Raw genomic sequence first — 285,940 nt, 5'->3', positions numbered from 1 at the left:
ATTCTCCGCTGCCTCAGCCTCCGAGCTCCTCCGCATCTCAGACATCTCAGGCTTCTATTGCCTCTGTTGCCCAGCCTGGTAATGCCTCTGCCTGCCTTACCCACACATCTTCTCTTGGACCCTGGATTCTAGATTCTGGAGCATCTGATCACCTATCTGGTAATAAGGATCTTTTCTCCTCTATTACTACTACCTCTGATTTACCTACTGTTACCTTAGCTAATGGTTCTCAAACTGTGGCTAAAGGTATTGGTTTGGCCCTTCCTCTGCCTTCTCTACCTCTCACTTCTGTCCTTTATACTCCTGAATGTCCTTTTAATCTTATTTCCATCAGCAAAATCACTCGTACTCTTAATTGTTCTATTACCTTTTCTGATAAATTTGTGACCTTGCAGGACCGGAGTACGGGGAAGACGATTGGCATAGGACGTGAGTCTCAAGGCCTCTATCACCTCACCTTAGATTCATCTCCTGCAGTTTGCATTTCCACTGATGCTCCTCTTCTCATTCACAATCGTCTGGGCCACCCTAGTCTCTCCAAGTTCCAGAAGATGGTTCCTCGTTTTTCCACTTTGTCGTCGCTTCCGTGTGAGTCATGTCAGCTTGGGAAACATACTCGTGTCTCGTTCCCAAAGCGTTTGAATAATCGGGCAAAGTCTCCTTTTGAGCTTGTCCACACTGATGTTTGGGGTCCTTGTCGGACTGCGTCTACTTTAGGATTTCAGTATTTTGTCACTTTCATTGATGACTATTCTCGATGTACTTGGTTATTTTTAATGAAAAATCGAGCTGAGTTATTCTCTATTTTCCAGAAATTTTATACTGAAATCCAAACCCAGTTCAATATTTCTATTCGTGTGTTACGCAGTGACAATGCCAGGGAATATTTTTCAGCCCAATTTACTTCGTTTATGTCTCATCATGGGATTCTTCATCAGTCTTCTTGTGCTCATACTCCTCAACAAAATGGGGTAGCTGAACGCAAGAATCGACATCTTGTTGAGACAGCTCGTACTCTCCTCCTCCATAGTCACGTTCCTTTTCGTTTTTGGGGGGACGCTGTTCTTACCGCTTGTTATTTGATTAATCGTATGCCCTCCTCTGTCTTACACGATCAGATTCCTCACTCCCTTCTTTTCCCTGACCAACCACTTTATTTCCTTCCTCCTCGTGTCTTTGGTTGTACTTGCTTTGTTCATATTCTCACTCCTGGACAGGACAAGCTTTCCGCCAAAGCCATGAAGTGCCTCTTCTTGGGATATTCCAGACTTCAGAAGGGTTATCGTTGTTATTCCCTTGAGACTCATCGATACTTTATCTCCGCTGATGTCACCTTCTTTGAGGACTCACCATTCTTTTCCACCACTTCTGAGTCTCTTCCTGTTTCTGAAGTCTTGCCCATTCCCATTGTCTCCCCACCTGATGCTATGCCCCCTCGACCACTTCAGGTTTATCATCGTCGCCCTCGTGTCGTTGCTCCTCTCCCTTTTCCTGAGGCACCTGCTGACTCACTTCCTATCCCTTCGGCTTCACCTGCCCCGGCTCTGCCTTCTCCTAATGACTTACCCATTGCTGTTCGGAAAGGTACTCGCTCTACTCGTAATCCTCATCCTATTTACAATTTTTTGAGTTATCATCGATTATCTTCACCCTATTCTGCTTTTGTTTCTGCTATATCCTCTGTTTCTCTTCCAAAGAGCACCCATGAAGCTCTTTCCCATCCAGGCTGGCGACAGGCAATGGTGGATGAAATGGCTGCTCTGCACTCTAATGGCACTTGGGATCTTGTTGTTTTACCCTCTGGTAAATCTACAGTTGGTTGTCGTTGGGTCTATGTAGTTAAGGTTGGTCCTGATGGTCAGGTTGATCGCCTTAAGGCCCGCTTAGTTGCTAAAGGCTATACTCAAGTTTATGGTTCTGATTATGGTGACACATTCTCACCTGTTGCCAAGATTGCTTCTGTCCGTTTGCTTCTCTCCATGGCTGCTATGTGTTCTTGGCCTCTTTATCAGTTGGATATTAAAAATGCCTTTCTTCATGGTGATCTTGCCGAGGAAGTTTATATGGAGCAACCTCCTGGTTTTGTTGCTCAGGGGGAGTCTGGTTTAGTGTGCAGGTTACGCCGTTCTCTATATGGCTTGAAACAATCTCCTCGAGCATGGTTTAGCCGTTTTAGTTCTGTTGTTCAAGAGTTTGGCATGCTTCGCAGTACAGCAGACCATTCAGTTTTTTATCATCATAACTCCTTGGGGCAGTGTATTTATCTGGTTGTTTATGTGGACGACATCGTCATTACAGGCAGTGATCAGGATGGTATTCAGAAACTAAAGCAACATCTTTTTACCCACTTTCAGACCAAAGACTTGGGGAAACTCAAGTATTTCTTGGGAATTGAGATAGCTCAATCCAGTTCTGGTGTGGTCCTTTCCCAAAGGAAGTATGCTTTAGACATCCTGGAAGAAACCGGTATGTTAGACTGTAAACCGGTAGACACACCTATGGATCCGAATGTCAAACTTGTACCAGGACAGGGGGAGCCTTTAGGAGACCCCGGGAGATATCGACGGCTCGTAGGTAAATTGAACTATCTCACCATTACTCGTCCAGACATTTCTTTTCCTGTGAGTGTTGTTAGTCAATTCCTACAGTCACCATGTGATAGCCATTGGGATGCCGTAATCCGTATTCTTCGATATATCAAAAGTACACCAGGCCAAGGTGTATTGTACCAGAATAGAGGTCATACTCAAGTTGTTGGTTACACAGATGCAGATTGGGCTGGCTCACCCACAGATAGACGTTCCACTTCAGGGTACTGTGTTTTTATTGGAGGTAATCTAATATCTTGGAAGAGTAAGAAACAAGATGTAGTGGCCAGATCTAGCGCTGAAGCCGAGTATCGAGCTATGGCTTTGGCAACATTTGAACTCATATGGTTGAGACATCTTCTTCAGGAGTTGAGATTTGGAAAGGATGAACAGATGAAACTCATCTGTGATAACCAGGCCGCATTACATATTGCATCCAATCCAGTCTTTCATGAAAGGACCAAGCATATTGAAGTTGACTGTCATTTTATTAGAGAGAAGATCGCATCAGGATGTATTGCTACAAGTTTTGTCAATTCAAATGATCAACTAGCAGACATCTTCACTAAATCTCTCAGAGGTCCTAGGATTAAATATATTTGTAACAAGCTTGGTGCATATGACGTATATGCTCCAGCTTGAGGGGGAGTGTTGAATATAATGTATTTATAGTATATTATCTTTCCTTGTTAATATAGGTCACATGTATGGTAGTTAGGACTCCTAGCCTTGTATATATATATCTCTCAATTGTAAGTAGACATTACATGAATGAGAATTAAGGTTTTTCTTCTTTCTCTCTCTCTCAACATGATTGATCTCACAAAATCCTAGTATTAGCTTTAAGCTCAAATGATACAAGAAAAACTAGGATTGAATGGTGCACTAAAGATATGCAAGTTATGAAACAATGGTGCACTCAAAAACACTCTTCTAAGGCTCAAATATAATCAAGAATGATTTGGGAAGGTTAAGCTCTTTAAACAATGAAGATTTGAGCCTTTTTATAGAAGAAAAAAAGTCAAACTAGCCGTTTGGGGTTCGACCAGTCGAGCTGGGGGTCGACCGGTTGACTAGCCGTTAGCATTTAATGCTTGGCAGGAGACCGTTGGGCCTCGACCAGGTCTCGACTAGACCTTGACCGGACCTCGACCGGACGAGGTTCGACCTTGACCGGTTGAACAACCGTTCTGGAAGAAAGAGAAAATTTTTGCATTTTTCGAACGGTCGACCGGTTACTGTTCATCCGGTTCAACCGGTTGAGTTGGGGGTCAACCGGTTACTGTTCATCCGGTTCGCCCGATTTAGCCAATTGAGCCGTTTTTTGCTCAACAACCAAATTTTCCAACTCATAACCTTTTAAACAAGTTTAAAACAACATTTAACACAAGGTTTTAGTTGAAAACATGAAATCATCCAATTTTAAAGATATTTAAAACAAAATAACTCTTGGATGATTTAGGTGCATAAGTAAGGAAAATAATGCATGGAAATCCTAGTGCACCAACAACCTTACAAAGAGACTTAAAAAGCTTTGGTCTTGAAAAACTCTTCTCTTTGAGGTGGTCTTCTTCTTCATGATTTCTCTTTGGCTTGATTTGTCTTTGGATTGCCATTTTAGAAGTCATCTTGTCTAATCACACTTAAAATATAATCATTAGTTCTAAACAATGTTTTGTTATCATCAAAACCGAGATTAACCAAACCTTGGTTTCACATGTAGCACTCATTGCCCCTAATTCTACCTCGTAGCCCTTCTGCAACTTTTGACGACTGAGAGACGCAACCTCCCGCTTTCACCCACTCGTTCCTGCTACGGGTTGTCTCTGACGTGACAGCGTCGTCTTCGTCATCTTCTTCGATGACTGAAACTGCTACTGTATAGGTCCCGACCCCATCTTCCACCTCAAGCAATGCTGGTAACACGACATTTGGAAGCATCTCCACCCACAGCTTCGCCTTTGTCAAGTCCACCAGCTTCAAAGTTTCCTTTGCCACCTTCGTTACCCTCCCCCATTTCTTCAAAATGAAATTCAGCTGAACTTCATCCCACAAATGGAAAGGGAGACCTTTCAATACTAACCAGCCCCTCCTAAATTTTCCGTGAACTACCATATTTTCCTTAGGGGACCATTTCCTTAGTAGAATAATCCTTCCTTTCACTAAATTCTTCCCTGATCATGCACCCGTTTCACTCTCCTTGTTGAACTCACAAAGAAACACCCCTTGAAAGCGGAAATGGGATTTATGGACACCATTCCTTTCATACCCATCATCCTCGCGATGGATTTTCCTTCGTGAGTCCAGTCTTGGACTTTTTCTTGGCTTTCACATATTACAACTCTAGCCCATTTTCCGGCTGGCAACATACCTCCAGTCCTAAAACCAGCCTCTGCCACCACTTTTGCATATGACCGTCCTCCTCTGTAAATGTCCTTCTTCATCTGGATATCTCCATTCTTCTCCTTCGAAGCTCCTCCGACTTGATCAAGATACTCTTGCACTGATAGGATTGCTTTTCTAAGATCTTCCCACCCATTCCCTTTAACGCCCTCGGGGACGACAAGAAATAAAGGTTTCTTTTTGTAACAATTTCTGTGATTTTCATGAACCGCCCTCTGTTATTGAAACATATCTCCATCTAGAGGGTCTTAGTCTTGCCCCTAATCTTTCGTATAAAACCCCTGGAAGCCTCTAACTCTACAGCTTTCTTCAAATGCTCCGTCAACCAATCCAGCTCCTCCATACCAAATCCTACTGAAACTACGAAACCTCGGCTCCTTTCTGTTACTGATACCCAAGTTCCGCCATTCAATCCTTCAAACTCTACCTGAAAGGACTTTTTCTCCACAACAATCCTTTCAACTTTGCACTTCATCATCCCAGGGACCCACAACATGCATTTTATCCAAGCAAATCTAACATACATCTAAGCACCCAAGGATAGAATCAGTCATAGATATGGGTCACAACAACATGCATGTTCATAAAATTCCGAAAAGCAAGTGATAGAGAGAGTACTTGGATAACATGCATAATTTATAAGATTCCTCCAAAAATGCTAGAGTGGTTAGGACAAGCATAAATTATATAACATATTCATTATGTCTAATATACAGTACCAAAGCCAAAATTGAGACAAGATAAGTCAAATGACCCCAAAAATAAATAACAAATTCAAGCAAAATACAAGATCATCAGCATACAGTTAGTAAAGAGAGCATCAAAAAACAATTTCTAAAAAAATATCTCAGAGTGGAATTGATGGGGGAAAGCCTTTTAAAGTTTATTCAAGGAAGAAAGTGAAGACCTAAGTAAACTTTAAGTAGGATTAATATTAATGAGAATTGAATTGGGATTGGTATTTGTTGGAGTCTAATTAGGATTAGCTAGTTGAGTTATAATATAATTAGAATTTAAGTCATGATAGGTTATTAGAGTTCTAGTAGACTTTGGATGTTATAATTAGAATTAGAATCATAATAAGTTATTAGAGTCCTAGTAGACTTTGAATTTCTCAGAGAAACCTATAAATAGGTTAATCAATGTAAATCAAAGGAATGAATTTGATGAATAATATTATACTTTCTTTCATTGCAAGGTTGCAACCCTCAATGGTGAGACTCCATTGATTTTCTTCTAGGTGAGACTCCTAGAAGGCCTTAGTGAAACTCTTAGAAGGCCTTAGTGAGACTCTAAGGTTTTCCATTTTTTCTTCATTGTTTCTTCTTTCTCTCTATTTCTTATCTTATAATTTTTCTCTACCATAAAATTTATTCTTTGTTCCTCTCCTTACACCCTAAAAATAAAACCTTAGCCCACCTACCCTTGAGTGTGGGCAACCATCCTAGGGTTGTCTTACATCAAGAATTTAATCACAAAAAATTCCAGGAAACAACTCCTACACATCTAGAACAAGGTACCAAAAGCCAAACACTCATTCGAATGACAAATTGCAGCAAAGACACCCAAAAGTTCCAGAAGGTCCAGATTAGGTAAAAAATAGTGACATGCATAAATGAATATTTTTTTAAAATAATAAGTGATCACATAAAATCATACAAAAAATCACACACATAGTTCAAAGTGTATATCACATAACAAATGAATCCAGGGTCGAATAGTATTCCAAAATATTTTTTAACACTCAAGGCTAATCAGATGTCCAGAATCCAGCATATGCAGTAGGTACGAATTTGAAAAATCATATCTCTCTCAAAAAAGCATATTTTTTAATAGTTTATGTATCTAAGATCAATTTCAAGAAGCCTAGAATTAAGGAAAAATATCAAATCAAATTTAAAATGTCCTTTGTTATTTTATTTTTGCAAAAAAATCTCATGTGTCTAGAATTGGATGAAAACAGAGCCCCCTAAAGACTCATTTATATCTTCTATTCCGGAATTGTTTTCTAACTCAAACGAAACTTTAAATTTAAGTTCAAGAAGTGAAGAAAGTCATACAAGTTTTGAAACTTTTTTAAAAATATTTTGAAGTTGCTAAAACGAATTTTGAAACTAAAGGGTCAGTGGTTAAGTGAAAACTGGCAACAAGGAAAAAAAGTTTTGAATTTTTTTTTTGTGTGTGTGGGGGTTCCATCAAGTTTTTGTTCATGTAATGTAATCAAATTCCCCACTGTTATACCCCTCTGAGTATCTAAACTTGGAGAAGGGCAATGTCACTGATGGTGCTGAATCATCTTCGGTTTTTAATCAATATCAATTCCAATCGAAACCATGCGATCTAGTCGTGTATTGCTTTCAAAATCATTTTCCGGTTCTCCTCTGCAAACTGTTGTTTGACTATGGTATTGCCGCCTACGTCCTAGAACCATCTACATAGGCAACAATAAAGTCTGATGCAGTTCCAGTGTACAGGTGGCCGATTCGTCTCTAGTTTCTCACTCACCGTTGCCAACTTTTAGACAATGAATGAATGACAGCAAATGCATTTCATGATGCTCTGTACATCTGGACTATCAAAGGATGACAAATTGGGGGTTCAAAATTGATAAAACTTGATGTAACCCCCACATAAAAAAAAATTTCAAAAACATTTTTCCTTGCTGTCAGTTTTCACTCAACCACTGACCATTTAGTTTTAAAATTCGTTACAACAACTTTAGAATATTTGTAAAAAATTTCCAAAACTTGTATGACTTTCCTCACTTCTTGAACTTGAATTTAAAGTTTCGTTTGAGTTAGAAAGCAATTCCGGAATAGAAGATATGAATGAGTCTTTAGGAGGGCTCTGTTTTCACCCAGTTCTAGACACCTGAGATCCTTTTGCAAAAATAAAATAACAGATGACTTTTTAAATTTGATTTGATATTTTTCCTTAATTCTAGGCTTCTTGAAATTGATCTTAGACACAAAAACTATTAAAAAATATGCTTCTTTGAGGGAGATATGATTTTTCAATTTCGTACCTACTGCACATATCGGATTATGGACATCTGATTAGCTTGAGTGTTTTAAAAATATTTTTGAGTACTATCCGACCTTGGATTCATTTTTTATGTGATATAGACACTTTAAACTATGTGTGTGATTTTTTGTATGATTTCATGTGATCATTTATTATTTTTTTTAAATTCGTTTATGCATGTCACTTTTTCTTATCTAATTTTTTTTTGATAAGTAAAAGATATGCATTAAAAAAGGCAAAACGCCGTACAGCATACAGGAAGTATACAAGGCAGCTTAGACCTCAAAAAACAAAACAAAGAATCACCTCCCTTTAGGTGGAGGCTATCCATTCTAAAAAGCCTATAAGGGAGAACACCTCCTCACCTACATACAATTTGGCCCAACTCCACAAGTTACAAACAAAAGAATTCTTTAACTTTTGAACATTCAAACCCCCCCCCCCCCCCCCCCCCCCTAAAAGCTAATCTATTCCTCTCCTTCCATACCGTCCAAAAAATACACAACGGGTTGCATCCCATATCTTTTTCCTTTTCTTTCCCACAAACGAACCCCTCCAACTAGCTAAGACCTCCTTTACAGTTCCTGGAAAGACCCATTTCACATCAACTAAACCAAAGACAATATCCCATAAGGCTCTAACCACTGTACAATATATAAGGATATGATTTACACTTTCTTCTTCACATTCACACAAGAAACAACGATTTGAAAGTTGAAAACCTCTTCTTTGCAGACTATCCAAAGTTAACACCTTCCCCCATGACACCTCCCACGCAAAAAAAGCAACTTTAGTTGGCACTCTTGCCACCCAAATGCTTTTATAAGGAAATCCCATATCATCCGATTTTGTCAACAAACTGTAAGCTTCCTTAACCCTAAACTGACCGCTTCTTCCTTTTCTCCATAGAACTGAATTTTCCTCCAAGGAAGGTTTAAAACCCCTCAATAGTGGAGAAACTCCCCAACCAACTCAATCTCCCAATCATTGAAGTCCCTCAAAAAGTGTAGGTTCCAGTTTCCTTGACCCGAATTTTAATCCCACATTTCCTCAACCGTCAAATTCTGATGCGCAGCCATACCAAAGAGATGAGGGAAACATTGAGACAATGGAGATTCTGAGCACCACACATCTGTCCAAAAGCCTATTATGTTGCCCTTTCCTACTCGGAATGTCATGTTATCCCAACACCAATCTGATTCTTTCCAAATCTCCTTCCAAACCCCTACACCAACCGCCCCATTTGCCTTTTTGGGCCTCCAATCAAGACCCTCCTGCCCATACTTCACCTTAATCACTTGTCTCCACAAATTATTTTTGTCACAGGCATACCTCCATATCCACTTGCCAAGTAAAGCTTTGTTCAACAAAGCTAGCTTTCTAAGGCCTAGCCCACTTTTATCTTTGTCTGTACAAACCACCTCCCATTTAACCAAATGAACTTTCCTCTCCATGTTTCCCCCTCCCCATAGAAAATCCCTTTGCACTTTCTCAATCCTTCTAACAACAACCTTGGGCATTCTGAAAATGGACATTTGGTAGATTGGCATGCTAGCCAAGGTACTTTTTATTAAGGTGACTCTTCCTCCTTTAGAAATATATTGCCGTTTCCAAAGAGCTAGTCTCCTCCTCACTCTTTCCTCCACCCCATCCCATATATAAGGCGCTCTATTTGGGGCCCCCAAAGGAAGACCCAAGTACTGAGAAGGTAAAGTCCCCACCCTACAGCCTAGCTCAACAGCCAATTCCTCCACCTCACCAACTGGAATGATTTCACTCTTGGCTAAGTTAATTCTTAGGCCTGAAGCCGCTTCAAACCAGAATAAAATCCAACCCCAAGTAAGTTAGATGATCCTTTCTGGCCTCACAGAATATAATTGTGTCATCAGCAAAAAACAAGTGAGAGATGTTCAAAGAGGGGCCACTTCCACCCCTTATGTTGCATCCTGATAAGAACCCCCCCTCCACAGCTCTCCTGATAAGCACATCTTGCACTTCCATCCCCATGATGAAGAGGTAAGGGAACAGCGGATCCCCTTGTCTAAGGCCTTTAGTGCTAGGGAAGAAACCTGCAGGCACTCCATTAACCAACACTGAAAATTTAGCTGACGATAGACAACTCCACATCCACCCCACCCATTTAGACCCGAAGCCCATCTTTTGTAACACCTTCACCAAGAACTTCCAATTGATGTTGTCATAGGCTTTCTCTATATCCAACTTGCATATAATGCCCTTTTCCTTTTGTTTCTGCCACGTGTCTATCACTTCATTTGCAATTAAAGAGGCATCAAGGATTTGTCTTCCCTTCACAAAGGCATTCTGAGAAGTGGACACCACCTTACCAACTACCTTCTTCATTCTATTAGTTAGCACTTTAGCCAATAACTTGTAAAGCCCCCCCAAGAGACTAATCGGTCTGAAGTCTCTAAGATCCTCAGCCCCACTTTTCTTGGGGATCAGCACCAAGAAGGTATTGTTGAGGCTCTTGAGGAAAGAACTATGGACATAAAAGTCTTCGAACATTTCCAAAATCTCCTCTTTAATGAACTCCCAACAACTTTGCCAGAATGTCATTGTAAAGCCGTCCGGACCAGGGGCTTTATCCCCATTCATCTCCATCAGAGCCACATAGATTTCATCCTCTGTAAAGGGCCTCTCCAAGGACTCAACCTCTTGTTGGCTGATCTGGTCTAACTGAAGGCCCCCTATGTCTGCCTTCCACCCCATATCTTCTGAAAGCAAGCTTTGAAACTCGCTAGCAATTCCGTCCCTGATTTCCTGCTCCTCTATCAGCCACTCCCCATTGATCTTTATTCTCTCCAAATAATTATTTCTATGGTGAGCGCTTGCCATACGATGAAAAAAGCCCGTATTTCTATCCCCCTCCTTTAGCCATATTTCCCTAGAAAGCTGTCTCCAATGAGTTTTTTCCATAATCACCCATTTCCTATAATTATCCTTTGCTTCTTTCTTAAGCTCTGTTTCCTCCACAGTCAGAATTCTCCCACTTTCCTCCCTATCCCAAAACTCCACCTGCTGCAAGGCTAAGGATTTCTTGCTCTCCAGCTTCCCAAAGACTTCTCTATTCCACACTTTCAACTTCTGTTTGATTTCCTTCATCTTCGTAGCCAACTTGTAACTACCACTGCCCCTAACCTCAATTCCTTGCCACCAGCTGCGCACTAACTCTTTGAAGCCCTCAACCTTAAGCCACATATTTTCAAATCTAAACGGAGTTGGACCTCGTCTTATATCCTAGCCACACCATTTAACTTCCTCATGTCCTCAGTCTCCCACACCACAAAAGGCTCTGGCGCATGAGACTTACCTGGATCAAGCCCCGTCAACAGTAAGTCCTTCTGCTGAAGAATATTGTGGTCTTGGCCTGCTGATGGAGAAGATGGGCCCTCCCTTGTGTTTACACCTATAACAGGCTGTTGCCCATATCCCTTTGCATTTGGGCCTTTGTTTGATGGCGAGACTGGGCCTATAATGGAACAGCCCACCTCATCAGGCCTACGCGACGGGCCTGCTTCTGGACTTGCAGCCAACCCTTTCATTTTTAAGCCCATTACTCCACTCTTCAGCCCAGGCCCACCGACCCCTCTTAACTCCTTTGGGCTGGCATTTGGGCTTAAGTGGTGCACTGCACCAGATTGAACCCAAGACTGGATTATTGGGCTTCGGGGTACGTTGGATACAGCCCGACCCGAATCAGACCACTGCTCACCCGTCCCATCATCTGACGGATGCAGGTTCTCGAACCTCCCGCTCACCCACCCCTTCGTCACTCGCTTCTCCGTGCGTGAGGACTCCTCACCCCCAACCTCGCTGCTACGATCGCCATCTGCTTGTCTGGAAGACCTCCTTATCACCGGACGGCATTCCCACCATAATGATACCTCGTAGACCTCCTCCTCCACCTCGACTTCCAGAACACTCGGTCGAGCATCGCCTCTTCTTCTCACTAAAATTCTGACCCACTGTAGCTCGCCTAACGTCTTCGTTTGTTCGTCGACTGTGATAAAGCCGCCGCATTCGTCCCCCACTTTCTTCAAAATCTCTGGGCTCCAAAGCGAGACTGGAAGGCCAAATAATCTCACCCAAATTTCCTTTGCCTTCTCCTCCTCTGTCCAGCACCCACTCCTCGGACTCCAAAAATCCAGCCCTACCTGGACTCCTTCCATCGTGCGATTCCCAGAAGATACAACACGACGCACTTCTTCCAAGTCTTCAAAGTCCAGTAGATACCTTCCCTTTTCCATTTTAGCCAACCCTAAGCTGCCTTTAAGCTCCCACAATTTTGCCCAAAGCTGTCCCAGCTTCTCAAGATCATCATCTCCCCCTAAGTTACCCTTCCTACTCGCCACAACACAGTGTTCTAACTTCTTCAGTAATCCCATCGATTCCTCTCTTCTCACCTTCACTACGATCGTGTTTTGATTGCCCAACAGAGCTCGTTTTGCTATTGTTGCATACGAACTCCCCCCAACAATTTTCCCCATAGTCTTTCCTTCCTGGGTTTCAGATTTACTGACAAAAGAGCCTATCACCTCTTTAAGCTTCTCCGCCATGGTCATCCACCCCCTCTTTTCCTTTCTGCCTCTCGGAATGAAGATGCAGAAATGCTTCCTCTCTAGATCGGAGACCCCTAGCCGGATAAACCCCCCTGCTTTGTTTATCCCTCGTGACATATAGAACATTCGACCCTGTTCCTTCCACTCCCTTCCCCATCTTGCTTCTTTCTCATCCTTAATACAGAGGTTCAGACCTTCCAAGAACAACCCTAGACTGTTCGAACCCAAACGAACCCATGACGAAACCCCTCCCTTCTTCTCCACAATGAGAACTTGGATTTTTCCTTTCCTCTCGTCCCCAATGATCTCAAACTCCTTGGATTCCACAATGAATTTGCATTCCTTCCTTCTGCTTCGCGGCGCCGACCCCTCATCCCCCTCCTCACCATCACACTCTCCTGCGCACTCTCTCTCACCTTCTCTCGCTCTCTCTCTCTCCCATTTTTGTCACTTTTTCTTATCTAATCTGGATTTTGTAGAACCTTTAGGTGTCTTTGCTGCTGTCTGTCATTTGAATGAGTGTTTGGCTTTCAATATGTTGATCTAGATGTGTAGGAGTTGTTTCCTGAAATTTTTTGTAATTAAATTCCACTCTAAGCTATTTTTTAGAAATTGTTTTTTGATGCTCCCTTTTCTAATTGCATGCTAATGATCTTGTACATTGCTTGAATTGGTTATTTATTTTTTGAGTCATCGACTTACCTTGGCTCAATTTTGGCTTTGGTACTGTGTATTAGACATAATGAATATGTTATATAATTTATACTTGTCTAAACCACTCTATCATTTTTGGAAGAATCTTATAAATCATGCATGCTATCCAAGTACGCTCTCTATCACTTATTTTTCGAAATTTTATAAACATGCATGTTGTTGTGAGTCTTATTTATGCTTGATGTGATCTTTAGGTGCTTAGATGTATGCTTGATTTGCTTGGATAAAACACATGTTGTGTGCTATATTTTTATACTAACTTTGATTATTATGATAGCACTTGAGAGGCAGTCCAAGTACGCATCCTAACCTTCCTTTGCGATTGTGATTTGATTTCTCTTTTTTAGGCATGCTAGTTTTGAAATCACCTTAGCCTACCTAGGTATCTATAATCAACTAATTAATTGTCTCGTTCCCCTCAACTTAGTCAGTAAAGACCTTTATAGGGCTTAGATGGGTGCTACCTTTTAGAGGTAGCTTTCTAATAGATAACTTGATCCCCAAACCTAGACTCGGGTTTTTCAAAGACACATTTTTCCAAAAACTATGGAGTCACTTCTTTAAGGTTTTCTTTCTTGTTTTATTTTCCTTTTTAAAATAAAATAAAATAAGTGGCAACTCCGACTTTTCCAAAACTAATTTTTCACCAATAAAAGTGAGTCTCGCCGATTGAGTGAGGACGCAAGTAAAAAATGCGGGTCCACAGATTCTTTAGATGCAAGACATGTTGCGAAGAAAGAAAGGAAGTTTCTCTTATACGAGATATGTTCAAACCTTTACCATTACCCATGTACATCTTTTTTGAACCACCGTATTCAAATTCGATAGTCAAGTTGTTCAAATCTAGTGTGTAGTGACTTGTTGCTCTAGAGTCTGGAAACCAATGTGGATCTACCATAGTTTTAGGTGTTGCCAACATTGTAGTCATCCGATTATGGCTGAGGTTTTGAAAGCTTTGATCAAATCAATAGTAGCATTGGACAACAATATCTCCTATCATGTTGCAAAGTTAACACTAAGGCTTAGTGTTGCCATGGAATTTTCAACATTTTTTCCCTTCCTCTTTGAGAATGTGACTGGAAATCTTGTCAATGGCTGAAAAAACATTACTAGCTTGGCTATTATTACTATATTGTTTACTATGGTAAAGTCTCCTTCCTTGAGATGGATTCATCATATAATTCAAATTGTTTGTGGCAACATTAACAATCATAGAAGTAGTATCAATTAAAATGTTGTGTTTTCAAGTCTTTTATCGTGTGCCAACAACAATGCAACAATGTCTTGCGTACAACAAAGCTCAAATCCTAAGCTTATAGAAGCAATAAATGAATCATATTCTGAGCCTAATCCAACAAGGACATGTAAAATTTGATCTTCAACAGAGATAACATGTCATGCAGAAGCTAATGCATCGGTGATGCTCTTTATTTTGAGGAGGTATTCTATCATTATGGATCCTCCCTTGTTGTTTGCAGTTGTATCTTGTATTGCATAATACAAGCTTTAGACTATGAAACAAATAACTTCTCAAGATTTTTCCAAATTTTAAATGAAGGGTTTGATCAAACCATTTGAGGGAGGAGTGCTTCCCTCATGGAGGATAGAAGCCAGCAAACCAAGAGTTGGTCTTATTGCTGCCAAACAAGATATGCATCATTGATTTTGCCAAATTCTCTATCACTATCCTTGAGAAATTCTGGAGGAGCTAAGTCCTTTTTGAAGATGAATTGTGGCAGTCCATGTCCTTTGCATGCAGCTAAGACTTGTTGACGCCATTGCAGAAAGTTGTTTTCATCTAGCTTCACTGCAAGTGGATGACTGAATGTTCCAAAGAATTGGACTCCATGTGCAGAAGGAAGGTTAGAGAAGGAAGAGGAAGAAGAGAATTCAGACATTTTTTTCTAGCTGTGATACCAAGCCAGAAAACTGGTAGGGAAAGGAAACTATAAAGAACGGTGAAAATTAAATTAGCTAAAGCTTTGTTTCTTATTCTCTGGATTCATGTTTACATAGAGTTATTTTTATGCCTAACAGAAGGAATAACAAACTAACAAACTCAGTTATTTTATAACTGAATTCATATTAACTAATTGGTAATACACTAAAGCGACTTAAATAGTTGTTAACAACTAAAAGCCTACAAAGGCCTAAAACTAATTGAATATTTAAAGGCTTAATCCCCAGGCCCCCAACAGCCTTGAGGATATAGTTTCCAGATTCCAAGCCTCAAAAAGGTGAAGCTTAAGCCTCAAGGCTAATTTACAGTGCCTCATCTTGAGGCAATGCTCAACACATAAGCCTCAGTAGCATTTTTAAACACTGATTATATCAAATAGATAATTTGTAATTTAGGGTCCACTAACACCATTTTTATAAGAAAAAAATAGTACTATGGCACACTAATTTTGAGACATATAAACAGACAGGAAACAACCATGAGAGATAGAAGCAACACCAGATCACACAGACGTGTGAAACAGAAGTAGGGTCATCTTTAGAAAGACTAACAATGTATCTTCTCACAGGAGTGTCAAGAAAAACAAATGTGCTAACGACAAAGCTATGCAAGAAAGTGGAATCATTGCCGTATGCAAATGTACTTCCAAATACAATGTCCAGATAATGTGTCATTGTTGCTAAAATCATGACAATATAAGTGGGTTGCCAAAGAAAGGCAAAGGGAATGGATGTTGCACCATGTCTTTGTATGGCTCTCTAGCACAACTAAGTCACCGCCAAGGGCCTAAGGCTCTTCAATGGTGTGCATCAGGATTTCCAGGTTTGTCCTCGAGCATGCTTAATGTCTGTAGCTAACGCTCTTAGGCCAATTGAAAGACAACTTCCCCAATTTCACAATCCCCACAATTTTGCACCAGTGTTCCTCCTATACATCAACACTTTGCCATCCAAATTAAATCAAGCATATAACCAAAAACATATTCCACATTGCTTATAAAAAATTTTGGATGCTGCGAAAATGCAGGAAAATAAAAGAAACCAAAATTCTGAATCTCAGAATTTCCTTTGTTTGTAATCCGAGAAAACATAGACCTCCAGTCAACCGAGCATAAAGCCACAAAAGCAGCATTCAATATACGATTTTCAAGTTCTTAATTAATTTCTTTCCTCATTTTCTAGGAAATTAAAGACGAGAAGGAAGGCAAGACAAGGATGATGTTAAATTACGTTAGGGTTAGGGTTTTGGTAAGCACCTGGTTTAATGGAGAGAGAGTCGAGAAGAGAAGCGACATTTTTCCAAAGAGAAGCCGAATCGGAAGTCGAGAAGCTTCTGGTTCCAAGGGATCTCTGAAACATTGCATCTTTTCTATCGTTTGCTTCTCGATCTGCTCAGACTGCTCCCTGCAGCGGGTTCTTAGTTAAGTTTCAAATTTCCCAAGACTGGGGACCGTTGGAAGGTAAAGCCCCATGTTTGGGTTCAAGTGTTTTTCTCGCTTGTCCCGTGTGTAAGAACTAATCTCTATCCGGATTGCAGATAAATCGAATTTGCAGGTCTTGTCCACAATCCAATTTTTTAAAAATTAACCCACAGAATTTCTAAAGGCTAAAGCATAAGACGCATGCAGGCAATAGGGCCATGATTAAAAGCCCAAATGGAGTTCTATGAGAAGCAATGCTAATGCTTCAACTCGATTTTAAAACAAAAAGAAAAAATAGCAATTTATTATTCTCTAAAAACATATTATTATTTAATTTTTCTTTTCTAATACAAAAATAACAAATTTTTAGTTATTTTTGGATTTTCGAAACTAAAAAATCAAACTTGATTTAAAAAATGTTTTTAAAAATAGTTTTTATTTGTCAAAACATTTGAAAAAAAAAAACAATTTTGGGAATTTGTTATGAAAAGATAACAGTTTTTGTTATAACAAATTTTAAGTGTTTTCTACTCTTTTTTGCATAAGCTTCTCTCTACAAAATTTTGCATTGTATATAGATAAGTAATCATTAATAATTATAAGCCCAAAATCTATTTTTTCATATTTGAATCTTCAAGCAGAAATTCATTCCTAAAAATAATTCAACACTATTTTTAACTAATATTTTCAAATATTTGTTGATAATTATTTTGAAAACATTCAAATTGTTGGAAAGTGTTACAAATTTTTAATTAGTATAATTTTAAAATATATATATATATATTATACAAAATTACCTATATTCTTATAATATTAAATTTCATTATAGAATGAGAAAGTTATTACAAATATTTTAGATGGAAATAAGTTTATAAACATTATATGAAATATATAGAAATATGTGGAAAAATGGAGAGACTCGCTCATAGTTTAGAGTATAGATATAAGAAGTAGAAAACACTTTTTTTTATTTGTGAATATAGATATATTTGATTAAATCATATTAAAAACTTCATATATCATATGTGAATTGTATTTTTGAATTAACATTGTTTGGAGTAAAGTTTTATTATTAGTAAAATAAAAGTAAATATGCTCAATTTTTTTTTCACTTATATTATTAATATTTTTCTAATGGAAAGGCCTTTTTAATAAAATTAGTAAAGTTAATACTAAACTTACAAAAAAGTTTTAGGTTTTTTTAGGAAGTCAATCCAAAGAAAAATTATATTTTATAAAAAAAAATAATTTAGACTTCATTGTTTTTTACTTGAGTTTTTTTTTTTTTTTTTGAAAATATTAATTTTAAAATTTTCACAATTCCTAAATAAAAAAGGGAGAATTACCCTTAAGGGTAAGCTGGGGAAAAATATGACTGATGAGGGTGGGTAAAATTGATAATTATTGTGAAGGGTAGGGTAAAATTATGATAATTCCTCCAAATGCCTTATTTTGTTTAAATGTCAAGACTACCCTTAATAAGTGAAAAGTAATAGCAAAGTAAAAAGTAACAACAAAGTGAAAAGAGTTTTCTTTAACCTACCTCCAACTTGTCGATGGTGTTGTAGAAGAAAAAAGGGAAAGAGGGAAAAATGTCCAGCATTTTCAGGTCATGATTTGTAATCGTTTACACAAAGTTTGTTTTTTTTGTGTGAATCTAGCAAGAAATCCATTAAAGGTAAGTTTTTTTTTTTAAATGTCAAAAAAAAAAAAATCAATTTATGGAAAAAATAAATAAATAATTTAAAAATCGGATTGAAGGAACGAAAAGTAAATAATTTTAACAATGTAGATGTAATATATTAGATCTGAAATATTGAAGGAGGTTTTGAGAAAGAAATTACATTTTTTGTATAAAATGTTATTTAAATTTATTATTTTGAATTTTTTTATATTATTTTGGTCATATTGAAGACGTGTTTTTATTTTTAATTTATTTTCCAGGTTGTTTGATATGATTATTATTGATTTCCATTGAAAAGGTTTGCACTTTAGTTTTGTTGTTGAGACCTGTTTGACATGGCAGAAGAAAAAATTTTCTCAGTTGTTTCTTGGTTGTTTGGAACCACTTTATTTGGGTATTTTTGAACATATTTGAATTTTCGTTGAAAACTCAAAATTGTAATCAATTGAGACATATTTTGTATAATAAAGAACAATATTTGTTGTATATTAGACATATATATGCCAAAAAAAACCCACAACTGCCCAGTTTCATAAGAAATTTGAAATTTTAAAAATTTTATCTTATCGTAATGTATGATAATGTTATTGTATTTATATTGTAATTGTAGTGTATTTTTATTGTACATTTATATTTTGATATAAAAAAAACCCATGATTGCCCAGTTTCATACAAAATTTGAAAATTTTACGTTATCATAATGTATTGTAATGTTATTGTAATTGTAGTGTATTTTTATTGTACATTTATATTTTTATATAAAAAATTAATTTTATAGATTTTTTTTATACATTTGGATTACCATCAATAACTTCATGTATTGAAATTACAATAATGTATTTTTGTTATCTTTTTATAATTTTGGGTTGCAATGATGCTTTATGATAGAAATACAACATGATAACCTAGAAACATTAGTTCAGTAAAAAACGAATTCCATATTTTATCATTTTGGTATATTGTAATGTATCGTAATGTTAATATTTTTTTATTATAACTATATTGCATTTGTATTGTACTTATATTTTATAATTGTCAGGAAAGAAGATGTACTTCTCAATTGGTAAATGAATTTGAGAAATTCAGGGTAAATTGGTCTAATAAAAATATGAGGCCTTCATAAGAATTATCAAATCTACCCACCCTTTTTAGTAATTTTTTTTCTCAGCCTACCCTTAAGGATAATTCTCCCTATAAAAAAAAGTGAAATTTTTTTTCTTTTAATTTTATACAAATTATTGAAAAAAAAACTTTTTTCTCTTTGTTCTTCCCAAATTCATGCAACTCTTTTTCTTCAAACTTGTCACTTAATAATACTAATTTAAATCAAAATTAATTTAAAATAATAAATTAAAAGAAATAATTTTTTCTAACTTCAAAATCATTTGGCGCCATTATAAATCATTTGGTGGGAAAATGCAGCATGGTGCTGGACCGAAGTTGATAGACAAATTTGGGCCCAGAATGAAAAAAAAGAAAAAAAAGAAGAAGAAAAAAGAAGGGACTATGAAAATTATATCGGCCCATAGTGCACTGGACCGCCACATTAGAAGCTTGAAATAAGATCCATAAGCAGCATAAGTCAAGCTTATATTCTCCTCCCTCTGGCCCCGTTGGGATTGTGGGACACTGACCGCTCGTATGGTCATATTGCCCTTTTATAATGTGGTGTGAGACGGTGTCACTTGGCACCATCACAGGCCCCCACTTCTTCTTTTTTTCCCCTTTTTTTTTAATTGACAAATTTGGTTCTTTGTTTAGAAATCACATGAGACGTGCCTAATGTAAATAAAGATTCCAATTGAATTTTAATTAAGTTTAAATTTGAAAAAGAAGTAAGCATGTTTGTCAACCACTGTAATAGAAATTGATGAGTGGTAGGAGAGCATGGTGGGAATGTTAGTGGGGGAGTGACTAATAACCTACAGAATGGACATAAAAGGGAGATTCGCATGTGGAAGCCACAAGACTTCCAAGATACAAGGCGCCCATTGCAGTTTCAGGGGGGTTGCGAAATTTGATGATGATATGGGTTGACATTGGCCATATGGGTTGTTTCAGTTGTCCAAGTCAATCCCACTTCTCCTCCAAGTCAATCCTAGTGCCTTCTCCACTCATTCTGTTCTTGAGTGTCAATTTCATTCCACATCAATTTTGTTTTCTCTTCTTCTCTTTCTCCTTCATTCCCCCACTTCCACTTTAGCTCTAGCTCTGATATTATGAAAATGGTATGCCTTTTTGTTGACTGCTACTCCATGCCCTTGCAACCAAACACAACTCCATGAGATCCAATTGAAATACCTAGGATATGTAATTATTCATAATTAATTCTGTAATAAAGTTGTATTTCAGGAGGGAATCCATCCAAGAATTAGCAAATTTTGAAATGTGTCTTCTTCTCCTCTAATTTTTTTTTTTAAACGTGGCAAAAGCATATTAGAGAGTTGATGGGTATGATAAGATGGCATGTACGTGCAGGGCTAATGGGTTGATAAACTGCATGATTTACCATCATGTGTCCACCCCAAGGCAAGCAAATTGAAGAGTTGGCTTTCACATTGTGTACTAGTCATGGGGCAACATCATAATGATGCACATGGTGATGCATCGGGGGATGGCCCATATGGGATGATGCCTCAAGCATGCCACACCCCACACACACCAAAAGAAGAAAGTGGGTAGAGAAACATTCTTTTCCTCAACAAGTCCCCTCCCCCCACTCTTCTAAATCATGGGTTTAGGCAAATCTCCCCACTTTGGGACGTGGGGGCTGGTCAAACGACATCTTTCCATGGCCATGTCCCCTTGGAAAACCTTTAGGCATTCACTTCAATTCTCATTTGCCTAACAAAGCTGGCCAGGCCTCTTAGAGACACAATCATTGCTTAACATCACTATTCCATGCTCAGAAGCCTTTAATCTCTTCTTTTCCCCTCTTTTTAAGAGCCTTTTCTATTTTAATATCATACGCACAGATAGAGAGAGAGAGAGAGAGTACTATCAAATTAATAAACCATATTTTGTGGACTGGAGAAAGACCGAGAGAGAGAATCTGGCTAGCTATTCCCATTCTCATTCTTATTGGAGTCGTGTACAAATTTGTGAAGGATTCATTCATTCCTTCCTTCCTTCCTGATAACTGGGTAGTCCCAGCACTGGTTGTGAACCCATCATCTCAACTCAAAACTACTACCATTCTTTCTCATGATTCTATTCTCTTCTTTTTATGTGGGGTTTTTTTAAGTGGAATGCTCTTTACTATTATTCTACTTTTTAACTATTATTCCAAAGTGATATGCTTGGATGTCGTTCTCTAACCCATATAATACAATCTAAAGGGTATCTTTGATACAATAGCCTGTTCATTCATTTCCCTTTTTTTTTTACACTTTATTCTGTGTTTGTTTCACATCTATTCTGTGTTTGTTTGTTTCTGCAAATACTATTCCACTCTTAAGTAAATAGTTGAAAAGATTCCAAATTTTCTATCTTAAATCTTCTTAAATACGAAGCTTCTCTCCATTGATGTTTATGACATTGCTTGTGGACACACTATCTATGTGGGATCTGATAGTTATGCTAAACTTAATGAAGGGTCAAGCCCACCAGAAAGGCTGGCCACAGTTAGAATTTAAGTCAATAAATTACAACTATGTCATCATTACGATGAATTGGTGGTCGCTTATTTCCTTAGGAAGGCTTTGAAAATCCATGCCCCCACTAAATGTGGTGTTGAACCTCATGCTCTCTTTCACATTCTTTGTTGCTCATTCCTTTCAAAGTTTCCAAGGAAATGATCCTCTGAAAAAGCTTATCTTTGGTTCTTGTTGTGGGGCTTTGGGTCTTAATCAAGTTGTCTAGGATCAAAGAGCTGTAGTCAACTGGTTTTGGAGACCAATGGGAGAAATGGAGAATGGTCAATTGGCTCTCAACTGCTTTTCCTTTTGGGGGATTTAGCCAGGACCCATCCGGGCTATGAATGACTGAGTCAGTATGTTATTGGATAGGTCGGTCCGCCGACAAAACCCAAAAAAAAGAAAAAAAAAATTAATTTGGGTTATGAAGGAGCCATAATGTGTTGAGTTCACATTGAAGTGATGATCTCAAAGAAAAATCTATTTGAAGTGACCATACCATTTTCATTCAACTCATCTTCTAGAGTCAATGCAAAAAAGGGCAACTTTGGCCCTCAGTCTGAATTGTCCATCCATTAACATACACCCAATACTTTAACACTCTTTCTGTTTCCTTTTCCTTTATATGCCTCACTTTCATCTTATTGCCTTAAACTCAGGAAGACTTTTTTTTTTTTTAAATACTTGCTAGGAAATAATTTCTTTTAGTCAGAATATGCGGTATAATTTATTATACCCCTTTTAAAAAGATAATACTACATACATCCCCTTTTATATACCAAGGGAAGAATGCATAGCACATCATCCTTTTTTTTTTTTTTTTTTTTTAATAATAATAATTAATTAAAAAAAAAAGGGAAAGGAAGGGAAGTGGGGGGAAGAATACATAGTACATTATTCAATGGATTCTAGAAGTAATCCCGAAAAAGCATTTACTTTAAAGGAAAAAAAGGTGCATATAACAGTGGTCAAAAGCGCACTAGTTGCTCCCATTTTTTGACTTGTGAATTTAAGAGATTAAAATTTCAGATTTAAGTTTTCAGTTATCTTCTGAATTTAATTTTGACATTTATAATAATTTCAGTTTTGATCCTAAAATTAATACTTATTTATAGTAACAATAATATTATTACAAATGGCAATTCCTAACTTATTCATTTATATTGTATTTTTATCTAACCTCTTTATGTCAATTTCATCTTTTTATATATTGTTTTATCTTTTATACTTTAATCCCATTTGTTTTGCATTTTTTTTTTTTTTTTGCAAAAATAAAGATGTTTTGCAAGTTTTTTTTAAAAAATAAAAATAAAAATGTTTGGATAGGTATTTTAAAAATAATGTTTCTATTTTGATTTTGTAAAAACAATACAAATTCAATTTATGTTATATTAATTAAATTAATTAAAAATAATTTTTAATTACAAATAAATTAAAGAATAATTAGTAAAACATGAATAGTAATATTATAAAAAAATCATAAATTATATTTCTATAAAAAAAAAATACTATTTGGTATAGATTAAAAATTTATAGATATTAACATCTTAATAAGACATAATTAATTTTTTTAAAAGAATAATAATAAATTTTAATAATATTTTATTAAAAATGAATAACGAATAAAATTTATTTTTTAATATATAAATAAGGCAAGTTTTTCATTACATGCATGCATACATTTAATACTCAATTATTAACATAGTATTCTAGAATGCTTTAACTTAATCTACAATTTATTAAAAAAAATTAAAATTATTAATCTCTGTCTTCCTTGATTTAGAATCTATATACCTAGTCATTACATGCATACATTTAATACTCAATTATTAACATAGTATTCTAGAGTGCTTTAACTTAATCTACAATTTATTAAAAAAATTAAAATTATTAATCTCATCCTTGATTTAGAATCTATTTACCTAGTGAAAAAAATTCAAAAAAAATATAATCGTATGTATAGAAGAAATAGTGAAGTCATGACTGGTTATATGTAAGTTTTAATTTATTATTTTTTGTAGTGATTACATCTATTTTTTATTTTTCAAATTATTTTTAAAAATTATTAAATTAATTAATAAATTCAATATAAATGTGGTGTTTGTTTGTTCTACTTAATTCTAAATAAAACTTAAAATTAAATAATGTTTAATAATGTTAAGTATTAAATTGATTAGTTTTTTAATATTTTATTTCTATTGAGTATTTATAAATAAATAAAAACCAACATGTTACTTTTAGTATTAAAAAAAAGTCAAATATTTTGATTTTTTATATTCGATAAAAATTTAAGAAATAAGTAATAAATTAACAAAAAAAAAAAAATTTAATTTGAAAACAAGTTGTTTTCATCAAAAAGTTAAAAAAAAACAAACAATACCAAAGTGTCACTTGGTTCAAAGTTCATTTATCTAATGATAGAATCTATAAAAATATAATTATGTGTAGAAAAGAAATAATATAGTTATTATGAACTAATTTTTATTTATAAATTATAATATTAATGTGTTTATTATTGGAGTTTTAAATTATTTTTGAAAATGATTAAACTCATTAATGAATCCAGTGCATTAAATTTTACTTGATTTAGAGGTTATTTGTTTAGTGAATTTTTTTTGAAAAAAATGTAATATATGGAAAAAAGAATCTAGCAAAATGATTCAAAATAAATTTTGGTCTATCACTTATTGAATTCCTTGACTTTTTAGAACTAATTAAACGAATTTTTGAGTTTCAAATTATTTATAAAAATTAATAATTTTTTGTATCAAGTATAGTCTGATTTAAATTTTGTTTGCTTAATGAAAAAAATTTCTAGCAATTTAAAAGAAATTCATATTTAAAGATTTTTTTTTGCGAGAGAAAAAACGAATGATATTTAATTTAATTTAATTTTTATTATTATTATTTAAAAAAAATTATATTTTTCTTTTATTTTTTAAAGAACAGATGAAAACAACTTGTAAAAACTTTTCCATTTCACTTTGTTTTTAAAAACTCTTATACATATGTACAAAATTATTTGCTCTTTCGAAAGGCTAAAGACCATGAAAAGCAAGAAAAAGAAATGATAAAAATATGCATTCCACAGGTATAAGATTAAGAAAATTAAAATCAGAAATAGATGATAATTGAAGGGGCTGGATTAAGAGAAAAGGCAATATGAATTTCAACAGCACACGCATGGGCTGGCCACTCAATGCGCAGGAGTTTTGGTTATACCTTTTATTTGGAGCTAATCATATGGTCTTCTACTTATAAACCTATAGCTTTTTCTTTTCGAATATTTGCATGTTATGCCTCCCCTTCATAAAGCAAGAATGGCTTGGCTTTAGCAGCCTTTCAACCCCATCAGTTAACAGAGGAATATTAGCATGGTTTACTTGTTTCCACAATAATAAACAAAAGACATTTATTAGCAAGACACTGGTTGTTATTAAACCCTTCTGCACACCCATAATAATCAGTGCGGCCATGCCCTGGTGGTCTCCACCTACCAGGAGACCAAACTCTGAGCATGGCAGCTTCTGTTGATGTGGGGTATCCTGGGCGCTCACTTTACTTACAACTAGACGCTGCAAGGAGCCACTTTCAAGGTCTTAGACTAAGACCAGTTTGTTTCCGTGCATTTAAAGACCTTGCGCTAAAAGGCATACTCTTACCATATTCGTGTTATCTTTCAACATTGTTCTCCAAACAGATTCTTTTGCAAATATATTTAATTTTATAACGAAAGAAAAAATGATAGAAATAATTCATATACTCTTATTCTCATAGGCATGGTGTCTTGAGGCAATTGAATTGGGAGCGACAGCATGTGGGCCAAATTTCCTGGAAGCTTTCCAAATTATTTGCTGCAAGATGTGGGTGGGGGCGAGGGTGAGGGTGAGGTTGAGGGTGAGCGGAAACAGGGGTTGGCCTTTCACAAGTGGCAGAAAACAAGTAAAATATACACGTAATATTAAAAAAAAACAAAAGGGGCTGCCGGGGAAGTAGCTAGCATCATTGCCAGAGCCCTAAAAAGACGGGTAAGGAATACCAGGAAAGGCAGAGGCCCAGACTTAGCGCTCTCGCAGGTCCACGTTATGCATGACTAGTTCAATAATTTAAAATTTTAGTACTAAAATACCTAATTCAGATGATGACATAAAATATTGAAGGCATCGTACCCAAGAATTGGGAAGGGGCCAAAAAATAAATAAATAAATAAAAAGAAGAGTGAAATTCGTGCAAATTCAGTGACATCACTTGCCTTTGAACGTGACATCATGGCTTCAAACCATGGGCTTTTGTTTGGGACAATCTGTAACCATTTGATGTCATTTTGCCTCTGCTATGTAAGGACTCATGCAAAGCCCTGCTTTTGGAATGTTGGTCCATGATAGAATTCAGAGCTGTGACGAGCCACAGTATAGAAGTTACATCTCCAGGCGCACACCACGATTTTTCATTTTTCTATATTTTTTATAAATAACTTATTATAGTGCTTTAATTTCGATCATTTTTTGTGTTTACATAATTATTTTTTAGAAAATAAAACTATTTTTTAAAACAATTTCCAAAAATGATCTTAACAGCTCAATTCTAATTTTGTTTGTTAATTATTAGTTAATCAATCTCACACCTTTTAGCTTGAAAACCGAATTTGCTAAACTCAAATGCACTTTTTGATTAGATTTGTTTGATAGACCCAATGGAAAACACGAGGAGAGGAAGACATTGAAAATGAAAAGGGGAAGAGCAAATAAAGAAGAAAAAATAAAAAATAAAACGGGTTGGTGGCCTAAATATAAGTTAGAAACAAAGTGTTGAGAGGGAAAAACATGCATGGGCGTGTGAAGATGCATGCAGTGGAGATAAGCAGGTGCGCGTGACAACTCCAGCAGGCCCAACACAATAAGAAAATAGATTAATTCCACGAAAACGACAGCTTAAAAAGGTTTGGTACAGGGTTAAAGTTCCAGTTAGTCAGAATGCTTAGGGTGTTTGATAGTCTTGGTTTGTTATTTATATGTAAGGCTATCAATGGATGTGCCCCACCGGATAGAAAAGTTTCCAGCAATCCACTACCCCACTACTGTAATATCGGAAACAGCCCATCATTTTTTGGATGATATATCCAATTCAAATCCGGAAAATTTAAGTGGGCAAAAGCAATTTTAGAGAAATCTAAGTGGGTTAGCTTTGGTTTGTTAAATAAAATAGAGGTAAAATGAAAGATGAAACAGAAGAGCTGACACAAGGAACATCTAGGGAAGTGAGAAAGGGAACACCCAAAGAAAAGAACTTTGGAAACCCAGAATCGAGTGTAATTCCTATCTGTCCTCAGAACCAAAGTAAAGAATAACAGAAATCAGTACCATTTTGCCCTATAAAATTAGCACAAAAGCTAAAGTTTTCAGTCCATGTATTGGAGACTGGAAACACCCTCTCTCTCCCAAACCTCTCCTTCTCTCTCCCAAACCTTCTTTTATTTTTCCAAGTTTTAAAAATTGGGCATGATTTGATCACTACCCAGTATTTATTTCTCCGCACCCACATGGGTAAAACTCTAAAAGAACCAGCCCATTCGCCTGTTTTTTAATCAGCTCGTGCCTGGGAACTCAAGGTGTCAGAAGATAAAACCAAGGTTTTAGAAGCTATCTCTGTGTGTGTGAGAGAGAGAGAGGGAGAGAGAAAGAGATAGAAAGAAAAATAGAAGGAAGGTGTTTGTTATTTTGAGGCTTTGAAGCTTTGGAAATGGTGAGAGAGTGAATTGGGTTTCTTAGAATGGTTGTTTTGTGTTGGATGGATTTGGTGGGAGATATGGCTCCATGGACAAAGACTAGGAATAAATGGTATTATTTTGATCACAGAAGAAGACAACACCAATGTACACAGCCACAAACAGGTTTAGCAGAAGAAACAACACAAACAATTTCCTCAAACATGGCTTCTAGCTACTGCAAGATCTCCCCAATCATTCCCATTTTTGTATCTTTTCTTCTTGTTGCTTCCTCCGTCTGTTCAGTCCATTCCTCCGAAACCGACCGCCCAGCCAATCAAACATTCCGGCCTGGGGAGGAGTTAGAGAAGTTGAAGATAATAAGAGACCATCTCCTGAAGATCAATAAGCCTGCCGTCAAGACAATTCAGGTACTTTCCTTGCTCTACAATGATGCTTTTCCTTTTCTACAAGCTTTCTGTTTCATCTTCCTCTGTTTTTGCTTTGGGTTTTTTCCGCTGTTCGTTAATGTTTCTTTTTCTTTCTATTGCTTAGAGTCCTGATGGTGATCTGATTGATTGTGTTCTATCTCATCTGCAACCAGCTTTTGATCATCCACAATTAAAAGGACAGAAACCATTGGTAATTCAGTTTTTCTTCCCGACCAATTTTGATTCTTTTCTTTTTCTTTAGGTTTTGGAATTCTCATTTTAGAGCTGTACATGGGAATTCGAGCAGCAAGTGTTCATTTCTGTCTTGATTGCAGGATCCACCGGAGAGACCGAAAGGCCATAACCCAACAGGTGCAGTATCAGAAGATTTTCAGCTATGGAGTTTTTCTGGTGAGTCGTGTCCAGAAGGGACAATTCCAATCCGAAGAACAACTGAAGAAGATGTTTTAAGAGCGAGCTCTATTGGAAGATTTGGAAGAAAAGTAAGGCGACATGTTAGAAGAGACTCCTCCAGCAATGGCCATGAGGTTAGTGTTTGAAAAAAACTACAGAAAACATAGGAAAACCCAGAAAATTTTTCCTAGAGAACTCTGAAATTTAACCAAACATCCCAGAAGCAACCGACTAAAGAAAATGGAATATAAGTTTTGATAATTGTCTGTTCTTAAGCATACCAATGAAAGAAGGATTGAGCAAAGAAAGAACTGGTTCTCATCTTTTTTATGCATGTGTTTTGAATTTGAAAATGAATCCAGTTTGATTGCTACTATCCTTGAATTTCTCATTTTCCAAGTTTGATACTCCTATTCAATCAAAATTAACTAAAATTCCCGGTCTTTCATGAACTGTCAAAATCTCATGGGCAACAAACTCTATCTTTCATCATTCAAAACCAATTTCCTTTGCACAAAAATTAAGGAAATATAGAAACTAAAATATCATGGCTCAGAGTATCACCAAGAAAAATTTATGTTCTTGTCCTTCTTGAACAAAATAGGAAATTTTAGTCGCTGGGTGTTCTTTACTTCATTCATTAAATACACATCACAGTCCTGTTTATAGTAATTGCAGACTTTCATGGTTTCTCTGCTTGAAGCAGCTTCACTCATTTCAAAAAAAGAGAGAAGAAGAAAAAAAAAATCATTAAATTCAGCGGCTTCCCATATGAAACTATATGAGGTCGAAAAATAAAAATCACCAGGCATCAGAATTTAATTGTATAGCTGTGTGTTCCTAGATGTCTGAATTATTGTCATGTCACATATTAATTGTCTTCTTTCTTTTTCTTTGAACGTTTGTGTTACAGCATGCAGTTGGGTATGTGACTGGAGATCAGTACTATGGAGCAAAGGCCAGCATAAATGTGTGGGCACCCCGGGTGGCTAATCAATATGAATTCAGCTTATCACAAATGTGGGTCATCTCCGGTTCATTCGGTGATGATCTCAACACCATTGAAGCTGGCTGGCAGGCATGTTCTTGCTCTTCTGATATTGATTTTTCTCCTAGAAAGGAAAGCTTACTCGAGTTATTTCAATTTTGAACTTGAACTGGAGAATACATGAGAAACCCTCCACAAGCCCTACCTCTACGCCAAGCCTTAAGCTTTACCATTGTTAGTATCAGCTGGATAGTGGGTACCATGAGTTCCAATTATACCTCATGATAAAAGAAAAAGAAAAAAGTAGCCATAAAATTTTACCTTTTCCTTCCAAATGGATTCCATGGAATTATTTTAGTAGATGAGCTTTATGCTGAAGCTTGCCAGTTTGCGAAACCAAGTGAAATTCTAGTATCATAATGTCAATACCATGACTTCTCTGGAAAGGCTTTTAATTTAGATTGCTTTGTCAAAACACATCAAGATGGATATTTATTTTTCTCATTAAGAGCAGTTATTACAGCTCAACCACCTCTTGATTTCATTGAATTTTTGTATTGTAGCCATAGATGCCAATTCATTTATTTTTCTGCAGGTTAGTCCAGAACTCTATGGGGACAACTATCCTAGGTTCTTTACTTACTGGACTGTAAGTGGAATCATTTTTTAGCTTCTTTCCTTTCCCTTCCTTTCCCTTCATTTCAGGAAAATAAGAGTGATTTTATTAATATATACAGACTGATGCATATCAAGCCACTGGATGCTACAATCTGCTATGCTCAGGCTTTGTTCAGACCAACAATAGGATTGCAATTGGGGCTGCCATCTCTCCAACCTCGTCATACAAAGGTGGACAATTCGATATCAGCCTACTGGTCTGGAAGGTACTTCAATTTTTTTTGCCCTCTTCGTTTTTTATCAGCTTACTGTGTTCGATAGAGCAATTTTATCATGCACTTCCTTTCTTTCTTTCTTTTGACCATTGTATATATTATTACGTAGATTAGGTTTTTATGATATAAAGATTTATGTGAAACGAAATGCTTAAGAAATTAAGTTATTTTGAGGACGAATTTTCCAGGAAAGAAAGGAAGAAAGGAGTGAAGTAGAAAACACGGTTTTTGTTGTATTAACATGATGGAAGTATGGACAGTTTTTACCGTTATTTGGTAAAGTTTTGTTGGCACGGCTTGAGAAACAAGAGTGGGGAGTCATACTCATTAGTCATTACTCATACATCACTAAACCCCCTTTGCGCATGGATTTTATTGTAATCCAAGCTACACGACCATCAATTTCTGGGTCCCGCCTACATCCTAGACGTGGACAAAAAGTTTTGATGGTCGCTGGTAACACAGGACCATCCGATTGCTTAATACGCTTCATCAAGCAAGTGAATATTTACGCCCAAAGTCATCGAATCGGACGGCCGGGGCGGGCCCTCCACACATATTTAGATGCACCACTAGCACAGTGAAGTTCTAAGTTCTAAAGGGGGACGATCCATGTTTAGACTAACATGCGCCACCTCGGAACATTACACGCGTGCACTGATACTCTCATAGAATAACCATATCAACCCTCTCATGCTTTCTTTTGTGCTGTGCAAGATTCTCTCTTCCTTTCCAAGCAAAAGCGTTCCTGACTCCTTTACCTTTTTCCAACCTTTAATTATACGCTAAAATTTCCGATTTCTTTTGTTATAATTTTTGCAAACGTAATCCTAAAATTCAATTTCTGTCGGGTCGTAGGATCCGAAGCATGGGAATTGGTGGCTGGAATTCGGGTCGGGCGTGCTGGTGGGTTACTGGCCGTCGTTCTTGTTCACACACCTGAGAAATCATGCGAGCATGGTGCAATACGGAGGAGAAGTAGTGAACACAAGGCCATCAGGCTTCCACACATCCACGCAAATGGGAAGTGGGCATTTCGCCGGAGAGGGTTTCGGAAAAGCCTCTTATTTCCGGAACTTGCAGGTCGTGGATTGGGATAATAGCTTGATCCCATTATCTAATCTCCGAGTCTTGGCCGACCATCCGAGTTGCTACGACATCCAAGGAGGGATTAACAATGTGTGGGGGAATTATTTTTACTACGGAGGTCCCGGAAGAAACGTGAGATGTCCCTAAAGGGATCAAGAATCAAGAATCAAGATTCAAACCAAGGTACATGGGCGGAAAGCTTTCTTTTTGTAAGTTTTTTTTTTCTTGGGGTGATTTGGGTTTCCTCTCGAGATCGATTCTTCGAGCTTGGGCTATTCTTATATTTATTTTTGTTTCTTAATCAATTTTTTTTTCCTTTTTAAAATCTAACAGGTGATCCATTAATTATACCACCTTTAGGGAGTTGTGTAAATTTGGGACAAAAAAAAAAAAAAGAAATAGTGAATATAGTATGGTTTGTGATTTTGAATTGGGCCTTGGCCTCGATGTATGGTTTGGGGGTCAATTTTATTAGCAAGGAAATGGAGAGGGCATTGAATTGGGGGACCACACCCCCTACAGTCACAAAAACATATACCTCTAACCACTGTCTTAATTAAAAGTCGCATCAACTCTAAAATTGAATGCCCTGCCTCGAGCACACCCATATATGTCCTGTTCAATACCAAAAGTCTTAGTCTTTCTTTCCAGCTGGAGCTAGCGGAAAAAATGGTGGATACTTGTCTTCATAACTTTATATTCTGCAACACTTTGGGCACTAGTCTACAAATTGACTTGTCTTAAGTGTTTTCTGGACTTAATTACTTAAGTATTTTTAGATTGAGTCAGTGGGGCATGGCATGGATACAAAACATATCTACTAAAGTGGGAGTAATCCTATAAAAAATTAAGACGAAATGAATCTGACTTCAAGGTCTGAACCCCAAAAAGTAATCAGGAGTAAGAGTAATATAAAAAAGCACTGATGCCACGTTCCATCGTATCTTTTTCTTGGAGTCCACGGTATCCCTTAAATTCAAATATGCAATTTCAAACTAAGATTTAATGTTTTGGATTCCCAACAGCTTAATACAACTAAGACTGATTATAACAAGTCTTTACCCATCTTATCATTTTCATCTCAAGTCTTTTGAAGCTTCTTCTGGAAAATCAAAGGGCATGGTCACCCAAGAGGATTGTTTTTTCCACAAGGTCATTCTGTCACTAGTAATCTAATCCATGGTGTAAACTGTGTCATATTCACAAACCTCAATGTTTATGGAAATAAGAGGCATTCTAAGGTTATTTGCTTGTTTGCTTGTTTTTTTTAAAATTATTTTTAAGTTAAACAAAAAAAAAAAAAGGAAGGGAAAGAAAGATATTTTATTATTATTATTATTTTAAAAATATATATATTTGGCAAATTATTTCAAAATGACATTTTGAAGAGAGAGAAAAAAACTTATTTGCATAAATAAATTTTAGTTTTTTTTTCTTTAATTTTGTAAAAAAAATTCATAATTCAATTTATATAATATTAATTAAATTTAATTCAAATCTTACAAAAAAAAAAAACTGTTTTATGATTAAAAATAATTTTGAATAAAATAGAAAATAATTTTTTATTAAAATATAATACTATTTTAATATATATAATATAAAATATGGATATTAACATCTTTGTAAAAATATAATTTGATTTTTTTTATTAAAAATGAATGATAATAATTTTAAAATAATAATGACTAATAATATTTTATTTAAAATAAAATTTTAAATAATTAAGATTTATTTTTTAATATATAAATAACTAAGTTTTTTTACATGTACACATTTACTGTTGATTTATAAATGGGCTAATTTTAATTCAATTCATAATTAATTAGATTAGTTTAATTTTTTTAAATTATTTTTAAAAACTGCTAGATATATTAATAAATCTAAAACATTAAAGACAAGTTAATTTTGAGTCCATTTATTTAGTGAAAAAATTCATAAAATTACAATTATGTATAGAAGATAAACAAGAGTATAATTCTGGACTAGTTTTAGTACCTAAATTTCTAATAGTAATTGAGCTAAATAAAGTAAATAATAGTATCATTCCGAACTAGTTTTAGTATAGAAATATTAAGTGGTAATTGATTTGAGGGTCATATTATTTTTTAAAATTAATAGATTTATTAACAAAATGAATATAAGTTTTACTTAATTTAAAGTTATTTTTTGAGCAAAAATATAATTCTATGCTTAAGAAAAACAACAATGATATTTTGGATTTTATTGAGTTTGATGACTTTGTAATATTAATTAAATAAAAAATAATTATTATACATATAAGAGAAATTGATAAAATCATTCTAGATGAATTTTGATCATTACGTTTTAGTAATAATCCAACCAAATAATTGAATCAATTTTTATATTTTTAAAAATTAATAAATCTAAGATATCAAGTGTCTTTAAAATCCATCTACTCGATGAGAAAGTTTAAAGAAGTTAGAAAATTTTTAGAAAAACGCGTAAGAATCAAAGAGAGATCATATTGGTTGATGAGTAGGAAATGAAAATTATATTGTCACTTTTTAATTTTATTTTATTTTTAATTTCTTCATGCCCTTTTATAGGTAAAAACAATTTCTGCTTACTCTTTAAAATTGATTTTATGCTTCAAAAAATTGTTTTACGGTCAAACAGTGCTATGATTTTTTTAAAAACATGTTTTTTTTTAAAAAAAAATCAAAATTTATTTTTAATTCACACCGCCAAACTAGATCCTAAATCCTCTTATGGGCATTGTACGTCTCAACATATGAAAATCATTTTCTTAACCAAGTAGCACTGCGCTAGCATCCAAAAATAACGAAGAAATGTGATTATCATTTTCATACTAATCTTCGCACTAACAAAAGCGATGGAAGCAGTTATCATCCAGTATCATTACCAACAGTAACTGATCTAGAATACCAGCTGAACATGACAAAAAGTAGCCATCACAAAGATCACATTTGGCTTTGCTGATAAACTAGAATATGATATACATGGAAATCTGCCTCCTTTGGAAATAAATGAAACTTAAAGATGAATACTCCAAGGGACCAACCCCAACCACTACCACAACATCTCAAGAATCATTCGTTGAAATTGGGAAAATGATAACCTGAATTTACATATCATAAACAATGAAGATACCAATACCCCACCAAGAAATCTTGGATGGCAACATGGTATAACAGTTCTCTCATGTCATGAACCCACAATAATTAGTCCATGACAACCCTGGCCAAGAGTAATATCAAGCAATTACCTGTTTCCTATAATAGAAAAAGACTGCTTTTATTCTGCAAGACAAATTTCAAACAGCCGACCGTTGAACACGGTTTCACACTGAGACAATTAACTTGGACGGCAAGGTGGTCCTTTTGTCAATGTGGGCAGACAAGCTTGTGCCTCTTTGCTTGAACTGCAAGCGAAAGAATGGCTAGGAAATGGATGAAGAGAGTGTTAGTAACAGTGGGTTGGCAAAAGATTTCTAGTGTTTGATGAAAATATTTGATGGATCCTAGTGGCTGGTCCTGCTTCCTCTTAATTGAATCCAACCACCATAACAAATAGGGACTGACAATGATGCCCATTCCCGACATGTAGCAGGCTGATAAGTTGACACGTGGTTGGGCATTTAACTTACAGCTTGCTGCTACAATCATGGGGCGTGGGCCTTTCTACATATTTCACTGGATGATGTGTTAATGTCATAGTATCTTATACCATTGGCTGCAAGCATGCAATTGAACTGCAGGAGTACGATTGATCACAGTTTGACACAAGGGAATACTATGACAAGGCAATTCTTAAATTGGATTGCACATGTATCCTACTATTGTTAGGAGGAGGTTGGCAGTCAGGATAAGCCTATCACCTTGACCACGTGTAGAAAGGAGGTTGGGTTGTCACATTAAAGCCCAAAGAAAATGAATGCATTTTATTGAGAAAGTTTTTTCAAAAATCAACAAATGAATCAGAGTTGAAGGAAAGTTAATTAACAATTAACTTTTGAATCGAAGTGGAAGCAGCAAATAGTTAGATTTCAGATGAAAGCATCATTGTATCATTTCCTAATTTGAAACCATGGGTCTCACATTACTTACATAGCATCAACACAATATCTGCAGAAACCATATCACCAGGTCTCGGCTGCAGGATTAGACAGTCTGGATTCAAGTATAGCGTCCACCTAACGTCTCACTGCATTAACTATTTTGCTCCCCTGCCAGGCAACGTGGGAGAAATTCCTAAGAATGGATCAGATGATTAAATGTGATAGAACAATAGCCAGTGCCGTGCTTGCAAATTGAGGCAGAAATGCACATTCTTTTGATTCATTGAGAGCATACTTCTAGCTTGTGGATCATAATTTTTTCTCTGTTTGTAGGGTTTCAGGTTCAGCCTTGCACGAATAAGGCTATGATGCGTTTTGATGGTGAGATGGTTTGTAAAAATGAATCACATTTGTTTGTGCTTGACAATGTGGAAAGAGAGAAACAAAAGAATTTTCAAGAGAGTGCAAGCAATCAGAGTTATTAAAAGGTTTATTCCTCTAAATTTTGTTTTTGTGGGATGGTGGCTTAAGAGAAGCAAATTCGACTACCATTTTAGATTTTGTAGATAGTTTTGTTGCAGCTTTTCTTATCTTCTTTGGTGTTGTGCTTTGTATGCTCCCTACGTTTTGTCAATGGTATTTTTTATTTGCCTAGCTAATAATAATAATTTTAGTTTAGGCATCTCTTGTTTTCTTTGGTGGTGTGCTTTGTATGCTCCTTATATGTATATGCTCTTGATATATTGTGTTGCCTCCATTCTTTTATTAGGTGTTTTACTTTGTGGTATTTTTTATTTGCCTAAATAATAATAGTGGAAAGGAAAGAACCATCATGTTCTCCTGCCAAGATCATGCTGAAGGTCCTAGCTAGCCCCTAAACCAACTTAGCTCACTCAATGGCCACCAAAGATGTGATCATGTGGTAACTTAGCCCAGTTACTAAACCAACTTAGTTCACTCAGTGGCCGCCAAAGATGTGATAGGTTGGTAAAGGAGTGTAGTAACTTACTTAGCTCAATAACACAGAAATTTCTTTAGGCTCAGAGTGCTCAAGAGTATAGGAAGAGCTAGATTTGGTGGACCAAAGATCAAAACAAACCACTGAAACTACCTTCAGGGAAGAGATACCATACGTTTAGGATTAGGTCACTCAGTCGTGGTTTTGAGATTTTGACAGCTTTTCCGATAAAATATATCCAAAAAGTGGTAGCTGTAATAGTAATTTGACATGTATAGCTGTTGAAAAACTATTTCTAAATTTATGACAATTTGTTAAGCACTAAGTAGGAAGTCATCTATTCAAGAAACAACTTCAGTGTAATTTCAACTGTCATATTTTTAAAAATACTATTAGAAAATGTTGTATTTGGTAAAAAATTAGAGCTGAAAAACTATCTCTAAAAAATTTTAAACCTAATCATCCAATGAACTTCATCTACTCCTCGTTCAATTTCATTCCAAGAAATCCTCCTTTTTCTGATAGGCCAATTGTCATTCCAAGAAATCAACTTTACTGCTCCTACACCGAACATATCTACATGAACAAATGAGTTATAACTTCAATTGTTTTTTTCCCTGGAAGATTAGAAATGTTAAACCACGCCCCCACCCCACCCCTTCTCTCCCTTTTAAAACCTATTCTATCTTAATAGTTTGAACCTTGAACCTCTCAACATGAGGTCAACTGAGAAGCTACGGCAGTTTACAGCAGTTTATCTAATAAAAAACAGGCCACTAAATCAGTGGGACACTTATTTTTTGATAGGAAACAGAGGAGTGAATCAACAGGACACACATATTATGGATCTACTACATTATTGGTCTCATTTTTTTCTTTTTTTATCATAAACAAACATTTATTTATATGAATAAAAATTACAAATGAAGGATGATGGATCCTTCCCAAAATATACAAACTCTGATCAAAAGAAAAGGGGAAACCTTCTCCAAAATACAGGAAGTATACGTCATTTAATTACCACTTAGGAGTTGACCAAAATGGACCCAACGCAATGTTCCTCCCTTTGCAGTCTTAACCCATACTACATTATCAGTTTTCAAAGATAACTAATAGAAAGAAGGGGCAATTTTATTACCAAAATAGAATATCAAGAAAATAACATTCAAAATTATCTCAGCAGGATCAAAATTCTGAGAATAAAATAACAGATAAACAGAACTTACTCCACAGACACCTCTTCAAGCAACTTCTTACAGGAATCACTAACCTCCACATTCTCCATCTTCAGTCGCCGGCGCATCACAGGACTTGTCCTTCCAGCAGCAGCATAAATTCTGATCAATGATTCAAACACCTCAACCCCTAGATCCTCCACAGTGCTCTTCAGAATCTCAAGAAAACCTTCTGCACCATCAACATCCTTTTCTTGCTCAAAATGCTGCATAAAAACTCCAATAATCTCAGGTGATGGGACCCACTTTTGGCCATCTCCTCTACCAGTTGAAATCGCATTAGCAACACAATCAACAGCCTGTTTCATTTCCCTGTTCTTCAAATGATAAGCAAGGAATATCTCCCAGGTCTTAGCATTAGGCTTGGCCCCTCTCCTGCGGGCATGCTCTTTGAGCTCTTCAGCTTTTTCTAGCAAACCATCTTTAGCATAAGCTCCTATTAGGGCATTTGCCACCCTGATATCATAAATCGAACACCCAGATTCCCATTCCCGGAAACATTTCTCAGCACCTGGTAAATCTTTCAAATTAACCAAGACCTGAATCATATTAAGATAGCTCACATTTGCCGTTTTAGGAAAAGCCAGCCTTAAAGAACGCCATACCCGATAAACTTCAAGCAGATTCCCAATTCTGCCATACAATGTGATTAGAAATTGGAAAGCAGTAAGGTCTCGGCATGCATTTCTCTTCTCCAACTCCTTAAGAGCCTTTTCCGCTTTTTCAAATACACCAGCATCAACATAAATTGAAGCTAAGTTGCTATAAGTTGTCCAATCACTGGCCACTCGACCATCCCTCTTCATCTCCTCAATTACCCTCTCAACACCAGAAATATCATTAACAGCAGCAAGGGCCCTCATCCAAATATTGTATGTGTAAGAATCTGGCATGATATCCAAACTCTTCAATTCTTGAATGATAGTTGGAATCTTTTCAGGCTGGCCAATTTTTGTGTAGAGGGTCATCAGGCTATTATAAGGCATAGAGCTTAGGCCCAACTTCAGCTCCTTCATCCTTTCCATGAGAGCTTCTGCTTTTTCAGTCAATAATTCTTTGCAGTAACAATTGAGAAGAGCACCATAAGTAAGATGGTTCTTTGATGTTTCAGGAAGATCAATGAAGTAATTTTCTGCGGCAGCAACTCCTCGAGTTTTGGTAATCAAATCAAGATATATAGCTTGATCACTGATTGTCATGTTCATGCCCCTTTTAGCCATCGTTTCTGAGAGCTGTACATCAACAAAATAAGTAATCTACAACTTGCAGGTATGTATTAGAACAGAACAATAAGTCTGATTGCAAGAAACATCAGAGAAGAGCCAACAAATAGCACTGATCAGCAGCAGAACTTTGTTATTAAACCAGAAGCCAAAAAGTCGTGATAGATAAAGCAAGTGAAAATTCATTCCTGAGTCGGTACTGTCGTTGTTAGATAACTGAATTCCAGGGGGGAAATTATGGAAACTAACTTTAGGGTTAGTTTTTTTTTTTGCTTGGGAGGCATTTTGAGGGAAAATTATGACGTTAGAGTTACCAAAGAGGAGAGGTTGGACTATAGCTAACTAGTGTTGAGGAGTTGGCCAATCATATAATGTGGAGCTTGTAGTCTTTGGTACTTATTACTCGAGCTCTTTAATGTGTTATGGTGTTGCATTGCATGTTGAAAGATGTTTTGTCACGGTGGCACGGGACTTTTTTAGGGAAAAAGCAAAGAAAGGCCCAAAGAAAGGCCCAGAAGTTACTCTGATTATGTTTGATCTAGACTATTTGGCAAAAAGGAAAATGAAGAACTTTTTAAGGCTTAAAGCAATTGATTCAATTGTTAAAAGATTCTTTTATTTGGACATCCTTCCCTCAATGTTCTAGTATATAACACCGGTTGGCCAATGTTCACCCCTTTTCATAAGTTAGTTACTTAGTTCAAATTCAATACAATTTACCAAATAGCCTCCCAAGCCAAAAGGCCCACTTCTGAGAAGGCATTGAAACCACACTTTTTCTTAGCAAGAACGACTCTCCTACAATGAAATCAAGGATCAAAAGAAGGATTTAATTGGAAACCTCCAATCCTTAGCACAATTCCATGCCAACTTGTCCTCATAAGTCACAACCTCTATGGCAAGTGGTTCTCTTATCCTTTATATGGTTTTTATTATTGGAGAGGAATGCTAGGATATTTGAGGGTAGATGGAGCTCTATGGACATCATTTGGGATTTGATTTACTTTTTCTCTTCCCTTAATCGCGAAGCCTTTCACAGATATTCCTTTGTATATTTTAATGTAAGATTGAAATAGCACTTACTACTTAAAGAGGTCAAAGAAGAAAGTTATGATTGATTAGTCACCCCTTTCTATAGGTTTGGTGGAGTTAAAACTTTGACAAATGTTCTTTGAATAATCATGGATAGCTAGGTATTAGAGGCTCGATAAGAAATCATTCAAACACAGTATTGAAAGCTTACTCCAAACTAGTAGGAGCGGGGTCAATTATTAAGCAAAGATATTAGTGTTATTAGAGGTTTTGCCATAGGCCAAAACTTTGTGTCTGTCCAATCTAACTGTAGAGGAAGATTCTACTATTGTAATATCTTGGATGTCTAATAAGAAGAGAGACTCATGGAAGTTTGATATTTGAATACACAAAATTACAGTGAGCTAGGATGATCCTTCTCTTGGGTTCTTCATTCAACTAATCAAGTTAAAAACAAGTAAGCCAAACAAGGAGCAAAGCAGTTGGTTTCCTTTGTTGGAGATTTTCTTTCCCCTTGAGTGTATAAACGTTCCCTACTATGAGTACATTATTTTATTTTCCTTGTGTTAATGGTCTTCTAGTTTTTTTTTTTTTTTTGTGGAGTAGGATGCTTGTTTACATCAATCATATTGCTTGTCCTACTTGTATTTATTATTTAATGAAGATATTTATTTACAATAAATACAAAAAAGTCACAACCCCCTAAGCACCACTAACCCTTAATGAAGATATTTATTTACAATAAATACAAAAAAGTCATAACCCCCTAAGCACCACTAACCCTTAAGTAACCTCAAGGAAAGACTTTTTTTTCGATAAGCAAAAGAGCAATATAGATTAAGGAGCCAAAAAGAGGTTACGCCAAGTACATAGGAAGTATACAAGTGCGCTTCAAAGCAAGAAACAAGAAATCCCTCTCCTTAATAACAACCTAACCAATTGATAAAATCAATTATAGAGAAGGACTCTTGCACTAGACCCCTTTTAACTCTTGATTTGAAAGCTTAACATTTTCAAAAGCCCTTCTATTCCTCTCTTTCCAAATGGTTCAAAATAAACAAAGAGGAGCAACATTCCATGCTTCTTTCTCCTCTTTCCTTAAGCCTTAAAGACTTAAAGCCTATTAACTCTCCATCATGAAAGTTCCTCCAAAAATGAGGTTTCCAATGGTCACCTCCACCAAACTCCTCTCACTTTAAGCAACCAAAGCTTCCTTAGTCTCAAGGATAACAAAATGATAGAGGTAGAGGCACTCAACAAGAAGTCCCCACAACAAAACTTATATGAAAACCAAGTTTGCTAACCATCATCCACTATAATCTAGCTCTTGTATGGAAACTTAACCATGCTCCCCATATTTTTGACAAACCCACTCCACACCTCTCCTTTCTCTCCTAAGAGCATCAAACCTCAACCTCTTCTTTGAACTTTCCAAGAATAACACATTTCTACAATCTATCCCACTTCATTGCAAATTAATACCATTTATTAAGACCTTGATTAAAAACCCTAGTTTTTGCCCCAAGATTTTTCAAATTTTTAATTAAATTCTTTATGTTGTGATTGGTGTGTATATTTATTTTTCGGTCAGGATAGATTATTTAATTAATGTAAAAAAAAAAATATGGAGGATTCTCATTAAAAGGGACAAAAAAATGAAAATTTAAATAGGAAACTTGAAAAACTATAGTTTTAAAAGGCTCAAGGTGTACCAAGGCGCAAAGTCCTCCTGAAGCCTAAGGAGCAAGGCGCACCTAAGGCGCGGGCTTTTGTGAAGTGAGGCGCATCCTATTTTACATATATATTTTTATATAATATAATCAAGTGCCCGAAAATTTTCCTCTATTTTTCCCCCTTCTTCTCTTCTTGACACTATTCAGGAAGTTAGGGCATTTTTTTTGTGTTTCACAAGTCCAAAAAGAGCATATATTAGGTTCTAGAAAAAGAACAAGTGAAAACGACATCGTTTTTTGCCTTTCAAAAAAAAAAAAAAATCAGGCTCCAAAACGACGTCGTTTTGGTCTCAGGAAATTTAAAAAAAAAAAACAAAACCCTCGTCGTTCTCCCTCTACTGCTCTACAACTCGTCGCCGAAAGGTGAAAAGATGACTAGAAAAAGAAGAAGAAGAAGAAGAAGACAAAGGATAGAGGCGCACCTATTGGGGGCGTCACACCTAGCCGGAGGCGAGTGCCTTGTGCGCATAATCAGCACCTCCATGAAGGGGTAGCGCCAACAGTCAGACGAGGCGCCAGAGGGTGGCATTGCACCTCCTGGAGCCTAAGCGCGTCTTTCATAACTATGTGAAAAAACTACAAATAATTGAAAATGGTGTTATTATCATAGACATGAAGACTTTTTTTATTGGAAAATTATAGAGATGGAGACTTTTAAAGACTGTCTAGTGCATTCAAGCACACAGGATGATTAAATGAGGAAGTAGTAGAAATATGTCTAAGGTAAGTTTGGGTTTCCTAAAATGATAAAGGATAGATTAGTATTTGAAGCCTATCGAGTGGCATAAGAATGAGTTACTCTAAAACATTCCTTTTAGTTGCCACCACTCAATTTAAAAGTGGTTTACAAAGAGAAAGAGGAAGAAAATGAGAGAAAGTTCAAGGAGAGACCATTCAATATTCTGGAACTCCTCCTTAGGTAAGAAATTTCCTCTTTATATCTCTTTCCTTACATCTTTGTCTATTTTGTTGTTGAATTCATGAAACATATGTACTGAAAGTTGAATTACCTTTACATAAATAATTGAATTAAATCTGGTTTATGAAAACCTACTTTTTGTTTCTAGAAGACTTCTCTACTTTCCTACTGGTTTCCAAGTTGTTTGAGTGATGAGAATTTATACGAAAATGTTTTCTAGGTTACATGTGGGAATTTAGCATGAGTTTAATGCCACTAACATTAAAGAGCACAAAAACTAAGCTCTTTAACTTTCAGTAACGTAAATGCTAATTTCATGGGTTAGAGATGATAAACCATAGTGGAAATCTCAAATTTAGATTAAATGTGAGAAAGCGGGTTTATAAAAGGGTTTTATGCTATTAAATCATACTTAACAAAAACAAGGGATTTAATCTCAAGATGAAATGCAAAAGAGGTTGCAATTTGTTGTTTGGATTGTTTGGATGCTGGGGAAATTGGGTAAAGACTATTAAGAGAATGGAAAATGATTCCAATTCTCTAAAATGCAAGACCAAGTACTAAGAATACCTTGTAAAAATCATAGGATTAATTTAGGATAACCGATTCAAACAACAAATTTGCTAAGAAGAGTTTTGAAGGTTTTTTAGAAGGAGAAAAAAAGGGACAAATTTGAGTGTCTTTGGTTGCTGGGCAAACCAACAAACAGCATGTGTTTTCATGGTTTGGAGCTGGCCAGTTCTCCTCTATGGGCAGGAAAATTTGAAGCCAGTCAGTTGGCCCATAAGGGGATCAATCAGTCCTGGGGAATTTAGGTAGATTGATCAGCCAATGCCATTTTTTGCTACTGGGCTTGATTTTTTTTTTTTTTTTTATTTGTTAAAGGTTCATTAAACTAGTAATTGAGTAAAGAATGTTGTCAAACTTAGTTGAAGAAATCTTGCAATTTTATTACAAATAAAGCTTGAGAAATCATATTTTTTAGTATGGTTGAATCCATCTTCGTAAGGCAAAAACCATAGTTTTGTCTTTTAGATGTTCTTTGGAAATGATAATATTGTACACAATTTTCATAGCATTTGGCAAAGCTAAGTCATTGGGTTTCCAATTAAGAAATTTTTCGGTTATGGTAAGGTCCGGCTAGTGATGTGTCACCTAAATATTGGGAAGGGTAAAATAACTATTTCATTGTACCTAAGTTATATTACATACCTTTATTCTATTAGGACAGGATTCTAATTAACGGGACTACAATTGTGGAGAATTTTGTTTAGTCATTGATCAAGCAAGAGAGTAACTTTATATTCTTCAAGATTTTTCCACATAATTTATAAACATCCCTTTTTTTGTGAGTTAGGTTCTTAAAGCAAACAAGAGGATTTTATTAGGGTATAGCAATAGTTTTGTGATAAAAGAAATGCAAAAAGTTGTGGATGCTCACTTCTTCATGCTTATTCAGGTGTGTATGGAAAGAGGTGAAGGGAAGAGCTTTTGAAGGTCTCAAGAAATCAGAGTTTGTCTTCAAAGACAATGTATTTTGGTCAAGGGGATATAAAAGACAGAATACTTTCTCCCTTTTTTGGGAAGCAGGGAGGGAATGCAATGGTTGTTTAATTATAGGGTTGGCTGAGTTCTGGCCTTCTGTAGTTTTCTCCTTCTTTTTGTCTTCTTTTTTTTTTTTTTTTCTTTTTCTTATGGATTCTCATAGTTTTTTCTACTGCAACCAAAATCTAGAAATCATGGAAAATATGGAAAGAAAACACAACAACTTTCTATCACAAAATCATTCATCCAAACAACATGTCATAGGATATTCAACATAATTTGCATTTATTTCTCATGAGACAAGAATTAAATATATATATATCAATCAAACAAATTCCTCTTTCCAACATTGCCCCAGCATAAAAATTATCTGCAGAACACAGCCAACAGATATTACTGGTGAATTTCTTCCTACTATTTCAAAAAATTTCATGGTGTTGGGATCTCCACCCTTTCCAGAAATCTCATCAAATTCGAAAGGGTCTGTCAGGCATAGGCAATGCAAGAACCAATGGTCATGTGGCAGAATAAATGAGACTTTAAAAAAATGAAATTTCTTATTTTCAATATAAAAGAAGCTGTACAAGAAGCCCCATGCCCATGACCATGAGTTTGGGGAGGGCGAGAGGTTCCTGTGCATTCTTATGTATCCCAACTCATACAAGATATCTATCACAGTCAATATATACACCTCTCACTGGGATTATCATTTTCATGTGATCATTGGTGCCACATTTTGGAATTCCATTTCAACGGAAATTGAAAATTCTGATTCTACAGTGGAATCGTTTTTGTGGCTATGGTGCATATCAAATTCAAACTCAATTCCATAAGATCAAAGACTGGCCCTAGTTCTTAAAAATGGCCTTTTCCGAATCAGAACAGAAACGTAAATCTGCTGAAAAACAAACAGAAAATAAACCCGATTTATAAACTCAAACCCTACGGTACTCAAACGGAAATCAGAGCACATATGGATACAGGTTAGCGTAAGAGGCATACCTTAAGTGCAGGATAGAAGCGCTTGCGGTCGCGAAGCTTCTTGACAGTGTCACCGACCTCCCATTTGAAGACTCGCTTGGAGCTCTTGAGGAAATGATTCAACTGTTGTCGTACGCTCACTTCAGAGCTACCATCTTTAAACAGTCTATCGTAAAGGGCTTCTTCCAAGTACTTCTTCGAGCGCTTCGCAATGTTCTTGGTACGACTCAACTGTGGCATCGCCATTTTGAGCCGCTAGGTTTAGGGTTTCTGTTTCGGAGCTGTTGCTGTGGAGTTCACAGTGTCGAAAATCAAATGATCAAAATGGTAGGAAAAGATCGGCTCCAAGCCTGCAACTGCGGACCATGGTTCTGGGCTAACTAATTGGACCTTAATTGATTTGGGCTTGGTCAAGGTGAACAGAAAGGGCTTAGGCTTTCCCCCAATTGGATTGGGTTCGCGTGGGCTTACTAGAAGTAATCAAGTGTTCAAATTGGGCTTGGCCCGCTTGACTGGAAAACTGAGGGCCTCAATGTTATTATTTCTGAACAGAAAGGGCAGGGGCACCATTCGATAGTGAACTTTACAAGGTTTTCTATTAAGACTCGGATTTGTTAGAAAATTACATCAAGATCGTCGGTCTAAGAGTACGTTTCATAATATTTCTCTTCCAAGTATTTTTATAGTAAGCATTTATTCTAAAAGCGCTTTTCAAAGAATCACTTATCCAATATTTACTATAAATGATTTTTTAATTTTTAACAATTTTTTCTAAATTTTATTAAATATCCAATTTTTTAAAAATAAAAATATTTTTTAAAAACATCGTGAAATGGTTTCTTTTCTTTAAAGACAAAAATAATAATAATTTTTATATGAAATACAACAAGTCTTAAAACCCATAATGATTTTCAAAAAATAATTAAAAAAAATGAAGTTAAAATTTTTAAATTCTTTTTTAAAAAAATATTTAAAATAACATTATATATATGCTATTTTTAAAAATAAAAAACAACTCACATCTATAACTTCTACGTTGGCATGAAAGCTGCACAGGTGTCATGCTTATTAATGTAGGAAAAACCAGTTGACGAGGGCAAGATGGTAACATTGATCAATTTAGAAAAAGAAAAATGCTTATTGTGCGAAAAGCACTAAACTGGTTTCTTTAAAACATGAACAGTGTTTTTGAATTATGGTTTTTGATGGGAGATGGCCATCTCCAAGCCCCCAACACCCATCCCTTTCAGCCATCACAACAGAGGCGTTGCCCATCTGCGTTGTGCCAGCTACCAACATTTCTCACCTATCATCCGTATAGTGCTTATGAGCCGCCCGCTGCAATCAATGCTTTCTTTCATTGTGAGTAAGGGAACTATGTAAATATGTAATACCTAGCAAATGTGGATGAACGCGGATCTTGAAAAAGTTGCTTTCATGGGAATATATTTGAGGGAAAATAATTCCGTCTCCAAGGCTACCCTGAGCTTAAGGTGGGTTGTCAAGTTGATAACTACACTTTTCTCTTACAGATGGTCAGAACTTCATCTGGGTTCTTGTCCTCTGATAGGATTATAGATGGTCAGAACTTCATCTGGGTTCTTGTCCTCTGATAGGAATAGAACTTTAAAAGGAATTATTTTGATTCAATCATCTCTTTCTCGACACCTGTCATTACTTCGATCTTTGGATGTCGGGGTAAATAATAACTTTATTTTTTCTAAAAATAATAATATCAATAACTAAAAGTATCAACATTAAAAGTAATGTCTTAATATATTTATCATTTATTATCACAATAGTCTTTGTATCAAATATGTTATTCGAGATAGTAATACTGTTTTTACTTAAAATTAATAATATCAACAATTAAAATTATCATTACAAATAGTATAATGTATTAATTTATTTAGTTTTTAATTATTATTATTATGATTTTGACAACGATTATTAAATAATATGTCAAAAATAGATATAATATATTTTAAAAAATAATATTATTTATTAAAAACAAAAACCATGTTAATGGTTTGAATTTTTAATTAAACAAAAATATTCCTTTTTTACATATTAAATAAAAAAAATATTAGTTTTTTTCATTTTTTTTTTCAAATATCATTGTGTTAGGATGAAAATTGTGAATTTATATTATGTAAACATTTTTAAAATTTTAATTTTACCTAAATTCAAATATTGTTTCTAAAATTAAATATTTTTTTCTTGGAGGATAAACTAATGTCATCCCTGATGTCCTCAAGTACTAGTCATTAATAGCTCAACTACTGACATAAATGAAAGTCAAATCTACCCAACAACATATCATTAAGAGACGTGTGGATTCTTCGCGCTTTTGTCAATTTGTTTTAATTAACATTTGACACCCACTTTCAATTTTTTCACGCCTGTTTCTTATGATTTACACGATACGGCAAATCGTCACATGGATTGTGAACAACTCATGGAAGTGGATTCATATTCTATGCCAAATAATCCTATCGTGGACTCAAAAATAAGGTCGGAGTTTGTCCAGGATGGTTGCCTTCCAGGTTGAGGGTATCATGTCCTCCACTCATTTGTTCAATTCCCACTTTTGCCCTTTTCTTTGGAGGATTCTGGTGAAGCTGTCATTGAAGCTCTCGTCCCCTCGATAAAATAATTGTTATTCCCTTTGTGGCCCTGAGGAACGTGGCGGTGTTTATTTTTGACATGTGACCCACATTATTTTTCTTTTTCTCTTGTCTTTCTTCATTTTAGCTTTTGAAAATTTTTAATATGCTACTTACATATTTTATGAAATCTTTTTAATTTTTTTTTTTTCACTTTTCATCTTTTTATATTAATTATTTTGCACATTTAGAATATAAAATAATAATAATAATATACTAAATAATTAGTGAGAAAAAAATATTATAAAAATAAATATATAATTAACAATTTTAGTTTTTTACTAATAGCTTTTTACTTATGGATCTTACTTAATTATGGTTTCTAATTAAGAAAATATAAAAATTTGGTTGTGATTCTAATATTTTTCTTTGTTATAAATTTTAATATATAAAATAGAAAATAAAATGTATTTTCCATAAAAAAAATTGTGTTTAATAATTTATATTAATTTTTTTCTTAATTTTATTAAAAATTAAAATTTGTACATACTAAAATTTTTCATAACTCTTAGAAAAGAAGGTAACTTTCTTTTATGAAAAAAGTAATACTAAAATTTAATAAAAGTACCATTAAAAGAAAAGTGTTACATCATTTTTCAAAGAGTGCTATCTCTTTTTCAACAGTTATGTTGATTGGTGCATAATTTTAATATGTAAAAATTTTAATTTCTAAATAAAATAAAGAAAAAATTAATACAAATTATTAAATATAATTTTTTATAAAAATATATATTTTATATTTTATATTTTATATATTCAAATTTTTAACAAAGAAAAATATTAGAATCACAATTAAGTTTTTATTTTTTTAATTAAAAATTATTAACATTTTAACTAAAAAAAAAGTTAAAACCAAGGTGAAGTTAGATTCATAAGCACAAAAAGTTAAAAGCATAATTTTTTTTAAAATAAAAATTTAAATACAAACAATAAAATAACATGATAATGAAATAAAATTTATAAGATAAATAAATATTTTTTAATAGGAATATAAAACATCTTATATCCTAAACTCTAAATTTGTTCATTATATATATTTTTTATATTAAATTTGTTACCCCTATTTATTTATTATATATTATTATTTTATGTTTGAAAATATTTATAAATAATTAAAATCAATACATATGACAAAAAGTTGTGAAAAAATTTGAAATTAAAAAAATTTGATGAACCCAGTACAATAAAAAGAAAAGCAAAAAGGTGAAGAGATTATAAAGGAGAAAGAAAAAAATGGGATAATTATGTGTTATGATTGATTGTGTTAATTTTATTTTTCTTTTTAAAGATAACAAAGTTAAAAAAAAAAAAAAAATTCCGTAAAAAGAGAGGAAGCTCAGGGATAATCCCGACATGTTTATGATTAAAAACGTGATATGTATTTTAGGTATATTAAATATAAAAAAATTCAAATCTAACCATTACTTGTCACCAAATAATAATAATAATAATAAAAAAAGGTAAAAATGGTGTGGGCTGGCAATCTGCTGGGTGAAGAATACAGGCCTCTGGTTACTGACACGCGGAACTCATACATGAAGGTTTAAGTTTAAAGGAAAAAGGCCTTCAAATCGGACCGTGGAAAACGGCCCTTTTGGAATTTGAACGACTAACGTGTCAAAGCTTTGAACAACGATAACGCCCACAAGTTAAATTAATGAAGGATCACAAAAAGACAATAAAGCCAAAAAATACCAAAGATTTGGAGAAATTTTATAATACATTCAAAACAGAAAACGCATGTGCAGCACACTGCCGATCCGCCATAATGCATTTCGTGAGCCCCACAGCCCTCAGAGGAGGTGAGGAACACGCTCCATGTGTTGTGAAGCATGAAAATACAGAAACGTAATTGAACGGTCGGTAGGTGGCCAACGCCTGGTGATTGTACAAATTTGAAATTTGTACGCTTGAGGGATTTCATTTGGATTTGGTCACATTCTTTGATTTCAAAGGTGAAGTAGAGTGTTTTTTATAATGATTTTAAAAAGTGTTTTTGCATTCATGATACTTAAAAATTTTCATCCTGATTAAAAATATTAAAAATATTTTTTATAATTATTATCAAACGTACTTTTAAAAAATTTTATAAGACCATTTTCATCCTCAACTGTTTCTTTATAAAATTTTCTTAATCCCTAATAGTTGGTATTATGCTAATTGTCCAACGTTAATTAAACCGAAATTCTCTTAGACTTAAAATACATCTTGTTGATGTGTTTTAGGTCAGACATAGATGGCTGGTGACATAGGAGCTGCATTTGGCACAAATGGGTGTAAAGAGGGGCATGCTTTAGAATTTAATATTATATGTTTAAAGCCACTCTCTATTAATATGAAGTTAGGTTCATTTTGTCTTCTATATTTAATGCTTGAAAAGGTACACGATCACTTTCTTATCTTATGACTTATATCACTTCACTATTGCATTTAGGCATGAATGCTAATCCTTTGATGCATCTCCAAATGGACCCAATGTCCATCAAACATGAATGCTCTACTTTGTCACACAGATGTTATTGTAGGGTTTTTCTTAATTTACCTTAATAAACATGATATAATATATACCTAAAAGAGATGATTTTTTTTATCTCCCTTGTAAGAATTGGTATATATCTTCTCTTGAAAATATTATCCTTTGACATAATGTCTTAATGCTAATATGCTTGCTTGAATTAAGAGCAAGCCTTGAGAGGTTGAAAATAAACTTGGCACATCTTAGTGATGGAATTGGTGTTCTCAGTATCAAGTATTTTGATACTAGTTTGAAGATGTTGTTCGTTAGAGTTAGAGATTCGTTAAAATAAAATTGATATTACCAAGTGCTTTAGTGGTCAAAATTTGAGGTTTGTTGAAGTGAAATTAAGATGTATAAAGCTTATTTTGGCCAAAATGAAAGGGAAGAAACTTTTATGTGTTTGTGATATGTGACATCTTCATGACTTAATCATCTTTGAAAAATTAATGTTGGTGTTACTATTTTAAATTAACTTAATTTAAATTTTAAGTGTTGATTGGCTTAAGTTTTATTTTGATACAGACTTTAATGAAACTTGGACGCTAACATGATTTGGGTTTTAGTATGACTTGTACCCGTAAAAGATGACTAATTATATTAAAGAAATCAAACAAAGAGAGGGGGGAAGAGGTAGGGTATATTAAATTTTTTTCAAAACAATCAACAGTGACAAGAAAACAACAAGAAATGAAGATAAAAAAAAACAAATAGAATAAAAGTAATTGAAAGAAAAAAAATACAAACTCTTTTATAGTGGTTTGACAATTTGCCTATATCTATTCTTCTTAAGTTTCTAATTAAGTGAAAGTTCCACTATTTTCAAAAAATTTATAGGAAAAGTCTTCAAACTTCTTACAATTGGGGGTTACCTTAACAAACTCTTCAAATGTTCAACCTATTGGAAAACTTCTTTCTTACAAAGAGTAGATAATAAAAAAAAATTAAAAAACACCTAACCTAGTAATAAGTTAAGCTCCCAATACAAGTGAAAGTTATGATGGATTTGAGGGTGTACACAACGGTTTGTAAGTGAGAAATCAATGCACTTTAAAAAAAGAGATATGAATGAGAAAAAAATGTTTTTTCCAATTCAATGTAGTTGTTTTATTATTAATAAATGCTCTAAAACACTTCAATTTATAAGTTTCTAGTTCAAGAATCCCAAAAGTCATAAAAAGCCCTTAGCCAATCAAGCAATCAGTTTGATAGTATTCGCTAGACGTTATATATTTAATGCTCTACAGGTAATTGTTGAACCTCAAAGCCTCAACCATTGAGGCAACTACCTTGACCGAATCTTGATCTATCGAGCCCAATTGATTCAACTAGTTCTTGACTTTCTAGGCTAGTTGCACTTAGAAGCGTCTAAATGGTTTGGCTTAAGTTTGGAGCCTCCAACAACTTGGGTATACCTTCTTAAAACCTTTTATGATGGTAATTTTTTTTAAAAATGGGTTTAGAAAGAATTTAGCTCAAGATTTTAATAGTAAACAAGAATCTATCAATTTCTTTGATAAAAATGATTGTTTTAAGCTAAAGACATTATGAAAAGTAAATCTTTAAGTGCATAAAAAATAATTTAGACTTAATTACGTTGACAAATACTATTTTACAGTATATCCTAAGTTATTTCAAGTCTTCAAGAGTTCCAAATCTTTATGGTAATGATATTTTTTCCATAATTGTTAGAACTTTCTTTAAATTTTCATAAATAAATTTTAAAAATTTAACTTGATTTAAGCTAATAATACATTGACTTTGTTTTGTAATTGTCCGAATTTGATTAAGAGAACCCTTAAATAGATTGTACCATGGTATAACTTAAGCCTTATGTGACTTGAATATGATTTAGTTTTGACATGACTTAGGCCTTGATCTGACATTGATCTTGATGTGAATTGAGCTCTAATTTGACTTAAACAATGTCCTTGAAGAGGTTGAGTAGCCTGATTAGATTTTGATGTTGATTACGAGCCTAAGTAGCTTGATTAAGTTTTGATATTTTAATGTTTGAAAATTGAGATTCTAAATATTAGAAGAAACTTTGAAATATCCTTTAAAGATTTTATTTATCTTAGGAATCATCTTCTATTTCTCTTCTAACTTCTAACTTGTTTTGCGACCTACCTACTTAGAGAGCATTAAAAATGAATCCTACTCGTAACAATTGAAAATGTCATATTTAGATAGTAGGGTAACTTTCTAATTCTTTGAAAATATTACTCAAATAAAATTAATATTAGGAAATATTATATTAGGTAATCTAGAAGCATTTGCATATTATTCTTTAATTAGAAATAATATTTATTTCTTAACAAAACTTAATAATTACTTTTTAATTTTAATTTTACCATTTATTTTAAAAATTATATTTTAATATTTTAACATTTTAACATTTATTTATTTTTTATTTAAATGAAAAACTTAGTCATCTTTTTTTTTTTGGTGAGATCTATCTTATACATGACATTATTTTATTGATAAAAACTTTATATTATGTGATAACTTTTAATTCATGACAAGTTATTCATCTTTAATTAACTTAAGTTGAGCATATGATAAATTATAAGACATTGCATTTTGCCATTCTAATTTCTAACATGCTCTCTCAAATCCATTTTAACAATGTGTAGAGAGACTAGAGAGTTCGTGTTTTTACATTTGTTTTTGTTAAGAAAAACCATAACACGGGCAAAGGGCAAGCCATGTCATCACTTATTGGACTTTTTACTTAGAAAAAAGAAATTAAATTAAAAATCATAAACAATTGATCAATCTTTGCGGGTCCATGGAGGTCGCGTTGACACACCCTTGAAGGGCGCGTGAGTGACAGCATTAAACAATATGATTGCGAAAAAACCGATAATATAGATAAGGCGCAAAGGACAGTTGAAGGTATATGAAGGGGGAACTTTCCAGCGCTGATCCAGCGCAGTGGACCTGGGAAGAACCGCCTAGAATATAGTTCTGGGTCAAAAATCTTCATTTTATTGCCATTTTCGTGAATCATCGCCGTTCCGGAGGCGGTTCTGAATTGTCCAGGACGAAAAAAACACACAAACAAAAATAGGTTTGTCCATTGAGTGGGTCCCATGTAAACCATACATGTTGTGGGAATGGCTTTCTTCTGGACACGTGGCACCAACCCCACCAGCGTTTTTCTCTTCTTTTTGGGAAAACAAAGAACGAATGAACGGAACACTGCACCGTTGATTGGTTGTGACTTTGGAGTTATGAGGTGGGAAATGAGAAAATTGTGGGAAACAATTTTGAAAGCTTGAAGCGAAGGCCAGGAAAGAGGAGGAGGAGGAAAGGGTCTCAGAGATCAGCCCAACCCTTCTACTGTTCGTTGATAGAAGGGTTTTGTTGGGGGTTTTAATTTTGGCTGAAGGTTTGTTTCTTTCTCTGTTGCCGAGGAGCCTTCTCTCCCTGTTTTTCTTTGAATTTTTTGAGGAGCGAGGAAAAAAGAAGGTTCCCATCTCAAGGGTGTTTCTTTTTCTTTTCTTTTCGCTGGGGGATTTTGAGAGGATGATCAGATTATGGATACTAGCGCTGCAGATGTCTGAGCTGTTTGTGAGCTCTGTGGTGCATTTAGTATATGGGTTTTACATATTCAGCACAGCTGTGGCTTTTGATCTCTCCCAGGCTTTGAATGATTGTTTTAAGCCTAATGTGAATATTGGGGTGAAGGAGGACGAGTCCAGAGGGGGAAGCCCCAGTGTCGACGGTCTTCCTCCCATTGTACTGGTTCATGGAATCTTTGGATTTGGCAAAGGGGTGCGTTGTTATTTTCCCTTTTTGTGAATAGGGTTTTGAATTGTTATTCATTTAACACATTCGTTCTGCATTTTGATTGTATTCCTCATTTCTCTAATGGGGTTTTCCTTTTCTATTGGTTGTAGAGATTGGGAGGCTTGTCCTATTTCGCCGGGGCGGAGAAGAAGGATGAGAGGGTTCTCGTTCCTGATTTGGGGTCCTTAACCAGCATATATGATAGGTTAGTGTTGGAGGCCTAAAAGCTATAACTCTGGTTCATGCCTTGCTTCCCATTTGTATTGTTTTCCTCTCGTTCTGAATATATTTGGGCAAGTATTAAGGGGTTTAGGTTTCAGGGCACGTGAATTGTTCTATTATTTGAAAGGTGGGCAAGTGGATTATGGCGAAGAACACAGCAAGGCTTGTGGGCACTCCCAGTTTGGTCGTATTTACGAACAAGGTTTAATGAAACGCCCCTCCTTTTACTTTGTTCCTCCTGCATTTTGTTTCACTTATGTGTTTGATTTGATAACGTTAGTTTTTTTAGAGTAGGTCCTAGTTTACTTGTCTTTGTTTGGTGTAGTGTTTTTTTTTTAAAAAAAACTTTCTTTGGTGTAACTGGGATGCAGGGAATTACCCTGAGTGGGACGAGGATCACCCCATTCACTTTGTTGGGCACTCAGCTGGAGCACAGGTTGTCCGTGTGTTGCAGCAAATGCTTGCTGATAAGGTGAGTACATTTCTGTGTATGGAATCAATAAAGAAGTATATCTGTAAATGTTCATAACTATATTTTCATAATAATTTCAGGCATTCAAGGGGTATGAGAACTCTTCTGAGAACTGGGTGTTAAGTATAACATCCTTATCAGGGGCCTTCAATGGGACTACAAGAACCTATTTAGATGGAATGCAGTGAGTTTGCTTTAAACTTAAGTTACATTTTTGCAAGGGATTTTTTATCTTAATCTGTATCAGCCAATTTCATGAAATGCTCCAGCTCCGAGATAAGTTCAGACTTGAGTGGCAACATGATAATTAATTAAAGTAGTTTCATGGTAGATGCTTGCTGCCAAGTTTTATGTGAAATTCTTGAAAACTTTGTTGTTAGCTTTGTCTTCTCAATCTTGCCCCTTTCTCTTCTTAATTGGGTGTTGTTCTTATATCAAATTAATCAGAATCCTAAGTTTTTAACTGTCTTTCCACTTTGCTCCAGGCCAGAAGATGGGAGATGCTTGAAGCCTATATGTCTGCTTCAGCTTTGTCGCTTGGGAGTAATAGTATATGATTGGTTTGACATTCCATGGCTAAAGGCCTATTACAATTTTGGGTTTGATCACTTCAACCTGTCCTGGAAAAAAATTGGTGTTTGGGGTCTTGTTGACTGCCTCTTGGGGAATACCGGTCCATTTGTCTCAGGAGATTGGATCCTCCCAGATCTTACAATACAGGGGTCCATACGACTCAACTACCATCTGAATACCTTCCCTAATACATTCTATTTCAGCTATGCTACCAAGCGAACTCGGAAGATCATGGGTGTGACAGTTCCTTCTAGCATACTTGGAATCCACCCTATGCTTTTTATCAGAGTCTTGCAGATGAGCCAATGGCGTCATCCTCCAGATGTCCCACCTCCTTACAAAGGCTACAGGTCTGTCTTCCTTGGTTGATTATGGTCTTTTCATTTAGTCTCAAAATCTCCTATTAGCTTTTCTCTAATGTACTCGAGATTTAATTTTGATAAGCTCCCGAAAACTTATATCCTGGTTCATTTCCAAAATTTTTGGCATTGAACTTTTGACATTTCCCTGTATGAAGTTTCAAAAAGCTTGGAAACCCACCATTTATAAATCTCTAGTATTTAAAAAATTTGACATTTTCCTGTGGATAATATTTGATCAAAGTTTAGGGAATTCATATTAATTTTGACCAGTGCTGTTATTGATGTTGAAGCTGGAGTTGGATAATGCAATGGCTCATGCATTGAGTGAATGTATGTACAGGGATGAGGATTGGCAGGACAATGACGGAGCACTGAACACCATCTCCATGACACATCCCCGCATCCCAATTGAACACCCAAGCCATTTTGTCGTAAATGATTCAGAGTGCCAACCCTTGCAACCAGGCATCTGGTTTGTTAAACTTCCTAGTTCTTGACTATCATTATTGTTTTCCATGTGAATTAATGTGATTCTTCCAGCATAATCAAACAATTCCAAATAGAAGAGTGAAGTAGAAAGTTAAAATAGTCAAATTACAGAATAATAGGCCCTACCACTCATTTAAGCTCTTTGGTTGAGTGCAGGTACTACAAGATTGTGGAAGCTGATCACGTACTTTTCATTGTGAATAGGGAGCGGGCAGGAGTTCAATTTGACTTGATATATGACAGTATTTTCGAGCGCTGTAGAAAGCATGTATTTAGGAAGACTCCCCCAACTCTACCTGACCAATCAGTTCCCAACCAATAGTTTAGTATTACTGACATAAAACCACAGCTAGATGAGTGAACAAAAGAAAAAGAAAGAAAAAAAATGGAAAAAAAACAGAGAAAAAAAATAATATAGTGCCTCAACACACCTTTTCTTTCTTTCCTTCCTGGCTTTACATAAATGTTAATTTCTCTTTGTTTTCCCCATTTTTTTCCTGTACCAACATGTCTTAGTTTGTAACTTCATTGCAGACAATGCAGGCTCAACTTACACATCTTCTAGTCTTCACATAATTAGATCATATGTCAGAAATCTTCAACATTACTGTTTCTTTTTGAGCCATTTGTATTGAAGTGTTTCCAAGGCTTTCAGCTTTCCTCTCAAAACAAGTTAAACTGGCAGCTAATTCAAAGCAAAGTAGCCATGGAAATGAACCAACAAGGCATGTGTGCCTATGGTGTACACATAGGGGATTGAAATTGAGCATATTCTTGGGTGATCCATGGCCCCAATTAGACTCCAGTATGGCCTCGATTAGCTACATTCTTTGTGAAGTTATCTGTATTAACACATTGTCATACAACATAAAACTTGTTTTTGAAAACTATTTTAAGAAAGCATCTGACCTTCAACTTTATCTAGAAGGAGCCTTTAAATTCAAAGGTTAGATTTCCAGTATGAGATGGTTAGAGGGCCATGTTTATTAGTGCGCTTTGTAACTTGTAAGTAATGAACTAAAGTGGGCCGAGGCCCATCTTAAATTTGAAACCAAACCCAAGTTTGGGGTGCGTGTGAGGATTCACTTAGCCACTTAACTTGGCCCAACGCTTTTACACCACCATAATTTGAACCACTCAGAGCCCAACCACAAACTCGTACCTTAAAATGGGCAAGGCTACTAATGATAATTTCACTTCTAAAATTTACTCAATCTTCTCTTCTTAATGTCAAAGCCATCAAGAGATTCAAGACCACAATCTAAATGAAGGCAAAGTCTAGTTTTAAAAATAATGAATTTAAGTTCAAAGATCAGGTTAGGATCAGTTGTGAAGCCTCTCTGGGTCATTGTCCAATGATCATTATTAAATACAATTGAATTGTATATTACTTTTTCAATTTTTAAAAAAAAAATTAGAATGTTGTAATAAAATAATTTTTTTTTAAGAATCAAAAATATAAAATTAAAAAAATGGGAACTCTTCCCAATTGCTCATTTTCTCTTGAGCATGATGAGTGAGAATATTTGATCTAATTATCAGGCACTAACCTCAAATCTGGGTGCAGTTGTTATGCAATCATCTTTTAATTGATTGGATTAAATAGGAAATTCAATTTTCTATAAATATTTTCACAAAAATAAAATTTAGTAGATCCTAAAACTTTGACTAATTTTATCAATTGGAGATTAATTATTCCAATTTAACAAGGAAGAGGAGGAGGAGGAGGAGGAGAAAAAGTCCAGGTCCATTTTTACCACAATCCTTGGGATGGGGGAGGGTATAAGAATTTTCTCCCAATCCCATCCTATTTATTTTTTTTAAATGTTACTTTTAATAAAAATAAATAAATATTATAATATTTATAATTTATTTTAATAAAAAATAGTTTTTAATCTTATATGTATTAAAATAAATAAATAATTTTTTTTTATTAATTCTCGATTTTTAAAATAATTTGTTAAATTTAGTTCTACTCTATTTATTATTTTTCCAAACCCGTCCCCTCCAACCCGCTCTATTACCATTCCAACTTTCACAACTCTTCACGAATATGGGAATGACCAAATATTTTTGTGTTGGGGAATTGACATGTACTTATAATTTATAAGCCTACGCACTGATTTAATTGATTCCTTATCTTAATCAAAATTTCAAGTTCAGTAACAGTGAAGGGCACAATCATCATAAAAAACAGAGGATCCACCGCCGCCGGTGTTGCCGCAATGGATGTTGCATTTATAACATGAACCAAACTTCAAACCATAAATATTGGTAGACCCATGGAAATTGGTACATCCTAATTCCTAAGTGGATATGTGAATGCACATTCCAGAGGAAGCACGGGGTCACGTGTTTTTTCACCTGTTGCCCACATGCATCATCACTGCCAGCACATGGACTTCACGCCTCAACGCTCCCACCATGTCTCTCTCTCTCTCTTTCTTTCTTTTTCTACAACACAAATCATGTGTTCCCAGCCCAACGGCCAAAATTATTACACCTTTAATTTAAATTCTCATATTTAAATTATTAACTTTTGACATTGCACCAGTTAAAAGGTCCCGGTTTTTCATTTGGGGCTATTATGGACTTTTTCAATTTAAATTTCTAAATTTACCTTTGAAATTCCAATAGATAAAAAAAAAGTGAAAATGAAATGGAAATTGAAAAATAATAAGGCCGATATTTAAGAAAAACAACAGCATATGAAAATCTTTAAAATTTAAAACTCAAATACAAGGAAAATTTGTGAGAGAATATAAGAAAAAGAAAATAAGAAGGAAAAGGATAAAGAAAAAAAAAAGGAAAAATAACAAATATATTTAAAGTCAATAAGGGTTTGTTTAGTAAATATTTTTTAAAAACAATTCTAAAAAATTATTTTTGAAAACTACCGTGATGTTTTATAAAATAAAAATATGTTTAAAAATCTAAAATATTTTAAACTTATTTTTAATATTTTTAAATATGTTTTTAAAATATTTTTTATATATAATGTTTTATATTTAATCATTCTATATGTTTATATAATTAATTTTTAAAATAGATCTCAAAAAACAAGTAAAAATAGTATAAAACAATTAAAATATATTCTTTAAAATTATCATGTTTTCTATTTATTAAGAATATAAAATAGAAAATAATTTTTAGTTATCAAATGTGTTTTTCTAATTTTTTGTTCCAAAGAACTGTTCTTAAAATTGCAAGTAAATTTAGTAGTTGTTTAAATTAAAAGGAAATGAAATTAAAATTGAAAGAGTAAAAATTGAAATAATTAAAGAATTTAAAACAAAGTTCATAAATCACAAGGGTTCATTTTAATTCAGTAGCTGTGTTTTAAAATCAATTAAGCTTGGATAATGAAACTTTGTTTATCGGACCATAAAGGACATTTGTCTAATTCCACAATCCTACAAGACTTGACAATAATAAGAGTAGATAAAATTGATAAGGGAGTGAGTCAAGTAGTTTTGAACGCCTATTAGATATTGTAACAACCTACTATTTTTTACGTGGATATTGTTCATTTTGGACCAAATAAGTTTTCACAGTTTTCAAGTACGTTTACATAATTAAGAAAAATTCATATAAGAAATTTTTTTCCATACAAATTAGATTGACAAAGACCTACATTATGATTGAGGGTTAGCTTTAATGCCATTTTTATAGCAATTCACTCCTAATTGTGTTAATAAAACAATCAATATGTTTTAAGACAATTTTATGAATGAAATCTAATAATAGTATAGAAGTATACCTTTTTTGTATCTATAAAAAATACATCACAAATCAAATGGTGTCATGTGCATATTTTTGGGCTTCATTGATTGTATTCTAGTTTCATTTATTTATACTTTTGTACTTTGGTTTCAGTCATTTGTATCTTTATTCTATAACCTACATCTCACCATGCATATGCAATGGTCCAATACTTACTATTGATGACAAAATTCCCTTGCTACAATAGTCGTCACCAGCAACGGAATCTTGATCAACGCGTTACAGTGAATCCTCCTTCCTCCTGCAAAAAGATGTCCGGACACACCCTCCGATGGTTTTGTTAGTCATGGGTCAAGAGATTAAGCTATCAGGCTTTTTTAGGGATAGTTAGCCTACCTCCCTCCTTGTGTGAAGACCCTTTTATATAGTGTCAGAAAGTATGACCTCGTTGTGCTAGCGGGTCCCATCGTCATGATTGCGGCTCATAAGGTGGCAAAGCAATCATGACATTTTTGGTGCTAGGTGGCGGCTGCCACTTCAATTATGACATTTCTGGCGCCAGGTGGCGGCTGTCACTTTAGTTATGACATTAAATATCGGGGATGTGTCAGGCACTTTGATAAGATTTAAGAATATCTTACCTCTTTAAATATCGGGAATGTGTCAGGCACTTTGATAAGATTTGGGAATATCCTGTCGAGCTTATCTTGCACTAAAGATGAGTGACAGTTCAGGAGACTTGGTTGTCAATATTATCTGAGTTTGCTTTTTGATTGTGGGTGGAAATGGATCCGGCGAATCGCGAGTGTCTGATGAACTAAGTTGTCCGGGGAATCTGAAATGGTAACTGCGGATGTTCTCCGGGTATGCGCTATCAAAGTATCGGGACATGCCTGACCGGGGAAGTTGAATTGCCCTTCTCTCTCATCCGGTGGCAGGCGCTAGCTATGAAATATCCGGAGAAGGTGGAACGTTGGCCGGATCCAGATGTGAGATATCCAGATGAGGTGGGATGTCGGCCGGACAGAATGACGATTGTGAGACATCCAGATAAGATAGAGCGTCGGCCGAATGCAATTCTTCTCCGGGTGGAATGAGCTATATCGCGTGTCTTAAGGGGGATCGTCTGTGTGTGCAAGGGAGAGAGAGACACGTGGCATTTTTTAGGGAGGATCCCACAATGCCCCCTTTTTATATCGCATGTCTGGCCCGGTCAGAAAAGGCGAGATAAAAATGTTACCTTTACAAAATTTCTCTTTCATTGGTAGTATTGCTTTAGATTGTCTACGTTCCAAGGGCGAAGTAGAGGGGTTCTATTTAAGGTTTGCAAATGGTACGACCCATTTTCGTTGGCTTTTGATACCACATAAGGACCTTACCAATTGGCCTGAAATTTTTCGGCTCATTTCTTTGCCGTGTCTTCAAAGATTTTTCTAAGCACCAATGACCCTTCCTTGAAAATCCGAGGTCGCACCCTCCTGTTATAATACGCAGCCACCTTTTGTTGATATGCGGCCATCCGGATGGATGTTGCCTCTCTAGCCTTATCTGCCCAATCCAAGTGCTTTGCAAGCTCTTCGTCTTCATTTCTTTTACCTTGGACGACAGTCCGGGCTGTGGGCATACCCACTTCAGTTGGGATGACGACATCTGTTTCGAATGTGAGGGCGAACGGGGTATCCCTTGTTGGCCTTCCGGGTGTGGTTCGGTAGGCTCATAGGACGCTGGGTAGCTCTTCTACCCACTTTCCTTTGGCTTTTTCCAACCGTTTCTTCAACGCACTTAGTAAGGTTTTATTGGTTGCTTCCGCTTAACCGTTGCTCTAAGGGTACTGCGGTGTGGAATACAGGTTTTTGATGTGAAGTTCCGCGCAAAAACCTTTAAAGGCAGAGCTATCAAACTGAGGGCCGTTGTCGGCTATGATCGCCTGAGGGATTCCAAATCGACACACTATATTTTTCCAGACGAACCTTTTGACGTCCTTGTCCTTGATGCTTGCGTAGGCTTCAACTTCTACCCACTTGCTGAAATAATTGGGAGCAACGAACAAAAACTTCCTCTGAGCGGCTACAGTGGGTAAGGGTCCCAAGATATCCATCCCCCATTACGCGAAAGGCTAAGGGCTTGTCACTGAGTTTAATGTCTCAGCGGGCATATGCGGGATTGGCACGTGTTTTTGGCATTTATCGCATTTCCTTACATAGATCTCTACGTCCTGCCTCATGGTGGGCCAATAATACCCTTGTGAATGCGCCCGGTGCGCTAGGGTTCTGCCCCCTGAGTGGTTGCCGCAAACACCTTCATGAAGTTCGGATAGAACATATTGGATTTCCAGCTGGATCAAGCATCTGAGGTACGGACCTCCGAAAGAACGCCTATAAAGATCATCCCCGATTAGGGTAAAGCGGGATGCTTGTATCCGGATTTTGTGGGCGTGCTTGGGATCTGCAGGCAGTGCCCCCGTTTGTAAATAGGCCCTGATGTCAACCGCCCAGTCGTATTTCTTTGGGCTCACATTGCAAACGTGTGATTCAGCGATGGTGGGAGTGGCTTGAACATATACTGGTAGCATTGTTGACTCTTTCACGGGAAATGATGCGGTTATTCCTGCCAAAGCGTCAACCTGCACATTTTCTCCCCTTGAAATTTTCTCAATGAGCCACTCTCCCAACTGGCTGAGTGATTCTTGTACTTTCAATAAGTATTTGGCCATGCGCTCGTCCTTGGCCTTGTACTCTTTTAGTATTTGCCCCACGACGAGCTGGGAGTCATTGTGGATTTTGACTTTTGAGGCGTTCAGGGTGGTTGCAAGGCCCAATCCGGATAGGATGACTTCATATTCAGCTTCATTGTTTGAGGCGGGAAAATCTAGACGGATGGATTGCTCCAACCGTTCGCCGATTGGTGTTTTGAGGAGGAGTCCGACTCCTGATCCGAACGAGCGGAAGGCCCCATCAACATGCAGAGACCACCAATCATCCGAAGTCGATTCTTTGTTCGGGGTTTGCCACCCAGGGATGGACCGGAGTGGGCCGGACAACGCAGAGTCTTAAGGGGCCATTTGTTTATTGGGCCATTGGAGGGTGATGTTCCCAGGATTCGAACTCATGGTGGAGACAAGGCTCTTACCCCTTATTGTTGCCCTCATGGTACCATCTGAGCTTTTATGTTGGGATGTCATTTGTGTTTATTTTTTGTTCTGGCAAGCCGTACCACCGGGATTGGACCGGAATGGGCCAGGACCAGAGTGGCCTCCCTAGGATTCGAACTCATGGTGGCGGCAAGGCTCTTACCCCTTATTGTTGCCCTCTTGGTATTTTTGGCTCTGGCTAGCCGTACCACCGAACTGTGCCAGACGGGGGCATCACAGCCGGAATGGGCCTGGACCAGAGTGGCCTCCCCAGTGTTGGGACGTCATTTGTTTTTATCCAGGATTGGACCAGAGTATTTTTTGGCTCTGGCTAGCCGTACCATCGGGATTGGACCGGAATGGTCCAGGACTAGAATGGCTTCCCCAGGATTCGAACTCATGGTGGCAACAAGGCTCTTACCCCTTATTGTTGCTCTCTTGGTATTTTTGGCTGAATGGAGTTTACGTGCTCCCGAACCGTGGCTGCTCGCAGCAGTCTCTGCCTTTTCCTTTTGGAGCTGTACTCGTCATCCAAGGGTCCTCCGTTTATGTAGTTGATTACTGCCCTAACAGGAGCCGCTGGGGCGCGTGGGCCTCGACCATGGGAAGATCCTTCACCTTTAGGCACTGTTCGGACGTATTACTTCAAGTGTCCCGCCTTTAGGAGATCCTCCACCATGTAATGGAGGCTTATGCACGTTTTAGTTGTGTGTCTATGATCTTTATGGTAATCACATCTTTTATTGCGGTTCCTTTTTTAGGGGTTCGATCTTATTGGTACTGGCCATCTGAAGCCAGGCAGATTGCAGATTATAGGAAGCAGTTTTTCGTACGACTTGGTGAGAGGTGTTCGATTGAGTGGCGGGCGCCGCTCATCTTGCCCCCTGTTGGACAACCCAGGATGGTTGGGTGTTTTGAAGCTTCTGGTGGCTTGGCCAGCTACCAGGACCTGTTGTGTAGCAGCTCGGACGTCATCCTCTAGCATGGAGTATTTACTTGCACGCCGGAATAAATCGTCCATGATTGTAGGAGGGTTTTTGGCGAGAGACTCGAAGAAGGGGGTCCTTGGGCATATGCTCCGCTTAAAAATTTGGAGGATTGCATCCATGCTGTACGATTCTACTTGTAGGACAGCTTGTCCGAAGCGCTTCACGAACTCTCTTAGAGTTTCATTTTCTTGCATTTTGAAGTTCTGCAAGGTGTTGATATTTTGCTTATGCCTGGCTGAGCATAGGTATTGCCCCACGAAGACCTCAGACAGATCTCGGAAATTGTCAATCGAGTTCGCGGGCAGTCGGTGAAACCACGAAAGAGCCTGACCTTGTAGGCTGGCTGGGAAAACCTTGCATAACAGCCTATCATTCCCTATGTCAAGGGTCATGAGCTGCCGATAATGCATTATGTGATCAAAGGGATCTCTAGATCCATCATATGTGGAGAACTTCGGGACGATGAACCCTCGTGGGGGTTCATATTTAATGATACGAGAACTGAAAGGCGTGGAGAGCATGTCGTCCAGGCGTCTGCTGATAGAGCCCGGAGGGGCTGTGTGCGAGGGATCTTTACCTACCCACGCCAAGGGTGGGCGGGCGGCATGTCCCTGTAAAGTAGGTGAGCTCGAGGGCTCGGAGTGTGCATCCAGTGATATGGGGGCATGAGGCTTGTTTTTGTAGGATGTTTGGGGTCCCAGACGCGCACGCATGGCTTCAGATATTTGGGGTCTTTTCTCACGTTGTCGCTTGGATGGGACTTGAGTAGAGCCTGAACTTTCATCTCGTCGGACATGGTGAGCGTGCACCAGGGTTTCATTAGGCCATGCCTCATGTGGCCCGAGGGTTGGGCTCGCATCTCGGGGGAATGGAGCTTCCTGGTTGTGACAAGGATCCTGCCTCCGCTGATAGTGCTGATGTTGGGAAGAGCCTTGGATCTTCAAGACATTGTTTTCTTCCCTGAGTTTTCTTGTTTCTTGGAGCAAAATTTGCATATGCCGTTGGTTTTCTCGCTGTCGTCTTTCCATGGTGTTCCGCCACTTGAAGTAACCTTCGCCACTTCTGGCGGAAGAACGACTCCTTGAGGGTGAAGTCATCTTTACAGTTGGAAGGTATAGGATTTACCGAGAAGAAAGGGTGTTCCCACAGACGACGCCAATGTTGATGGCAAAATTCCCCTGCTACAGTAGTCGTCACCAGCAACGGAATCTCGATCAACGCGTTACAGTGAATCCTCCTTCCTCCTGCAAAAAGATGTCTGGACAGGATGTCCGGACACACCCTCCGTTGGTTTTGTTAGCCATGGCTCAAGAGATTAAGCTATCAGGCTTTTTCAGTGATAGTTAGCCTACCTCCCTCCTTGTGTGAAGACCCTTTTATATAGTGTCAGAAAGTATGGCCTCGCTGTGCTAGCGGGTCCTATCGTCATGATTATAGCTCATAAAGTGGCAAAGCAATCATGACATTTCTGGTGCCAGGTGGCGGTTGCCACTTCAATTATGACATTTCTGGCGCCAGGTGGCAGCTGTCACTTTAGTTATGACATTAAATATCGGGGATGTGTCAGGCACTTTGATAAGATTTAGGAATATCTTGCCTCTTTGAATATCGGGAATGTGTCAGGCACTCTGATAAGATTTGGGAATATCCTGTCGAGCTTATCTTGCACTAAAGATGAGTGACAGTTCAGGAGACTTGGTCGTCAATATTATCTGAGTTTGCTTTTTTATTGTGGGCGAAAATGGATCCGGCGAATCACGAGTGTTTGACGAGCTAAGTTGTCCGGGGAATCTGAAATGGTGGCTGCGGATGTTCTCCGGGTACGGGCTATCAAAGTATCTAGACATGCCTGACCGAGGAAGTTGAATTGCCCTTCTCTCTCATCCGGCGGTAGGCGCCGGTTGTGAAATATCCGGAGAAGGTGGAACGTCGGCCGGATCCGGATGTGAGATATCCAGATGAGGTGGGATGTCGGTCGGACAGAATGGCGGCTGTGAGACATCAGGATAAGATAGAGCGTCGGCCGGATGCAATTCTTCTCCGGGTGGAATGAGCTATGCCGCGCGTCTTAAGGGGGACTGTCTGCGTGTGCAAGGGAGAGAGAGACACGTAGCATTTTTTAGGGAGGATCCCACACTTACCACAATTTTTTAACATTTTTCTCCGTGGACATGCATTTATGGTTTAGTAATTGTGTTTTAATTTATTTTTTGAGCATTTTTCTTCGTGCATGTGCATTAATATGCTTGATAAAACTTAATATTTATTATTTAATGATTTATGTTGATTTTTAAGTTAAATTGTTCTTAAGTTATCAACTTAAAATTTATTACTTTTTTTTTTCCTATAAGTATTAAGATTATTTGATAAAGTTAATTTAATTTTAAATCATCAAATTGATATATTTACCTTTATTAATTTAACTAATACTCATTCTTATTGATTTTAACTCATATTTATTTTTATTAATTTTAAACAATAAATTTACTTGTAAAATATACATAAAGTATTATAAATATATAAAAAAACTATAAGATATTTATTATAAAAAATGAGTCATGAATGTGGAATAATAATTTTAGATTATATTCTCACTGGTGTGGATAAAAGAGGCAAAAATAATTTGGGATTAATAATTAAATTAGGAGTGTATGATAAAACTTAATATTTATTACTTAATTACTTAAAATGACTTTAAGTTAAATTAGATTTAAGTTATTGATTTATAATTTATTATTTAATTCTTATTTTAAGTATTAAGATTGTCTGATAAAATTAACTTATAAATTATTCTAAATCATCAAATTGATATATTTATTCTCATACATTATAACTAGGACAATAGAGATCTTAGAGTAGTAAAGAAGATTATGGAGGTAACTATGACAAATGAGAGTAAAAAGATAAAATGAAGATGTAGATTTAAGAATATGTAAATTGTTTTTACTTATTACTTAAAGTTGTTTTTTACTTTAAGTCATACCATTAAATTATTTGATCAAACATACTTTATTTACTTAATGACTTAAATTTAATTATTAAGTCACTTTAAGTTATTAAATTGGTTTATCAAACATCCACTAACTATTTTAAGTTAATATTTAAAATTAGTTTATAATATTAAATTATTTTATCAAATATATCTAATCTATTTAACAACTTAAATTAAATTATTAAGTATTATAAAGCTTGAAGATTATTAAGTATTATAAAACTTGAAGTATGGGTCATCCTTTGCTCATAGGCTCTTCAATATTTCATTAATATTTGTTTCTTATAGAAAGTTAGATTGGATAAGGAAAATATTAGCGTACTATTTGATTGGAATCTAGAAGATTTATTAAATACTATTTCAACAACCCCATCATTAATTGTTCTATAGCTATAAAATTAGATGCTAAGATAAAATGCTAGGTTTGCCCATCCTTAGTAATATGATGTGATTGATTTTGAAAAATGTCTGTCAATAATAGAGACTAAGTACCTTCTAAACTTCAACTTTAAATAATTGAATATTTCGTTAGCAATTGTTTATTAAATCTTGTTATTAGGATTACCACTTAAGTTGGTTGATCAAGTTGATGATTAATTTTAATTCAACTCAAATTAAGAAATAATCAATCCCAACCTAACCCACTTCCAATCTTATTTTTTCAAGTTTAAGTTGAGTATAGGTTGATTGAGTTAGATTCGGGTTAGTCGAGTTGATTGGATTGCATAATCCAAAATTCATTTATAAAATATTTAATTTTTTTCTATTTATTTATATGAAAATTTAAATAATAAATAAGAAAAAATTTTAAGACGATGATAAAAAAGTGAAAATAAATTTATATATCTTAAAAAAATGAAAAAGTATATCATATAACATGATTTGATATTTTTTTCTTGAAAGTCTAAAAAAAATAAATATTATTATATTGGATAATATACATTATAAATATTATAAAAATAAATTAAGTCCTATTAGATTCAGGTTATCTGAATTTTGATTTGAGCTTAATCCAAATTGAGTTGGAGTTAAAAAAAAAACCTAATTTAAACCAAATTCGAGTATTGAAAATGATTGTTTAAGTTTTTTCAAATGTCAAATTGAGTTTGAATGAAGTCTAACCAACTTGCTCAAATTACACCCCTACCTTTTATTGTATTTTGTTTTATAATAAGATTATACTTCGAAATGACAAAATGTTTAGCTTCTTGTAGTTGTGTGAGAAAAAAAAAAAAAAAATCAAGTGCGGCACTAGGAATGGCAACAGGGCGGGTTCGGGACGGGTCGCCCCTATCCCAACCCCGCCCCGTTTATAAAAAATAATTCTCATCCCCGTCCCGTTTAAAAAATTAAACAGGGCGCCCATACCCGTCCCACCCCGCCCCGTTTAGCCTCTTTTTTTTTTTAAAAAAAATTTGCTTTTAAATTTTTTAATTACATTAAAATAAATATATTTATAAATAATAAAATTATTATATTTTTTATAACTTATTTTATTAATTTTTTTATTATTATCTATATATTAAAAATAGTAAAATAAAATTAATTTTAAATTTTAAAATTGATTTTATATGTAAACGGGGTGGGGCGGGGCGGGATGGGGCAATACCCGAACCCGCCCCGGGTTAAAAAAAAATCCCATACCCGTTAAAAACCCGTTTATTAAATTTCAACCCCGTCCCATTAGGGGCGGGGCGGGGCGGGTACCCCAAAAAACCCGCCCCGTTGCCATCCCTTTGCGGCACTGATGAAAGGAATTTCATGGAAACAATTAACATTTTGCTTGGATAAATAAATAAGAATAAGTAAGTAATTTTATGGAGTGAAACAATTTATTTAGATCTAATAATTTTAGTGAACATAAAAATAAAAATAAATTAAAATGGTAGTTTATATTAGGGTCTGTTTTGGATCTATTTTTTAAAATAATTTTCTATTTTTCAGAACAAAAAAAAAATACAAAAAATACATTTGATAACCAAAAACTATTTTTGGTTTTATGTTATTAAGAGTATAAAATATAGTGTTTTTAAAAAACATCTTTTAATTATTTTTTATTGTTATCTAATAACTATTTTAAGAAATAATTGTATAAACATGTAGAATGATAAAAAATAAAACACTGCATATAAAAATAAAACATATTTAAAAATATTTAAAATAAGCTAAAAACATTTTAAATTTCTAAATAGAATTTTGTTATTCAAAAATTAGAGAACAAAAACTATTATAAAAAACTATTTTTCAGAATTATTTTTGAAAATAATTATCAAATATGTCTTTACTTCCTATCAAGCTATACTAGTCTTACTATATCTATTTTCCTTTTCTTTTTAATAAATTTTATAATTAAGAAATATGACATTTAAAAATATAATTTTAATAAAAACTAAACTCCTAATAAAACTAATCTTCCAAATCAAAAGCAAACGAATAAAATAATTTAAATATACTAAAAAATTATTATCTTAATTTAACAATAACTCCTCTTATATTGTTATTAGTAAAAACTTTATTTTTTAATTTAAGTAAAAAATTAATTTATATTTAATAAAAAATTTATAATACAAATGTTACTCTTTACAAAATACTATAGTTTATTTTAAATGTCCATTAAAAATTATGTTTTATAATTTTATATTTCTCAGTTGAAGGAAATTCAGTTTAAGAGAAAATGAAAAAAAAAATTATGATTTAAAATATTTTAAATCATATAACTAATAAAAAAAAAAAGGGATAATTATGATTTAGGGTTAGTTAAAGCAAAAAATGGAAATAAATCCACATATTTAACATAATTGATGCTAACAATATGAAAAATAAAAGATAAAAATAGCCTTGAAGGAATTGCGGAAAAGTGAATGTGCTTGTGGTCCATCCATTTTATTTTGACTTTTATATATTTTTTCCACTTTTCTTTATCCCTTTTGATATCCGAGTATCACATTTATTTCACCTTTTTAATTTCTTGTCTAAAAATATTTTAATATTTTTCCATTTCTCTTTTTATTAAAAAAATTTGAAAAATGAAAGTATAATAGGCATATTAATAGACTCATAGTTATATATTTTTAAATTTTCCAATTTAATTTAATTTTTATATTTTATAATTGAATAAGTTAAATTTTAAGTAAAAACAAATATTTTTTATAATTTAAATTTATTTTAAGTTTCATTTTTATTTTCATATTTTATTTTATTATTAATAATGTAACATTTAGTAATGCTATTGAAAGTAATTAATAAAACTTTCATTAAAATTTAATATTAATAATATCATTTTTAAAATTTAAGTTTCATATATTTGAAAGAGAGCAATAGTGGTTTTTTTTAAAGATTTTTTTTTTACATATATGAAAAATAATTTAAAGGTTATATATTAAAATATACTTTTCAAATCAAGATTTTAATTTCCGGTGGTCTAATTTATTTATTTATATTATTTTAAAAAATAAATCACTAAAGAATTAAAAATATATAAAAAAAACAAAAATCAAGTAAGGTGCATTATAGATGATATAGTATAAATTCAATTTTTATAATTTTCATATGTTTTTGGTATTTTTGTTATTATGAAAAAAAAATCATATCTTTTAATTTAATTATAAATATTTGTTAATTAAATTTTACACTTTTTGAGAAAATGACAAGCTTTAAAAAACAAAAAACAAAAAGATATTTTTATCATTTTGCTTGTCATTGATTTATATAATTCTTCTAATTTCCAAACCATAAAACATCTAACTATTCATTTTAAAATATTAAGGGAGTTTCTTTAATTTTGTAAAAAAATTGAAAATTTTTATTTTTTTATTATTGCCACCTGTTTTTTCCAGGCGCTTACACGTTGGATGAAACTCTAACGTACCAAAAGAATCTATAAAATGGTACAGGCCCTTTTTTTTTTCCTTTTTTTTTTTTAAATACCATGATGAGCTCTTAATACTTGATTTATTAAATTTTCTTAAAAAAAGTTCAAATGAAAAAATGCTCCACCTATTTGACAATTAATTTTTTAGGTTTTATATTTTCCCCGTATAGATTATATCCATAATGATTTATGTTTGGATATGTCAAAATTTTTACCATAACAGTCCCAATCTCTTTGAAGAAATTTATTTATATCTCAGGAAAAAGGGATTTTATTTTTATTATTTTTTTAAAAAGGGAAAAATAAAGGATATTATACATTTAATATTGGATTTTATAGTGAATTTGAAATCTAAACATGTTAAAAGAAATCCAACTGCATTGTCAAATGGAATCTGTTGTGATCTAGGAGAGGATTCTCTCTGCCATATAAAGAGGCCAACTGTGGAGGGAGGGAGAGAACTGATAAGAGCGTAGAAGACTTGTACACAGCCCACACTCACACCAAACTCAAAACAGAGAAACAGAGAAGATGGCGACCATGACCGTGAAGATGTCTAGAGAAGAGCCGGCGGTGTCTTACGCTAGCAGATATTCATTGCCAGCTGAGCCTAAAGAGAACGACACAAAGTCCAATCTCTGCTCCGGTCCTGTTATCCTTCTCTCACAGTAACTTTCTCGTCTCTCTCCCCTCCATATTCTCATCTTTCTCTCTGTTTCTTTCTACAAGATTAAGTTTTGTCTAGATTTATGATTTGAAGCTACCGGAACAGTGTTTGAGTTGAGTGGTGCAGTATTGATCAACGGACTAAATTCAATGTAGCGTTAATAATTGCCAGAAGTTGTCCTTACAAACAACATTAAAGACTCTACTGCCCAATTTAATATGGTATAACTGACCATTGGATTTGAAACAGTGGAGATCCAACGGGGTTCAAGCCTTTCTGGCGAAGCGTGGGCGACAAATGTAAGGTGACCATCGATAGCTGCGATTTTATGAGCTACCTGACCGATACTGGAACAGTGTGTTGGTTTCTGGAGAAGGAACTGGAGGAGGCAATCAGGCAATTACATCGTACGGTTGGGAATGCAGTAACGGACGATCGGCATATCTTGGTGGGGACAGGTTCGACCCAGCTCTATCACGCCGCGCTCTACGCTCTCACCTCTCCCGGGGGGCCTGAGCCCGTGAATGTGGTGTCTGCGGTTCCATACTATTCGGTGAGAGCCACACCCCTCCACACACACAATTGTTTTAGTTTGACTTAAAATATGGATCATGAATTCAGCGACCAAATCAACCAAACAATGCAACAACTGTATTAGTATGTACTGTTTAGCGACCTAGTCGTGTCTCTTACCGAGGCCGCCTTGATTTAGCAAGGAAACGAGGAACAAATTCATAACCATGTGTTTGGGCTGCCAAAGTAGCATATGGTAACATGGGCATGCATGATTTGATATCTTAAGGTTGGTCAACCTTGGATTTCCCTGCCTCTTTCAACCTTATCTTTGTCTTGAGTAGGCTAATTATAAGTCAACAGGTTTACCATAGAGATATTAAGAATAACTATTTTTTTTTTAAATAAATTATTCAAATATGAAGTGATATTTTGTAAGGATTTTCTTGTGTTCTTTTATCCAAGTAGATAGAATCTTGAGCATATATAAAGATTTGCGAGATTCGTTGCATCTACCTAGCTTATATGTTAAACAAAATAAAATTGGGAGTGTTGATTTACTCATCAACTCGATTTTGATGCCAAAGCCTTTGATTAATCCTTTTGGAATCCCAAATATAAACAGGAGTTTCTTGTCTGGGATGAAGTAAAAGAAATCACATAAGTTGTCTTCCCTTTCGATTCTCTTTACATGGTTAGATTTGGAATATGTGTTGCAGTCATACCCAGAAGAGACGAACTTCTTGTGTTCAGCTCTGTACAAATGGGCTGGTGATGCATACACATTTGATAAGGAAGGACCTTACATAGAGCTGGTCACCATGCCCAACAATCCAGATGGTCAAGTTCGAGGCCCCACGGTGAACCGAAATGACGGCAAGCTCATTCATGATCTTGCCTATTATTGGCCACAATATACACCTATTACTGCTCAGGCCGACTATGATATCATGCTGTTTACATTTTCCAAAAGTATGGGACATGCAGGATCTCGAATTGGGTAAGTATTTCTAATTGAAGGAATTTGTTTTTTTAAATATATTCCTTAATATGACCATGACCTGCTTTGTTAGCTTACTGTCATCTCCCAACAAACTTGTTTGCTTTTACAGTCAAGATCATGGAAGTGGAAAAGATAAAACTTCATATTTTTGTACCTTGTCCAATGTTCTCTTTCCAGCAAAATTGGAAAAATGTCTTTTAGCAAGAAAAAGATGGAAAATGTAAAAGGCCGCCCTTTCAGCACTTCTTTAAGTAACTGTGTTGGTAGGGAGAGTGAATGATCAAGACCTCAAAGAAGAGCAAATGACATCCATTACATCAAACTTTTAACGAGTCTTTTCCATGTTTTTTTTTTTCTTTTTCTTTTTCAAGGTGGGCTGTGGTGAAGGATAAGGACGTGGCTATAAAGATGACTAAATACATTGAGCTTAACTCAATTGGTGTATCGAGAGAATCTCAGCATCGTGCTGCTAAAATTCTCGGCGCGGTATCTGATAGCAGCCAATGCATTGGGGCCAACTTCTTCGAATATGGCAAAAGCCTCATGGCTGAAAGATGGACAAAAATCAGAGAGGTTATCAGTCGTAGCAGACTCTTCAGCCTGCCAAAGTATATGGAAGAGTATTGTCAATTCAGCGGTGAAGACACTGAACCACATCCTGGTAATGCACTTTGTAATTTAATAAAATGTACACAACTAGGTATTCCCCAAAAGGCCTACAATAAGCATATTCTAATAGCTTGTCTTTTTTCCCCCCTCTGAACAGCCTTTGCATGGTTGAAGTGCAACAATGACATTGAGGACTTGGAGATTTTTCTCAGAAGATATAAGATTATGGGGAGAGGTGGGAGCCTATTTGGTTCTGATCCAAAGCATGTTAGAGTCAGTATGCTGGGCGATGAAGAGACATTCAACCTCTTCTTAGAGAGGTTATCGTCTATTCAGGATACCATTACTAATAGTAATGGTAATGGAATTAAATTTGACGAATTGGAGAGGAAGCAGATAAGATGAATGCACTATTTTATTTTGAAAGCTTTTGAAGCCAGAGGTTAAATAAAATTGAGAGTAGCTGCAATATATTATCTAGATCCATCTAGTGGTTTGTATAATTGGTACGATGAACAGTTTTGTTTCCCTGATGTAAACCCATTTGGATCAGGCCTTACATCATCATAAGACTTCTTTTCCTTCTTCTCCTTCTTATGTTTTTCTTAAAGTTAGTATCATTTAATTATCCAAAGATCTATAAGATGTCCTCTTTGATTGCAGTCAGAGATTCCAAAATGGCTATCTTTGTCTTACTAAATACCCTTTCTCATCGGCCATAAAGTGAGCCAACTCTTGGGAGGAGAGTCACGCAAAATGTAACAAGAAAACAAAGCTCCTGAAATATATAGGATTGGCACAGATAATCTAACAAACTTCTATTGATACATAGTAGACAGTTTTACAAGATTGGCACTTAGATCAATTACAATGAACCGAGCAAAACACATAATATCTTACATAGAACTAAGTACCTAGCATTGCAGTACTGCATATATAACTCAACAAGCCATTGATATAGTATTCTACATAACTACCATTTATATGTTTTTCAAAATCATTACTCTTACTACAGAGCAATTCAATCGTAAACTGCCTCTTTGAGCTGATGTATGGGATCGCATTGCCTAAGCCCCTTCTCATTGATGAGTCTGCATAATGTTCAAAAGACACAATAATTTATGTAATTGGATAAGGACTATAGAAACAAATCAAAAAGTGATTATAATGTAATCAAATTTGTGGATGTCAGTTTTGTATGGAGTAATTGGATGCTTGGTTAGTTATGGCTACTTTAATAATCTTCTCTACGGCTTATCTGGTTCTATTATCTGTATAACTAATTTTTATCTGCATAAGATATGATATGGCTCAACAAGCAATCAATCAATCTAAAACTTAGAAAACATACATAGATACATGTATGTATGTATATATGTATGCTTTTTTCTATGGTAGAGCAGTCCAAGTTGATATATGGAATTGCAGGGCTAGTTCTGGCTAGCTCATCTTGTCCAATATATTGGTCTACTGAGGAAATGTGTATGCTAACCCAGTTGCGAACCTTCAGGAAGTCACTTGTAAATTCAGTTTTGGACACCGAAAACAGAGGTACTTTAAGCTTGGTAAAGCTCCATTTTCAACCTCAGTTCATTCAACTGGGGAGTCACAAGCAAGAGTAAAAGTTTCTAGCTTCTGGAATCCACCTGCTGGACAATATTCTTCACCAATGTATTTAACATTGTAGGCATGCTATAAATTGAGATGCTTCAATTTGGGAAGAAACTGAAGAACTGGAGTTGGGGTCTCTGATAGATAAGAGATCGATAAATGTAGCCTGGTGAGGTTTCCCATTAAGGCAATCCATTTGGGAAATTCAACTAGTCCGCCATGTAAATGAAGCTCGCAAACAAGAGGTGGACGCAAGAATGGTTCTAATGAGGAGAGCAATGCGGTTTTCCTACTATCTTCTTCTCCAAACCACGTTGTCTTCGCTTCAAGAGACGAGGAAACAAGGTCCACCATTTTCATGATGGATTCAAAAAGCTCACCACCATGATCATCACAAATCCTCTTAATTCCAAGTATTCGAAGTTGAGTCAAGCTACTCAATTCCCGAGCAATGCCAACCCCAGCATACAGCCCACAGAAAGTGTGGAGGTTCACTAATATCCTTATCCCACTTGGCACTCTGATTTGACCATCATCAAAACTTCTGGACATTTCATGTGCCTCAACTGTTGCATGTTGAGAACTTCATTCGGTAGTTTCTTTAAGTTTCCGCACATTCTAATATTCAAAGTTTGTAGCTTTTTAAGATTATCAATACTAGCTGGAAGCTCACGTATCCCTGAATTTTCCAATCCCAAATACCGCAGGTGTATCAAATCACCTACTTCATTGGGTAAGTATTCAATCTCACCGTTCAAATCCAACACCAGCAAAAATTTCAATACACCAAACACTGTTCCCCGACTGGCCCACAAAGGGTTTTTGTGGCCATGAAAAACAGAGATTGGACAAAGATGCCATGTAAATCGGTCCTTATCGCCACCAGCGACTGCTAAATGGATAAGTGAATTCACACAAACAGTGGCGAACCCTTGTTCCTCTACCTTACAAATAGAGAATTCCCAATATGGACGGCAGACTTTCACACGACTCCCATCATCGAAGTCTTGAAGCATTCCCAAGCCATCCAGCTGCTTAACAGTATTTTCTGCTGTATCTTCCATGGTATCCTCTGCTTTAGCTTGTATTAGGCCCTTGGCCAACAAAAGCCAAACGACTTCTCGTTTCTTCATTAGATATCTTCCCTTGCCATACACACAAACGCAGTCCAAGCAGCATATGAAGTAATTGGGAAGGTTTCTATAATTTAATTCAGAGATTGTTAAAGGAGAATCCTCACCTTTCTCAGCGATTGAAGTGAGTTGTCTCTCTTCCTCTCCACCCACTTGTATACACGATGAATTGGGGTTATTGGGTTGAGATTTTCTCCTCAAAATTTAAGCAATGAGCGAGGAACTATCCTTTGATTTGCAAGTGAAAGTTTAAGAATGACATAATTGGATTGATAACATCAACCAACTTTGAACAAAGTTTCATTTGTTGCTTCTGGCAGAGCTTAGATGTGAAAATGAGAATGGCATGCAAAGATCATTTCCTTCCTTCTTAGCGTCACCAAATAATGTTAGAGGGTTGGCCACGGAGCTTGCATTGCTAGTCAACACCATGCTCTTTCCTTTTTATTTTTTTTTAATTTTTTTTATTTTTTTATTTTTTTTTATATGGTGGCATATTTGGGAAGACCAAAAATATTTAATTAATGCAATTCTAAGGGAAAATTTTAATTTCAGATACTTTTTAAATGTTATCAACTTTGTTATTTCTAAAATAGGATTGATTTCACTCACTTTTTGAAAGTTGTTTTTATGAAATTCAAATGGATGGAGATTAGATTTTTAATATTTCACACTTCTAACTATTTAAGTTGACTTTAAATTAAATTATTTTTAAATTATTACTCACTTTGTTATTTTAAGCATTAAGGTTACATGGTGAAGTAACTTAAGATTTATTTTAAATCATCAAATTAATATATTTACCCTTATTAATTTTAACTCACATTTATTTTCATTAATTTTAAATAATAAATTTATTTATAAAACACTCATATTTAAAGTATTGTAAATACCTAAAAAATTATAAAAAAAATTTAAAAGTCGAGTCATGAATATAGAATCATAATTTTAAAATATACTTTTCCTAGTATAGGTAAATAAGGTAAAAATGATTTGAAATTAAAAATAAGTTATTTATTTTAATTTAATACTTAAAATTATTGTGTAATATTAAGTCATTTTACCAACTAAGTTTAATATATTTAATAACTTAAATTAAGTTATTAAGTTCTATTAAACCATGAAGATGATATACCAAATATTGTTTTCAAATATACTATTCACTTACTTTACTACCATCCATGTATGAACTGGTTATGACATCAAGCAAGAACTTTTGAGATTCACCATGTTGCCTTTTTCAAATCCATATCTGCTGGTTGAAAATGGGAGTAATTGTTCATCATCTTATAATGACAGATTCAAGGGAGTTGTCATATATTGGGAGGGATTTCATATTTGTTAGCTAAATGATTTTAAGATACATTTTACAAGGGGAGAGGAACAATCTTTTTATTTAGTTTGGCTTGAAGGATTGGTCATACTTTTGTCCATAGTCTCTTCAATATTTCATTAATACTTTTGTGCAAGCTATTTCATTGAAATGTAGAAGATTTATGAAATATTATTTTGTACCCTTTTTAGTAAGACTAATTGTAGTCTCTTTAGGAGTAATCGCTATTTTAATGTGGTTTTCCTTATGTTAGTCTTTTCTAGAGGATTACGATCCTTTGAATATACAAATCTATCATGCTTTTGAATTTTGAACATACAGATTTATCATGCTTCAGGCATGTGTTAACTCACATTCAAAATTTTGTGTCATTCTTCTGGAATCAACTTGTCTCCCCTTAATGGCAAGAAAATTGTTTCATTAAATTAGAAATTTGTATAACATAGTTGAAGAAACTTTTGGTTCTTTAATGGATATTCAAATGATATTTCAAGAAGTTGATGCCTCATTGTTCACCTCGAGGGACTGAGTTGGTCATCTCAAATTCTTTTAGATTTGATAGAACGTCAAGTATCATTCACATGGATTCGTGTGTTACTAGTGACATAATATGGACTCTTTTGGAGCTTTCAATCAAGTTTCCGTAACTTGATATATATAGTAATAACATCAATTATTACCAATGTTATACAATTAATGAGACAAACATCTTGAAATATATTTATTAAACAACTGATACTATGTATAAATAAAATATAGACATGTATTAGCAAATATGATATGTACTATATTATTAAATAAAAAGACACAACATAAGAAAATAAATATCTTACATAAGAATTTAATAATAAACATTTTTTTGTAAACAATCAATAAGTCAATTTTACCATTAGGATTTTTTTAAAAAGTTAAAATAATCTAGGTTTGATATGTTAACCTTCTATCCACTATTTTTCTTTCTTTCTAATTTTGATAAAAGTCAATTAAATGTTAATCATACAACTGGTATGCATTAGGGGTTTCCCTCCACGTGTCCTTCCCTAAGTAAAAAACCCTTGGCTCGTCCAAGGTAAGCAGATGATCTATCTAGGATCAATCCGTCTGGACCAAAACAAGCTCCTTCTGGAGCAATGGCCTAGATGAAATTTACACCTAAAAGTCAGTGTTTATTTATTGTTACGTACAATTAGAGACATTGACCAAACATAAATGCACAGTCAACTACATGGTTCGAGACTCTTGCTCGACAGCCAACAAATGGTATTAGTAAGTGGATTCTGTTTGGTATGATTACCCAATTCGCGTAGCGATGATGGCGTTGACTCTCTTGCTAAGGCTTGATTTTCGCCTTGATGACAATTATCATCACAAAAAAGGCATGATTGCAGCATCAACGCTATGGTGATGATGTCATCCGCTCTATAAAAACCCCACGAGAAGTATGAAAAAAGTATGCTTGTGTACAAAGCCATTCAAAAGAATTTGACCCATCCTTTTTTTTTTCTACTTAAGCTTCAAAGGGGCGTGCCCAGACCACCTATCCGGAAATCCTTTTGTGTAGGAAGAAGCCCGTCTGACTCTAAAGAAGCTAGACAGACTCAAGTTTAGTTGGCACTACACACACATTGACACCGTCTATGGGAATCGAAAGAACTAAGGATGTCAACACTCTCTAGAAGTCAATCGTCAGTCATGGGTGGTGAAGATTATTTCATGTGGCGTGAAAAGATGGAGAGATGCCAACGAGAAAATGATCGACAAATGTGGACTCTGTTTCGCCAAATGAAACAACTCAAAGAAGAGAATGAGGAGTTGCAGACTCAAATGTCAGTAGCGGGCCCTTCTTAGAGTCAGCGCACTCAGAGCTAACACATGACTTTGAGGCGAACTTTTGAAGCGTCCTACTTAGGGGGCACAGAGTTATCCTCTGGCAGTTATTCCAGACAGTCCAGGAAGGAGTCTTTGCTGGATCACCATATGCAGTTGGACGAAGGAACAACATTTACCCGAGTATCTAGGAAAATGAGGCACGAAAAAAGGTCGCATTTATCACATGCAATGCGAGCCCGACTGGGACTTCAAGTGTCGCGTGAAGGGGAAATCAGACATGTCAGAGACTCTAAGGGCCTGTTTAGGTCCCCCAGCTGCGGCACCTATGCTAGAATGACCCTCTCAACTACCAAGATAGCAAGTTGAAGTGTTGCCCACACGGGCTCCACCCGACTCTATCAGCCAATGGTTGGATGACATGCTCTCCACGCCGTTCGACCCCCATATTATCAACTATGAGCCGCCCAAGGGATTTCTAATGTTGAAGTTCACAATATACGACAGAACGAGTGACCTGTTCAACCATATTATGCACTTTAGGCAACTTATGACCTTTGACATAAGGAATGATGCATTGATGTGTAAGGTCTTTTCGACCAGCCTACACAACCCGTCTTTCTCATGGTTCCACTGTCTCTCGACGAATTCCGTGAACACGTTCTAGAATATCTCAAAAGCTTTTGTGGGCTACTACCAATGTTCTGCTCGCCAAAAGTAGAACATAAGCACCCTGTAGAACATCAAGTTGTAGGAGAACAAGTCATTAAGAGACGTCATGAAATGGTTCGGGCAAACAGTACTCCAAGTGGAATCTTGTAGTATGGATGCCATCATGCAGATCTTCAAGAGAAGTATCAACCCGGGCACACCTTTATTTGAGTCTCTCTCAAAGAAGTCGTTTGTAACAACAGATGACTTATTCAAACGGGTGAATAAATATCCTATGCTCGAAAACGATGTTCAAATAGCTTCTCAACAGGTCTTGGTCACTAATCGTCCGACTAAGAACAATGAGGTGAAGAGTTCTAAGTTCTTAAACCAATCGAGGCAAGTTAGCAAGAGACGGGCTAGCCAGCAGCAGCAAGTGAGACTCACCCCTCTCAGAATCTCCTACGAAAGGCTCATTTCGATCATTCGTGATCTATTAGACTTTAGGTAGCCGGAACCCATCAAGACAGATCCGATTAGGCGAGATCGGAATAGAAGGTGCTCATATCATAATGATCACGATCAAACCACTGAGCAATACAAGAGTCTTCATTACTTGGTGGAAAAATTAATCAAAGTCGGGCACTTAAAATAGTATGTTCGCACAACTGGTGGGCAAAGAGACATGACACAAGGGGCAATCGTCCAAGCCCCTGCATTTCTGGTAGCTCATAGAATTGTCATCAACTACATACATGGAGGCCCCGTAGATGATAGACACAGTTCTAAGCGACAAATACGAAAATTGATTCACACGACTTCTATAAGAGAGCGAGTTAATTTTGTTCAACTTAACTTTTTGAAAGGCAGTGTGCGCCCTATAGGTGACATAATTACATTCCTTCCGGTATATGCTAACCAAGTGTTATAACTGCATGAAGATGCCTTAGTCGTAACACTAAGGGTAAGTGGATTTGACATGAGAAGGATTCTGGTTGACCCGGGTAGCTCGACTAACCTCTTGCAAATGTCAACCTACAAGCAGATAAGCTACTCACCATCCATCCTAGAGAACCCAGGGTGTTTGCTATCCAGGTTCAATGAAGGACTACTTCTTTGGGTGACATTGTGTTGCCCGTCCAAGCCGACCCAGTCATCTTGAACGTGCAGTTCTCAGTGGTCGATGACTTATCCCTAAACAATATCATCATGGGGTGTGCATAGCTATACAGAATGAAAGTCATTCCCTTTATGTACCATCAGATGGTGAGCTATCTCATAGAAAATGGACAAGTAGATCTACTTGGTAGCTAGTTAGTCGAGTGTCAATGCTATCAGGTGACACTAGAGGTTGAACACCTGGCCGGTGATGAAATGCACCTTGAATCATGAAACACAAGTGAGTAATAGCAATAACTGAGCTCGACGAAGAAAGATGCGTCTGCAGCTAATCCGCTTTAACTAATACGCCTCTTACACGACACAGATCAAATCACCTATACTAGCTTCCTACTTACGCAAAAGGAACTGGAACTACTAGAGAGCATGCTTAAGCGCAACAAGGGCATCTTTGCCTGGACTCACTCGGATATGCTAAAGATTCATCAGTTTGTGGCCTCCCACAAATTGAACGTCTTACCCACTCATGCCTTGTCAGGAAAAAGGTCCAACATTTCCATCTGGACAGGTAGAAAATCATCCAAGTAGAAATTGACAAATTATTGGTGGCCAGATTTATCGAAGATGTCAAATATCTGGACTGGTTAGTGAACTTGGTGGTAGTTTCGAAGAAGAATGGAAAGTGGCGAGTTTGTGTTAATTACACCAACATAAATGACGTATGTCCAAATGATAGTTTTCCCTTACCTAAGATAGATCAGATAGTCGACGCCACCGCCGAGCATAAGATGCTTTCCTTTCTAGACGTCTTCTCCGGATACCATGAAATCCCTATGTTCCAGTCGAATGAGGAGAATACAACCCTTGTTACACTATAAGGGTTGTATTATTACAAATTCATGTCGTTCGGACTCAATAATGCTGGTACTACCTCCTAGAGGCTGATGACAAAAATTTTCAAGTCTCTGATCGGTCGAACTGTGGAAGTCTACATTGACGACATTGTCGTAAAGAGCAAAACTCGAGCTGAGCATACCTAGCACCTAGAAGAAACATTTCGTCTTATGCGAGCATACAACATGGAACTCAATCCAACTAAGTGTGCATTTGGTGTCAACGTAGGGAAGTTTCTAAGGTTTATGGTAACCCAAAGAGGAATTGAAGTTAGTCCGACTCAAGTGAAAGTCGTTTTCGAAACACCCACTCCAAACAACAAGAAATAATTACAGCGCCTCACAGGTCGTCTCGCAGCTTTGGGACGTTTCATAGCCCATTTCATAGATAAGCTGAGGTATTTCTTCCTCACACTCAAAAGAGCAAGCATGTTCGATTGGACTAACAAATATGAGCAGGCATTCGGGGTAGTCAGGCACTACCTCATTGAACCACTCATCCTAAGCAATCCCAAGTCCAAAAAATAACTTTATATGTACTTAGTTGTATCTGACTACATTGTCAGTGTTGTTCTATTTCGTCAAATACATGACAAAGTGCAAAGGCTCATCTACTACATGAGCAAGGCAATGGTAGGTGCTGAGACTCGATATTCCCAGGTAGAAAAGACCGCTCTAGCACTAAAGGATGTCGCTCGAAAGCTTTGTCCATACTTCCAAGCTCATCAAGTGACCGTACTCACAAACCAACCACTTCGAGTTATCTTGTACAAACCGTACTTATCGGAACGAATGTTGAAGTGGGTCATCAAGTTGAGTGAGTACGGAATCAAGCATCAACGAAGGTTATCATTGAAGGGACAAGTTATGGTCGACTTCATAGCTGAACTCCCTAAAAAACAAGCACATCCGGCTGATCACCCTGGAAAGCAATGGTGGACACTTCATGTAGACGGAGTCTCCAAAGTGTCTAGATCCGGAGTAGGTCTGATCCTATAATCACTAACTAGGGAATTGGTGGAGCAAACTATCCGTCTCAGTTTTTGTGCCTCCAACAATGAAGCAAAATATGAAGTTGTCCTAGTTAGGTTAGACTTTACCCTAATGCTGGATACAACCAAGTTGGAAATCAGAAGTGACTCTCAACTAATTATCAAATAGATTCAGTAAGAGTATGAAACAAAGGATGAACGCATGGCTCGTTACCTCGCCATGGTGGAAGATCGCTTGAAAAATTTGGACAAGTGGGTTGTTAGACGGGTACCACGAAAGGAGAACGTGAAGACAAATGCACTGGTCGAAATAGCTACCATTCTCCCCATAAAAGAAGCAATGATGTTGCTCGTCTACCTCAAAGCCACACTCTCAATCACACCTGAACCAGTGTGTAATACCAATGAAGTGAACTCCAACTAGATGCATGACATCGTGAAATACCTCCAGAATGGGGAATTACTAAAAGACATGAAGCAAACACACAGACTCTGTATACAGGTAGAAGAGATGTGATCAATGTCAAAGACACGCTCCCATCCTCCATGTACCTTCTGAAGCTCTCAACCCGGTCACAAGTCCTTAGTCGTTTGCACAATGAGGGATGGACATAGTTGACCTCTTGCCTATGACAACAACGCAGAAGAAGTTTTTGCTCATTGCAACCGACTATTTCAACAAGTGGGTGGAGGCAAAAGCCTATGCCAACATCAAAGATAAGAATATATCCAAGTTCATTTGGAAAAACATCGTATGTCGATTCGAAGTTCCATGAGTGATTGTTATAGAAAATGGGTCATAGTTTGATAGTCTCGTCTTTCGAACTTTCTACTCAGAGTTAAACATCAAGAATTTGTATTCAACATCTCGCTATCCATAGAGTAACAGACAAACGGAGACGACAAACAAAAACCTACTGAATGCACTGAAAAAAATGTTGGAATGAGCCAAATGAAAATGAGTGGACAAACTGTTTGAAGTCTTATGGGCTTTCCGAACAACATCTAGATGGCCAACAAGAGCTACTCCTTTCGCTCTTGCTTATGGGATGGAGGTTGTTATTCCAACTGAAATTGGCATGCCTACTTGTAGACCCTCTATTTTGTCTTCCTCGCACATGTCGTTTATAGCAATTCCCTGGTGGCCCATTAATACTCGTGTAGCCTATCTTTTCTAAGCCACCTCGGGGACTTTGGTTGAGGAGTTCATTTAACCCCATTGTGACTCTTGGCAACTCTAATTTAGACTTAGGCTCACATAGCCACCTTAGGCACCTTGGGCCCACTTAGGCACCACACTTGGCCCATTAGGCATCACTTTAGGCCCATTTAGACACTTTTCAAGGTTTAGTTTCACATAAATTGGTTTTCTTGTTTTTCTTTATTTATTTATTTTATTGATTGCTTTTAAGATTAAGTGAGTTTTGATTTATTTATATTATTTCATTATTTTCATTATTATTCGTATTTTGTTTATTTATTTTATTTTATAATTGCATGAAATGAGTTTTTATTTATTTATTTATTAAATCTAATAATTTCATGTTTATGCAGGAAACTTACCAAATGGACGACTATTGGAGCAAGTCTAGAGGGAAGAAATTTTCAGCGGATTCTTGAGAAACTGATTAGAAGGGATGTGATTTTTTTTTGGGAAAGGTGAATTACCAAAACGGTTTGGCATAAAAAAAAAAAAAAAAAATGCAGCATGTATAGGGACAAAATGTAGGCTATTAGTTTAATCTATCCCCATGTTGTCATTTTGTGTTTAAAAATAGTTCATTTTAGTTTTTGATTAATTTTATTTATTTTATGTGTTTGTTTTTTTATTATTCATTTGTTTAGATTAAATTTATGACTCCAAATCGTCAATATTAGTTGATACGTATCGTTTGTACTATTTTAAAGGTCACATAATATTTAGTGCTTGATTAAGTTTATCTTAAGATTAAATGTTGTTAAAGTTTCAGTGCTTGTAAGATCTAAGGTTTCGGTTTATCACTTTGTCATCCTTTGTCAAATTCAATTTTCGGAGGCTATCGGAAAATAGTGAAAACTGGCCTCCAATCTCACCACTTCAATTTTCTCGGTTGTCAAAAATTCTACTTTGTGATTTTGATTTCTTTTGTTTTGCTTGGTATTTGATTCATATGTTTTATTGTTTTCAAACTAATTTCTTTTATTTTTAAAAAAACATAACACTATTCTTAAAAGATCCCTTAAAAAAATCATTTTTAAAAAAAAATTCATCTAGAGTTCTTAGAATCAAAATCTCATTTTCTTAAATAATGTGCTACCATGTTTTGATCAGTTCGCATCTTTCTCGTTTTTTTATGAAAATTTTGGTTTTAAATCAACATGAACCCAAGCTTGTGGTCCCACATAAATGGGACAATTTTAAGCTAAATTCGTGTATATTAATTTGGGGAATTGGTGAAACCCCTACATAAGAAAATCTTTTCAAAATTTATTTTTGTTGCCACATTTGACACTTGGTGAAATCATGTCTATTTATTTTTTAGGAATTATATACAAGATGTATGTGATAATTGATGATTCTGTATACTTTGATCACTTTTGCTATGCTAATTAGATAACGAGCATGCTAGGATTTCTATATTTTATTATTTGTTATCTAACCCCTTACAACTTGAGGAAGCACGTTACAAATTATCTATGCTATTCAGGTATGTCCTCTATCACCTACTTTCTGAATTTTGTGAATATGCTTGTCATTGTGAAATAATGCTTATGTCTAATAATGCTTGAGTGTTCTGATATACATGTTTCATTGTTTGATTATTTCTAATAAAATACATGCTGGATGATATATTGTTTAAATTAACCATTGATGTTTTATGATAGCGCTTGAGAAGCGGTCCGGGTACGCATCCTAACCTTCCTTTATTATGATTTGATCTTGTTTGGCATGCTATTTTTTGGAACCACCTAGCCTACTTAGGTATCCATAATTAACCGATTAATTGCCACATTCTCCTTAACTTAGTTAGTAGAGACCTTTAGAGGGCTTAGAAGGGTGCTACCTTTTAAAGGTACATTCCCAATAGGTAACCTGATCCTCGGACTTAGACTCGGGTTTCTCAAAGACATGCTTTTTCCAAAAATTATGGAGTCACATTTTAGGGTTTTTCTTTCTTATTTTATTTTCCCTTTAAAATAAAAATAAAATAAGTGGCGACTCCAAATTTTTTCCAAAAATTAATTTTTCACAAATAGAAAGCGAGTCTCGCCGATCGAGTGAGAGCGCACATGATAAAATGCGGGTCCACACTACTACCAAAACAATTGTGCAAGATCAAATGGACAATGATGAAAAACTCATAAGACAACTGGATTGGGCAAATGAGATGCGAGGAGATGTAGTTATCCGGATGACTTCTTACCATCAGAGAGCGATCACTCAGTACAACAAAAGGGCACGACCAAGATTTTTTCGGCCAAGAACTTTAGTCCTTAGAAAAATCTTTGAGAACATAGCCAAAATAGGGGTCAGAAAGCTTCAAGCTAATTGGAAAGGGTCATATGTTGTAACTAAGGTTGGAGACTCAAGGGCATACCATATTCAAACACGAGATGACGTACCTCTGCTCTGCCCATGGAATGAGCCAATTTAAAGTAGTACTATTAATAAAGTTTGCTTACAAAAATAATATATGAGAAACAAATGGCTAAAACAAGTATATTCAAATTAATAACATCCATTGTATTTACAAATTTAGCAGTCTAGGCCACAGCCGATATATATATATATATATATATATATATATATATATATATATATATATATATATATATATATATATATCAAGTCTACTCACCAGAAGGACTGCATCTTAAAACATGTCATCCCCCTCTAGGCAGGACCACCTAGAAACTTGTCCTCATCATCGGAAGGAAAGTTGAGAGTATCCTGGGCGATGCCATGCTTCTTCATACATCGATAGTCGTAGAAGAAAATGTCATCCACCTGTTTTTGGTAGTTTGCCGCTAAGTCTTCCTTCTTAGTGGCAAACCCCACTTGGAGATATTACAGTTTCTCCCTCAACGGGACAACCTTCTCTTCAGCTTTCTTCTTGTCGGCCGCCATAGTTTCTTTCTCTTTAGCCAGTCGACGAGTTTTAGCCTACACCGTCTCCTTTTCTTTTTCGACCTTCCTCAACAAACTAACTCCCTCTTCAACAAGCTTCTGGGCAACAGCGACCTCACTCTTCGCCTTCTCCAAGTTGGCGAGGAGATCTTCATTCTCGTTTATGTTATGGGCAACATATGCCCTCATGGTCTCGACTACTTCCAACTAGTAGAAAAGGTGAGTGTGCTGCCACATAAGGTTTCAGACTTCAGCTATCACCTGAGGGGCAATAGAGAAATTGTTGTAAAACGAGAGGCAAAGGCAAACTAAGTAGAAAATGATGAGATGACTTACCACTTCTGTTGTTTCAAAAGCCATGTAGTCTTGCATATGGATAATGTGGGCAATAGCGGTATTCGGATTATCGTACGAAAGTCGTGCCGTGAATGATTGACTGGGATTATCATCTATCTCGACTAGGATCCACTAAGTAGCAAGAAAGAGCACTCTCATGTTTTGTACTGGGGTTTTTTTTTTCGGTGAAGGAAGAGATCCGCTTCAGATACCTCATCCCGACTGGGAATATAGGTTGACTTCGGACGAAGAGAAGAATAAGTCATGTACTTGAACGATTCTTTGCTAAGTTTGTTCCGGACGACGAAGGGTATCCTCATATCGTGATAAACAATATCATCAGCAGATGGAAGTTTCTCATCTGGATTAGGAGTGACAACCGCAGTAGTAGTCAGAGGTACTGGCATGGGCAGAGGAGCTGAAACAGGTTCTGGACAAGCTTTCTTGGAGGATGTAGGATTGATAGCAATGGATTCGAACAGGCGCTTAAGCTGTCTCTCACAAAATCCAACCCTCAATTTGGAAGTCATATTCTTTTTTTCTTCTTCCTCACAAATAATAGGGGGTACTACTCAATCAACCCCTGTTTCTGGTTCGTCGTTAGAAGATGAAGAAGATAAAGATGATGAAGAAGACGGAGATGTAGAAGGCGGAGTCCTCGCCCTCTAGACAGGATAAGCAATAGGTTTTTTCTTCTTTTAAGTGGAAGAATGGACAACGGAACTGGATGACGGACAACCAACAATCAGAGCTTGCCTCAATGTCCCATCTTGACATTTTATCTCCCACTCTTCTAAATGAGCCTGACATGCCTCAGAATCTACTAGACGAGCAACCTCGTAGAAGGGCAAATCCTTTAATATGAAGTGTTTGCCAAGCACCAAAGACGGGGGAGCTAGACGTGAAAATACGGGGATGATGAACGACTTGGGATTGTAGATCAGCGCTAACAAGTTCTTATCTGATAGAAAAACCTTATAAGCTCATTCAGTTGTGTCTATCTCAAATAACTTGTTGAGTTGGGTGAAGGAAGCCTTTTCCACCCACTCTATAAAACGTCTCCACCCCTCCTTGCATGTAATACACAAACAGAGAGATCATTAGTAAATTTACAGCCAGGAAGAAATAACTGCAAGATACAAAAAAAGTAACAAAAACGTATCTTACTCGGAATTTCCAATAAACGCTATGGAGAAAAAACTCTGTCTGGTCTCTCAGACGAACCACTCAAAGGACCAGAAACTAGGACATGCCCCTTTTCCAAACCTTTATATGAATCTAGAAGACCAGTCACCAGCTAAAGGAAAATAATATAAGCAGATAAGCTGAACCTTTCCTTCTAGCTTATCTTGACAGTATAAATGAACAAGACTTCCAACAATGAGAGATTCAACTGGAAGAGCATGTCTAGTACACTACATCCCATCAACACCCGGAAAACATTCAAATGAAGAAAAGCCGAAGGAATTTCCGTGAAATGAAGAAACTACTTGAAGAGAGAAGGAATAGGTAAACGAAACCCAATAGCGAATTGTTTCTTTGTAAATACATCATGTTGCTGGGAAGGTCAGTAGAGGATAGAGTCTCGCCATCTGTTAGTTGGATCGGGATATTGTCTGGAATATGGAAACGAGCCCAGAATTCCCGTTCAGAAAGGACACTAACTGGATGTTCTCGTCTGAGGCACCCGACTCTAGTGTTTTTCTATCCACTTTGCTGAGGCATTTTGCTTTCGCTGGTAGAAGTGACTCCTTCTCTTGGCATTATGCTAAGTGGATCTAATTCGTGTGGAAACCTGTTCGAGACAACGCAGTTATCAAAACCGATCACCCAACCCATTCATCTTTCAGCATTGCCTCAGCACTACAACAAGAAACCTAGACGGACCCCAAGTCCAAATCTAAACGGATTGGCTACCAAAACTTGTAGAACAAGTCCCTTAGCTAGAGCAAGTCCTTTAGGTAATAAATAAATGGAGAATCGTTCCCATCATCCCAACGCAATGGCAGCAGGACAAAAAACATGAATCGATGTCGAATGCACTGACAACATAGGAACAAAAGAGAAAAGCCGAAAAACCCTAAGTTTGACCATCGGCACAATCATTATTTCCAAAGCAAAAACACCAAAAAATACCCTAGAATCTAGATTCCACGGTGTCCATTTTCTCTCAAAACCAAAAAATCGTCGATGCGGTTTAAAGAAAAACAACAAACAGAAGGAAATGTGAGCGGTGGAAAACTTACCAGAGTCAGGAATGAGCGCTCTCTAGAGGAAAAGAAATATGCCAGAAGCAAGCCTAAGGACGACGATAAAGAAGGCGAAGAGCGACCGATGGCAGATGCAGCGACAACGAAGGTGTAGTGCGAGCAGAGAAACTCCAAAACAGGAAAATGACAAAAAGTGACCCAAAAGTTGTGGAAACCCTCTATTTATAGGGATCCAAAAACCTAGGTATCCCAAGAGACAAGCCACCTGGAAATGCTTCCCAAAAAGGTGTTCCGCCTAACAGCCAACCTTAATAGATGTAACCCATCATTGTCGCCCCAAATGACACATGTTCCTAAGTGCCCAAGTAACTTGAAGAGACAGATAATTCGTTTTGCCTCAACCCATCGGCTACTCATCCAAATAGAGGTAGACGAATTAAGAGGGCATTGTGGGGGGTTTTCCTCCACATGTCCTTCTCCAAATCAAAAACCCTTAATTCATTTAAGGTAAGTAGATGATCAGTCTAAGATCAATCTGTTTAGACCAAAACAAGCTCTGTCTAGCGCAAAAGGAAAGAGATTTCCTCATTTCTGAATACCAAACATAATGGACAGACCAAGCCAATTGGGATTTATAGACGGACCAACCAACACAGCCGAAGATTTCAAGCATTGAGCAAATGGATAGTCACACCTAGTGTCTGAGCAACAACCTAGACGACATTTACATCTAAAAGTCAATGTTTATTTATTGCTACATGCAATCAACGACATTGACCAAATGTAAATGCACAATCAACTACATAGTCCGAGACTCTTGCTCAACATCCAACAAATGGTACTAGTTAGCGAATTTTGTTTGGTACTAGTCAGCAAATGCACAATCATATATATGAAATTATTATATATCCTGAGCCATTCCAAATATTTTTAATTTAAAAAATGAAATATTTTTAAATTATATGGAAAGAATTTTAAAAGGAAAATATTTTCAAATAATAAAAAATAATTTGGAAAGAAATTAAAATTATGGATTTAAAATTAAGAACTTTAAAAAGAAATTTTTTCCAAATCTATATTAATTTAAAATATGAAATCTTTCCAAATCTTTTTAAAACTCATAAGTTTCTAAATTATTTTTAGTAAAATATGATTTCTAAATTAATTTAAAACATGAAATATTTTTTAATTATTTGGAAAGAATTTTAAATTGAGAATTTAAAAAGAAAAATCTTTCCAAATAATAAAAAAAAAATCTAGAAAGAAATTTAAATAGAAAAATTTTCCAAATCTATATTAATTTAAAATACGATCTTTCCAAATTTTTTTAAAATCTTAAGTTTCTGAATTATTTTAGTAAAATATGATTTCTAAATTGATTCAAAACATGAAATATTTTTAAATTAGTAGGAAAGAATTTTAAATATTATGATTTAAAAAGGAAAATCTTTCCAAATAATATAAATAATTTGGAAAGAAATTTTAAATTAAGGATTTAAAATTAAGAACTTTAAATAGAATCTTTTTTCCAAATCTATATTACTTTAAAATATGAAATCTTTCCAAATCTTTTTAAAACTCATAAGTTTCTAAATTATTTTTAGTAAAATATGATTTCTAAATTAATTTAAAACATGAAATATTTTTTAATTATTTGGAAAGAATTTTAAATTGAGAATTTAAAAAGGAAAATCTTTCCAAATAATAAAAATAATTTGGAAATAAATTTAAATTATGGATTTAAAATTAAGAACTTTAAAAAGAAATTTTTTCCAAATCTATATTAATTTAAAATATGAAATCTTTCCAAATTTTTTAAAACTCATAAGTTTCTAAATTATTTTTAGTAAAATATGATTTCTAAATTAATTTAAAACATGAAATATTTTTTAATTATTTGGAAAGAATTTTAAATTGAGAATTTAAAAAGGAAAATCTTTCCAAATAATAAAAATAATTTGGAAATAAATTTAAATTATGGATTTAAAATTAAGAACTTTAAAAAGAAATTTTTTCCAAATCTATATTAATTTAAAATATGAAATCTTTCCAAATTTTTTAAAACTCATAAGTTTCTAAATTATTTTTAGTAAAATATGATTTCTAAATTAATTTAAAACATGAAATATTTTTTAATTATTTGGAAAGAATTTTAAATTGAGAATTTAAAAAGGAAAATCTTTCCAAATAATAAAAAAAATCAAGAAAGAAATTTAAATAGAAAAATTTTCCAAATCTATATTAATTTAAAACACGTAATCTTTCCAAATCTTTTTAAAATCTTAAGTTTCTGAATTATTTTAGTAAAATATGATTTCTAAATTGATTCAAAACATGAAATATTTTTAAATTAGTAGGAAAGAATTTTAAATATTATGATTTAAAAAGGAAAATCTTTCCAAATAATATAAATAATTTGGAAAGAAATTTTAAATTAAGGATTTAAAATTAAGAACTTTAAATAGAATTTTTTTTCCAAATCTATATTACTTTAAAATATGAAATCTTTCCAAATCTTTTTAAAACTCATAAGTTTCTAAATTATTTTTAGTAAAATATGATTTCTAAATTAATTTAAAACATGAAATATTTTTTAATTATTTGGAAAGAATTTTAAATTGAGAATTTAAAAAGGAAAATCTTTCCAAATAATAAAAATAATTTGGAAATAAATTTAAATTATGGATTTAAAATTAAGAACTTTAAAAAGAAATTTTTTCCAAATCTATATTAATTTAAAATATGAAATCTTTCCAAATTTTTTAAAACTCATAAGTTTCTAAATTATTTTTAGTAAAATATGATTTCTAAATTAATTTAAAACATGAAATATTTTTTAATTATTTGGAAAGAATTTTAAATTGAGAATTTAAAAAGGAAAATCTTTCCAAATAATAAAAAAAATCTAGAAAGAAATTTAAATAGAAAAATTTTCCAAATCTATATTAATTTAAAATACGTAATCTTTCCAAATCTTTTTAAAATCTTAAGTTTCTGAATTATTTTAGTAAAATATGATTTCTAAATTGATTCAAAACATGAAATATTTTTAAATTAGTAGGAAAGAATTTTAAATTGAGAATTTAAAAAGGAAAATCTTTCCAAATAATATAAATAATTTGGAAATAAATTTTAAATTAAGGATTTAAAATTAAGAACTTTAAATAGAAGTTTTTTTCCAAATCTATATTAATTTAAAATATGAAATCTTTCCAAATCTTTTTAAAACTCATAAGTTTCTAAATTATTTTTAGTAAAATATGATTTCTAAATTAATTTAAAACATGAAATATTTTTTAATTATTTGGAAAGAATTTTAAATTGAGAATTTAAAAAGGAAAATCTTTCCAAATAATAAAAATAATTTGGAAATAAATTTAAATTATGGATTTAAAATTAAGAACTTTAAAAAGAAATTTTTTCCAGATCTATATTAATTTAAAATATGAAATCTTTCCAAATCTTTTTAAAACTCATAAGTTTCTAAATTATTTTTAGTAAAATATGATTTCTAAATTAATTTAAAACATGAAATATTTTTTAATTATTTGGAAAGAATTTTAAATTGAGAATTTAAAAAGGAAAATCTTTCCAAATAATAAAAAAAATCTTGAAATAAATTTAAATTAAGAAATTTAAATAGAAAAATTTTCCAAATCTATATTAATTTAAAATAGGTAATCTTTCCAAATCTTTTTAAAATCTTAAGTTTCTAAATTATTTTAGTAAAATATGATTTCTAAATTGATTCAAAACATGAAATATTTTTAAATTAGTTGGAAAGAATTTTAAATTGAGAATTTAAAAAGGAAAATCTTTCAAAATAATATAAATAATTTGGAAATAAATTTTAAATTAAGGATTTAAAATTAAGAACTTTAAATAGAATTTTTTTTTTCCAAATCTATATTAATTTAAAATATGAAATCTTTCCAAATCTTTTTAAAACTCATAAGTTTCTAAATTATTTTTAGTAAAATAAGATTTCTAAATTAATTTAAAACATGAAATATTTTTTAATTATTTGGAAAGAATTTTAAATTGAGAATTTAAAAAGGAAAATCTTTCCAAATAATAAAAAAAAAATCTAGAAAGAAATTTAAATTAAGAAATTTAAATAGAAAAATTTTCCAAATCTATATTAATTTAAAATACGTAATCTTTCCAAATCTTTTTAAAATCTTGAGTTTCTAAATTATTTTAGTAAAATATGATTTCTAAATTGATTCAAAACATGAAATATTTTTAAATTAGTAGGAAAGAATTTTAAATTGAGAATTTAAAAAGAAAAATCTTTCAAAATAATATAAATAATTTGGAAATAAATTTTAAATTAAGGATTTAAAATTAAGAACTTTAAATAGAATTTTTTTTTTCCAAATCTATATTAATTTAAAATATGAAATCTTTCCAAATCTTTTTAAAACTCATAAGTTTCTAAATTATTTTTAGTAAAATAAGATTTCTAAATTAATTTAAAACATGAAATATTTTTTAATTATTTGGAAAGAATTTTAAATTGAGAATTTAAAAAGGAAAATCTTTCCAAATAATAAAAAAAAAAATCTAGAATGAAATTTAAATTAAGAAATTTAAATAGAAAAATTTTCCAAATCTATATTAATTTAAAATACGTAATCTTTCCAAATCTTTTTAAAATCTTAAGTTTCTAAATTATTTTAGTAAAATATGATTTCTAAATTGATTCAAAACATGAAATATTTTTAAATTAGTAGGAAAGAATTTTAAATTGAGAATTTAAAAAGGAAAATCTTTCCAAATAATATAAATAATTTGGAAAGAAATTTTAAATTAAGGATTTAAAATTAAGAACTTTAAATAGAATTTTTTTTTCCAAATCTATATTAATTTAAAATATGAAATCTTTCCAAATCTTTTTAAAACTCATAAGTTTCTAAATTATTTTTAGTAAAATATGATTTCTAAATTAATTTAAAACATGAAATATTTTTTAATTATTTGGAAAGAATTTTAAATTGAGAATTTAAAAAGGAAAATCTTTCCAAATAATAAAAAAAATCTAGAAAGAAATTTAAATAGAAAAATTTTCCAAATCTATATTAATTTAAAATACGTAATCTTTCCAAATCTTTTTAAAATCTTAAGTTTTTGAATTATTTTAGTAAAATATGATTTCTAAATTGATTCAAAACATGAAATATTTTTAAATTAGTAGGAAAGAATTTTAAATTGAGAATTTAAAAAGGAAAATCTTTCCAAATAATATAAATAATTTGGAAAGAAATTTTAAATTAAGGATTTAAAATTAAGAACTTTAAATAGAAGTTTTTTTCCAAATCTATATTAATTTAAAATATGAAATCTTTTCAAATTTTTTTAAAACTCATAAGTTTCTAAATTATTTTTAGTAAAATATGATTTCTAAATTAATTTAAAACATGAAATATTTTTTAATTATTTGGAAAGAATTTTAAATTGAGAATTTAAAAAGGAAAATCTTTCCAAATAATAAAAATAATTTGGAAATAAATTTAAATTATGGATTTAAAATTAAGAACTTTAAAAAGAAATTTTTTCCAAATCTATATTAATTTAAAATATGAAATCTTTCCAAATCTTTTTAAAACTCATAAGTTTCTAAATTATTTTTAGTAAAATATGATTTCTAAATTAATTTAAAACATGAAATATTTTTTAATTATTTGGAAAGAATTTCAAATTAAGAATTTTAAAATGAAAATCTTTCCAAATAATATAAATAATCGGGAAAGAAATTTAAATTAAGAATTTTAAATAGAAATTTTTTCCAAATCTATATTAATTTAAAATACGAAGTCTTTCCAAATCTTTTTAAAAATCAAAATATTTCTAAATAATTAAAATAATTTGGAAAGAATTTTTAAATAGAAATTTTTTCCAAATCATTTTTTATTTAAAATATAAAATCTTTCCAAATTTTTTTAAATTGTTAAGTTTCTAAATTTCTAAATTCATTCTAAGTTCACTAGTTTTTTTCCAATATATAACTTACCTAAATGTGTGCTTTTTTCAAGAGACACATTGAGGGAAACTTAACTTAACTTGCCTTTCATTTCCAATATCTCAAAAAAGATTCAAAGTATTGAATTTTAGGTTGTTTGAAGACTACATCCCTTCAATGATACTAAGGTGTATTTGCTTCCAATTGTTGAAACAATGGGAGATTGCTGCATCACAGACGTAGATCAAGTTGTAGGTTCTGAAGATTAAGTCTTTAAAGTAAAACAATCAGGTAAATCCATGTGAATTTAGATTTGAGGTCTTAGACCTATGGTTTTTTATTATTTTGATTATAGTGATTAATCATTGATATCTCTCGTAAGTTAAAATTGGGTTAAAAATTCAACTCCCTATTTAATAATTTTTTAAATTCACCTGTTCACCCTTTCTAGGGATTAGCTACTCAACAATGGTTTTTCGATTTTATTTTTTGATTTAAGTAAAAATTTGCTTTATATTTAATAAAAATTTAATAATATAAATATTACTCTTTAAAAATTATGAAATTTAATTTCAATTTTAGCTTCCAACTAAAACACAAAAAGAAAAAAAGGAGTAAAAAACCAAAAATTACCCAATCCTAAATAAACCTAAAGAAAATTACCCCATTGACTAATAAACCTCGGAAGAGCAAGTAAAGAAAATATTACTAGCACCTCTCATACTTAAATGAAACACTCTTTTTGAGAGGTTTGGCTTTAGTAAAAAAATATGCTTTCCATTTTTTCACAAACTTATTTCTAATTGGTTCGGATTTTTATTAATTTGGTTCAAGATAAGACTCTATTTTATAGAAATCTATTTACAACATACTATCATTTATTTAAATGTCTATTAAAAATAATGTTTTATAAGGGAAATTCTATTTAAGAGAAAATGAAAAAAAAATTCCTTAAAAAATCCAAAATATGGAGTTTCATAAAATGCAATATGTTTTTTAACCTAAAATTTTCATTGAAGTGAATTTTAAAAAAGATAGAATTTCAAAATATAATTTTTTATTCTCGAATTTACATATAAGCTTTAAAAGAAATGATTATATTTACCATAAAAGAATGAGAGTATTTTTGTTAAAATATGACGAAAAAAAAAAAAAAGTCATATTTTTAAAATTGGGTTTTCAACTGCCTTTTTAATCAAATAACCTAATGATTTATATTACCGTATATGCCCTTTTTTTAATACCATTATGAGCTCTTAATCTGTTAATTTATTAAATTTACAATTAATTTTTTAATCCTTTTTTCATAAATTTAAATTATGTCCGGAATGAGTTATGTTTTTGGATAAGTAAAATTTTTTACCATAACGGTCCTAATCTTTTTTAAGTAATTTACTAATCTCTCATAAATTTAAAAATGGAAAAAGGAGAAAAACATCCTCCAATAATGTTGGGTCTAAAATTTGTTCACTGACTACATTTCACCTCTCAAAGAAATAAGTACACATCTACTGTATTTGGAAATCCTGGAACCTACTTTTAAGAGCTTAGAAGCCTTGTACGCAGCTCACATTGACAGCAAACTTAAAACAGAGAAACAGAGAAACAGAGAAGATGACGACAATGACCATGAAGGTGGCTAGAGAAGAGCCGGCGGTGTCTCACACTAGCAGATATGCATTGCCAACTGAGCCTAAAGACAATGGCACAAGGTCCAATCTCTGCTCCGGTCCTCTTATCCTTCTCTCACAGTAAGTTTCTCTCGCTTCTCCCTTCCGTATTCTCATCTTTCTCTTTGTTTCTTTTTACAAGATTAAATTTGTCTAGATTTATGATTTGAAGCTACCGGAACAGTGTTTGAGTTGAAGTTGTGCTATACTAATGGATGATACGTGGTTAAAATATTACAGTCGTGGGCCTGAAATTTCAGCGGTCTAAATTCAATGCAGTGTTAATAATTTCCATAAGTTGTCCTTACAAACAATTTGATATGGTGTAACTGTTGGATTTGAAACAGTGGGGATCCAACGGGGTTCAAGCCTTTCTGGCGAAGCGTGGGTGACAAATGTAAGGTGACGATCGACAGCTGCGATTTTATGAGTTACCTGACTGATGTTGGAAAAGTGTGCTGGTTTCTAGAGAAAGAACTGGAGGAGGCAATTAGACAATTACATCGTACGGTTGGGAATGCAGCAACGGACGATCGGTATATCGTGGTGGGGACAGGTTCGACTCAGCTCTTTCAGGCCACGCTCTACGCTCTTACCTCTCCCGGGGGGCCTGAGTCCGTGAATGTTGTTTCTGCAGTTCCATACTATTCGGTGAGAACCACACCCTCCACACACACACTGTTGTTTTAGTTTGACTTAAAATATGGATCACGAATTCAGAATTCATGATTTGGGTCTTAAGTCAATCAAACAATGCAACAACTGTATTAGTACGTATAGTTTAGCAACCAAGTCATGTCTCATGCCGAGGCCACCTTGATTTAGCAGTAAACAAGGAACAAATTCATGATCATGTGTTTGGGCTGCCAAAGTAGCATGGTAACATGGCCTTGCTTCCTCTTTCAACTTTATCTCTGTCTTGAGTAAGCCAATGATAACTCAAAAGGTTTACCACAGAGAATACTGAGAATAACTAATTTTTAAAAAAAAAATTATTCAAAATTGCTTATAAATATGAAGTGATATTTTGTAAGGATTTTCTTGTGTTCTTTTATCCAAGTAGATAGAATCTCTTGAGCATAAAGATTCGCGAGATTCAAATAGAGGCCTGAGATCAAGGCTGTCTCAGATTTGAACAAGTTTTATACTTACGTTCGTTGCATCTACCTAGCTTATATGTTAAACAAAATAAACTTGTGAGTGTTGATTTGTTCATCAACTCGATTTTGATGCCAAAGCCTTTGATTAATCCTTTTGGAATCCTAACTAAAAACATGAGTTTCTCGATTGGGATGAAGTAAAAGATATCGCATAAGTTGTCTTCCCTTTCGATTCTCTTTACATGGTTGGATTTGGAATTTGTGTTGCAGTCATACCCAGAAGAGACTAACTTCTTGCGCTCAGCTCTGTACAAATGGGCTGGTGATGCATACACATTTGATAAGGAAGGACCTTACCTAGAGCTGGTCACCATGCCCAACAATCCAGATGGTCAAGTTCGAGGCCCCGTGGTGAACCGAAATGACGGCAAGCTCATTCATGATCTTGCCTATTATTGGCCACAATATACACCTATTACTGCTCAGGCCGACTATGATATTATGCTGTTTACATTTTCCAAAAGTACGGGACATGGAGGGTCTCGAATTGGGTAAGTATTTCTAATTGAAGGAATTTGTTTTTTTTAATTATATGTTCCTTAATATGACCATGACCTGCTTATTTAGCTTGCTGTCATCTCCCAACAAACTTGCTTGCTTTTACTGTCAAGATCATGGAAGTGGAAAAGATAAAACTTCAAATTTTTTGTACCTATTGAAAAATGTCTTTTAGCAAGAAAAAGATGGAAAATGTAAAAGGCCGCCCTTTCAGCACTTCTTTAAGTAACTGTGTTGGTAGGGAGAGTGAATGATCAAGACCTCAAAGAAGAGCAAATGACATCCATTACATCAAACTTTTAACAAGTCTTTTCCATGTTTTTTCTTTTTTTCTTTTTCAAGGTGGGCTGTGGTGAAGGATGAGGACGTGGCTATAAAGATGACTAAATACATTGAGCTTAACTCAATTGGTGTATCAAGAGAATCTCAGCATCGTGCTGCTAAAATACTCGGCGCGGTATCTGATAGCAGCCAATGCATTGGGGCCAACTTCTTCCAATATGGCAAAAGCCTCATGGCTGAAAGATGGACAAAGTTCAGAGAGGTTATCAGTCGTAGCAGACTCTTCAGTCTGCCAAAGTATATGGAAGAGTATTGCCAATTCAGCGGTGAAGACACTGAACCACATCCTGGTAATGCACTTTATAATTTAATAATATGTATACAACTAGGTATTCCGCAGAAGGCCTACAATAAGCATATCATTTTCCCCCCTCTGAACAGCCTTTGCATGGTTGAAGTGCAACAATGACATTGAGGACTTGGAGATTTTTCTCAGACGATATAAGATTATGGGGAGAGGTGGGAGACTATTTGGTTCTGATCCAAAGCTTGTTAGAGTCAGTATGTTGGGCGATGAAGAGACGTTCAACCTCTTCTTGGAGAGGTTATCATCTATTCAAGATACTATTGGTAATGGTAATGGAAATGGAAATTACATCTGATGAATCGGAGAGGAAGCAAATAAGATGAATGTACTAGTTTATTTTGAAAGCTTTTTGAAGCCAGCTGTTAAAGAAAATTGAGAGTAGCTGCAATATATTATCTAGATCCATCTAATGGGGTTCGATGAACAGTTCTGTTTCCCTGATGTAAACCCATTTGGATCGGACATTACATCATAATAAGACTTCTTTTCCTTCTCCTTATTCTTGTGTTTTTCTTAAGGTTAGTATCATTTAATTATCCAAAGATCTACAAAATATCCTCTTTGATTGCTTGTCTTGCTAAATACCCTCATCGGCCACACAGTGAGCCAACTCTTGAGCTGAGAGTCACGCAAAATGTGACAAGAAGACAAAGCTCCTGAAATATATAGAACTGACACAGATAACCTAACAAACTTCGATTGATAATATTTCTCTTGTTCTTTCAAGAATCCAAAACAAAAAAATTCAAAATTGTCCCATCTTTCTGGGAACCAAATGCCTTTTCTCTAAGCAATTAAAATCCTAAATCTCATTTCACATCCAAAACCCCCTAAGACACCAAAATAAAACACCGAAAATGCATTTTATTTTCTCCTCTTTTTCTCACCAACCAATCAGATTGCCCTAAGAAACATTGCTAATCCAAATGAGTAGATGGTTTAGAAGATTGCTTCACGAGGATCCCATGCAAATCCCCAATCCCCAGCATCTCCTTCAAATGGATAGATCAGAACCACTTTTCTCTTCGGCCTTAACCTCCCTTCATACTCAACTAAGGTGGCGGATTCAGTGAAACCCACTTAAGAAACCACCTTGCCGGGCCCGTCAATAGGTGAGATGCAACAGATTCTTCAGAGCACTTTATATGTTTGGTTTTTGGAAAAATATGAAAGAATAAACAACGAAAGAACAGAGAGAGAAAAAGTGAAAGAAAAAAAACAAAACCAATAAATTAATTTTATATATTATTTTATTTATTATAAATTAAAATATATAAAATTTTAACCAATTTTAATTATATTTATTTATTTTTTTTTTCTTAGTATATTTTTTCTTTTCGTTATGTTTGATTTCTAAAAATTACTAAGAAAATAAAATGTAAAGGAAATTTTTTTTCATGTTTAATTACCCTATAAAAAATATCGATCAAAGTCAAATATAATTAAAAATAATTAAAAATTTATATAATTTTAAATTATTTAATATGTATATTAATAAATTAAAATAAATAAAATGAGTCTAAAATAGCCAATAAAGATAATTTGTTTTTTTTATTATTATTATTTTTTTCTTTCTAATATTTTTTTATATGTATGTTTTTTTCTCCAACATTTTCTCTCAAATTTTTCGGGAATAATACACTTAGTCTCCATTGATTTGAAATTTCATCAAATATTTCAGGTATATTTTTCATTTCATATTTCATTCATCTTACATTTAATTCAAAATAAATGTGATATCTAATAAATGTTCAAACCAATCGAAACCGGATGTATTGAGTTAAAACCTTTAAAAATGTCAAAAAAGTTATTCCATGAGTTATGATATCATTTCATACCACCAACAAACATAAAAAGGTCTTTATCATACTAAAACCCTAGTATGTTTGTGCTTTTCTTATGCTCAACTTAAGAAAAGACTCAAACTACCTTAGGCTTTCGACCATGATCCCCATGTTGGATTTTTGCAAATTTTGTAAAGATTTAAAGCAATTTGTGAAAACTTTAATTATTTGTGAGGGTTTTAATTTTTAATCATATCACCGTTAATTTATATCTTATAAGTTAAATTTAATTTAAATCTTATTAAAAATAAATATATTTTTGTAATTATAAATAAATTAAAAAAATAAATACTTTTTAATAAAATATAAATATTAATATTATAACAAAATAATAAATTATATTTCTTTTTAGAAATATAATAAAAATATGGATATTAGCATCCTCATAAAGACATAATTGATTTATATATTTTGTTAAAAATAATAATAATAATTGAAAATTAATAATTTTTTATAATAATCTATTTTAAAAAATCTAAAAAATACAATCCCATAAAAAATAAAAAAATCATTATAAAGTAATTTTTTACCATAAATTTTTTATATTTATTAGGTCACTATTTAGGCTTAAAATTATTTTTAAAAATTACTAAAACCGTTAACCAATCTAACACAATAGTTTTTTGCTTAATTTGAAGTCTATTTATGCCCAGTGAAAAAATTCATAAATTCATGATCATAGAAAAAATTAGTAAAGTCACTCAAAATGAATTTAGGTACGTAACTTTCTAGTGTTAATTTGACCATTTTATGAATCAATTTTTTAGTTTCAAATTATTTTTAAAATTGTTTCTATCAAGTGTAGCTTGGTATAGAATGTATTTACTTAATAAAAAAATGGAAAAGTTAAAAGAAATTTATAAAAACCCATATAATTCAAAGAAAAATCATATTTTAAGATTTTTTGTAATGGTATTGGTGGGTGGAGAGAGAATCAAACAAGAAAAATATCATGTCTTACTTTATTTGCTTTTTTTTAAATAAAAAAAAGAAGAAAAAAAACAATTCTCAAAAGATGGTTTTTTATAAATGAAAATAAAAAATTATTTTAATCTATATGTAGTATGAGAGATTTTTTAAAATGAAAATAAAAAATATATATTCTAAATTATGTATACAAGTCAGATTTATTTATTTTTCCATTACTCTTTACTATTAAAATGGAAATAACTAATCGTATACCAAATTGACAAATTCATTATTATTTAAGAAGAAATAGGAATGAAACAAGATAGCCATTCACATTCCATAGCAGTGTACCAATCATGGCCTTCCGGAAATGACGGTTACCTGATTGAACGAGATTGATAGCATAGGTTCCCAGCTGACTTGCATGCTTATGGCTATTCGAAAAATCGCACCTCCGGTATGTGTTTGATTTTGTAGTGCTCTATACCTCTTTCAGGATCTAATCTTCGGGCATGATCCCCATGCAAAGGAAAAAGAGAGAGTTTTTGTAGTGTAGTCACATACTGCAATCCTTCCGGAAGAATCATCAACCTAGAGCAGCAGTGGAAGTGCAGGTATTTCAGGCTGGGCAGAGCCCCCTTTTCAATCTCAGTCCACTCTACTAGGTTGTTTGAAGCGATGACAAGCACCTCTAACTTTGGAAACCCACCTACCGGGCAGAATTCTTTCCCGATTTGTTTAGCATTGTAGGCTTGCCATAGAGTAAGCTGCTTCAAATTGGGGAGAAACTGAAGCACTGCATTAGGGTTCTCAAATAGATGGGAGAAGCCTAATCTTAGTTTAGTAAGATTTTCGGTTGAACTAAGCCAGTCAGGTAAACTAACTAGACGGCCTTCTAATTGGAGTTTTCTGAGGAATGGTGGTGGTGAAAATGGCTCCAAAGTGTCTAGAAGATCATCAAAAATTGAGCCAACACTTAAAGTCAAGGACAAAAGGCCGCTCATCTTCATGATAGAGGTAGACAGTTCACCTACGTCATAATCATTCAACACCACCCCAAGTTCCCTGAGCTGGGTTAAGCAACCTAACTCTCTCGAAATGCTGCCACGAGCATAAACTCCTTTGACACTCTGGAGGTTTTTTAATCTCCCAATACCTATTGGTAAATCGCATCGGCTCATTAAGAGGTGCCTCAACTGTAGACAATTCAATAACCCATCTGACAATGACGATATCGAACAGGATCTGTTGTCACCTCGCGTATCCGGTGGTCCACGTTGCTGCTAGATGGATGGACACGCGATTCTCAACACACAAGGGGTTCTTGATTCAGTGGTTGTACCTGCAAAAAGGCATTCGGACAGGGTGTCCGGATGCACCCTCCGATGATGTTGTTAGCCATAGTAAGAGAGTAAGATATATGAGGCAGTTGGTCTTTTACTAGGTATCAAGAGGTTACCAGGAGATCATCCCTTTCTTCTTCGTGTGAAGTCATATATATACAGCTTCAGGGGTACTGTTCCTCTCATTAATGGTGAGGAGATATTTTCTGTTGTGATGATGACAATAGGTGTTAGTAGGAGCATTATCATCCTACGAATGGCTGTCAGAGACCATGGTAGGTGATGCGGCTGTCAGAGATCGTGGGAAGTGATTATGTAGAATGATCGTGGGAAGTGACTTGCTGTCACTTCCTCTTGTCTTCTCATTCTGCAGGTGATGGGATGTGGGTCATGGCTGCTTGTTGTGATTGCGTGTAAGACTCGCTTTACTTTAATTGACCATCCAGACGATTTATATCCGGATGGATCATGCTGATTATCCGGATGTGTTGTGGAGACTATCCGGGTGTCTACGCTCTGCCAGCGTCGTTTGCTCTTCCTTGGATAGGAGAAGCTGAAACGTCGTTTGCCTTTCCTTGAGGGGTTCCGGATAGGATAGTCGCACCATGCATATCTTTAGGAGAATCCGGATGATGATGGTCCGGCTGATAGCACGTGCCACGCGTCACCATGAGCTGCGTGCCACGTGTTTCCCAAGGGGAGGGGTCCCTACAGGATCTAGTATCCAATGTTTGTAAGCTACAAAGATTACTCACATTCTCAGGAAGCTCCCTAAATCTGGACTTCTTTAGACCCAGAAACCTTAGGTGTATTAGATCTCCGACTTCACCTGGTAACTTCACCATATTCCTTATCCATTCTAAGTGAAGCACCCTCAAATACTTGAGTCCGTAGGATGTAAATTTCGGGTGTTCCCAGTATCTTATCCCAACAACAAACAGTGAACGAATCGGAAGATCGTTCAAGTTTGGTATTGCATCATTCCAACAGTTGTGGATGGAGACATGACCAGCAGTGGCGGGGATAATAGGTTCTGAATGTGAACAGGCAATGATGAAGTTTTCTTCCATCATTTCATCGACTAAAAATCGGTGAAGTGGATATGGAACTTTGAATTCAATTCTGCAGTCCAGTTCTGTTTCAAGCAAACCAAGGCTAACTAGTTTCTCAATATACTCTTCAGCTACATCCTCCAGAATTTCTCCTGATTTCGCTTGTATGATACCTTCAGCCATCCAGATCCGTGACAATGTTCCTTTGCTTAGCCCACATTTCACAGGAAAGACACAACAGTACATCAAGCAGGACCTAAGGTAATACGGTAAACTCATATACTCGGACACCAGTAAGGCTAAAGATTGATCACCTGGATCAACTAAGCTAGAAGAGCTCTCTCCATGGCCCCCTCCTGCTGAAGAAGCGGATGTATCGCACTGCGGCTTTCGATCCAAGATTTGGGTGAGGCGTACTTGGATACTCTCCAAATCACTCCCACAACGGATGATCAAGAGAGCCTTTTCAGACTCATCTGAGACATTTGCCCCAGTAATGAACTGATCCACGAGATCTTCCACATCGTAGATGGTGTCCCTTAGCTCCCGGCTCCATTGCCGAACAGACTAATTTCCATATTTGCTTCGATCCAGAGTTTGAATGAAACATCCGCTTTCATCGAGTTTGCTTTTCAGCTGCAGGATTTGTCCGCTCAGGCCTGAAAAGTTTTCGGCCTCTTTGGATAACAAGTAATCCAGTCTCTGTGCCAAGAATTTCACTAAAGCTTCTGCCCCCATTTTCTGCCTGAAGATACGGCGTGCTCCCCCTAAAGAGCCACGGAAAATTTTCCTTTTATTTATTTAGAATTATTGGCCTTACACACAATTTTTTCCCCTTTAGTCAAGGCATTAAATACCACTAAGACGGGTTGACAATGACAAGTAGGAAAGAAAAGTTTTTAAGTCACACAATGTATCCAACCCTCCCTAGAATGAGAGAGACTTGCGTCTTTTATATGAATTTATGGTTTTGGATGGAGCTTATATTTTAGTTAAGAAAGCAAATTATTTTGCTTTTGTTCGGTTTTCTCTAAAATTTTACCCCAAAAAAAAAAAAAAAAATAGAAGAGAAAGAAAATAGAGATGAAAAATACAAGAAAATTAAAAAATTAAAAAACATACTAAAGTTAATAAAATGTTTTTATATACTTTTTAAAACTTACTTCACTTATTTTTCTCTTTTACATAAATATTAAATAATTTTAAAATTTATAAGTTTTTAACTAATTTTAATTCTATTTAATTTTTTTATATTATTTATAATAAATTAAACATTAAGCACATGACAATTGTGGAGCTTGTTGTTTAGTTATGTTGTGGGGTTAAGGGAACCACATGGTTTTTGTTGGAATATGTGCCCATAAACAAATGAGATTTTTTTTTATTTTGCTGATTATTAATATTTATTTTTTAAGAAATTATTTCAATATTATTGTTGCATGCATGTTATAGATGCTTTATAAATATCGAAAACCCTAGATTATTTAATTGTAACTTTAAATATTGTATATAAGTATTATATACAGGAGGATAATATTTAAAGTAAAATAATCTAATATGTTCGTAATTAAAAATTAAAGTTGGGATCTTTAATTTAAAGTTACTAACGCAGTTCATTACATTCTGAATGAAATGATCTTATCCGAATTGTTAATAATGAGATTATTGGAATGAAAGCGCTTTATATAATTTGATTATATCAGACTGGAACACGATTAATTATGAATCTCTGATAAATTCCGTTATAATATAGAGCATTCAATATTAATCAATGATGGTCATATATGCATTATCTTAATTCTGAGTGATTAATAGACTCCTATTTATTGTATTGTATTTTTTGACATACCGGGTAATGACACAAATATATAGTGTCAAATTCTTGGTGTATTGGAAGTATAATAAAATAAATAGCCGGGAATATTAATATACAAAATGAAATCCATTCCTTCGTTAAGAAGTCAGATGGACGGTTCCCATAAGTATTGGTTCGGGCCTTGAATGATAAGAACGCTCAATTTATGATTAGACCATAAATATATTATTCATTAGAGAACCAATGGCATTTAAGGAGAAAGATATAATTAAAGAGGTTAACGGAAAAACCTAGCTTTGATTATGAACCGTTTATGGAGGATTGACTCATATGTAGTGACTATATCAATGGGCAATTCAAATCCTTTGAATATATTTAATTTTATAATTTTAAGAGTGCAATTCCAAATTTTTAGTGGAGTAATTTTGGAATTAATAATTTTGATTTTTTAATTAAGTTGTTAATTAATTGTCAAAATTATTGGAGCTTAAAATTATAATGTCCATAGTTCCTCTCAACGGTTCTATTAAAATTATATGAACATTTTTTTTTATGTTGGGTTGATTTTATTAGTTTGGAATTTTGAATTCTAAATTAATTTCACACAATCTTGATTTGATTTATTTATTTTATAATTTGATTATTTAAAATATTTTTTGATACAATGTGGTGAAGACCACACTTACTTGTATTCCCTAAGAAACACTTTTTAAGTGGGGATCATGGGGAGAGATATTCTCTCCCATGTTTTTCAAAATTCAAAATATGTTAGTTATTTTTTTCTTCGTGGTATTAAAAGTTTTTTTTTCTCAATGTTTTTCGGATGATGGGATGAGAATACAAGTTTTCTAGATATTAAGTTGTGTGATATAAAAACCTAAAAAAACAAAAAAAAAAAAACGCCCACTCATTTTGAGTTCATCATTATTTGGAGAACGTTAAAGAAAGATCCATGGTGCTTTAGAGGATTTGGAATTCTAAGATCTTTTTGGTGGAGTTCAAATTTATCAGCCTAATCGCAAGGTACAATTCTAAATTACCTATATTTGATATTTCATTAAATTAATACAAGTATTGATCATTGAGAAAAAAAAATTTTGAGAAAGTTTTTCTGGCTTCCGTTTTTCTTTTATTTATCTGGTTTCAAAACCAACAGTTTTGACATACTATTGCAATTGCCCAAAACCTGAATTAGTTTTTATTCAATCATGTAATGCAAATTGGCTAGGCTCTCCTTGTGTTAATTGAGACCATTTGAAGTCATCTCTTGACTACATGCAACATGAGTAGCAACTATAAATAAAAGATGGCCTACAACATTACCAAGTGTTTGCTATATGGTTTGTAGATGAACTATTTGTTTTGTAAGCAGGCTCATACTCTTTACCACTAATGGCCTCATGTAAAGTCTTGGTGTCCATAATTTAACAGGGTGAAAGTTATCAGCTTTTTAAAACTACCTCTACAATCTTTGAGTTACTCCTATTGTGTATTTAACTGATATGTTTTAACTTTACAAGAGCTAATATCAAGTTTCACTTAAAGAACTATTATAATCATAGTTTACATGAATACACCGCCTTAAAATTACCTAAGGGGACACTCTATCTCAATCACATGAGATGTCATGGTGCCTCTATTGAGATATCATGGTGTTTTTATTGATAACATATATTACTATCGACTTTCATTAATAGTGACCCAACCAATCCATGGAGAATATATGATCAACTTACAATATCATATATAGGTCAAATCAATTGCTAACTTTAGCACAAGTTTAATATTCTTTCAAAGTTAAGAGACAACACAATGAAGTAGCTTAGTAAAATCATGACTACTTGATAGCCTTAAGTCATGACTCATCTTAGATCTTGTCCAATGTATAATACATATTAGTGCACTCATCATGGAAAACTTATCTCGATAACCAAAACCAATCATCCCTTCAATTAGGAGGTTGTACACTACAACCTCTAATAAATCACCCAAGCTCATGAATCGACTATAAACAAGTCATCTACTTGCAAAGAATAGTTTGGATCTTCTGTGCAACAATTAATGCACTCAAGTCACATAGAATGCAAAATATACAAGTCAAAATACTTATAAGATATAATGCATGGAAATAAGATAAGTAAAAGTGAATTCGAACTTTATTAATAAATAATAAAATCTAAAATTTTATTACATCATATCATACTTTTAAAAGCTTTATTCTAACAAGATATCCATCATCTCAATATCTTAGATACAAGGAAGAGTCATCGGATGAAAGACTAATGCAGTTGTGAGATCTTTTACGACTTTGGGGATTTTTTTACATCAACAAGAATTGATCTAGAAACATTTAGATCTTCAAAAGTACATGTAAACCTTTAGATCTATATCCTATTTTATAAATGTTTGTTTACTTACATTGTTGGGATCTAAATAGCCCTAGGAAGATTTCATGCACCTAAGATCCAGCGCTAAGGAATGTTTTCAGCGTATTAGATTCAAGGAGTCATTAGGTGGAAGATTACTCCATTTGTGAGATCTTCCATGACTTTAGGGTTTTTTACGCTTAACAGGAATTGATCTAGAAATATCTAAATCTAAGAAAGCACATCCAAACCTTTAGATCTAAATCCTATAAAAGTTTTTATATGTTTGTTTGCTTTCATTGCAAGGATCTAAAGGGTCCCTAGGAGATTGCATGCAATTGAGATTCAAGGTTAGGGAACAAAGTAATTCCGGATTCCCTATAAAGGACACCTCTGCCAATTGATTGATACTCTTCCGTGAGCTTGCACCAATGTTAGCGGTAGTTGCCTTAACACACCATCTCCAACAATCGAGTTAGCAATAGAAGAATCAATAAGAAGTTAAAAGAGAAGGAAAAGATCCCCACTTTGAATGGCCTCACGAGTGACTGAGTGAGGGCATACATGTGTTTTCTAATTAACCATAGTCATGAGAGGCATAACCATGGTTACGTGTCATACCATGTGCATTTTCTGATTAGCCATGGCAATGGGAGATATAACCATGGTTAAGACTCAAGTGTCATACCATGTGCATTGGCAAACGCTAGGTGCATCAGGTTTGTTGCCATCACAAGGTTTTGCCCATTCGCCATCACTGGGTTTTGCTTGTCTAGATGAGGAACATAGTTAGGAATATTAACTTCGCAACTGTCGACTAGCCACTTTATCCCGTCTTTAGGACACTTGAATCTTCTGGAATCCTTATGTCGGTGCAGGGATTGGATGAGGATAGGCTCCTTCAATATGGTCGTACAAAAAACTAAAAAAAAACATTGCATGTTCAAAAACATGGTAAGCTTTTCAAATTTTTATAATTATCACAACGTAAAATGAACAAGAGTTAAAAACGGGGCTATCGTCTCTAAAAAATCAATAATGCTACCTCTAATCCCTTATACCGGGTATTTTATTCCACGTGTCCTGTTCAAATTGATCAAGAAAACTCAGATTCGAGAGTACATAAGCAACTCCCCGTGTTTTTTGGAAGACGTAATCGTTTAGAGCTTCGTATCCTTCAGAACACAGAACTATAAGATCTGCACTGAAGTCATGTTATAATGAGGACAAACTATTTGTTACTCCTTCAGGGTCCGACGTATGGCTAATACGGTTAAAGACGAAATACAGGGAGGTGAACTGAATGGTGATAGAACATGTTAGTAAAGATGTGCAACAACACATCAGGTAAGCCTCGAGCTATTTTCAATTTTTTATAAAGTTCAAACAAAAGAAAATACAAAGAGAAAAATTGAGGGCAGGATAACAAAACTGTTCACACCAAATGCACATCCCTATTCCTAGAACTAACAAATATCATGGACATAACATTTTCCTGTCAATCATAACGTGTTTGCATCACATTGAATTAAAAAGGAAAAAAGAACAGGGACCAATTACAGATTCAGTTTTCACCATAAACAAGTAAAAAGTACATAGAAGGTCAAATAAAATATAACTGAAAATTTTCCGCCGTTCTGGAGAAACATAGTGGCTAATCAAAATCTCACAAACATTTGATTCACAATAAAGGTTTTGGAATTTTCACAAAAAAAAAAAAAAAAAGTCGTTTCTGGGTGACCAACTCTTACAAACCTCTGTTAAGATTAAAACAATCATGATGCAGATACAGGTAAGAAAAATTTGGCAAAAGCAAGACAATGCTCTGGACTGATGATAGTGGGATAATTTGACTTCCCATGAGGCTTCCATGTTTACACCTAAAGTGCAAGTCCTAAATGAACAAAGCCTGCTAACAAAACTTGGTGTAACCGCAAAACACCAAGGGATGCAAGTGGCTTTTAAATAAGTCTTAGTTCATACTCCCCAGCCATAGTTATGTATCTCACCCAAGGCAGAGCCTGATAACCACTTTTCTCAATGATCTTCAGGTAGCGAACCTACAAAACCCCAAATTCAGATGGTTAACAATCAGAAAAAGCAAAAACATAAACGGAAAGTCATTGTATCAATTTACTAAAAGTGTGTTTGACAGTGATTTTAGAAAGTATTTCTAACATCTTTAATATTTGAGAGATAAAAATTTTCAAATGTTAGAAAGACTAGAAACACTTCCTAAAATCATGATTTTAGCAAAAAACCACGGAATTTGTTATGCAATTTCAACTCATAGTACCAGGGAACCAGATGACAACAGCAGAAGGCTCATTCGATAGGGTACTATATTATTTCCTAAATATATGGCAACCTAAAGAGGGAAAAGGTAGTCCTAATAAAATTGATATTATTTGACATTTATGAGGTCACGAAATACAGGACTGCTGAAACAAGAACCTTTAAAATGGATTAAGAATATGTTAATATGAAGAATTATCAAGCATTCATGATGTGACCTGCATTCACCAGAGTACAGGAAAAGATTTATCCAAGCTCCTTTTGCTCCAACTGATAAGGTTGTCAATCTCATGCATTCAAAGATAGAAAGTTCCTTTGATGCTCCAAGAATTAGAGAGACAACAGAACTAGGAAATTACTTTCAGAAATTTTAAATTTTGAGACAGTAAAAGTTTTTTGATACCTCATTTATATATAACAGTTTTTAAATCTATTACTTCAGTATAAGCGTCTAAGAGTATTTGCATTTTATATGAAAGTTACTACCATTTTCTAATTTTAAAAACAAAAAACAAGAAATGCATCCAAACAAGCACTTAGCAAACTGCTCTACAACTCATAATTGATTGGCCTAATAAAATTGCAAGCAAAACTATATTTCATAGCAACTGAACCAAATGAAAATTTAACCGAACAATTAAAAAAATTTAGCAAACAAAATTTTCAAGCATTGACTAGGCAGAGTGTTACTTCTCAGAGAGAGAGAGAGGACACAGAATATGGTATCAGAAGAATATTATCAAAATGCTCAATTTAACAGAGCAATCAATCATGTGTGCAAGCACATACCTGTATTCCAGAAACAGTAAAATATGGTATCTCAAACTTCACACGTATGGGAGCTTTTCTCTCAGGAGCTCCTTCTTCAGCTGTTATACTGGGAAGACTGAACTCTGCCCTCAACATATACTCCTAAAAGATTTGAATTTCCAAAAAATTAAAAACTAAGTCAATTGCACAGAAAACAAGATAATGAATCCTTCAAAATCAATAGCTATCAACAGAAAAATAACATTAGACAATTTATGGGCAGAAGAAGCAATTTAAACACTAACTTATACCTTGCCACCAGGAAAAGACTTTATCTTCCAGAGTAATGCATCATTCTCAGGTGCATATGCAGCAGATCCCATTGATGTTCGAATATTTGGATTGGTAGCATCAGATGGTACAGGCAATTCAATTTCAACATTTGTTGCAGTGCTGCAAAATTAAATCAACTCATGGGTCAATTCATGGGTCAACTCAGGTAATGCTAAGCATTACCCTGACCAAGGGTGCTAGACTAGATAGAGATCAGTAGCCAAGACCTAAAGAAATATACCTACGCTCCTTGAACTGGCTCCGTGCTTTGACCATGATCTCGATACGACTTCTTGAATGCCTTTCAACTTGAGCTTCCACCCATATCAGAGGTTTTACCTAAGAGCAAAAATAATAAACCTTAACACATGGCATATGATACACAATGGAAAATCATAGCATGAGAAACCGCACAAGCTGAACCTGAGTACTGAGCCTATATGTCATGAGATCAAAAGATCCATCTGGAGGAATAAAGGATATTGTTCGATCATTCTCAAATCGAGCCAAACGAACACATCTAAAACAAAAATAAGCACATTTAGTTTGAGATCTTGCAGTAAGAATAGAAAGTTTGCAATAAATCAGCCCTTGCAGTTTTGCACATGATAATTATCAGAAAAAAAATAAAAATTAATTACCAGCAGCAGATTACAACTACACAAAAAAGTTTGACTACATACTGGTGGAACTTGATGTCATCCAGATCAATGGCTTTTCCTTTTGTTGATCGACCTTGTGCCTCCAACAATACTCTGTCGTTTAGCCCAAGCTTACACTCTGGCATACCACTGCAACAGATAAAGTATGAATACTTTCTAGTTTCCAGGTAGCATGCAGGAGCAAGTATAAAACCCTAAAGGTAAAATGCCAAAAAATAAAAAAAAATAAAAAAAAATGGAATGGGCAAGTATGTATGAGGGTTGGGTTCATCCACCATATTATGGGTTACATAGCAAATTAAGCACAAGCCTCACATAGCACATTAATCACAGGCTTCCACAACCATCACATAGCACATTAAGCACAGGCTTCCACAACCATCACACAACAAATTGAACACAAGTTTCCACATGCATGAATGAGAAATAGAGCACATATTTTTTTGCACTCTCTTGCACATCACGTCTTCATAGTTTAAATAAAAGGAACTTCCTCATTGTATCCTACATCAAAACAATCCTACAGTTCCAAAGAAAATGAGCTCCTGAAACCAGAGTTTGTCGAATAAAATTGAGAGGCCAACAAACATACAAAGAATAGGTGCAAAATATTTTAATTTGAAATACAAGCATCAGCTAGAACATTAAATGCCTTCAACTAATTTATCTTACCAGCATAAGTAATTTGGAATTTAGCAGATTAAAATTTTGCATTTATTTGGGAATAGTTCAGTTTCTAACTTTCAAAACTAAGAGGGTATTTAGTAAAAATGTAATACTTAATACTTAATGATTTAAATTGACTTTAAATTAAATTATTCTGAAGTTGATGACTTAAAATTTATTACTTGATTTTTACTTTAAGTATTAAGATTGCTTAATAAAGTGAACTTAAAATTTATTCTAAATCATCAAATTAACATATTTACCTTATTAGTTTTAACTAATAGTTATCATCAAATTAACTAATACCTTATTATAAAAATGAGTCATGGATGTAGAGTCATGACTGTGAAATATACTCTCATTAGATGTGGGCAAATGAGGCAAAAAAAAATTGAGATTAAGAGTATGTTAACTATTTTGACTTCATACTTAAAGTTACTTTTAATTTTAAGTTAGAATATTAAGTCATTTTACCAGATATGTTTAATCTACTTAATCCTAAGTTTTAATACTTGATGTGATAAAACAAAATCAACAAAAATATGTTTCAACATTAATTAAAGTCTGATTTTGTTTCAGATTGAAAATAATGGTGTAAAAGTTCAGCTTGCAGACACTAGATTTTCTGAATGCACAGGTCAGGATAGCCCCTTTTTTTACTGGAGAACAAACCACACAACATAAGTTTCCCTTTGATTCTCAATTTGTTTATGCACATTGGTTTTACATGGTAAATATTAGCTTGTAATTTTGATAGTCAAAATTCATCTCTTTACCCTTGCTAGGCATTGAATAACACTACACAATTTCTACAAGCAGTTGGATAACACACCTCAAATATGTTCTCATCTTCAATGCTCCAACAACATCCGATCTAATTATTTGCCCATTGCTGTTTACAAGTATATTAACACTTTCCACCACATCCAAGAATACCTGACCAACAAAAACCAAAGCTTTATTATACAGTGGTTTAAAACATGAATATATAACTCATATAAAAATTGACCTACTTCATTCTTCTTGTAACGTATCCCTTCACTGCGCCAAGACACCGCATTTGTTACAGCCATGGGAGGCCTCTGGGAAACTTCCATCCTATAAGCATCAGTCTTGATAAATTCACTCAGAATCTTTGCTTCAGTATACTGAGGGTAACCAAAGTCCATCATCTCATCAAGCAACTCATACTAAGAAAAGCACAAAGCATCAGTATAATTTCATAGAATTTTTCATTAAGCTTTCTTTTACGCATAAAACGAATTTATTAAAGGCACCAAATGAGAGACAATCCAAGCATCCAAAAAAAGGAGGATCAAATTGTTTATTACTATCATATAGCATTAATAAAATTCACCAATGAATAAAGTTATATAAAGACCAGTAAAAGGGCAGATTGAGACGTCCTCTTACCACTACCACAAAATTATCCCTAAGTGATTCCTCTTCTAACTCTTCAAAATAATGCTTAAAGACCTGCAACCAAAAAATGGATCAATGTAAGGAATTCAAATCCCTTTTTCAAAGAATTCAAAAAGGTTATAAAATAAAAAATATCAAATCACATAGCCACTGGAGAATAGAAAACATCTCATTTTCAAATTTTGTTGGAATTGATTATATCCAAAACCACAGTAGCCGAGGTATAAAACTATAATTACCAATAGCGCTTACATCAACAACACGGTGTAGAAAGAGGAGGTGGCTGGCAGCATTGCAGTTCTGCCTTGATGCGGTCATTAGGAAAACATTATTGTGTTGTATAAACATGTATGTAACACCATTATCATACACAACAGGATCTTGAGACTCTGGATCACCCTGAAGCAAATGATAAGACCAAATCAACCATGAATTTGCACACTTCCAAAAGCTATTCGCTGAGTAAGCTAATATTGTTGATATAACAGAAAAGCATATCAAAGCGAAATTTACCAAGCATATAAAAGTGGGATTGTTGTGCATTTGTATCTCGGGGCCTAGGCGATGCCAATGCGGTGCCTGAGATTTTTGGCTCTGGTGCCTAGGCTTGAGCCAATGCGGACTAGCCCAGATGATACCAGGAGGGCAACCAAAAAGACCTTAGTCTTGAGTTCGGGAGGCCACTCTGGGCACCGCATTGGCTCAAGCCTAGGCACCAGAGCCAAAAATCTCGGGCGCCGCATTGGCATCGCCTAGGCCCCGAGATACAAATGCACAACATGGATCAAGAAAGAAAATTCATCTGGAACTGAGATTTACAATAATTTTTGTTCAAACCCAAGCTAAATGAACTCAAATTTTGCTATATGGATTGAATCGGGAACTGAATAAGTAAGAATTAGAAAATTTATTTTCGAAAAGTACAAATCAAGAACCATTAAAATCAAAGAATTATGTCAAAATATGACCTAAATAGTTATGGAAATTGGAAAGAGCTCATGGACATAAAGGAAAACAAAGAACATATGACCTAAATAGGTATGGAAATTGAATTTGTTGGTTGCAATAATTTTTATTAGGGGAGGTCTTTCGGTCCAAGTGTTCCAAATAATGAAAGCCAAAGATTAAAAGTTTTAAATTATTATCTTTTCCTCCATTTTCTCGACAACCATACATAAATCTCAATAAATCATCAAAACCGATCTATAGATTATCAACAGATAGAATAAATAAACAAAAGATCGTATGAAAAGTAGAGGACCGGACCTCTTTCTCCATGAGCTTGGCGAAGAAGCGCTCGGCTTGAACAGCAGAGACATCGCCCCTGTAATCGCGCCACACCAGAACGCGGCCTTTGATGTCGAGAAGGAAGAGTGCCGAGGCGGCCCCCGCCATTGATTTAGGGATTTCTTCGAAGAACTCCGAGATCAGATTGACGAGATCTGGTCAATAAACAGGATCGGATGAGTTAAAATTATGAATTCTAGGGTTTGGCGAGCCATTGAATTGATCGTGTTTGAAGTTGGAGCATTGAGAATGCTGATCAAGGATCCGTGTGCACAATTGAATGAAGGTGTTCGATCTGCGTCCCAAAGTATGAAATGGTTGAAGATTAGAAATGGAGTTCAATTGTCAGTGCCTGCTTCTAATGTGCGCAAATTGCGTAATACGCACTACTCACCAATCGACGGGCTTTATGTAAGAAGGGGCTTGAATGGCCCAATAAATAGGGGTGAAACTTAGCTCTGTTGGACAAATTTGAAGGCCTATGGCTCGGGAGGATCGCACAGGCCAGTAAACCATGCGAGCAATTGTGAAAACGTGAAAATAACCTTTTTTTTCTAATGTTTTCTAAACGTGAAATTTTCATATTTTTTGAAATGTTTTCTAAATTTTATCAAATACCTAATTTTTTTTTTAAAAAAAAAACTTTTTGAATTAAAAACATTTCTAAAAATTATTGTTAAATGAACTCTAAGAAGGTGTTTGAAGAAATTAATACTAATTACTTGATGACTTAAATTGACTTTAAATTAAATTATATTTAAGTTGTTGACTTAAAACTTATTACTTAATTTTTACTTTAAGTAATAAAATTATTTGATAAAATTAACTTAAAACTTATTTTAAATCATCAAATTAACATATTTAACCTCATAAATTGTAATTAAAGCAAAGGCGATTAAGTATCAGTAGAGGTTCTAGAGTAGCAAAAGAATTTGTGGAAGTAATTAAGACAAATAGGGTAAAAAAAATGTAAAATAAAGATATGAACTTAAAAATAAATTAATTATTTTTATTTATTACTTAAAATTGTTTTTAACTTTTAAGTTATTTTACTAAAACACTTAATTTACTTAATGACTTAAATTAAGTTAAATTACTTTAAGTTATTAAGTTGGTTTACGAAATACCGACTAAGTCAATCCAAAATAGTAGCTCTAGAATTAGAATGAAGCATAATTTATTTATCTTATAAATTAGGTTTTAAAATAACAAGATAACATGGAATGATTTAACATTTGGACAAACTTTTAACCATTTGATAGAACTATTAATCATAAGTTTTGCATTTTTTTAATATGGTATGAAAAGGTAAGAAAACGGATACTTATTCCCAGATGTATTATAGAAAATGATTTTTTTTTCAATTAAAGTTTTTATAAATATTATAATTATTTGTATTTTAGAAAAGGCATTTTTAAAGTGCAACTCCCAATATAAAAATTCAATACTCTATCATAACAAGTACTTTTACTACTTTGCTTTTTACCACCTAAGGTAAAATTAGATTATACATGAACATGGTTTACAAGCAAATTGAATACAATGAAATATTATTGCACCATAATTTTCCAAATCTTGAATTATCACTTCCTTTGGTGTAGATGATTAGAGTTTGTAAAGCTAAAAATGATTGAACCGCAAATAGGGACTTTTCTTATAAATCTACTTTGCATATGAAAAATGCAATGGCCTCAACGATGTAGATTTAATAAAATTTGAAAAATATGGTCAAGGGTTATTTGGAGGGATGAACTAAAATAATTGTGAAATTAGAAAAGTGATCTCCCTTGGTGATTGCTTTGGAAATACAACTCTTCATCGACATTTTCATTTTTTTTTTAATTCAAAATAGAGGGTGTAATTTAGAATTTGGATTGAATGTTTTTTAATTAGAGATGAGTTTAAGTTAGTTATCAATCCACTCAAGTTGCAGTCCTAATTCAAAACATCATTTCCCTCTCATTTTTACTACTCACCTATTTCTTTCTCTTTAAGCTCAATTTTTTGTGTCTCTCATGAAGTTCCTTAGACTCTCTCAACATTGTCATTGTTTATAAAGCTGCACCATAACTCAATTATCTCTAGCTCGATCTTTCTCTTACCATCATAACTTCATCTTTATCTTAAGACTTAAAAATAGTAGATTCACTTGCATCCTTTAAATAAAAATAACTAAGATATCAATGGAAGTGTAGACACTCCTATGCAATATTTCTTTTTACAATTATACCATGAGTGAAAGTAAAATTTACTTAGTTATTTTGTTAGATTTGGGTTGTTTTCCTTTTGATGATGATTGGATATATAGAACAAAATTTAAGCTCTTTTATATATGGTAATATGGAGTACAAAATATGGGATTTTTTTTATAGGACAGTTGAGCTTATATTTAATTAATCAATATCAACTCATTTTTAATGAAAAATGAATTCACTTTGTTCTTTAATTTTTCATGAATCTCACTAATATGAAGCAAATTTATGAAGTTGTGTAAATGTTTTTATATGCAATTGAACTATAGTTAAGTTTCATTTACCTAAAAGAAAACTTAATTCAATTAAGTTTTAAGCTATAATAGTTATCTAAATTATGTTGTGGTTATAAAACTCAACTTCAGTTAAACTTTTAGTCATAATGCCACTTAATCTGTACCATGGTTACATTTCATTTACAAGAAACTCAACGAGGTTAAATTCTCATTTAGAATGAACACATAAACTTAATTATGATTAAGGGTTGTTTGGTAAAACTTAATACTTATTACTGAATTATTTAAGTTGATTTTAAATTAAATTATATTTAAGTTGTTAATTTAAAATTTATTATTTAATTTTTACTTTAAGTATTAAGATTGTTTGATAAAATTAATTTAAAATTTATTTTAAATCATAAAATTGATATATTTTTCCTTATAAATTATAATTAGGGCAAAAGAGGTCAGTAATAATCGAGGCCATGGAACGGTAAAAGAGATCATGAAGGTAACCAAGACAAATAGGGGTAAAAAGTTAGAATAAATATGTGAATTTAATAATAAATTAATTATTTTTACTAATTACTTAAAGTTGTTTTTGACTTTAAATCATACCATTAAGTTATTTTATCAAACATACTTAATTTACTTAATGACTTAAATTACGTTATTAAGTTACTTTAAACTATTAAGTTGGTTTACACACTAAATTTTATTTACAAAAAAAATTACTAAAATTCTTATTCACGATATTTATCTTAATTTAATTACAATTAAGTTTTATTTATAAAAAATTTAACTAGGAATAAGTTCATAATTAATTTTCATTTATAAAGAATTAAACCCAATAAAATTCTTAATTAGGATGTTTGCTTAGCATATAAGCTCTCATTTGGACTGTTTTAAATGTGCCCACTCTACCGTTGACATCAATAAGTGGAAATTGAAACTTGTGTAACACAAACTACTTAATAACTTAAACAAAACTAGCTCTTTTGCATACAACCAAAATAGTATATACACTTCAAATGGTGATTGAAAGCTAAAGCAAGTTCATTATACAACTGCCAAAATTTCAAAATAAAATAATTTACACCCGAGAATCACGTCAAGGGTTGGATCATATATAAGACATGAAAAATAAAGATGTGGTGCTTAACAGTGATTCTACTAAAGTCGTGTACATGGTTTTTTAGAATTTTTATAAATGATTTTCGGTATTAAGAAAATAAAAAAAAATTAAAAAAATGATTTTTTTTTTTCATGTCAAACGGTAGAAAAATATTAAATAAAATCTAATATAATTAAAAATAGTTAAAAAAATTATTCATTTTTAAATTATTCTAACTTTATATAAAAGAATTAAATGATGAGTGAAAATAATTTATTTTTTATTTTTATTTATTTATTTTCTTTTATTTTTCTCTTCTATTTTGTTCTTTATATTTTCCTTGATTTTTTTTTCCAACAAAAAATGTTGGGGTTATTCATCAAATTAACTTGTTGAAATCCACAAACACTTTACCAAATTAATTGTCTATTAAACATCAAAAAATCATCCCAGAACCTATGTCCTCGATACTTTCAAAACAAAGAAAAACTTGGGGCATGTTTAGTCCCTGTTTTCAAGAACTATTTTTTATTATTGAAAATAAAAAATACAAAAAACTTGTTTAGGAAAGAGAGTATGTTTTTGTTTTTTGTGTTTTCCGTATTCTCAAAAACCACTATTTTGATAACAATAAAAAGATGTTTTCATTGTTTTTTTATTATTCAAAAAATAGATTGTTTTTCGTATTTTCTCTTCCTTCTTTTTTGTGTTTTCTTAGATGTTTTTTGTGTTTTCATAAAATCGAGTTTCACCCAACCAGTACACCCCCACATGCAAACTCTTTCTTCTTCCTTAAACTATTGAAATTAATATACTTACACATGGTTATAAAATCATCATTTGTTTATGAAAATTATAATTAATGTAAAATTTTCAAAATGGAATCATTTTTTTTTATTTAAATGAATTATACATATAAAAATTATTTATATATTTATAATATCAAATTATTTTCTTTCTAAAAACACAAAAAATTGTTCTTAAAAATTGTTTTTCAGAACAATTTTAAAAAATAACAACTAAATAGACCTTTGACATGCAACCAAACAAAAAAAACAATTGCAAAATTATTTTTGTTTCTGACATAAACAACATGAAAGCACATCTAGAAGAAGCTACAACATTTACAATTTCAGCTCAATGTGATGGTAAAAATTCCTAAAATTTCAACTCGAGAGGCCCTTAGAGTAGAAAATGATGAAACATTAAAAAATGTCAAAAAGACAAATAATTGCCATTTGACAACTGTTCTTTAAACTCGAAAAGGCTTTGATAAATTTTTATATAATTTTTTTTGAGAATTTATTATGTTTTCTAATAATATAATATAATTATTTTCAGTTAATTTTAATTAGTTTTTAAGAATTATTCAAAAAAAACAATTAGAGAATTTATATTAAATTATGCATCATTTTAAGATATTAATTCTATCGACATATCTACTTAATAATTTTAATATATCTAATTATTTTATTTATTCCACATAGACAACGATATTCTTTTCTAAAAAATATAGCAACTCAAATAATTATATAAATATAGGATAGGATTGAAAATAAAATATTAATTTATTTTTAAAAATAAGGTTAATTTTATTTGTTATTTTTAATTTTCACTTACTTTTTCATTTTTTTTAATAAAATTTCAAAATTATCGGGTCAAAATCTATTTAGCCAAAAACTCGAGGAAACTAATGAAATTAACCTTTAAAAAACAATTTGTAATACCATTTTTACTAATACAATATTTTAAATTCCTAAATTATCCTTCCTTATTCCTTCCCTCCTCTTTTTCCTCCCTAACCTCAGGTCCCAACTTCACCCCTTTTTTATTTTCCAACCCCACCCCACATTTTAACATTCTTTTTTGTTTATTTTTCTCTTCCTTTTTATCTCTACCCACCCAACCCCCCTAATGTGAAATTCATAACTTAACTTTTTAAATAAAAATTATTATTAAAATTTTAAAATAAACAATATTTAATTGGAATGGTTTTTTAAAAAATATATTTTTTATTGTGTTCAATATGATTTTTTTGTAACCCAAATAAAAATATTACATATAACTAGAGATTGATTAAGAATATGAGCAATATAATAATTATTTGTGTATACAAAGGAAAGACTCATAAAAAAAAGTATGTAATCAAGAGCCTAAAAAGTAATTTAGTAACTATTATAAACAATAAAAAAATTCGATTTTTATAATTATTATAAGCAAAAAAATTTAGCCCAACCATCGAGTCGTCGGTGGTCGTTGACTTCCATCTCTACCCCAAACCCTAACTGCCGCCGCCGCTGTCACCTCCTAGGATACCGAAGCCCCACCTAGGTCACAGGTTTTTTATTTTTTATTTTATAAATATATATATTTTTTTTATAAAAAAATGAAAATTATAAATCTTACCTAAAAATTGTCCTCATGTGATTGAATTTCGTTATTCATTGTATTTCGTATGTGGTTCATAGTCTTAATCAACTCGAATTTAAGTTTAATATGTTGAGAAAAGATTAAAGAGAGTTCTTTATTAAAAAAAGGGTGTATGTGAAAAAACTATAACAAAAAAGTGTTACATGTTGCGAATAGCAAACCCGTAAAAAAATACTTGAAAACAATGAAATTCCAAGTTCCCAAATGTCGTAAGTTGCAAGTAAAGAGCTGTTCGCCTGAGGAGGAAGGGAAAAATGTTCGTCTGGCCTACGTATTTCACTTTCAACTTTCGGTTCTTTTGAATCCTCAATTTTCACCGCTTCATCTTCATTCATGAAGCCCTAACCCTAGACTGAGATGTCAGTACCGACTCAGAAGCAATCACGCAGCTAAAGAAAAATACGAACCATTATATGGCAGTGATTTCAATGGTGGACCGAGGAAGTATTCTGGGTCATTCATCGTGGACGCATGAAGAATCGGGGTTAAACCACGAAGATCCAGAAGATCACTACGTGGAGACGAGTTCCAAGCTCCACCAACTGTGTACAGTCATACTTTAATTGTGAGGTAACAGTGGCAGTGTGCCGATGAACTACCGAAAACAAGTTTCGAAATTTTATCATATTGCATTGGATAACTGCCACAACTCATTGCCGTTTGAAATTATATTGTTCATTTGTTACTACAATTTGAAGTGGCTTTCCCGCTTTGATGCTGCATTCTTTCTAGTTTAATTTTATTTCCCTGATTATTTGGTGTTTAATATCAAATCCACACCATGGGACTTGTAATTTTATCAAATCGGTGTCAATAGCAGAACAACAATGTCCGTTTGAGAATGCCATTTTAGTGGAGAACATCATTATTCATGCTAGACTATGCTTCAAATGTGAGGATGATCATCGAATTTCCTATTGTGAAGCATATAAGTTGTCTTCTTTGCCAAAAATTTTCAAGTTACTATAGCATGAAAAAGAAAAATGAGGGGGTGAGTTCATTTGCCAAATTCATTCTGTTCAACAAAAAATCAATACATTTTTTTCCTTGATCTTTCTTAGACCACTTTTAAGTCTCTGAACATGAAACTCAATAATCAGCATGATAAGATTTGACAAGATGCGATTTTTAAATGAGAATAATCACAATACTACCTTGTGACTAAGGTTTTGTTTTGCTAATGTTTTTTGGCTCTGAAAAGCTAAAATTGCTTTAGGTTTGGCTTTTCAAAAGCAATATAAGTACATTTTATCTTCCGCTAAATAGCCCACTGAAAACCTGGCTGTTCCCTCCTAGCGAAGCTTCCCATTCTAGTGCGGACGTCATGATCTGAGTTAGTATCACGACAATTTCTCGCATCTTTGGTCTGTCAACTGCCTCTTCACTCAAACACCTCTCAGCAATTTCAGCCATCTGCAAGAGTGGAATTTGTAAAAGACTGAGAAATAGCACATGAGTTCTACAATTTTAGGATGGGATAAAGTCTGCTCTCCTCTTGTGCATGTGGCACATGCTTCAGCACTCTGATGCCATCTTTACTCTACTGTCTAGAAATTTGTCATTTGTTTACTATTCTCTATTTTGGGTGAGATTTTATTATTATTATTATTATTATTTTTTTTTTTTCTGAGAAAAAAAGGTTATGCTGATTGTATTGGTTGATCCACCAAGAGTAGGTTCTGCACCCCTTGACATGGGCTTTTGACTACTTGACACAGGCCTTAGAAGTAACAGTCCCAACCTCCCTAAAAAAAATTCTCTTTGATTCTTGATTGTCCACTGATTTCAATAGCTTACTGCCTACTCTTTTTCCTTTTTTGGAGTTATGAAAGTGTATTGAATCTAACTCAGATGCTGCAATACTGAGTATCTCTACTTGACAGTACTAAAATAGGTTGCCATGGCCCTGTGTTCTGTTTGACATTGATGCTTGATAGGCTCTAAGCAGTGAACTTTCAGGCTAAATCTCCCCAGTGGTATGTCCTTCACATGATGCCCAACCTGGCTAAATATGGATTATACTAGATATAAAAGTCCATTCAACTTAGTTCCCTTATACCCCTTACTATTGGTTTCATTTCCTTTGCTATTAACCTCCTACATATGGAAGGTAGCAGAGCTGTAAATTTACATTTAAATAGATATACTTAATTAAAATCAGGCTGACCTTGTACGCATCCTCCAGAGGGTAGCTGCCTCTGAGAGTTCTGTCTATCGCATCTTCCAAAGCAATCTCTGGGTCTTCATTATGGAATATTTCATTAACCTGATCATGTAATGGGAGGATAACTTAGCTAGCTTTTCATTAGCAGGATTGAATTAATGAAATGCATACCCACTATCTGAAAATAACCAATTTTTCCATTATATAACAAAGCATATAAGAGAAACTGATAATCATCTATATGCATATATCTGTAAACCAACCCTGAATAGAGGGCATTGTCTCTCTGGATCTGTGGTTGATTGCTTATACACCCCTAGAATAATTCGTAGCTTTCTATGATATATTGGTATATATATATGTATATGTATAATGTTTGAGGTTAAAACTTGCCCAGGTTGCATAGATGAGGTCAGTAATTGAGTGTGGCTTGTTTAGGTCATTCTTACCCCCATGAAAAATTAGTCAACTTACAACTGTGATTAGAGATCTCATCTTGTTGGGCTCACGATTGTCACGTACAAGTGCACGTTGACCTGTTATCAGCTCTGCTAGAACTACTCCGTATGCAAAAACATCAGTTTTAGAGGTTACCTGTAACTCTTTCACAGATCTTCAAAAAAGATATTCGAGGTCAGAGATGCAGTTGACTAAGGCAAGGTGACATTAATTTCATGTCAATTTGGAAAAGATTTAATCACCCTCATGGAGTCCTTTACCACTTATAATGAAAATCTGGTCCAGTGGTGTTTGTAATAGAGAAATCAAAAAATAAAAGCTTACTCAGGAGGAAGATAGCCTGGTGTTCCTACAAGGCGTGTTGCTATAAAATCTTCTTCATTGGTTCTGCCAACAAGCTTTGCTAATCCAAAATCTGCAACCTATAGAAATAGGTCTTAAGATAGTATTACAAAGTGCAAACTAGTTGCAGGAGTGATAGGATATGAGAATTTGGCTTTTCATCTTCAGTTCAGGAACTGGCTTTTCTTTTCTGGAAATCTTGTTAAGTTCATTTGAAGCTGGAAGATAGGTTGCATTGAGTTAAGTCATAGGTACCTTTGCTCTGAGTGTTTCATCAAGTAGAATGTTACTTGTTTTTATATCACGGTGCACATATCGTGCTTTTGTGTGGTCATGAATGTACTCAATACCCCTTGCAGCATCCAGTGCAATCTGAGTTCTTGCAGTCCAAGAGAGTGGCTGATTACCTGATTCAACACCTTGTTTTATAAGACCTCACTGATGATATTTTAGCTTAAATTTCTATTCCATATTTGAAGTTTTTTAACACAAAACTACCCTGTTTCTTTTGTAGGCAGCTAGGAATTTATTAAAAGGTGCTTAGAAAAGCAAACACTCCTGTTTTGTTCAGTTGAATTAGTTAATGTTAGGCTTGTAAACTTATTTTTTGCAATGAAAAGCAATTGGTTAACTGCTTTGTTTGGCTTTAAACTTATATAAACTTCATCTACATCCATACACTAACTTCACAAAAATCAACAAAAGTTGATTTTGAAGTTGAATTAAATTTTTTTAAAGGTTGAAATTTGTGTTTTAGTTTCAGACTTTCCATGAATTAATTCCACTTCCTTGAATGACCTAAGTTTGAACTAAAGTCGGTTTAATACTGAGGGGAAAATATTTTCTTCTCTCCAAGTGATCCGACCTGCACATTGTCCAACTGCTTTTTCAAAAAAATTGCTAGGTATGCCAATGTGTCTGGTCAGATGACTTGTTTGGAGGATGTAGCAGTACTTTAATTATCATGGTTTTATGAGGATATAACCTTTCAACATCATATAGTTTAACAGTAACCTTATTCCTGATGATACTATCACTAGGGTTTGTGGTCATTCATATTTGTTCAATGGTCGTGGTTCAATTAGGTTGTTTAAAAAGAGAAGACTTGGGATCCCACTTTCAGGTTCAATAATTCTTTCATGACTTCCATTCTACTTTTTGAACCACTGAAAACACATCTTATCAACTAAGAGAAATGCAGCTATGAGTACCTTTTAATAATGGGTCATGAAGATGATCATTGAGTGATCCATTTTGAACATACTCATAAACTAAGTACAGGTGATCGTCTCCACTGGCATACCCCAACAACTCAACCTAAAATGTCATTTGATCAGAAAAATTGTGTGAACCTTTCTTCTACATCACATTGGAGCTTAATTATCCAGAGATGATTCCTTACCACATTTATATGATGTATCTTGCATAAGACCTTAAGCTCTGCAAAGAACTCCTTGGACTTGTTGGATCTCATCTTCTTTATTGCAACCTCCTGATGGTTAATAAGCCGGTTATGATTGTAAATTTTAGCAGAAATAAAAAATTGCTCAGCATAGTTGAGGGGATAGACAAAACTAGAGCATATCGATCTTACCTGCTCTCCTAGTACGCCAAAATATACACTCCCATATCCGCCCTCTCCAATTTTCCTGGTTTCATCAAAGTTATTTGTAGCATCTTCGATCTCCTCAAGGCTAAATATTACCGGCCTTTCTGATTCGAAACCTGGCACATCTGTACAATGTAACTGCACTCAAGTTAATAACTTCTTATTCATTATGCCTATCTCTCTCTCTCTCTCTCTCTCTCTCTCTCCACCCAAAAAAAATGCAATTACTGATGGATTAACAACCAATATGGTGATAGACATGTTTTTTACTTTTTCAAGCTTGGTTTATCTGACCTTCAATGTTCTCTTGCAGATGTTGATTCCTGAAGGAGAATGTTCTGTTGGAACTCAAGCTTTTGGATACTTTTGGATCTTCCTCACTGTTTTTCTGGGACCTATTTCTCCGGAGGACAATGATAATTAAGGTGCTAATTGAAAGTACTGTCACTGCTGCCAGTATGCTAATGATTATTGCCCATTTGTGCTTCGTTCCTGATAATGAATGAAAAAAACAAGTCAACTGTTTCAAGAAAATATATAGTGATTTCAATGAAATTTCTAGAATATTTGCTTATAAAACTACTTCTAGATGTTGTGTTTTTCTTTTGATAGGTAAAATATGCTTGTATTTCTTGTTGCTTTGCATGTATGCATAATCATAACAGGCAAGAAATGGACATTCATTGGTTAAAGCAAAAATCTTTTAGGACTTACCCATAATATTAGAGGACATTTCCAGATAGAAATGAATATTCAAACAAATGTTTGCAAAATTAAGCCAGATATTCTTGAAAAAGAACGAAAAAAGAAATAATAGCATGATAGTTAAAAATGGAAACAGGAAACATATAATTTTTCATAAAATTAGAAAGAATGAACATAAAAGTACATGTTAAAATGAAAGTTGATTTTTAGACAAAAAGCAGCCACTTGTAGGTTTTAAAAAGAAAAAAATGAATTGCTGAACAACAATGTATTCATGTGACCTCTTAGTTTTCATTCATGATGTGGTTGAAACTATATTCTATAAGATTGGAACATAAAGCAAAACTGGATTTCTAAAACAACTGTTACATACTTTTTAAAATGAGAATGTTACAAAGGAATTATATCAAAAAATGTAAAGGATATTCAAACACTCACCTTCCTTATCTTTTGAAAGTCCATTCTTTTCCCTAGGTATAAATAACACCCAGCCCACATCTATATACTCTGAATTCTGAATCAGGATACTGTTCATGCTCTCTATCCCACTGATTTTAGCTGATAGAAGAGTAGCAATATCTGATAATGTATCATGCAGCTGAACTGTGTATGTTACTACAATTTGGGACTTGCGTTCTACACACCCACAAGGAAGATATATGTCAACCTCATGTCCTTCAATAAACTTTGATTCTTCTCCTCCAAAACTCCAAGCTTGCCCACTATAAATCTGACCTGAAACATTTACAAATGTGTCATCCTTTTTCACTGGGTAGGTTGTGTGATAGAAGTATCCAGCTATGTCATTGATCTTTTGGCAAGAACAAGGTACTGTTACAAGGTAGTCTTGATTTTTGACATATGTGATTTCAGATCTGTTGACAGAGTAAAAAAAGGCAATTTGTTCTGCTTGGAGACCATTGTTAATATGGTAGAGTGAGGAATTGCAAATCTTGATGCTCTCAGAGCAAGGAAAAGGGTACATGAAGGTTGATTTGATAGAACTTTCTAAAGCAGAGACTCTAGGAAGCAGATCTGCCAATAGAGGGAGGAGGAGGGGGAAGACAAGGGGTAGGAGATTACAGAGAGCCATGGATGTGATCATGTGGTCTGTCTCTAAGGGAAAGAGTAGAATAAATGAAATTTAGGAGTTTTGAAGGGCAGATTAGTGTTCTTGTCATTACTTGCTTGTGAGTTTTTAAAGTTGCAGGTATAGTTAATTTGTTTTGATGGATTATCAATTGTACGGAATTTGCTTGCTTCTCTCATATGTTGGAAGAAAAGGGGCTGAAATTTTGTATCTTTCAATTTAAATTAAAAATAAAAATAAAAATAATAATAATAAAGAAAAGAAAACAGAGCGGAAAATTTTCTATCTTGCCAATCATCATATTACTTTTGTAACAAACTGACATGTTTCTCACCAAAAAAAAAAGGAAGACGCTTTATCTCTCCCAATAACTTGGTATAAGGGTTTTAATTTTGATCCCATGTACAATAAATTTTCTTCTTCGGTTAAGATTTACTGACCTAGATAATTTTTTGTATGTTCACCAAAAGGTGGGTACATCTATTATGGGATCTGAGAGATCAGATACATGCCCTGTGGTACCAGATTGGCTGCAAAAAATAGAGCATTATTATTATTTCATATGTAGATATTACTTGTAATCGGCTTACTTGGTTTCATGCAATAAAAGGTGACTTTATGTGAGCTGTAGCTTCAACCAATGCAATATGGCCTCATATAAAGAGCTCACATAAATTATATGATTCCCAAGCATAAATATTACCATCTAGGGCATAATATATTCATAAGAAGTGGAGATTTTGAGCTGTAAGGTCTTTGTTTCCACCGCCACACAGCATAGTTGTCTGCTTGGAATTTCCTTCCTCTTTTAATTAAGTGGTAATTGTCTTTTGTGATCAAACCAGGAAATTCTGCTGGGAAATGGGTGTCTCTTATTCTTGTTGTTTGCCCCATTTTTAATTGGTCACTACGCTCTAGTTTGAATATGTAGCATGTCATGCTTCTCTCACTGCCTGGTGAAGAAGCTTCCATGCCCTGGACATGCGGTGCTTTATTACTTGCTTATTCCCATTATTATTTTTTGGTTGTTTTTTTATTGCTTCAGATATTCCACTTGACTTTTACTAGATCACCAATTTGCAGGCTGCAGCTGATCAACTTACAAGCTGCTAGATCATGGTATGTTTTCTATCAATAATTTGGTGGTTTGAAATTCACAGTAGCATCTTCATGGTTATTTTATAGTTATGATGAATGTCGCAGCAAAAACTTTTCTCGTTGACATGATGCCATCTTAGACATGGAGAACGTCAAAAACTTTCCTCTTGTAGGTATCTTCCGGCTAACAAAAGACCATATCTTGAGACCTGGACAATCAGTCCAAGGCCAAAAACATGATGCCATGCCGGCCAACTGTTACCTACATCATCTTCTTAGCTCTTTGACCATGCCATACGATAAAACAATTCACCGGGCCCAATTATAGTTGACAAATATACATTTTCAGTGGTTCTTAGTACACAAAAGTTCTTAGTATACTAGTTTTTGAGTTTTATGAATTACTGCTTTTGGTCATTGCAGGGCATGGCTAATGTGTTGCTCGTCTTCCTCAAATTACCCTTCGTATTACAAAGGGCATAGAAATTGTTGACAATACCTCCAACCCTGGGGTTTACGTTGGCTGCTGGTTGAGTTACCAAATGCGATGGTGGCTGTAAAGTTGGGCCGCATGATAATCGCCAAACACAGATATGGAAGACTTTGTTGGGCTTCTTGAGTAGAATAGAGGGATTACATTCTCAGAAAAATAGTGCGCTCGTATTTCTAAGTTCTAATATTGCAATATCACATTTTCACTTCTTTGTCTGGAGAACAGAGATTGGATCTAGCAAGAGTACTATGCATCTTTGTTTGAGGCTTTGTTTGATTCTAGAAATGAAGAGGAAACAGAGGTGAGAGAGGGGTAACAAAATATAAATTGAAAGTGAGTGTGGAAGACAGAAAAGTGTAGTAATTTCTATGTGAAATATAAAAATTCTTAGGCACTTACATTAAAAAGATAATAATTGTTAAAAATAGTTTAAAAAATTAAGATGTTAAAACATTTTTTTTTTCTATCTCAACTTAAATTTTTAGAAAGTTATTATTACCCATTATTTTTAAAAAGAAAAAATATTGAGTAAATAAAAACAACATCAATCAAACATTTCTTATCTATTCTTTTTTATATTCCTACTATATATTTTGATTATAGTCAAGCAATAAAAGTCAAAATTATTATTTTTTCTAACATGATTTTTGAGTTGGAACACAATTTGTTGTTTAAAATAGTGTAGACCCCCATTTGGGGCTCACTTTCTACAGCTAATTTTTGACAGGTGTCACAATCTCAAGGAACCACGCGTCACCTCGTAATTGGCCTTCAGTGAATCAGGTAGTGGAGTTGAAGGAGCCAATGAATGGTTGACACCTGGAGGGGAATCTTCAGAGATGAGTACGTTCTGTTAGAGGGGCAGCGTTTTTGTTACAAGAGGGTGGGTGCTTTTCAAGAGAGAAAGAGGTTGTTTTTTAGGGTGAGAGAGGAGGATATTCGGAGGAGTGGACGGTGAGGATCAGGTTGGTGACGGAGGGGGAGCTTGAGAAAGGAGCCAAGAGGGTAACAGAGAAAAAGTAGAAAGCCAGAGTTTTGAGAGTGATATTCTCGCTTTCCGGAGGAGTAAGTTTGAGGAGAAAGAGGCTTTCAGGTATGACAATTTATGATTTTCTCGTATATTCTCATCTTTTATATTTCTTCTATCTTATTCCTAGTGATTTCAGCTTTGCTTGATGGGTTGCTTTATTTCGATGATTGTTGGTTTAATATTTGAAAAGCTAGCTGCATTCTTGTGTTTTACCCAAGCAAACCTCTTCCATTTTAACCCACTGATTGCTAAACTCATGGATAAAAGAATGAAATGAGGTTAGCATATTTGTCAAAAGGTTCCTTGCTCTGTTCCTATTTCTGTTCCCTTGCTCCTCTGTTTTCTTTTGAAAGAGACTTCCGAGCTTCAAGACTGGAAATCTGGAGAGATTGGATGATGGAGAATGATGATGATAAGAAAATGAGGTTATCAGCTACAGAATCTGAATATGAAAATGTCTGAAGCGGGTATCAGTAGTTTTTGGGATTCCAGGAGTCTTTTGCTTGAGTATGTGAGTAACCAAGTGGAACCTTCTGCATGGGAGTCATTACAAGCCATCAGGCCTTTGCAAGCTCCCCATTTAACAGATTGAATGAGTGTTCCATTACTCTTGATGCTTTAAAGTGGGTTGATTGAGGAATAGAGAAAGAAATAAATGAAGCAAAGCTGTTCTCGAACGACGCCGGCGGGAAACGGTCGGCGGCGAAACGCCTCCGCCATCACCGGAACGCCAAGCAACCATTGAATCTCCTTCACTTTCCCTCTCCTCTGATGGCCGACGAAAAACTTACTGATACACCTACTCACAGCTGGTGGCCTCTGCAAAACCAAGATGCTGTGTTTCCTTCTCATATTTTTGCAGCGATATCATCACTCCTTGTTCATCTTGTGTTTGTGCTTGCCAGAATGAGAACAACTGTGTCATAAGTGGTTCAAAGATCACGAGTAAGGTGGAAATGAACACAAACAACCACATCAAACGACAGCCTCACAGTGACGGAGCACCAGGTGGCCAAACCCATGGAGGAGGACATGGGTTCTGCCATGCAGTATCTTCAAGGCAAAGGCTTATGCCTTATGCCCATCTCCCTCGCCCCTGCCATCTCCATCACTACCTGTCACTCCAGGAATCCCATGGTGGCTGCTGCCGCCTCGCCGCCTTCCCACTTGAAGAATCTGAAGCGGATCAAGTCTGAGGTCTATGAAGGCTTTTCTCATGTGTTCTCTGTCGATTCTTCTCAGGAAGAAGTCTATGAAAGGATGGTGAAGCCTTTGGTGGAGGATTTCATCAATGGCAAAAGCGGGATGCTGGCTACATTGGGCCCTAGTGGATCTGGCAAGACCCATACTGTTTTTGGGTGTCCAAGGGAGCCTGGGATGGTACCTCTTGCACTTCAACAAATTTTCAAGCGGACTGAGGGGAGTGGTTCTGAGGCAACAGGGTCATTTTACATATCAATATTTGAAATATATTCTGAAAGAGGAAAATGAGAAAGAAGAAACTCGACGCTAGCTCGTCCGTGTCAACTCGGAACGTCCATAGTGATCAATTCAGCATTCAAGTGTTTGATCTATTGTCAACTACCCGTCAACTTCTGCAACCATGAGTATTGTTTTTCGAGGGAGTCGAGCAGACATAGAAAGTGGATTTCCAGGATTTATTCCTAAGAGGAGTGCAGTTCGTGTTCATGCAGCTCGCCCTGTTAATACCAACTCGCTTGCTTTTCTGGTCACAGTTCTTTTGTTGTCCATGATACTAAGCTTACACCCGATGTCACCTAACTTTTTGATCTGACTGGTTCTTGGCATCTTTCTGATGGCCACAACCCTCAGGATGTATGCAACTTGTCAGCAACTTCAAGCTCAGGCGTAAGCTCATGCTGCAGCTGTTGGAAAGTCAATCTTCCTAAATCTTCCATGTTAAGAATAGATGATCTGTATATGTTAGTTTTCCTATTGTAATTCCTGACTTATAGCTGGATAGTCTAGAATATGGTAAGCTGATTCTTGACTTGTAGAAAAAGATCTCAAACCTCCTTGTATAAATACACACTTCAACATCAATAATATTAATTCAGCCAATTCTTCTTCTTTTCATGGTATCAGAGCAGGGCTAAAATCCTGATTCATTGCTGCACTCTAATCTCTCGTGTAGCATCTCTTTTCTTCAATCATCATGGCAAAATCAGAGATTTCTACAGATTTCTCAAAGGCAGATCTCTCCAATCCCTATTTCACTCACCATTCAGATCACCCAGGTTTGGTTTTGATTTCCAAATCTTTGAATGGAGACAATTATTTGGCTTGGAAAAGGGCTATGATTCTAGCTTTAAATTCCAAGAACAAATTGGGTTTTGTTAATGGCTCGATCAAGGTTCCTTTAGAAGAAATTGATCCTAAAGGTTATGCGACTTGGTCACGGTGTAATGACATGGTTCACTCCTGGATCGTCAATACTCTCAATCCAGAAATTGCGGACAGTGTAATCTATTATTCTACTGCTCATGAAGTTTGGGAAGATCTCTGTGAGCGATTCTCTCAGAGTAATGCGCCTCGCATTTTTGAAATTCAGTGAGATATTGCTTGTCTTCGACAAGAGCAACTCTCTGTCTTTGCCTATTACACAAAATTGAAAGGCCTGTGGGATGAATTGGCTTCCTACAACGCTGCAGCACATGGGGCACAACAAGATCAACAAAAATTGATGTAATTTCTGATGGGTTTGAATGAATCTTACAGTGTTATTCGCGGGCAAATCCTCCTGATGAATCATCTCCCTTCTGTCCGCCAAGCATACTCCTCTGTCTCTCAAGAAGAAAAACAATGCCTCCTCACTTCGACGAACGCAGCAGCGGAATCTGCCGCAAGTGCTGCTATGGCCGTGCGCAGCAACGACAAGTCTTCGGCAACTTGGAAGGACGGAATAGATCGATCGAACACAGGAAGGATGGAACCGACTGATCGCCCCTTTGGTTCTCAAAATTTTCGGGTGAATCGGTCTTCTCAAGGACAAGATGGCAGACCATTTTTTGATCAAGATCGGCGCCACATGGGTTCTGGAAGAGGACACCTCCAGTGCTCGTATTGTGGAGATATGGGTCATTGGGTCCAAAAGTGTTTTCAACTACATGGATACCCACCAGGCCATCTTAAAGCAAGAATGAACTTAGACTCAAACTCAAATCGGAATAAAAGTTTTTCTGCGGCTAACCAAGTTTCTGAGGCAGATGAAGGGAAACCTGCAGTTGCATTGTCAGAAGCCCAACTCAAGCAACTTTTGTCACTTCTTAATAACCAAGATGAAAACTCTAGTTCCAAAGTGAATGCGGTAACAAAGCCAGGTTTGTCCAAAGTCACTTCCCGCAATTGGATTATTGATAGTGGGGCGACGGATCATATTACTTCATCCTCTAAGTTATTGCATAAAGATAAAAATTGCTCGTTACCGCCTGTATTGTTGCCTAGTAGAGAAAAAGCGAATATTGTTACGAAAGGGACTTTGCCTCTGAATTTCGTCTATCATCTGCATGATGTCTTATCTGTGCCTACATTCAAAGTTGATTTAATATCAGTTAGTCGTTTGACAAGAGGTCTAAATTGTTCAGTGACGTTTTTCCCTTATTGGTGTATTTTGCAGGATCTGGCTACAAGGAGGACGATTGGTTTGGGTAAACAACGTGACGGACTATACTATTTGGTGGCACTAGCGACGGAGAAATCTTTAACCAACCATTCCTCATCCACAAACTAACCAACCTGCAATCTCGCCATTTCTTCCACCGATCTCTGGCACAATCGCTTAAGCCATGTATCACCTTCTCGTTTGAGTTTCATTGCCAAGAATTTTTTGAATTTTTATGTTCAGTCCAATAATGCTTGCCCTATATGTCCTTTGGCTAAGCAAAGTCGTTTACCTTTTGGTACTAGTGCTATTTCTTCTACAAAACCTTTTGAGATTATTCATTGTGACATTTGGGGTCGTTATCGACACCCTTTTCTGTTTGGTGCCCATTACTTTCTCACTATTGTCGATGATTATACACGTTTCACTTGGATATTTTTAATGCGACATAAAGATGAAGCACAATCACTTTTAAAACGTTTCTTCAGCTATGTGTTCACATAATTTGAATTTCGCATTAAAACTTTTCGAAGTGACAATGGTAGAGAATTTACCTCACTTCTTTCTTTTTTTCAAGATAATGGTGTCATCTTTCAGCATTCTTGTGTTTACACGCCTCAACAAAATGGGGTTGTGGAACGCAAACAACGTCATATTTTACAAGTAGCCCGAGCTTTGAAATTCCATGCTCAAGTTCCCACTCAATTTTGAGGGAAGTGTGCTCTCACCGCCGTACACATCATCAATCGGTTACCTTCACCAGTATTGTCTTTCAAAACTCCTTTTGAATTGCTTTACTCAAAACCACCTTCTTACTCCCATCTCCGTGTTTTCAGATGTTTAGCCTATGCCACCAATGTTCACACCTCTCACAAATTTGATTACCATGCCATGCCATCTGTTAGGAATTTGAGGCTAATCCAAACTACGGTAATCACCCTTGGGGGGGGGGGGGGGGGGGGGGGGGGGTAAATAGGGTGATGGTCTCTTTTTCACAAATTTAAACTATGGAAAAATAAGAGACAATTATATGCAAATATATAATAAACAAAATAAACACAATTGCATATAATTTAAAAGAGTTAGGAAAGAGAGAGTGCAAACACAAGAGTTTATAGTGGTTCGACACTTCCTTACCTACGTCCACTCTCCTCAACCTCCTAACCGAGTGAGGGTTTCACTATCTTGAAGCTTCAACCAAGCTTCCAATCTCTTTACAATTGGATTATGGTTCCAATTCACCCTCTTGGACTTTTGGCTCCAAGCACCCTTTACACTTCTTCAAGAAATATCCCTCTCTTGAATAACCTCTCAAGTGATATCCCTCACTTGAGAAAATTCCTCACAAAGATATACAAATAATGATCTCACTACAATCCTAGTAATAGAACTTTAAGCTCAAAGATACAAGAAAAATTAGGATTGAATGGTGCACTAAAAATATGCAAGTTATGAAACAATGGTGCACTCAAAAACACTCTTCCAAGGCTCAAATATAATCAAGAATAATTTGGGAAGGTTTTGCTCATTGAACAATGAAGTTTGAAGCCTTTTTATAGAAGAAAAAAGTCATACTAGCCGTTGGGGGTTCGACCGGTCGAGTTAGGGGTCAACCGGTTGACTAGTCGTTGGGAAAAGTGACCGTTGGGCCTCAACCGGACCTCAACCGGTTGAGGTTCAACCTTGACCGGGAAGAGGAAGCCATTGGGAGAGAGAGAAACTTTTTGGCTCCCTCAACCGGTCCTTGACCGGACGAGCACAATCGATCGACCGATTGAGCCATTCTTTTGGCTCAACACTCAACCTTTTTCAACTTAAAACCTTTTAACACAAGTTTGAAAATCATTTAACACAAGGTTTTAGTTGAAAACATGAAATCATCCAATTCTTAAGATATTTAAAACAATATTACTCTTGGATGATTTTGGTGCATAAATAAATAATGAAATGCATGAAAGTCCTAGTGCACCAACAACCTTACAAAGAGATCTTAAGAAGCTTTGGTCTTAAAAAACTCTTTTCTTTGAGGTGGTCTTCTTTTTCATGATTTCTCCTTGGCTTGATTTGTCTTTGGATTGCCACTTTGGAAGTTGTCTTGCCTAATCACACTTGAAATATGATCATTAGTTTTAAACCTTGTTTTGTTATCATCAAAATCAAGATTAATCAAACCTTGGTTTCACACCATCCATCTTCATCGGTTATCCTGTTGGTCAGAAAGCATACAAATTATTTGATTTATCAACCAAAAAGGTCTTTACTAGCCAAGATGTCAAATTTCATGAAGATATTTTTCCTTATGTCTCTCTCAAGCCCAACTCTACTCTCCCTTCATTGACCCATAAATTTTGGTCCAATCCCCTTGGTGGCCCACGACATCTCTTCCTCCCTTGACTCTACTTCTCACGCACTTTCCCCTCTTCTTTCCAACCACACAAGCACACCGTCTCCCACCACAGAAAATGACGACTTTTCCTCTCCTTCTCGACCTTTCGAACTCGTTATCGAACCTTCTTCTCAGATTGATCCAAACCCTTCACCACCGCCTTCTACAACTCTAGTATCGCCTTCTCCGGTGCCACCGTTTGCAACCATCCTGTCCGCTCCTCCGGTCGAGACACCCATCTTTTCACCAGAAACACACTCACCCAAACTAGCCACTCCGCTCCATCGCTCCAACCGCCATATCGCCCCGCCAATCAAGCTCCACGATTATGTTTGCTCCACGTTTTCTCCAATCAATCGTCTTCCTTGATTCCAGGTCCAACTAAAGGTACACGATATCCACTGGCCAATTATGTTTCTTATCACAGATATAAGCCTGTATATAGATCTTTTGTTGCTCAACATAGTGCTGTCACAGAACCCAGGTCTTATTCGGAAGCAGCCGCTCATCCTGAGTGGTAGGAGGCAATGCGTTCTGAATTGCAAGCTCTCCAAGCTAATGGCACTTGGTCTCTCACTCCACTTCCGACCGGGAAGACACCGATTGGTTGTCGATGGGTGTATAAAATTAAACACCATTCAGATGGGTCTATTGAGCGTTACAAAGCACGATTGGTAGCTAAAGGCTTTACTCAATTAGAAGGTGTTGATTATCAGGATACCTTTTCTCCCACCGCCAAGATCATATCTGTCCGCTGCTTGCTTGCATTAGCCGCAGCCCGTGGCTGGTCTCTTCATCAAATGGATGTTAACAACGTTTTTCTTCATGGCGACTTACATGAGGAAATATATATGTCTCCGCCGCCAGGGCTTCGGCGACAGGGGGAGGAAAACTTGGTATGTCGCTTTCATAAATCACTCTACGGTCTGAAACAAGCTTCTCGCTAGTGGTTCGCCAAGTTCTCAGAAGCTATTCAATCCACCGGTTATGCACAATCTCGAGCCGATTATCCTTTGTTCACCAGAAAACAAGGCAAGTCCTTTACTGCCCTCTTGATATATGTTGATGATATTCTGATTACTGGAAATGATCCTGTGAGCATTGCTACAACAAAAAAAATTCTACATAGTCATTTTCATCTCAAAGATCTGGGTGATTTAAAATACTTTCTTGGCATTGAGGTTTCTGCTTCTAAAAATGGGATTTTTATTTCCCAACGTAAGTATGCATTAGAGATTATTGAGGATGCAAGATTGTTGGGCGCTGCCCCTATTGATACACCTATGGAACGAGGATTGAAATTGTCTGATAAGAACGATTTTCTCAAGGATCAAGGTCGTTATAGGAGATTGGTTGGAAGGTTAATATATCTAATTGTGTCGAGGCCAGATATCACTTATGCAGTTCATGTGTTAAGCCGGTTTATGCATCAATCGAGAAAGGTTCATATGGAAGCAGCGTTCAGAGTTGTACGTTATCTCAAGAATGCACCTGGTCAAGGTCTGTTCTTCTCTTTGAATAATGATTTCAGATTGAGAGCCTACTGTGATTCTGATTGGGCAGGTTGTCCATTTACTAAAAGGTCCACTACAGGCTACTGTGTATTCTTTGGACCTTCACTGATTTCTTAGAGATCAAAGCGACAAAAAAAAGTTTCACTTTCTTCAGCCGAAGCAGAGTATCGTGCAATGACAGGAGCTTGTTGTGAGTTGACATGGCTTTGGTACCTTTTGAAAGATTTGGGTGTTTTACATCAGGAACCTGCCTTGTTGTATTGTGATAACAAGGCAACGTTGCACATCGCAGCTAACCCTGTTTTCCATGAGCATACTAGACATATTGAGATGGATTGTCACTATATTAGGGACAAAATCCAAGATGGTTCCATTATTACAAAACATGTGAGCTCAGCGCACCAACTTGCAGACATTCTGACTAAACCATTGGGAAATGAGATTTTTGCTCCTATGATTCGCAAGTTGGGAGTGCAGGATATCCACTCTCCAACTTGAGGGAGAGTGTTGGAAAGTCAATCTTCCTAAATCTTTCATGTTAAGAATAGATGATCTGTATATGTTAGTTTTCCTATTGTAATTCCTGACTTATAGCTGGATAGTCTAGAATATGGTAAGCTGATTCCTGACTTGTAGAAAAAGATCTCAAACCTCCTTGTATAAATACACACTTCAACATCAATAATATTAATTCAGCCAATTCTTCTTCTTTTCAGCAGCAACCAATGGTCTTCTTAGTCACATAGAATTGCGATTGCATATGCCACCATCCATAGCACTTGCAACGAGAGGGCGTTTACAAGGCCTTAGGCTCCAACTTGCACTTCTTGACAGGGAATTTGATGACCTAGATTATGAAACTTTGAGAGCACTGGATTCTGAGAATGTACCTACAACTCCTTCATTGAGTGAGGAAGAGATAAATGCTCTTCCTATGCACAAGTACAAGGTTGCTGGCACTCAAAGTGGTGGCTCATCAATGCAACAGGGCTCATCTTCGGCCTCAACTGATAAGAAACAAGACATTAACAATGCGGTTGCGAGTACAAAGGCCCCAGATGACGAATTGACTTGCAGTGTTTGCTTGGAGCAAGATAATGTGGGAGAATTAACCCGTAACTCACCATGTTTGCATCAGTTCTATGCAAACTGCATTGACCCATGAATGAGGCAATTTCTATGGCACCTTCAGGACCCATTCTCCTTTTCTAGCCTGGCATGCATGGCCACCTTTGGTGGGCCATTCCGGAAACCCACGTGTTTCACCCCTATATTCCCATGCCTTGTTTTCAAAAATTGATTCTAATCATTTTCCACTAAACTTGCATCTTTTACTTTATTTTTATTTTTATTCATTATTTTTATTTTTATTTTTATTTTTTCTATTATTATTATTATTATTATTATTATTATTATTTTCTATTTCTCTCTTCTTTTCTTGATTTTAAATATATATATTTAAAAAAAACAAAATAATAAATAAAATAAAATTGATTCTTCTTTATTTTTGGAAAACAACTTTTTTTCATAAATCCTCATTGTTTTTTTAATAACTTTCTAATTTTTACATTTTTAATAAGTAAGGATTAAATTCCGTAATTCCGAATAATGGAATTTATGGAATTAATTCATGCAAAAATAAATGGGCTTTGGTGGGGGCCCCACATATGTGATTTATGATTGATTGATCCGATTGTCATGCGTGATTAATTTGTTTTGCTTTGTGATACGCATATATTCATCCTATATTGGTTCACTAACTCCTCCTCTTGATAGCGTATATTGGTTCGCCACCCAGATATGTATTTTCTCGCATCATGACCACTCCTTATGCTTGTTTTGATTCTCATACGTACATGATTGATTTGAGTATTCATTGGTTTACTCATCAATTGTCATGATTGCTTCGCTTTATTAATATAGACTCGACTTTAGGGACTTAGAAGGGTGTTACGGTCTTTACCGTACCTTCCCGATAAGTAACCTGACCCCCGAACCCGATCCGATTTTTCACAGACCATCCTTTTCCAAAATAAGGAGTCACACTTAGGGTTTTTCTTTCTTATTTTGTTTACCCTTTAAAAACAAAACAAAAATAAGTGACGACTCCAAGTCATTTTCTTAATCAATAAAAATCAATTTTTCGAGTAAAAATCAAGCTCGCCATCGAGTGGGAAACGCATGAACTGAAATACGGGGTCCACAAATAGTTTTATGTTTTTTTTAAAAAAGAAAAAGAAAAAAAGAAAACGTGTTTGATAAATAGAAAATGGAATTTAGTTTGTTGTTCTTAAAAAAATATTGTGTTTTTAAAAAGAATCTTTTAATTATTTTTATTTAATTTTCAGAGAATGATTAAAAAATAAAATAACATCCATAAAATTATTTTCAAAACATAAGAGAAAAAATTAAAAGCATTTTAAGTTTTTAAAAATAATTTTAAAACTATTTGGGAAAATACTTTTCAAGCATAACTTTCTTTTTTTGGGATTGTTGCCGTGCAAGGCCAAAATGTGCTCCTAAATAAATAAATCCGAAGACAGTCAATAAGGTTGTTTATATAAATTTCGGAAGATGACATACACCTTATAATCGCGAAGACCCCGGTACCCATGCAGGCTTGCAAATCCGGAAGGTTGTTCGTGCTCGATCCGTTTGGGTCAACCCTTTTGAACATACTATTATATAGACTTTGATTAAAATAAAGTACCAGGATCATTGAAATGAATTTCTTTTTAATCTCATTTTATCCATTGAATGAGACCACCATCAGAGGGCATGTTTGATTGAAAACTTAGAAGGTTGCTGGAACCGTATTTATTATTTAGCAATGGCTATTTTGAAATTGTGGAAGAGGAAGGTTTGGCATGATGTGACTGCAGAAGGATCAATAAATCGGAACCGTTCAGTAGAAATAATAGGCGTACCCAGTAGAAGTTTGGTTCACAACCTGCAAAACTGAAATCACACATTTTGAACTATTATTTGCTCTTTGGAGGATGATAACTCTAGAATTGGAAAGGCTTATCGTGGTTGCCCGTACGATCCTGAATTAAGTTAATTAACACACTCCATAGACTCCTTCAACGCCTTGTAAAAGGTGTTTCCCTCTTCAAATACAAAGCGCCACATGGTAAAAAAATAGAAAAAGAGGAAAAAAGGAGGCATCTCTGCCTTGAATCCAAAATCTATGAAACATGGAAGCAGCTGCAACAATAATCACAGCGGTGGTCATCTTGTGCTGGCTCCAATTCTCATCGGTGGAATGCCACTGGAGGTTACGGAATCCACGACAACCCAACCAAACAGAGGCCAGCACACGACCACAGGGGACCCTACTTCAGAGCAACGACAAATTACAGGACAGATTCTACAGGAACACTTGCCCCCAAGCGGAGAACATTATCGCTAAATCTGTTTACGATGCCGTCCTCGTCCAGCCAGGGTTAGCTGCGGGCCTTATTCGCCTTCATTTTCATGACTGCTTCGTCAACGTAAGTTTCTGTTCTTCCAGTCCATTGTAGGAAGCTGATTTCGGAGTGAAAATCTGTAATGTACTTCAGGGACACGTAAAACTTGGGAGGCTGGATATGGAGTACCAAATGCTATGGTCTTCCTGCAAAATCAAAACTTTTTTTTTTTTTTTTTCCGATATGTGTCCTCATTTACACTCACTAGGACAACATGGAATTTTTCATTTTCAAAGTTTAGTGGTTATGGAAACAGCCGCTTCTATCCAAATTATCCTGAATCATTTTAATATTTGATATCTCGAACAGGGGTGTGATGCCTCCATCCTCTTGGACACAACCCCTTCTGGGGAGCCTGTAGAGAAGACATCACGAGCCAATGTGTTTGCCAGTCAAATCTTTAAATACATTGACCGACTCAAGGCAGATATTGAGCGCGAATGCCCCGGGGTTGTGTCTTGCGCCGACATATTAGCCTATGCAACGCGCGAAGCTGTTAAGGAAGAGGGTCTCCCCTATTACCTAGTCCCAGGTGGGCGCCGTGATGGTCTGTCTTCTTCTGCTAGCAACGTAGCTGGTAACATCCCTTCTCCAAACGAGTCCTTAAAAAATATGACACAAATCTTCCTGACGAAAGGCTTGTCCATAGAAGATATGGTTGTTCTATTTGGTGCACACTCAATTGGCCATACGCGCTGCAGAAGCCTCTTCAAAAGACTATACAATTACAGCTCAACTCAAGCCCAAGACCCCAGCATGGACTTCGCACACTCTCTCTATCTCAAGGGCTTGTGCCCCAAGGCAGGGCCATTGCTTCAAGAGGTGATAGACAAGGTAATGGTGCCACTTGAACCCATCACACCATCGAGGCTGGATACCCTTTACTACACCCAGCTGTTGAAAGGGGAAGGGGTGCTCCAGTCAGATCAGGCGTTGACTAATAATCCCACCACCAATGAGATTGTAAAGAGATTCTCTCAAAATCCATTGGAGTGGGGCGCTAGATTCACTAATGCCATGATTAACCTTGGAAAGGTGGATGTGCTTACAGGACAAGAAGGGGAGATCAGGAGAAACTGTAGGGCCGTTAATTAATGGGTATGGTTTTGGAATTTGTCGGGGTTTGTGGTTAGGGTTTGAATTTGAAAGGTATGCAACATATCCAATTCTGAGTAAGATGACCGTCATACCATCCAAACAGGGGTATGGACAGAGATGTTCATGACTTCTATTTTTCTTGTTTTGATGTAGTGGAATTGTTCTGAATTAACTAGAATGGGAAATGAAGCAAAATTTCAGCAGAAGAAACAGAAGTTTGCTGTCCAAGTAACACCATTGAAAACAGGCTTCCATGGAGAGAGAGCAGGATAATGGTTACAATGAAGATGAACCAGGTTATATATCCAAAAAGCTAAATCAATAAACCAGAGAAAAAAAGGCGGGAACTGCTTTAAACGAGTACTCGGAGCCACAGATGATTACAGCATCAAATCATCTCCCATTTCACTGATAACTTTCTCTACTTTAAACAACATATCTGGTGATAAAAGAAAAATAACTTGATACATTAGTACCTCAATTAACAAGATGAATGAAACAAATTTTGTAAAGGCAATTGTGTCCAGTATCCAGATATTAGCAGCTTTGGAATTTGGTGGGACCACATTGGACTTCTGTCTGTCTTAAGCCAAGACACCCCCATTCAAGGGTGAGCTAGGGCCAAACTTCGCTCAAATGCCAAATGATATGAGACCACATACACTCTGAAAAGCCTAACCTGATGGGGATAGAGGTAACCCCATACATAAGGTTCAACCAACATTAGTAAACAGTCAATGTGGAATATCACACTCCTGTCCGTCCTATGTGACTACGTCCTATAAGCTTGCACCCACCTCATCATCTAGTACTAGCTTAGAGGACCAATAAGCTTAAATGGATAATTGAAATAGAGAAGTGCACAGCTGTGCCCAGGTCAAGCTATGTAGCATGTGTTTAGCATATAAGGAATGACAAAAAACAGAAAAATGACAAGCCAAGCCTAACATGTTCACAACAAATGATTAAATGCACCAGGAACATAACATACCTTGGAATGAAGAGTCTTCCATGTATCTCTGCAACAAAACAAGTGAAACAAATCAATGGAGCGTTTATACTACAAAGCATTGATTATTCTTATTTGATAATATAGGGTTGCAACAGTGCTACAGCCCATCCTTCTTAATGACAGGCATGAGGCACCATACCGCCTCCAGTGACCTACAATACATATTAGTAAAAATGAAACCCTGGGTTTGTGAGGATACCGCAATTTGGGATTTGAGATCCATTTCCTCAGTTATAGTTGGTTGTGCTGCAGCTAAATAATTACATTAAGAAAAATGGGTCATGAAAAAGGAATCAGAAAAGATTCTTGTAACTATAACTTGGGCAGTCAATCTACCTTGCGTCTCAAAGCAACAGTTAGTTAATAATGATGTGAAGCTGGGTGGCATGTCCACGAAAGTGCCTTCACAATTATGATTAACTGCAGTTTCCTGAGAACGTGAGTGCTGCTCAACTTCATGGTTTGAGCTGGGGGGCAACAAAGAACAGTGCGAGTGAACAGGAACACTCAATTCCTCACTAATTCTGCAAACAACATCTCTCATTAAGTATTCCTTTGATATTTATTCAACATTTAGATGGAAAAAGATGCACTTAAGGTAATGACAGAACTAATCCACCTATAGGGAGGTATATTAGAAGAAACAAACTCAGATTGTGATGAAACTTCAGTTACGAAGCCACTACTGAGAAGCTCAATGTCCTCCACATCCTTCAAGATATCCTGAGAAAGGAACAAAACATAACACCATTATTGAAAGGCTAAGGGGAACCAGATGATAATCTAGATCTGCAGATCTTATTGACCCGTCATTCAAATCTTTGTGGGACCAATTACACCTTTAAAGCATTTATGAATCTTTCAGTTTCGTAAATTGTTGAAAACCGCAAGGCAAACTTCTGAACCTGAAAACATGTGAAAATATTTCACCACGGTTGCAGCAATGGAGGAAAATACTCAAATTAGCTACATGACAATTTTATAGCAATTCAAACACTTCAGTCAAGACAGTAACCCCAAAGCAAAGAGAATTTTGTGTGGACACTAGCATACATCCCCTTTCTCTGTTGATATATTTGACAACAAAAAGCAATATATCATACTTAAAACTGAAATTGATGACAACTCCTAAAAACATTGAGCAGCCTACCTGGCTAACACAATCTTTATAGCTCACGAATACAACTCTGCTACCCCTGGCAGGAAATCCAGAGACACATGATACCTGAGGCCAAGAGAAAAGCAGCTTGGAAATGAAGTGCTCTTCCTGCAGCAGATTCAAATACATAACTTAAAAGAGTTTAAAAAACAATCCTCTAGTTTCAAATTGTTGATTCGCCGAATAAGATCGAACAAAAGGAAATGTAGTTTTAGGAACAGACATTTGGCAATATCTGAAAGAACAATCCTACAGAAAAAAAAATGCAGTATTGAATATATGCCTCAAGATAGGGAACAAAGACACGGAAAATCTTTATAATTTGCATGCCACATAGGATAAACTGATAGAATGGAATTCACAGAAGATCCACCTTGTAGGATATCTATTAAGTTTCTGGACGTACACTGGAACATAAAGTGTTACCAAATATTTTCATGAGAACAAATTAACTGTACTTGTGATATTTTTCAAGAATTGAATTTTCAGGCATTGCGCATATGAACTAAAAAAGCGCCATTACATCAACATGATAGTTCCGGAAGGTGAAGCAAGCACATCTACTCACCTTGAATTCACAAGCACTGCTGTTGAAATCAGAGGAAAAATATAATGACTCAAAGCATAGCAACAATGTAGAAAAACTACTTCCTAGCAAGTTCCTTAGAAGATATGAGAATAAAAGTACAAATCAAGCCGAAAAAAAGGAGAAATATCGCTTCTCTCTCTTCTTTTGCTACCTTTTCCCGGCAACCAAACAGACCACAAACTAAAATTCCTCGGAAAAACGCAGAAAATTTTCAGATCCTACTCCGCACGAATTAGTTCAAAGTAAAAACAGGATTTAGGTTCTGTTCAGTTAGCTTTTTCGAAGCACATTTTTGCAGGATGAGAGCAAAAACAGAAGAGAAGTTTTCTTCTCAAAGAACTTGCAAAATGCAAACAAACAATGCCTAGGAAACTTAAAATAATCAAACAAGAATGAGTGACTGACATGGATCCTTCCTCCGGAACGGACGATCAGGATGGCTTGAGAAGTGGAGTGATCGGTGAGAAGTTGCAGGGAAGCAGAAGAAGAGGAAATCCAGGTACCTCTGCGTAAACTTCTTGTTTTTCTGATGAGGTCAGGGTGAATAGTAGAGGAAGAACAGGTGGAGGAGAGAGCAGGATTGTTAAAGAAGCGAGAAAATTGGATCTCCCACTCATCTCTAATGGCGGCCATGGACTTGTCTGAGTGTTCAGTGGCCATTGTCACCAGAGCGCCTGCCATTTTTCTATTTCTTCCTCCCTGCTCCTCCCCTTTTATAGGCTCTTGGGAGTTGGGACCCAGTCCATTTGGGCCGGGTAAGTATTTATTTTTAAATATTGCAAAAAAAAAATGTTATTCGGTGGGTGTTGAATAAACCAATTTAATAATTTAATAATTTAATTTAAGTCATCAAATAAATTAAACATATTTAATAAAATAATTTAATTATATAATTTAAAGTATAAATAACTTTTAAGCAATAAGTAAAAATAATTAACTTATTTTTAAATCTACGTCTTTATTTTACATTTTTATCCTCATTTGTCTTAATTACTTCCGTTATACCTCTATTATTACTAAATTTTATTTGTCTTAATTATAATTTATAAAGGTAAATATATTAATTTGATGATTTAGAATAAATTTTAAGTTAATTTTATTAAACAAGATAAGAGTTAAATAATAAATTTTAAGTCAATAACTTAAAAAAAAATTAACTTAAAATTAACTTAAATTATTAAATAATAAATATTAAATTTTATCAAACACTTCCTTAATCAATGAAAAATATATGGGATATGTTTGAACCATTCTCGATTTTTGTTTTTAAGAAAGAAATAAATAAATAAATAATTATATTGACATTTAAAAAGTAAAAACAAAAAATATGATATTTCTTTTAAATAGTTTTTAGTTATTTTTAATTTTTTAATGATTGTTTTAAAAAACAATTATATAAATATAAAAAGTGGTTAGAAATAAAAGTATTGAAAAATATATAAAACATGTTAAAAAGATTTTAAATTTACAGACTTTTATTTTATAAGATATCTAAGAATAGTTTTATAATTCATAATTATTTTCTTAGAATAATTTATAATTATTTTCAAAAATACTTTTAATCTTAAATTTCCAACTGACATTTTAGTAAATTATTCTTTTCTAAAGTTTCATATAAAATTATTCTTTTGAATCTTTAAATAACCAAATCAATTCATTACTAAATTTCTTTTTTTTGATATAAAATATTTTATAAAGTGATAGGACTCTTTCTTAGTATAAGATTTTACCATTTTTAAGTAATAATAAAGAACTTTTTTAAAATGAGGACTAATAATAAGATATTTGAAAATGCTAGTTTGGGGATGAATAATTTAGGGAGAATCATGTAATCTTCCATCATTTAAAAAAAATTATATTTTTTAAAATTAGGTTTATTATGCTTTACTCCATAACCTATAGACCTATAGCATATTTTCCATATTGTCCCATTGAGTTTAAAATCTAGTAACGTATCTTATATGTTTTATAATTGTATCTCATATGCATTTGTTATGTGAGTTTTAGCTGTAATGAACAAAAGACATGTGTTAAATACATGATATGTCTAAATGAGATAAAAATCGTGATTTTATTTTAAAACACTAAAACACCACCCCAATCCTTTTCCTTCCTTTAGTCGTCAACCCAAATTTTAGTTGAAACCCTAAAAGCGTAACATTTTCCAATTTATCAAAATTGAATTAAAACAATCAATTCAAATTACATAATAAAATAAAGCAACCAAAAAAAAAAAGAGAAAATTGGAAATGGATACAAAGGAAGTTCTTGGAGAAGCAGAATCCTTGATTAGAAACTCGTATCAAAAAAATAAATAAATAAAAAGTTTCACAAGTTTTTCAAGGAATGATTAAAGAAGAAAAAAAACCCAACAAAGAACCTCGTTTGACTACTCAAAAACCTTGGGAAAAAAAGCGAAATTAAATTATAGATCTAGCTCCTTGCAATGATTTATTTCACAAAATAATTTAAAAAAAAAAAAGAAAACGAAATGACAACTTCAATTCCACCAATCAAATGATCAAATTCTTTTGCCCTAAAAAGAATATTTTATTGTACTTCTAGAATGAATGAATTTTGTTTAAAAATAATGTTTGGTTCCTTAGAAAAAAGGCAAATGTTCCTCTGCCTTCCTAAAAAAAAATAAACAGAAAATTTCTCAAGAAACAAGCCAAAATAGATAAAGGAAAAATGAGATTAAAAATAAAAAAACAAAACTTGTTTCTCACTGTGCTCATCGGCAATGAATCGGACAAGACTTTAAATCTTAAGAGCGTTTTGAGATTCATTAGAATCTTGAATTCCATGGACGATGGTCATTCTAGGGGTTTGGCTTCAATTTGGGGATTTAGGAATCCACAAGATAGGAGGAAGAGTTAAGGTTCTAGGGATTTAAAAATGAAATAACAATTTTGCCTATATTTAAATATGTCACGTGTTTAACACATATGTCTTCAGTTCATTATAACTAACGTCATTACACAATAAATACATATTACATATAATTATAAAACATAAAAAGTACTTTAAGATTTTAACTTTTGATTTTTTTTTAAAATATATTTTGAGGAAAATAATCCTTAAAAGATACACTCAAACTTATAATTACCATCATTTTTTTTTTTTACTTTAATAATACAAATCAACTCATCATTACTATTATTGTTTTTTTCTCTTAAAAAAAATGACTTTAACACGTGGCAAGTACCATATGAGTTTTCTTTTTTCTTTTTTCCATCCTCTGTAATATCCCTATCTTCTTTTTGTTTTTTTTTTTTAAATATGTTAGCTTGATGAAATATTTTTTAATTTCAATTTTTTATATTTATTGATTTTAATTATTCATGAAGATTTTTAAACATAAAACAATAAATATATAATAAATAATTAATGATAATAAATTTAATATAAAAATAAATACATGATGATAGGAAATAAAATTTTTTATATTCCTACTAAATAAAATATTTATTTATTTTATAAATCTTATTATATTATCATATTATTTTATTATTTATATTTTTAAAATTTTAAATTTTCATGCCAAAATTATAGTTGATGATTATAGTTTTAGCTTTTTACTTATGAGTTTAACCGACTTAAATCACAATTGAGATTTAGGACATTATTTTTTTTGGCCAAAATGTTTAATATTTTTAATTAAAGAAGATAAAAATTTGGTTATGGTTCCAATATTTTACTTTATTATTTGTTTTTAAAAAAAAGGTACCACTTTTTCATGAAAAATGTATGATTTTTTATGAAAAAAAAATAAGTAATATTAAAGTGTGTTAAAAGTAACATATTTTCATATTACTTTTAACGGACTTTAGTATTACTATTTTCATAAAAAATTTGTACATTTTTTCTAAAAGTTATATTTAATAATGTTCATATGTAAAAAATTTAATTTTTAATGAATATAAAAGAAAGTTAACATAAATTATTAAATATAATTTTTATGAAAAATATATTTTATTTTTATTTTACATGAATAAAAAAGTTTAAAATTTTAACAAAGTAAAATTTTAGAACTACAACCAAATTCTTTTATCATTTTAACTAATAAAAAAAAAGTTAAAAACTACATTCAAGTAAGAATCATAAGAAAAAAGGTTAAAAATTATGATAATTGATTTTGATTTTCATATGAAAATTTTAATTTTTTTAAAAAATAGAAATAATAAAATAATGTGATAAAATATATTTTTATCTAATAAGATTAATCAAATAAATAAATATTTTGTTTGGTATGAATATATAAAATCTTATATTCTAAACCTCTAAATTTGTGCATTATGTATTTATTTTTATATTAATTTTTCTTGTTAATAATTGATTATTATATGTTTAAAGTATCTTTAAATAATTAAAATCAATAACTATGAAAAGGTGAAAGAATGAAAAAAAATGATTTTTTTAATAAAAAAAGTAGATTATTTTCTACGTAAAATGCAAAAAAGTAAATAATAAAAAACAATGTGGCATGTTGGTTAGACACATCTCAACCTTAAAGAGTAACCGAAAAGTATAGAGTTATTTTGACTTGTCATTTCAAATGTTAAAAAAAAGAAAAAAAATTTATCGGCTTGAGTTGGAAAGAATGAAGGAAGGGCAATTTTGGACTTTTAAATGATGTTAGTATTTGAGTTTATGTTTATTAGATTATTTTATAAAAGTTGTTAATAATGTACCTTTACATAGTTAATTTAAACATGAAAGTCGCACTACGTACTACGTCCAAATGGTAGAGGATGGGGGTTTGGTGGTGGCAACATGAAGGCCTACTACTCATTGGTTGGTCTACCCACCTCAGGCGGTTTCCCTTGAAGGTTGGTTGACCCGTTTTAGGACCTAGTCTTAATTCTCAAACGGCCATCGGCCACCAGCATTGCCTGGATCTCAGTCTCAGCGCAGGTCTAAAGGACTGCATGAATCATTTCACAAACTTCCACCAATCTCACGACGCCACCTCCAATCCACTCCTTTAATAGACGAAACGCCGAGTTAACGTTTATTAATCCTCCACAACATGTTCCCCGCCGCAGGAGAGTATTTCCCCTTCTTTAAATAGTAAAAAAAAAAATTTGAAAATTGAAGATTTTATTTTATCTTGGCGTCTATAGGCAGCATTTCGGGATCCTTTGTGTGAATTCTCCAACAGGAACGAAGAGGCAGCGAGCTTAGAGCAGATAAGCATGAGAGCTCTGCTCAGCCCAGAACCACCTTCCATCTCATATCTCACTCCTACTCGCACCACCAAACGTCGTAGTATCTTTCACTGGAAGATCCAAACCTCCCTTCGATTCTCTGCAGGAAATGGCAACTGTTCGATTCGACCGAGAAGTATGTGTTTGAATGTGAAGTCTGCATTGGACTCAGCGACGATCGATCAGCTAGGGCTTCCGGAATCCGAAATCCGAAATCCGTCTGTGTCGCCGTCGTATCGCAGTTGGAAGTTGCCGAAACCGAATCAGACGGTGTTGGATGCTCAAGCTAGGGTTTGTACTGGACCCACTCAGACCAAGCCACTCGGAGAGGAGCAGGCCCTGAAGGTGTTGGATACTATTTTGAGATCAGGTGTGAGTCTTTTTTTTGTTTGGTTGCTGGGGAAAACGGATGAAAGAACAGACAGGAAAACGAAATATTATGTTGCGTTTCATCTCTTTTATTTTATTTTCCTTTTTCTTCATCTTGCATGCATGGCATCCAACATGGACATCAGAAGTTCCAATTTTCTTCTGAAATTTTCTTTAATCAATAACTTTATGCTTGTTAAAAGAATTTTGGAATCATTTGACTCAGAAATGGAACCTAATTGTCCCAATTTTTTCATGATTACTCTTAAATATAGGGAGCATTATAGGGAAAAACAACTTATTGAGCTTAAATGTGTCCTTGACATGCATTGCTGTTCTCCATCTCAAAGTAACCCTTGGATTTTCTTATGATTATATTTTTCCTGGCTAGTTTGTTGGTTCTCATTTATCTGGACTCATCTTGAATGAGTTGGATTTTGAAATATGTTTCTACCTCAGCAAAATGGTGACCTGATGAAGGCGTTCTATAAGAAATTTGAAATAAATATGTGATTATTAATGCTTTAAATCACTCCTTCAAACAGTTGCTTATTCCCAAATGCTTGGATTGGGCAGCATGAATGGATTTCAGTTATTCAAAGTTCTTGATCCTTCTTCATGGTATTGGTAATTAAACTAAGATTCCAGAAATGGTTGCTTTGAGATGTCTCAGCCAGCATTCTGACTGATTCATCTTATGTCAAGTAATGGTTCTATTAACATGTCAAGGTGCATTTATGTACTCAGTTCCCATTTCAATTGCTTTGAAGTCCTCAGATTCCCAAGGTATCCCTTCATAATCCTAGTGAAATTTAAGTATACTTTAATAATAACAGTTCTTTATCTCTTCTTGCAAAGGCTTTTTTCCCTTTTATTTTCACCACAAATTTCATGTCCTACTCAATGTGCATTAATTCACATTGCTGCAAAATTTTAAATCTACTTTCTCTCTCTATCTCAAATTCCATGACCAAATCTCTCTCCAAACCATGTTCCTACAAAAAAACTTGATTGATAAAATTTGAATCAAGTACTAAGTAGTTGTTACAGGAAAATGTATATTTGTTAGGAGTGAAAAGAAAATGTCAAAAGAAGAGCAGGAAATCTCCTTGCAATATAAAGGAAAAGATAAGCCTGAAGATGCAGCAAAATGTGCTGAAAGGAAAATGCTAGATAGAAAAAGCATGCCTCTAAGTACTCAAGGAACAAGATTTCACTTTTGGCTAGGAAATCGATCTTTGGGTCATTCGACCCAGGGTTAGGATTCAATTGCATTTGGAGAAATTTTGCTAAAAAATATCAATAATCAGTTGGTGTATCTCTAAACTCCCTTTGAGGGCTTTGAAAAACCAATCCTAGTTAGTGATTTGTTGTTAATCTTTTCCCATTTCTGCAATGTGGTGAACTTTGCAAATCATGCTTTGGAAAAGAAGGTACAAATTTTTATAGGTTTAGCTGATAACCATTTCACTTGCCAGTCTTGAATCTGGATTCAATCAATTGAGAAACTCAAACAGCTCTCTCTCTCCTCTCTCTCTCTCTATTTTCAGCTAAAGGAGAACTCAAAGATCAAGAGGAAGTTTCAAAAGCTCAACTTGGGGCCTTTTTTGCTGGAATGACAATCCGTGCAAATGCCTTTCCTGAAGCAACCCAATGGAGTGATGGGGAGAGGCGTGCCATGAACAAATTCTGGCCCCTCCTAGTTCGGGTGCTTCCACCTGATGTACTTTTTATAGCTGATCCTGAAGGCTCTATTATGGGAATAGGTGGTTCAGCTGGACCCCATTATGTTGGCAATGGACCTTCTGAAATGAGATTGGTTGGTGCTCTTAGGGAAGTTTTGGCAGGAGGTCATCTGGGATATGAGGAAGTCCAAGGTGTTTTAAGAGATGTTCTTCCATTGAAACTAGAAGATAAGAAATCAGCAGGTGTCAGTGAGTCGTTACTTTCAGCATTTTTAATAGGTCAACGTATGAATAGAGAAACAGATCGTGAGCTTAAAGCATACTGTCTTGCATTTGATGATGAACTTGGTAACGTTTTCCAGCCATTTGGCTGTTCATTGTTGTCTTGAGTATGTCAGTATTTCAAATTAATTTATGTAGTTTCTTCTGGTTAAATTATTGATCCACATTTATCAGGTTCTCAGCCGGTTGCTGATGTTAGATCATTGACACATTATGGTGAGCCTTATGATGGAAACACACGTTACTTCAGGAGTACACTGTTTGTTGCTGCAGTTAGATCCTGTTATAGCGAATCTTGCTTGCTTCATGGTGTGGAATGGATGCCACCTAAGGTCAGCTGTCAGATTATTTATTTTTGTGATGTGTGAACCATTTTTTCAGATCTTGAGGAGTAGTGGTTTACAGAGGTGCTGATATTGTCAATGAGCATTTCAGCATCCAAGGGAAACTCTATTTGAAAGTGAAATCAACCTATGAAGCATCATGTGATATCATTGTCCTTTTGATTTTTCTTTCCTAACTTGAAAAAGGAAATTTCTGCATAATATCAACACCTACATATGTAGTTATATATTGCCACGTCATATCTCTGTGACTTGGTGAATTTGAAAAGTGGAATTTAAAGTGGTGATCGAGCTTTCTCTCTCCAGAGGCTCCGTTGGCGTGGAGGCATCCACTTGTGTATATTATCTCTGTTCCTTTTGTATTGTTTTCTGTGCTGTCCGAGTATACTTCTTGGGTACATATGTTGCACACCCTCTGGCACTGCTTTCTAAATTTATTATCTATCAAAAAAAAAAAAAATGAAAAAGGAGAAAATATATATATGAATGTATGTATGTATGTATGTATGTAGGATATCATGTAGACTTTTTGAATGGCTTTCTTCTATTAGGGGGGTATAACTGAAGAGCAAATGCTGAAGTTCATGGGAGCAAACACACAGTTATCCCCATTGCAGGCAAAAAAACTTCTTGAGGTTTGTGTTGCTCTTTGTAAACTCAGCGCCTTCATTCTGCAGCTTCTCATTTATCTTTTATTCTCTGCATTTAAACTTTTGGGACTGTGACTTCAGGATGATGAGGTCGGTTTTGCGTACTTAAGTCAACGTGAAGCTCAACCATCTCTGTATGCAAACCTAATCAGATCTCTTTTTTAACCTTTTCTTGTTTCTGTTATTCATACTGAAAGGAAAACATCTTTCTTTTGCCCTGGGTTGTGCAGGAATTGGTTAATTTGTTCTGGTTCAGGATAAAAGCTAGTAATATAACAAAAGGTCAACAGTAGGATAAGGTTCCCAATGCTCAAAGTTAATATTGCAATGTCAACCAATGGATTTATTCTGAACAACTGGGACTTTAACCAAAACTGCATTAATATACAAGTTTTTTTTTTTCTTTCCCAGAGGATCAGGGATCTATATCTTGAATTTGTGTTCTCATCTCAATTATATTTACTGCCTCTCAACACAATAAATCTGACAGAACTCTCTTTTTGCAGACATTCAATAATTGGATTAAGGGAGCACATAAAGAAACGTCCACCTTTGGCCACATCTGAAAAAGTCCAGCAACTTGTTAGGGTGAGCCACATTATTTTTCAATCATAGTGGCGATAGTGTGTATCAATAAGTTGTGCAGATAGTCCTTTCTTCTTCTAATGGATACTATGTTGAATAAAGCTTGAACATCCTACACAAATTCCCAGGATTCAGAAAAAGAATGCGTGCAAATAAATCCTGTTCTGTAATACAAACAGAAGCTTCATCAAGTTACGATGCACTTGAGTACCTTGTTTTTGACTTTATCCTGCAATTGATTAGGCAATCTTAATTTTGAATAGATTTTTTGGTATCGCCAGTTACATGGATTCTGCATGCACTCATTCTAATTCATGATATCCTTATATTATTTTAAGTTCTAAAGGAATCAATCGATCATTTAACTTAATCTAAGACACAGTAAATAAATGTTGTTTTCTCAACAGGCTCAGGGAAGGGAAGCAATAATTGCTGGATTTTTTCATGAAGGATATGAAGAACCACTATTAATGCTTATGAGAAGAAGAGGTGTTCATTCTGGTTTGGTGGTGAAGGTTAACCTCAAATTATATATTGCTTTTGATCTGATATTATATATGTATTTTGTTTTCTAATGGCCTGCATTAAAAGAAAATCTTGTAAAAAAGAAACATGGTCAATTTGCCTCTACATTTTTTCTACTTGGCTGGATTTTAATCTATACAGGACTGAAGCATCTTAAGAAGAATTCAAAGAGGACTATTTTTTAGTCTAATTGTTGCTGTGATTGTAGGGTGAGGAAGGGGCTCTTTCAATGACAACAAAATTGAGATCAGTAAATGCATCAAAAGGACTTCCAGTGAACTACTGTTCAGGGTTCCGCTCTCTGAGTGCCACATCTGCTCTTGAACTTGATGGTTTGCATAATATCTTCTCTTATTCTGCTTGGGTCAGCTTATAATTTGTTATATTAGTGTTTAATTTTCAGTGCTGTAGATATTATGTAGCTTAGATTGTTATGTTCAACCATTGCATCAAATACAATGATTCAGGTTCTTGTGTCATTTTTGTAGTAATAAAGCTGGTATTTTTTTGTATTCTAGGGGTGTCTCGCGAGAATTTCAACATTGTGATTAATGCCAAGGACTATGGTTTTGAACCCACTGATACTCCAAGAACGGATAGATCGGTAAGGTTTTCAGGATCCCTTGTCATTGTTTCATTTTTGTTTTGCTTAGCTCTTTCTCCCAGCTTGCATCTCTGATCAAAAGTCAGGGATGGGTGCACCCCTAATTGCAAATTGTTTGAAATGAAATGATCTGTTCTTTAGTTCTAATCACTTACTTTCCAAAATATATTTCAAATGGGCCTTTGTCCTGAATGCATTTCAAATGGGCCTCAAAAGGAAAAGGTCTGGTTCAATAAATGTTGTTTGTAGAATTTGGATCTCTTCCAGTTAATGGGGGTAGACCCTGAATATGGTCTGAACTTGGTTGATGTAGTGGATCAATTCTTGAGGTGAAATTAGAACCATACTTGAAGATCCATAAGAATTTTCATCCTATATAGCCTAGTTATAAGATACTTCTATAGGGCAGATTCAGTTCCTGCATTTCCTACTTCCAGTACTCATTGGAGGCATCTCAGAAATTTTTAGGGAAACAATTTCTTCTACCCTGTGTCTTTGTAACAATGGAGTGAAATTGTAAGGTGTACTATATATTTCTTATTCTTCATATTCTTCTGACATGAAATTTCATTTGGGTTTTCAATGGCCTGCAAAATAATTACATCCCATTTGTTAAGACTGCTTTCCTGCTTCTTCTCTAATGCTGTCTCCCAAACCCACTTTCTAAGTGGATATTTTGAACTTTTAAGGAGTTTTCACTCTCCAGATCACTATGAATTATGTACTTTCTGTAGATTTTTTTGGCATCTGTATTGGAGCAGGAAATTGACAGGGTCAGACACTCTTTTTTCTCTCACCTTTTCCCAACAATTCTAATTGATAAATGATATTTGAGGGTTAAATATGAGAGATTTGCAATTGATAAAAAAAATTTATAACTAAAAGATGCTTATGTGTTTTCTATCCGACATATGTTTGTCATTTCTTTTATTTAATTTTTTTTTTTACCTTTCATCACCATTTTTACAGCCATGAGTGGTGTAACTAGTGATAAAATTTTTGCAACTTTAGGTGTCAAGGAATATAGAGTTGGGTTTAGCAGCTCTTCGTGGTGAAAAAGGACCAGCATATGATCGAATTGTCTTAAATGCTGGAATAGCAGATCACCTGCTGGGGTGTGATGGTGCAGAGGATATATTCTCAGCCTTGGATAGAGCCAGAGAAGCCATTGACAGTGGTAAGGCCTTAGACAGGCTCTTAAATTACATTAAGATCTCTCATAAAATGAAATAAATTAGACACCCAAATGGTACTTGCTTCCTTTCTCTAATAGAGTGAGTGACCTAAAATTACTTGATTATTGTTGGGAAACTTTTAGAAAGAATAACAAAAATTCAAAAGGTGACAAAGAGGGAGTGGAGAAGAGGGGGTGCAGTTTTTGTTCATGTAAATTGTATATTGCAACTAGCCTCATTGTTTTATTTTTGTTTTTATTGTTTATTTTCTTTCTTTTTAGTTTCCATAGATGTAATGTAAATATCCCTCGAGATTGTAAAATCTGATCATCCATAAGTGCTTCCTTGTTCTATTACTACTTATCTGTTAGCATGTCTCATGCCATAATGGTATTTTAGGTTTATCGGCCTTCACGCTTGTGAGAAATAATGTGATGCATGTGCTGGGTTTAGTGAGATATTAGATTGGAAAAAACTGGTTGGATTAAGCGATGTGGCTGGTTATGACTTTATTGTCATAGTGGGTATGGATGAATTATTATTGCTTCTTGAAAAAAACAAAAATGAAAAACGAAAAGGTTAAGTAGGCTTTGATATAAGAGTTGATTGAGACGACATATCTGGGGACTATGTAGTCATTTGATAAAAGACGAGTGAATGAGCTTCAGGGACAACCAAGAAGAATGCTGCCTGTCTTCTCTTTCATGTTATTAGTGAGGTGAGAGCATGTGCACCGAACCCTTGCCCCCTGAACTAGTCTGCCTTCCAGTTTTGTAATTTTTCTACAGAAAGTGCTTTTCAGATGAGCAAGTCTGCGGTTCTTTTTTCCTTTTCCCCCTTCTTCCTTTTTTGTTTTTTTTAAATTTCGCCACCAACATCTGTTTTCATGTAAACCTTTGAGCTTGGTTTTGGGGGTTTTATCTTTAATGATTTGAGGAGGATGAGAGTCTGTGTCAGTTTTCAGTCCTAATGCACCAAAACATCTCAGGATAGAATTTGATTCGGCCATGATTGAAATTAGAATTTGCATTCATCTAATTTCCTATTTAATTTTTTATTTTAGTTTCTTAATTGATTAAAATTAGAATTTGCATTCATCTAATTTCCTATTTAATTTTTTATTTTGGTTTCTTAATTAATTCTTGGACGATGGTAAGCATTCTGGAGAACTGACAGGCCCAAGGTGGTTAGAGCTTAAAACGACACCACCAAGTGGGACCTGATTTATTCAGTCGGAACCCTTAATTGCAACCGTCAAGCCATGATGTTCGAGTAGAGTTTTCAGGAAAAAATAAAAGAAAAATGGAGAGAAGGGAAAAGGAAAAACGTTTTGCATGCAATTTTCAAACATATCTTTTGAAAGTGATAGTTAGAGTGGCGAATCCCTTTAGATGTCATATTCAACAGGAAACTCTTTTTAAATCTCATATTCATTCAAATGACAATAGATTAAAGTTCAGAAATTGGCCTGCCCCGAATCGAAAATTTGGGAGTAGTTGGCTGGAAGACTTTCGGCAAATAAATGAACAATGTTGTGTCGATTTTTGAGACCATTGGCCATTTTTGGACGATTGCCCCTCAAAATCTTGGAAAAATGAGAAGGAACTTGAAACTTGGCGGGACAAACTGAGGTCTTTACCAGTAAACCAGTCTTCACTTGTACATACACAAAATGTATATATATGGCTTTGATTATCTTCCCTAAAACTTATTTAAAAGATGAAATATTAAAAAACAAAATTTTAATTAAAAAATAAATAAATTTTAATTATTTCATCTTCAAATTCTATTAAACCATATGATAACCTAGTCAGTTATTTTTTAAAAATATATTTTATACAGAAATTAAATATAAAAGAAGTCAATAAATAAAATTATAAATATAATCAAACAAAAAAAACAATCATATGAGTATCATCATTTATTTTATATCCTTAAATACATAAACTATCATTTTTAATATATATCCTTAAAATACATAAACTATCATTTTTAATATTACATATGTTTAATGATATATATATATATATATATATATATATATATATATATATATATATATATTATATTGTCTTATTATAAATGTTATTATAAAAAAAAAACAATTTCCATAGTTATCACTTATTTATCCATTTCTTTTAAGTCTTTTCTAATATTTTTAAAAGTGAGATACATTTTCATTTTATAGAATTTTTTTTCCAAATTTTTCGTTTGATATTCCTAATATTTCAATAAAATCCAACCAATTTTCCGATAGTTTTGTCTTTGATGAGATCTTACCATCTATGGACTTAATCATTCATGTGTTAGATCAGCTGCTGTTCAAGGAGATGGGCTGAGTTCTCAACAAATATTTTTATTCAAACAGTTCTTCCATCTTTGTTGAGAGTAAAAGACATCACAGTAAATTTAATTTGTCAGCAAAAGACAATTTGAATTTTTATTCTGGTTAAACCAAAGGTTATTATCCTACGGCCCCAAAGGTGCCAAGACTTGTAATGTGTAATTTTTTTCCCTCTTAAGTGCAACTCCCAAGACTGCTCAAACTTAGATGGTTACATGACCAAAAGAAAGAAAATGACATGCTTTTAGGCCACTGTTATATCTGGAGGGTTGCTGCTATGGAACTAGCAAGGCTAAGAACTTCAAAAGGGGGTTTGTTCTTCACTTCCTTCACTGTCAAGGGACATGAGTCTGTGATCCAGAAGTAGGTCAGCCCATTGGCAGGACACCCTGTATAAAACCAGAGAATAACAATGAAAAGAACGAGGGTGAAAATATTTCACCATGGAGCAATTATAAAAGGGAAGACGCAGGAAGGAAGGCCACACTAGAAAACATATAATAGAGAATCTACGGCACCAATGGTAGCATGCCCACTAGCCTCCCAGAAATAAATTTGTAAACTACACACAGGGCCTGTTTGGATAGTATTTTGTTTCTGGATTTAGCAGCAGTAGAAGCAGAAGTAACTACTACTGCTGTCTGTTTGAATTGTATGTTTGGGAATTGTAATTTGAAAATGTTTTTATTAAAACTACTAAGGATAATTTTAATTAAATAAAAATTTCCTTCCCAAGCATGAGTTTCTCTGCTTTTCCAAAAGGAAGGATAAATCATGCAGGGAAGTGTGGGGCTCATTACTCATATTTGAGAATTTAATCCAAAACACCTTCAAAAGTTGTGCTTGCGTTTCGGATAAAAAAAAAATTCTAAAAATTATGATCAGAAAAATAAGTTTAGCTAGACAGCACCACATGGTGATGGTTATCATTTCCATTTTGATATTTACTTACACCGGATGCACTAATTTACTAATGGAACTGAGATACATGCATACCTCCTTTATCTTCTCCAAAGCGTTGCCATGACCTATTGGGGAAGATCCCATGTGTCACATAGGCACTGATTTTTGCTGCTCCATGGGAGGCCAACACTTTCTGAAAACATGGAGATGATAGGGTAAGTATGATGCCTCAAATTAAAATAACCCATAGAAAAATAAGTCTCCTTTAATTGCATGAGGGTCCGGTTAGATAGTGGTGTTGCAAATAAACTATATTCAGATGCAAAGAAGAAGAATTAGCAAGCAAATTAGATCCATGTATGGACCAAACACACAAATTTCAAGTTGAGCGAATATCACTTCTCTGGTCATCCAGACCAATAGAGATAAAAAGCATGATCATATTCCAATATTACTTTTTTAATCAAGCAGATCTCCATGGCACTCCATAATCAATCTTTCTAACAGATGAAGACAAATGAAAGATATAGAGTATTCAAACTTCCACATTTAAAAACACATAAACCTCATAAAAAATTGAAACTTCATCCCATCCCAAAACCATTTGTATTGTCCTGATGTAGAATGATATAAGTCCAAGAAACAAAGTATACAGAAAGGTCAACACTTGGAGAACAGAATTATTTGCAAGGATTAGCCTACCTGGCATTGAATCAGAGTGCCACCAGATTGTACCAGATCATCAACAATGACAACATGGCGCCCTTTAGGATCTCCTTCCTTGATACGTACAATTCGTTGGTTACCTTCCCGAACTTTTGCACAAACAATCTGAGTATCAAGTGTATGATGAGTTATGAAGGTATAGTATAAAAAAAAACTTTATCTAGTAAGACTGAAAAACAGACACAGGCATGTCTGCCAAAGAGATGGCGTCACACAGTTGAACACAGGGTGTAGATGCTTCTTCACTTTGGGTTTCAAAGACAGGAAGGTGTTATGTAGTTATGAGACTTAAGTTTTCCATACACATTATTTCATCCAAAATCGTTGGAAACAGCATTACGAAATCCCCTTTGGAAGGTCCCTCATAGTATATAAATTCTATATATAGGTAAGGACCAAACACATCAATCCAACTATATAAATTCTTTCTGTGGTAAGAATGGTCTCCCGAACAATTCATCCAAAATCTAATTATTCTAAGTTCGTTATGCCAAATATTTAAGGCTAGAAACATTGAATCCATGCTGGCTTTCCTAACAATCAAAAACCATCCCTACAGTAATGCAGTTAAAGCATAAGATATTTGCTTATCAGAAAAAGAAAGAAGAAAAAGGGAGAAATTAAAATAATAAAAAATAAAATAAAATAAATAAAAATAAAAAAAACCTAAAGGATGAATATGTTCACCTATATGATCTCCATTTCCATCACTTTGTTCTAAGGTGGTCTTTAAGGAAAAAACCACAGGGAGATGTGCCAACTCAATGATCCAGGAAGTGGGTAAAAGAGATCAAATGTGAGTTAGATATTTAATCCAAACAGCCTTCTTTAGCCAAATAGTAACCAGATTGCTTATATAGCTCAAAACTAGTTTGAAGTGGATAAAATAGCACCATTAAAACACACAGAAATGGACACCTACAAAATGAAGGCTAACTTAAAATAATCTTGTACTTTATGCTAACTGTTTTAATGAAAATGGGTGTTCAAAATGATAATAAGCAGAGTATAGCACCCTTGTCACAAAGAGATAGGAAATTACCGTTGGGAAATGCTGCAGCTGCTTATGAAATCGTTTCCATGCACCATCATCAGGAAAAGCTATGGATATCTGAAAGGGAAAGAGAAAGAAAAGCAGCACAGTCATCAGAAATGAGAAATGTTAAGTTGTCACTGTTCTTACTGACATCTGATTGTCATAGATGTGCCCAACTCCATAGTAAATTGCTTCTCATGAAATCTAATCTCCATACGAAGCTTAGGTTAATCCTTATTTTTGGTACATTGTGCCATAGTTTTAAAAGGCGCACTTCAAGGCACAACCACCCCCTAATTATGGCACCTTGCTTGCCAAGATATGCACCTTATCTTAATTCATATTTGGAATCTTAATTTTGAAATGTTTGGACTTCAAGATATGCACCAAGATATGCACTTCAAGGTGAGCCTCGGCTACTTTACTTTTAAATGTTTGGAATCTTAATTTTTTATTAATTGGGCAGAATTTGGATCATGTTTTATAAAATTCATATGCATCCCCGGTCAAGTCTCACTTTACTTAGGCAACGCCTTCTGTTGTGCCTTGCGCCTAAGCTATAAAAGACTTCTACACCTTAGGTGCACCTTGCGCCTTTTAAAGCTATGCACTGTACACATTATTAGAACCTCAATTAACCCCTAAACTAAAATGCACAAATAAAAGAAAACACCTCCATAACCAGTAATTTCACCAAAACATACAAATAAATAAATAAAAATGAAAAAAAAAATCATAAAATTAACAGTAATTTGCTAGGTGTAAACTATGGGTCGCTGATTTCAATACAGTGATATGATTGAAACTGTCGAATAAGAAAATAAAAACCACATTCAAGCTCTTTCAAGTTTCAAGGATAATGAAATCAGAAGGCACCACATAATGCCAGTTTGCAGTGTCAAAGTTTCTTGTTTACTATCCTAACAGGCCAACATAATTACAGATTCTAAGGACATGTACTTCTTCTATGCTGCTTATACCAACCTATCTGCTTGTGTAGCCTCACAGAAGAATGCTTGTTTTTGGGTTTTCACAAACAAAGAGCATTCACTGTAGCTCCCAATTACAGAATAAAGCACCATCGAGATCAAAAGGAGAAATCATTAGACAAATATGGAACCAAAAGAATGGGTCAACGTCTCACATTGTCAGAATCAGGAAGTTGTTGAAGCCTTGCTTTCAGCAATGGTATCCCACTATCAAAGCATGGAAGAATATTATCACCAAAGTAGAACCTCTCCTAAAATGGAACAAAACAAGGGAACAAAAACAGTCAGAAAATTGCCAAAATCAATGCAGCTGAAACAGAAAAGATCTGCAGAAATATATCATGATTGACAAGCATGAGTAAAAGAATGTTAAAACATCAATATTAGCAATCATTCAGAACCAACCTGCAAGGCATGGATATCAAAAGTTACTAAACTAGTAGGTCCTCCCCTTGAAATTGGTATATTTGACAAGATCCTAGCAAGAGTAAAAGCTGTTGCAATATCTCCCTCCTCCTCCATGCGCTCAGAAGTACCAGTGGGAAAAAAGGGAAGGACTAGTGTGAATGAGGAGATGAACAACTTAGGCAATGCATATATAACAGAGAGCTGCTCAAATATTACTCCTGGGGAACTAAATGAGGCTAGAAATGCTACATGCTGTCCGCGAATGCCTTGAGCATTAGATATGAATAAGTTGGGGAATCCATCTTCAAATGTCCTAACATATTATCCCACAACCATGTCAGGATAAAAAACTAGAACCAACTTCGCCTTCAGAATTCAGACACAAACAAATCCAAAAAAAAATGGGAGAAACCCGGAAAACAGTACTCATTCATTCCTCCACATTTATCCATAGTATACATGTTACAATTGAACAAGAAGAAAAAAAATACCCAAAATAATAAAATATAACGCGACTATTAGACTCAAATTCCATCAATGTATATAAATAGACCACAAGATGCCAAATGTACATGTATGTATGTATGTATATTTGGCTTATCGGGGCTCTGAAGAAGAATATGAAGTGTGCTTATAAACAAAGCGAAAAACGATTGAAGGAACTTAGTGAATACTAATTGTTCAAGAACCTCTTTTAGGAACCGCAGCGATTGAAAATACACATGTTAATGCTCGTGATCTCTTGTAATGTGGTTTAATTTCAATTGTTAACATACAATTGCGCGAGCATCCTCAACAAGTCACAATTTCGAGAAAAAAACCTAGATCAAAATTCAAATATGGAAGAAGAGTCTGAACAGCAGCAAGTACGAACCTCCAGGTGATGCTACGAAGTTCAATGGCATCGGACTCGGCGGCGATTCGCTCGGCGAGCGCCTTCGTCTCTGCGCAGTAGAAAAGGCATACCTTCTTAGCATTCCTGGGAGAAGAAGTCAATGTGGCAGTGGAAGCCATTAGAACAGGACGAGGATTTGGAATTGTGGTGGAGTCGAATTCAACGGCCCATTTTTGGGGTTTTCCAAAGCTCGTGAGCTCGCATCGAAATCGAAACTTATCCTTCTTCGAGAACGGAATTAGCGGCAGAGTGAGAATAGGCTTTAGGGTTTGGATGGGCGCCGAGAAGCTGCAGTGGAGAGGCGGCGCGGGCGACATGTGTTTCACTGCGAGCATCCTGGAGCTCCGGTGGTGGGCTGGACGAGTTTGACATGGGTTTTAAGAATCCACGTTGTAAATGGCGAAGCTAGTAAGATTGCTCCCACTTTTTTTTTTTTTCCTTCTTTAGCCGTTTACTAAATGCGAAACAACGATGTCGTTTTAGTAATTTGCCTATTAAAAATTTAAATGGCGAGCTTTTAAACATTAAATATGGAGACACCTGCGGTTAAACTATATATTGTCACTACAAAGCATGACTGTTTGCTGTAATCTTACTTCCTGAATTTCAGCCCAATGGGTACCAAATTTTGTTTAGTAGACAGGAAACAAAATTAAGCTTAAAATCAATAAACTTTTGTTTTAAAAAAAGAAGAAGTTATTTTTCCCTTTTTTATCTATACTATTAATTTAAAGGGCTAGGAAGATTGATTTTTCCCATTACTTTATCCCATAAAATTACTTAACTATTCTTACTTTATGGTCTATCTTCCTACATGGAATGTGCAAATTTTATCCCACTACCATATTTTAAGAATTTATGATTGTTATTAAGGTTTAAAATTTAAACTTAAAAAACAAGGAAAGATTTTATAAGTTAAAGTGTAAAGAAATGAGTAAATTCATTAACTACCTAATTATTAGTTCCTTAATTTGAACAATACGGTCTCAAGGGCCACCCATGAGGGCTCAAGGAGTTAGGCAAGGTAGATATCAAGGCTTATAATGGGTCATGAGCAGATAAGGTGGTACTGAAAGAGACAACACACATTATGATTGAGAGGAACAACACACATTATGGTCGAGAGAGACAACACATATTATGGTAATTTATAAAACGCAATTCAACATGTTGCAGTATGTGACATGACCCTTCTCAACCAAAATTTAAGTGTTAAATTTTGGAATGTTAGTATTTTTTTTTTCTTAAAAGAGGAAGCTTTAAAAAGAGTATCCAAGTGGAATTTTGATTTTTTGGATTTTTCATAACTAATGAAAAAATCATCATGTTTCCTCAAGCACCCTTGATGTCTCCTCCAAGTACCTTGGAAATAGGGTTTTTTTTTTTTTTTTTTTTTTTTTGTGGGGGAGGGGTGAGCATGACTTAAAGGACGCAGCTTGGCTTGAACTTTGACCACCCTAAGGATACATGATGTGAGGCCTCAAATATGGGTTAAGTAGACAAATGAGCCTTGCTAACACCCATATATGAGTGTAGTGCCATGTAGTGGTGTACAATCTATGACTACAATGATTTGAGGCACGAGGTGCAATAGTGACACCCCCTTTAGATGGCTTGGCACAATGGTGCAATGTCTTATGCAAGGAGATGACTTGTTATGAGCACAAGATCATGACTCATTGCCATACTGAAATGAGTTAATTTAGATGAGGTTTGGTGTTGTAACAAGATAGACTTACTCAAACACGATCGTACATGGCTAACATGGGACAAGAGTTTGGGGCATGACATGCTAACTCTTGTCACATGTAAGGCATGACAAAGTCTTGCGGAGGGTTATCCCATGGGCACCTAAACATGGGCAACAACACTAACGTGCCGAAGGCACAAGGATATGGCGTAATGCATATGCATCATATTGTAGCCTAAGGCACACTAATGCATTAGATCATGGGTTGACTACAAAGATGAGTATGTATGGGCAAGTTGACTTAGAATTATATAATTGCCAACTGTCAATTTGAATTCAAACATGATGGTGTTTGAATTCAAAATAAAGTAGAAGGAAGCAACCTTTAGAAATAAATTGGCTCTCCCATTGTCTAGAAGGATTAGATGGTGTAAAATTGGTGGATTTAAATTCTTCAACTTAGGCAAAAATCCAAGCATTGGGCACTAGGAGAAAATTTTGCAATCTTTTTTGTGTTGAGAAATAAAACAAATAAGGAAGTCTTTCCCATTTCTCTAGTGAGTTGTTTCTGCATTTGTTGAGATAAGATCGAACTTAGTGTCACATTTCACAAAATAATTGTAGCAGAATTTGTATGTGACACTAATCCACTAAACTATTTGAAAAACATGAGAAAATTTCATAAAAATATCTCTTCTCGAGCATAAGGATGATTTACTTTTTATTATGGAAAGAAAACAAGGTAAAAAAAAAGTTTGGGAAATAATACCTAGTTGTATTTGGTATAAAAAGCATTTTCTAGTTATCATTTTTTATTTTCATTTTTAAAAAAATAGTTTTCATTTCCTATTTTTTCCTTTTTCTTTAAATGTGTTTGATTAAGATAAGTAAAAACCATTTTTAGAAAATAAAATTTATAGTATCGTATTTGGTTTGAAGTTTATATATATATATATGTGGTTATTTGATTAAAATGATAATTGAAAACTCGATTTTGGAAATCAAACCCTTTATCAATTTTTGGCCACATTTTAATAAAAATGATTTCATTCTTTTTTATTTTTTAGTAAAAATAATAATTTCTTTTAAAATTTACATGTAAATACTCTAAATAATTAAGGGTATTTATGTTAAAAATGGGTTACTCTTCAAACAAAAATATGGAAGAGGTTAAATTCATATATCATTTTTATCCAATTAATTCATATATATATATATAAGCGAGATTTGCCATTGACACTATTAAACCCTTAAAACTTTTAGAAAAAGAAATTTCAAAATTATTATTATTATTATTTATAAGGAAGCAATCATCTAAAGTAAACTAGGGCAGCATTTGAAAGTGCTAAAAAGAATTGCACCTGAAAAAGCATATACACGATTCACAGTCCTTTCCCTCTTTATCAATTACCAAGTTTGATAATCGATGAAGACGGCATGATATTATCAACATCTCATGAGTCATGACTAAGAAGTTCCTCCACCAACTTCATGTGCCATATGCAATCTGTTTTGAGAGCTGAACCACCTTCCTAATGGGTTCACCATTTAGAGTGAATTCATTACTCTTACACATGCTTCGACCCTTCCCTATGAAGCACGATGATTCACAAATTGAGGTTACCTTTGAAAACTATTCTTAAAAATACTTTTTTTTTTTTTAAATAAAAAACGTTTTAGGTTGAATTATTTTTAAAATATACTGTTTAAAAAAATAATTATATAAATATAGATAAAAATTTATTTTTAAAAAATATTTAAAAATATAAAAAAAAATTAACAATATTCTAAATTATTAAATAGACTTGTATTAAAAAAATCTCTGATACAAGGATATGCGTTATCAACTGGTCATCAACTTTGAGTTTATCCAATGCTATTGGTAAGGCATTGGGGCCTTGAGTTAAGAGTCTAAGACATAGTTAGTGATGTGAGGAATGTGCCTTGGTTCGTGTATAATTTATTTGATCCATGTCAGACATCCTTTTGAATTTGCTTCCCTTCCCATTTTTTTAATTAAGATCTATATCCTTTCCACTTGTTTTTTAATTTCTAAGTTTATCAGTTACAGAAATGATAGAGATGAGGTGGCTGTATCATCATCTTATTGCTTCACACCTGTCATGCCAAATTTTATAAATATTTAGGCCAAATGTATTAGCACCAGGGTCAAAGCGCATAAGATCAAGATTAATGTTAAATTCAAATTTAAAAATTGACTATTAAAAAATGACGTGACGTAATTAATCACATTTCCCAATAGATACCTCTTCAATCGGCACCTATTTTTCTATGGTAAGGGTCTGTCTTATCCTTATCAAGGTGGATTTGTTTTTATGAATAAATAAAAGAAAGCGCAACGCACCTACATCTGGTTAGTCCCTAACACAGCCTAAGTTGGGCCTGAACCCTCTAGTATAAAAATGTGGCAAGGATATAGGCTATAGCACAAATGCACGTGAGAATGAGAGAGAGAGAGAGAGCCAAAGAACCAAACAATCTCTTCGGAAGAGCCAGCAATTCTCAACCGCTTAACCCCCAGAAGGATATACGTGTGAAAGGGAGAGGACGAGCCAGAAGTCTCATTATCCACCAAGAGCCCGTCGTTTGAAGCTGCACCACACCTCTGTATCAGCTTTATCCCCTTATATTTATTCTGCCATTCCCCTATTAATCCATCTACAATTTTTCAGTGGCTGTGGTGTTCAATGCCTCATAACTTCTATTCATAATACGACAAAGGGGCTATAGTTTTTTAGGCAGACTTATACTCTTACTTTGCTTCCTGGCCATTCTGCACAGCACTTGGGCTTCCACTCCAAAGGCCACACCCCGTCTCACCGCCAACCCAACATCAAAGGTAGTTGCTATTTTGACAGTAAATGAAATATAGATTGGGCAGATGATAAATCCGATCAAATTGGGTTAAGGTTCTGTTGAATGGGTATTGTTTTCTTTTATCACTGTTTATGGAATTTGTGTTGAAATTCTATTTTTTGTTCTCTGATTCGTGGAATTCTGTCGTCCTTCTTGATGGGTTTTGTTTTCTGGGACTGATGTTTCGATTAGAGGGTGTAGACTCGTTTCAAGTTTGATTTGACTGGATATTGGTGTTTTTGTGCCTTAATTTCCAGTAATTTTCATTGAATTTGCGCTGTGTTAAAATGTGTTCATGCACTGGTTGGAGTCTTTTGCCTCTGTTTACAATTTTTTTCTGAGTTTGATGGTGTATCGACTTTGATGAGTTCTACTGGTTTTCAGTGTCCTTTTGATGATCCCTGCCATTTGTATGGTGAACTGTGAGAAAGATCTTTCAGTGATTTTCTCTACTTATAAATGGCTTCATATCACATTATTAATTCGTGGCGATTCATTTTTGATACTCCTTGCTTGGAAAATATTGGTTGGACAATTTGAATCTAGAGATTTTGGGATGGGTCAATCTTTGAGATGATAAAGACCATTGTAGCCATGCCCATATTTCGATTATTTACTTTCAAATGTTCATAGATGTAGACATAATTTTCAATGGAGATACTTTTTCTTCATAATTCTTGTTCTACCTTTTTATCAATGTAGTGGCATTTGTCTGAAAATTCCCAACTTAGTAGCAGAGTTAGTTCAAGAGGCGGCTGTGTATTTGAGTGCCGCCAATAAGACAACAGCTGATCCATCATGTCGCATAAGGGACTAGACTACGAGACACTGAATGAAAACGTGAAGAAGGTTCAATATGCTGTTAGGGGCGAGTTGTATCTTCGTGCTTCTGAGCTTCAGAAGGAAGGGAAAAAGGTAACATAATTCCGTTGCCTGTTTGAGGACTTAGTATCCATTCACATGTTTCCAGTTATAACCCTTTTCTCGATGCTGGAAATTCCTAACTTTAGAACTTGCACATGGTTTTGGGACATTGGCAGGAACACCCATTCTGAACTTTGATCATTAACTTTCTTTCAATTATGCAATGAACCAGATGTTTATTATAGCTTGTAATGAGTTTATAGTGGAGCAGCTACCTTACTAGATCTTTGCTTTCCACTTGCATAGGTATATTTGTATTGATTGGTAACCTTTTTCCCATGCAACTGGATGTGAAACCTCCCCATCCCTAGCCCAACCCTTTGCTGTCAGAGCATTTTGGGTGACATCTCTATCGCACTTACAGTTTGTTACCTGATATTTTTTGCTTTTCACCCTTTTACGATTATTAACACATGGGATTGGATTGCTATTTAACAAGTTCAATATTCTTTAAGTGATCCAAAGGCAAACTATTTCTTTCCTTTTATGATGCACACATTTATTGAGAGTCACATTTTTCTTTTAGACTTTTAAGAAGTGAAGGACTTCCTAGCAAGATTTGACACTTAGTCTATCATGAGGATATTGCTTATATCAAATGTGAAAATTGGTTTTATTCCTCCATCAAACTCAATTAAAATATCTTTGTCCGGTCCCAAACAACATGTCTATTAAACATTGGATTAATTTCATTCACCTTCCCTAATGCTTTGGTTAAATGCACCCGACCCCATTGATTTGAAATTTCATCAAATACCACCTCTTTCTTTTTCATTTGTTTTTTTACTCACCTCCCATCTCACTCAAAATAAGTGAGGTATTTGATAAAATTTCAAATCTATGGAAACTAGTTGTATTTAGCCAAATCCTGAGGGGAGGTGATTGAAATTAACCCTGTGGGTATTTGATCAAGATCCAGTTTGTTTTAATACTACTTGCGTATATTTATTTTATAACCTCCCAAAAAATAATAGATTTGGGTAATTTTAAAGTACTTTATATCGGGCAACATATTGCAAGTGTTGTATTCGTCCAAAAATCTGGGATTAATAGATTGCTATTTATGTATGGTATTTTAGACCATTTAGAACATCAAGAGGGCATTGGCTTTTGCATTCTTTTTGAGGTTAAATGGATCAAAATAATTTAATTTTTCATATTTGATATTGTTTTGATTATTTTCTAATTACCTGTCTACAGATTATTTTCACAAACGTGGGCAACCCTCATGCTCTAGGACAGAAACCACTGACTTTTCCTCGCCAGGTCCACAACAACCGTATTTCTATTTTTTTCCGTTTTTCTACTTTAGGAGCTACTCTTATCTACATTGCCAAGTTTATTAACCTGAATTCTTTGGGTTGCATGTGTAAGGCTCACTATGAGTTGGTCTTGAACCATGAAAATGCTTGTTGCAGGTGGTTGCTCTTTGCCAAGCTCCATTTCTATTAGATGATCCTAATGTAGGACTCGTATTCCCAGCAGATGCAATTGCAAGAGCTAAACACTACCTTTCATTGACTTCGGGTGGTCTAGGTAACCTATTTGACTTCTTTTATGCAATACTCCTATGGAAAAGGATTAACTACACTCAGCTTTTGAGGAGTTATAATTTCCTTTTATTCTACATGTGTTCCTCCCTCTCTCTGTCTCTATCTCTCACTCTCTCTTGTGATTTTTTATTTTGGACTGTTGGGACATTTAACCAACTAAATAACAGTGCCTTATTCCATATATTCAGGTCTCCTTACCATGTCAATTTGTTAGAGAGGATAACTTGAGTTAAAACATGAATTTGAACTATCATTTTTCTACTAATTCTATATCCTCATTGGCCTCTGTCTTCCTCTAAAGGAGCTTTAAGTGGTGGCTACTGAATATCTCTGCTCACACCATAAATCTTATCTAAATATATCAAAACCATGGTATGATCTACACTTCATTGCATCTTATCTTTTCAACTTTTTCTCTTATTCTTGTTGACATCATTACCTCACCTTCACCTATCATGTGGACATGCAAGCACTAAATTCCCCACATTCTTTGCTTTAATAGTTGATACAATTGATTTAGAAGTTCTTGGATAAAGTTTCCATTTAATTTTATTGAAAATTAGAGGCTCTGTCAACAGACTATGAACTGAACAGTTTGTTTTTTCTTTATAAAATGATTAGGTGCTTATAGTGACTCTCGAGGTCTTCCTGGAATAAGGAAGGAAGTGGCAGAGTTCATTGGGAGGCGTGATGGGTATCCAAGGTGATAATGCTAAATATCCTTAACTTTCAATTAATTGGTCTAAACATTGGTTCTAAAGTTCTAAATTGAAAGCGGTTATTGCTCTTTGACCAATAACAGTGATCCAGAGCTCATATTTCTCACGGATGGTGCCAGCAAAGGAGTAATGCAGATTTTGAATACAATTATCCGTGGTGAAAGGGATGGGGTAATGGCCTTTTCTAAGTTGGATTTGCAAGCATGATTCTCCAACAAGTTTCTTCTTCGTCATTTCCTTTTCTTTTTTCTCTTATCTCTGGTTACACCAAGGGTGCTTGTGTTCCAAAGCCATTCCCATATATCTATTGACTATTACCTGTGTATTGCAAGATTTTGGTTCCTGTCCCACAATATCCGCTTTACTCAGCTGCAATATCTCTCTTTGGTGGTTCTCTTGTTCCATATTATCTGGAAGAGACAGCAAACTGGGGTCTTGATGTAAATAACCTTCACTCGTCAGTTGCAGCAGCTCGCTCCAAAGGAATAACTGTAAGTACGCTTTTCTTTTTTCTCTGAAGTGAAAGAATGTTGAGAAACTTGCCTAATAACATGACTGGATGAACAAGAGGGAGGTGAGCTTAATTGAATTCAATAAGCCAGTGAAATACAAAAATTTGCCTTTTCTTGCTGCTGACAATCTAGAAAAAGCTAAGTTCTCTTGGCCAGTTTTATGGGATGCGTATTCTCCAAAATTCATTTATTATCTTGTGATGTTGTTCTCTTCCTCTCTGCTAAGATATGACTGTATCTAGTTTTCTTTGGGTCTTTGTTTTCATTGGCTGAACTGCTTACTGTTATTTTTGGAAATTCTTTTTATCACCTAGTCAATATCTTATATAGTCAAATGTGATCAGGTCCGAGCAATGGTGATTATAAACCCTGGAAATCCTACTGGTCAGTGTCTTAGTGAAGCCAATTTAAAAGAAATATTGCACTTCTGTTACCAAGAAAACTTAGTCTTGCTTGGAGATGAAGTTTACCAACAGAATATTTACCAGGATGAGCGCCCTTTTATCAGTGCTAGAAAGGTATGGCGCTGTTATGAAATTAACTATTCCTGGGTCTTTACCTGGAGACTATCTTGAATTTATACCATATTTTCCTCCAACCCTGAAAGGTTTTGATGGACATGGGCCCACCCATAAGCAAGGAGCTCCAGCTTGTTTCTTTCCACACAGTCTCTAAAGGATATTGGGGTGAATGTGGACAGCGTGGTGGATACTTTGAGATGACCAACATTCCTCCACAGGTTTGCCTTTCTATAATTGTTCAAAATTTTTCTTGTATTTGAGTTGCAAGTCGTGCATTTTGAGCAAATACCAGAGTTCAACAAAATGATATAATTATTGATACATATTTCCTATTCATGTTCTGACAATCAGATAAAATTTAAATTTACATGGCAATATATGAGAACAAAAATTATATACATATGTAATAGAAATTAAAGAACGAATAAAAAAAATGTTAGAATTATCTTACGTTTTCAAAGTGAACTAATTTATTTTCATGATAAAGCAGTCTTCTTATTGTTGGAAAATGAAATTCAAGCACAATTGAAATTCCTTCTATTCAAACAGTGTTTAAACAATTGGTGCTAATTTGGATCATCAAATGATGTTGCAGACTGTTGATGAGATTTATAAGGTTGCATCAATATCACTCAGTCCAAATGTCCCTGGGCAGATATTTGTAAGTTGGAGTCTAATATTTTATTTTGTGGCATTCTGTTCATTGAACTGGATACTCTCATTTCCTCTGTTCATACCATTATTTCTGAGATATGTTTTCATATTTTCTTCTTTCCTTTTACAGTTAGGTGTCATGGTCAATCCTCCCACACCTGGAGATATTTCATATCTGCAATTTATGAGAGAGAGGTATATATGCTCATGGAAGATTCACATCTCTATCATGTCATTGCCTGTACTCCCATTAAATAAACCCATACAAACTGAGGAAGTCTTTCTGCTCTTTTAATGACACTTTCATGGGATTAGTCCTTTCTAAGATAGAAACAAGTGGTAACAAGCATTTTAGAATCATCGAGAAGTATTCTGAAATATAAGAAAACAGTTCACAAGAATTATTTATTTATTTATTAAATAGCAACATATTCACTTTTTCATTGAAATAATTCCAATCCTATGAGTTGATTCTGGACCTTTTTGTTTTCTAACTGAATGCTTAGAAGTGTAGGATGGTTTAGATGTTGGGATGTTGATATCCTGAGTAGCACACCCTGAAATGGCTTTTCTTGAGTGGTGAATGATAGTGTGTTATGAATTATGAAACCTGCAGCAAAGGTATCCTTGAGTCACTGAAGAGAAGGGCACAGATAATGACTGATGGATTCAACAGTTGCAGAAATGTAGTTTGTAATTTCACAGAAGGTAAAAAATTGCTCTTCCGAAGATTACATTTTATTTTCATGCAATTTGTGAGACGTTTTTTCAATATTTAAAAGTTGGTTGATTAATGAGAAAAATGGTTTCAGGGGCCATGTACTCATTCCCTCAAATTCGATTGCCACCAAAAGCTATTGAGGCTGCCAAAAAGGCTGGTAAAGTGGCTGATGTTTTCTACTGCCTCAAGCTCTTGGAAGCCACTGGAATTTCCACTGTCCCTGGTTCAGGATTTGGACAGAAAGAAGGGTAATTTTTTCCCTTGTTTCTTCCGTTGTAATTTCAACAACTGTCTTCTCATTCCTTTCACAATGTTTCTACTTGCGTGAAACCTTTCATGTTACTGATAGGTGCTCATACCACAAAACTCATACAGAAATTGATTTTAACCACCATCTATCCTGAAGTATAAACTGATATCGTATGGGTCATGAGAACCCGATGAAGTTCTAAAGGGTGCTTTTATGTTTAATGGAGAGAAAAAAGAGGGAACTCTATAATTCTGTATTTTTCAACAACTTACTATAACCTTTTTGTGTCTAGGGTCTTCCACTTAAGGACAACCATCTTGCCAGCTGAGGAAGACATGCCTGCAATTATGGAAAGTTTCAAGAAGTTCAATGATGAGTTCATGGAACAATATGAAGACCATAGAGGCTATTCAAGGATGTAAGGAAGATGCTTCAAATTTAGTGACTTGTATCTATATTCTTTGGCATAGCAAGCCATTAAACATATGATCCTTAAACTTGTGTCCTCTCTATATACTTGGCTTATAGGCTTCTACTCTTGAAGATTTAACCACTACTCTGTCCATATCATCTTTCTATATTTGGTTGTCTATGATTCACATCATCATTGAACCACTTCAATATGCTAGAGAGGTAACTGCACCCTTAACTTGAGCCATTTGCCTGACCAAATGCTAGGCCAGAAATTAAATATCGCTTTCAGATAAGCAAAATCCATCTGCGTTTAGTGTCTCATCTCGAAAGGAGGGTTGTGGTTGGCGAAATGCCGTAGTAAAATCTTATTATGTCCTGATGTAAAAACTAACAACTGATTGTTGGCATAGGCTTTAGTACTCTTCATTGTCTCTACTACAGAATGATCTCTCTTGATACCTGTTAGAAATGTAGGGTTCGTCTGGTAACGTTTTCCAAAAACAATTTTTTTTTATAGCAGTAGCTCTTTTTCTTTTTATTTTGTCTAACTGTACAAACCATGGTTGTGATGCCCTCCAGACGGGAGGGAGAGACCTCTTGAATTTCTTGCTGAACCTGATCCGAATAAGACGCTTCCGCCTCCATAGGAACGATGAAAGACCTCTTCAATCTCTTGCTGTTGCTGACCCTGATGCAGTGCTGAAGAAGATGCTTCCGTGCTCCGACGTCAAGTGCAGGAATTGAGAGTCTCAGTCCGTGTTCGACGCCTGCTTGACCAGCTCAAAAGGAGGCAGCTGGAGTGTGTATATGGGCTTTCAATTAGAGTTGGGCTAAAAAATAGTTCTGTCATGATCTCTAAAATAAAAATCTGCTTAAGAGTTTATGTTTTCAACTCATTTTTGGAAATAAATTCTACATGTAGGGTTTTATTTTAACTCATTATTCGCATTTGTGCCATTATTTTTAAACCCATCATCAGAAATCAAGTGAATAATTAAAAACAAAAACAATTAAAATAAATAAAAACAATCTATTTGGTTGCTTGAACATGTCCTTTTTTTTTTTTTTTTTTTTTGTTTCTAAAAAATCGAAAAGCACGCTTGTAGTTTCCCCAAAGTGTTCCCGGAGATCCAAACTCTGAACTTGCCCTTGGAGGTGCGTCTCATGACTCACGAGTTGTATTGAAGGCAACCCCATACTGTGAACAGGGGAATAATGGATGCTTGTTTCTGTATAGGGAGTCTAGTCCTGCTGGATGCTGGGTGGCTGGTCATCTCCTGTCAGTTCGATGTATTACAGAACCAATTTTGTCCAACTCTCTCTGACATACTGGACTGATCACCGAATCTTGAGATCTTGGTTCCCAGTCTGGTGTGACTTGTGAGTTTCAATGCCCATCCAAAAACAACGGCACGGAAGATGAAGTGAAAGGCTCACCATAAGGCCACTTTGGAAACAACCTCCACCCACCATGGGACCAACAGGCCTGTAAGGCTGTAACAACAATAGCAATCAGCTGAAGGCATCAAATTCTTTATTCTCTCAATCTCAGAAAAGAAAGAGGGGGGAAAAAATAAGCAAAAAACAAAAGAAGAAGAAAAAGAAAATAAAGTAAGGATTCCTCAAGGAATAAGAAACATGGAAAAGAGGCTTTTGGACGCAGAACGATTCCTTCGATAGTCTGTCACGGGCTTGTGCACTGTAGAGAACTCCGCCAGAGTGCTACAACGGTCCGCCGTGGAGCGCTGTTCAGGCGAATCCGGCCTAGTCGGGGAACCGGTTTTCTAGGTTTGAGTCTGGCCATAGCCTATGTTGGAGAGCGCTACGTCATGAGTGTATCATTATTCCACAGACCAATTTGAAAATTATCACATCCATCAAGGACAAAGTCGGAAATCAAGGAAAGAAAATTCCAAGATGGGGAAGGAGAACCGTTGATGTTCCCCATACCAAAATATTTTTTTGGCGCCAAAGTGGAAGTCAATCTCCGAGTGGTGCCCGCGGTCAGCAATTTTCACGGGCACTTTGAAGTTTGAAGTTAGATATCTCTCTCTCACACTCTTTAGGCTTTTAAGCATATATTTGCTTAGGTCACGGGTTTCCTCGGGTTCCCTATCTCTACGTCCCTTCATTGGTGGCCTATAACAAAACAATATTCAAGGTCACTCTTCCTCATTTAAAGCCCTTTTGACACCTTTCTCATGTCGCTTCCACCCCCAACCCCTTCTTCCCCACTCTAAAGAAACAAACCACCTTTTCATCTTCTCCACCCTTTTCTCTTTTTCTCACTCCAACATTTTCCTACTGGTTTCTCACGATTCTCCACTGATTTCTTATACAAAGCCTACCTCCTACCCTTCTTTTATTATTGTTGACTTGGTGAGATAAGATTTGTTCTGTGTGATCCGGAGATGGGGTTGTTCGCCGAGAAGCTTCAAGTGGATGGTGGCTTGGAATCGGAGAACAAGAAGTGGGTTATCTCCGGGATACAGTTACGAGCTCCTTTGAAGCCCGTATATACAAGCCCTGTAGGGAAAGAGCGGGACGAAGAAGGAGAAGAGTGTTCGACGCCGACATATGAAGAAGCCAGAATTCCGACAACACTAACATGCCCCCCCGCTCCGAGGAAGAGGAAGCCTTCTTCTAGGTGCAATTACAATGGTGTTAGGGAGTTCTTCACTCCTCCAGACTTAGAAACTGTGTTTATACGCCATGTTGAGAGGGCTTCAAGCTAGCTGATCAATTGGGAGATGATTCCACAATCTATAATATGCTTTGTTCCTTTCTTCTTTTTTTTCTTTGCCCTTTTTCTCTCTTTGTCTCTTTCATGTTCTTTGTAGTGGATAGCAGAGTTAGCAGTTTATGTATAGCCTTTACAAATTAATAAATAAAATAACAGTCTAGCTTTGTTATGAGTTGTTCAGTCTTTTACATGTTCTTCTCATCTCTGTTAAAGTGATCATCTTGGTCTGGCAAAACAAAACATAAAGAGTTCCCTTTCCACTGCATGGCTTGTGTGTGAGAATCTGCGTTTGAATGGAAAGGAGATAGGTTATCACTGAGCGGCACTTCCCTTTATCCCCTTAACCCTCCCCCTAATCTCAATCAGAAAGCTATCAAGATAGGTATGTTCCTCACTGAAGCTAAACATGATGATGGGCAAAGTTTTTTCCTTTTTTCCCTTTTTGTTTTTGCTTTTTCATCTCATCTTCTTCGTTGTTCCATCTTCTTCTCTTCTTTTCTTTTGCTTTTTCTTTTTCTTTTACCGGTCTCACTTGCATAATGTTTCAACTGTTCATGCACACGAATGCACATGCAAGTCAATTTCAAAGCAAGGCAATTTTCAGGGTTGAGAAGCTGCACGGATGCTCCATAGCTGATTGACTGAGACTCAAAATCCGCATAACCCTAGCCCCCAGCCCCACTCTACCTTTTATCATTCTACCATCATCCCTTTTCTTTATTTTCGATGCGCCCCCACAGAAATGACTCCCACCCACCTCGGACTCTTATGCTAGTGGGTTGGGAAGGTTCTCACTAATGCTTTTCAGCGATGGCGTATACTAAATGACAAACCACATATGGTGGGGGGGGTTGGATTAGAATCCTATGTGAGTTGAATGGACCTTATTATAACTCTCAAAATCAAAGTCTTTTACTCCAATGAAGCGCAAAGTCATAGGCATAGATAAAGCCCCCCGCGATTAGTTTATCAAAAAAGTGAAAATTAAAATAATGACATTCCATTTGTTTACAAATCAAGATTTAATGAGCATGATCATCATGATGCAGAGCACTCGTTTTTTATAGGATAGGGAGCAAGGGAAGCTCACCTAATCAGGGTTGCTTTTCGTGGAATAAACAACAACTCCTCCTCGGGATCGGAGCTGCCGTGAATGGGCGGCTCTGCGGCACCTATGACAAAGGTTATGTATTGCATGATGGGACTTGATTAGCAGGATACTGGGTATGGTTGAAATGGATAACTTGTGGAAGTCACTCTCCTTTAGTTTAAGGTCGAACTTACAACCGACTGACCAAGAACCACATGTATATATGTATATGCTTGCTTATCCCCGTACATTTTTATGCATATCCCTTCAAGGTTTGTTTATTGTTTCTCATCGCAATTATTGGATAACGACAGTGGAACAAAGAACATAAATGGGATGAATCAGGCTACAGCATGTCATGGTATATATCAAATTTGGATCATTAGGCGATTTTTTATACCCAAAAACTGGAATGCATTGCGGTTGTAATGCGCAAGAGGCCGAAGCATTGTGGTGGGTTGAAACAGCTGTTTGATAAACAAAGATAATGCACCGATTAGTAGGACCATAGAATAGTGAACAGTGAGATTCTGATTCCCTTTGAAAGGGAGTGAAGCATGAGACACATTCAGAGAGCATGCGTGAAATTTTATGCAATTAATGCTAGACCCACCTGAGTGGAATCCGTCTTGAGAGGAATTTATGAGACTCACAATCGGTTAGTATTTACATCTCTGCCGGTGCATATTTAATTTCTTTAACGGAAGCGGGGAAATCTCATGTGGGACAACTGATCAGAGGAAGGGACCCTGTCCGGGAAAGACGACAGACAATGTGGCGCAGTAGTGGTGTATTTAATTGAATGGGGTCAGTCAATGTTCGAGATCGGTTAGACTGAGGAAACACGGCTCTGTTGTCCTCTTCGAACAACTTGGGGCAAGTCCTTGTGGCCAACTTTTGGTGGTTGGTCGTTTTGGGACCATACCCACACTGGTAGAACTAAGGATTTGGAATGAGGCAATAGGAAGGGGAAGCTCATACGTCTCCAGGATTGAACCACTTCGGTCAAATCTAGTGGGTTGGTTCCAGCGACTTCTCACTGCTGACCAAATATCACAAGGCATTTACTGGCCAATCAAAATCGAAATTTATGATTGCCTCAAGAGTTTCAATTTGTTTGACTGAAAGCTCGTTAATGCACGCTTTGGTCAGGGATATGAATGTCATAGTGGGGCTCCTCTTGTGCAATGTGCGGTCCCAACCTTCCTGTTTTGGCGGGTGCCGTTGGGATCATCGACTTTTTTCATTCATTAGTTTTCGCAGATAAACAAATATAATAGAAATTAATTCCTATTTAAGTTCCATCGAATGAGATAAATGTTTTGATAAGAGTCCATATGCTTATTAACCGATCCCACCGAGCAAAAACAAGTCTCATTGAAATGGGTGTTGGAACCATAAATTGAACATACATTATCAATCAAAAAGCACAACAAAATTACACCCTACCTTTTTACAGATCAAAATTGGTAGTGAAGGTTATTAATGGTTTTTGGTCCTGCGATCTGAAGATACCTTAAATGAGACGCCTTGAAAGTCTGCAAATTTGAGTTTGATGCAGCTTGTGCATAAGCACTTAGTAGAATGGGCATTTCCCTGTGATGTATTTATGTTGTCTAATGCTCGCCTGCCTGGGACACTGCCGAGTCAGAACCGCAAACGGAGAGTCCCGTATCAAACTTAGCTCGCCCTATGCATCAATGGTGATAATCTAGATGGTCCCCTAAAAATTCCTTCTTTCTTTTTTTTTTTTTTTTTTTTAAATAATAACAGTACCGGGATCTCCAACTTGGATTCTACCAACGTCCCCTGCATTTAAAACCCAAACAAAGCTTTAACCCAGACCCAAAATTTGAGCTGAAATTTGGTTTGGGCCAGACGCGTCGTGATGGTTTAAGTTTGAACGTGCTTGGCCAAGCTCTGACCGTTCAACCTGATTTGCTGTATGAAATCAGAGGTGAAGAAACAAGTCACCTCGCCTATCACACGTACCCAAAAAAATTCCCAAGCCCATACACGCAGAAGCTTGTTAATGGTGTAAATAAGGCAGAGGAATCCTATGCACGAGGATATGGACGTGAAAGGAATCCTATGCCTCAGAAGAAGACCATGTGGGGGGGTAGGAGGCACTTCAATTCTTCTATAACGACTTTACTCGCTTTGGCTTGGAACGGTGCTCTATTTGTCAAATTATTTTTTTGACAAGAGACGAGCCAGAAGAATCTCCAATTTTATGAAAATTTTGCAGACCACGTCATTGTGATGCACCAACGCGGAAACACTATGCCAGGATGACCCCATTCTATGAACATACACACACAAATTTCCTGAATAAATTGTATTTTTATTAATTTAAAGATGGATATAGGTATAATCTTTATTTATCCTTCATTTAAAAAAAAAATAATTATTAATTGAAAGTCTTGAAAAGATTTGATATTACCTTTGATTTAGCTCATGATTTGAAGTACATTTCGATATTATTTAAAGCTTAACTTGATTTTGAAAGAGTCGGGATGTGACTTGACCCTGATGTGACTTGAGCCTTGACTTAACTTGAAGCACAGTTTATAAAATTCATATTTATAGCATATGATAATTTTTAATCGATCATAACTTAAATTAATTATGAAGATTTAATTGTTTATTCATTATTAAATTAATTTAACTATATGATAAATTATTAAAAATTAAATTTTGCTTTTCTACCCATCGCATGACATGATGTTTTCAGAAACATCTTTTTGCAACTGAATTAGAAAAAACATAACTAATTTCATAGGAGAATTCTTCATAAAATGGGTCTTTAAATCTTTTATTTTTTGGTGAAGTTTTCAAAATATGATTCAGTAAATATGTGAACTTATTAAAATATATTTTATAGGATAAAATATATTCCAAAATTTTAGATTTTATTTTAAATTTTGAACTGTCTAAGACCTTCAGGTTAAAAATTAGCATTGGGCCAGACTTCCAAGGTTTGGTAGCTCGACCCTAAAATGGTTTGGGGCTGGACCGTGTTCCAATGGAATTCGTGCTCTATACCATTTTCACAAATCCAGACTGAGCCCATTGATATGGACTTGGAAATGTTGGTGCTAGAAGTGATATGGATCAAGCCCAATCCAAACTAATAAGCCCAATCCAAATCAATCTGGCTTATATTACAAAATATTTTTAAAAAATATAACTAAATTTTTTTATTTTTCAATTTTAAAGATAAAATACATTTTATTTTTTCACTTAAATTTATATGGAAAAGTGTTTTCTAAAAATACAATCCATGGACTTGTTATTGAGATTTAAACACTCATTTGGAATATATTTGGTAGTAATTTTAGAAAATGGTTTTAATATTTTTAATGTTTGAATGATTAAATTTTTTAAATGTTAAAAAATATTAGAAGTGCTTTCTAAAATCATTATCAAATGGGTTCTTAATGTTACAAGGGTAAATATAATTTATTCCATGAACTTATAACGTGATTTACATCTTACTCTCTTACATTTAAAACTCAATACTTTACCCCTATAAATTTATAAAAGAGTAACACTTTATCCTCAAATTAGTTAAAAAGTTAACAAACAAGTTATTGGGTAAATATACAAGATTGAAATACAAAGAAAATAACTTATTGTTCGAATTCAAAACTCTTACACTTTCTAGCTATCGATAAAAATAATGAATAATTACACAAATATTTATGAAAAATAAAAAATAAAAAATGGTAATGACTCTATTTTCAAGGCATTTGAGAAATTTGACTTCAAATATGTTAATTCAAAGTTGTTTAAATCACTGTTCCAACCAATGTATGAAAAATAATCTATTTTCTAATTATGTGGAGGGTTGGTTGTTGGATGCAATTTTTTTAGTTTTTAACAAGATTAGGGGGTAAAATATTAATTTTTGAATATAAGAGGGTAAAGTGTAAAATATGGAAAAAAAAAATTCACAAGGTAAAGTATATTTAACTTTAAAAAAAAAAATATTTACAATTTATATTAATGTATATAATCGAACCAATTTTATATTTTAAAAATAATGTTAAAATAAAAATATTAAATTTAATTATATTATATGTCATTTTATTTTTACAAATAATTGAAAATAATATTTTATTTTTCTTTGATTGAAATTTTCGTATTTGTTTTTTTTTAAATTGTTTTATTAAATCGGTTTCATTATAATAATGTTATAAAATACCTTTTTTTTATATTAATTATGTTTATCTACAACTATAAATTATAATTATTTTTTCCCAAAAGAAACCCTAATAGCCAATCAAAAGTGGGAAACAAAAATTAAAAAGGGCTAGTTCTGGAAGTTGAGAGCTTTGTAACTGGTAGCAAAGTTGGAGCGTGGAATCTACATCACTCTTTTTGAACGAAACAAGAAAAGACTATAATGTCCTTTTTGTGGTTGAACTTGGGCCGGTCCATACATCCAAGGCCAAGATAAGCCCAATCCAGATATACTTGGACCACATTTATAAGAAGGTTCTTGAACTGGGATCAGGCTGGAAATCCAAGAGTTTTGGTTGGGTTTGGGCCGGCAAATGTCCAAACCTAAAAGTGGGCCGCTATACCAACGAGACGATGACGAAGCCATTTAAAGATGATTGGAAGTTTGAAATCACCTCGCAAGATCAAAGATGACGCTGCATCAACAGGCGGACTGAGGTGGTCGTACATCCCAGTGCGAAATGTGAATGAAGAGACTTCAGCGACTCCCTCCTATTCTGGGCGAAAGGTCTAGGACATCAAACTGTACCTCTTTGTCTCTCTCTCTTGGGGCTTGGAGGTAGGTCATACCAGGTAGATGAAGCAAAGAACATGGCCCGTCAAATCGGAAGGCTCTCGTTTCACCGCCCTCCGTCTATACAGCGGCAGCGGAAAAAAGGAGGAAACCCGCCTCCGTTCCAAAAGGTACAGCTCCATTACAATTCCTTTCAGATCATCAAGGGAGGAAACCGATTTCTCCAAGCTGCCAGATGATATTCTGCAGAAAATCGCTGCCACTTTCACGCTGCCAGACCTCCAAACGGCGTCGTTGGTATGCAGATCATGGAGGGATTCGCTTCGCCCGCTGAGAGAGGCCATGTTGCTCTTGAAATGGGGGAAGCGCTTCAAACACGGCCATGGCGGGGTTCGACCTAACATTCAAAAGGCTCTCGACTCTTTCTTAAAAGGTGCAGCTCGGGGCTCAACCCTGGCTATGGTCGATGCCGGTCTTATTTATTGGGAAATGGGGAAGAAGGAGGAGTCTATAGCCTTGTATCGCAAAGCCGCAGAGCTAGGCGACCCCACCGCTCAGTGCAATTTGGGCATCTCTTACTTGCACTGTAATTACTAACTCTATTTTATCCATTATTTTCGAGGTTCATATGTGCTGTGGTAGTCTTAGAAACTAAAAAAATGTTGATCCTTATTTATTATTTAAGTCGTTTCTTTGTTTGGGGTGCGTGGGATAGGGCTATCAGCCGGTTTGTTTTATGTTTCTAGGAACATTGCAATTTAGTATCTCATATTCTTTTGATGGAATTCTGTACGAGTTTTGATCATCTTGTGCGAGTGTGATTTGCAATTCAGCATCCCATTGTCTTTGGAAGAAGTTTCACAGGACTCTTGATTTTTTTTTTTGGATGCAAGTTGGAGTCTATTGATATTCAATTTGGGGTGTGTGTTTAATGAGTATATAGTGAATAGGGTGTGATTTCAAGTTTGCATGCTTGGTGTGGGGTAGCTTTTACTTTGTATCTTCGTTTTGTGATGAGGAGTCTTAAGTTTTGCTGATGAAGAAATAGGGTTACAGTTGGAGTACTTGGAAACAAAAGAACGTTCCCAGTTGAATGATAAATTGGTCGCCAGACTGAGGGGTTATCATTTAGGATTTAATTGGAGTTGGGTTTTGTAATGGGGGTAAGTTCTAGTTGGCCATGAAAGTTGTTCAGGTTGCCTGTAAGTATGTTCAGGCTGGAAATGAAGGTTGCATTTACTTGTGTCTTTTTTATTTTTAAAAAATATGATAGATAAACTAGGAAGTCTGAGGGTTTTATGCATTTATTATCAAACATGTTTTTCTCTCATGCCTATATTAAGTGGTGCTTCTTTGGTCCCTTTTGGATACTGATTTTCTTTAATATATGTTATAACACCAATGTAAAAGTTTGGATACCCAAATAGAAAGTAAATGATGACTATGCTAACAAGTGGGATAGGTTTTGAATGAAAATTTTATATAACAGAAAATGGACTTTGATTAATATTCCTATAGAAGAAGAAGGGTTTTATGTTTTTGGAAATTTACTAAACTTGGAGAGGGAACCCTTATTACCTTTTAGCTTCATGGATGATACATTGACTGCAGCATGACTAGTTGGTGAGTTGTGTACACAACGCCTTCTCAATGATAGTTTGTTCAATTTAATATATTTTGGTGCTTCTGATCTTGGTAGCCAGAGCTTGAGAGTTCTTCAATAATGATTTCAATAATCATAAACCTTATTTGTTTCCTTACCGTCATGTCTTCTATTTATGGTCATATATCTAGCTGAACCACCAAAACGAGAGGAAGCTGCAAAGTGGTTATATCTATCTTCCAATGCTGGCTATGTCCGTGCTCAATACCAACTTGCTCTTTGTCTGCATCGAGGTCGTGGGATGGATCGCAACCTGCCTGAGGCTGTATGTAGCTTTTCCCTTGTCCATTAGTTTCATTACTGAGTTATATGTTTACTTCTTTTTAGCTTCCTTTGGATGCAATTATGGAATTTTATTACCTTAAATCTTTTGATAATAATGGAGGTACTTTTCATTATAGATTTTTGATAATAACCCATTAATGCTACCTATTGTAACATGTGATCTGTTTGAATATGTGATTTTTGCACTGGTTTTATTTATTTATTTTAATAGGAAAAAACAACATTAGAATATATTAAAAAAAGCTCCTAATAAAAAGAGGGGACACAACCGATGTACACATGATGTACACAAGTAGAGCTTAAAAAATCAGACTTTCACCCCATTAAACTAATCAAACTCTCACACTTAAAAAAAAAGGAAAAAAAAGAAAGAAAGAAGAATAAGAAACCATTTTCTTGCAAGAAACACATCTTTTGGTTCCTTGCAAGAACACTTCAATCCTTCAAACATTCTTCTATTATGTTTTTTCCAATTGATCCAAACAATTCATGAGAGAATTAGCCTCCAAACAACTTTCTGCTGATCCAACAAGCCATGCTAAGAAGAGCGCCTCTGAAAGCTGGGGTTTGGTTGGGTTGGGAGCATTCAAGACACGTTGGATAATGAGAACGTTAGAGTCCACAAACCAAAAATTCATTTGCAATGAATGAGGGTGTGGATTGCGGATTTAAGGTCTTTATGGCAAATCATAGCATGACCAAACTCCATCTTCTCTTCATGAATTGGTCCAAAGTCAGATTTTTCTCCCATGCTGCTTTTCATGCTACAAACTCTAGAGTTTTAAATTTGCTTCGCAGGGAAAGTGGAAGTTTCATTTGAAGCTAGAGATGGGCAGCAGGATTTGATGGAAAATGATTCTTTTCTAGCAATCTTCCAGACCAGCTTATCCTCCTAGTCACTATAGACAGAAAGGGTTGAAAAGCTCAACAGGGAATCAACAACCTCAGTCAACTTTCAGTCTAAAAGGTTTTTTCTAAATCTCGGTTTGAGGTAGTTCCCATCCCAAAATCTGCCTCCCAAGCATCCTTATGGACCATTAAATCAAAAAGCCTTGGAAATCTATTCTTTAAGGAAACCTCACCATACCAATGGTCATGACAAAACATGACTCTCTTAAGGCCATTTCCAATGAAAAATCTTGTTTTAAGGAAAAATTAGCTCCACACTTCCTTATCATTTTTTTTATAAGCTTGAGCCATAAATGTCCCTTCCTTTATGAAAGCACCTTTCCCTCCTCCATTTCCTCATATTTCTCCACTATCACCTTTCTCCAAAAGCTTTCTTGCTCAATACCAAATCTTCTAGCCACTTACGTAATAACACTTTCTCTGGTCCTTTTCAACCTGATCCGCACTACATGGCTACTACAAATTTGATAGGTAATTTTATCAGTAGAATGGTGAATGGTGTCTGACTTTCAAAGGACAAAGAATTAAGAAGTGGGATCCAGTCTCTTTCTAAGGATCCCCAAGTAAGGGGACCATTTCTTGAGGGATTTTTTTTTTTGAAACCATTGATGATATGGTTGGGGGTTTGGTTTTCTTGGTGAAGCCTTATTTTAACTCCATGTGTATGGTGGCTTTAAAACAGTTCCCAAAGAAAATGGTTTGGTGCATGTGTGCTGCCTCGAGGGAAGTGTTTTTTTTTTTTGGTGGGGGGGTTGATGTGGGGAAACATTTATACCTAGACAACCTGATGAAGAGGTACTGATCATTAGTGAATGAATGTACTCTTCACAAGTCTAGTAACGAATCAGCAAACCATGTTTTAATTCGCTGCAATAAACCTTGGCTACTAGGCGACCTGTTATTGACAATTTCTGGAATGCACTGGGTCTTTCGAGAATTCGTTATGGAGCTTTTTATCGGATGAAAAGTTCACACTACAGGTAAGCAGCAGGAACGTATGATGAATAATTCCCCTCTGTTTTGGTACATTTGGAAAGTGCCCTTTATCAAATCTTTTATAAAGTAATAGACACCACTAGGAATGTTGAATTGCATATCATTGTTTTTTTATTGATAGTTTAAATTTGGGATAGGTGGCTTTGTATGGTTGTTTTCTATGTAGGAAACAACTTAAGACTTCTATTTGCAGAATACATAAATAAGGAGAGGGAGGGTCTCCTTGTTTTAAGCCTTTTGCAACTCTGGAAAAATCTGTTGTGTGTACCATTTTCTTGCATAAATAGGTGACTTTTTTGAGTTTATTTGCCAAAATCATCATCAACAGCTTGTATAATTTGCTAATCAAATTGATGGGTCTAAAATCTTTGATATCACACCGCCTTTCTTAGGAATCAACACAAGGAGTGCACCACTCAAACTCTTTTTAAAATTACAACAAGAATATTACTTATGCAAAATATACAAGGCGTTTGATCAAACAACACCCCAACACTTTTGCCAAAAAACCAAGGTAAAGCCATTTGGACTTGAGCTTTGTCTTAACCCAACTCATTGAGTGCATTCCCTCCTCAATGAAGGGCCTTTCCAATCATCCATTGTCCTCTTCCCCCAACTGCTCAAGGACCCTACCCTCAATGCCAATCCTCCCCCTTGGCTAAAAAAAATTGCAGAAGAAGAAAAAAAAGACAAAAAAAGAAAAAGAAAAAGAAGCACAATGTTTAAAAAATTGGACCAATCATTGAATTGAAAAAGTTACCAGTTCATAGTTTAATGGTTAGATTGGTGGTTGAACTGTAATCAAAATAATGACGTCATAAATATTAATTAATATTTTATTAAAATTAATTTTAATAAATTAAAAATATATATGTAATTAAAGTTTTTAATAATATTTCATTTTTTATATTTAATATGTTAAATTAAATGATAAAGATATATATAGATGTATTAATACATTAAATTTTATTAAATAGAATGTGTATAATATTTAATTATGAAGATATATTTAAGATGAAAAGAAAATTATGATATTTAATTTTATCTACAATATGTATTTTATTATTTTAAAATTTTAAAATTTATTATGTTAATTAATTAATATTATTTTCATGCTTGTCATTAATAATTATTATAAAAATAAATGTGCATGTAAATATATATATTGGTTGAATGATAAAATTTTGAAAAGAGCGTTAATAAATAAAACTTACTAACATTTTTATCAAAACAGTTCAATAGCTTGAATGATCCATTGCTTGTTTTCTAACTTAAAGGTTCATGGCTCAAGTCCCCACCATGCAAAGTTTCTTTTCTTATCTTATAACCGATCTCACATTAGTAGATGATAAACTATATGTGTTGTATAAATTGCATAAAGTTGAAGGAGTAGGCTCATCATTGTTTTGGTCAAACAAAAGTTAACCGGTTCACAAGAAATCGAGCGGTTCATCCAACTTGGTGGTCCAACCATCGGTTTGAATAGTTTGATGCCGGTCTAACCCATGAATGGTTTATTTCTGTCCATAGGACTGGTTTGGTTCAGATTTTAAAACATTGAGAAGACCGTTTTGGCCCTATTCAACTTAGTCTCATCAAGATTCAAGACATCACAATCTCTCAATCCTCATCTTTACAATCCCTTTACTTATCAGAAAAAAAAAAAATCTCTCAATCCTCATCTTACCAACCTCCTTTTTATATCCCCTCTACATGAGACATGTTAATCATAAGTTGAGATATGTGATATACATATCCCATATATTATAAATTTGTGCTTCTCATCAATTTTTTTTCTTCATTTTTTAATATAACATGTTTTGCAAAACAAAAATTTTTGATTTAAAATTAAATTTGTAGTTTAAAAAAAGAACTAAAAAAAATGCATAAAATATATTGTATAATAATCTAATATATGTATTATTTAAAATATACAATTTTTTTTTATATATTGGATAACATAATATAATTTTTTATGTATAAATTTTAAATATTTAAATCATGAATATTATTAACAAATAAATAAAAAATTACTTACTAAATTTTAAATTGTAGAACAATTTTCAAATAATACTAAACTTGAGAGAGATTTCATATATATATTTTTTTAATAGAAAATATTGAAATGCAATATAATTTTTATTTTAAACAAATATTGAATATTAAAATACAATAGGTTTTCCATTCCATTTTTTCTTTCTACAAACCAAAAATAAGCATGTCATAATATATCCCATTGGATATAATATCTAAGGATATCATGTACTACTAAAAATGATGTGTTAAAATATAGTTATGACTTCGGCGTATGTGGTCTTTTATTAGTGTTTTAGTGTTAAGTATAGTTATGACTTTTTCGGTCAATCCGTCTATTCATCAAATAAATAGCAGTTCTATATATCAATATGTATGGTCTTGGACCATCAATAATGATTTTTTTTTAAAGTTCGGCTACTTGATTGATCCACTTATTTCTACTATGTCAATATTAATCACTATGGTTGGAATTATGATTCTTATTTATAGTGGCAATTATATGTCTCATGATCAAGGATATTTGAAATTTTTTGCTTATATGAGTTTTTTCAATGCTTCCATGTTGGGATTGGTTACTAGTTCTAATTTGATACAAATTTATATTTTTGGGAATTAGTTATCATATCCTACCTAGTGGGATATGATATCCTATCCTATCTTTTACAGCCAACCATAGTCAAAGGGTTTCGAGAATGGGAATATGAAATGTGGGGGGACAACCACTGCACCAAACCCTGCTCTCCTTTTGTAGATGCCATACATCTTGTCCTTTACCTCTCCTCACCTAGACAGGTAGCTTGATTCCGCAACTTTCTTACCAGATTCTTCCTTTGCCATGCATGAATCCGATGCACCTTCTATATATAGCCCACTACACCTCCCTCTGCAATTGTTTTACCTTTCATCATCACTGCATTATGGGGATGAGCCCCTCAAGGTGTTTTCAATTAAAGAAAGAAAAGGAATACAAGAAAAGGAACAAAAAGAAAATTTTGTTGGTTTAGGTTCTTTAGAGTCACAATTAGTAAGTTTCAGTATTTGAGTCTCATTTAGAATTTGGAAACTCCTTTTTTTTTTAAATTCTTCTTAAAAGAAGTTTCTATATTTTTAAACTCTTTATTTTTTAAAAGTCTCTTTTTCTAGGAACTTCTATTTATGTGTTTTTTTAGCATCTGGAAGGACTTTTATTTTACTAGAAACTCTTATTACAAGAAGTTTCTTAACTCTAAAATGATAGCTTATATCATAGTGAGAATTTAAGGCTTTTCTATCTTTTTTTCTTTCTCTTTTTTCTCATTTTTATTTTCTTTTTCTTGCTGCCATAATCTTAATTCCTAATTTCTCTCCTTAATCCTCAAAGAGTGAAGTTGTAGACCATCTGGTTTCATTGTAGATAACCACCTTAGGTTGTCCTCTATTACTACATCTCTTAGAGACACATTTTCTGAGCACAATGTAATGGAATAAAGACCATGCTATGACTTTCACTTTACCTGGAAACTCTCTTCAGTTTTTTACTAAAATTCTTGCCCACTGAAATCATGCTGATATGCAATATCCTCAACCACCAAGATGAAGCTTCCACAAGCATCACCTACTTTCTTAAATAACTTCTTCCCCCACAAGTGAATAGGCATCCTCAAGAGGTGTGCCTAAGATTCTACAAGGTGGGAGTCCCAGTGAAAGCCACTGGCTGCTGGCACCCATTTGTGTAAGGGGAAAACTTTCTGCTGAAAAAGCTTACTGCCTTCAAAATCCAATTCACTGCCTTTGTGGAAGAGCACTCAAAAAGGACAAAGGAATTACTTGGACCTGCCACCTTTGCACCATCTTCCTCCATTCCCAATGGTCATGCTTCTGCTTCTAAGAAGTCCGGCAGAGGATTCCCTGCTGCTTTCCAACACCTCATCAGGCAACATTTCACCTCATTAACTTTCTCGATATCATCCTTCTTCGTCTCTGTGCTGCACTGAGTCCTCAAACCTAGCCAGTTGCCTCTTCACATTTCTGCAAGACTTGTGCTTTCAGAAATCCATGCAGAAGATTTCCCCACCTTTGAGGAGAGAAGCTCAAAGGTGGGAATCGTGCTGGAAGAGGCTGATCGAAGAACACACATAAGTTCCTGATTTTGGGAGCAATAGCATCCTAAATCAGCAAATCAAACCCCTCTGGGAAAAATCAAGTAAAATCTCCATGCATCCTCTGAAAAAACAGAACAGAGTTAGTACCTCTCTGCTTGGTTTTGCCTTATTTCAGCCCTTATCCACCCCCAGTATCTTCTAACCCCCTGGAAAGCAGCTCCTTCTCTTTCCACTTACAGCAACTATCTGGAGAGTTCAGCCACCAAACTAAGCCTTTTTTGCTCATCAAACGAGAATAACCCTTCCCCCTTTCTATAATCCTTACTTCAACTTTACCCTTCATCTCACCAGTAGAAAACTCAAAAAAAATTTGACATCTACAAGTGATGGCTCATCTATGAATGATATGTGAAGATTGGCTACTTTGATGAACTGCCAAAGAAAAGAAGATCTGATGAACGCAGTTCTATTCACAGGATTTACATCACTGAATCTCTGTTCAGACGGCTATTCTTGATGGCAAATTAACAATTTTTTTCTTCTTCTTGTTTTTATCTGGAAGAAAATGCAATTCTTTTCCTTTATTCACATACTGTATTAATAATTTATCGTCTGATAATTTTTCTTGTTTCTGTAACAGGCTAGATGGTATCTGAAAGCTGCAGAAGGTGGGTATGTGCGTGCTATGTATAATGTGTCACTATGCTACTCGTATGGTGAAGGTTTGGTGCATAGTCATCGGCAAGCGAGGAGATGGATGAAGCGAGCTGCTGATCGAGGCCACAGTAAAGCCCAGTTTGAGCATGGACTTGGTCTTTTTTCTGTACGTAACCTATATACACCACTTTAGCCTTTTCCATGATTTATATATAGAGGTTAATACACTATATGTAACAGGAAAAAAAGACATGGTTCTAATTCTTATAACTCACTCGGATTAGGGCTCACTGAAAAATAAAAAGTTGAAAAGAATGTGCTTGTAAACACATTAATATATTAAAAAAGAATGGAATAAAAGTCATTTCGTCGGTGGGCCTATTAACAACCTTGAACCATGTAGTAATGTTCTAGGTTTATGCTACTTGGCATAAGCTATTTATGAAGCCTATAAGACTTGAAGAGAAAAACTGAAAATGTTAATACTAAAACTAATTATTTGTTGTACTATCTTGTTATGGGTTCCACATGAAATAAGTCTAAAAAAACTAGGGGGTTTTTAGGCTGGTATTGGATGCTAGTATGATCAGAGGACCATGCTGGCTAGAGTGTTTGATCTCCCTGCTAATTGGAAAACTTATATTAAATGTTCAGTTAAGTTTGAAGTCTGGACTCTGATGGGTGCTGATGATACCATTTGGGCAGGAAGGGGAGATGATGAAAGCTGTAGTCTACCTGGAACTTGCCACCCGAGCTGGCGAAACTGCAGCAGCTCATGTCAAGAATGTAATTCTCCAGCAACTGTCAGTGACTTCTCGTGATCGGGCTATGCTTCTTGCAGACAATTGGCGTGCTTTGCCGACATCTCACTAAATTTGCTTCAAACCATGGTCTGTATATCTTTCCATTTTCTTATCATGGTTTGGGCTGTCTTTTTTCAGTTTTCTTCTGTGTGATGAGTGGTGATAGTTGATATTGCATTATGTATATAATAGAACTGATCCCTTGGGCTGTTTTCTGGTTCCTTTGCTCCTGTGTCTCTAATTGTCTATTCTCATTTCATGGACTCTGGGTAATTTTCAGTGTTAACTAGAAAAGCTGTGTAGTATATTACCTCTTTTGCATCTTGAGTTGGCTTTTAAATCGCTAACTTCTAAATAGTCCTAGATTACTTCCTGGGATTGCCTCATGAGCCATTAGAGACACTGTTGATTCTGCAGTTCTCAGACCAAAGTAGCTTTTCTCAATTTTAAGCGGGGGATCTGATGGATCCACAGCCTGTACATCCCATGCCTGGAATCAAGAAATGACTTGCAAACATAGGAGTTGTTTGATCAATGCATTGCCCCAGCAGACCAGAGGTGTTATCCTCCTCTACTGTTAAAACTTAACAACTGGTTTATTTAATTGATTGTCCACGAATTGCTCCAAAGATAGGACCTCGACACAGGTAATAAAAACTGCTTACTGATCATATGACTGATTCCCCCCGCTTGGATTAGGAAATGATGCAGAAATAAAGCTGGTTGTATGACATTCTATTGAATTTCTTTATTCGAATTCCTAAAACTAGCTTTTTGAAACTCTCTTTCAATTTCTTTTGAACAGATTCACATCCTACGACCATTGCCCTTTACGAATGTCTCCCATTCTTTTAAGCAGTTGTATATCCTACAAGAGAAGCCCTTTAATAATGTCTCCCAGCATTTATGACAAATGGAAAAGAGCTAGTTGTACAACATGCTCTTGAACTTCTTTACTCAAATTCCAAAAACTAGCTGTTGAGACTTCTTTTTCTGCTTCTAAACAGATGTACATCCTATTAGAATTGTTTTCCACCAATGTATCCCAGCATTCATCATGAATTTCCTGTTCTAAGGTCTCCTTATTCCATCTATCAGTCTTCATTGCTAGTGCCAATAGATTTGAGCATTTTCCTTGATAGTTCACAATTTTTTTAAACAGATGTACATCCTACATGAAATGGCCTTTATCATGTCTTGCTGCATTTACTATGAATTTCCTGTTCTAAGGTCTCTTCATTCCATTTATCACTTGTTGTCAGTGCCAACAAAATTGAATATTTTCTCAGATATTTTGAGAGACAAAGAACTTCATTAGTCTCTAATTCCTCCCCCAATTTGAAAAACTATTTTAAGGGTTTGTTTGAGGTTTTCACCTACTATTCATATAAAGGGTCAGGGCATGGTTGGTCTCTTCCAACCTGTTTATAAATAGGTTGACTTTCATCCTCCCAAACCCAACAGGTTGTTTTACCATGTTCCCCTTTTATAAATTATGTAATGCTTGTAGCATTTCATTTTTATTAGTCATTCTTTCATTTTGACATAATTATATCAATGTTGTATTTATAGACCATTATAAATAGTTTTATATTACTGAAATAGTTTTTTTTTTTTTTTAATGGAATATTTGTTTTTCATTTAAAACTATGAAAAAGAAAAGCTAGAGTAAATGGGTTAGGTGCGTCGGGTTAGATTCATGGCTGTGAAGTTTGAACGGGTATGATGACCTGGATATGTGGGACAGCAGAAACTGGATAAGTATAGCCTTCCCCACTTCTCTACTAATGCTACGGCAGGGGCTCTTGGTTTGGATGTACTTGAAGTATTTTGGAAAAAAGGGGAACCATGTCTATCTGATGGCATAACATCCTTCTACCATCCCTTTTCTGATTGTAGTTGCAAATCCTGGTTTTCAATGGAACCATAAATGCATTTTGGCGTACATTTTCAATTTGTTTCAGTGAATGTAAAATATGAAACCGTCCATGATGGGCTTTTTTTTTTCTTTTCTTTCTTTCCCCATTGATATGATGTATAACTGGCTCTGATGAGTTACTAGGTCACACTAACTTCTTGTTTTGGATCATTTATTCCGTTCTTGAGCTAAGTTGGCTGATTTTTCCTTAATTGGATTAATTCATTCAAGTTTGGATTTTAGTGGAGTTGCCAAACATCATGATCAGGTTGTTGAAATCATCCTCTTTCTTTCTTGTTTTGATCGTAGTTTTTCTAGTTGACAACCAGGTAGAAGGTAACGTTAGGGTGTCAAGGCGCTCCAATGACCCAAAATATTTTATTTTGGGGCCTTAGAAGAGAATAGAGTGGGTTCAATGTCTCTCTCTCTAGTATGCAAGAACGCATTGGAATCAATTGAAAAATAGGTAGTGGGGTTCCACTAAGTGACTTATTAGCGAGTAGTATAAGCGGGAACCTGATAAACGGTCGCTTCGTGTTCCCCAACTGCTGAGGATCTGGCTTGATTCTTGGCTTTTATTTTCTGGCTTTTCTGGAAAGCCTGGAAAATTCCCAGGCTTGAAGGTTTCTTTTCTCCAAAACTCCGTTGGTTTTATATGAAACCTGAGTTGGAATTCAACTTTAAAGTTATTTGGAGGCTTCGAATAATACGAAAGACAACAATTTTACGTTGTGGGCTTTCCGGAAAAAGAAGGTAGTAAGATATGAAAGAAATGTTGGATGTTCTCCATGTCCAGCCATTCATCACTGGGTACAAATCCAGAGCAAGCACAATCCGCATGACCCATGAATGACATTGTAACTGATGATGGATCAATTTGGGTTTGGGTTTTAGCTGTCACCATTAATACAACAATAAAAATAAATTAAGTTGTATACCTGAATTTCAGGAAACCGCTTTTACCTTAAAATGTTGCTTTGAAACTAGTTTCATCTTTCAATTCATTATTGCAAGTGGGATTCTACCTATCTATATGTAATGTAATCAGCGTCATTTGTACGAAGTCATGGTCCATCCAAACGCCTATTCATATCAGCTGGACCGACTGTAATGTTAGTATGTTACTTGAGGAAGTTCAAAAAGGAGAGAGAAACAAGGGAAAAATCAATCTCCGTGGTGCTCACGCAATCGATTTTAGTCCAATGTCATGGTTCAATATTGGTAGGGGGATAAAATAAAAATAAAAAATCAATTGAAATATTGGAAATCTCCACACTTGAAGGGCTATTAAACATAAATGTACAAAAATCAGGAGTAATTCTGTATGATGTATTCCTGAAAGAAAAGAACACAAAAAAGACTTAAAAGCCAACTAGAGTGAGTAGGATTTGCAAGGGAAGCAGCTAAAAAGGAGAAAGTGTGAGTGGACAATAATGGAAAAGAAAAATATTCCAGAGAATATGTGTTTGTAGAAAAATAGATGATAAGAATGATAGGAGGATGATTAAAAGACCCAACTGGGAAGTTGGAACCACGATAGATGTTTGACTGGGCTTTGACGTTAAACCAAAACTGCAGCCAACCACCATCCCCAATTCCGAGAGTCCGTTTACCATCTTCATTGACTTCATTTTCAAACCACGAATTCTTGGGTCCATGATGGAAACCAGAGAGAAGCTAATCGAAGAACAACTATCCGGTGCGATCCAGTTGGTGGAGCGAGTTCGGGCGGCGGAGAGGGACGCCCACTCATACAAGTTCGAGTGCTCCGAGGTGTGGAAGCAAGCCGGTCGTATCGGCGCAATGGTCCGGTCGGTTATCCGAATCGTCAGCTCGACTCCGTTTCTCTACGAGCGCCCGATTCGGTGTGTGGTGGCGGCGGTGTGTAGTACTCTGGAGCGCGCCTTGGCACTGGTTCGCAAGTGTAAGCATCGGAGTGTTCTTCGCCGAGTCGTCACCATCATAAACGCGGCTGATTTTCGTAAAGTGTTTAGCCTGCTGGAAGCCTCTGTGGGGGACATGAAATGGCTTCTCAACGTTGTGGACGCTGACGGAGGTAATGGGGTTGGTGGTATTGGTGTTTCTATTGCCCCAATTGCAAGTAATGATCCGATTCTTTCTTGGGTTTGGTCCTATATCGCCTCCGTTCAAATGGGGCAATTGCCATATCGAATTGAGGCCGCCAACTACCTGGTTTCCATAGCACAGGATAATGATCGGAACAAGAGGATTATAGCGCAAGAAGGCGGCGTCCCTCCGCTCTTGAAGCTCATGAAGGAGAGCGCATCACCAGACGCACAAATTGCGGCTACAACAGCTCTTCTTCATTTAGCTGATGTTCAAGAGAGGGTTAGATTGATTGCTGATGAACTGGGGGTTCCGATTATAGTGCATGTTCTTCGTAATTCGCCCATGAGGGTTCAGACAGCGGTGGCCAATTTGGTAGCCAGGATGGCGGAGCTTGACCCCTTTTCTCAGGAGGAGTTTGCCAGGGAGCATGTGGTTAGGCCGCTGGTGACATTGTTGTCTTTCGAGATAGTTATGAATGAAAATGATCCAAAGATGAGTATTCATTCTCTTGTTCAGATTAACAAAGAAGTGGGTGAAAGCTCAACAGTTAACGCCAAACTTCATTTGAATTCATGTTCTTCGATGTATGGGGAAGGTAGTGGTAGAGGTGGGCGTCATAACAAAGACAGGGAGAATGAGAAGCCTGAAGTGAAGATCAACTTGAAAACAAGCTGTGCAGAGGCTTTACGGATGCTTGCAAGAGGGAATGTGTCCAATAGCAAAAGGATAACAGAGACAAAGGGGCTGCTTTGTTTAGCCAAACTCATTGAGAAGGAAAAGGGAGATTTACAATTCAACTGCTTGATGACTATAATGGAGATAACTGCCATAGCTGAGTATAATGCTGAACTTAGACGGGCAGTCTTCAAGATCAATTCTCCTGCTGCAAAAGCCGTTGTCAATCAACTTGTGAGGTTGATTGAAGAGGTCGACAGTACATTATTGCAAATTCCTGCCATAAGAGCTCTTGGTTCACTGGCTCGAACCTTCAGTGCAAGGGAGACTCATGTCATCCGTGCCCTAGTGGCACGACTTAGCCATTGGGACCATGATGTTGCAATGGAAGCTGCCATTGCCCTAGGGAAGTTTGCTTGTCAAGAAAACTACCTTAATGCTGAGCATGCAGACTCAATTATCAAGTTTGGTGGTGTTACACCTCTGATGAAACTAATGAGAGTAAATGAACAAACTCGGCTGCATGGACTGATCCTCCTCTGCCATCTTGCAATACATTCTGGCAATAGTGAGAGTTTGGAACAAGCAAGAGTGTTGACCATTCTTGAAGGGGTGCAACATCCCATGATGGCTCAACATCCTGATTTAAGAGAGTTGGTTTTACAAGCAACATTCCTCCTCAGGATGTACCACAATGGTGTCCTTGGTGAAGGGCAGCCTTATGTGCCATGAATGTTATTTCAGTAGACTACTGGATCTATGTTTTTATGAGGACATAGATGTGTTGTTCTCTGCTTGAACCATGTTAATACATTTTGACCGAGAGAAAAACAGGGCTATTAGAAATGCATAGTTGTTCAGAAAAGAAAAGTAATAGGTGCTGTTCTTTGCTTGAACCAAGTTGATATAGTTTGATCTTGAAAAAACAGCTACACAATTATATAGTTGCTCAAAAAGGAAAAGTTATAGTTCATCCGATTAGGAAGTCTTCTAGTAAAGTAGTGATACATATTCTGATTAGATGGTTATCAACCTTGTTACCTGAACACATTGTGCTGGATTCATTATTGTAAATATAACTGGGATATCAATTCATTTTTCCGACTCTGTTGTTTCAACTTTTATTTTCACATTGTACTTGCTTTCAATGGATGTCTTCTCTTATTTTGTTTTAACCAATCTCTTTTGTTTATAGCTGGCCCTGCAATTGGAGTCAATCACATAATGCACTACGTATATTCTTAAAATAGTGCAGAATGGCGCAGTCATAAAGTTGTCACTTTTTGGCATGCACTCAACTTAACCTTTAATATTGTTCCATAAAATTAAACTGGTTCTACTGAAGCATTAGGGTAAAAATTGTTCCAAAATCAGCTGATTCTCTCCCAATTGCCACATGCATGTTCTGGTGCTATTCTGAAGCAAAAGCAGTTTGGTTCAGTGTTTATTTCATGATTGCCATTTTTTTTTTTTTTTTTGTGTTATATTTGCTTTCAATAGCTTTCTACAACAGGATCTTATTTCCCCAGTGAGCATTGGGGTGGACTCCTCAGAACCGATGAAAAAATTGGTCAACCAGGATTCAGAGACTCGCAGCATTTTCAGCTTCGTTTGATTATCGGAGGTAAACAAGTCAAACTGAAATTTGTAGGAGGGCTTGGTCTTGTTTGCTTGAAGATATACCCTTAATTGTTGTGGTGTATCTGACTTCTGGCTTGGTCGCTTAAAAGATAGAATGGCTGTCCTGTTGATAATTGGAGTTCTACTGACAACTATTTACATTTTGCATGTTTCTGGAATAAAAGCATTAGATCTCTTCCAAAGGGACAAGTACAATGGTTTGGGAGATTGAGGAGCTCTTCTGAGAAATGTGCTACTTAAGTCCAAATTATTGTTAGGCTTCTTAGATTCTATGACTGAAACCCCGTTTGTTTAGTAGGAAAGGGGACAGAATACCTCTATTTCACTAATTTCTTGATAATATTTATATATCCTACTATTTAATAAAACATAACAAAATTTAAAACCGATGTTTGTTTTATTAGCAATTTTTGGGTTTGGAAATTATTGGCTTATGTTGACATACCATGGAAGCCATTGTGTTAGCTTGTCCATGTGGTTTTCTTCCTAACAAAGGGTTTATCCCTTTCATCCCCTTAGGATTGCCAATAGACCCTTCCTAGTTCCCACTAGGATTACTATAATTTTCTCTTTCTTTGTATTACAACGGAATGCGTCCACTCTCTCCACATCCTACATTGTTCTAATGTGGGGCGTCAAGTCTGAAAAACTACCTCTATTTTAATCTTCCGAAGATCTGGCCAACTCCAACACATGTCTACCTTTCTATTTTTGTTCAACATTATTTAATTGTGAGCTATGACAGTTACTACATTCTGAAACTGCAGTGGAAATGGAATCGGTACGTCTTTCCGTGGGCTAGCCTTAGAATTTACTCAAAACAATTTTCATTACTCGGGGTCTAATACTAGTTCAGTTATTTGTGATTGATAGACCAGGGTATGCCTTCTAGATCTTTCACTTGAAACGTATTTTACTTTCATGCTTTGCTTCTTTTCCTTGTGTCTTGGTAAACAGCCAGTGAATATTAGTGGGATAAATATACTTAGAAAAATTTTAAGGTATCGAATCATACTTACCGAACATATATTTTGGACGGTCAAAAGTGTACGATGAAATATAGAATGTTGAATAAAAATATAAATAATGTATAAATAATGAGGTAAAAATATATATATATATATATATATATATATATATATATATATATATATATAAATGTATATGTGATATGACGGGATTAATTATGATTTGATTAATTTACGTGCATTTTTTTTTGGTAGGTATCGATTGAAAGTATGATTGGACCCATATATTTATTTGCTTAATAGGAGTTTGTGTCATTGGAGGGAACTTTTCTCTGGGCAACAATCGAACGTAAACGTCGCATGGGCCGGGTCTCCAGTGTAGTCAAATTCAATCCATTTAATGTACTTTGAGCAGCGTAGTGGCTCAACTGGTGCTACCTGGCAAAGTGTAGATCACAAAAATAGGTGTTCTTCGTACGGTTACCAAAAGAAGTAATTCAAATTCAAAGCAGAAATGATAAATACAGGGGAAACTAAACTTGCGGTTTCTGCCACCATTCCATCGTTGAAAATGAACAAAAAAACACGTAAAGGTAATAAAATAATTCATTTAAATTCAAATGGGAAATAATGAATACAAGAAAAGCCAAACCTCTAGTTTCTGCCACCATTCCACTAGCAGTCCATTGCAACCAAATATTAGCGGACACATCTTTTCTCACAATTCACTGTCATAATAATAATAATAAAACCTTAAGGAGTAGTTCAGTTGATCCGACCTTGGGTTTGATCCTCAATGGTCATCATTCGAATCTTCTTAGAATCACCTTAAGGGGTAGTTCAGTTGGTCCGACTTTATATTTGGTCCTCAATGGTCATCATTCGAATCTTCTCAGGACCACCTTAAGGGGTAGTTCAGTTGGTCCGACTTTAGATTTACTCCTCAATGGTCATCATTTGAATCTTCTCAGGGCCATTAAAGGTTTATCCGATCGTTAACTTTTGGGATTAATCGAGGTGCGTATAAGTTGGCCCGGATATCTACGATTATCAAAATAATAATTATTAATATTATTTTAGACAACATCAAAATTTTAATCTTTCATGTGGGACTATACATTTGATTTTGAATAAAAGATGGTGTTATTATTAAACACCAAATAACAGACCTTTGATAGCCCATTACACAACCTACGTCTTTAAAGATTTTTCTGTTACTGTTTTTATCGCTGTTATAATAATTATTTCTCATTTTACGGTTATAGTGTGAAAAGATTAAGGTGAGATCCAAAAAAGAAAATATTATTCAGGGAAAAACAGTAAACCTATGAAATATCTGATGTTGTTTCATTTTTTCCACTTCAATAAATCCTAATTTTCCAAACTAGGACTGACGTAAGTTGTTCCAGGTTCAGGGAGATTGGTCACCACAATATTTGAAAATAATCTAATATTCAGCTCTAAAGGGTTTAAATTTGGATGTTGATCAGGGAAGACAAACCCAATACCAAATAAATCTTACTCATGTTCCTAAAATACAGCTTGTCACTGTACCACGCATTTTTGCCACTAGATTCCAAGTTGAAAGCTGTAACTGTATAGATATAGTCTGTTTTAAGTTTAAGGGGTTCTCATGATTTTAAAACGTGTCTTAGGGTTAAGAGAAATTTTTACATATATGGCATTAAAAACTTTTGTTATATCCCACATCGGATAGGGGATAAGTTTTTTTGTGCTATATATGTAGAGATTTTTCTTAACCTTATAGATGCGTTTTAAAACCATGAGAACCCCTTAAGCTTAGAGTGGATAATATCTACATGATTAACTGTAGACCATTATGTGGGGGTTAGATTAAAAACAAAAATAGGAGGGTATTTGATAAGTAAGTATGGACTTTTCTTAATCATATAAATGTGTTTTAAAGCAAACAATATTTAAACGATACGAGTGCGAATCGTTACAAAAACTGGTAGGCTTGATAGGTACCAGGCTTGGCTACTTGAATCTCAAAAATCCATACCAACCAGCTGAATTTAGATTCTTTTAACAATAAACATTGCCAAAAACTTCCTTTTATTTAGCAAGATAACTATGCAACAAAACTACCAAAATAGCCATTTTTAATTAGGAGACGGTGCTGCGGAAGATCAGACCATGACAAACAAACAAATAGTCACATGATTATGCAAACAGGCAATTCGATACTTGAAAATCGTATGGCATGACGTTTTGGGCCAATGGCTTGATTATTTGGCTACTGTCAAGACATCAAATGAAGCCGGCTAAATTATTTGGCCTCCCCCAAAATAATAGAAACACACTGAATAAGGTAGGATCCAACCCTGCTTAACATCCTTTCAGAGCTTTGCTAGTAATCCATTCTGGATAGGCTTCCCCGTCACCCCATTGTCCTTTAGGTCCAGCTCACATGTGCTGGGAGGGACATCCACCGCTGGTGAGCAGTTAAAGAACCCATGAGGCTGTGCCACAAACAGCAACGGATAATTGTTATTAATCTATAATTTCTTCAAAATTCACAATAATATAAATACCCATATTGTTATTAATGCACGGCTGCTTCCTATGACAAACAGGACCATAAATATCCCCTAACTCTGTTTTTTTTTTTTTTTTTGACTTCCCTATTTAGCTCCTGTCTCAATTAGCAAAAACTCTTAGGAGCATGGAAAGGCTATTATGTTCAAACACATGACTCAGATGAAGAATTGGATTACAGCATCAAAAAAATTTATGTTAAATGATGTATGAAAATACCATGAGCCTAAAACCAATGTGCTCCACTGGCATGACAGGCCAGTCTTCCAGGCGAGGAATGTGTGTCACTCCAAATACATACCTGCGATCATTCAGCAACATTATCAGACATCACCCTAATCTAAATTCACAAAATCATATCAAAAATAGAAAATAAAGAAATATTTTTTTATTTCATTATCTAAGGAATCTTCATTTTTCCTCCACAATGTCCAACTCATCAGTACAAGTGTTTTTCATTTCACTTCATTACTGCCACCAACAAAAAAAAAAACCCTATTTACTGTTTGTTGTGGCGGACAACAAATTTCATCACTAGCACTCTTTTAATGTGAAACTTTGTATCATTTTAAGCGGAAAATCTTTCTTAAAAATGGCCTGTTGCTTCCATCACTCTCTTCATGATCAACAATCCTAGATGTTGCATGGAAACTTCCAAATGAGTGGAGTACCCATACCCCAACACTATAATCCTACAATGGTCCAAAATTTTCTTTTTTTATTTCCACTGCATCAGCTGAGCTCTAGTGTGGAAGGAATGCTCATACCACCTACATAAAGTTTCTAAGTGAATAACACCACAAAGCTGAAAGCTCAATAAGCCATTGTTCTACATATAATTTTTTTTTGATCGGTATGATTCACAAAATATAGAATAATTAGTTCCATGAACTTCTATAAATTATCTTCATAATATTCTGTAAATATACTACCAATTCCTTGAATCCTAATTCTTTTGACATTGCCAAATATGATACTCCATCAATCCATGTTAAATTAGAATGTAGCCTGCCTACCTCCCTCTACTGCAATTATTACCTTATCACAACCCAGGCAAATAATAGCTACATTTTAAAATGAAATAGATGAGGCATAAGGGATTCTCAACAAAAATCAACATTATTCTATGGCATATATGCACAAAGAAAGTAACATTACTGGAAAAGGTGAAACTGTGAAAACCATATAACTCTATCGAAGAAAGTGTCCATTCTAATGATCTACATGGCAGCTACTAAGATTTTGAAAGTCTAAGCCTATGATATCAATTGTTTCATGTATAATTTACAGTAACATGTACAGCCCATACATAATATAAATTTATATAGCTAAAAGAAAAATGGTCTCATGTACAAACATCGGCAAATAACTTCCAGCACAAATGAAAAATTCACACACCACAGTTCCACCCATAGAACCAGCAATCCCATCATTTATTTTAGATAAAAAGAAAGGGAGAAAAAACTAACCAAAGAACTATGTCTGTTTCTTCCAACGATCTATTCTGGTTAACCCAAGTAGCCAATCCCTCCCCCACACGTGGATTTTGATTAGGAAACTCTCCTCCTGGATACATCTCATCACGTGCATAAGGTGTGACCCAAAGATTATGCTTCAAGAAAGCAGCTCTTCTCAAAAATTTTGCCTCAGAACCAGCTAATGGTAAACAATTTGAACCAGGTACCAGCTTGTAACCTGTTAGCTGCCCAGTCCTGTTGACAGTTCTTGTGTTTCTGATCTGAATGATAAAACATCATACATGAACAAGAAGTTAATTTAATGACTTCAAATGTACAAAGAATGGATATTCCATCCACCTTAAACACCCAATCAGGAAACAGAAAAACCAGACAGAAGAAAAAAGAGAAGGGGTTAAGAGACAAATATTCCAGGAATCAAGTAAAGCGTAAACCATGTCACAACCAAGACCAATCAATATCCGAATGGAACGGATGCGAACTTCTCCCAGAATGGTTTCCGATGTGAAATCAAATTCATAGGTGTGTGTGCATGTATATATATACATATATGAAATTCAAAGGAGAAATATAAATATTGATAGGATTTGATTCACTTCAAACCCTCCATTTTTTGAAAGGCTGAGCAATCATGCCTTTGTTTCCATAAAAAAATATGCATGATAAGATATATGAAACCCTTTAAGTTGGATTGAAACAGTAATTGGAGACTGAGTTTCAACATGTGAATTTTGTTCATGAGTAAGATTATTAATTTCAACATGTAAAAGTAAAACTAAGTCTCTGAAAAGTTGACAAATAAGCATAAGTGTCATTGATGCAGGATTTATTCACAAATAACACGACAAGGAAGATTGAAATTCTGAGAGTTAAGACAAAACATCATAAGTGCATTGATCCAGGATCTCTCCAACCCAGCACTCTAGCTATTTAAAAACCTAATAAAAGGAACTGAAAAGACTAATAAAAATCTATTCACTACTGCTACAGCAACATGAACAGCATTGAGAAATAAGTCACATGTCAGTAATATGGACTACCTAGGTTATTACAAGTTAACCCAACAATAGAATCCATTACAAAAATTTCACTATAACAAATATCTCAAATAAACTATTTGCCACTTTCTTGTAGTTGTGCTCTGTGTCCAGTGGGAAAAGGAAGCAACCCTCAAATTATTAAAACTCTCTAGTGTATATTAATTTTGGCCCTACAAAAGATTTACAAGATACAGTTTAAATTGGATGGAGGAAATGGGAAAAAGGAAGAAAAATTAAGGGGGAAATTAGGAGGGAGGGAAAGGGAAATTCAGAAGAAAATGAAACAAATGTCTTCCAAGTCTATGACTCTAAGAAGAAAATGTCTCCTATAAATAGATGTCTCCAACAAGTCTACAACTTTAACAAAGAAGAGAACTAGAGATCTCTTGTAATTCTAAAAATAAAATAGAATATCAGTGGGAGGAAGAAAAAGATGGGAAAAAGGGGTTAGAGTCTAATGGTGATTATCTCATGTAAAGATCACAAAATATAACTTTGATAGATGATAATATATAGTCTTTTATCATATATTTTGAATAATTACATATATGGTGAAGATACTTATTATTTTCCTTCTTAACACTATTATTCAGAGAGCCAACTTCCCAGTTTCTCTCTTATTAATATTACTATCATTAAGCCAAGAGGCCTACTCTTTTTCTACGTGTGAAGAAGTAATTAACCCTATATCATGATCATAACTAATCTTATGACAAAAACAAAATGGTAATTCACAAGTCTATCTCACAATTAGCTGCTTCTGCCTGAATCATTATAATCCATTTATTAAGTTCCATGTTTTTATGAAAGCAATCACCTTACCTATCAAAAAAATAAAATGAAAGCAATCACCTCAATTTCTCCCTTCTTTTCCAGAACTATTTGCCTATTTTAAATATTAAAAAAAAAAAACCAATTTTATCTAATGCATAGTAGAAAAAATAATCATAAACAAACTGACAAAAACGTCATTTTCCCACTCCACTTCCCCATACTTCTCAGGTTCTCTCTTCCCACATCCTTGAACTTCTTGCATCTGGATATGTTATCATTTTATACTATTGACATTAAAAAAAATAGAGACCACCTTTTTGGTGCATTCTTTGCAAAGGTGCATTCTTTGCAAAGGAAATGGAGACTCGATTGACCACCTTTTTCTTCATTGTCCCGTTACCATTGGACTTTGGCACAGGTTGTTCAATCTAGTAGGTTTGATTTAGGTCCCTCCAAGGAGCCTTGAGGACATGTTGGTTATTTCTTTTAAAGGCTTGGGGAACTCATTAAGAGGCAAGACACTTTGACAAATTGCTTGCCTTACTTTGATTTGGATGGTGTGGCAAGAAAGAAACAATAGGATCTTTGAGGATAAAGGGAGAACGGAAGAGATGGTTTGGGATTTGATCCGGTTTTATTATTCTCTATGGGCTTCTTGTACTGAAGCTTTTAGAGGAGTTCCTCTAAGCATTCTACAACTCAATTGGATTGGGGTTTGCGTTTCAAGAGTTTGAAGATTGATGGGGTTTCTTTTGTTTTTAGAGTTCTATTGTTGGGTGTTTTTCCTTGGTATTTGTGTAGGAAGGACCTCTCATCCTTCCTTTGGTTTTTTCTCTTTCTATTGTCTCTTTTTTCTCTCCTGTATTTGTTCTTTTATTAATATAATCTTCTTCGTTTCTGATAAAAAAAAAAAGAAAAAAAAAAAGAAATTAGAAATAAAAATATTAATTATAAATTTGTTATCTTACTCTTCACTCAGCTAACAAGTTTGCACATGCTTCCCATGTAAATACTAAGTATGAATGTCTATATCTATCTATTTCTCTATCCATCTATCTATATATATGTATGTATGTGTGCTTTTCCTGTTTGCAATTTTGGATATATATTAAATTTCAGGTTTTTTAAATAGCTTTTGCACTATTAGTTTGGGCCCTTCAAGTGAAAATTATTGGTTCTATCCTTGCTTGCATCAGTCATTTTAAATATGAAACTGCAAGCAAGGGTTAATACAATCAATTTATAGAACATTCAGTATAGACTCAGAGAGGCGATATTCAGAAAATTTTTCTGAGTCATACAACTACCGTGGCATGCTAATATAGAAAACAATATGGAAAGAAGCAGTGGATCCTCTTTCTTTTTTGCAGTATTTTTTCATGCTTCAAAATACATCTTATTTCATAATAGACTATTGATATATATGACACTAATTTGAATAAATATAACCTAACATATAATTCAGTATCATGCTCTGTAACCTCCAAGAAACCCAAACAAAACTGCATAACTACTACCCTTATTCCGCCTCATCTCCAGTGTGCCACTTACAATGGCAAATACCAAAACATATTTTATCTGAACATTTCAAAACATGTAGAGAACACAGGTTAAACACAACAAATATGTGCACAGGTATGGGATTAAACAGATTGTTATATTTCATTCTAAATGGGATACCCTTGTTAAAAATGCTACTTTACAGAATAAGACGAGACATAGACCATGTTTGCTTGTCAGTTAAATATGCCTTCAGAGGAGTGGGAGTGGTTGGGGTTGGGAGGGGAGAGAGAATGGAAAGAAAAAATTCTATAAGATATGGAAACTTACAATCCAGTGTCGGGCAGATAAAGGATTGCAATCACGCATTGCTTGCATTTCAGACCTAAGCAGTTTCTCTTCAGCATAGAATGCATTGTTATGAACATTATTCTTCCCTGGTTCTTCAACTTTAACATTGACCTCAACAACCTATAGAAAAAATGCTCAAATCATCATCAATGTGAACATATATGGTAATATTTTCTTTAAGTGAATAATGATATCAATATTGAATAAAAGAAAAAAGATGTAAAAGGGAAATTTGCACCAAATGGAGCACTGTGAGGTCAGTAAAACATCAACCAAAACAAAGCCTAAGTTCCATAAATCAGCAACATCAACACAATTTCTGTGACCCTTTCCATCTTTTAGCAGAAACCACTAATCTTTTTGTGGATCTGAGAACCCACTTGACTAAAAAGTCAACATGAAATGAAAGCTCCAAAACAATGTGGATAACAGGGGCTAACCTCCAAGGACTGCAAAGTTTACCTACAATCCACAGCATCACAGGAGTTTCTCCCCATTGACAATTTATGGAAAGTATTATGTTCTCAAGTTGAAAGAGAACTTTAAGTCAAATCAACATCTTGGAGAATCATAAAACACTTCAAATGACATTCAAATGCAATAGGCATGGGATGCATCAGGAGCCCCATCTGTGATCAATTTTACCCTCCAAACACAATGAACAGCCTATAACATATGTTCAACTAAAAAAGGCATGCATATTAAGGTTTTGACATATTTATGGCTTCTGTCACTGAGAGTTGGCATTCCAATTCTTGGATTTTGATGTGAAAAATTCTCTGTTGCATTGTAGGTGGCATTTGAGGGATAGGGAGGCCCAAAAATGTTGAAATGTCAACTGGGGATAGATCATTGGATTCCATTAATTCTAAATGTTTGTACACATGATGATAGAGAGTACAAACATCATGTTGAAAAGAGTACCAGCAATTCCATTGTCTACATTAGAGAGAACAAAGGAAGGAAACTTAAAACTATGGATTTCTCCATAAAATTTGGAAGAATATATTGTTCTGATTGCATTGAGATATTTGTTGTCAGGATTATTCTCTTAAGATTTTTTCTTAATCAGTAACAGTTGATTGTAAATGAGATTCTTCTGATATTGGTGGTTATATTCTATATTTTTTATGTCATTTTTCATAAGCATCTATGAGTTGGTTTCTCTCCTCCCAGTAGATGCAGGCACATTACCAGAAAATTCATATTATCCTGTTCTGAATTGTGTTTATATTTATTTATTGGATTTTGTAGAAAGATCATTCTCTTTAATGTTTTTTATGGTTGACAAAGAAATCAATGATAAGTTTGGAAGAAATAAAAAAAATTCTGGGGACAAGAAAAAATGCGACACCTGTTCTCGGTGTAGTCATTGCAATAAATTTGGGCATGCAAAAGATCAGTGTTGGATCCATTACCCTCTTCTAAGACTGCAGTTTGATAAATACAATGTTAGCACACCGGATATTTCAATCTGAATTGCTCAACTTGTCTAACTTCTTCAATAGCTTATTAAGTTTGATACTTTATTCTTTGACTCTTCTCTACTCAAGCTGCAGACAAATTTTCATGTCTTTCTATCCAAACTTCTTAATCATGATACTTAGGTTGTCAATTTGGGTGCCAAACACCATATGACAAATAATCTATATTGTTTATTAGATTTTACATCAAAATCCAGCAAACAAGTTCTCTCTAGTAAATGGCGCTTCTGTTCTTCTCCATAGTCATGGTACAATTAATTTCTTTGTTAATTACTCCAGTTCAAAAGTTCCCTATATTCTATTTTCACTACTCAACTCTTATCCATTGGAAAAATCACTAAGATAGTTCATGTCATTTTTTCTCCCACCTCTAGTATATTGGGAAAAAAATGTCGAAGTCATTTATCTCATGATTTCCTTATGCTCAATTCTATTCTCCTGCACACCCACCCCCCGTGGAAATAGGCAACACCGCCAGACCAAATAAAATCCTTGTTATTCTTTTTTTTTTATCAGAAACGAAGAATAATATATTAATATAAGAACAGATATAGGAGAGATAAAAGAAACAAAAGAAAGAGAAAAAACCACGGGAAGGATGAGACGTCCTTCCTACACAAATTGAACAAAGGAGAAAACTCCCAACAATAGAACTCTAAAAACAATGAGAAACCCCATCAATCTTCAAACTTTTGAAACGCAAACCGCAATCCAATTGAGTTGTAGAACATTTAGAGGAACTCCTCTAAAAGCTTCGGTACAAGAAGCCCATTGAGAAGAATAAAACCGAATCAAATCTCATACCATCTCTTCCGTTCTCCTTTTATCCTCAAAGATCCTATTGTTTCTCTCTTGCCACACCATCCAAATCAAAGTAAGGCAAGCAATTTGCCAAAGTGTCTTGCCTCTTAATGAGTTCCCCAAGCCTTTAAAAGTAATAACCAACATGTCCTCAATACTTCTTGGAGGGACCCAAACCAACCCTACTAGATTGAACAACCTATGCCAGAGTCCAATGGTAACGGGACAATGAAGAAAAAGGTGGTCAATCGACTCTCCATTTCCTCTGCAAAGAATGCACCATTGAGGACAGAGGGCTTTGTAGGGTCTTCTCAATTGCAACTTGTCATTGGTGTTTACCTTCCCATGTGCTACTAACCAAGCGAGGGCCTTAACCTTTGAAGGGACTTTTGAACTCCATAAGAACTTGGCCGGAAGGAACAATATAAGATTTGAGACTTTTGACAAGGCCAAGAAAAAAAATTTCACTGAAAACAATCCTGACGAAGACAAAGACCACGCTCTTGAATCTGATGAAGAAGGAGAGAAAAGCACAGAACTAAGGGAGGACATTAATTTCTGAAGGAGATCAATTTTTGAATCCGTTAGATTGCGGCCAAAGTTAATATACCAACACAGTGGAAAGGAATTGCCAATGACATTTAAGACGGTGAGGTTTTTCACAAAAATAACTCTGTAAAGATCAGCAAATTGAGAACACAAAGTTTGGTTACCCCACCAAATCCTTGTTATTCTTGTGTAGATTATTTTCATATTTATTTTTTTTACAATCTACAATTATGGTAATAGTATTGGTTCTATTAGCAACTGTACTAAGATGCTTTTAGTTTCCCCATCATGCATGTCACCTCGCTAGTTTGTGATTTGACACTTAGGAAACAACACTAATCTATAAAAAGGAAATAGAGCTAGCAAACAATGACTACAGAAATGGAGATTCATCCTTACAAGATAAAATCAAGTCTGAAGGAGGAAAAACAAAAACATACTCTTTATAGGCATAAAGATTAAACCTCAATCAAGCAAAGAAGCTTCATGGCAGAAAAATTGTTAAGAAGTAAACAGATTAAATTAATAACAAGTATGCAATCAGTCAGTGATGAAGAAATGAAAATGTATACTTTAATAGAAAAAAATACCTCATTTAATATTAGACATTGGAAATTTATGAATATTGGAAATCTTACAAAGGAACAATACCAAAGTCATAAAAAAGGAAAGATCCTGAAAACTCTTATAAATTTACCTGATTGAATGTCTCCCCAGGCTTACAATCAACAGCCATGTCCATACGAGCTACAAAGAAGTGCTGATGGACTGGTGCATATAATCCAGGTGCAATAGTTGTACCATATTTTCGGATTTCCCCTGGTTGCAGGGCTCCTAAGCTGAGAATTCCTGTGAGTTTAACCTCAGCTTCAATTTTTCCATCCTGTATCAAGATACAATTAAGGCATTATTGAAGTTTTTAAGTAGCATACCTCAACAGAAAAAGGAAAAAGTAAATAAAAATTCAAAATAGCACCAAAATTAGCAAACAACTTCAAAGAGAAGCAGGAAATACGCTTAAAAACAGCCTGATGTTACCATCAAGCTGGCTACTGAATCTTGTTATAGCACTAAGCAACCATTGTAATTTGTAAAATTTTCTATAAGAAGAAAGTGATAGCTTTGAGATGAGAATAATTTATCTTGCCAATCCGCACAAGAGAAGAAAAATTAAATCCTGAAACAAAATAAGGGAAATTTAACTTGCCTGATAAAAATGCCAGAAGAATCCGTACTCATAGTTTGCAACAGTGCATACAAAAGACACTGTTAGCCTTCTAGAACGACGAACCTCTGCTAGACCTGTTCTCCAATCTTGATGCTTCCATAACATTCCATGATCCTCTTCATGCAAGCAAACACAATTTTCAATTGTTTCGATACCACCAGTGAAATTTGTAAAATGTGCGTCAAAGTACTTGATATATCCTAAGCAATCACAGCCCTGCACCACACAGACATGACCAAAAAAAAAAAAAAAAATCATTATGATTAGCCTGATGTAACTAATATATAACAACAACAATAGTAATACAAAGAAAATCAGCATAGGAGTAAGCACTCTAACCTTCTTTAGAGAATGTGCATTTTTACCCAGCCCATCTTCACCAGCATCAAATGCATTCTTTCTATAATGGGGATCATTTGGATCCCCATAAGGAACCACCATCTCAACGAAACTTAACCTATGGGCCACAGATCTTCGACCTCGACTACCATCAATATATGCAACAGAATAAATAACCAAACCCTCTCTGGGGGTGAAACCAATACGAAAATTCCACTGCCAATGAGGAATAAAAATAAAAATAGATGATAAGCCATATAGCAGGTTGAACTTAGATTTTCCAGTAACCTACTTTCCCAAAAAGGTAATCACCTTCTGCCATTCAACAAAGTACCCATTAACACGAAAGCTAGGTCCTTCAGGTTGAATGATTTGCAAGGGTTTCACATCACTTCGATCAACACCTCCACGTGTCTCACCAGGAGTGTAATTTCTTAGTGGATCAGCTGGAGGTAGGGGAACGAGTTTACGGTCTTCAAACTCAACCACCACCATATTTTGCATATCAACAAGAACATATATACCTTCAACTGGACGAGCATAACCATTTTCCATTGGACAATCACTCTCGGTTCGACAAAAGATAAGTGGTTTCGCAAGTCTACGACTAGGAGCATCAGCATCACTGTGATATCCAACACACCTGTAAAAGAAGCACATACACCAATGTGTAAAAGGAGTTTGCCACATATATTGAGCTTTTTCTCCCAGGATATGCATGTGAAAGAATCTGACAGGGTAACTAACCAGGGATCTACCATCACAAGATCCATATCCTCAATACCCCTTTTCTTCATTGCCTCCCGAAATGGAGGAAAATCCTTTACAACAGCTTCACATTCAGCATATTCTACAGCATCCTATCATTGCAAAGTCAAGGAAGGAAATGGATGTTAAACAAAAGCATATAGAACTTATTTACTAGGAACTAGAAGTGCTTGTAAGGAAGGGAATAAGAAGATAAGGAATCCTATTCAAGAATTGCAGAAAGAATGATAAAAAAAAATAATCAAAATATTATCTTTTAAAATAAACAGTTAAAAATAAACATATCTTATGCCCTGCTGGTTGTTGAGTAGATGTTGGGATAACCCTCTATGTAAGGAGTTCCTTTTGTGTGTGCATGTGTCTCTTGTCTGTATTCATGCATACATGTTTATGTGTCAACCTACTTCAAATCTATCCTTTTGAAAATTAAATCATATGAATCAACTAACATTTTTTTTTTTCAAAAAAAAAAAAAAAAAAAGAAAAGGAAAAACTAGCTTTTGATTCAAAATAAGAGCTCCATATCCAAATCCAATTAAATCAAACAGGAAATCTGACACCAGAACTTTGACTCATTAAATCAAAGTCAATAATATAATCAATTGGCTTTTGAATAATTCTAAAATCTCACAGTGACCAAATAAAAGTTTCAAAATAACGAAAAACGAAAAGAGTACTATACCATAGGAGGCTGGACATCAGCAACAACTTTGGATGAAATGACCTTGCCCCTGTGGTGGCCACCTCGAGTTGCTGCATGCACTTCTGAAAGTTCAACAATCCATATGCTTGTCTCATTTGACCTTTTGTTGTAAACGACAAGTCTAGCTTGCCTTGGAGGAAGCTTACTAGGAATTACTGGTCCACCTTTTGTTCTGGGGAGCAATGATGGCTGGAAAGGAGGGAAGAAATATGCATCTGCCAGTGCAACAACATGTTTTTCTGGTTCCACCAGAACCACTTCAACAAACCGCATGCTATCTCTGACCTAAAAAAATGAGAATCCATTTTACTCTTTCCATGAGCAAATACAAGAATGAGAACAAACCCTATATCAACATTGCAAATAAATTCTTCATTAAATTACAATGCAAAACTAATTCAGTTCAAACATGCGTTTACAGTAGTAAACAACCTCAGGGGTTGCTCCAGCTGCTCTGACAGTTGCCACTGCCACTGAGATTTCAGCAGCGGATAAAGGGTCCAAAGGGTGGCTGGTCTGAGCTCTCAACATGATTGGAATCCCTACACAAGCAAAGAAACAAAATAAATAAGCCATATGACATTGATGCCATTCGACCTATAAACACTTAAGTGGTTAGAGTAGTAGCAATTTAACAATGAAGTTTGGAATTTTGCGGTACATTTCTCCATCTGTCAGGAACTCGATTCGGAAGACAAGAGCTAAGTCGTACTTAGTATCCTCAGAAGCTAGTGAGTAATAAATGAATAAGGAAATGGGAAAAGATACATTTTAGAAGAAATCATGAAATGAATAAGAAAGAATATGAACAAGTAAACACAAATCAGAAGGGAAAAAGATATTTCTGATAGTTTAAACAGCTTCAAAAAGGTAAAGAGAGGAATTTTTTTCTGATTATGAGTAGTTCACTGATAGCTAAATAGCCCAGAGGTAGAAAAACTTACCTGTATAAACATTAAATGAGAGCATTATCTCAATCAAGATAGTAATTTATGTTTATATGAAAACTTCAAGAAAAAAGCAATTTATCTGATAACAGTAAACCTCTGTTTGGATGTTGGAAAGAACAAGGGAAAGGGAAGGAAAATCATGAAAATTACTTAAAGAAATGGATTCCTTGCTCAGGCTGTTGTCAACATTTCCCTTCCTTTCCTTTCCTTTGCCTTTTTATTTCCCTGATCCAGATTGAGCATGAAGTTAAAAGCAATGAGAACATTTGTAATTCTCAATACAAAGCAGTTTACATGATTGCCTGCTAGAACTTAATAAATAATAGACTTGAAAGAAGCAGGCAAATGGAAATTCAGATAACAATGGTCAATTAATCAAATTAGGCAGTGCAGGAAAGAATTTCAATAAAATTAACACCAGATAACAACAAATCAATATGCTCTTAATTTCTGACTCCACAACAAGAACTTGTTCTAAAAGCTAATTGCTTCACATACAGAAAATGAATTGTACACATATTAGGGGGAACATGCAAAGTAACACAATTATGCTCGTGAACTAGAAATTAGTGAAATAGCTGGAGATCTACAACATATATTTTTTTTTTTTCAAGGAAAATCTAAAATGTAGAAATGTACAAACACACAAAATACACAATGATCAGATTCAAACAAACAAAAGATTTAAAGACAGAAAAGCTACCAAAGAGAAAGAAATTAACAAATCTCAGCTCAGTTATGCTAAAGTATTGGAAAAAGAATAAATATGAAGGTTTCGTCATAGATTCTCTATTATTTGCCACCAGAAATAAACAAAGTTAGAGATCAATCATATCAGTAACAGTCTGATTACTCTGACTAATGTTTTTCATTTGCTTGGATACCAAAACAACAATAATTATGTAAAACCTGAGAAAGCAAAAGCCTCCACTTGACTCGTAAAACTAAATCGTTTGATGGAGCTCAGTTTCATCAATTGTCTTGGAAACCAAAAGAAGGAAAAAGGACAACACACAACACAATTTAGTTGTCCATTCCTTGCTCCCGGTTTCCTCAGCAACCAAACAGAGAACAAACACAATCTTCATCCAAAATCAAGATTGAAAGCAAAAATATTCATATATACCTTTGGTAGCAGTAGGATTAGCAGCGGGTTGAGGGAGTGAGTCAACCGAACGAATCAGCGTCGCCACGGTCGCTCTCTTGCTGATCTGATCCTCAGAGGGAGCAGAACCGGCGACGCTCCAGTCCTGCAAGACGTTGGAAGCCTTCCTAACCGGAGCTGGCTTGGCGTCCTCAATGCAACAAGTCGTCGCCTTTTCCGTAGCTGCGGCCATTGTAGAGGGTTAGCAAGCTCACCGAATCCACTGCAGCAATTCTCACTGTAGCAACAATCTTCTGACATACAGCAAATTCTCACAAACCCCTCACTTCCACACTCGCCACACCACTCTCTCTCTATCCCCCACTCTTTCTCGCACTTCCTCTCACTCTACTCTCCCAAGATGAAGTTAAATATAACTGCTGGACAGAGCTAGGGTTTGTTAGGATTGAAATTGATCGACTGAAAAAATAAAGGTGAAAAATCGCAGTCGGAAGTGGGGGAGTCTATAGACGGGAAGGACGGTATTCACGTGCATTTTCGCCTACCAAAACCATGATCTTGTGAGTCAAGGCCACACCAGACCTTATCGCGCGGGTCTAATGAGGACAAATGGGATACGGTGTCTTGCGGATATAGGAGCGTCTACCTGTCAGAAATGTTCGATGAGTGATCAATTATAATTTATGATATTCGCCTCTCAGTTATTATGCATCTACTTCACCGTGGCCTTCTACCATGTCGGTTGCCCACGTTTATAAATTCGCCTTGGTTTGCAATTTTTCCTTTTCAATTTTTTATTCCACATTAATGGCACTTATTTATTTTATTTTTAATTTTTTAATAAAAATATCTTTTTTTAAAAAAGATTATATGTAAATAATCCAAATGTTTAAGAATAATAATGTTAAAAATGAGTCATATATATATATATATATATATATATATATATATATATATATATTATAAATTTATATATTATTTTATTTTTTTTATGCATGGGTTCTTATATCTTTACCGTAATTGTCAGTTCTTTAGACCCTTTAACCAATGATGGAAGTAAAGGTCTTATGTGTAGGTGTTATACCCATAAGGAATTTAGGAGAAAATTGGCTATGATTTTTTGTGGAGTGAAAGTAGTCTTGTGGGTGACAGGTGGATTAGAATAACCCATTAGTTTTTATTTATTTGCAGTAGTTGTAAATCTTTTAGACTCTTGACTCGGATGATGGAACTAAAGTTGTCATGGGTAGACCACCTCACATCGATAGAGACTTTAGGAGAAAATTTGGTAGTGATTTTTTGTGGTGTGGAAGTAGTCTTGTGGAGGTGATATGCGGATTAGAAGGGCATGATACGTGGGATTAAAAAGGGGTGAACCACCTTTGTTTCGGTAAGATGTCATGAGGCGTATTTCTGCCTTTGTAGAAATTATTATTTTTTTGTTGGGTGAAAATGACTTGAATTGATTAGTTTGTTTATAGTGGGTGGTTGGTGGACTTGAATAAAGCAAGTAGGTGGTTTTCTTATCTTATGGCTAGCAAACAGCCAACGCACCAGTTAAAGCATTCAGCTTGTCCAAGTTGTCTTCACTGTTTCGTTTCGGACTCATTCATTTGTCTGATCACAAGCGTTGCCTTTCCATTTCATGGAGGAACTTGATACTACTTAAAAAATCTTATTTGGAGGCGGGTGTGACTGGACATGGGTTGTGCCGTGTCTGAGTTGGCCTCCTTATCACAATGTAAAGGAAATGTTGTTATTGATCTTCGGCTTTTCAAAATATAAGGGGCCATTTCGGGTTTATTTGGTCGGAAAGATAGAAAATTCCTAGTCTATATTTTATTTCTTAAAGGAAATTATTTTTCAAAATATAAAGCTCATTTATAATGTTTGAAAGTGTACCAAATTTTAAAGACTAATTTTTTTCAATAAATTTTTTATATTAATTAATTCAATATTTAAGTTTTAAATTATTTTTAATAATTAGTAGACTCGTTAATGAATTTAAGGTATTGAGTCTTGTTTTATTTGAAATTTATATCTAATGAAAAAAATAAAAAAAAATAAAATTTTATATAAAAGAAAAATAATAGAATTATTTTGAACTAATTTTTATCATAGACTAGTTTTTGTTTATAAATTTATAGTACTAATAGTTACTATTTGGGTTTCAAATTATTTTAAAAATGATTAAACTCACTAAGTCCCATTTAATTTGAAATTTTTTTATTTAGCGAAAAAAATAAAAAATAAAAATGTGTTTCCATGCAGAAGAAAATAGTCATTTTTGACCAATTTTTGTCCATAAAATTTTTATATTAATTAGTTTCAAATTATTTTTAAAAATTATTAGGTTGATAAATGAAATTAACGTATTAAATTTTATTTGATTAAGAATTTGTTTTCTTAGTAAAAAAATATTTACATGAGTACAATTATATGCAAAGATGAAACTAATCAAGACATTCATTTTACAAATTGTTTTCTTAGTAAAAACAAGAGTTGTGTTGGGCTTTATAGCCAATATTTCCAAAAGTTTACCTACAAATAGTGGGAAATATTTATCTTTAGTGGCACGGATTAACAAATTGTTCCTAAATTTCTTATATCATTTTACAAATCAAACACGTATTCGGTATTTTTCAACAAAGTGAATAGAAGAACGTGAAAGAGAAGTTCAAAATGAAAAGTATGACAAGCTGGCTGAGGGAGAAAAAACCAAACAAATATTGGCTTTGAACAACAACATGAAAAATATACAACAACACAAATATTGACTTTAAACAAGAACATAGAAAATATGCAACAAAACAAATATAACGAGAACATGAAAAATATGGCAATAATGTGATGGGTATACAAAACTGTTATGATTTTTGGATCTATAATTTGGTTTGAACTTTTAATATACTTGAATTGACTAAGGGATGTTTGGTAAAACTTAATACTTATAACTTAATCACTTAAGTTAATTTAAATTAAATTATACTTAAATTGTTGACTTAAAATTTATTATTTAATTTTTATTTGAAGTATTAAGGTTATTGAATAAAATTTATTTTAAATCATCATATTAACATATTTGTCCTCATAAATTATAATTAAAAAAAAGATGATCAAGTATAGTGGAGGTCATGGAATAATAAAGGAAATGACGGTAGAAAGGTAAAATGAAAGTGCGAACTTAGTAATAAGTTAATTACTTGTATTTATTACTTAAAGTTAATAACTTTAAGTCATATTATTAAGTTATTTTATTAAACATGTTTAATTTATTTAATGATTTAAATTAAGTTATTAAGTTGGTTTAACAAACACCCACTAAATTATTTATTACATTTTAAAAATTTTAATCAGAGCATTTGTTCTATAAATTTATTAATTTGTCATAATTTAACATTATTGTAAAAAATTAATAAAAAAATTATATTAATTTAAGAAAAATAAAAGAAAGAAAAATCCTTTTGAGCATTAAAATTAGGTGAATAGAAGTTCAATGTTAAGAGGTATGTACTTTTACAGCTTTAAGATATGAATGGTTTTTCATAAATTGTTTTGGTGATGTTGTCTATAAAAAAAGACATGGTGAAATCAATCCATTTTAAAACAACTTCAGTATTTTATTGTTATTTTTGTCTAATAATGAAACACCCTCATCATAAGTGTTTAGATTCCATAAATGAAGACACCACATATGATCACTTGTAGAGCCAGCATATATAGACCCACATTTTTCTGCATGTCCTTGTTCCATGACAAGAATGCTTTTTTTTATTTTAGAAATTAATTTTATTTTTAAAAATTACCTCCCTTCCTTTCTTAATTCATCATCTATTTTATTTAATTTTGAAAAAGAAAATCTTCGAAATATGAAAATATAAATATAAGATATAAAGCTCCGGATAGTTAGGTTACTCAATAAAAAGATATTAAGCATCCTGATGAGCTTCAATAAATTGGATCGCTACTAAATACTTTATAGTTATTCGCATTAATGAATCATTAATTAGATACTTTAAAGTTTTTTTTAATTAGTAATTAGATTATAAAATTAATAAATATTGTGCATTTTTAAGATGAACATAATTTGATATTACTTAAATTTAGGGATGGAAAATAGTGAACCAAAACTTTAAAAAAAAATGGAAAATTTAAACTAGACAATGAGACCATTTCCAGGTCCAACAAAAAAAATCTTACCCAAATAATGCTTACTTATGTTTAGAAAATCTTATAATAACTATTTTATGGTCAAATTATTTCAATAAAAGAAGCTTATAATAGTGGCAATTTTACTCCTAATATTATATTTAGAATAAAAAGAGCTCAGAGATATGAAGAGAAGAAGAGGTGCAGAGTACCTGTTTGAAAGAAAACCGGAGAGATGAAAACTAAAATTGAGCAATAATCCAGTACCACTGATGTTTTGTCTCTTATATACAGAATAACTAATTATCTGTTAACTAATTAAACAATTCTACTTGACACATGAGCTATTTATTTATTAATTTATTTCCTAAAATATTTCAAGAAAAAGTTTTTAATAATTTTATCATTCAATATACTAGCAAAATATGTTGAGAAAAAGTTGTTAGCCATTTATCATTTTACTATCAAAACATTTTTAAAAAATGATTTTGAATAATTTATTTATTAAGTCAAAGAAAGAACAAAGGTTATTTATCATTTTATCATCAAAGTATTTTTTTTAAAAAAAAACCCTTAGTGACTGATTTTATCATTTATTAAAAATACAAATAAATAAATAAAACATAAAGCAAAAAATAGATGAAATCGAATGTACAAACATCAAATCTAATTGAACAGTTGTCGTTCTAGCAGTGTTGTAGCTCCTTCTTGACTGACTCTTCAGATGCTTGCTTGTTGTAATCCACCAAAATAACTCTCCCAAAGAAATCAACCAACTTCTCTCTCAAAAATGCATACAGAACCTTAAATACGGAGAAAATACTACAACTCCTAGAGAGATTAAACCTTAAACCCCAGAGAAAGGAAGAGAGAGGGGGTGGTTAAAGAGAGATCTTCCCTTTAATTTTTTCTTTTTCTTCTTCCTTTTATAGTTCTTCTCACACAAGCATGTCAATTATGTGATGTGGTACTTTGGCAATTGTTTTTCTTTTGTTGCCTTTGATCACTAATTGATCCTCCCGGTGTATGCTACGTATTCACCATCTTTCCTCCATTCTCAGCCCCTTGAAAGTGCCTCAGTGCAATCCCAAAACAAGAGCAAACCCAAAATTATATAAAAGTTTTAACAAGCCCAAATCAATCCATGATCCATATTAAATCAAGCCCAAAAGAAATAAAGCCCACTGTTCAATTCCAAACGAAATATAAAAACAAATGTTATACACAAAGTCCAAATCAAACATTAAATAATTAAAGCCCAAAGTCGACATGAATTACTAGAGCTCAAAAATCAAATTACTAAAGCCTAAGAAAATATTAAAGTCCATCTCCAAAGCTAAAAGCCCACATTAGATAAACTGATGCCCAAATAAAATTGAAATCATCAAAACCCAAAGCCCAAATATCAAAACTAAAGTTCAAAGCCTAAATTAAAAAAAAAAAAAGAAAAAAAAAGTCCAAGATCCAATTAAATTAAATATGTGTGCACAAGCCCAACTCAAAGCACCTCGAAGCACTTAGGTCAAATTAGGGTGGATTGTATAGGTCAAGTGAGTTTGATTCTTTCCTAATCAAGCATGATATTAGGTAAACACCTCAAAGCACTTCGATTTGATTGAGGTGAAGAGTATATGTTATTAGGATAAAGCCCTTAAAAACAATATATGTTGTAACAAAATTGGATTTGACCTTCCACTTGCTATTTGCTTTTGCATTGATATTAACTTGAGTATTCAAACTCATATCACTTATATTGTATATGACTTAGTGTGCGTTTGATAGTGATTGTGAAAAATGTTTTTAATTTTTATAACCTTTGAAAATATTTATTTTTCAAGTATTAGAAATACTAGAAGCACTTCTCAGAATTACTGTCAAACGTATTCTTAAGTGTATTAGAAATTACATAGAAGATACAAACATGAGTTCCTTATAAAATGATAAGTAATTCACAACCGGTTCATAAATTTGGACAATCCAATAGAAGTTGTAGTGCATTAATCATAATTGGATGAATATCTTGTTTTAACCGTTGGCTTGAGTTTCCAATAGTCAATACACTAGTGTGTATGGTTACATGTTAAACAAGACTTACGGTAAATCATGATGTAAGATTATTGGATCATTATGATTCACTAAACTACTATATTGCATAAAACTCTCAACTTTGAGAGAATATTGAGTTTATACTAAAATCAATAGGAGACTTTGAACTATGAGTAAAACCTTAATATGGTCATATATCCTTACAGATTAGGTTACTATTGATGGAAGCTGGTAACAACAATTATTCTCAATAAATGCACTATAATATCATAGTTCATTTATTCTCAATAAAAGAATGAGAAAAAGAAAAAGTGAGAATTCAAAGAAAATAATGAGAATTGGTGATTTTGAATTCAAATCTCCACTAAAAGGAAGAAAGTGAGATAAATAAATGAAGAAATAGGGATTTGGGAAGGTCATGAGGATGTATTGTCTTAAAAAAAATGAGAAAAAAAAACTTAGAATTTACATGCATTGTCATGGTGCAGACTTTTTCTTTTCTGGCTAGCACAAAGGTGTGAAACCTTGTGCACTAAGGCACTTGATGGGCCATCAATGTGATGTCATGGCTAGTTGCCACTCTAAGAAGGGGCCTTAGACATAGCATGTTGTTGCACCAACAAAGATGCCTCAAATGTGCGGTTGATGCTTTGCACATGGGTGTATGTGAAAATGACTAGCCATAAGAGTAATGTCATGCCACGTTGTTGCAACCAAGAACTAGACAAAGGTAGACATGGTGGTGAATGACTAACATGAGTTACATGAGCAAGACAAGTTAGGGCCTTGTAATAAGTTGGTCCATGACTTGGATAACAAACCCATTATGTCATGGCCACCTTAACATGGTACATGGGTGGACACCAATTCCTGGGTTGAAGCGCATTAATGCATCAGAGATGGGCTAAGCATACTGACATGGCTAAGGCAAGATGTTGATGCAAGTTGATTAGCACACATAATGCGTTTAATGTGTGCTTGACATATATCCATTGGGGGCTAAAGACCAAATTAGCATGAGTCGACTTGCAATAATATGCCGGACATGATCATTGATTGATTGGATAAGCAAAAGGTCTATTTGATTGAGCTGCAAGGGTTGGTTATATAGCATCCATTGGGAAGAGGCACTTTGATTGGCAAACTTTGGTTCAATATAAAGGGAGCATCAAATAGACTTGTGGGTTGTGTGAAGCGTGAAGCTACACCTTTAGCTAGAAAAGTGTGTTCAAATAGGTGGCTATGGCAGTTGCACAACCACCACCCCCAAGTTGTTGCTACTTGAATTCAAAATTCAAAGGCATGGTAGCAAGATATAAAAACCTCCTACACTATAGAGAGACAAGAAGAGAGTAATTAGATTATAATTCTCTTGTGGAGGTTGGGTTCTCTAACTTAGATGAAATTGTAGAAGTGTTGAGGCACTTAGAAAAAGTTTGGTAATCTTATAATTGTTGAGTAATACAAGTTGGAAAAGTTCTTATATTTGGTTAGTTGTTTTATTTATGTTGCTTTTGTTGTGGCTTTTTGTTTAAGGTTGACTAAGGTTATGTCTTCGCTCTGCATACTTAACAAAAATTTGTAGCCGATTTGCTGGACGTGATACTTACTTGTACTTGTTTTTTAACAATGCTTAAATATGGATTGAAAATGTCATTTATATGTATTTCTTGTCATCCACATGTAGTGTCTCAAATTTAATAATATTGCTTTTTACATAGATTGTATAATATGTTCCATACAAATGGTTTATACATGCCTATGCATGCACAAATTTCCATTGTTCTTGAAAATTTAAACAACAATATATATATATATATAAATTCAGATTTATAAATTTATTTAAAAAAAATCTACTTTGTGGTGAATCCTTTGATTCGACTTCTATCCAAAAGAGAAAATCAATAGGTGTGATTGGAGCCTAAATTGGCTTGTTCTCGAGTGATTATATTGAATGTGATTGTGGAATCTTACCTTGCATTGAAGGAGACGCTTTTTTAATAAATGCAATGATGATTTAGAGGATTTAATTTTCTAATTTTTGGTAATTTGCTCCTCAATTGATGAAGTCTTTCAATAAAAGGACATATATCATATTCTCTTTTTATTTTGATTTGATTTTCTTTTTGTACTTTGTAAAACTTAACTTTTTGGTCTTGCAAAATTTTCCCATGCATCATTGGACACAAAACACATAATGCTTGAGGTGTTGGCTGTCACATGTATCTTGTTGTCAAGCTCCAATGACTTGATTTTTAGGTGAATTAAGTCATCGAAGTTTGGTGTCTGGACATGTGTCTTGTACTTATTCCTCACCCACACAATTTTAAAATACAGATTGTGGACCCCGCATTTTCGATTGCTCGATGCGTTTCCCACTCGATGGCGAGCTCGATTTTTTATTTCAAAAAAATTGATTTTATTTATTGATTAAAAATTGACTTGGAGTCGCCATTTTGTGGACCCCGCATTTCGATCTATCTCAATGCGTTTCCCACTCGATGGCGAGCTCGAATTTTTATTTGAAAAATTATGATTTTTATTTATTAAGAAAATGACTTGGAGTCGCCACTTATTTTTTGTTTTATTTTTAAAGGGTAAACAAAATAAGAAAGAAAAACCCTAAGTGTGACTCCTTATTTTGGAAAAGACGGTCTGTGAAAAACCGAATCGGGTTCAGGAGTCAGGTTAATTATCGGGAAGGTACGGTAAAAACCGTAGCACCCCTCTAAGTCCCTAAAGTCGGGTCTCTACTAATAAAATGAAGCTGACGTGACAATTGATGAGTAAATCAATGGATATTGAACATGATCATGCACATGTGAGAATCATAACACTCAATGAAGAATTATCAAAGTGAGAGCGGGGCGTACCTTAACATCAAACGATCAATGTGCTATCACAAAAATTGGGTCAGTGTACAATAAAGAGCATAAACATAACTCACATGTCACTAAATCGAGTACAAAAGTCATCACATGTCACAATTCATTCAAATTGATTTTTATTTTAAAGAAAATTCTTTGATGTAGGGCCCCACCAAAGCCCATTTATTTTGCATGGACCAAATCTGTAAATTCCATAACTAGGAATTACAAAATTTGATTCTTGCGTCTTTTAAAACATTTTAAAAAAAAACAAAGAAAATTCAAAAGTGGCTTGTCGGAAAGAAAATGGCAACCAAATTTTATTGAAAATGGGATTTTGGTGATCCTAAAAAAATTCCAAGGATGAAAGATGGAAAATTGGGATTATTTGAAAATCAGAAATAGAGAAAGATATTTACAAAATGGTATTTGATTCCAGGAAGATTATTTTTAAAATCAAAAGGGAAAGAATGGAGCAAGGACAAGTGGTCCAAAATTGCATGCCAAAGGTGGCCATGCAACTAAGAAGCTTAAAGAGTGGGTCCAGAGTAAGAATACCCCGGGGTTGAAGACTGGTGCTATTGTCATATACACATTCGATCAAGATCATGAGGGAAGAATCCTATTCCAAGCTTCTCGGAATATCAAATAACTGTCAACAGTCCTTGACTTGGGCATTAATAAAAGACTTTCCAATTCCGTCTTGATTTTGTGCCTCTGGTCCCAAAATGCTGGCAAATGGGGGGTGTCATCTCTGCACAACTATAAGTTTCCAAATTCTTTGAAGCCCTGGAACTTAACGTACACGTCCTCATTAAATTTCCTTGCAACAGAGTCCCATTCTGTCCATATATGCACAAGTTTCCTCTTCAATTACCTTTTCCAGAAATTGACCCGCCATTCTCGAGACTTTGAGTGAATGATCAGCTCGTATTAATGGGTATATCAAAATCACCCTGGATGCTCCCATTGGCCCAAAGATATTCAGCATTAGAAAACGGGCCCAGACCTGCATAAGGTGGAGGTAGGTTGCCCAGGCGTCGACTTGAGTCATTTCCTTTAAATTCCACACAATGACACGTCGACGGAATTGCCTTAAGATATTTATCAGAACTATAGGGCTGGAAGGTGGTAACAACATTGATTTCATAGGTGATGACAGTGACGACCAACACCTGTCACCTCGAGATTGCTGAAGCTGAATGGAGTGTCAACTACGCACATCATGACAGGGTATCTCATGGATGAATTATTGTTGAGTGTCAAAGCAGGCATCGTGGCTTCATCTACACCGCCAGCTTAACGCGAGGTGAATAGGATTTTTCGAGAGATCACCTGATGCATCCTTAACAGCGTCAACTAAATGATTTCATCCATCTTTGCGATTTCATTCTTCTTTCCATGAATTGTCAACTGCATGCTCAGTATCCTGTTGCTTCCCAAAGGCTTCGCCAGCACTATCAACTTCAGCAAGCATCTCAGATGATAACGAGATATGACTTAAGCGTGAACCATGTGATTCACACACAATCACACCCATATCGACATTCATCCAACCTCTTCTGAACACAAACCATTGACAACCTTTAACTTTCCAAACCGATTTGAGAGCTTAAGGATAGCGGAACACTTTAATAAATCTCTTCTCTCCCAGCCATGTCTGAATTTCTTTCCACAATTTCTGCCACAAACCCAGCATCGACCAAGAAAAGATTTCAAGTCTGGTGGGCATCTAATGAGTATCGGCATGGTGGAAATATGAATAGGGACGTGAAAGATTTAATGGGTATAAAATGGTGATGGGAAATGGGTTAGATATGAGTATAGAGAGATGATCAGTGGGTATGAAAAGAATAGGTACGAAGAACGGGTATGGTGGGGTATGGAATGAGAGATTTGATATGAGTATAGAGAGATGGTCAGTGGGCATGAAAAGAATGGGTATGAAAGATAGAATGATGAAGGATGCGTTTAATGGGTAATGAAGGCTGCCATGCATATGGGAGAGTATGAGACACGGGCATGAAACAATGGATTTGATGGATATGGGGTGCATGCATGAGATGGATGACAGAGGATGAGATTAGTGGACTAGTGGTGTAGAGGAACGGGCCTGATGGGTAAGAGAGAAAGGGTACAAACAGCGTAGGGGAATGTGGGTGGGGCATCAGTAGACTAGATGGTGGGATTTTAGTGAGATAAATGGTTTGTGAGGCGAAGATGAAGAAAATCGTCTTCATGGTCAGCTTGGATATAGTAGCAGGGGTAAGAACATGTACTGGATATGCGGAATTTCTGCTGATACCGAGCTGTATGCGGCCATTGCACTGACTCCCAGATCTGGAACGCACTAACAGCGAAGGACAAGGCTCCCATGCACCCGAAATAGGGCAGCAATACAGCCAACTAAACCTCAACCCGAGCCTAGTTCCACAGTTTACCTCAACTTAGGCTGCCTAAGCAAACTCATATGCTTTCCTTGTCCAGATATCTCTGAAAAACTCGGATGCCGATCTCCTTCAGAAGCCTTTCAATCCAGACGACCAGCCCAAAAGGGATACCCACTCCAAAAGTACCAGGAACAGAGAGGAAAATGAAGAGAAATAGGATGTGAACAAAAGCAGATAATGACATTAAACATAGTTTCATTCCATGGAAACCAAAGAGCTTAAAAAAAAACTGGTGGGATATATCAGTGGTTTCCACATGTAAGGAGATAGCATGAACATCATGTAACTAGCACATGAATAAATAGAGATCAAACAAACAAAGATGAGAAACCAGCTTAAAATTCTAGACAGTAAAAAATGAGGATCTCAAACATCAAAAATGGTTAAAGTATGACTGTAAAAGTGAGGAAACCTCAAGTGGGAGATGATCAAACCTGAATGCCTCCCTTGAAGCCAAAATACTTGATTCTCCGGGAGCTGTAAATCCTCAAGAATGGCAGCCAAAAACACCTCCTCTCACTCCCCTCAAACCTCTCTAATGTTTCTCTCCCCCAGCAATGGAAAAACACCCACAAAACCCCTCAGAAAAATCTCTCCCCACAGCCGCCAAGACCACCCTCTTCCTCAATGGAAAACTCCTCCCCTCTAGCTTACTCCCCCTCTCTCTGTGGTCCCCCTTCTCTCTCTCTGAAAAGCACCTTCCTCCTGCAAATAAGCTCCTCCTCCAACAGAAAAAGGCGCCTCTCTCTCCTGCAGCTCTCCACTCCCTTGCAACGGCCTGCAGCTTTTCTTTGGAATCTCATTGCCACGTGTCAACCTCTCGTTGGTCCTCCAAACCACTAACCTGATTCCTCACCAACCAACCATGCATGGACACGTGGCTCCTTGAGATCGTGACACTTGGCAAAATTGGGCTGCACAAAAACAAGCCCCAAATGGGGGTCTACAAATATGCCCCTCTTCGGTAGAGATCACGAGTGCAAGGAACATGAACACTGAAGTGAAAAGTAAGTGTGAATAGTGAGTGGAATGAAGTGAACTCTATCGAAGAACCAAGGAGACCCCCATAAGGACACCAGTGAGATATAAACTCACTCAGCCTAACAGATGAACAATGAGGCTCTAATCCTAAAAGAGAAATGATGTCACAAAATGCCTCTGCGGCCATACTAAGGATCCAAGCTCCCTCTAAGATGTCTCCCGAAAGTGACTCGAAAAACCAAATGCTAGAGGTGAGTAACGGTCGAACCACCCTGGGGTACGGACAAGAATGCGTCTAAAGGAGACTGCCCTATGTGGACTACATGATGAATACACGATAAGCACAAGGTAACGAATTGAGGAGGACAAGAACAAATGTAAATCCAATGAAAGTGAGACGCGCAATGCCACTGAATAGGAATGCTAGGAGCTGTGACTCTGCATGACAAAACTGACTCTAAACACTAAACTAGGAAATAAGAAAATAAAGCTCTTGTACTTTGATGGTGCAGCCAACCATTCTGGATACGGGATAGGCGTTTTGTTGATATCCCCTCATGGTGATCACATTCCCAGATCTGTTCGTTTGGCATTCTCGGATCGACATCCGGCCACGAACAACATTGTTGAGTATGAGGCTTGCATTTTGGGATTGGAGACGGCCCTCGAGCTTGGGATTAGACAGATGGAGGTGTTTGGTGACTCCAATCTGGTATTGAGACAGATTCAGGGCGAGTGGAAGACTAGAGACGCGAAGCTTAGGCCTTATCATGCATATTTGGAGCTACTGGTTGCGAGATTTGAGGATTTGAGATATACACATCTGCCTAGAGCGCAGAACCAGTTTGCTGATGCTTTAGCTACTCTAGCTTCCATGATTGATATTCCTGCAGATGCCACCGTTCGCCCTTTGCTGGGGGAGAGAGACATTAGAGAGGTTTGAGGGGAGTGAGAGGAGGTGTTTTTGGCTGCCATTCTTGAGGATTTACAGCTCCCGGAGAATCAAGTATTTTGGCTTCAAGGGAGGCATTCAGGTTTGATCATCTCCCACTTGAGGTTTCCTCACTTTTACAGTCATACTTTAACCATTTCTGATGTTTGAGATCCTCATTTTTTACTGTCTAGAATTTTAAGCTGGTTTCTCATCTTTGTTTGTTTGATCTCTATTTATTCATGTGCTAGTTACATGATGTTCATGCTATCTCCTTACATGTGGAAACCACTGATCTATCCCACCAGTTTTTTTTTTAAGCTCTTTGGTTTCCATGGAATGAAGCTATGTTTAATGTCATTATCTGCTTTTGTTCACATCCTATTTCTCTTCATTTTCCTCTCTGTTCCTGGTACTTTTGGAGTGGGTATCCCTTTTGGGCTGGTCGTCTGGATTGAAAGGCTTCTGAAGGAGATCGGCATCCGAGTTTTTCAGAGATATCTGGACAAGGAAAGCATATGAGTTTGCTTAGGCAGCCTAAGTTGAGGTAAACTGTGGAACTAGGCTCGGGTTGATGTTTAGTTGGCTGTATTGCTGCCCTATTTCGGGTGCATGGGAGCCTTGTCCTTCGCTGTTAGTGCGTTCCAGATCTGGGAGTCAGTGCAATGGCCGCATACAGCTCGGTATCAGCAGAAATTCCGCATATCCAGTACATGTTCTTACCCCTGCTACTATATCCAAGCTGACCATGAAGACGATTTTCTTCATCTTCGCCTCACAAACCATTTATCTCACTAAAATCCCACCATCTAGTCTACTGATGCCCCACCCACATTCCCCTACGCTGTTTGTACCCTTTCTCTCTTACCCATCAGGCCCGTTCCTCTACACCACTAGTCCACTAATCTCATCTTCTGTCATCCATCTCATGCATGCACCCCATATCCATCAAATCCATTGTTTCATGCCCGTGTCTCATACTCTCCCATATGCATGGCAGCCTTCATTACCCATTAAATGCATCCTTCATCATTCTATCTTTCATACCCATTCTTTTCATGCCCACTGACCATCTCTCTATACTCATATCAAATCTCTCATTCCATACCCCACCATACCCGTTCTTCGTACCTATTCTTTTCATACCCACTGATCATCTCTCTATACTCATATCTAACCCATTTCCCATCACCATTTTATACCCATTAAATCTTTCACGTCCCTATTCATATTTCCACCATGCCGATACTCATTAGATGCCCACCAGACTTGAAATCTTTTCTTGGTCGATGCTGGGTTTGTGGCAGAAATTGTGGAAAGAAATTCAGACATGGCTGGGAGAGAAGAGATTTATTAAAGTGTTCCGCTATCCTTAAGCTCTCAAATCGGTTTGGAAAGTTAAAGGTTGTCAATGGTTTGTGTTCAGAAGAGGTTGGATGAATGTCGATATGGGTGTGATTGTGTGTGAATCATATGGTTCACGCTTAAGTCATATCTCGTTATCATCTGAGATGCTTGCTGAAGTTGATAGTGCTGGCGAAGCCTTTGGGAAGCAACAGGATACTGAGCATGCAGTTGACAATTCATGGAAAGAAGAATGAAATCGCAGAGATGGATGAAATCATTTAGTTGACGCTGTTAAGGATGCATCAGGTGATCTCTCGAAAAATCCTATTCACCTCGCGTTAAGCTGGCGGTGTAGATGAAGCCACAATGCCTGCTTTGACACTCAACAATAATTCATCCATGAGATACCCTGTCATGATGTGCGTAGTTGACACTCCATTCAGCTTCAGCAATCTCGAGGTGACAGGTGTTGGTCGTCACTGTCATCACCTATGAAATCAATGTTGTTACCACCTTCCAGCCCTATAGTTCTGATAAATATCTTAAGGCAATTCCGTCGACGTGTCATTGTGTGGAATTTAAAGGAAATGACTCAAGTCGACGCCTGGGCAACCTACCTCCACCTTATGCAGGTCTGGGCCCGTTTTCTAATGCTGAATATCTTTGGGCCAATGGGAGCATCCAGGGTGATTTTGATATACCCATTAATACGAGCTGATCATTCACTCAAAGTCTCGAGAATGGCGGGTCAATTTCTGGAAAAGGTAATTGAAGAGGAAACTTGTGCATATATGGACAGAATGGGACTCTGTTGCAAGGAAATTTAATGAGGACGTGTACGTTAAGTTCCAGGGCTTCAAAGAATTTGGAAACTTATAGTTGTGCAGAGATGACACCCCCCATTTGCCAGCATTTTGGGACCAGAGGCACAAAATCAAGACGGAATTGGAAAGTCTTTTATTAATGCCCAAGTCAAGGACTGTTGACAGTTATTTGATATTCCGAGAAGCTTGGAATAGGATTCTTCCCTCATGATCTTGATCGAATGTGTATATGACAATAGCACCAGTCTTCAACCCCGGGGTATTCTTACTCTGGACCCACTCTTTAAGCTTCTTAGTTGCATGGCCACCTTTGGCATGCAATTTTGGACCACTTGTCCTTGCTCCATTCTTTCCCTTTTGATTTTAAAAATAATCTTCCTGGAATCAAATACCATTTTGTAAATATCTTTCTCTATTTCTGATTTTCAAATAATCCCAATTTTCCATCTTTCATCCTTGGAATTTTTTTAGGATCACCAAAATCCCATTTTCAATAAAATTTGGTTGCCATTTTCTTTCCGACAAGCCACTTTTGAATTTTCTTTGTTTTTTTTTAAAATGTTTTAAAAGACGCAAGAATCAAATTTTGTAATTCCTAGTTATGGAATTTACAGATTTGGTCCATGCAAAATAAATGGGCTTTGGTGGGGGCCCTACATCAAAGAATTTTCTTTAAAATAAAAATCAATTTGAATGAATTGTGACATGTGATGACTTTTGTACTCGATTTAGTGACATGTGAGTTATGTTTATGCTCTTTATTGTACACTGACCCAATTTTTGTGATAGCACATTGATCGTTTGATGTTAAGGTACGCCCCGCTCTCACTTTGATAATTCTTCATTGAGTGTTATGATTCTCACATGTGCATGATCATGTTCAATATCCATTGATTTACTCATCAATTGCCACGTCAGCTTCATTTTATTAGTAGAGACCCGACTTTAGGGACTTAGAGGGGTGCTACGGTTTTTACCGTACCTTCCCGATAAGTAACTTGACCCCTGAACCCGATTCGGTTTTTCACAGACCGCCTTTTCCAAAATAAGGAGTCACACTTAGGGTTTTTCTTTCTTATTTTGTTTACCCTTTAAAAATAAAACAAAAAATAAGTGGCGACTCCAAGTCATTTTCTTAATAAATAAAAATCATAATTTTTCAAATAAAAATTCGAGCTCACCATCGAGTGGGAAACGCATTGAGATAGATCAAAATGCGGGGTCCACAAAATGGCGACTCCAAGTCAATTTTTAATCAATAAATAAAATCAATTTTTTTGAAATAAAAAATTGAGCTCGCCATCGAGTGGGAAACGCATCGAGCAATCGAAAATGCGGGGTCCACACAGATATTTGTATATATTCTTCACGTGTGATGCATTTCACAATTACCATAAGGATATGTACAATAATAATAATCTTAAAAATTATTACACATAAGGAATCGTACAATAATATGACTATGGACCATATGATTTTGATACAAGACATTTGTGCTTAATTTTGGCATCCAGTGCATTTCACAATTGACATGACGATATGTACAATAATAATATTTCCAACAATTTCCATCAAAACAAAGGGTTTGTTTAAAAATTATTTTTAAAAATAGTTTTCTATTTTTTAGAATATAAATTATTATTTTTTCATTTAAAAAGTTATATTTGATAAATTTGTTATTAAAAAGGTATTTTGAGAATTTTTTTTATAAAAATATATTAATTCTTTACAATTAATTTAAGATATTTACAAAAACTAAGTTTAGAATTTAATTTTTTAAGTAGAATTTTATTATTGAGAATAAGTGATAATTATTTTTAAGAATTATCCTAAAAAGAAATTGTTTTAAAAACTATTGTTAAATAAGCGCAAAAATCCTTTCACAGTTATTAGAAGCCAATTGAGCAAGTTGCGTGGGACAACTAGACAACTCACGCCTTGATTTTGACAGATCTATCAACTGCATGTGAACCAATAGAATTTTAATGGCGGATAATGTTTTTGGGCAATGGAGGTATCATCATATTATTATTTTTCAAATAATTTCATTGAATTTCCCCTTCAAATTGTGGATAGTTCACGCAATTCTTTGTACTCGCGTATCTGGAAAAATTTGGTTAAGCCTTGGTAGTTGAACGCATTTCTTGTTTTTATATGGGTGGAGCCGGATGTTGGTAGGGGTGCGACTTTACGATCCTTCACCTAACCACTTTTTGCGTCATTTTAGAAAATTTGAAAATTCGCTCAAAAAGTCTACCATATGTGCCCATGAAAGTAGTGAATTTGTAAGGATGCCATTCCACAAAAGCAAATATTTCTACATTTGACATTGACATTGGAGCATTATCGACTCATATATGAGACAAATTAATAGTAATTGTTGGATCAATAGACAGTGGTGGTTATGCATCTTCGGGCAGGCGCTGGAAGCAAGGCTCAAGCCGGGCAAAAAGGGATTTTTCTCAATAGTACTGTAAATTAAAAAAAGTTATGTTTAAATTATCGTAGTAAAATAAGTTATTATAAATATATGGTAGTTTTTGCCACCTAGGAGAGAGGAGAGAGGAGAGAGGAGAGAGGGTGAATGGATAAATTTTTTTTTAAACCAAAATCATCTTTTCAAATTTCAAAAGACGAAATCGCATTTTCAAAAGACGATTTTAAAAAAATTTCAAAAGGGAAATCGTCTCTTCAAGAAGAGACGAGTTCCCATGAAAAATATATATATATATTTTTTTAAAAAAAATTCCCAAATTAAAAAAAAAAAAAAAAAATTCCTTGATGAAGAGACGAGTTCCCATGAAAAAAAAATATTTTTTTTTAAAAATTCCCAAATTATTAAAAAAGAAAAAAAATAAAAAATTCCTCAAAGGAACTCGTCTCTTGAAAAGACGAGTTCCCATGAAAAAAAAAATTTTAAAAAAAAATTCTCGAATTATAAAAAAATAAAAAAATAAAAAATTTCTCAAAGGAACTCGTCTCATGAAAAAAAAAATTCCCAAATTAAAAAAAAAACAACAATTCTTCAAGGGAACTCGTCTCGTCTCTTGAAGAGACGAGTTCCCTTGAGGAATTGTTTTTTTTTTTTTTAATTTGAGAATTTTTTTTTAAAAATATATATTTTTTTTCATGGGAACTCGTCTCTTGAAGAATTTTTTTTATTTATAATAATTTGGGAATTATATATATATATATATATTTTCATGGAACTCGTCTCTTGAAGAGACGAGTTCCCTTGAGGAATTTTTTTTTTTTTTTTTTTAATTTGAGAATTTTTTTTTAAAAATATATATTTTTTTTCATGGGAACTCGTCTCTTGAAGAATTTTTTTTATTTATAATAATTTGGGAATTATATATATATATATATATATATATATATATATATATATATATATATATATATATTCATGGAACTCGTCTCTTGAAGAGACGAGTTCCCTTGAGGAATTTTTTTTTTTTTTTTTTATAATTTGGGAATTTTTTTAAAAAAATATATTTTTTTCATGGGAACTCGTCTCTTGAAGAGACGAGTTCCCTTGTGGAATTGTTTTTTTTGGGAATTTTTTTAAAAAATATATATTTTTTTTCATGGGAACTCGCCTTGAGGAATTGTTTTTTTTTTTTTTTAATTTGGGAATTTTTTTAAAAAACATATATTTTTTTTCATGGGAACTCGTCTCTTCAAGAGACGAGTTCCCTTAAGGAATTGTTTTTATTTTTTATTTTTTTATATTAATAATTTAGGAATTCTTTTTAAAAAAATATATATATTCATGGAACTCGTCTCTTCAAGGAATTTTCTTCTTTTACCACTCAAACGTCTTCTTATTCTCTCTTATGCGTAATACGCATATTTTTCCTCGACTTTTTCCCCACTCAAATATCCTTCCATCCTCTCACTTATGCATGCAGTCACATGTTTTGCTCCCAAACCTATTTAATATGTGGGGACCACATGTTTTGCTCTCAAATCTCTTAAATATACGGTGGTCCCGGGTGATTTTCTTTTCTTTGTCTTCTAACCACTCCTAATAACAAAGTTCCCTTGAGGAATTATTTTTTTATTTTTTTTTTTAATTTGAGAATTTTTTTTTTAAAATATATATATTTTTTTTCATGGAACTCGTATGTTGAAGAGACGAGTTCCCTTAAGGATTTTTTTTTTATAAATGGGAAATTTTTTTTAAAAAATATATATATTTTTTTTCATGTAACTCGTCTTTTTGAAAAGACGATTTCGTCTTTTGAAATTTAAAAAAATGATTTTAATTTAAAAAAAAATTTATACGTTCACCCTCTTTCCTCTCTCCTATCTCCTCTCTCCTATGTGACAAAAACTATCATATATTTGTAATAACTTCTTCTACTACAATAATTGTTTTTTTTTTTTTTTTTTTGGAGAACTTTTGTAAAAAAAAAAAATACAAGAGACGAGTTTCCTTAAGGATTTTTTTTTTATAAATGAGAAATTTTGAAAAGACGATTTCGTCTTTTGAAATTTGAAAAAATGATTTTAGTTTAAAAAAAAATTTATCCGTTCACCCTCTTTCCTTTCTCCTATCTCCTCTCTCCTATGTGGCAAAAACTATCATATATTTGTAATAATTTTTTCTACTACAATAATTTAAGTATAACTTTTTTAAATTACCGTACTGAAAAGTCCGGGCAAAAAGAGTATATGAAGGCCGTGGAAACACAAATTTTAAGGACCCAAGTTTCAGTCTCTCTGTACCATGGAAAATAGTGAGCAGCCACTGCTCTCTACCAGAGATGAGGACCAAACCCCAGGGCAACCCCACAATCCAATACTAGCAAACACTTCTCTATTTTCATCCCACAATGCCAATTACGGGAACGATATTGATCCGATTAACGGAGTTGGGGATTTCTTCAGAGAGTTCTTTGTGGAATCAAAGAAGCTCTGGCGTCTTGCTGGCCCGGCCATTTTCTCATCTCTGTGCCGTTACTCCCTTGGCGCGGTCACTCAAGTCTTTGCCGGCCACCTTAGTGCTCTAGACCTGGCTGCCTTCGCTATCGAGAACTCAGTAATTGGTGGGTTCTCTTCTGGCATACTGGTAGTACTTGCAGCCGAATCTTTTCTCAATTTAACGCTGTTGAATTATTTATTTTTCACACGAAGTATTTGCTGAATATTATGTATTATTATATTCCAAAAATGGATAAAATTGTTTGGAATTAATGAACTTAAATCAAACAGTTTGGCATGGGGAGTGCACTGGAGACGCTGTGTGGTCAAGCCTTCGGTGCTCGACGGCCAGATATGCTGGGAATCTACTTGCAGAGGTCATGGGTTATCCTTATTACAACATCCCTACTACTACTGAGCTTCCTCTACATCTTTGCGGGGCAAATACTGAAACTTATAGGTCAGACAGAGGCGATCTCAAAAGCAGCAGGGATTTTTGCGCGGTGGATGATTCCGCAGCTGTTCGCTTATGCAACGTACTTTCCTATAATTAAGTTCCTGCAGTCTCAGAGGAAGATAATGATGATGGCATGGATATCGTTTGTGGCTCTAATTCTCCACACATTGTTTAGTTGGCTGTTGATGCTGAAGCTGGGGTGGGGTCTGGTGGGTGCAGCAGTGGTGCTCAACGCTTCCTGGTGGTTCATAGTTGTGGCTCTGTTGCTGTATGTTCTTAGTGGAAGCTGCGGCCATGCATGGTCTGGGTTCTCCTGGAAGGCCTTTCAGAATCTTTGGGCATTTGTAAGATTATCCCTCGCATCCGGGGTAATGCTCTGGTGAGATTTCTATACACTTCACACCAGTTCTTTATTTACTTAACAAGCACATCCGCCTCTCTCTCTCTCTCTCTCTCTCTCTCTCTCTCTCTCTCTCTCTCTGTGGTGAGATTTCTATACACTTCACACCAGTTTTACTCTTTATTTACTTAACAAGCATATCCGCCTCTCTCTCTCTCTCAAATTAAAATGGATGATAATTTTAATATTAAATATATTTTAAAATTAGATATATTATAATATTATAAAATTATCTATAATGCAATTTAATAATAAATATATATTTATAAAATTTATATTTTTTATAGATACAAAGAATATTATTATCAAATATGATAAATTATATATATATATATATATATATATATATTATTAATTTTTACATCACCTATATTTTATGTTAAAATATCCGTTGATATGTCTCGAAGTACAAATATATCTATAATCACGGATATTTTCATTTTTATGCATAACCTTAATTTTTAAATGAAATAATGAAAAACATTGAATTTTGAAAAAGGCATACTTAAATATAAAAAAATATTTGTAGTTTACCTTTATCTTACATAATTATTCTTTAATATTTTGAAATACAGAATTATAATTGATACTTAAATCATCACAAAAAGGAAAGAGAAAAAAAAGTGTTGATTTTCTTAATACCGTAATCTAATCTGTCTCTTCATATGCTGCTTTGTATGCAATTTAATCAACTCTTTTGCTTTTAAATGCAGTTTAGAAGTGTGGTATTTCATGGCACTAACTCTTTTTGCCGGGTATTTAAAGAATGCAGAAGTCTCTGTGGATGCTTTGTCCATATGGTGAGCTCTCTTAAACCCTAAGCTGCTCATAAATAATTGTTTCCATTATTTGATTAGCAGAATTTTGGGCAGATTATTTCATAGGATTATTTTTCCTACAGGACAATATTAGAAAGTCTAGGGCAGTTCAAAATTTTATTTTTATGGGGTCAAGTCCATATCAATATTGTGCCGTACGTCCACAACTCCCACGTGCTGAAAACAGTGTCTTTTGACCGTTTCCTCTTTACGGATCACCAAATGGTCAAGTTGGCGCCCATCTACATCTGCACAGCGCTGCAAAGGAACCACCATTCCCACCCACCTTTGGGTCTATGTTGATTTTATTTTTTCCAACTTTTACCAAATATCAGCCACATATTATTTTCTAGTAACAATTCCAATTCCGATTCCATTTAAGGTACGATGGATCATAATTTACTAGATATGATTTAAGATAGTATAAGAGATGAAATAATTAATCAATCAAGCTTCTTAGTTTCAGATTGTTGATTGCAGGGTCAACAAACTTTAAAATCATCGATCGACAGAATTTACATAAATTTTTTTCTTGAAAATAGAATTAGAATGCGTTTGAGAGTGGTCTTAAAAAGTGTTTGTAACATTTTTAATACTTCAATGATAACAAATTTTAAGTATTAAAATATTAAAAATACTTCTTAAAATAATTATCAAACGGATTTTTAATTAATATATTAATTGTGGTGTTGTTTATTGAAAAATTACAGCTTGAGCGTATTAAGCTGGACAACAATGGTCTCTCTTGGATGCAATGCAGCCATAAGGTTTGTTGCAGAGCCAGAAACACACCTTCGCCTTATATTTGGAAAGGAAAAAAGGAAAAGGTATCCTAACAGCATATTTGAATTATGTATGTGAATGCAGCGTAAGGGTGTCAAATGAACTAGGGGCAGGTCACCCGAGAACTGCAAAATTTGCAATACTGGTTGTCGTGATATCTTCATTCTTTATATCTCTCGTCCTCTCACTCATTCTAGTTTTGGGGAGAAGGCAGTACCCAGCCTTGTTTTCCAGCAATCCTGAGGTGAAGCAGCAAGTATATGCGCTCACTCCTTTGCTTGCTGTTTGCATTGTAATCAACAACGTTCAGCCTGTTCTCTCCGGTATTTTGTCCATTTTGCCCTAATGGTTGCTTTTGTTTTTTAAATATGAATTTATATTTGTTTCCATTTCTTTTTTTACTTGCAGATCAATAGAGGCAAAGCAATATATATACTGATCATAGGATGTTCCTATCTGATTATGTAGGGGTGGCAATCGGAGCAGGATGGCAAGCTTTTGTAGCGTATGTGAATATTGGATGCTACTATGTGTTTGGGGTGCCTTTGGGTCTAATATTGGGTTATGTGCTCCACTTCGGTGTCAAGGTAACCCACTCCCTTGACATGCCTAAAATCTTCAAAAAGTAGTTTTTAAAAATAGTTTTAGGATGTTTTTTTAGAATTTTTAAGTTCGTTTAAACTTCCGAAGCTTATTATTGTTGATAATTTTCAGGGAATCTGGTGTGGAATGCTGTCAGGGACTGTGGTACAAACTTGTATCCTGTTCGGAATGATTTACAGAACCAACTGGAATAGAGAGGTAACTTGCACAGTACATCCAAGCCTCAATCTTTTGGAAGTTTGTAAGACAGCAGTATTTTCATGCACATGCAAATTGGTCATCCTGATATGGAATTAAATGCAGGTTTCCATGGCTGGAGACAGAATAAGAAAATGGGGAGGGGGTGCAGCTTCCACAGAGAATGATGTTGAGAAATGAATAGACTGCTTGGAAGCCACGTTGAGAATTCTAAAATTCCTGAGAACAATGTTGTCATCAACATTTCAAGGATCCGAAAACCAATTAATCCATATATTCTCTTGTCCAATTTTCAAATACTCTCTTCCAATTTGAGTCGTGCTTTTGTAATCTAGGTTTTTAGTGATCCGGTTGTATTCCATATTAACATTGGTAATTAATTTGTGAAAAAGAATGGATTGGTTTTTATGTCATTTGATCTTATACATTTTGTGCAACAGCCCTTTCTATCTGATAGAAAAGGATCCCATGATCCTGAACCGATCTTTCCTGGGATCGCAAATCCCAAGTTTGTCTATGAAGAGCGGATCTAATTGCATTAGTGTCTATATGATTTCTTCTATGTAATACTAATCGATAGTGCCTCATTGATAAGTGCTACAAGATCTCGTGCTTAGAACCTATGGTTATGGACCCGAATCCATTAGTATGGAACATTTTCTTTTCCAAGTGAAATCTCCTAGTATATGAAAGAGTGAAAAAGTGCTTTCGTTGTTGTGGAATAAGAAGTCTTCATATCTTAATACATGTATTTAATTTATTCGAAGCTATTAGAGCGGGATCCACTTTTTGGGGAATATGAGTCGATATTATACACTTATTTTGGGTTCAATGGGTATTTACGGTTTTAAAACTTGTCTACAAAATTTTAAAAACAAAAAATTATGCATGTACTTAGACGCCCTTAGAAATTAAACTTCAAAACTCAATGGTCAGAGAATCAAGGGTGGATGCCCGCAATCCCTGTCAATAATAAAATTAAAATCTTCACTTAGTATTTGAAAAAAAAAAAGTTGTATAATTCCAAAATAGGTTGCCCATTTTGGAACGTGTACAAGCTGGTCCCAAAAGTACCAAAATGACGCAGGGCAAAACAAAACAAAAATACAAAGAGGGCTTATCAAAGTGATGGATATTCAAAGAAGAGCAAGCCCATTAGTCTCTCTCTGTAATGGATGTTTACGTTTTACGTGCTGGTGCCTTATGTAGTGGGTCCTGATTCCTGAAGCATACTTGACATATTATAGACCAATGTACTGGACCCAGGCCTGGCTTATAGATGCATGGACGAAGATCAGCCTACGGCCCTAGTATTAAATCCTCCCCTATTTCACACCCAGCGGCTGAATCCAACCGCTGTCGTGATTCTAAGATCATATGTCTGCCTTATGTTTGTTTTATTCTTGGTAAAGTTTTGGATTTAAGGGTATATTTGGTACATGGGAACGAAAAGTGAGAACGGACATCTCGTTCATTTTTCATTTATTTCCATGTATGGATATATTAGGTATGTTGATTTTTGCAAGTTATTTTAAAAACACTTCTCAAAAAATAAAAAAGATGAACAACTTTTTTTTGGATAAATTGTTTTTAAAAATACTATTTATTTTGATTTTGTAAAAAATAAATTGCAAATTGAATTTATATAATATAAAATAAATTTAATTCAAATCTCGTTAAAAATAAAAAGAATTTTGTAATTAAAAATAAATCATTTTTAATAAAATATGAATAGTAATATTTCGATCAAGTCATAAATTATATTTTTTATAAATATTATAAAAATATGGATATTAACATCTTATAAAAGCCTAATTGCTTTATTTTTAAAAATAAATAAATAAATAATAATAATTTAAAATCAATAATTACTAATATTATTTCTAAAAATTATTAACTTATTACTTTATTTTTAATTTTTTTTTTGCAATTACAACAACCAAACAATGGTATTAAATTTTAAAATACTATTGTTTTAAAATGCTCAAATAGGTTTTTATTATTTAGCAAAAAAAAAAAAAATTCAAAGATATAATTTTTTTAATTGAAAATAAAAAATTATTTTAAATTAGGAATAGTGTGAGAGTTATCTTAAAAATGAAAATGAAATATTATTTTAAATTATATGTATAAATATTATTGTCAATTTATTTCTTTTTTCATTCTCATTCTTGTTGTTGCTTAACATTAAAATTGAAACAAATAATCATTTCAACCTTACATTCTCATATGCATCTAAATGTAAGAATTGAAATCACCAAATTCATTTATATTTAAGGACAAATAGGAATATAAAAAAAAATTCATTCTTATTCCTTATTCCCGTATGCCAAACATTACTTAAATGGTGATGGAGCCAAGAATCTTATTCAAGCGATAAGATTTAGCAATTTATCCCCAATGATCTCAACAAAATTAACATTTTACCTTATGATTCAGTCTTCATTAACATGATGCATATTATTAATCTACTTTTCTTTGCATTTTTAAAATAATTCAAGCTTTTGAAAAGCAAAAGTTAATTTCCACATGCTGTCAAAATTTATTGGTTTATCATGCATGGCCATTTAAGAGCCTTATTAAGTTTAAATACTATCCTTAATATGTGTCCAATTACAATGTCATAGTGTATTTACCTGTAGAAAATGCATTATTCAATGTTTCATTATTTATATATTAATTTCATTTTCTTATACCGTTAATCAACGATTTAGATCTCATTATATATATTCAATAATTTGAATCTTTTATTGAATAAAAACTAACCTTAGCATTTTTCCCTTGATATTAGTTATCTTGATATTGCTTTGCAAGAGAAGTTCACCAACTAGAAAACAAAAGAATATATAAGAAATGATACTAATAACTTAAGGGTCATGACCCAACTTCTCTTCAATGCTGTCCCTATTACGTCCCAGTTATGTATGACACACATGTCTCTCTTGCTTATAAAAGGGTACATCAGTTGGGCTTCAGTCGACAAAGACTAAGCAAGATAATTGTTAACCATAAAGCTTTCCAACTTGAAGGACACGGAGAGAAGAAAGAGGTAGCGGACCAATCGCAGGCATATATACCAAATGTACAAAGTTGCACGAGTTAAGCAAGACTTTAACAAACTGAGATACCAGATGAAGCGAAAAGATCTAACACTCTAGGTATGTGACAATGACCATTGTGAGAGAGCTTATCCTTAATATTTTTCATTATCACAAAGAAAAATCTCAACTTCTTTTTGGCTAATCGTATCCTCTCATATAATTGGTTTTTCAAAGAGAGCAAGAATTTAATTTACTATTCCAAAATGTGTCTATACCACCAAAAAAATTTACCCATAGTTAATCATACAAGAGAATCTAAACATGTAAAGAATACACCTTTTAATTAGTATATGAAAATAATAATTAATATCTACCTTTTAACCGAGAAGAATTAGAATCATTTCTTTCTAGCCAACTAATAACAACAATCATAAAGGTACCACACTTAAAAAAAAGGATGAAAATATTGATAGTTGGATTATACATATATATTGAAAAATATGGATGAAAGTTTTTTACAAAAAATATCAATAAGATGAAATTGATCAAAACTCATAAAAACGTTAAGAAAAACTTAAAAAACAAAAATAATAAGTAATAATATATATATATATATATATATATATATAATTTTATTACATTCAACAATAATTTGTAAAGCTTGAAAATATATTTTATATTGAGATATTTTTTTAGAATTATTTATTTCCTATATTAGATTTATTATTTTTCATTTTAGGAGTAAGGGTAAATTAACCCTTTTCATTTTTATTTAACCTATTTAAACTCTATTTTTGTCTTTCAATTCTTCAAAATGTTATAATGAGAAACTTTAGACATATTATGGTAACAGGGATGAAAGCTAAGAAAAAATAAATACATAAGGGAAAACTTGGTCTATCTTACTATTATATGTCCAAACATTGCTTATGTTATTCATGTTGTTAGTTATTTTGTTGCTTCTCCTACTACAGTTCATTGGGTTGCTAATATATTTGGGACACTCTATTTCAATTTTTTTTTACTTCCATCTACTTCTACATTGAAGTTACATACATTTTTTAATGTTGACCGAAGTAGTGATTCTAAAGATTACAAGTCTATCCCTGAATTTAAAAATTTTCTTCAATTGTCAACCTCTTCATTGAAACTACATGTATCATTGAACTATAAAAAATAGACTATTGTTTCCCGATTTTTTATAAAAATTGAGTATCATATTATAACACCAACCACAAGACCAGACATCAAACTTAAGAGCACAAGTGAGAGTTTGGTTGACTACAACCATTAGACCAATGTTTTATCTTTGCTATACTTGCACATGCAAGTTTATACATATATAAATTTATAGATAAATTATCAATATTTTTAAATAAAAAAATTATTCCAAACTAATTATATTATAATTTTAAATCTAATATGTTTTAAAATTCTATACATAATTACAAAATGTCACAAAATATATTATACACAAAATATACTATACATATATTGTTTTTTACTTTTTAAAAAAAAAACTTGAATATGAATATTACTTTTTATTTATCATTTCTTATAATTTTTTTCTAATATTTTTATGAATTTTATTTAATTTTCAGCCTCCAATGTTTTGTATCAAAATATCCGTGAAATCAAGTTATCGATATATCCATAAAAATCGATATTTTAATTTTTACTTACAATGGCATTGTAAAAATGTGAGAATGTTAGAGTTATTTATTTTTAATAATAAAGGTAAATTAATATTTTTTTTGTTTAACCTATTTAAACACTAGTTGAATGGTACTTATTTTTCAATGTGTTAGAATAAGAAACTCTAAATTTTCTTTTCTCTCTTTCTATGATTCTTTGAATCTCACACTATCTATTTCTTTGTTGGAATGTATTCAAAATGTAAAAAATAGTAATGATATGTTTATAATTTTATTTATATATAAAAGACAATATATAAATTTTTCCAGAAATAATTAATAAGGGCAGAGCTGGGCTTATGGTTTCAAGCCCTACTTTGCAGTTTCCCCACAGGAGAATGGGGTGAGAGTCCTATCCCAAATCCCCATAAAATGGGGAAAAAACTGTCGGCTCCGAACTGGGTCTGTTTTCTGTATGGCTAACCGCCATTCTAAAGAAAGCCAAAAGCAGAGAAGATGGGAGGACTGGTAGCTCCTAAAAGCTTCTGGCAACAGCAACTCTTACAGGAACCACGAAATTCATTTGTCAAACCAATCTTCTGCCAACGTTAATGGCTCAGACCCTGTCTTTTAGCATTAATGATGCTCCTAATGCATGCACCCACATGCTGCTTGTAAATGTTTCCTTCACTCATAAAATAAAAAAATAAAAGAATAAATAATAACATATGAGTCCAAATATTTTTAAATATATATTTTTCCCATTGAAGCTTCACCCTTAACCCACTCAACTTGCAATGTAATTGATGCATATTCATGGAAACCTATTTGTCATCTCTCAATTATGAGCCTGTCATTTTATTGGTTTTGAAAATTTTCTTTCAAGCCTTGGTAGCTGGGCACGAGTCCCACGATCCCGTAAGTCCCATCTAACCATTCTGCTACAATGGAGACTGTAGAGTCTGCAGACTGAAACTGCCGCAACAGTTCCATTATTAATTGCCAAATATATGAGCGTTGCAACCAGGGGCTTCTTCCCATAAAGTTTTCTTACTCAACTAGCGCCTCGATTTATTGCTACAAAACTTAATTATATTTCTATGCAGAGAGCAGCGAATTGTATTGAAAAAATTACTTATATTCCCATTTGAAAGTCTCAAAACAGAGCTTTGACCCAAAATAGTGTGTTTTAAAAAAAAATTCTAAAAAATAAAGTTGTTTTCAAAATAATGTCCAATCTAATGTGTCTGTGCCACATAAGCTGCCACGTCATAAAACCGTAGTTGGTGACTACGGTTTTATTTTTCTAAAGTGGTTAGAAACCGTAGTTATCAACCACGGTTTTAACTTTAAGTTTAAAGCAGTAGTTGGTGACTACGGCTTTGACATTTTTTTAAAATGGTCAAAGCCGTAGTCACCAACTGCGGTTTTAACTTTATATATATTTATATATAACTTTAATTTTTTTTAATAAAAATATTATATTATTTTGATTTTAAATATACTTATTTCATTATTTTAAAAATAATAATATACGAAATTAAATAATTGATATTTTTAATTTGATATAAAAATATATTTTTAAATTTTATTAAAACGCACTATATTTAATATAAATATAATTAATTAATTAAAATAAAATATAATAAATTATATTTATTTAAAATAAATAAATTATAAATGCCTATTTAGAAAAATAAAAAAATAATATAAATTATTATATTAATTAATAATTTTTTATATATTATATATAAGTGGTATATAATACCTCTCTCACATACACACACACATATATATATATATATATATATATTTAATTTAAATTTAAAATTTATCACATTTTTATTTAAATATATAAATAAATTTTATTAAAACAATTGACACTATATTTAATATAAATATAATTATTTAATTAAAATTAAATATAAATAAAATATAATAAATTATGTTTATTTAAAATAAATAAATTATAAATGCCTATTTGGAGAAAAAAATAATATAAATTATTATATTAATTAATAATTTTTTTATATATTATATGTAAGTAGTATATAATATCACACACACACACACACACATATATATATATATATATATATATAAATTATGAACTTAAATTAAAATATGATAAATTTTAAACTTAATTGAACTTATATACATGTGACATTATATACCACTTACATATAGTATATAAAAAATTATTAATTAATATAATAATTTATATTATTTGTTTTTTAATAGGCTTTCATAATTTATTATATTTTATTTATATTTAAATATAATTAACTAAATATATTTATATTAAATATAGAGTATATTATTTTAATAAAATTTTAAAATATATTTATATCAAATTAAAAATATTAATTATTTAATTTCATATATTATTATTATTAAAATAATGAAATAAGTATATTTAAAATCAAAATAATATAATATTTTTATTAAAAAAATTAAAGTTATATATAAATATATAAAGTTAAAACCGCAGTTGGTGACTACGGCTTTGACCATTTTAAAAAAAAGTCAAAGCCGTAGTCACCAACTACGGCTTTAAACTTAAAGTTAAAACCGTGGTTGGTAACTACGGTTTCTAACCACTTTAGAAAAATAAAACCGTAGTCACCAACTACGGTTTTATGATGTGGCAGCTTATGTGGCACAGACGCATTAGATCGGGCATTATTTTAAAAACAACTTTATTTTTTGGAATTTTTTTTAAAAACGCACTATTTTGGGTCAAAGCTCCTCAAAACATCGATTATACTTTATTTTATGCAGTGATTTCATATTCTTGAGTCCCCCGTCTCTCCTAGGCCAAGCTACTGGAACTGTAAATCACTGAGGCTCATCCTCTCATATGGGTTGGGTTTTTTTAACTTCTACACCAAATTGAAAAAAAAAAAAAAAAATTCCTTTAAAAGAGGTGGTAGTAAAATTATTAAGAAATCTATGACAATTGTGCCATATTAAAATTTGTATTTTCATTTAAGTCTTATATTGAAAAAACAATTGAATTTTTACTAAAAATATCTTTTGAAAAATCACCTTCCAATAAAAAATAAAAAAAATAAAAAATTGTAGTTCATTTTCTACCCATTTTTATCACATTGGAAGTTTTCTACCGGTTTTTCCATGATGATGAGACAACTTTTACAATTTTCATTTCACTGTACATTGAAAAAAAATTTAATTTTTATTAAAAATTATTTAAAAAAAAAAACACTTTCCATGAAAAGTAAAATTTGTCAATATTTTAAGTATGGTTTTAAAAACCGGATCGAACTGGCCTATCACAGTTTTGACCCTGTTAATCGAGCCGAAAATAGATTGAACTGGAATCAGATCAGTTGAACCAATGGTCCGACTAATGAATCGACCGATTCCATTCGAACCAGATGGTTCAATTAATTTTTTTTTTTAATTTTTATAATATCAAAATGACGTCGTTTTGGAGGCTATAAAAACACCTTCATCCCTCCTCCATTTGCACCAAAGGTGAAGAAGCTGTCGTCCCCAACGTGTCGCGACATCGACGCCAACTCCCATCGGCGATCTTCTCAACCATTACACCGATGTAATCATCCCCTTGCTGCAAAGCCCCCTCTCGGTGCCACAAACCCCCAGTCCTCTTGAACCCGCGACAACCATCCCTCCCCCCTCTTCTTCCACCCCTGTTGCAAAGCCCCCTCCTAGCGCCGCAAACCTGCCCTCCTAGACGATTAAAGCGCCCCTTCGGAAAACCTGACTGTGCACTATGCGCCTTCATAATTTTAATGACTTTTTTATTATTATTATTATGATATTATGTTTAATATTCCATTTTTATAAATTTTTCTTTTTTTGTTTATTTATTAGTCTTCACATCAACATTACATTTTTTTTTTATATGGATTGTGAGCTCAAATTGATAAAGTAAAAAATGTCTTTTATATGGATGGTATGATATATGATTTAATGTCTTTTATATGGGTTTACATGGATGGTATGAGATATGATTTAATGGTAAAATTAAAAACATTACAATTTTAAATAAATTTTTTATTTTAAAATAAGTTTTTTATTTAAAAATAAATATTAAAATTTTAAATTTTAAATTAAAATTATGATTTTAATTTTAATTTATAATTTGAAATTAATTTTCTGATTTTTAAATAATATATAAATTATTATTTTTATTTTTATAATTATTTTAAATTTTAATAATTTATAAATTGTATATTTATGACGTCATTGGTTCAACCGTGATTTGACCGTCGATCCGACCGATAATCGTGAATCGATAACTTTTTCGGTTCAATGACCAATCCGATTTTGAAAACATTGATTCTAAGTTAGTTTCTTAAAAAGACAACTTTTATAATTTTCATTTTTAGTTCAGTCATATAATAAAATAAAAAATTGAATTTTTATTAAAAATGTTTTTTGAAAAACCCCTTCAATCTTTTATAAAAAAAATATTTTTGTTCTATTAAAAGTTATCTTTCGAGGAGTTCATCATTTTCATTTAAGTCATACATTAAAATAAAAAAATTGAATTTTTATTAGAGGTATGTTTTGAAAAAACACTTTCCATAAAAAAAAAATTATTTTTATCATATTTAAAATTGTCTCTTGAAGAAATAACTTTCACAAATTTTATTTTAATTGTAAATTTAAATATAAAAAATTAAATTTTTGTTATAAGGTGGCTTCTAAGTAAACACCTTTTATAAAAATTAATTTTTGCCTCATCTAATTTTTTTTTTTTCCCTAAAAAGGACCTTCCAAAGCAGTGTAATAACTTTTCAACCATGATCTCTGTCACATTGGCGCAAATTGCCCTAAAATTGGTAATATTTTTCAATGTACTTTATTTTTAAAAATTATTTTTATAAGGACCGTACTTCTATCAAAATCCCTTGCGGGTTTGGTTTGTATCTTCTATTTTGATGGTAAAGATATTAACTGGATATAAAAGAATCAGCGTTTTGTGACTGAGAGGGTCAATTGACTCTTACCTCAAAATTAAATTTGCTCTTGCTCTTGCTCATTGAAGCATGCCGGTGAACGCAGTACTCTGGATGGTGGAGTGTATAAATATCAGACAATGACCAAGATTCTAAGATAGAAAGTTTTCCCTCTAGAGGTTCACCATGGATAGTGGTGAACGACCACTTCTCTCTACGGGAGATCAGGAGGGCCCAACCCCAGAGCAAGGAACCAATTACGACAATGACATTGACCCCATTAACGGAGTTGAGGATTTCGTCAAGAAATTCTTGATTGAATCAAAGAAGCTCTGGCGTCTTGCCGGCCCAACCATCTTGTTATATCTATGCCAGTACTCCCTTGGCGCCATTACTCAGGTCTTTGCCGGCCAGGTTGGTGTCTTGGACCTTGCTGCCTTCGCGTACGAGAACTTGGTCATTGCAGGGTTCTCCTCCGGCATACTGGTACTATCTACAAATGTTGTGTCTATTTCAATAGTTGATTAATCCTTTCTGAAATCCGTTGTTATTTTATGCCTGATTCCAACAGTATGGCATGGGGAGTGCGGTGGAGACTCTTTGTGGCCAAGCTTTTGGAGCCGGGAGGGTGGATATGCTTGGAGTGTACCTGCAGAGATCGTGGATTATCCTTCTTGCCACATCCCTAGTCCTGTGTTTCCTTTACATCTTTGCAGAGCAACTGCTGAAATTCCTGGGTGAGTCCGATGAGATAGCGAAGGCAGCAGGGGACTTTGCGCCTTGGATGCTTCCCCAGCTCTTTGCTTACGCCTTGAACTATCCCATCTCCAAGTTCCTGCAGTCTCAGAGGAAGATGATGGTCATGTGTTACATATCAGCTGTGGCTCTAATACTCCACACAGTGTTTAGCTGGTTGTTGATGCTGAAGCTGGGTTGGGGTCTGGTGGGTGCAGCCGTGGTGCTCAATGTATCCTGGTGGTTCATTGTTGTGGCTCAGCTCCTGTATATTCTGAGTGGAAGCTGTGGCCGTGCGTGGTCTGGCCTCTCTTGGGAGGCCTTTCACAATCTATGGGAATTTCTCAAGTTATCCATTGCATCCGCCGTAATGCTCAGGTGGGATTTCTAAACATCATCTCAAATTTGAAGGAATTTTTAATTAATAATTTTTTATATTTTTAAAAATATATTTTTTCTGTTTTTATCCGTATTTAAATTAAAAACTTTCTGCAGTTTAGAAGTGTGGTATTTGGCGATATTGATTGTCTTCGCGGGGTACGTAAAAACGAACGAAGAAGTTTCTGTGGATGCGATGTCCGTATGGTAAGTTCATTTCAAATCTCTATGAAATATTATATGTTCACTAAGAACAATTAAATGCTAGCTAGAGCCCTTCAACCACAATGGAGACCTTCATCTATGGATGTAATTGCAGTCCATTTAATAAAGCTTCACGGGGTTGTTGGTCATAGATTTGTGGCCATGAATGATCATTGCTCAGTGTCATACAGTACATTGTCTATTGCTGGTCAGCATCATTTATTTCCCGTCTTTTCGTTTTCAAATAAATAGTTCCAAGTTTTGGTAAATTATCAATTGTTGTACAGTGCCTGCGGACAATAAGATGTTGACCTTGTAGACGCTTAACCACCCACTTAGCCATCAGGCCCCCAGCCGGAAAACAATTCCCACCTAAGTTTCAGCTAATCTTTTACTTTAATGAAATTGTTTTTTCCAGATTTCTTCCAAGTTCCACCCTCACTTTGAAAACAATTGGCAACAAAGTTTTGTTTGGTTTTTCTTAATTTGTTGGTATGAAACTTTTGGCCACCATATGTTATATTTAAGATCTACCTTAATTTCTCATGTGTTCTATAAGCTATGCTGAGTCAAAATCATTTGCTGACTGATAGTTATGGATGAGAAAGATATCACTTAGGAAGTAGAAACCTCTCCCTGAACCATTAGACACCTGCAGGTTGACAAGACGGGGCCAACAAATGATTCAGCACGAAGGATAAACTAGCCATAAATTTTGAAAATTTGATTTGTTGCATTAAGAGATGACTCTATTGTCAACTTAATAGTATCGCTAGAATGATTGATTGATAGTGTTACTTCTTTCTTGCTTTGTGCTAACCACAGCATGAACATATTGGCCTGGGCATTGATGGTTTTTCTTGGCTTCAACGCTGGTATAAGGTCTGTCGCAGAAAACACAATTACTCTATCCATTTTTGTATATATATATATTGAAGGGAAAATAATTCTGACCAGAATTTGAGATATGTGCAGCGTACGGGTGTCAAATGAACTGGGGGCAAGTCATCCAAGAAGCACAAAATTTTCAATAGTAGTTGCTATGATAACATCATTATCTACTGCTTTCGTCCTCGCACTCATTCCGATCATCTTCGCAAAGCAGTATCCTTCCTGGTTTTCAACAGATGCCCTAGTGAAAGAGCTTGTTTATAAGCTCACGCCTTTGCTAGCCATCAGCGTTGTCAACAATGTTCAACCTGTTCTATCCGGTATTTATTTATTTTCCCTTCAGACTTGTCCTTATTTCTACTATTCTTCTAGCTGTCTTATATAACACTCTTAATTCTTAGATTAATATTGAAGCTATCAACAAAGGGATTTTTCTGCATCAAAAACATTTTGTCTGTTTCAATTTTTTTGCTTTAAAGTTTTTATTTCTGAGATAGAGGCAAGGCAAAAGATTGACCAGTGGTGATTATATTTATGTAGGGGTGGCTGTTGGAGCAGGATGGCAAACGTTGGTAGCTTATGTGAATATTGGGTGCAACTACATATTTGGGATTCCTTTAGGTCTAGTACTGGGTTTGAAGCTCGGCTTAGGTGTTGAGGTATGTTAAGAAAACTCACTCTCTCTTGATGCATGTGCCCTAGAAGGGGATTTCTATTTCAATAGAAATACATAACTTCTGGTTGTTGATCATATTCAGGGAATTTGGAGTGGAATGCTGTCAGGGACAATGATACAAACTTGTATCCTCTTTATAATTATTTACAGAACCGACTGGAACAAAGAGGTAACATCCCTCACCTTTTTGAAGTAGTCTCATGCATACACTAAGTGGTTGCGATGATATACATGGTGTCAAATGCAGGCCTCCGTGTCAGGAGACAGAATACGAAAATGGGGAGGGGACACAGCTTCCGCAGAGAATGATATCGAGAAATGATGAAGTGATGTATCCATGAAGTATCACACAAGTGAGCTGAAAAGCTACTTATCTCATCAACATTTCAGGGCCAGTGCCTCCAAACACCTCTTTCCTATATCTTTTTTAGTAATCCAGTTCCATATGGAGCATTTAAAAAAAAAACAAGAGAGGCCCTTTCATATGATCTGAATTTCTGCATTTGCAATTGCGAAAAGGGATTTTTGGTTAGATGGGAGATTTGAGCTCTTTAACAACAAAAATTGAGATTAGAGAACTTGTGCCAAATACTTGAATCGCCCATAGAAATTCAATTGCTAGAGAGTACATCAACAGATGAATGCTCTCTTGAGTGTGCACTGATGGGTCCGATGTTTAATTCCTTGCTCCGGATCTGATGACACTGCGTAATACAAACATAATGTCCAGGTTTAATATGTTCGTCTGTTTGTTGAAATCGAATATTATGAGTTTTCACTATTGAACTTTAAAATAAAATCCACGACATGAGAAAGAAAACATGTATGGATCCATAATGCTTAACCTCAATATGGTTTGAACATCTCTGACATGAGAAAGAAAACATCCATGATTTTAACTTTTCTACTTTCCTTTTTATGCACTCTTTAGTGATTAATATAAAAAATGTTTTCGAATGAATGTGAGTTGAGATCGAGAGGGCAAAACATAGATATACACGTTGTCTAGTTCTTCTCCTAAATTAACCATTAATTAAACACTTTGAAATTTAATTTCTTATCTATTTAATAAGTAGAATTAAACCTTGATAAATTAACAGCATTCAGAGCAAGAGAAATTGCAATAATGAGTTGTAGAAAATTTTGACTTGCAAATGAGTCATGCGACTATATCAAATACAATTAAGTGATATTTAGGGTGTCTCTCAATTGATTTTGAAAAATGTGATGTTAAATGACATAAAGATGTAAAATTTAAAATTTAAAATGAGAGATCTTTTCTTAATTAAAAATTTAAATTGTTGAAGATCTCAAATTTAACAAATTTGGAAAAATGTTCTTCTAAAAATATTTTGAAAAGGGATATTAGATTCTCTAAATATACTTCCAAAAATCTTGTCATATAAAAACTCCTTAACTCTAGCACACTTCCAATTTAAACAAATATTTATTTTGGAAACTCATTCTCAAGAAAATTTAGTTTCCATAAGAAAATTAAAACCCACTTTTTAATTATTTTCTCTAAATTTGAATATATTTTCAAAAATCGTCTCGTATATCAAATATGCATAAATTAAGGAAAATATAACAAAATATGAAAATAAAAATAAAACACACGGCCTTAGGATCTTGCTGCATATTTGGTGAGCCCAAATATTGAAATTTTCAGAAATCCAAATATACAAAAAATTACCTCCAACAAATTAGGGGGTTAGAAAAATTACAAAAACCCTAAAATATCCCTAAAATCCTAAATCGCTCGGGTTGTCACCACAATCCCAACTATGAGAACCATCAAAACTCTTCTTTGATCACTTTCCCATAAAAAGTTCTTGTCTTTTTCCCATTGAGAATTCACTATGAATGCTTTGTGATTTATGCCTCTCATAGGTTACATAGATTAATCAAAACAAAAACTTTTACAATGTAATGAAAAGTCCTCTACTTCTTCAAATTGAAGCATGCAACCAATCTCTGAAAAACTAGATTTTTACATTCCAACAAAAATTCTATACCCCTATAGAAAGTACAACCCATCCCGAGAACAAGAAAGCAAACATATTCCGAATCCATAACAAAAGAATGGAGTTAGTGAGTTTGTATTCAAGTTTTTCAACTGGATTTTTTGCATTCAAGTTTTTCTCTAAAGTTGGTGAGTTTGTCATCATGACTAAAAGGATGGAGTTGGAAGAGTCAATAGAAATAGTGACAATGCCGTGCATTGCTTTGGAAGCATAGCATGAGATATTGGTGTACACCTTTTTATCTTGAATCATTAGAGAGCAGAGCCAAACTTAAGTGGTGTTTGTTTTTTTACTTAATTCTAAATAGAACCTTAATACTTAATAGTATTAAATATTAGGTTGTTTGTTTTTGTATTATTTTATTTCTATTAAGTATTAAAAAGTAAAAAAAATCATTGTGTTATTTTTTCTATTTAGAAAAAACCATATATTTTGACTTTTTCTATTTAGTAAAAAGTTTATAATAAGTCATAAAAAAGTAAAAAAACAAACAACTTAAATTCTAAAACTAAATGGTTTTTAGCAAAAAGCCAAAAAAACAAACACCACCTTAGAGTTTAAGGCTTTTTCTAGGGTATGGTACCACTTGCTCAACCATGGTTTTCTACTTTATCCTCAACAAAGCTAATAAGATGATTGGATCCTTAGGAGAAGTCAATTCAAAATTTATGGCTTGATTAGGGAAAAATGTAGTTTGAGTTTGTTGTTAGGAAGCTCCTTTTGCCTTACTTCAAATTATGGAACTATAACTTTTCTTCAACTCTAGAGATATTTTCCAGTTATAAATAGATATAATATGGAGAGATTGTTTCAGTTAAAGAAAACTAGTTGTCAAATGAAAATTTAATTAATTAATTTAAGAAATGAGGTACAATCTTATATAATCATCTAATCCTTCTTAGAAGGAACTTGAGTTCAGCTTTGACTTGGTTTGGACCTTAGCATGTCTTGGGCTTGGGCTTAGGCTTGGACCTTAGCGTGTCTTGAGTTGGAGCTTGAACTTTAGACTCATGTTTAATAAGGGCATAATATTTGATCTCAAATTGAAGACACCTCAAACTTCATCTTCGAATCTTCTAACTTGACTCTCAAATCTTCGAAGTTGATCTTCAAATTTGTTCATTTGTTCTTTGAATCCTCAAACTAGGTTTTTGAATCTTGAAATTTGTTCTTTGAATCTTCGAGTTTGATCTTTAAATCTTTGAAAGATTTTAAGAACTTTTTGAAATCTTGAGTCAAGTTTTTCTCAAATCTTTTCAAGTGTGGAATTTTTCCTTTGTCGATATGATTTTGCTAAATAATAATTTTTTTTATTTAACTTGAAAACAACTTGTTATCCCTAAGAATTTCGTTGTCTAACTTGAAAATAACTTGTTTTCGTCTTGTGTAATATTTTATTGGGATATTAGTGGATGCATATCATTTTCTACACTTGATGGTCAATAAATGGTTGATATGCAATTGAATTGTGAAGAGTTATAAAGCACTAAAATCCATATTAATATTTATCCTTATGTCACATTTTCTTGTATGTTCTTCATATCAAATTTCGGGTTCACATGCAAAGAAAGATTTTACATGCACACTGTCAAAATAATAAAAACACATGTAATTTTTCTCTTTTCCAATCTATTTATCTTTTAAGTAAAGAGTGAAGTGTTTGGGAGAATATATAAACTTTTAAATAATGTTTATTGTGTAATATTCCTTAGATTTTTATCTTGAATCATTTGAGTGACGTATGAGACCAATAAAGTTTATAACATCATTTTCGTTTAACATTCCTACCAAACAAGTTAAACCACTTTGAAAATTCGATGAAGCAATATGAAGTGTGATGACCGGTAGGTTTTGACAAAACTAAATAAAGAAAAAAAGTATGTAGTTAGTATTCCTTAAAAAAAAAAACAAAACTAGAATATTTTATTTAATAATTATTTATTTGATTTATATTAAGATATGTTTATTATTTTAAACATTAGGTAATGGTGTAGAGTAGAAGATTAATATATTGTACTTGAAAATGTAGATCTTATGAGATGGTCTTTTGTTTTTTTATTATTTTTTTTCTTTAGAGCTTTTTATTCATTTTATTGATTGTATCATTAGTTTGTAGCTAATATTGAATTGATTAAGTTAATGAATATTATAAAAATATTTTTATGATTTATATTCAAACACTAAATAATTCATCATAAAAATATAAATAATAAAATTATTATTTTATTAAACACTTGGTTGTTGTTGTTGTTCTTATTATAAAATTTTTTGTGGGATCTATAGTTATTATTATTATTATTATTATTATTATTATTATTATTATTATAGTAATAGTTATAATTATAAAATTTGTTATGGGATCTAGTAGTAGCGAAGGGATTGGGTCAATATATATGTGATATTATGTATATATATAAGTTTTAAGATGATAACTATACTTCTACCATAATCACTCACAACTCTTTCTTCTTATATCAATCTTTTGATATAATGAATTTTCTTCTTTTTTATTTGTGATTTTTTTTGTTTAAAATTTTATACATAAATTTATGTGTTTTTATTCTACTTGTGTTTTCTTTTATTTCTTATTCTCATTATTTTATAACAATAATAATAATTATTATTATTTTAAGATGCACTTTCAAACTAATAGTACAAAACAAATCTAATCATCGAAGAATCACTCCCAAACTAGTCCTATATGTCAAATAATTTGACTATATCTTTTTGGGGATTACTCGATGCATGAATCAAAAGAAAAAGACCTTAGAGCTAGCTTTCATGTCTGGAAAGACTAAACAATATATAAAACCTAATGAAATTAATTAGCAGTTTTATTAGATGATTTTCTTGTCTATATATTCAACTACACCGACGCCAACTTGTAGATGTTTTTATACCCATACATAAAAGTGAAACATGAAAAGTCAAAAGTGAAGCACTTACATATAAAGCAATTTATCCTATCATTGACGAGTTGCGCATGCCAATTTGGACATATGTATAAATGTATGCATGCCTAACACCTTGATGGGAACGACAATTTTGTCTCTTTACTATGGCAGTACTATGAACTGCATGTTAAAACTATTTGATTCAGAATTCCACGGCCCTAAGTATCGACTTTACAGAAGAGAAAGTCGGTGGGATGAAACCACCGTTTACGTTTGGTGTATCTGTCATTTTCTGTGCCGCAGTCATATCTACCATTCAACTGTACTTTTTAAATCCAAGTTCCAGATTTTCAGCTGACCCACCAAAATATAAACATAGTATGGACACGTAGTTTCCCAATTCTGTGCAGTACTTCCAAGGAAGACAGCCAAATTAATAATAGGAAATATTGGTCAAGACTCAAGGGGTCGTCCATATGGAATATTTTTATCTAAATGTTGGATTACTACTTGTCTTAAGTTAATGGGGATGATTAGATGTGCCTCCGTCGTGAGTGAAGGATCTTTATGCAGCAGATATTCATATATATATCCAACACCAGGTGAGTGACAAGTTAGTTGCATCAAATATAATCTTTGTTAATGAATAGATTCCTATGTTGGAGAGAGAAACTCTGATGACCCAATCTTAGAAGGTAGCCCTTGGTAATTAGCATCTTTTCCGTTTGTTTAGATGACTCCCACGCGGGAGAAATGGGATGGTTGCTTTGGTGATCTAATAATAGGGTAATGGTTTTTAAACTACCATCTTCTTAATTCTTTTCTGTTTAAAGTAAAGAGATCTTCTTCTCTATCATAGACCAGGATAGCTCTAGAATAATGGTTGCAATGAGTGGTTTAAAATAATTGCGATCATGTTATCAGATACACATTTTCTTTGTGGCTTTCTACATCTTCTTCCTTTTTGTCGGGACACACAAATTTTCAAACAAAATGGAGTCAAGAAAGTGGACTAACTACAGAACTAGGTACTTTTCCACCACATGGTTTGGCTTGCACGGCATCACCCGGGAGTAGCTAGAACTATATGCTCTCAATGTGTTCGGCTGGATAATGAAACCATATGTATTTATTTTTCCCGCAATGGTAGTGGTGCCTGCAAGCAATATATGGATGCAGAGTTGTTCGATCCTGTTTAATAATAAGGATGATGGTACATTCAATCCACTCTTTTGGATAGGCATTCAATCAAGTCATGTGTGTTAAACTTGAACCCTTTCTCATCATAATCGGAGGTAGGTCCAATCATATGAAAGTACTGTTATATGAAGGATTGAAAGTTTTGTTTAAATAGATACAAAATATAAATATTTTTTATTTTATTATAAATATCTATGTCATCCCATTCCCAATACCATCTGAGAAAGGCTGTTTGCAGCACTAAATGCTTCCATTCCAGAGTGGGTAAATCCTCCGTAGCACGCCTCCTAGTCAAGCGGACTTTGTACTGAAAGTTTCATTAATGGCTTACTGAAGTACGGTGGTGCTGCATTTCCCCAGCGTACAGATTCCAATCAGCCGCCCAAAATTATTAGGCTGAAATTCTGCTCAAGGTCCCCTCCCCACCATGGAGAATGATGAGCAACCACTTCTCTCTACAACACATGATCAGGAGCAAACTCAGAATCCAAGACCAGCAAAAACTGGTTTTTTTTCATTCCTGGCTGCCAATTATGACGACGACATGGATCCTATTAACGGAGTTGGAGATTTCTTCAGAGAGTTCCGTGTTGAATCAAAGAAACTCTGGCATATTGCCGGGCCAGCCATCTTCACATATCTATGCCGCTACTCCCTCGGCGCAATTACTCAAGTCTTTGTGGGCCACATTGGAGCCCTGCAACTTGCTGCCTTTGCAGTTGAGAACTCCGTCATTTCCATGTTCTCCTTGGGTACCATGGTACTACGCATCTCATCTTGTTATCTTTTCACTTAATTAAAATCTACCAATTTAGATGATGAAATGAATTCAAACAGCTTGGCATGGGGAGCGCCCTGGAGACACTTTGTGGGCAAGCGTTTGGAGCAGGGCAACTGGATATGCTAGGGGTGTACATGCAGAGATCATGGATTATCCTTGTTACCACAGCCTTACCCCTGAGTTTGATCTACATCTTTGCAGAGCAAATCTTGAAACTAATAGGTGAGACAGAGGAGATTTCCAAGGCAGCAGGTGTTTTCGCACTGTGGATGCTTCCCCAGCTCTTCTCTTATGCTCTGAGCTTTCCCATAAGCAAGTTCCTGCAGTCCCAAAGGAAGATGTTGGTGTTGAGCTTGACAGCGGGTGTGACACTAGTTCTTCACGCATTTTTTAGCTGGCTCCTCATCATGAAGTTGGGATGGGGTCTGGTGGGTGCAGCCGTGGTGCTGAATGTATCTAGTTGGTTACCGGTTGCGGCGAACTTCTCATATATTTTGAGTGGAAGCTGTGGCCAAGCATGGTCTGGCTTCTCCTCGAAGGCCTTTCAGAATCTCTGGGCATTCGTTAAGTTATCCCTTGCTTCAGCTGTCATGCTCTGGTCAAATTTCTAACCCCGGACTACTCTAATCTCGCTTCTATGTTCTATTGAAAGTAGCTAAAGTACACAAAAATTATTCCTTCAATTCCTTGCTTTTTTACATCAATGTCAAACTGTTCAAGAGTAGTAGATCATTCACTGGCTCTTTTTTTCTATATTCAATTCTGGGATTTCTAACCTTTCTATCTTTTTAAAACCTCTGCAGTTTGGAAGTGTGGTACTTCATGGTATTAATCCTCTTTGCCGGGTACCTAAAAAATGCTGAAGTTTCTGTGGATGCCTTGTCCATATGGTTAGTTCTCTTACTAAATTTTATGTAAGATTACATATATTAGTATTGATATATGCCATTTGACCGCTGAACAATATTCTAATGCACAGCTGCTCAACTGCATCATCTTTCATTTAGAAAAAGGAAAATATCAAATGAAAAATAAAAAGACAAACTTTATTTCTTCTATTGATTAACAATGTTTTAATAACTCAATTATAACCCATTACATGTGAACCATGCTTTAATGATTTCAATATAATCCATTACATGTGACATTACAAGGATGTACAAACCTTTATTTCAACCTCCAATTAAATACTGGAATGACAACACCAATTAACTCCCAAATGAAACCAAGCCTAAGACAGGACCCGAATTTTGATTTTTTTCATGAACTATTGAACTTGCAGTATGACTATATTGGGCTGGGCAGTAATGCTATCTATTGGATTCAATGCAGCTGTAAGGTTTGTTGCAGATCAAACATAAGTTTGTCTTTGCCCAGATATTTACAAGAGAAAAATTTTAAAGAGAAAAAGAAAAAGAAAATTATGATAATGTCAATTTGAACATATGTGCAGCGTAAGGGTGTCAAATGAATTAGGGGCAAGTCACCCAAGAACTGCAAAATTTTCAGTAGCAGTGGCCGCTATAACTTCATTTCTCATCTCTGTCGTCCTCTCACTCATTCTAATTGCTGCTCGAAGACAGTACCCGGACTTGTTTTCCAGCAATGCAGAAATCAAAAAGCTCGTTTACAGCCTCACTCCGTTGCTGGCTGTCTGCATTGTTATTAACAATATTCAACCTGTTCTTTCGGGTATTTATTCTTTTCTTTTTTCCTCAGCGTATTTCTCCAATGTCGCCCATGAAATATTATGTTCATATCCTTTTACATTGCTCAGAAAGAGGCAAGGCAACCACTGACCATTGGGTGAGCATATTGCTTTAGGGGTTGCTGTTGGAGCAGGATGGCAAGCTTTTATTGCTTATGTGAACATTGGGTGCTACTATGTAATTGGGGTCCCCATGGGCCTCCTATTGGGTTTCAAGCTCGACTTGGGCGTCAAGGTGATTCATTCTCTGTTTGTGTGCCTAGAAGGGGATTGAAATTCTACTTTGAAAACAACAGCCATTTTTGTTTGTCCTAGACTTAGGTGGTTGGAGGGATGTATGAGCATGTCTCTGTAGTAATAGCTGATAGTCGTTGATTATTTTCAGGGAATATGGTGCGGGATGCTGTCAGGGACAGTCATACAAACTTGCATACTGTTTGGGATGATATATAGAACCAACTGGAATACTGAGGTGATATCTGCATACATTATTTCTCATTCATACAGAGACTAGTGCTCATCATAATCTGGTGGTACATACAGGCTTCAATGGCTGAAGAACGAATAAGAAAATGGGGAGGAGCTGAAACTGCAAAAGAGAATCATTCAGAGAATTGAATAGAGTTCAAGAATGCACGAAAGCAAGTGGGATTTCTTCTGGGAAAATGCAGACACAAGTAATACAGAAAAGCAATATACTCAGCCACATTTCTCTACCTCAATGGTCTAACTTCTCCAAGGACCAAAAACGGTCAACTGATAGCAACTAGAATAGTGGCCCAGTTTTTCTTCCTCGACTTTAATACTAGGCCCGAGTTAGAAGTTAGAAAGTAGAAATGTCCAGAAAGTTGACCTAGGAAAATTAAACAGTCATCTTCTACTGGCATTTGTGTTTTGAGTCTAGTTTTTAGAGCGATCTAGTCTTATCATAAAGATTCCTTATCTCTACATTTGGGCACATGTATTAAAAATTAGCAAAGAAAAAAGCAAATGGAATTTTCAAATGGAAGAGTGGTGTTACCGGTTTGCATGGTCCCTACCATACAACTCAGTGATTCGAAAATTGACATTAAGAGCTATGTACTCTTCAAGGTTGCATTTCCCAACCTTGTGCTCCCTCTGTTAGTTCTTTAAATGACCATCTTCTTAGTTCCACTTCATGCCACTAAATAAATACACGGATAAATAAATAAATTGAAGAAGCATTTGGGGTGAGATAATATTCTTTTTTGAATACATTAGTTCCCTATAAGCTTCTGAAAAGAAATTAAATTTGCTGTTGACTAAATTGGAAAACTTAATTGTCTTTGGGTTTTAGGATGTTGGCTAGCCATAGATACCAGGTCTTATTTAGTTGCTTTATTTGATCTAACTATTCATGTTTATTCATTTAGTCATGAATCGCCATTGTTGAATATTTTGCACATAAAATTTAGAATAATGGTTGTAATGGGTGGTTTAAAAAGGTTGTGATCATCTTATTAGCCTATCAGGTGCATATTTTCTTTGGGTTTTCGGCATCTTTCTTCCGTTTTGTCTGGACACAGAATTTTCCATACATCATGGATTAAGAAATGACTTGTAATTATAACATGAATAAATTGAACACAATTTAGTCAACAAAATGGACTATCTACCAAACTTAGTGTAGTTTTTCTACTTTAGTGTTTGATTTAAGTGGCATTAATTATGACGACTTCCATGTCCGAAAACATCTTATCGTCCAAACCCGGGGGTTGGTCCTGTTGTTAGAGCATCTAATCTCAGTGTGCTTGGCTGGAAAAATGAACTCGTTGACTGTCTTCAGTACTCCTAACACTATCGTCCGATCAGAGGCAACCATCCAAATTTGGTAAATTTATTGTCACTGCATTTTCATGGAAGCACATCAGTCACCCCACACGTATTTGTTTCCTGGAATCATGTGCTTGCACCGTTGCAGGTACGTGGACATCAAGGGGTCAAGGGCCAAGAGTTGTTCTATTCATAAATCATCTTAACCCTTCGGTTATGGTGCCTGCAAAAAACAGATAGATGCAGAGTTACGCGGGTTGAAGGAGAAAGGAACCCATTCTGATTCCATTGAAACAGTTTTTCTTTGCCATTTGACCGCTGCACAATATTCTAATGCAGAACTGCTCAACTGCATCACATGAGCAGTGGGGGAAGATCATGATAATCATCTTTCATTTAGAAAAAGAAAAATATCAAATGAAAAATAAAAAGACATCAAACTTTTTTTCTTTTATTAATCGAGAGTGTTTTACCCACACAATTATAACCCATTACATGCGAACCATGCTTTAATGATTCTAATATAATCCATTGCACGTGACATTACAAGAATGTAGAAAACTTTATTTTAACATCCAATTAAAAGATTTGTACATGAGTTTTTAATATGGTTCGACCGATAATACACCGATAATACATACTTTGACATATAAGGTAGAGCATTTCATTATATGGTAGAGAATATCACAGGGGTGTAAAAAAATAAATACAACTACTGAATCATTTTCTATCTCTATTTTGAATCATAAGTTATTTTGTTCAATTATATGTTTCTCATAGCCTCACATCTGCACCCTAATAAGCCCTATTGCTCCACTGGAAGTCTTTTTCTTTTCCTCACATCTCTGCTCATCTCTCTTATAAGTTTTTCCTCTCGTGATACAGAATATTTATATAAATATTTTCACTAGGTTTCCTTATCCGGTAAGAAATCTAATTACAATGAATCATAATGTTGAAAAATATTTATATAATATTTCTTTTACAAAAAGAAAATTTCTGCTACCTTCCCACCACTATTGAACTTATCGGACTATATTGGGCTGGGGAGTAATGCAATCTATCGGATTCATTGCAGCCAGCTGTAACGCTTGTTGCAGAAACATGAGTTTGTCTTTTCCCAGATATTTACAAAAGAAAATTTTAAAAGAGAGAAAAAAAAAATGATATTGTCAATTTGAACATATGTGCAGCATAAGGGTGTTAAATGAATTGCAAGTCACTCGGGAACTGCAAAATTTTCATTTCTAATCTGTCATCCTTGCACTCATTCTAATTGTGGCTTGGAGACATTACCTGGACTTGTTTTCCAGAAATATTGCAGAAATCAAAGATCTAGTTTACAGCCTCACTCCGTTGCTGGCTGTCTGCATTGTTATTAACCATATTAAACCTGTTCTTTCAGGTATTAATTCAATTTTTTCCACTGCCTATTTGTCCTATATGTTCATATCATTTTACTTAGCTCAGAAAGAGGCAAGGCAACCACTGAGCATATTGATTCAGGGGTTGCTGTTGGAGCAGGATGGCAAACTTTTATGGCTTATGTGAACATTGGTTGTTAATACGTAATTGGGGGTTCCTATGGGCCTCAAACGTGCGTTAAAAGGCAAAGAAAAAGGAAATGGAATTTGCGAATGGGAGAGTGGTGCTGCAGGTTTGGAATCAAGCTTGTTATTTAGGTAGTTTTTTAGCCAATTTCAGTGCAAAATTATCTCTTAAAGATTCTACCATCAATGTCTGAGTCATCGAGTTTCGTAGATGTATGCGGATCAAGATTGCCTCAAATCCTTAGTAACAAGCTGAAACCTTCACTGCGTATTTGAGAAGAAGGTTATTGTATGTAGTCCAACAATCACTAGGTTATGACCGCATTGCATTGTCCTCTCCAAGCCCGGAAAAGGGATTTTGAAAAAGGTAAAAAATACTGCAGCTTTAGAAAATACGTTTTTAAAATATAATAATTCAAAAAAAAAATCAAATTTATAATATTTTCAACAAATTCAATTCAAAGTTGTTTAAAAAAAAAAAAAAAACCAACTTGAATTGAATTTTGAAGTTATTTAAACTCATATTGTCTCTTTAAAAGATAAATTCGAATTTGATATCATAGAAAATATAGCAAATTTGAAAATACTTCTAAAACAGTCATATTATAATAAATATATTAAAATAAAAATAAATAAATAAAGTCATTTTTCTCAAAATCCTCCAAAAAGAGAGCCCAAGCATGGTTGTAATTAAGGATTAAAATATTTTCACCCATTTATTGGCATTTTACCAATTTTTCACCATATTTCATGATATTTTGGGGTGGTCAAAGCAAGAGAGTGATGGTTAGCCTAAAGGTTCACCATACAGTTAAGTCAACCACTATAGCAAGCTTACCCCTTATTATGTATATTACACCAAATATATATAGACCAAAACTTATCATATAAGCATAATATTAAATAAATATTTCAATAAATAATTAAATTAATTATAATTATTAAAAATTATACATATATTATTATTTATTTTATATTATTTAATATAATTGAATTAAATATATTATAGTTTTAATATTAAATATATTTTAAAATTAGATACTTTATAATAAAAAATCACAGTATTATTATGAGTAATATTTGATATGATTTAATAATAAATGTAAACTTATGAAATTTATGTTTTTTATCCACACATACAATATTATTATCAAATATAATAAATTATATCATACATATATCAATTTCAATTTATTGAACAAAATAATTTTAAAATACCTATTATACTTTTAATTTCATTTTTAAGAGTTTTTTCTTATATTTTTATAGTTCTTATCAATTTTAGGTCTATTGATATTTTGTGTCAAAATATCTACTGATATATCCATAAAATCGAAATACCGATATATCCGTAGTTATCAATATTTTCATATTTGATTGTAATGAGGTTTTGACTCACTATTTAAACCAGGTCCAAGTTGAAATTTCCATTGCCCGTTGCCCAGACTAAACCACATATTTTTGTAGAAACAATTGATTGGTTTCGTGCAGAAATTCAAACTCTAAATTAAGAACAAAAATAGATTTGGATAGAAATCCATCTCTTAGCCAGGATGAATGGCTGGTGCATGAGTGGTAACGAGTAGCTGAAAATGCATGTGCAAAGGGTGGAGAGCGTTTATTTCATTTCAATCTTAGACCAACTTAACTAAAAATCAAATCAAATGAAATCCTGAAATTTGTTTAATTCCTCTAAAACATTCCACAGAACCCTCACTGGCAATGCAGCTAGAAAACGTTGTGAAGGTGGGAGAAGGCAAAAGAATATGGAAAGGAAAAAAGATGTGTGCTTTTTCTATCTGATGCATGCATGCATGTGAGGAGTACTGTTGACCCAACTTTTCTTTCCTTGAGATTAGGTAGAGCAGACTGAAAATGTTCCAGAATGCAGTAAACACTTTATCATTGTGCGTTACAAGTGTACTCCTTTTGGTTTAATTGAATCGTAAGGGAGGTCCAATGTCCAAAGTAACCAAAATTTTTAGGCGACCTAATTTAAAAGGTGCAGGTGCCAGGAATGTGTTAGATATGATGAACTGCTGACCAACTCTTTCAAAAGAAGACGTGTGACTTTATAACAGAGTAATTTGTGGTGTTATTAAATCAATTGAAAAAGAAAAGGTGAATAAGCCCAAAATATTTTCACAGAAAATGTTGGCATTCTGTCCTTTTATATGCAAACGATCACTAGTGTCGTTTTCCTTCTTTTTCCTTCTATAAGAGCTTGATGAGATTTTCCTTTGGCATGACTGAGATGCATTTTTTATCCACATGAGAAACAAAGTGATCAAAGATGACTTGGTGGGGCTTGGTTCTTTATGGGTGCATACCCCCTTATCACAAATAAGATACTATATTCATCGGTCCTCATGATGCATGGGGTTTATCCACTCAATATTGTGGGGGGGGGGGGCTGCTAGCATAAGTACGCAACCCGTCCAAATCATTCCGTTCGGATCATGATCAGTTTCGTCCGGCACCAAGCATAAGAAGGTCATTTTCCCCTACAGGGTCGGGCTACAAGGGGGTCGGATCCCCCAAACGGATAGAACTGTTCAGTAAAGTCTTCAAAACCAATAGGCATACATGATCATTCACACCTGACATGCGAACAGCCGATGGGACCTCTTCTAACCCTCAAGTTCATGTCAATTAATTGTTGCACATAACTTCAGGTCATCAACGGGCTGAAGGGACAGACAGCTACACAATCCAAGTTCATGGCATGTCAACTAGTGGCACCTACCAACCACCCAAAATTGTGATGATTGTCTAGCCGTCTACAAGACAATCATCATTATAGAGAAAGTTAAAGTGTCTAGTTAACACTACAGTGGTATTCTCTTCAGCACTATAAAAACCCTCCAATAAAGCACAACCAAGGTACGTGCGTACATACACCTATCTACTCTCTCTCACTAAACAGTTTGAGATATTCTTGTCTAACTTAAGTTTTAAAAGGGCATGTCTGGACCACCCGTTCGAACATCCTTTTGTGTAAGAAATGAGTTCACCCAGTTTCATTCCTATCAGGTAAATTCTCTAAGAAGCACAAAGAAATGAGGAAGATCGTCTAACTTCTATTAAGGTAGACGAATCTTACTTCAATTGACTCAGAACTAACAAATATGTGGCAGGATGTCACAATCTATGATTAAATCACTCAAAAAGTCATACTAACTTCAATATCATATGTAATGGTCTATTCATTTTTGTAAAGATAATGTTCACTCTCCCTTCAGTGGTTTCACTATATTATATTGCATGTATACAAAATTAAATGAATCCACGATATGGGATTTCATAGAAAAAAAAATAAGGCAAGATGTGGCCAGCGGCCAACATAGTTTGTCTTCGTTATCTCCATCAGGGTTGGCCGGATATTCATGGACCCTTTAGGTCCCTTTCAATTTTCAGGCAGTGGCCTCTACTCCCCCTCTCTTACCTAAGCAGTGACTTTATACTAAAATAAAATCATTGTCAACTACCATTCTAGGACTACGACTTGCAAGTGAGACACCTTTGGGAGACAGGTTGACTGGTGGTTTTGACGACAAAACTTGTTGGGTTTCAACGTGAGATTCCGGAAGAGCCTAAATTGAAAGGAAACATCAACTACTATACACGGAGATTTGACTATTTCCTTTGACAACATCCAACATGCACCAATCAGAACAGAGCCGTCTGGGGCTTGAAACCCTGGTAAGGGAATGAATCCTGTCAGTCTCCCTTCTTGCTTTATTCATGTCACCAAATTTTATTTGTAAATGTTATATTAAATTTTGCCTTACGCAACCAATGATGTCATTACTGAACTTCTGTTGTGTTTCTACATTAGATTTAAAAATAAAAAATCAGGCTATCATTTCGAGAAGGAACGTAGCTAGCTACCACTAACTTTAACCCTTTGTTTTGTCACAGTCATATCTACCATTCAAAAAGATGCATCTGAATCTATGTTCAAAATTTTCGGCCCAACTCTACAAATATTGGGATTTCTTTATAGAACGTACGAAGAGGACAGCCAAATTGATGATAATTAAAGAAAGAAAATATGTCCTCCATTCAATCGGGACAAGAGGCAAGCTAAGATTCTTATATGTAAATATCACTTTCAAGTTCTTTTTTCAAGGTAGAAATGATTGAATGAGCTAGCCAGCCCACCGTTTAGTCAGCTTCAGCGTATGTCCGAAACAAAAATGCAGGTGGAATACCAGGAGAATGCGTGCATATGCAACAAACTCTATGGACAAATGATAAGGCTAGTTTTCTAATGCAATTATGATTGTAGGAAACGAAAAGAGTTATAGGGAAAGGGCCATCATGCAATTCCGATCCAATTGACTCCAAAGAAGATTGGAACCAAAAGAGGGTCTTTCTTGGTGGTAACTGATAAGCACAGGGAGCTTTAGACCCCATATGTGCTGTCAGGATCCTAATCGCAGTAGTAGTACAGGCATGATGCGGTAGGAGCAGTTGTCTGAAAGATCCATAAAGCAAAAAATTGTCAGCAGGCCAATTGAGAAAAAGTGATCCATCTTCCCCAACCAGCTGATAACAAAAGTAAAGTACATTAGGTATGACTAGTGGACGAGGGAAAAAGCCAATGTGATCAGCAGCCCAAGGCATGACAAGTTCTTGTGCTAAATTATCATTTAAGCTTGTCGATTAGTAAGCCCTATGAAAACCATCATGCATGAGTTAGTATTTGTTTAAAGTCCACACCTAAAAATAGTTTTGCTTTTTGGAGGATTCCTATTGTGACATGGAAGAAGTTAATGGCATGATTAAGGTGGTCCAGTAATTATTTAATTTCTGAGGCATTCGAACAAAAGTGGATGCAAGTGATTACGTTCTTTTTCCTGTATCTCCTTTCTTGGGGACAAGAAAAATCATGTGAAATCTGCAGATTTGTCAAGCCTTGATCATACATCAGCCGGCATTATTGAAACCTTCTCCCCAATTCTATTCTTTCCTTCTATAAAAGACCGCCTTCTTTTCTTCTTCCTTTTTTTGGCCCACTTTTAAGTACAATTTCTAATGCAGTCTCCAACTAGCATGTAAATCACTTGCAGACTCCAAAAAACAATATTCCTCTCGTGCCTAACCATGGAAATAGAAATAAGGACCACATAATTATTTCTCCTTTATAATTTCATGGCTTTAAGACTTTCAGCTTTCCAAGGCCTTTAGTTTCTATCATGGGCATCTGCAGTTCAGCCACTGATCAGTACAATTGATTACCCGTTCAGTCAAGATTCAGCCACCCAATTTATTATGTGGCTAAAACCTTTCTGCCTCGGAATTGCATTGATTTCCATGGAAACACATGATCCCACCGCCATAACTGTTCTAACTAATGTGCCAGTCTATGGGAAGGGCGAAGCATAGGATCAAGAGTTGTGCTCAGTTGAAAAATCTTCTCCAACCTTGGTAACCGGAAACCAGTGAAACATATTAAATTCCCACCTAACAGTAAACCCATGGTGGAAGTTGAACTGAAATTCCAACTTGGTTTCTTTGCGTCGTTGCTTCTTGTACTATAGTTTATCTCTTACCCCTGGAAATTTTTTTCCTTGATATTTGAAAAAGGATTTGAACAGAATCGAGTACCTGTCTAATTACCTTGAGGGATGGGTGTGATTCTTCGCTCTGGATTTACCTGCAGACTCCCAGATTCTGTATCATTAGTTGACCTAAGAGGGGTTATTTATTTCCATAGCAGTGATGTGTACTTGGGGTCACATGGGAATTAAGACTCAATTATTTTGCCCTTTCAGCAGTCCCATTTCACATGAGAGCCTCTGCGGCCTTGGAGCGTATGGCACGATTGGTTTACATCAACTTTTCACTTTGGCTACAGTAGAAGAAAAATAAAAAATTAATTAAAACCTAATAAATTATTTTTATTTCTTATTTTAAACTCATTTTATTAATCTTAACAAATCCATATAAAAATCAAATAATTTTAAAATATATAAGTTATTAACTAGTTTTAATTATATTTTATTTTTAAAAAAAAAATTTATACGATAACTAAATATGAAAAAAAAAATCATTTTTATTTTTTTTTCTAATATTTTTTTGGGAACCATTATTTAAACATTTTATTTGTGGGTAAAGTTAAAACCTATAGTAAGTATAAGTTGTAGAAGTAGTAGAGAAGTGTTAGAATAAAAGTTTCATTAACCATGCTATTTACTAGAAGTCACACATTTTGTATTATTAAACAACTTACAAAGATCGATGCCAATTGAGATATGAAAAGAAATTAAAAATATAAGGAATCTATCTACTTTTCAATTGTGGAAGATGATATCTCGCTTCATCCTCTTAGAAAGGAATGATTTATCCTTTGGCCTTCTTTATTTATCTTTATTTTTATTAATTATAATATAGTTTGTGATTCAATATGTGAAGAGCTATCTTTGTTCTCATTATTATTCATTATAATTTTATGATTGTAGGCCTAATGGAAAAATTATGTCTTTCATTCTCTTTAATTTACTTTGAAATTAGACATATTTACACTATTATCAATTCAAAAAGTAGATTGATTATGTTCAATCTAAAATTGACTAATAGAAGCTTTGATAAAATCTTTGTTTAAAAATTGACTAACAAATAACTTACAAATACTAAAAAGAAATATGGGCTGATACAAAGATATAATGCAAGTCAATTCAAAGTCCCTCTAACTTCAAATATGATAAGAATTATAGCAATCCAAGAAGACAATCAATTATAAGGACATTGTGAAGTTTTTAACTAAAAGAATTAAGTGTCAAAACTCAAGGAATCATACTTGAGATTACACTTTTGTAGGTACTTGCATATAGATTAAAGACAACTTATCATTCCACTAAAGGAGAAGTGACACGATAACCACAATGAGTCAGCTAGGCCTATTAACTATATCATGTCAAGTCTACTAACTATGTTTGACAACATTGACACTCCAAAAGGCCTTGTGCTTTATCCAAATTCTCGATCAAGCAATTTATAAATAAGAATTGTAGCTTAAAAGTGTAAGTGATGGAATGGCATGTGTTTTCCTTAAAAAAACTCAATGAAAAAGTAAATTATAACTACTCGTGACACCTTGAACTCGAAGGATGATAGCTCCATGGTCATGTCACATATAAAACTCTAGAGGCCAACATATGAATGTCATTAACTAACAAATCCAAAACTTAATATATATATTAAGTCAAGACTCTGCAAATCACAATTGAAATTGAATCTTAAGTCAAGATTCCTAAATAATCAATTTATAATAGTTTCTAACATAAACACCCTTTCTATCTCGAGCTCTTCTCACCGATCTCACTTGTACCTAAAAATGAAAATAATAAAAAGAATGAGTCTAATAGCTCATTAAGAAAAAATAGTTCAATAAGAATGATAAGGTATAGTACAAAATCTAGAGATATCATTTTTTTTCTTTATAAAAATTAATTAACAAGTAAGCTTTTTTATTTCAATAATTAAATTCACTTTGTTTGAAAAATCAAGTATTTCCAATTTAAAAATAAAACCAACTAATATATTTTGTAAACTCAATTCATATTCAAAAATATTCCATAAACAAACATTTTTACTTTGATCCACTCATAATAACACCGTGCCTAAATACTTGACTTGAGCTATGCAAGTAGTTTAAACTGCTCCTCTTACTAGTGGATGGAACAATTTCTAATTAATGATATACCAAAAGTTAATAACATCATTGCCTCCACCAAGGATGACAACCGTCAACATCTTAATCTTTATTGACCAAGGTGATTAGTGACTAAAGATTTAAAACCATTGTAATAAATTAAAAAAATAAAATTCACTGTAAAACAATAAATAAGTCATAAGCTATTTTCAACTTATCTTATAATAAGATGAACAAATCAAAACATATTTTAAAAAAAAATATTATTTGATTCGCTTTAGAGAATTCAAACATTTTGTTACTTTAAAAACATATGAAAATACATAAGTAAATTATAAAATGACTTACTAAACTATTAACGCTTATCTCAAAGAAGTCATTCAAATTCTTGAAATAATTAATTCACACCTTTAAATTATAGAAAGAATAATATACTAAAATTTTCTTTTTTCTTCCTCTAAATTATAAAATGGAGGATATACTAAAATTTTGTCTTTTCAATTATTCCGTGAGGAACAAAAGTAACTCACTTCTCTTTCTTTTTAAAAAAAAACAAACAAAGAAATACATAATATCTCTAAATTGGAATTTTAAAAATAGGTATATATAAGGAAAATCTAATGAAAGCCTCAAGAAAAACAGATACACTAGAAGGAAAGGTTTTGTATATGGTAATCTTTCATCTTTTCTCTTTTTGTTAAGAAAACTTTTTGACCCCTATGGAAATTATATAAGATTTTTCTGTCATTTTTCATATTGTAATAAATTCAATAAAAAAATGGTTAGGTAGACAAGTAAGTCTATTTATTTATAGTTGGATATTGATTTGTTTTTTTTCACATTTAAATAGAAAATTAAAATTAAAAATAAATAAAGTTTGAATATATTGTTTTTTATCATATTTTTTTAATAACAAAATTAAATAAAAGAAATTAAGAACAATTTTTTTTTTATCTTACTATTTTGAAATTCCAATGAGGCCATAAAAATATGGCACTGCAAGTGTCTTAATTACCCATCTGTTTTTCTTGAGGCTTTCATTAGATTTCCTTATATATACCTATTTTTAAAATTTCAATTCAGAGATATTATGTATTTCTTTGTTTTGTTTTTTTTTTTAAAAAAAAAAAAAAGAGAGAGAGAGAAGTGAGTTACTTTTGTTCCTCACCAGACAAAATTTTAGTATATCCTTCTTTTTATAATTTAGATGAAGAAAAAAGTTGATTCCAAGAGTAAGAAAAAAGAATATTTTAATATATCATTTTTTCTATAATTTAAAGGTATGAATTAATTCTTTCAAAAATTGGAATGACTTCTTTGAAATAAGGGTTAATAGTTTAGTAAGTTATTTATTGTAATAAATCCAATAAAAAATGGTTAGGTAGACAAATAAGCCTATTTGTTTATAGTTGGATATTGATTTTTTTTTCATATTTAAATAGAAAATTAAAATTTAAAATAAATAAATTTTGAATTTAATGTTTTTTATTATATTTTTTAATAAAAAAATTAAATAAAAGTAATTAAGAACAATTTTTTTATCTTACTATTGTGAAAATCCAATGAGGCCATGAAAATATGGGACTAAGTGTCTTAATTACCTTGAATAAATCCTTATTTAATAGGAAGGGTCCATAAGTCCATTTACTCGGATCATAAAATTAGAAAATATTTTTTTTCAATTTGGGAAAAAGAGAGTAATATTTCTCATTTATAGAAAATACCATTTAATCATTAATTACCTTAATTACATAATCTGCCAATTAATTCTAAACCTTCTAAAAATGCATTGAGGCTTATAAAAGTACAAGTACAACTCACGTCTGACTCCAAATTAGACCCAAAATGAATAATGTAGTAAATAAGAAGCCTTAGTGATATTTAGAGTGAAGGTCAAACATAGGTAGCTTTAATTTTCAGACAAGAGGAATCAACATCAATTAGAAAAACGTGGCAAACCGTGATTGGATGTGAGAAGGTGGTGTCACAATTGCCGATAATGACGGCAACACGGAAGTGGGAGGGTGGACTATATGAAGGGCATGCAGTCGCCGAGGCAATAAGACCCACATTTTTCTGAGTCCCTCAACATCATGGAAAATGGTAAGCAGCCACTTCTCTCCGCTAGACAAGACGATGAAACTCCAAATCGAACGGCAGCCAACTCGTTGCTAGCGACCTTCAACGCCGATGAAAGTGACATCGGTCCCATCAACGGGGTCCGTGATTTCTACAAGGAGTTCATCGTCGAATCGAAGAAGCTCTGGTACCTGGCCGGCCCTGCCATCTTCACCTCCTTATGCCAGTACTCCCTCGGCGCCATCACTCAAGTCTTCGCCGGTCATGTCGGAACCTTAGAGCTCGCCGCCGTCTCCGTCGAGAACTCAGTAATCGCCGGGTTCTCCTTCGGCGTCATGGTACAACGTTAATTTCTGAGTCCCCTTTTCCATTTTGGATATTCTCTGATTTAAAAATGAAGATACGAAATTGATTGGGTACAGCTGGGAATGGGGAGTGCGCTGGAGACGCTATGCGGGCAAGCGTTCGGAGCAGGACAGCTGGATATGCTGGGGGTGTACATGCAGAGATCCTGGGTTATCCTTACATCGACGGCCGTGCTCCTGAGTTTCCTGTACATCTTCTCCGCACGGTTGCTAAAACTAATCGGTCAGACGGAGGCGATCTCGAAAGAAGCAGGGATGTTTGCAGTGTGGATGCTTCCTCAGCTGTTCGCTTACGCCGTGAATTTTCCGCTGGCCAAGTTCCTGCAGGCTCAGAGCAAGATCATGGTGATGGCGGTTATAGCGGCGGTGGTGCTAGTGCTGCACACCGTGTTTAGCTGGCTGTTGATGCTAAAGCTACAGTGGGGTCTAGTGGGTGCAGCGGTGGTGCTTAACGCCTCATGGGTTTTAATCGACGTGGCTCAGCTCTTATACATTTTTAGTGGGACATGTGGGCGTGCATGGACTGGGTTTTCCTGGAAGGCTTTTCAGAGTCTATGGGGATTCGTGAGGTTATCTCTCGCTTCCGCCGTCATGCTATGGTGAGTTCTCTACCCTTCCACGCTCCCTTTTCTTCGCCCTACATTTAGATATCGTTTAGATAGCTTCCTTTTTTATTTTTTATTTTTTTAAGTGGTAAGTTTTAAAGATTAATATTAATATTATAAATTTTTTATTAAATATAAAAAACTATTTCCATAGTGAAAATAGAGTGCCTAATTTTATTAAACATAAAAACTCCTATTACATTTAATTCAAATAAAACCTTTGTAAAATATTTATTTTTTCCATTTTCCTTAGTCAAGTTAACAGACAAGGAATATGTATTTTGGATCAAAAATTACCTTTTGTGAATAAAATATGACAAATTACAATAAATGAGAACCTATTTTATTTTCATATAAAGATAGCATACTACATAGAGATCAAAGCTCGCACCTTAATGCCTCGATTCTGATAGTCATTTATTTTGATTTGATCTTACAATATTTAAAACCATGCAGTTTAGAAGTGTGGTACTTCATGGCATTAATTTTGTTTGCTGGATACCTGAAGAACGCAGAAATCTCGGTGGATGCTTTGTCCATTTGGTGAGCTCTCCTTTCACATTTAGAAATATTATCATTTTACGGTATTTATTATTTAATCAAACCGGTGGCCTAATAAATAAAAGACAAATACGACTTCGTATACAATTGGGATAGGTCGAGTGCGTACATATAGGATGGACGTATACCGTTTAGGGATGTCACTCTGACACATGGGTCCTGATTCTGCTGCTGGCCGTTCACAGTTTCAGAAAAGGACAATTTTATTATTTCACGCACCTCCACGTGCAATTTGAAATTTTCAAACTGCTCGATTATGCCATGTCACACAGTTTTTAAAAATTAATGATATGTTTAATTCAGGAAATTTGTAAAAAGGGAAAAAAAATTAAAAGAAAATAAATCAGTCTAATAATTTTAAATTCATTTTCTATTTTTCTTCATTTTTTCTTTATTTTGTATTTTTTTTAATTTTATTTTAAATAAGGAAAATGATTTTTTCTTATTTAATTTATCATAAATAATGGAAAATCAAATCAAATATAATTGAAATGAATTTAAAATTTATGTATTTTTAAGTTATTCAATATTTATATAAAATAAATTTTAAAAATAAAATAATAATAATAATTTATTTATTTTATTTTATTTTTTTATTCTCTCTATTGAATAATGGGTAAAAGAGAAAGAATCTATGCCACTGGATGATAATAGCAGAAACAGACAGCTGGAAAGTTGGTATCCTTTGAATAGCAAAGTCAAGAATGTGGTCCTGGATTTTGATCGGTTAAGATAGAAATAAAGCACCATCATCGTTGATCCACAAATTCTTATGAGGCCTCGTCAACCAAGAAAGGGATGACAAGACTAAGAGGTAGGTTGAGGTCGTGGTCCACAATCTCATTTCCTAAGTTCAAGATTGAAGAAGCATGATCATTTATATATCCATGAATTCACTTGGTTCTTGTTTGTTATTATCATTAATTAATGGTTATTATGATTAATAAAATCATCAGTTGCTGAATGTTTTATCTTACCAAATATGAACTTACAGTATGAACATATTGGGCTGGACAGTGATGGTGGCACTAGGATGCAACGCCGCTATAAGGTTTGTTGCAGAAACAGCTTTACCAGTGTGTATTTACTATTTGCAAAATAAACAAGACAAAATCCTTACAAAGCCTATTTGATATGTACAGTGTAAGGGTGTCAAATGAACTGGGGGCAACACATCCAAGAACAGCAAAATTCGCAGTAGTGGTGGTGGTGATAACTTCATTTTTAATCGGTCTTGTCCTCTCAGCCATACTAATCATCTTCCGGAAGCAGTATCCCGCCTTGTTTTCAGACAGTGAAGAAGTGGAAGAGCTCGTTGATGAGCTCACACCCTTGTTAGCCTTCTGCATTGTCATCAACAATGTTCAGCCCGTTCTCTCTGGTATTTACTCTTTTCTTTCTTGTTTTGTTGCTATTTGCCGTGGTCCGATTAACGGGACAGTCTGATCATGGAGTGATTTTACTTCTACAGGGGTGGCCATTGGAGCAGGATGGCAAGCTTTTGTTGCTTGGGTGAACATTGCATGCTACTACCTATTTGGGGTTCCTCTGGGTCTCGTACTGGGCTACAAGGTCGGCCTGGGTGTCAAGGTAACTTGCACTATGTTAATGCCCGTAGAAGGGAAAGTTCTAATCATGTCTCTGGCCATGTAGTTTTGATGCATTTATAAATTTCAGGGGATCTGGTGTGGGATGCTTTCAGGGACAGTTGTCCAAACATGTGTACTCTTCGGGATGGTTTATAGAACCAACTGGAATAAAGAGGTAACCACCACACAGCATACACAAGCATTGGTGCTCATACTCATCCACAGAAAATTCTATTAATTATCACATGGACAAATTTCACTCACTCTCAGTTTATCACTTCTACTTCCAAAGATGGATTTACTAGAGCTTTAATCTGATGGTAAATGCAGGCTTCAATTGCTGGAGACAGAATAAAAAAATGGGGAGGGAATGAAGCTGGCAGAGAGAATGATGTGGAGGGATGAACTACCAGGAAATCAAGCAGGAAGAGAGTCGTTTATCAGCAAATTGTTACTCACAACTCAAATTTGTATGAATAACATTGCTGGCGATACAGTTCTCAACGCGAAACGATTCTCATCCAATTTTTTGCAGGAATATAACAAGTTTTTGTCAGATTAGTCTAAAACAATGCTCTTTTGAAAGCTCTATTTTTCCTTATTCGTTGTTCTTCCTCCGAAACTTAATCCCTCTGTTATGGTGATTCAATTTACAAATCTACTTTTACTTATTAAGTTACGGCTCCAACTGAAATTACAAAACTGAATTTAGAAGCTAAAACTTGAATTCAAATTTAGAATGATTTAAAAGTGACATAGAAATTGTGGCTTTACTTTCAATTTAGAAGTTGCATTTAGAAACTCCAACATTAGTTCAAATTGTGAGTGTTTATCTCTCCATTTTTTATTTTTTCAAATTTTAATGGGCAAGATGGTTGAATTGTTAAGTTATTTTTAAGGTAACCTATATTATTAGGACTTGTTTTTAAATAAAAACAAAATATTACAAGTACAATAAATTTCAGAATAATAACAATAATAATAATAATAATAATAAAGCCACAGAAATATTTAATTTTTTGACAAATTAAAGTTATATCATATTTTATATTCATTAAAACAAAGAATAATTCAATAATTATATTTTATATTTTTTTAAAGTATTTATAATATGTATGGTAAGATATAATATTTTAATAAAAGATAAAAATTTATAATTCTAATGTTTATCTAAAAATGACAATTTCTAAACTTTAAAAAAAACATAAAAATTAAATAATTTTTTGTTTAAAAAATAAAATAAATAAAATAAAACCAAGAAGATGAGTGCATTCAAGGATAAAAATATTAGAAAATAAGTGCATTCAATGATTAAACTACTGGAAATCATGTAAATATGAGTAATTGGACTTGAAATATTGAAACTTCAAACAAAAGTTTTGATAAAAAAATATCAATAAAATGAAAGTTGATCGAAATCCATTAAAGTATTAAGAAAAACTCTAAAAAATAATAAAATAATATATATATATATATATAAAAAGGTGGGAATCTTTGCATAGAAAGCAACTTGAGATTAAACTTTTATGATTGATTAGCATAGAAAAAAAAATACATGATGCTACATGTGCAAAATTGAGGATATATAAAGGTGGGAATCTTTGCATAGAAAGCAACTTGAGATCAAACCTTTACTGTTGATTAGGTTCGAAAAAGAGTACATGCTACATGTGCAAAATTGAGGAAGAATGGATCAATCATTTTCTTCTTCATTATCCTAAAGTTGGTATCCTATGCCAACTTGTTTTCTCTCTTTTTAGCATAAAAGAAATCTATTGAATTGACACAAATCTTTTATAAAAAAAAGGGAAATTTTTTTTAGAAAGTCATCTTTTTAAAGCTAAAATATGTGTTATAATGACATATATGTGATATGAACTATGCAATATAAAGGCTTATATCACTCAAATTAACTTGAATTGATGTTAAAACCTTAGTTTTTTTGCTAATATCTAAATTTAATTTTGAAAGAAAAGAGAGGAAAAAAATATAAATAAAAACCCCATCTTCAATTAATGGGCATGAGACATGAGAGGCAAAGTTGATGCAAATGATTGGAAGATGAGTTAAAGCAAAAATCTAGTAGAGAATCAAAATTGGTAAAGCTGAAGAAAATCAATTTTGAATTTGTATTGAATTTTTGGTAGCTTCTTGTGGGAGTTAAGAGGCAAGCCATACATCACTTCAAAATGCAAGAAGTTAGGAATCTAAAGTTTCAAACGAATAAATTATAGTTAATTGAAGAAGTTATGCTAGAAGGACTTTCTATTTATAATCCATTTTTAAATTCATTCGAAATTCAAAATGCATCACTTTCAAACAACTTCCTATTTTGAAATCATTTCCAATTTCATCTAAAATCTAAAGTGTGCTTCTATGATTTCGCAATCAAGTTCCCCCACTTTGAATTTTACAAATTTCAATGATTCTTCAATCTGAAATGAGCCCCAACAATTTTTATTTTTTATGTAATTTTTTAGAGTAAGTGTCCAATAGAAATCAAAATTTTGGATCATATTAATCGTTGGTAGGTCAAATAACCATTAGAAATCATTAATTTGATGAAATCGTATAGTTGTAACCATTGCAAACCCTTCAGATCACCAAGATTCAATTCTAGCTCTGAGATCTTCAATATTCCATTGGTGCACTTTAAAACACATGGCGCAAACCAAAGCCAGATCTCAACTTCAAAATCTAGTCCTTGGATCTTTAATGTTAATGTCAGAGAGCCCGGAAAAAAGGTCCAAAAAACCATCAATTAATTGATGATTTTTCTCCCTCTACAAATTTCTTGGCCATTTTTGCAATCACTGGATCTTTAATGTTAACGTCGGAGAGCACGGAAAAAAGGTCCAAAAAACCATCAATTAATGGGTGATTTTTCTCTAATATCTTGCTATATATTGTCTGATTCAATCAATGCTGTTACCGATTTTTCTCTCTCTAATCCTTGGATCTTTAATGTTAATGTCGGAGAGCACGGAAAAAAGGTCCAAAAAACCATCAATTAATTGGTGATTTTTCCCTAATACCGTGCTATATATTGTTAGATTCAATCGATGCTGTTACCGATTTTTCTCTCTCTACCAATTTCTTGGCAATAGATTTCTCCCATGCTTTTTGTATTGATAGTTCGCAGTCCGTAAAATAGAAAAAATTAAAAATTCAAGATATTTTGTCGAAAATATCGCTGTGCTGGTGAACGTCGAATCACAAGAACAATACATTTAATAACACAAACAAGTTTATACAATAAATAGAAAGGGTATGGTTATTTTATGGGAATTATTTTTTATTTTGGGCCTTTGGTCACGTTAATAGCATATTAGCATGTTATCATGTAAAGCCAGGGAACACGAAACAAGTACAAGACCGCGAATGCATTAGTGGTTGCATCCGACTCCCAGCTGCACAGGAAAACGACACTAGACGGCAATAAGGAGGCACAACTTTCCAACACTTTGGGCGGGAAAATCATTATCTTCAATTAAGCCTCTAGACAACACAAAAACTAAAAGCTCCAAAAAAAGGATCCAACACCATTTTGGACTTGAAGCGCGTCTGACTGCTCCAGCTGTGACTGAATTGGTTACAGAGACTATACTAATTGATCATTTTTCTATGACAACCTACTTTTTGGGCCAAAAAGAGATGAATATTATGCAAACGCAGATGGCCATAAGTAAGCAAATCTCCAAATCAAAAGCATCACTGCTTTAAACCCAAATTCATCAATTTCCCAAAAAAAAGTCTCCATTCAACCAACTCCATCATCTATCATTTCAACAGATGAAAATTATTGTTAATTAGCCCTAAATTCCAGTCAAGATGTCATCACATTTCTGCATCACGAATCCGAATGTTTCTAGCATAATCTCCCTATTAAAAAATAAAAATAAAATTAAAAACCATTATTTTTAACACTGGGGCCAAGATCACCAACTTCTTCTCACTTTCCATACCACCTTAAGCCACTGAAACCACACAACTATAATCAAGATTCAACATTGTATCCAATGAAAGAAAAAAAAAGCATTGACGGAAACTCTCCACATACAGATTTGACATGTCAACCAGTTTAGACATTATTACTCCAACTTTTCCAACCAGCTTTTCCAAGAGTCTCTGCTAGTTGAACCACATCCAGTAGACTCCTGTTCCACTCATCCCCTCTGTCTTCTGTTTGATCGGGATAATATCACCTAGGTACTTAACTTGGAATGGATGGCGGAGCGTAGGTGGCAAGCAGTAATATGGATGTGCAGCATTACCCGTATAATGCTTCTCCAGCTCTTGCAAGAATTGTACGGGAGTCATCCTCAAAGGGACTTCCCAAATGGCCGTATTGGAGAAATATGGATGTGCAGCATTACCCGTATAATGCTTCTCCAGCTCTTGCAAGAATTGTACGGGAGTCATCCTCAAAGGGACTTCCCAAATGGCCGTATTGGAGAATTCTACCATACTCCATCTAGCTACTGTTATTTGATCCATCTTAGGGCCGAGTGGCAGCCTCAACCCGAGTGGAAGTGCGATGTGTTTGGAAACTCAGGATCGTAAATGGATTAGGGTACCATTCTGATCTCCTCTTTCATGATCTTTTCTATAGGCAAAACCACTATGAGGGATCTAAACTTCAACCCTTATTTCTGTCTTCATATTATAAAGGAGAGCAAAGCCCATTTTTTGTTCCCTCTATTGATAGATCAAGGGCCCTCCCACCATTGTTATAAAACTGATAGGGTATCCCTCAGCTCAGTCTTTTTGGTTCTTGAGAATGGTCACCATCTCTCCCAAGACCAAAATGATTATCCTACCCAAAGGATCTACATCCATCCCTGAATGTCATCAGGTACTTCCTTGCCACTCTTGTAACCATCACCTATAATCCGCACAAGTGTCTTCACCCCCCTAAGTGGACAAGAAAGAAAGGATTTCTCAGAGCAACCCCCCAAGTTTCAGACCCAAGAGTCAACTTTCCCATATGAGCATTTGGTACATGTATCAATCCATGGAAGAGTGAAAGGGTCACCACTACTGAGGATCTCCCCACTAATCTTGGATAGGTCATCCGAGGGTTCACCACGATTCATTGTTGTGTATACACACTAGGTTAAAATTTCAAAACCTTAATTTATGAAATTATAAACTAATGAATGTAGTTTATAAACTGATAATTATAAAATTATCAAGACCATGGCACCACCGCCCTCCTTAATCTTCTTCTATATTGGAAATGACCTTTCTCCTTGACCACAATTGGCTACGACTATTGCAAGACTCCCTTGCCAAAAACCTTGAAATAACCTAATAGCCAGAAACATATCTACAAATGCTTGTTACAGTAACAGCTCCATCTACATGGATAATTTTCAGGGACCTGGTGTGAAATGCCATCAAGGACAGTATACAAACAAATGTGCTCTCCAGGATGGTTTTATAAAACCAACTAGAATAAAGCAGTAACTACCACATGGCATATACAAGCAGTGGTTCCCATAATAATCATCCACAGAAAATTCTAGTATCACATGGGGACATTTCACTTCCACCATCAACTTAAGGACTCAAACCAAAATACAACTCAGATTTTTTTCAAAAAATCACATATACGTCCAAAGATGGAATTACTAGAGCCTTAATCTGATGGTAGATGCAGGCTTCAATTGCTGAAGACAGAATAAGAAAAGGAAGGGGATATGGATGCCAGAGAGATTGATGTCAAGGGAGAAATTACCAGGAAAGCAAGCAGGAAGGAAATCATTTATCAGCAACAATTTTTTTTTTTTTTTGATAAGTCATTTATCAGCAACAATTTTAATCGCAACTCAAACTTTTATGCCACCAATACAGTTCTTACTGTGAAATAGATTCTAATCGATATTTTTTCAGGGATAGACTAATTCCAGATAAGCAGTTTTTGGAGAGATTAGCCTATTCTAGTTAAAAGGTGCCAGCCACAGTATCTCAAGTTACTAGCTCATCAGATAAAATTAAGCATTTTATATGTCAATTTCATTTAAAGGCCCAACTGAAACATCAGTTCCATTTTCCAGATGCATGACCTTTACCCGAAGAAAGGAAACAAAATAAGCCGTACAGTAAACAAAGGTATTAGATTTCACCAATAGCATTAGCAGGCACCTCTGGAAAGATTTATTTCTTAGAGAGAAGCTCTAGGAAGAACATATCAACGAGAACAAAACTCTCCAGCTAAAAGGGCAGCAAATCACCAAATCAACAGCAACACTGCTCAAAACGCAAATTCAATTTCCAAAAGAATAGTCCACATTGAACCAAATCCATCATCTATAATTTCAATAGATGAAAATTATTGTTAATTAGCCCTAAATTCCAGTCAAGATATTCTCAGATCAACTAAAAAAGCATCATTTTTAACATTAGGGCAAGATCGACTACTACTTGCAATATCATTAGTTCATTTTCCATATCTTAAGCCACTGAAACCACAATACCATAATCAAGATTTAATATTGTATCCAACGCAAAAACAAAAAAAAAAAACAAAAAAGGACATTAACAGAAAGTCTCTGCATACAGATTCAACAGAAATGCCAACCTGTTCAGATATGAAATCATTCAAATTTCAAAAACCCTAATTTCTAAAATTATAAACTATGGAATGTAGCCAAACCTAGGCGGTGAGGACCACGGCACCACCAGCCTCCTTAATCTTCTTCTCGGCGACCTTAGAAATGAGCTTGGCCTTGACCACAATCGGCTGCGACTCTGGCAAGAATCCCTTGCCTAAAACCTTGACATAACCGAACTGGGTGACATCGATCATTGGTGCATTTTCGGGTGAGGCTTTGGCCTTGACTTCTTGAGGAATTAGGGACCAGAGCTTGTCGACGTTGACGATGGGGCAGAAAAACTTGTTGCGAAGCTTGTGGAAGTAACGCATACCAACCTTTCCGAAGTACCCTGGATGGTACTTGTCGAAGAGGATACGGTGGTGGTGCATGCCTCCGGCGTTACCGCGACCGCCAGGATGTTTCCGGTGCTTGCCGATACGTCCGTGGCCGGCGCTGACGTGGCCGCGCTTCTTTCGGTGCTTCTTGAAACGGGTAGTCATGTCTCTGCTCTCTCCCTCTCGCGGCGGCAGTAGGGTTAGGGTTTGCGGGATTTATAGCTGTTTTGCGCTCTAGGTTTTGATGATCTCCTGGTGAATTAATGGGCTTTAAGGTTTCGGGCCAAATTGGGCTCACAGTAGCTCGTGGGCTCGTATTAAAAAGTTACATTCACCCGAATTATATAAAAAATGGGAGAATTGTGTTTGGGCCACACGGGCCCCAAAAATTAAAATCTGGTCTATACATCTTATATAATTAAACCCAATACTCAAAGAAAGTCTGAAAATTGAGAAGAAGGATATTGTCCTTCATTAATCCCTAAAATACCCTTAACCCTTACATAGGCACATAGTGAGTGTGAATTTCAAATTTTTTTCTATATTTCTATTTTATGTCAAATAAAAAGCAATAATTTTTTTTTTCTTTTTTTCATTTTTAAAGATATTGAATTCTTTTACTCTTATTATAAGCAAGGATAAAACCCTAACCTACCTACCCTTGAGTGAAGGCAACCATCCTAGGGTTGTCCTTCATCAATTTTGGTATCAAAGCGAAAATTCTTGGCATAAAGGCATATGTAATTGAGAAGTGGAGCAACATATGCAAACATGGTTGAAGGCTACAACTTTTTTATGCAGCCATTGGTGAACATACCAAGGCTAAATAAAGAGGAGAATTGACAACGTACTAGCATCTTCCAAACTCGTGTTGCTTGTCAA

General features: G+C 34.5%; 24 protein-coding genes, 2 long non-coding RNA genes and 1 pseudogene across 46 annotated transcripts in view; 15 read left to right on the top strand and 12 right to left on the bottom strand.

The window, feature by feature from the left end:
• LOC104879707 (uncharacterized) overlaps positions 1–6,237 on the bottom strand; it is an 18,040-nt gene extending 11,803 nt beyond the window's left edge. The window contains exon 1 of the mRNA XM_010653436.3: positions 4,306–6,237. The gene's annotated coding sequence lies outside the window, so the exon portion shown is untranslated. The remainder of the gene's footprint in view (positions 1–4,305) is intronic.
• Positions 6,238–10,714: 4,477 nt separating this feature from the next.
• LOC104879705 (uncharacterized) lies at positions 10,715–16,901 on the bottom strand. 2 transcript variants are annotated; one of them, XM_059739699.1, is made up of 2 exons: positions 16,525–16,901; positions 10,715–16,209 (listed from the first exon to the last, which is right to left on the bottom strand). In XM_059739699.1, the coding sequence occupies exon 2, from the start codon at positions 12,719–12,721 to the stop codon at positions 11,267–11,269; it is 1,455 nt and encodes a 484-aa protein (XP_059595682.1). In that variant the 5' UTR covers positions 12,722–16,209; positions 16,525–16,901; the 3' UTR covers positions 10,715–11,266. The 2 variants fall into 2 exon arrangements, with proteins under 2 accessions (XP_059595682.1, XP_059595674.1); XM_059739691.1 differs by having other exon boundaries at positions 10,715–16,196.
• Positions 16,902–27,264: 10,363 nt separating this feature from the next.
• On the top strand, positions 27,265–31,957 carry LOC100246465 (protein neprosin). Its single transcript, XM_059739677.1, has 7 exons — positions 27,265–28,143; positions 28,268–28,354; positions 28,479–28,691; positions 29,471–29,635; positions 30,141–30,194; positions 30,283–30,429; positions 31,297–31,957. Exons 1-7 carry the CDS (start codon positions 27,778–27,780, stop codon positions 31,672–31,674), a joined length of 1,410 nt encoding a protein of 469 aa, XP_059595660.1. The 5' UTR covers positions 27,265–27,777; the 3' UTR covers positions 31,675–31,957.
• A 5,680-nt stretch (positions 31,958–37,637) lies between these two features.
• Positions 37,638–46,544, bottom strand: LOC100266066 (large ribosomal subunit protein mL101 (rPPR4)). Its single transcript, XM_002267943.5, has 2 exons — positions 45,214–46,544; positions 37,638–38,991 (listed from the first exon to the last, which is right to left on the bottom strand). The coding sequence occupies exons 1-2, from the start codon at positions 45,436–45,438 to the stop codon at positions 37,747–37,749; spliced, it is 1,470 nt and encodes a 489-aa protein (XP_002267979.1). The 5' UTR covers positions 45,439–46,544; the 3' UTR covers positions 37,638–37,746.
• A 6,734-nt stretch (positions 46,545–53,278) lies between these two features.
• Positions 53,279–56,843, top strand: LOC100260858 (uncharacterized). Of its 2 annotated transcripts, XM_002268033.4 has the most exons (8): positions 53,279–54,153; positions 54,279–54,373; positions 54,489–54,592; positions 54,762–54,862; positions 54,943–55,046; positions 55,348–55,785; positions 56,138–56,269; positions 56,443–56,843. In XM_002268033.4, exons 1-8 carry the CDS (start codon positions 53,905–53,907, stop codon positions 56,606–56,608), a joined length of 1,389 nt encoding a protein of 462 aa, XP_002268069.1. In that variant the 5' UTR covers positions 53,279–53,904; the 3' UTR covers positions 56,609–56,843. The 2 variants fall into 2 exon arrangements, with proteins under 2 accessions (XP_002268069.1, XP_019073979.1); XM_019218434.2 differs by lacking the exon at positions 56,443–56,843 and having other exon boundaries at positions 56,088–56,198.
• Positions 56,844–71,392: 14,549 nt separating this feature from the next.
• Positions 71,393–74,373, top strand: LOC100257504 (L-tryptophan--pyruvate aminotransferase 1). Its single transcript, XM_002267372.4, has 5 exons — positions 71,393–71,659; positions 71,908–72,211; positions 72,891–73,171; positions 73,546–73,835; positions 73,941–74,373. Exons 1-5 carry the CDS (start codon positions 71,523–71,525, stop codon positions 74,186–74,188), a joined length of 1,260 nt encoding a protein of 419 aa, XP_002267408.1. The 5' UTR covers positions 71,393–71,522; the 3' UTR covers positions 74,189–74,373.
• Positions 74,374–74,627: 254 nt separating this feature from the next.
• On the bottom strand, positions 74,628–76,468 carry LOC100853625 (probable disease resistance RPP8-like protein 2; annotated as a pseudogene).
• A 10,511-nt stretch (positions 76,469–86,979) lies between these two features.
• On the bottom strand, positions 86,980–90,864 carry LOC132254316 (uncharacterized). Its single transcript, XR_009466572.1, has 2 exons — positions 87,787–90,864; positions 86,980–87,711 (listed from the first exon to the last, which is right to left on the bottom strand). It is a non-coding gene; the product is annotated as an uncharacterized LOC132254316 (long non-coding RNA).
• Positions 90,865–95,969: 5,105 nt separating this feature from the next.
• Positions 95,970–100,434, top strand: LOC100245885 (L-tryptophan--pyruvate aminotransferase 1). 3 transcript variants are annotated; one of them, XM_059739661.1, is made up of 6 exons: positions 95,970–96,249; positions 97,525–97,709; positions 97,976–98,279; positions 98,999–99,279; positions 99,629–99,918; positions 100,010–100,434. In XM_059739661.1, the coding sequence occupies exons 2-6, from the start codon at positions 97,573–97,575 to the stop codon at positions 100,228–100,230; spliced, it is 1,233 nt and encodes a 410-aa protein (XP_059595644.1). In that variant the 5' UTR covers positions 95,970–96,249; positions 97,525–97,572; the 3' UTR covers positions 100,231–100,434. The 3 variants fall into 3 exon arrangements, with proteins under 3 accessions (XP_059595644.1, XP_059595643.1, XP_010646493.1); XM_010648191.3 differs by having other exon boundaries at positions 96,034–96,249; positions 97,453–97,709; XM_059739660.1 differs by having other exon boundaries at positions 95,976–97,709.
• Positions 100,435–103,122: 2,688 nt separating this feature from the next.
• Positions 103,123–105,821, bottom strand: LOC100854164 (disease resistance protein RPP8-like). Its single transcript, XM_059736305.1, has 3 exons — positions 105,759–105,821; positions 104,787–105,650; positions 103,123–103,884 (listed from the first exon to the last, which is right to left on the bottom strand). The coding sequence occupies exons 1-3, from the start codon at positions 105,819–105,821 to the stop codon at positions 103,123–103,125; spliced, it is 1,689 nt and encodes a 562-aa protein (XP_059592288.1).
• Positions 105,822–110,920: 5,099 nt separating this feature from the next.
• Positions 110,921–117,115, bottom strand: LOC100251026 (AP-1 complex subunit mu-2). Its single transcript, XM_002274427.5, has 11 exons — positions 116,660–117,115; positions 115,646–115,792; positions 115,385–115,447; positions 114,985–115,161; positions 114,804–114,907; positions 113,327–113,434; positions 113,067–113,163; positions 112,885–112,982; positions 112,622–112,763; positions 112,350–112,472; positions 110,921–111,325 (listed from the first exon to the last, which is right to left on the bottom strand). Exons 1-11 carry the CDS (start codon positions 116,786–116,788, stop codon positions 111,227–111,229), a joined length of 1,287 nt encoding a protein of 428 aa, XP_002274463.1. The 5' UTR covers positions 116,789–117,115; the 3' UTR covers positions 110,921–111,226.
• Positions 117,116–122,845: 5,730 nt separating this feature from the next.
• On the top strand, positions 122,846–127,850 carry LOC132254313 (uncharacterized). The gene is made up of 2 exons (XR_009466570.1): positions 122,846–123,264; positions 127,582–127,850. It is a non-coding gene; the product is annotated as an uncharacterized LOC132254313 (long non-coding RNA).
• LOC100256178 (lysM domain receptor-like kinase 3) lies at positions 123,721–129,078 on the bottom strand. Its single transcript, XM_059739652.1, has 10 exons — positions 128,412–129,078; positions 127,563–127,760; positions 127,254–127,393; positions 127,062–127,151; positions 126,871–126,976; positions 125,915–126,066; positions 125,642–125,739; positions 125,333–125,471; positions 124,862–124,960; positions 123,721–124,107 (listed from the first exon to the last, which is right to left on the bottom strand). Exons 1-10 carry the CDS (start codon positions 129,076–129,078, stop codon positions 123,943–123,945), a joined length of 1,854 nt encoding a protein of 617 aa, XP_059595635.1. The 3' UTR covers positions 123,721–123,942.
• Positions 129,079–141,631: 12,553 nt separating this feature from the next.
• On the top strand, positions 141,632–143,901 carry LOC100249514 (peroxidase 5). The gene is made up of 2 exons (XM_002272627.5): positions 141,632–142,700; positions 142,986–143,901. Exons 1-2 carry the CDS (start codon positions 142,404–142,406, stop codon positions 143,769–143,771), a joined length of 1,083 nt encoding a protein of 360 aa, XP_002272663.1. The 5' UTR covers positions 141,632–142,403; the 3' UTR covers positions 143,772–143,901.
• Positions 143,902–144,041: 140 nt separating this feature from the next.
• Positions 144,042–147,279, bottom strand: LOC100254623 (protein POOR HOMOLOGOUS SYNAPSIS 1). 5 transcript variants are annotated; one of them, XM_002272591.4, is made up of 8 exons: positions 146,940–147,279; positions 145,937–146,011; positions 145,626–145,691; positions 145,406–145,509; positions 145,123–145,310; positions 144,986–145,038; positions 144,766–144,793; positions 144,042–144,213 (listed from the first exon to the last, which is right to left on the bottom strand). In XM_002272591.4, exons 1-8 carry the CDS (start codon positions 147,213–147,215, stop codon positions 144,155–144,157), a joined length of 849 nt encoding a protein of 282 aa, XP_002272627.3. In that variant the 5' UTR covers positions 147,216–147,279; the 3' UTR covers positions 144,042–144,154. The 5 variants fall into 5 exon arrangements, with proteins under 5 accessions (XP_002272627.3, XP_059595626.1, XP_010646488.2 ...); XM_059739643.1 differs by having other exon boundaries at positions 145,436–145,509; positions 145,937–146,053; positions 146,940–147,277; XM_010648186.3 differs by having other exon boundaries at positions 144,042–144,453; positions 145,937–146,053; positions 146,940–147,275.
• A 4,145-nt stretch (positions 147,280–151,424) lies between these two features.
• LOC100256184 (uncharacterized) lies at positions 151,425–158,319 on the top strand. Its single transcript, XM_010648182.3, has 10 exons — positions 151,425–152,114; positions 153,664–154,146; positions 154,255–154,412; positions 154,976–155,059; positions 155,156–155,208; positions 155,581–155,662; positions 156,067–156,174; positions 156,393–156,516; positions 156,703–156,788; positions 157,800–158,319. The coding sequence occupies exons 1-10, from the start codon at positions 151,733–151,735 to the stop codon at positions 158,019–158,021; spliced, it is 1,782 nt and encodes a 593-aa protein (XP_010646484.1). The 5' UTR covers positions 151,425–151,732; the 3' UTR covers positions 158,022–158,319.
• Positions 158,320–160,367: 2,048 nt separating this feature from the next.
• Positions 160,368–165,682, bottom strand: LOC100259732 (ribose-phosphate pyrophosphokinase 4). The gene is made up of 7 exons (XM_002272554.5): positions 165,244–165,682; positions 164,367–164,682; positions 164,117–164,212; positions 162,979–163,047; positions 161,913–162,041; positions 161,304–161,403; positions 160,368–160,696 (listed from the first exon to the last, which is right to left on the bottom strand). The coding sequence occupies exons 1-7, from the start codon at positions 165,597–165,599 to the stop codon at positions 160,563–160,565; spliced, it is 1,200 nt and encodes a 399-aa protein (XP_002272590.2). The 5' UTR covers positions 165,600–165,682; the 3' UTR covers positions 160,368–160,562.
• Positions 165,683–170,629: 4,947 nt separating this feature from the next.
• Positions 170,630–176,107, top strand: LOC100261274 (AlaT1; the record flags this gene model as incomplete). Its single annotated transcript, NM_001281165.1, is given in 13 exon segments — positions 170,630–170,746; positions 171,956–172,021; positions 172,174–172,291; positions 172,930–173,011; positions 173,111–173,198; positions 173,360–173,518; positions 173,884–174,057; positions 174,147–174,278; positions 174,656–174,721; positions 174,845–174,909; positions 175,331–175,422; positions 175,527–175,683; positions 175,978–176,107. Coding segments are annotated over 13 exon segments (1,446 nt in total), but the record flags the coding sequence as incomplete, so codon positions are not given.
• A 2,069-nt stretch (positions 176,108–178,176) lies between these two features.
• Positions 178,177–179,011, top strand: LOC100266480 (cyclin-dependent protein kinase inhibitor SMR6). The gene has a single exon (XM_002273833.4). The coding sequence runs from the start codon at positions 178,511–178,513 to the stop codon at positions 178,832–178,834; it is 324 nt and encodes a 107-aa protein (XP_002273869.1). The 5' UTR covers positions 178,177–178,510; the 3' UTR covers positions 178,835–179,011.
• Positions 179,012–184,538: 5,527 nt separating this feature from the next.
• LOC100244366 (F-box protein At1g70590) lies at positions 184,539–200,615 on the top strand. Of its 8 annotated transcripts, none has more exons than XM_019218176.2 (5): positions 184,542–185,277; positions 186,486–186,619; positions 193,303–193,485; positions 194,025–194,209; positions 194,928–195,724. In XM_019218176.2, the coding sequence occupies exons 1-4, from the start codon at positions 184,755–184,757 to the stop codon at positions 194,190–194,192; spliced, it is 1,008 nt and encodes a 335-aa protein (XP_019073721.1). In that variant the 5' UTR covers positions 184,542–184,754; the 3' UTR covers positions 194,193–194,209; positions 194,928–195,724. The 8 variants fall into 8 exon arrangements, with proteins under 8 accessions (XP_002273705.1, XP_010646483.1, XP_019073721.1 ...); XM_059739624.1 differs by lacking the exon at positions 194,928–195,724 and adding an exon at positions 200,315–200,615 and having other exon boundaries at positions 184,558–185,277; XM_059739621.1 differs by lacking the exon at positions 194,928–195,724 and adding an exon at positions 200,299–200,615 and having other exon boundaries at positions 184,558–185,277.
• LOC100264922 (uncharacterized) lies at positions 197,282–199,903 on the top strand. The gene has a single exon (XM_002272519.4). It carries the CDS (start codon positions 197,697–197,699, stop codon positions 199,515–199,517), a length of 1,821 nt encoding a protein of 606 aa, XP_002272555.2. The 5' UTR covers positions 197,282–197,696; the 3' UTR covers positions 199,518–199,903.
• A 2,937-nt stretch (positions 200,616–203,552) lies between the features above and the next one.
• LOC100249520 (amine oxidase [copper-containing] zeta, peroxisomal) lies at positions 203,553–217,694 on the bottom strand. 3 transcript variants are annotated; one of them, XM_019218174.2, is made up of 13 exons: positions 217,045–217,693; positions 215,401–215,510; positions 215,115–215,253; positions 214,948–215,030; positions 214,245–214,357; positions 213,810–214,140; positions 213,498–213,713; positions 213,138–213,374; positions 212,628–212,813; positions 209,076–209,216; positions 205,423–205,691; positions 204,173–204,254; positions 203,553–203,877 (listed from the first exon to the last, which is right to left on the bottom strand). In XM_019218174.2, exons 1-13 carry the CDS (start codon positions 217,253–217,255, stop codon positions 203,755–203,757), a joined length of 2,241 nt encoding a protein of 746 aa, XP_019073719.1. In that variant the 5' UTR covers positions 217,256–217,693; the 3' UTR covers positions 203,553–203,754. The 3 variants fall into 3 exon arrangements, with proteins under 3 accessions (XP_019073719.1, XP_010646479.1, XP_002273532.2); XM_010648177.3 differs by adding an exon at positions 216,069–216,143 and having other exon boundaries at positions 214,948–215,253; positions 217,045–217,157; XM_002273496.5 differs by having other exon boundaries at positions 214,948–215,253; positions 217,045–217,694.
• Positions 217,695–237,287: 19,593 nt separating this feature from the next.
• Positions 237,288–241,219, top strand: LOC100254629 (protein DETOXIFICATION 29). Its single transcript, XM_002273395.5, has 8 exons — positions 237,288–237,695; positions 237,839–238,383; positions 239,118–239,204; positions 239,933–239,989; positions 240,090–240,328; positions 240,474–240,592; positions 240,720–240,806; positions 240,912–241,219. Exons 1-8 carry the CDS (start codon positions 237,354–237,356, stop codon positions 240,984–240,986), a joined length of 1,551 nt encoding a protein of 516 aa, XP_002273431.2. The 5' UTR covers positions 237,288–237,353; the 3' UTR covers positions 240,987–241,219.
• Positions 241,220–250,473: 9,254 nt separating this feature from the next.
• LOC100251130 (protein DETOXIFICATION 30) lies at positions 250,474–253,974 on the top strand. Its single transcript, XM_002272215.5, has 8 exons — positions 250,474–250,916; positions 251,002–251,543; positions 251,661–251,750; positions 252,573–252,629; positions 252,723–252,958; positions 253,179–253,297; positions 253,397–253,483; positions 253,562–253,974. Exons 1-8 carry the CDS (start codon positions 250,617–250,619, stop codon positions 253,634–253,636), a joined length of 1,506 nt encoding a protein of 501 aa, XP_002272251.2. The 5' UTR covers positions 250,474–250,616; the 3' UTR covers positions 253,637–253,974.
• Positions 253,975–258,693: 4,719 nt separating this feature from the next.
• Positions 258,694–262,930, top strand: LOC100256287 (protein DETOXIFICATION 29). 4 transcript variants are annotated; one of them, XM_019218167.2, is made up of 9 exons: positions 258,694–258,834; positions 259,671–260,192; positions 260,270–260,811; positions 261,017–261,103; positions 261,496–261,552; positions 261,667–261,905; positions 262,038–262,156; positions 262,307–262,393; positions 262,465–262,930. In XM_019218167.2, exons 2-9 carry the CDS (start codon positions 259,860–259,862, stop codon positions 262,537–262,539), a joined length of 1,539 nt encoding a protein of 512 aa, XP_019073712.1. In that variant the 5' UTR covers positions 258,694–258,834; positions 259,671–259,859; the 3' UTR covers positions 262,540–262,930. The 4 variants fall into 4 exon arrangements, with proteins under 4 accessions (XP_019073712.1, XP_019073713.1, XP_059595572.1 ...); XM_010648175.3 differs by lacking the exon at positions 258,694–258,834 and adding an exon at positions 259,150–259,527; XM_059739589.1 differs by lacking the exons at positions 258,694–258,834; positions 261,496–261,552 and adding an exon at positions 259,147–259,527.
• An 11,938-nt stretch (positions 262,931–274,868) lies between these two features.
• On the top strand, positions 274,869–278,799 carry LOC100261384 (protein DETOXIFICATION 29). Its single transcript, XM_010648174.3, has 8 exons — positions 274,869–275,342; positions 275,427–275,968; positions 276,431–276,517; positions 277,530–277,586; positions 277,678–277,916; positions 278,007–278,125; positions 278,213–278,299; positions 278,455–278,799. The coding sequence occupies exons 1-8, from the start codon at positions 275,019–275,021 to the stop codon at positions 278,527–278,529; spliced, it is 1,530 nt and encodes a 509-aa protein (XP_010646476.1). The 5' UTR covers positions 274,869–275,018; the 3' UTR covers positions 278,530–278,799.
• A 5,748-nt stretch (positions 278,800–284,547) lies between these two features.
• Positions 284,548–285,369, bottom strand: LOC100259736 (60S ribosomal protein L27a-3-like). Its single transcript, XM_002272777.4, has one exon. The coding sequence runs from the start codon at positions 285,221–285,223 to the stop codon at positions 284,783–284,785; it is 441 nt and encodes a 146-aa protein (XP_002272813.3). The 5' UTR covers positions 285,224–285,369; the 3' UTR covers positions 284,548–284,782.
• Positions 285,370–285,940: the final 571 nt, after the last annotated feature.

The sequence above is a fragment of the Vitis vinifera genome, chromosome 1 (assembly GCF_030704535.1).
Source record: "Vitis vinifera cultivar Pinot Noir 40024 chromosome 1, ASM3070453v1".
Lineage (NCBI taxonomy): Eukaryota > Viridiplantae > Streptophyta > Magnoliopsida > Vitales > Vitaceae > Vitis > Vitis vinifera.
Note: the sequence above shows the minus strand (reverse complement) of the source record. Positions and strands in the feature narration are given on the sequence as shown.

What these genes read in the sequence shown, in the direction of transcription:
- LOC104879705 (XM_059739699.1), bottom strand. Translation starts at nt 12,721, where the DNA reads ATGTTCTATATGTCACGAGGGATAAACAAAGCAGGGGGGTTTATCCGG.
- LOC100246465 (XM_059739677.1), top strand. Translation starts at nt 27,778, where the DNA reads ATGGTTGTTTTGTGTTGGATGGATTTGGTGGGAGATATGGCTCCATGG. An exon ending in TAAAAGGACAGAAACCATTG is followed by an intron (nt 28,355 to 28,478) that starts GTAATTCAGTTT and finishes TCTTGATTGCAG; the next exon opens with GATCCACCGGAGAGACCGAA. An exon ending in GGTTCTTTACTTACTGGACT is followed by an intron (nt 30,195 to 30,282) that starts GTAAGTGGAATC and finishes TAATATATACAG; the next exon opens with ACTGATGCATATCAAGCCAC.
- LOC100266066 (XM_002267943.5), bottom strand. Translation starts at nt 45,438, where the DNA reads ATGGCGATGCCACAGTTGAGTCGTACCAAGAACATTGCGAAGCGCTCG. An exon ending in GCTTCTATCCTGCACTTAAG is followed by an intron (nt 38,992 to 45,213) that starts GTATGCCTCTTA and finishes GTTGATGTACAG; the next exon opens with CTCTCAGAAACGATGGCTAA.
- LOC100260858 (XM_002268033.4), top strand. Translation starts at nt 53,905, where the DNA reads ATGATCAGATTATGGATACTAGCGCTGCAGATGTCTGAGCTGTTTGTG. An exon ending in TTAACCAGCATATATGATAG is followed by an intron (nt 54,374 to 54,488) that starts GTTAGTGTTGGA and finishes TTTAGGTTTCAG; the next exon opens with GGCACGTGAATTGTTCTATT. An exon ending in CCTCCTTACAAAGGCTACAG is followed by an intron (nt 55,786 to 56,137) that starts GTCTGTCTTCCT and finishes ATGTATGTACAG; the next exon opens with GGATGAGGATTGGCAGGACA.
- LOC100257504 (XM_002267372.4), top strand. Translation starts at nt 71,523, where the DNA reads ATGGCGACCATGACCGTGAAGATGTCTAGAGAAGAGCCGGCGGTGTCT. An exon ending in CATGCAGGATCTCGAATTGG is followed by an intron (nt 73,172 to 73,545) that starts GTAAGTATTTCT and finishes TTCTTTTTCAAG; the next exon opens with GTGGGCTGTGGTGAAGGATA. An exon ending in AGACACTGAACCACATCCTG is followed by an intron (nt 73,836 to 73,940) that starts GTAATGCACTTT and finishes CCCTCTGAACAG; the next exon opens with CCTTTGCATGGTTGAAGTGC.
- LOC100245885 (XM_059739661.1), top strand. Translation starts at nt 97,573, where the DNA reads ATGACGACAATGACCATGAAGGTGGCTAGAGAAGAGCCGGCGGTGTCT. An exon ending in CTGCAGTTCCATACTATTCG is followed by an intron (nt 98,280 to 98,998) that starts GTGAGAACCACA and finishes TTTGTGTTGCAG; the next exon opens with TCATACCCAGAAGAGACTAA. An exon ending in CATGGAGGGTCTCGAATTGG is followed by an intron (nt 99,280 to 99,628) that starts GTAAGTATTTCT and finishes TTCTTTTTCAAG; the next exon opens with GTGGGCTGTGGTGAAGGATG.
- LOC100854164 (XM_059736305.1), bottom strand. Translation starts at nt 105,821, where the DNA reads ATGGGGGCAGAAGCTTTAGTGAAATTCTTGGCACAGAGACTGGATTAC. An exon ending in ATTACTTGTTATCCAAAGAG is followed by an intron (nt 105,651 to 105,758) that starts GCCGAAAACTTT and finishes TATGGAAATTAG; the next exon opens with TCTGTTCGGCAATGGAGCCG. An exon ending in TTAGGGAGCTTCCTGAGAAT is followed by an intron (nt 103,885 to 104,786) that starts GTGAGTAATCTT and finishes AATTGTCTACAG; the next exon opens with TTGAGGCACCTCTTAATGAG.
- LOC100251026 (XM_002274427.5), bottom strand. Translation starts at nt 116,788, where the DNA reads ATGGCGGGGGCCGCCTCGGCACTCTTCCTTCTCGACATCAAAGGCCGC. An exon ending in CATATAGGCTCAGTACTCAG is followed by an intron (nt 112,983 to 113,066) that starts GTTCAGCTTGTG and finishes TTTTGCTCTTAG; the next exon opens with GTAAAACCTCTGATATGGGT. An exon ending in AGTCTTTTCCTGGTGGCAAG is followed by an intron (nt 112,473 to 112,621) that starts GTATAAGTTAGT and finishes CAAATCTTTTAG; the next exon opens with GAGTATATGTTGAGGGCAGA.
- LOC100256178 (XM_059739652.1), bottom strand. Translation starts at nt 129,078, where the DNA reads ATGATCACATCCATGGCTCTCTGTAATCTCCTACCCCTTGTCTTCCCC. An exon ending in TTGGCGTACTAGGAGAGCAG is followed by an intron (nt 127,152 to 127,253) that starts GTAAGATCGATA and finishes ATTAACCATCAG; the next exon opens with GAGGTTGCAATAAAGAAGAT. An exon ending in TCATGACCCATTATTAAAAG is followed by an intron (nt 126,067 to 126,870) that starts GTACTCATAGCT and finishes GTGTTGAATCAG; the next exon opens with GTAATCAGCCACTCTCTTGG.
- LOC100249514 (XM_002272627.5), top strand. Translation starts at nt 142,404, where the DNA reads ATGGAAGCAGCTGCAACAATAATCACAGCGGTGGTCATCTTGTGCTGG. An exon ending in TTCATGACTGCTTCGTCAAC is followed by an intron (nt 142,701 to 142,985) that starts GTAAGTTTCTGT and finishes TATCTCGAACAG; the next exon opens with GGGTGTGATGCCTCCATCCT.
- LOC100254623 (XM_010648184.3), bottom strand. Translation starts at nt 147,215, where the DNA reads ATGGCAGGCGCTCTGGTGACAATGGCCACTGAACACTCAGACAAGTCC. An exon ending in GATTCATAAATGCTTTAAAG is followed by an intron (nt 145,510 to 145,625) that starts GTGTAATTGGTC and finishes TTCCTTTCTCAG; the next exon opens with GATATCTTGAAGGATGTGGA. An exon ending in TCTAATATACCTCCCTATAG is followed by an intron (nt 145,311 to 145,405) that starts GTGGATTAGTTC and finishes TGTTGTTTGCAG; the next exon opens with AATTAGTGAGGAATTGAGTG.
- LOC100256184 (XM_010648182.3), top strand. Translation starts at nt 151,733, where the DNA reads ATGAGAGCTCTGCTCAGCCCAGAACCACCTTCCATCTCATATCTCACT. An exon ending in TGCATTTGATGATGAACTTG is followed by an intron (nt 154,147 to 154,254) that starts GTAACGTTTTCC and finishes CACATTTATCAG; the next exon opens with GTTCTCAGCCGGTTGCTGAT. An exon ending in AAGTCCAGCAACTTGTTAGG is followed by an intron (nt 155,663 to 156,066) that starts GTGAGCCACATT and finishes TTTTCTCAACAG; the next exon opens with GCTCAGGGAAGGGAAGCAAT.
- LOC100259732 (XM_002272554.5), bottom strand. Translation starts at nt 165,599, where the DNA reads ATGCTCGCAGTGAAACACATGTCGCCCGCGCCGCCTCTCCACTGCAGC. An exon ending in CTTCGTAGCATCACCTGGAG is followed by an intron (nt 164,683 to 165,243) that starts GTTCGTACTTGC and finishes ATAATATGTTAG; the next exon opens with GACATTTGAAGATGGATTCC. An exon ending in TTGATATCCATGCCTTGCAG is followed by an intron (nt 164,213 to 164,366) that starts GTTGGTTCTGAA and finishes GTTCCATTTTAG; the next exon opens with GAGAGGTTCTACTTTGGTGA.
- LOC100266480 (XM_002273833.4), top strand. Translation starts at nt 178,511, where the DNA reads ATGGGGTTGTTCGCCGAGAAGCTTCAAGTGGATGGTGGCTTGGAATCG.
- LOC100244366 (XM_059739624.1), top strand. Translation starts at nt 184,755, where the DNA reads ATGAAGCAAAGAACATGGCCCGTCAAATCGGAAGGCTCTCGTTTCACC. An exon ending in GGGCATCTCTTACTTGCACT is followed by an intron (nt 185,278 to 186,485) that starts GTAATTACTAAC and finishes TCATATATCTAG; the next exon opens with CTGAACCACCAAAACGAGAG. An exon ending in ATCGCAACCTGCCTGAGGCT is followed by an intron (nt 186,620 to 193,302) that starts GTATGTAGCTTT and finishes TTTCTGTAACAG; the next exon opens with GCTAGATGGTATCTGAAAGC.
- LOC100264922 (XM_002272519.4), top strand. Translation starts at nt 197,697, where the DNA reads ATGATGGAAACCAGAGAGAAGCTAATCGAAGAACAACTATCCGGTGCG.
- LOC100249520 (XM_002273496.5), bottom strand. Translation starts at nt 217,255, where the DNA reads ATGGCCGCAGCTACGGAAAAGGCGACGACTTGTTGCATTGAGGACGCC. An exon ending in CTTGTGATGGTAGATCCCTG is followed by an intron (nt 214,141 to 214,244) that starts GTTAGTTACCCT and finishes CTTCTTTTACAG; the next exon opens with GTGTGTTGGATATCACAGTG. An exon ending in GAAACAGACATAGTTCTTTG is followed by an intron (nt 204,255 to 205,422) that starts GTTAGTTTTTTC and finishes GAATGATCGCAG; the next exon opens with GTATGTATTTGGAGTGACAC.
- LOC100254629 (XM_002273395.5), top strand. Translation starts at nt 237,354, where the DNA reads ATGGAAAATAGTGAGCAGCCACTGCTCTCTACCAGAGATGAGGACCAA. An exon ending in GTGGATGCTTTGTCCATATG is followed by an intron (nt 239,205 to 239,932) that starts GTGAGCTCTCTT and finishes GAAAAATTACAG; the next exon opens with CTTGAGCGTATTAAGCTGGA. An exon ending in TGCTCCACTTCGGTGTCAAG is followed by an intron (nt 240,593 to 240,719) that starts GTAACCCACTCC and finishes GATAATTTTCAG; the next exon opens with GGAATCTGGTGTGGAATGCT.
- LOC100251130 (XM_002272215.5), top strand. Translation starts at nt 250,617, where the DNA reads ATGGATAGTGGTGAACGACCACTTCTCTCTACGGGAGATCAGGAGGGC. An exon ending in GTGGATGCGATGTCCGTATG is followed by an intron (nt 251,751 to 252,572) that starts GTAAGTTCATTT and finishes TGCTAACCACAG; the next exon opens with CATGAACATATTGGCCTGGG. An exon ending in AGCTCGGCTTAGGTGTTGAG is followed by an intron (nt 253,298 to 253,396) that starts GTATGTTAAGAA and finishes GATCATATTCAG; the next exon opens with GGAATTTGGAGTGGAATGCT.
- LOC100256287 (XM_019218167.2), top strand. Translation starts at nt 259,860, where the DNA reads ATGGAGAATGATGAGCAACCACTTCTCTCTACAACACATGATCAGGAG. An exon ending in GGATTCAATGCAGCTGTAAG is followed by an intron (nt 261,553 to 261,666) that starts GTTTGTTGCAGA and finishes ACATATGTGCAG; the next exon opens with CGTAAGGGTGTCAAATGAAT. An exon ending in TATTCAACCTGTTCTTTCGG is followed by an intron (nt 261,906 to 262,037) that starts GTATTTATTCTT and finishes ATATTGCTTTAG; the next exon opens with GGGTTGCTGTTGGAGCAGGA.
- LOC100261384 (XM_010648174.3), top strand. Translation starts at nt 275,019, where the DNA reads ATGGAAAATGGTAAGCAGCCACTTCTCTCCGCTAGACAAGACGATGAA. An exon ending in GTGGATGCTTTGTCCATTTG is followed by an intron (nt 276,518 to 277,529) that starts GTGAGCTCTCCT and finishes ATGAACTTACAG; the next exon opens with TATGAACATATTGGGCTGGA. An exon ending in AGGTCGGCCTGGGTGTCAAG is followed by an intron (nt 278,126 to 278,212) that starts GTAACTTGCACT and finishes TATAAATTTCAG; the next exon opens with GGGATCTGGTGTGGGATGCT.
- LOC100259736 (XM_002272777.4), bottom strand. Translation starts at nt 285,223, where the DNA reads ATGACTACCCGTTTCAAGAAGCACCGAAAGAAGCGCGGCCACGTCAGC.